The sequence below is a fragment of the Megalobrama amblycephala genome, linkage group LG24 (assembly GCF_018812025.1).
Source record: "Megalobrama amblycephala isolate DHTTF-2021 linkage group LG24, ASM1881202v1, whole genome shotgun sequence".
NCBI lineage: Eukaryota > Metazoa > Chordata > Actinopteri > Cypriniformes > Xenocyprididae > Megalobrama > Megalobrama amblycephala.
In genome coordinates, this window is record NC_063067.1 from 27,387,939 (window position 1) to 27,620,223 (window position 232,285).

General features: G+C 37.6%; 6 protein-coding genes and 3 long non-coding RNA genes across 25 annotated transcripts in view; 1 reads left to right on the forward strand and 8 right to left on the reverse strand.

Annotated features, from left to right (window-relative positions):
- LOC125260257 (plakophilin-1) overlaps nucleotides 1-6,381 on the reverse strand; it is a 41,580-nt gene extending 35,199 nt beyond the window's left edge. The window contains 2 exon segments of the mRNA XM_048178532.1: nucleotides 3,228-3,343; nucleotides 6,225-6,381. Coding sequence (XP_048034489.1) covers nucleotides 3,228-3,343; nucleotides 6,225-6,258 — 150 coding nt within the window. The 5' untranslated portion in view covers nucleotides 6,259-6,381.
- Nucleotides 6,382-16,037: 9,656 nt separating this feature from the next.
- On the reverse strand, nucleotides 16,038-16,682 carry LOC125260131. Its single transcript, XR_007182976.1, has 2 exons — nucleotides 16,483-16,682; nucleotides 16,038-16,378 (listed from the first exon to the last, which is right to left on the reverse strand). It is a non-coding gene; the product is annotated as an uncharacterized LOC125260131 (long non-coding RNA).
- An 11,487-nt stretch (nucleotides 16,683-28,169) lies between these two features.
- On the reverse strand, nucleotides 28,170-44,923 carry smpd2a (sphingomyelin phosphodiesterase 2a). Of its 2 annotated transcripts, none has more exons than XM_048178339.1 (11): nucleotides 44,686-44,923; nucleotides 44,336-44,415; nucleotides 41,458-41,554; nucleotides 40,971-41,047; nucleotides 38,134-38,227; nucleotides 34,820-34,909; nucleotides 34,607-34,689; nucleotides 34,390-34,522; nucleotides 34,198-34,302; nucleotides 31,888-32,041; nucleotides 28,170-28,984 (listed from the first exon to the last, which is right to left on the reverse strand). In XM_048178339.1, the coding sequence occupies exons 2-11, from the start codon at nucleotides 44,407-44,409 to the stop codon at nucleotides 28,587-28,589; spliced, it is 1,305 nt and encodes a 434-aa protein (XP_048034296.1). In that variant the 5' UTR covers nucleotides 44,410-44,415; nucleotides 44,686-44,923; the 3' UTR covers nucleotides 28,170-28,586. The 2 variants fall into 2 exon arrangements, with proteins under 2 accessions (XP_048034296.1, XP_048034295.1); XM_048178338.1 differs by having other exon boundaries at nucleotides 44,336-44,458.
- Nucleotides 44,924-50,484: 5,561 nt separating this feature from the next.
- On the reverse strand, nucleotides 50,485-103,815 carry tead3a (TEA domain family member 3 a). 8 transcript variants are annotated; one of them, XM_048177861.1, is made up of 14 exons: nucleotides 103,576-103,813; nucleotides 85,938-86,188; nucleotides 69,721-69,785; nucleotides 68,514-68,576; nucleotides 68,336-68,398; nucleotides 64,154-64,165; nucleotides 61,779-61,907; nucleotides 61,647-61,690; nucleotides 61,499-61,563; nucleotides 61,290-61,426; nucleotides 59,195-59,368; nucleotides 58,752-58,895; nucleotides 58,475-58,627; nucleotides 50,485-51,365 (listed from the first exon to the last, which is right to left on the reverse strand). In XM_048177861.1, exons 2-14 carry the CDS (start codon nucleotides 86,074-86,076, stop codon nucleotides 51,252-51,254), a joined length of 1,302 nt encoding a protein of 433 aa, XP_048033818.1. In that variant the 5' UTR covers nucleotides 86,077-86,188; nucleotides 103,576-103,813; the 3' UTR covers nucleotides 50,485-51,251. The 8 variants fall into 8 exon arrangements, with proteins under 8 accessions (XP_048033818.1, XP_048033814.1, XP_048033821.1 ...); XM_048177857.1 differs by having other exon boundaries at nucleotides 61,290-61,563; nucleotides 103,576-103,814; XM_048177864.1 differs by lacking the exon at nucleotides 68,514-68,576 and having other exon boundaries at nucleotides 103,576-103,811.
- A 3,748-nt stretch (nucleotides 103,816-107,563) lies between these two features.
- On the reverse strand, nucleotides 107,564-158,582 carry tulp1a (TUB like protein 1a). 9 transcript variants are annotated; one of them, XM_048177855.1, is made up of 15 exons: nucleotides 158,459-158,564; nucleotides 135,427-135,461; nucleotides 135,314-135,347; nucleotides 123,861-123,988; nucleotides 123,174-123,278; nucleotides 120,411-120,530; nucleotides 118,182-118,292; nucleotides 117,385-117,546; nucleotides 117,103-117,185; nucleotides 116,841-117,011; nucleotides 110,632-110,744; nucleotides 110,435-110,543; nucleotides 110,247-110,345; nucleotides 107,981-108,152; nucleotides 107,564-107,771 (listed from the first exon to the last, which is right to left on the reverse strand). In XM_048177855.1, the coding sequence occupies exons 3-15, from the start codon at nucleotides 135,337-135,339 to the stop codon at nucleotides 107,638-107,640; spliced, it is 1,533 nt and encodes a 510-aa protein (XP_048033812.1). In that variant the 5' UTR covers nucleotides 135,340-135,347; nucleotides 135,427-135,461; nucleotides 158,459-158,564; the 3' UTR covers nucleotides 107,564-107,637. The 9 variants fall into 9 exon arrangements, with proteins under 9 accessions (XP_048033812.1, XP_048033810.1, XP_048033806.1 ...); XM_048177853.1 differs by having other exon boundaries at nucleotides 123,861-123,997; XM_048177849.1 differs by having other exon boundaries at nucleotides 135,314-135,461; nucleotides 158,459-158,582.
- Nucleotides 158,583-158,671: 89 nt separating this feature from the next.
- LOC125259878 lies at nucleotides 158,672-169,934 on the forward strand. The gene is made up of 2 exons (XR_007182925.1): nucleotides 158,672-158,809; nucleotides 169,089-169,934. It is a non-coding gene; the product is annotated as an uncharacterized LOC125259878 (long non-coding RNA).
- Nucleotides 160,467-161,162, reverse strand: LOC125259879. Its single transcript, XR_007182926.1, has 2 exons — nucleotides 160,890-161,162; nucleotides 160,467-160,799 (listed from the first exon to the last, which is right to left on the reverse strand). It is a non-coding gene; the product is annotated as an uncharacterized LOC125259879 (long non-coding RNA).
- A 9,116-nt stretch (nucleotides 169,935-179,050) lies between the features above and the next one.
- Nucleotides 179,051-183,498, reverse strand: LOC125260121 (adenosine receptor A1-like). Its single transcript, XM_048178304.1, has 2 exons — nucleotides 182,804-183,498; nucleotides 179,051-180,142 (listed from the first exon to the last, which is right to left on the reverse strand). The coding sequence occupies exons 1-2, from the start codon at nucleotides 183,124-183,126 to the stop codon at nucleotides 179,452-179,454; spliced, it is 1,014 nt and encodes a 337-aa protein (XP_048034261.1). The 5' UTR covers nucleotides 183,127-183,498; the 3' UTR covers nucleotides 179,051-179,451.
- Nucleotides 183,499-190,478: 6,980 nt separating this feature from the next.
- Nucleotides 190,479-196,009, reverse strand: LOC125260767 (transcription factor Spi-B-like). The gene is made up of 6 exons (XM_048179282.1): nucleotides 195,461-196,009; nucleotides 195,220-195,237; nucleotides 193,492-193,642; nucleotides 192,718-192,851; nucleotides 192,477-192,621; nucleotides 190,479-191,189 (listed from the first exon to the last, which is right to left on the reverse strand). Exons 2-6 carry the CDS (start codon nucleotides 195,235-195,237, stop codon nucleotides 190,873-190,875), a joined length of 765 nt encoding a protein of 254 aa, XP_048035239.1. The 5' UTR covers nucleotides 195,461-196,009; the 3' UTR covers nucleotides 190,479-190,872.
- Between the last annotated feature and the right edge of the window lie 36,276 nt (nucleotides 196,010-232,285).

Consider the following 232,285-nt stretch of genomic DNA (forward strand, 5'->3'; position numbering starts at 1 on the left):
TGTAGGTACATAGAGTTTTGCCGGTGTTTGTGTCTAATAGAGAAATAAATTGATGTAAATTGTAAATTGAAAGATGTAGTCATTAAAGCAATGCCAAAGCAATGATAAATGATTCACAGTTCAGCTCACATAGACTGATGTTGAGTTCGCTGTTTGAAGAGTTTCAAAAAAGTGGCCTAAGTATCAAGAAATGTGTCCTAGCTATTGTAAAAAAAACTCTAATATAAGAATATTCTTGTACATGTAACGTACACATTCTGAATATGAATGAAAGTTTATAAAGGGTAATGAAACATTTATCATGAATGCACAAATCCATTTCACAACAAACTTTTGCGTCTGTGATGGCTTTCAAAGACAAAACCTCTTTATGCTTTCATGTTTAAATACAAATGTATTTCAATATGTGGTGAATCTTAGGGTACGTTTACACAACAACAAATAATAAAAACTTTGCATTTTTAACTAAAAATGCTGTATTCCTGCTGCCAGGCCAGTAGATGGCGATGTCACATTGTCAAAGAAACACTATGCTCTTATAGCCTGAACACATAATATGCATGCATATTTCACAAATTTGCATTTTTGTACTTTACACAGAGACGATAAAGATAATGTTTTCAAAAACTTGCACTTTGAAACATGTTTTCAAAAGTTTGTATTTTCAGGCTGCCAAAACGCTGTTAAATGAACAGCGAAAATTAAAGGTGGGGTATTTGTTTTTTTAACTACACTGTTTGGAAGTTAATTGGGCAGATACCAACAACAAACGTCTAACAAATCAGCATTAGGGGGCGTATGACGGTCGTGGAGACAGAACGAGCAAGAAGGAGATTTGAAAGAAAAAAAAATGCAGAAAGAGAAATGATGAGACAAAAGAGCTCAAAAGAATATCACTGGAATGAAGGTTTATGACTGGGCAAATGCTTTAGGACCTATGTTAATTTTAGAAAAGCTTTCAAGCGCTGGAGAGAACTAAGTGGGAAGGCCTGAAAAGAGATGCGGAGGCTGCATTGAACCCGCTTTTCATGTGAGTAAAACTGGGTTTGAGTGTCATGATTGTCTGGAACTGCTGTGCTGTTGGCGATTAACGACAAACTCTTGTTTGCATTTACTCTTGTGTACTGTACATTCATTTTTTGTGCTTCCTTGTCATTCGTTCAACAACTGCGCTTTATTTTTCGTGAAGCATTTTGTTGCGTGTCAGCTGTGATAAACAGACACCCACTCTCGCATTGCGTGTGTAAGCTAGTGACAGTTGTGCAGGTGAAGAACTGTGCATTGACGACAGTTAGAGAATGTAGTGTTTAGCGTCATTGGTAGTGCATTTGCCTCGCATGTCAGCAGCGATCGTGCCGGGGTTCGAGACAGACTCGGAGCAGGGTGGTTAGGATTGGAGTGTGAGTTTTGGAGGCAGAGCAGTGAAGAGAGAGGGTTTGTTTGGGTTGATTTCAAATATCAACAATGTCCAACAGCGTAGTAAAATGGAATACCCCACCTTTAAGGGCCAAAACAAATTAAAAGCTGCATAAAAAATGGCCCCTTAATTTGGAAAATATGACACCATTCCTACTGCTCTTATCTGGGAAGAAACAAAAGCGGGTGTGATCAAAGTTAAACTATAAAATACTATGTAAGTCATAAATAGCCCTGCTGCAGATTTTATCTTATATCTTGCAATAATGAACATACACTATCATTTCTTATTAGAAGTTGCCGTTCAGTGCAGAGCAATGGAGTGTAATAAAACACAGTAACCACCTTCCTGTCCAAGGGCAATGTCTACAGAACAAATGCCGAGCACAAAGCGACAGAGCACATCATTACACCGTAATGTTTCAACATAAACAAAATACTGGAAATGAAGGTGCTAAAAGTGTGAATATCACAAATATTATTTAATTATGCTTGTGCCTTATTATAGCCTCAAATTAAAAGAAAACATATACAAAATTATATTTGCATGAATAAAATATGAAAAAGTCTATTTTATTAGTAAAGTTTTTTTTTTTTTTTTTTCACGTTGGGCAATCAATGAAACAAAATGTCTATACTATAATGCAAAAAAATCTCATTCTCATTACTGTAAAGTATCTGGATGTTTCACTTTTGAGTTTGTAATTCTTCATCATGAATATTTTTTTCATTGTCATTACTGTAATATATTGGTCCAAACACAATTAATTTAGTTAATAAAGTTTTACATTTTAAATAATATATAATTTTTCAATCTTTTTCCACAACAGAATGATTACAATGGCGCATGTGTGTGTGTGTGTGTGTGTGTGTGTGGTCCTGGTAAACTCTATGTAGTGGTGATGTCTCCAAACAGAAAGTAGTCCGAATAGCAATAATGTTTGGTCTTGTGGTTTCATTTTATGACTGATAAAAATGTCTCTGTATTCTTCAAACTGAAAATGCGGCTCTCTTAACCCTGTCACAGAAGTGCTTGTCAACGCGGACGTCAGTTGTTGTTACAGTCTCTGGTATTTTTATTGTTGTTCCATCTCTTTCATTTCATTTTCTGCTGTATATCAACGGCCCGGGCCATTTCACCTTGTGGAACAACTGATTAGTGCAAAACAAATTCAATGCACATGCGACTTGCATGTACAAAGTACAAAAGGTTACAAAAAAATCAGACAGTCCATGTACAGTATGCGCATATTATTCTGGTGAGGAAATCTACGTCACTGTATGCTGACCCTTGCGTACACGTAAAAATGTCCAAAGTACACTTTGGCCTATAGTGTAAATGCAACCTGGACATGTATACAGTACTTGATTTAGTGACAACAACGACTACAAAAAGCTTGAAAGTGTAATGCAAACAAAGCTCTGATAAATTGTTTATTTTTATTAATTTAAATAAATTTAAAGCTAATAATCTACAACATTGTTTAATTAATTCACACTGTATGCATCAAAAACTGTCAACACCACTGCTTTATCAAATATGAAAAAGTCCATCTGACAAAAGGATTTTATTTAGTAATAATATACCAGTAGGTCAGTTTGATAATAAGTGCATTTCTTTGCTGAATAAATCTAAAGCTACATGGAGGAGCAGAGTTGTCAGTTATCACGTGTGAAAATATGCACAACCTCTCTAACGTATCTGACCTGTCAATGAAACTCTAAATAGACCATCATAAATCACATTTCCATCTAACAGTACAGTATCTACAGTAAATCATGCTGCTGAGCACACAGTGTTAAGTCTTTACCGCTCTGCTCTGGGTTGCCATCATGCTGGAGCCGCTGAATTTAAAGAGCGTGTCGTTCAGCTTTACAGGTGAGAACTGGAATTTCGGCTCGCTGAACTCTGTCGCTGACGCCGGAGCTACAGAACAAATTATAACACAGAAACTTTAGTGAATGTACACATTTAAACATGAACAAAAACATTTATTTGAACAAAAAATGTATGCGTCACATACTATAATTTGAGAGTTTCATTTTCAAAATTTCTCTAAATATATACATAACCCTTTATTATAACTTTCATTAATAGCATTAGCAAAAACTACTTTTTCAAACCATTTTAAAACTAACTTTCTAATTCTTTTATAAACATACATGCAGTTTTATGACTACATATTAATTGAGTAGTATATGTAAATTTGAAAAATTATTTAGTAACAGCAAAGGACTATTAAATATATGTGTAAACATAAAAAGAAGCGGTGAACACATACAGCACTTAAAATGCACACTTTCTCTTAAATATTATTGGTAGCACTTTACAATAAGGTTGCGTTAGTTAACATTAGTTTTTAAAAATACAACAGGTCCATTAAGTAAATAATATTAACAGATACAACTTTAAATTTTAATGATGCATTAGTAAATGTTGAAATTAACAGACTAAGATTAATAAATGCTTTAGAAGTATATTTCATTGTTAGTTCATTAATGTAGTTAACTAATGAAACGTTATTGTGAAGTGTTACCATATTAATACCATTTTATCCAAAAATCTTAAGGTTAATTTTATGGTATCCGTCAGCAATCCGCATTCACATAGGTTGAAATGTCAAATATAATGTTTGAGTGCACGAGAAATGACTTGTTGGTGAAAGATAATACAATGTTATCAAAAATACAAAAACATAGTCTGTAACAGTGTTGAACAAAACACATTACTCTCTTATTAAAATAGCAAAAAATATTTGAGATATTAAAAGCAATTGAATGCAAATCAGCAAATTTCTGAGCTAGACTGTGCGTCACTTCTAAACGCTGGCTGGATCCCAATATTATGTCTGTGCCTCAATGCCTATAGTGAGCAGACTATTTATTTAGACAGCATTCATTATACGGCCAGAAAATTATGTGAAGCTACAGTATATGTCTGGTTAATGGTTGCTTTCAGTCTTTTCTACAATTAACTGGTGTCTGTATACTGTGACCTCACAGAATAACTATAGCTGTCTGAGTTACAGTCCTCTCTTGTATATTTACATATTAACTGTAACAGTACAATGTCCACAGAGTATAGTATACTGGTGCTTAGGTTCCCAGCATGCACTGTGGCATGAATAAATTATGTGGTTGCAGTTTTAATATGTGAACCCTTGTTAAAAAGTGTTTAATTGTAAATAAAAAGTTTTACTTTAAAGCATATTTTAGCACAAGAACCTGATTATAATTTTAAGTCTAGTGTCTATTTGATATTATTTTAAATGTACTAAACGGCAGCTTTATCATTACAAGTGTGTGTTTACAATTATATTTAAATACGTAACATGCAACGGTTACACTTTATTTTTAAGGTGTCATATTATTAATTAAATGTACGAATAAAAATTATTAACTGTACGTACTTATTATAGGTTTAGGGTATTCTAAATTATTAAATGCACGTAACATATATAACAATGACACTGTAAAATAAAGTGTTGCCTATACTTTAACCATATTTCAATAGAAGTAATTATAAAATTACATTTAAAGGTGAACTTAAGTCCTTAAGTGGTCAAAAAAGCACTCTTAAGTTCAACTAAGTGCATTTAATATAAATCTGAACTATAATACATTTTCATGTAATTGTAAATGACATGCAATTAAGTGTCCAAAAACATTACATCATATTCCTTCTTAAGTATATTCTTTTAACAGACATCTTTTATGTAATAAGCACTCTTTAAGTATGCTAAAGTGTACTAGTTTTTCTCAAGGGAGTGTCTGTTCTGTTAGTTTTTGCTGTGACGTGTACTTACATTACTATTATTTTGTTTTATATCACTATTATTGATTTTATTTCTATTAATAATTATGTTTGTTGCATGTCGCTATCGCTGAATTTTATATATTTGTTGTTGCGTGCCGATACCCGGTTTACAATTTATAGGCTACTAAAGGTTCTAACTATAGTGTTGCATGCCCAAAGGTAATATACACAATTAAACATGTTTAATAAATTATTGTGAGACGAGTCCTAATTGTTTATTGAAAAAAATATATATATTTTCTACTCTATGATGTACAATATTGCCACATATACAGTAGACTGAATGTTATGCTTATACTTGCTTCCAGTCAAATAGTACATTAATTAATCATGATTTTAAAACAAATAATCACTACTATCCCACAATACATAATATGGTGATATTTTTACAGTAATTTGTTATGACACAATGACCTGGACGTGATTTCACACTTAATTTTCCTAATTGTTAGAACTTAATATTTAATGTTACAGTGCGAAATATTGTATTTAGGAGGCATGCAGTATTTTGGGCAAAATGTGCCTATGGGCATTAGGCCCAAAAATGTGGTCTAGGTTCTAGGTTTCCATCTCAAGGTTGAGAGACACACCCCTGTCAGAGACTCTTGTGTTTTTGATATTAATTACAAATGAATGCAGCTTTGCCTCAAAGACCTGCTTCAACTTGCTTATGAAAAAAAAAAAAAAAAATCTCAACTCATATTTTTATTTTTATTTTTTTTTTGTATGTGCATTTTTTTTTTTTTTTTTTTTTTTTTTTTACTTTTTCCAAAAGATGAGATTATCTTACTAATTAATGTTAGTTTAAGGTTAGGTTACCATTAAGATAATAATAATAATAATAATAATAATAATAATAATAATAATAATATATATATATATATATATATATATATATATATATATATATATATATATATATATATATAAAGACGCTGTCTTATTGGCATTCTATATAATACGATACGTGTGTAAATAAGCGCACACTTACTTGTTGGCGACGGAATGGAGTCACTCTTGACCATCTTCGACTTGCCTCTCTTAATGCTTTTCACCTGCTCCAGCACGCGCTGCTGTCCGTCCGCTGTTTTCCGTCAGACGGCAGGACCAGCGAGGTGTCCTCCTTCGAGACGGTGCCCAGAGCCGAGCGAATCGGTTCGGCAGTCATCGCTGCTCTCAGTTGGTTCTGCTCGCACCTTCGGCCAAACCCTTTCGACAACAGACCTGTATGGCCTGCGTAGACTGACTGACAGTTTGTGTAGTGAAGTGTGGAACAACCACACCTAAGTCACGCCCACTAGATGTGTCGCGCCGCGGGCCAATCACAGGTCCGCATTCACTTTATAAACCTGTCAATTACCTGGCGTTTCCTAGTAACCCTGTTAACAGTACAATTGTAGTTCACACACACGCATCACACATTTGTCTAGGTTCATAAAAGGTGGATTGAAAAACTAAATGAGATGGGAGGAAACTATAGAAAGACTTGTGTCATATTCTGTAGAATGTGACATGCGGTTAATGTTCACATATGGAGTCAAATTAATGCCTTAAAGTTTTGCACAAAAATAAAGTTTTGCAAAACACAAAAAAGAATTGAGCAATAAAAAAATGTTTTGCAAACAAAAATAAAGAATTTGCAAAGGAAAAATAAAGTATTGAGCGGAAAAAAATAAGTTTTGCAAATAAAAATAATAAATTGCAAAATAAAATAAAGTAGTGCAAAAATAAAAATATAATCAATTACAAAAATCAAATGACAGCTGTAATCCTATTTTATCTTTGCCACATATTTTTCATGCTCAAACCTACTAAATCATTTGCAACGCTCATTTTATTCTGTGTTTCAGTCAAGTGTGCGCTCACGATACTGGTTTTCCTTTGTGCTGCACTTTTCTGTGCGGATCTCTTTATGGCACTGGTTTGACGTGGGGGTGGAGTCAAGAAACGGGGGTCACGCCCCCGCGAAATGCATTGGAGGGGAACGTAATCGGCGACAGGTGAAATAATTCTTTGACATGGTTAAAAATAATGAATGGTTTGTTTTTGTTGGTTTGTTTAAGCATATGTTGTCGCCGATTACGACCCCCTCCAATGCATTTCTTATAGTAATATGACCCGTTGCGCTCTGTCTCACTGCCTGTATCCACTTTTGTGTCCTTAAAACATTCGTTTTTTGGGGTCAACAGCTTATAAAAACTTATTTCTGGGTTTTTTAGCTTGTTAGCTGTACACCTTGTCACACAGCAGCTTTTAGGCATTGTTCTGTTTTTTGTAATGAGTCAGAAAAGACAAGAAGGCAGCCTGGAGACGGTTGGACATATTATAATAAATGCGCTCTGTCTTTATGCTTGATCTGTTCTGTTCAGTGCCCAAGGAAGTCGACCGGAAGTTGAAGTCGGCCGCGTGCCGCCATCTTGTAGCAGAACTTCACTTGCGTTAGCATCCCATTGACTCCCATTCATTTTGGCGTCACTTTGACAGCGAATAACTTTACATCTGAGGCGTTTAAAGACTCCATTTGTCCATTATTTATTTCTAAAGATACACGACAATGTATAAAGGGCTCCATTACCTTCTATGTTACATTATGGCCCCGTAGAAACAGTTTTTGTAAAAATAGGCTAACGATTGCGTCATAACCACTCGACTCTCTGTCGCACAGTAGAGAAATTACCGTACAGACAGGAGGAGAAGCTCGCAGGCAATAGTATGCATTAACTTAATATGGCGTTCTGGCGTTACATTTTAAAATACTATACAAAATAATTAATCAGAATACTTACTCCTGCTCACTCACGCCAAAGAACTCCCCGCTCAAGCTCGCCGTCTCTGCAAGATTAACGATGGCACAGCTACTAGAAGATTTACATCTGTCAGACAGGTTGCTGACGTCATCAAGCTTAGTTTGAGTCTGCGCGTCAGAAACGGAAGTGCTAAAAATCGCTAAAATGGGCTTCACTTGTCTCAATTGAGTTCCAATGGGGTCGCTGTGTCCATTTCTTTTACTGTCTATGGTTCTGTTCCGATCTGCGTCTCCTGCCGATGACGTGTTTTCGCGGGGGCGTGCCCCCGTTTCTTGACTCCACCCCCACGTCAAACCAGTGCCATAAAGAGAACCGCACAGAAAAGTGCAGCGCAAAGGAAAACCGGTATCGTGAGCGCACGCTTGACTGAAACGCAGAATAAAATGAGCGTTGCAAATGATTTAGTAGGTTTGAGCATGAAAAAAAATGTGGCAAAGATAAAATAGGATTACAGCTGTCATTGATTTTTGTAATTGACTATATTTTTATTTTTGCACTACGTTATTTTATTTTGCAATTTATTATTTTTGTTTGCAAAACTTATTTTTTTCTGCTCAATACTTTATTTTTCCTTTGCAATTCTTTATTTTTCTTTGCAAAACATTTTTTTATTGCTCAATTCTTTTTTTTTTTTTTTTTTTTTGCAAAACTTTATTTTTGTGCAAAACTTTAAGGCATTAATTTGACTCCATATTCACAAGCTCCAGATCTTTTGTGACTGAGTGCTCAGTCTACCATCACACCTCAGTGACAGATCTCGCAGGAGCCCAACCATTCACTCAGCAGAGCATTACAACTGTACATGCTTCAGTGCATCACCCTCCATGACTCACACTGTTGTGATCACACACAGTAAGCTTTAAAAGTGTTGTAACTCTATAGCCCTTCTTTTACAGCCACGCCCGGAAATACGGTTTTCTCATACTGCTTTGTTAAGTAACAAAAGGATTAAGATTTTAAATAACACTTATGGCATTGGTTTCCCAAAGTACTTAAATATTATAAAGACCTAGAAGCCACTTTTTTTTTTACTCATGCTTATTGCTTTTGAAGTCTGACTTAGCAGTATGGCATCTTTACAGAAAAAGTGGCATTGAAACCAACTCTGAAGCACTTCGGTAAAGTTGGTTTTATATTCGCACATTCGGACATCCGTATTCAATAGCCTTGTTAATCACACTACATTGGACATTCAGTGGACATTCACAAGGAAATATGCCATTAAAACAATACTTGCCTATTTTGATCGACTGTGAAAAATGTTGTAAGTTGACAATCGTTGGTTGTCAATATCATGTCACTGCTTAAAATTCGCAAACATTCATTTATTGCACATTTATTGGAAAGTCTGAATTTATCAGAAGTCCGAATGTGCGAATATAAAACCAACTTTACCGAAGTCTCTGAAGCGGCATAAAATCACAAACATGTGCATTTACACAGACTGTTTAATGCTTCTCTGAAGCAGCATAAATGCATTTACACATTTACAACATCGCAGGAAACAATGCTTTGAACATAACTATTTTAAAACTACAGTTTTAACAAAATGAATTTAAAAATATTGAAATAACAAACAATGAAATAAAACTCGAAATAAAACAAATACGAAATTTTAAATTATTTCCTCTGTGTGCTAGCTATCTCACGCCTTGATGTTTGTCATAATTCTGTGGTACTGATAGTTATTTTCTATTTCTTAATAAAAACTGTTACAGTTTGAACAAAAGCTACAAAGAAATTATTCATTATTACACCGGGTAAATCACCACAGGATTAAAAGAGCCAGAAACAACAAATGATGCTAGCGGTTGCGTGTCAGGCAGGACAGCAGATGTCACCAGACCGTCGTGTGTGTGTGAAATATCGTCCTCGAGGAGATGATTTTTGGAATATAATATATCCCAGATAGCACACGTACGTCTGCAAGACGTCTGTTAAAGATCACTTCATCTGGAAAGCATCTGCTGTTTACAAACATCTAATAGACGTCTTTAAGATGTCAGTTTTACATACATTCTAAATCATAAAATCTTAAAGACGTCTTCTAAACGTCTATTTGACATCTGACAGGATACGTCCTATAGACGTTCCAGATGAGAACCCAAATACGTCTTCCAGATGTAAACACGCACATCAAATAGACGTCTCCGAGATGTACGTGTGCTAGTGACGCCGATTGTGGCAGCGTGTTGATCTGACAGTGGCTGCGTCCGAAAACCTAGGTAGCTGACTTGCTGCCTTATCAAGCAATGACTTGTAAGGCAGCGTTTGTGTGTGAAGGCACCCCAGGAAACGGATTTCGGACAGACTTCTGAGGCAGCATAAAGGCAGGAACACACCAAGCCTACAGTCGGCCGACTAAGTTTTCTCAAGGTCAGAACACACAAAGCCGACGCCGACGAACTAGCGGAGACGAAAGCTATGGAACGCCAAATGGGTCAAAATACGCCAGTAACCAAACGCCTGGTGCCCAGAAAACGCCGTTATTTGCGGCGTTTTAGACGAAAAGACGGCGCAAAATACGGCGTTATGTAGTACAAGCGCCGTAAATGACGGCGTTTTCACCGCAAAAACGCCGTTCATTTCGCCGTTTGGCGTTCCATATTACGCCGTCAGTTACGGCGCTTCAGTCTGTCAAAGACGGCGTAAAAAGCGGCGTTTTCTATAATATTCAAACCAGCCCCTCCTTTTACTACACAGCCCAGCCCCATTAAAAGACGGTAAGACCTGTGTAGTAGAATGTCGATCCACCTCAAGAGTCCTGTCTTTTAACGCTATTGCAACTGATATTTGGACTTTCATCTTGTGATATTTGTATTTTTTCATTGGGCATGTGTGTATGTGCCTTTTCCTTAATCATATATGCCTAAGTAAAACTATTTTATAATCTTTTGTGTACGTTATTGTTTGTGAAAACCACAGAGCTATCGTTTGTTCACTAGTCAGTAGTCTACTCTTTATTTCGTGACAGGAGTTCGAGGTCTCTCTCTCTCTCTCTCTCTCTCTCTCTCCTTTTCGGTTTTTGTATTATTCTGTTTGGTCTTTTAAATATCTACAACTGTATGTTGCTGACAACTTAACCAACAGGAAATGCTTTATTCATAATGCTTTTTAACAGGCGACCTGGCACATGCTTTAATAGCCTACACGCAACAGCTAAATATAGGTTTCTTATTGTTGTGTGCAATGGCTTTGGGTCAGGTTTATTGTTGATTAAAAATATTTCCTACACAAGCGAGTTTATTTTCGCCCACTTGATGCAAACCTTGAGCATAATACCTATAGGTTTCTGACGAACAAAACGGTAATGTAGGCTACATATACATTTCCTTGCTTTGTTCTTAACCTGATTAATTAATTTATCTCTTACATCGAGCAATGCTGCTGAATAAATAAATATAAACAAATTATTGAGGTTACAGCAAATACACAAGGATTGTCTCGATCCTGTTGCATATTTCCCGACATTATAGCTGTTCTTTGTGTGCTCGTAATTACAATTTCTAGCAGCGCGGTGAGCATTTTTCAGTTCAATCATAGAATAATCAATTCTGTCAAACTTCCAATAGACAATTCCTAGACCTACAGACAGTTCTGTAATAACTACTGGCACTAGGCCTATATTTTTTTTTTACCAGTAGCATATTCTTCTTTTTTTATTGGCCAATGCACTTTAATAGATTCAATTAAAAAAATAAAGCCTTTCTTTCGGTTTGGAAAAAATTATATCTTAATATTGATCAATGTTTCAACAACACACACACACACACACACACACACACACACACACACACACACACACACACACATATATATATATATAGCCTATATAATTATTATTATTTTTTTTTTCTCTCGATCCAGCACATCACAAAGGGCTATTCTGAGTTAAACGAGCGGACTGAGCGAGAATCTTCAGAGAGGCGCTCTCACTATGGAGGAAATATTACCGCTCCGCTCACATGCTCTGCACTGGAACATCATCGGCTAGCTACTAAGACTGTAATAGGCCTATATTATTCATTAAGTAATTTATTTTAATTTTAGCTGGATACTATTTGCACCTCAGTATTTTGTACATTATAAAACAGTAGGCTATGCAATAATAACATATTGAGTGTAAATGATTATATTTATTAAATAATAATTGCCACCTTATGGGACAATAAAGCTTTCCCTACACCTACCAATAAACCTGATCGATAAACACGTGTTTATCGATCAGGTTTATTGGTAGGTGTAGAATCTTTTGCTATGCGTTTGGTACCCAGAAGCTACAACGATATATGACGCCACATTAAAGAGCGCCAAAACGGTATTTATTGCTTGAATTTCTTAATGAAATGGACAGAATAAAAATCTGAAATCTGAGACTTTGTTCCATATCAAAAGCAACACAAAGCATTAAGCCTATTACGATTTATTGGGTGGGAGGCGCAGCTATGTTTATTCGTCAACTGAAAACAACATAGCCAAAAGATCGACTGGGATTTACGAATCGATATCGGTCTTATGACTGTGACCAAAACAGCAAGGAGACATTTTAATTGTTTATTAATAAAGTAATGTTTTCTGAATCAGTGTCGGCGGCAAAGATGAAGTTGACATTGACTCTCCTCATCTCCTCATGGATGCGCTTAGAGAGAGAATGCACATTTTATTCGGTTTATTCTATATAAACCGAGTAGCCTATTTCATTTTATTTTGAATGATTTCGTTTTCGTTAAAGTAGATATTTCATGCTTTCTATAGAGATATTTCTCATGTCTCTGAGGCAGCCTATACGCTGAGTTTTGGTTCATTCATGTAAGATGCGCTCCAGTTCGCGCGCCAGTGATCGCGCCCGCGCTTCCATGTCATGATTATATTTTCTACTATATTTGCTTCTTATTTATTACACCCAGGCAATTGGTTGATGAAACATTGATTAAAATTAAGATACAATTTTTACAAAACGAAATTCACTTTAAAGAAAGGCTTTCTACAAAATAAAACTTCATGAAGTGATCAAAATCATGTCTGACACACTCATGTCTCCCGACATACTGTGCATCCTATAATGCATCTTACTCATGCTCTTCACTTTTCATAATCAAATAGATGAATTTAAAACATAACATATTTTATTATATATACTATATACATATACTATTTAAACATAAATATGAAACCACGTTTTCTTTAATGGCTACCAACACGTAGCCTATAGTACAGTACAGATAAATTTCACGTGCGAATTACCAATTCAAATGTGAACAAAAATAAAAGCAATTATTGTAATTAAAAGATGAAAATTAAAATGACGGGTAATAATAGATTATGACGGATTTTTACGACCTTGTCCGTCAAAGTTACAGTCTAACGCAACCTCTGATATATATATATATATATATATATATATATATATATATATATATATATATATATATATATATGTGTGTGTGTGTGTGTGTGTGTGTGTGTGTGTGTGTGTGTGTGTGTGTGTGTGTGTGTGTGTGTGTGTGTTGTTGAAACATTGATCAATATTAAGATATAATTTTTCCAAACCGAAAGAAAGGCTTTATTTTTTTAATTGAATCTATTAAAGTGCGTAGGCCAATAAAAAAAGAAGAATATATATGCTACTGGTAAAAAAAAAATATAGGCCTAGTGCCAGTAGTTATTACAGAACTGTCTGTAGGTCTAGGAATTGTCTATTGGAAGTTTGACAGAATTGATTATTCTATGATTGAACTGAAAAATGCTCACCTCGCTGCTAGAAATTGTAATTACGAGCACACAAAGAACAGCTATAATGTCGGGAAATATGCAACAGGACGGAGACAATCCTTGTGTATTTGCTGTAACCGCAATAATGTGTTTATATTTATTTATTCAGCAGCATTGCTCGATGTAAGAGATAAATTAATTCATCAGGTTAAGAACAAAGCAAGGAAATGTATAGCCTACATTACCGTTTTGTTCGTCAGAAACCTATAGGTATTATGCTCAAGGTTTGCATCAAGTGGGCGAAAATAAACTCGCTTGTGTAGGAAATATTTTTTAATCAACAATAAACCCGACAAAGCCATTGCACACAGCAATAAGAAGCCTATATTTAGCTGTTGCGTGTAGGCTATTAAAGCATGTGCCAGGTCGCCTGTTAAAAAGCATTATGAATAAAGCATTTCCTGTTGGTTAAGTTGTCAGCAACATACAGTTGTAGATATTTAAAAGACCAAACAGAATAATACAAAAACCGAAAAGGAGAGAGAGAGAGAGAGAGAGAGAGAGAGACCTCGAACTCCTGTCACGAAATAAAGAGTAGACTACTGACTAGTGAACAAACGATTAGCTCTGTGGTTTTCACAAACAATAACGTACACAAAAGATTATAAAATAGTTTTACTTAGGCATATATGATTAAGCAAAAGGCACATACACACATGCCCAATGAAAAAATACAAATATCACACGATGAAAGTCCAAATCGACATTCTACTACACAGGTCTTACCGTCTTTTAATGGGGCTGGGCTGTGTAGTAAAAGGAGGGGCTGGTTTGAATATTATAGAAAACGCCGCTTTTTACGCCGTCTTTGACAGACTGAAGCGCCGTAACTGACGGCGTAATATGGAACGCCAAACGGCGAAATGAACGGCGTTTTGGGTCGGATCAAAACCGCCGATATTAATGGCGTTTCTGCGGTGAAAACGCCGCCATTTACGGCGCTTGTACTACATAACGCCGTATTTTGCGCCGTCTTTTCGTCTAAAACGCCGCAAATAACGGCGTTTTCTGGGCACCAGGCGTTTGGTTACTGGCGTATTTTGACCCATTTGGCGTTCCATAGAAAGCAGACTGCGGGGCTGGCTCACGTCGGCAGTGTCTGTGTCCAAAGTTGCCCTGACACTCCAAACCGACACTAAACAGCCGACGGCCAAGTAGCACGTCCGTTCTGCGCCTGCGTGAGATGAAATGCCTTTCCGAACCAGCAGGCGGCAGTAGCTAAACAACCAATCAGAATGATCAGATGGCCCGACGAGCTCCAACGGCTCCAACGCCGAGGCTGCGTTCCAGTTCGGTTTTTAAATGCCCTTCCCTCGCTAACTTCACTCGGTCTCAAAAGGCTTGTTTGAGATGAGCAAATTCTGCGCAGAACCGATCACCGGTGATCACCGCGAGATGCATGCCGGTTAGAAATGTGTCCGAGGGTGGGCCGCCTTGCTCTGATGTCATGCCGACGTGTGTCAAAAACCTCTCGCGAGTGCGAGGCGGACGTGTCGGATTCTGCAGTCGAGCGCAGTTGCTCTCCACCGACTGCGCTGACCAAAAGCACGATGGGAAACGACTTGCTGACGACACAGCTTAAAGCGTATTGGTTTAAACAACCGTGATGTATTGATCTGATTTAAAATGTTTGATTTTAAAACTGTAATATCATGTTTTTATGTGTAAAAATAATGTGTGAATATTCCCAAACTCTCTGACACAGTGATCTCTCTATGGGTTATGCGAACGTTGTCATTTATTTAAAAAAAATATAAAAACATGTCTATAATTAAAGTAAAAATGATTGATACACACATCTTTCGAATGGAAATAAATAACAAGTACTTTGGGTGTATTGTTCATTATGTTTATTTTCATATAAAAGCAACAGAACTTAAATTACATCCAGTTTATCAGCAACACAGCGCACGAGTGTGAATCCCGCGATATCCGCCTTTGATCTCGTAGGTTCTGATCCACTACGAGAACAGAGAACTGTCCCAGCTAGCAAAAAAAGGTCCCCAGAACGTCCCCTGAATGGCCTCTGCGAACGTCCCCCGAACGTCCATGTGTAGGGTCCTCTGGCTGTCCCGGGGACATCCGCAAAGACGTCCTCCGGACGTTCACGGGGACGTTCACAGGACGTTCAGCGGCCATTCGGGACGTTTAGGGGACTTTCGATTAAGTCCTCTTATTGTTTTTTTATTTTACTTCTAGGTTAACAAAAGAACACAAATACGTTGTAAGGAGAAAAATACATTTATTTATTTATAGTAAATGAGCAGTTTCATAATTGTTGTGCTCTTTCCGTGTGTGTGTGTGTGTGTGTGTGTGTGTGTGTGTGTGTGTGTGTGTGTGTGTTATGCAGTTGTGCACGCGCGTCTCTCGTTGTCAGCTGTGGTAGTCCGATGGCAGTTTTTTTCGATGGCTTCTAACCTAAAACGACAAAATGAACACATTCAATAATGTTTCAGGTATCGTTTGTCTATTAAGAAACATTTGTTACTGACAATTTGGATTCGTGAGACCAAGATTAGCGTACATTTGAAGATAGGCCGTAACGGTCAGCCGCGACGGACAACAACTTCAGCAAACGTTTGTAAATGTAATCTTGTCATATAATTTAAACTTTACAAGATAAACAGTGGTTATGGTAGCCAATGTCTGCTAAACTAAAATTTAAAATACCTTTTCGACCGACGAAAGAGAAAACTCAAGGCCTCATCTGAGAAAATCACCGGCAGGACCGTTAACTGTCGACGCAGCCGAGCGTTGCCATGGCTACATGCGCGTAACCTAAAGAATGACGTCACTCGATCGTCACTTGCTTGTATCTCACAGTGTGGCTATATTACACTTTTTGCCACATGCTATACCTTTCTTATGTGTAAAAATTAAAGTATTTTTTTTTTAAATAACTTTTCTTTAATAAAACCATGTTTGACAGGTATTTATGGGTATAGGAATTGTCTTACCTGTGTTATTTTCCAATTTCTTTGCCAGCAAAGTGCTTTTCCATTCTTCATCTTTTCTTTGGCTGCATTCATCAGTTGAAGTCAATAACATTATTTTAGAGCTCCAGTTCAGGGTGATTGGGACACTTTTTACCATTGAGATGACTTGGATAAAATGTCCCATTCTTATATTATCCCACATCTTATATTCAGTAGCCTACTATTGGGGGGCATCATGATTTTGATGTTTAAAATGATAACTGCTGAAAGCACACATGATCTGATGACATCTTTAATTAGTTAGTAGGTTGAAGTTACTCCATTATTTTTCCCATAGGCTAACATGAAGTTGTTCATTTTTAATATTTACTTCATTTTACAATGAATGGGTCATTCTACAGAAAAGTCAACTTTTCTGTCCCTTTACAGAAATATTACACTTGAAAACAATTTTTTTTATATATTTTAATATGAAACAATATTTGAACAATTAAACCTTCTTGCGCATCAATGTGGCAGTATTTGTTTTTTAATTATAAAAATTCCAAACAGCACAGAAGTGCTCGTCCCCACAGTCATGTGGGAAAGTGCTTTATTTTGAGCTCAGAAACAGGGTTTAAATACAATAATGTATGCATAACTGTCAAATATATTATGTAAATGACATAAAAAAACAAAAAACAAATGCTGAATAAATATTATAAAATATATTAAAAAAAAAACCCTGGTGTTGTGTCACTGGTGTTACCTTTAACAAAAATCTCTTATTTTGAAATAAAATCACACTGTTGACATCAGTTGACTACCTTCTTCCTATTTCCTGAAGATCCATGAAGAAAGACACATGGAAAGTCCACTATCTCTTTTCAGTTATCAGAAATTTTAATTAGAAAATCATAATTTCATATGAAGCTTTTAGTTGAAGTCACTGGTGTGACCTACTTTATTATTAGGGAATTTTAAAAAACTAGAATACAAATGGATTAAACTACTTAATTTAGTGAATATACCATGATTGACAACATGTGGGTTGACACCTTGCAGCAGCCATAAAATGCATTTTTCATGAAAAATGTCACTGGTGTTACTGTCACTGGTGTTGTTTATAGAAAAAAAAACTTTATTCAAAGCTATTTATTTAGTTATTTTGCATAAAATAGCACTAAATAATGTGATTCTAACTTTTTTTCCTATTGTTAATCCTTCTTTGGTCAGATATGGCTAAATTGAGGGTATTTGACTAAACTGAGAAGCTGAGAAGCAGCGACTTTATGGACAGCGTATTTTACAGACATTTTTAAAATGTTGTTTATGATCTTTTACTGACTGCTTTCACTAAGTGTCAATGAAAAGTCTTTGATTGTATAAAAAATGTAAAAAATTTAGTCTCCTCTCCTTGATTATAGTTGAAGAATAAGTAGGCTATCTTTGGTCCTACACTCTAAAAAATGCTGGGTTGTTATAAATATGGACAAACCCAACCGTTGGGTTACAAAATGCATTTAAAAATTTAACCCAATGGTTGGGTTTGTCCATTTTTGACCCAAACTTGGGTTGAAACAACCCAGCATTGTTTAGAGTGTATGTATCTGTCACTGGTGATTCATTGTGTCACTGTTGTTACCGTTTTTCTCATTAAATAAAATGTGTCATATGTGACATGATAATACTTTTACATTCATTGAATTCTGCTAAACTCAAGAATTAAGATGTAAAGGATTGCATTACTTGTTTATAACTGTTTTTCAAATATTTCCATTGTTATAGCAAATACATGCATAATTAAATTAGCATAATTCAATCACTTTTAACTAACCTGAAAAAAAAAACACATAATCTCCTTATTTTTTTCATTATCTTTTTTTCTGTAACTCTGACTGCATGTGCTGAAAAAATTGAGAAATATCATTTCATAAAAATGTTTAAAATGCCAGAGAAGTATGGTAACAGTGACAAAAAAATGGTACATGCTGTCTTTAAATGCACAAAAAATAATAATAATAATAATAATAAATCATAAAGCTGTCATTTGTATTCATAAAGTCAATGTGTAATATAATAATGTGGTCTAAGTTTAAACGTTAGAAAAAGAAAGACATTTTAAGACATTTTGTCATACCAAAAGTGGACTTTTCTGTAGAATGACCCGAATTCAATTACTATTTTTACTTGAAGTAAAACCATAATATCAACCTGCACAACAAAACAATCATGGTTTCTGTAAATCCATTATCATGTTTAAAGGGATTTTTAAGGAACACAACCTCCTTTAAATCCAGTAGGTTTAGTTTCATTTGCCCTTTGTCTGAGTTTCAAGGTGTCAGGTCTGTTGATAAAAGGCAACGCTGTTTTTTTTTTTTACAAGTGTTGTTATGGAAATACCAGATGAGGGACGTCAGTAGGACTTTCGCAAACTGGCAAGGACTTGAATGTCCTCCGAACGTCCGTCAGCGAACGTTACAAAGCGGACCAAACGCGGACGTCCCCCGAACGTCCGGCGAACGTCCGCCAGCGAACGTTAAAAAGCGGACCAAACGCGGACGTCCCCCGAACGTCCGTCAGCGAACGTTACAAAGCGGACCAAACGCGGACGTCCTCCGAACGTCCGCCAGCGAACGTTACAAAGCGGACCAAACGCGGACCTTAACGGACGTTCACAACGTCCGGGGGACGTCCCTTGTTTGCTGGGTGTTCGTCTTGCCTGCACTTTTTTCACTCCTCCCCTAACTGCAGCCGCCTACTCTCGGCTGAACTTCAGGCGAGGCTAGGCGCATCTCAAACAAGCCTATTGACTCGGATGTACGTCATTGCTTACGTTGCACGAGTGTCCACTTCTGGCGGAACCTTTGTATGGGCTGAACTGGAACGTCCTAAGCCCTTGATCACTTGGAATCCGCAATGGAGCTGATTTATTATTTATTTTTTCCCCTTACAAAATTGTTTAATACAGCATTCTATGTGTATATATGTGTGTTTTAAATGTTTAAAAAGTAATTAATATATCATAGAGTTGTTTGTGGTGGGGTAAATTAAACGCGATATGCGGTGACGTCACAATCGTGTTGCATTGTGGGTTATGGAGCTGCCTGAAGTGTACATATGAAGTAGACTCGCTCCCTCGGTCAAAATCGAGGGAACGAGGGTCTGTCCATATAAACTTCCCTCGTCCACTTCACGAAGTGGAACGCACTTCAAAATGGCGGCAGGGATTCCCCCGAGGGGAAGTGTTTAGGGAAGTTCGCGAGTGCGTGTCTAAAACCGAACTGGAACGCAGCCCGATTCAACGGCTGCGTCCGAAAACCCAGGTAGCTGTCTTGCTGCCTCGCTGTCTTATAAGAGAATGACTTGTACGGCAGTGTTTGTGCATGAAGGCACCTCACGAAATTGATTTCAGACAGACTTCTGAGGCAGCGTAACAGTTTAATGATCTACAGCAATATAGCGCGAGCTTTGGTGAGAACTAAACAAATATTTAATTATTACAGTAGTAATTTCTCGATAGAAATGATATCAAAATTAAATATGTTGGTCAAAATTGTACATTTATACACAAACTGAGCAGAAAACGTCATCTTTATTTTTCTAGCTCAACTGTCACAGAATGGAAAGCACAGGATTGTGGGATATCAAAGGCAGCTAAGGATACATCTATGCTTCCTTCAAAAATCGATCTGAGGAAGGTATCTCATGAGACAGGAAGTGAAGCTAACATTGGATTTGGACGTCCCTTGATGGGCACGATAAATGGACTGATAAAGGGAGCTATAAAGCATTTTTGTTGAAGTACAATGTCATTTTGACCATAATAATGTACCAAATCTAACTCGTATAAATATTTCAGTAGTATAGAAAAATACTATACATACATTTATAGGTAAAATCGAACTCCTAACCTCCTGTAGGCTCATAGATATATCTATGCTGTAGCCTAGGCTACCTATTCTGTGACGTCAAACAACTTCCCTGTGCAAAGGATCATGGGGGCCCTAAGTGTCCATCAGTTGTTCCCGGTTCCCTTCAATCCTTCATTCATCAAGGGCCATATATATATATATATATATATATATATATATATATATATATATATATATATATATATATATATATATATATATTTTTTTTTTTTCCCTTTTAATTTTTTCATTTTTTTTATTATTATTATTGAAACAACAGTATGGGAATACAAAGACATTTGAATATATAAAACAATTATCAAAATTCAATAATCAAAATTATGTATCTTATATCACAAATCACTCATGTTTCTATTACATTAAGTATCCTTTTCAACAGCTTAGATGTCTTAACAGCTTTTCGATTGTTCTGTATTGATGTTAGAGAGTCATAAAAAATCTTAAAATCAGTGGAAAATAGTCTACCATTTGGTACAGACGATATACATTTTGCTTTATGTATATGATATTTCCCTAATAGAATACGAAGTTTAACTATATTATCCATTTCCAATAAACCAGTATCACAATCCATAAACAAGACCATTACATCAGTTATAGTGACAAACTTGTAAAACAAGTCAAAAAGAAAAACAGAAACCAAAATAATTTGGTATAATTACAACTGAAGAATAGGTGTACAAATGTTTCTGTTTCTTCTTTACAAAAACTACATAATGGCGAAAACCCTTCTTTAAATTTACTAATAAAATTGTTACATGGATAATATCTATTTATTATTTTAAAGTGAGTTTCTTTGACTTTATTAGGAATTACAAATTTATTTATATCTGACCACAAATTCTGAAAAACAAGGGAGTGATAAGTTTCCACTTCACCATTACCTTAGGTGAAACAGTTTTTTCTTTGATTAATATTTTTCTGATATACATATTATTACATTTTATATCCCTAGTCAGAGCAGGAAGAGAACCAATTACAGGATTATACATCTTTTCGTTTTTTTATAAGATAGAGTAGTTTCGGTGAGATACAATGAATGAGTTTTAAATATTCTTTAAAAAATATATTTGTCCCAAGATAATTAACAAAGTTATTATAATTATATAAGTCAGCTGACTGATTTATCAAGTCTGTAACAAAAATTAAGCATTTGTTAAACCAATCATTCCAAAAAAAATTTTTTTTTTTTTTAATAATATGTATTGGTTGTTCCAAATTACACAGGAATGGGGATAGAAATTATGTTTGTTGACTAATTTCTAGGCATTCAAAGCTTGTTTGTGAAAATTAGACAACTTAATTGGGAGTTTAGTGCATTTATAAATCACAGGTAAGTACAAAATTAAGACCACCACATTCTTTGAAAATTAAATTGGGAATAAAGTTGTTTTCACAAAGACAGTGCTTGATCAAATTAATTTTAAATATATTATTGATAGTGTCAAAATCTAAAGCATTTAGTCCTCCTTCTGATACACTTCTGATTATGGTTTTCCTTTTAATATAGGCTACTCTTGCCTCTCCAGATAAATTTAAATAAAATTGTATCAAGTGTGGCACACATTTTAGAATCTACATAAAGAGACAATGCAGGATATACAAGTCTGGAGATCCCTTCTGCCTTGGAAATCAATACACAACCTTAAATAGATACATTTCTTTGGAGCCAACAGTTAAAAATATTTCTTGTTTTTTGTAATCTTTGCGAAAAATTCTCTGTGATTCTCTTTGAGGCTGATTTACTAATTACAATATCCAAGTATCTAACTACCTGTTTAACCTGTATTTCAGATATAGCCTACATGAGTCTTCTAGTTGGTGTACAGGCTAACATTGGATTCGGACGTGCCTTGATGCCTTCATACCTTGAAATGTGTCCTCCGAAGGGAGCATTTTCCAGTTTTCGGACGCAGCCAGTCTCCTCATAGGAAGATTACAAACGGCGAAAGCCAATTGATGACACTCGACGATACTCTGCTGTTATTTTGGTGGTTTGCTTCACGGTGTGAGTACGGGACTCTTTTACTTAACTGCCCCTTGTTGGTAGACTTTTTTTTTTTTTTTTTTTTTTAAATTTGCCCTATGTGTTTCATCTCCTGCATCTTGCGCAGCCTGACTGGAATGCTGGAACCAGACCGCTGGAGCAGAGGTGTAAAGTACTTGAGTAATTTTACTTGATTACTGTACTTAAGTATTATTTTTGGGGATTTTTACTTTACTTGAGTACATTTAAAAATCAATACTTTTACTTTTACTTGATTACATTTTTTGAGAAAAAAGAGTACTTTTTACTCCTTACAATTTTATTTACAGTCAAAAAGTACTTATTTTTTGGAGATCACTTCATTCTATTTTCTTTTGCTATTACCAAACCAATTGAATTGCGCTGATGACCAGTTTAATTTAAAGGTTATTTATTCAATGAGATTCATTTTCACATTCCATGGAATTGTTCAGACATGTTCATTGGTACTTTGGAAGTGACGTCATGTTGCATCAATTACCACAATGCACAGCACCTTGACCTCAAAGAATATACACTAACAAGAAGCGACACTCAACAGAATGTTCCATTGCAACACCTGCGCCAGCAGCGGCCTTGCATTTCCGCCATTTGGGGTGAAGGCGACTTGAAGGCGCACTTGGCAGTCCACTAGTTTCTATGGCAATATCAGCTGCTTTGTTTAAAAAAAAAAAAAAAACAGTTTGGGTTAAAACTCTTTAAAAGATCTAGTATTAGTATTAGACTTATAAACACTGAATTAATACCGACATATGAAATTGAAATTATGACATGCATCAGAAAAATTGGGAATGTTGGACAATAAATATATGAATATAACAGCTTGATTTTGCAGTGTTGTCTAATGTCCATTGAAGCAAAAGTGTCCAAAAGTGGGAATTATGCGATAATGGACACAGCAGATCATAAGATCATTATGTTTGTAGCGTGATCCATTAAAACGTACAATATAGCTTATTTCAGTTCAGATCTAGATATTATTATTATTACTCCACTAGGTCTGAAATATATTGTTCGCTGCAAACATGATGATCTTAAATTAATTAATTATTAATTTACTATTAATAAATGTGTAAAGTTTCATAAAATGAAAATGCTCAATAAAGTAGGCTAACTGCGTCACCTCAGATGGATGAATGGTTGGATTCCACAACTGGTAAAATAAAACATATATAAGACAATACAACATTTACTGTAGGAGCCATACAATTTACTGGTGACTTAATTTAAAAAACTGTTCTACTGTGCTTCTGATTTGGCAGTGAAATTCACCGATTTTGGGTGCATAAGATGTGAAGGATTCAATGGTCCAGTTAGTATTTTCACCCCATAATGGTGGCCGCGCTACCGGAGCGCCATCTAGTGACTGTTGCCTAAAAAGTATCAGAGTGTCACCTCTTGGGTTCTAAGCTCTTTGTTGACCAGGAAATTACAGTGGGTACGGAAAGTATTCAGACCCCCTTAAATAAATTTTTCACTCTTTGTTATATTGCAGCCATTTGCTAAAATCATTTAAGTTCATTTTTCTCATTAATGTACACACAGCACCCCATATTGACAGAAAAACACAGAATTGTTGACATTTTTGCAGATTTATTAAAAAAGAAAAACTGAAATATCACATGGTCCTGAGTATTCAGACCCTTTGCTGTGATACTCTTATATTTAACTCAGGTGCTGTCCATTTCTTCTGATCATCCTTGAGATGGTTCTACACCTTCATTTGAGTCCAGCTATGTTTGATTATACTGATTGGACTTGATTAGGAAAGCCACACACCTGTCTATGTAAGACCTTACAGCTCACAGTGCATGTCAGAGCAAATGAGAATCATGAGGTCAAAGGAACTGCCTGAAGAGCTCAGAGACAGAATTGTGGCAAGGCACAGATCTGACCAAGGTTACAAAAAAATTTCTGCTGCACTTAAGGTTCCTAAGAGCACAGTGGCCTCCATAATCCTTAAATGGAAGATGTTTGGGACGACCAGAACCATTCCTAGCGCTGGCCGTCCGGCCAAACTGAGCTATCGGGGGAGAAGAGCCTTGGTGAGAGAGGTAAAGAAGAACCCAAAGATCACTGTGGCTGAGCTCCAGAGATGCAGTCGGGAGATGGGAGAAAGTTGTAGAAAGTCAACCATCACTGCAGCCCTCCACCAGTCGGGGCTTTATGGCAGAGTGGGTCTGACGGAAGCCTCTCCTCAGTGCAAGACCCATGAAAGCCTGCATGGAGTTTGCACCTGAAAAAAACACCTGAAGGACTCAAAGATGGTGAGAAATAAGATTCTCTGGTCTGATGAGACCAAGATAGAACTTTTTGGCCTTAATTCTAAGCGGTATGTGTGGAGAAAACCAGGCACTGCTCATCACCTGTCCAATACAGTCCCAACAGTGAAGCATGGTGGTGGCAGCATCATGCTGTGTGGGGGTGTTTTTCAGCTGCAGGGACAGGACGACTGGTTGCAATCGAGGGAAAGATGAATGCGGCCAAGTACAGGGATATCATGGATGAAAACCTTCTCCAGAGTGCTCAGGACCTCAGACTGGGCCGAAGGTTTACTTTCCAACAAGACAATGACCCTAAGCACACAGCTAAAATAACGAAGGAGTGGCTTCACAACAACTCCGTGACTGTTCTTGAATGGCCCAGCCAGAGCCCTGACTTAAACCCAATTGAGCATCTCTGGAGAGACCTAAAAATGGCTGTCCACCAACGTTTACCATCCAACCTGACAGAACTGGAGAGAATCTGCAAGAAGGAATGGCAGAGGATCCCCAAATCCAGGTGTGAAAAACTTGTTGCATCTTTCCCAAAAAGACTCATGGCTGTATTAGATCAAAAGGGTGCTTCTACTAAATACTGAGCAAAGGGTCTGAATACTTAGGACCATGTGATATTTCAGTTTTTCTTTTTTAATAAATCTGCAAAAATGTCAACAATTCTGTGTTTTTCTGTCGATATGGGGTGCTGTGTGTATATTAATGAGGAAAAAAATTAACTTAAATAATTTTAGTAAATGGCTGCAATATAACAAAGAGTGAAAAATTTAAGGGGGTCTGAATACTTTCCGTACCCACTGTATAACAGTCAGTGGAAGAAAATGGAGGAAGTCAAAAATCAGCCACAGAATCAAGAGCACCCATGGCCAACAGTTCATCTGATGATGAAGATTTTTTCGCTTCTTTGAAACAGACAACACATGAAGCCAGCAAAGAGTTGGATGGATATCTGGCCTGTGTTTCAGACACCAGTGTTTCAGGCACTGCAGGATTGATTTTTAGCCCCAAAAGAGCTAGGCTTGACACTCACAATTTTGACAATCAGCTTCTGCTTAAGTTAAATCCGAGGTTTTGCAACTTTGAGTAGCATGTTGCATACTGGCATTAGGTAGTAGTCTTATAGTTTGATAATTAAATACAATTAAACACAAACAGTTCTAAAGGAGGATAAAACTTTGTATGTGGTTCATTCACTTCATGTTTTTAGAGATTAAAAGCTTAAACAAGAATCTCTAGTTTTCATTCTTGCTGTTACTTTTACTTTTTTAATACTCAAGTACAATTTTAATGTAGTACTTTTTTACTTTTACTCGAGTATGATCCTGGACAGATACTTTTACTTTTAATTGAGTAAAATTTTCACTCAGTACTTGTACTTTCACTTGAGTAACATTTTTGAGTACTTTTTACACCTCTGCGCTGGAGCGATTGCGTAACACACGCCTCACGAACAGAGGAACTTTTATTATGCTGCAGTCGCCGGCGCCGCTTTCGCTCTTCCAGTCATGAGTATGAGGTAACGCAGCTCTGTTTATTATATACATTTGAGTGTTTTGAAAATGATGTTATAATGTTCGCTCGGCGGCTGCTGCGAGACACTTGTTGCACACTGCAGTAGAAATTAGATTTAAACAATAAGACTAAACGTGTTGAGCTATAGGCCTATAACAACAATTCGTTATCTGTCTACAAATATATCAAAACAGTTGTTCCCTTGTCTATTAAAACATGTAAATATTAAAGCGTCTTTGGTGTTTTCATGGTTTCTACAAAATAAAACCGGAAACCGAGGGTAACGCGGGTATGACGCAATTGACAGGCGACTCCTCACACATCCCGGAGCCTTGGTTAAAATTGAAATTTTCTCACGATTTAATACATTTGCAAAGATTTCAAACAAAAACTTCTTTCATGTTGTCATTATGGGGTATTTGTTTGTTGAATTTAGAGGAAAATAATTAATTTAATCCCTTTTGGAATAAGGCTGTAACAAAATGTGGAAAAAGTGAAACGCTGTGAATACTTTCTGGATGCACTATATATAATTAAATATGTAATGTTATATAATTTAATAATATAAATATCAATATCATTATATAAATATATTAACCTAAATATGTTATTTGTCAACTACTCATTATTACCCAACATGTAAGAAACGCATTACCTGTTTACTACCTTCAAATTTACTGAAAGCAGAAGTTGTTGCTGCGGTTTGTGTTTTAACTGGAACCAGTTTAGAGTTTCACTGGAACCAGATGAAAGCTAAAAATGAAACTGCTTGAAAAATTGTCAAAGGAATGAAGGGTGTAGGGCTCAAAAAAAAAAAAAAAAAAACTAAAAAAGGTAAAGGTAAATTCAAACTCCGAGCCTCCTGTACCCATTCTGTGATGCCAAACAACTTTCCTGTGCAAAGGATCATGGGGGCCCAAAGTGTCCATCAGTTGTACCCTTCGAAATCCTTCATTCTGAAGGGCCCTTTGAAGTGGCCAGTTTTGAGCACTTCGGTTTGGAACGACCCTTCAATATGGCGGCCATGATTGTTTTCACTCCGAAGTGCCCTTCGGAGGGCGATATATCCCATTTGGAAAGCACCGTAGATCTACAATAACATCATGTTTACCCACAATGCCTCTGCCCTTACTCATGATTTCTCTCAACATAGGGGCAGGAGAGATGTCAGTCAATAAATGTGAAAACACAGTAAATTGCGTTACTTATTTGAAAAAGTAACTCAGTAACTATTTTTGTTACTATAGTAACTATTTTGTAAATTTTAAAGTAATGCATTACTTTACTAGTTACTTTAAAAAGTAACTATGATGTAATTATTATGTGACTCTTATTATGCAATTGGCATTATCCCCAACACTGCACGTAATCGGACTACTTTTTCATTGATTACATTATTACATGTTATTCTCACTTTTTTCTTATTCCGTTGTGGATAAGTCAAATAAACCACTGCTAATATGACTTTTGCTGGTAAAATGTTACATCTACAGCAAATATTCCATCAACAGAGAATCTGGATCTTAAAATATTTGGAAATTCATGTGCTACTATTTGCCAAATACTGTTGTTATGTGACTGACATCTCTACTGGCCCTTTCACCAGCATTTGTGCTCTTGCATACAAGAGCAAGAGCACTATCTTGTGGAAAGAAAGGGAATTATTTACAAAACCCTCCAGTAAATATGAAAATACTTTAGAACAGTGATTTATTTATTCATGATTAAGATGAATTGACATTCAAACAGTGTTTATAATACCTAAAATGTGGTGCCACTAATACTTCAACAACAAATCGTTAAAAAAATCGTCTCTTTCGAGTTACATTAAAATATCAGTAAGCAGTGTCTTGACAAGCATAGACAAGCACAGAACTGAATAACTCATGAACACAAACAGGGCTTTCCATTCAAGCCTTCAAGATTTTGAGTTGTCAAAATGCAAAAGAGCAGCAGCTCTGTAATGATTAATGCCTCCATTCACTGAGGTGAGGTAGGTATAGCCTCAGAGCACTGATCTCGGGTCAGCTCTTCAAGTTATATCCTAACAGCTATTATGTAACATTGAGGTACAGTAACCTGATCCAGGACCAGCACTTAGGGGTCAACCTTATTCCTCCCGTTTAAAGGGTCTCGAGGGCTGGAGCTCTGGAGAGCCGTCGGAGGATGAAGATCCAGACACTCTACATCCTGTCGGTTTAGTCTGGAGCTCGTCTGAGGTCAGCAGCATCTGGTCTTCAGTCTCTTTCAGGACTTTGATGTGTGTGGTGAAAAGCAGGTAGAGTAGAGCTCCAGAGAGGAGTGTGCCCATGCACACAGCTCCCAGAAACCCTGCGGTGCTGAAGGAGGAGTGGCATAGGCAGGGCAGGAGCACCAGCAGCAGAAGCAGCAGAGTGCCGCACATCAGATGCACTGATTTGTCCCGCAGGGCCTCTGTTTGACGCAGGCCTTCCTTCACCACCGCACGCGCCTCTGCGGTCACGTCCATCCGCTCTGATACGGGAGGTGCTGGAGGATACAGAATAAAAACATTCAACATAGAAGTTGATTTTATTGAAATTACAATAATTTAATTTCACTCTCTGGTGTTTATTTCTATATGACTGCTGATTAAAGTTTGGGGCTGGTAAGATTTTTTTCAATTTAGTCTCTTTGGACCGTTTACACAAAAAATAACGACTTTTCAACAATATATGGCTGATTTCAAAACATTGCTTTGAATCTTTTGTTTCGAATCAGTGGTTCGGATCACGTGTCAAACTGCTGAAATCACGTGACTTTGGTGCTCAGAACCACTGATTTGAAACAAAAGATTCGAAGCAGTGTTTTGAAATCGGCCATCACTAGATATTGTTGCTTTTTTTTTTTTTTTGCCGCACTAAAAGTATTCTTTAAGTCGCTTTATAATATTAAGGTAGAACCACTGTTCTCACATGAACTGTTTTAAATATGTCTTTAGTAGCTTTCTGGGCACTGAAAGTGTAAATTAACTTGCTGGCAATAGAGACCACATTGAGCCACTGGATTTCATCAAAAATATCTTAATTTGTGTGAATATCTTAATTCATTCTGAAGATGAACAAAGGTCTCATGAATAACATGAGGGTGAGTAATAAATGACATTATTTTCATTTTTGGGTGAACTAACCCTTTAAGCTTTTTTGGAGGACCCCCTGAAGCCTTGTTTCTTATTGGACAAAGGAAAGTTGGTGTAAATTATCAAAGGAAAGCTACATTATTAGTAAATTGTCTTAAAATTGTATATATGACTTCCATCACGTGGTATTTGACCCAAGGCTGTGCAGAAGAATCACACAAATGTATGAAATTCATATTGTAGCTACTGGAATGATGAATATCACAAAATATCATATCCAACAGCATCATTAAAACATGAAGAAGGAAAATAATTTTTACCAAAATGCCATTGCTGATTTCAGTCGGGTCTCATAAGAAACCGTAATCATTGGTGAGATGGTAAAATAATAAGAAATGTACAACCCAAACTAAACTACTGTTCAAAAGTTCGGAGACATTAAATGTTTTTTGTTTGTTTGTTTGTTTTGAAAGAAATTAATACTTTCATTCTGCAAGGATGCATTAAAATGATCAAAAGTGACAGTAAAGACATTTATAATGTTACAAAAGATTTCTATTTTAAACAAATGCTGCTCCTTTGAACACGGTTTCCTGCATTGGTTCCCTATTAAACATTGCATACAAAAATCTTGCTACTTACTTACAAAGCACTCAATGGTTTAGCTCCCCAGTACCTGAGCGAGCTCTTATCGCATTATAGTTCTTCACGTCTATTGCGATCTCAGAATTCAGGCCAGTTGATGATACCTAGAATATCAAAATCAACCGCAGGCGGTAGATCCTTCTATTTGGCAACTAAACTTTGGAACAACCTTCCTAGCATTGTTCAGGAAGCAGACACACTCTGTCAGTTTAAATCTAGACTAAAAACACATCTCTTTAACCTGGCATATACAACACATTATCAATTTCTATTATTCAACATCAGTTAAATGAGTGTTAGGCTGCAAAAATTAGATCAGCCGGAACCGGGAACACTTCCTATAACACCAGATGTACTCGTTACCATCAGAATAAGAATGACATCTACTCTAATATAAGTCTCTCTGTTTATCCCAAGATTTACCGTAGTCAGCCCTGATCCGGGCCGTATCCAGATCAGATGGTGGACCTGCGCCTAGACACGACCAAAACACAGCCCTGAATGTCAGCGGAGACCTTGTCTACTAGAACAATCCCCTGTGAAGGCCTCACCGACATGACAGCCATCAGCATCAGCATCAGCAGAGACCACAAGAACCACACAAGTCCTCCGCATAGACCCTATGGCCAGTTTCGGCATCATACCGGCATGATCATAATGACACCATGTTCATTCATTCGTTGGCCAGAGGAGAACTGGCCCCCTGACTGAGCCTGGCTTCTCCCAAGGTTCTCCATTCTGTCACCTGATGGAGTTTTGGGTTCTTGCCACTGTCACTTCTGGCTTATTTAGTTGGGGACACTTGATATTCAGCAGTATTATTGATCTGACTGTACTGATGCTGTTGTTTGAGAACTGAACTGAGCTGGACGATGATATCATTTTTTGCAGAACTGCTTTATAGATGAACATGAACTAATTAAATAATTGATGAGTTCTTTACAACGGAACTTGCATCACTGAACTAACTTGAACTGCATTTTTCAGCCTGAAAATTGCAGTTCATTTTTCCTCTTATCACTGTAAAGCTGCTTTGAAACAATATGTATTGTAAACAAAGTGCTATATAAATAAAGGTGACTTGATTTGATTTTCCATAAAAATAAATAGCAGCACAACTCTTTTCATCATTGATAATAATAATAATAATAAATGTTTCTTGAGCATCAAATCATCATCATATTAGAATGATTTCTGAAGGATCATGCGACACCAAAGACTGGAGTAATGATGCTGAAAATTCAGCTTTGATCACAGGAATAAATTACATATTCAAATAGAAAACAGCTATTTTAATTGTAATAAAATTTCACAATATTACTGTTTTTACTGTTTTTAATCAAGTAAACGCAAGCCTTGGTGAGCATAAAGACTTCTTTCCAAAAAAAAAAAAAAAAATCGTACAGACTCCAAAATCTTGAACTGTAACGTAAAAATAATCAAAAAGATCAACCCCTAAACACAACTATGATTATAATCAGAAAAAAAAAAAAAAAAAACAATTATAAAAGTTGCATGTTTTCCAACAGTTTAAGCTGTACAATATCATACCTTCTCGGACCAACAATAGAACTGTCATGAGAGTGTGTTGGCAGTATGCACTACAGCTGATCTGATACTGATCTGAAATGATCCCTTGTGCGGTTCCGAGCAGTATGTAAGTACTCACCATTCCTCCATCCATGCTGTCTGCTGTCCTCTGACCGGAGCAGGGCCAGTTCAGCAGTCAGGGCCTCATGGTCAGAGTATGGGAAGGGTTTATCAGCCACTGAACCCTTGGTAGTGGACAGGGACTCACATTTCATGTTCACTTTCTGGGAGCCCTTCACAAGAAGAAGAAACAAACACTAATGTTAAATATGTTATATGGAAGAGCAGCAAGGATACTTTACCATCACGGTTCAGTGCATATAGTCAGCCACAAGCGATCTACACTCCAATCCACGCACTGTAATGCAATGCTGTTTGCTAACCGCCACAACAGTAAAAAGATCAGAAGAAGAAGAGATGATCTATGCATAGATATGTTTACGTGTAATCTCTCAATCAGTGTTTCAACCACAAAAAGACAAATCAGCTTGAGAATCAGCTTGAGAATAATAAATCAGCTTGAGAATAATATCTCACTTAGCATTGGAATGTTCCACTGCAGACCAGGAACACCCCACAAGAGCTGCAGTTTTGAAGATGCTCTGACCCAGTTGTCAAGCCATCACAATTTGGCCTTTGTCAAACTCGCGCAAATCCTTATGCTTGCCCATTTTTCCTGTTTCTAACACATCAACTTTGAGGACAAAATGTTCACTTGCTGCCTAATATATCCCACCCACTAACAGGTGCTGTGATGAAGAGATAATCAGTGTTATTCACTTCATCTGTCAGTGCTCATAATGTTATGCCTGATCGGTGTATATATATATATATATATATATATATATATATATATATATATATATATATATATATTTCTAATCAAGGTGATAAAATGTTGTGTAGCAAAAATGAGTACACCCTCCTATAAGTTACTAAATAAATGAAATCAAAATTTTCTGGTGTAAGTTTAAGGCAATGTTTGATCAACATGTAAGTATGTTGAACCAAAACATTTAAAGAGAAGTAATTAAAGAGACAACAATGGAATCACTTGGTAAAGAACTGTCAGGAGACTTATTTCTTAGCACAAAAGAGGACAGTGGTACAAGAGGATTACCAAATCATTGTTTTAAGTGTGAAAATATAGCAAAAGTAACACAGAAATTCAAAAACAATGGACTTGTGACAAGGCCGCTGAAATAATCAGGCCTTCATTTTAAGCTTTCATTTAGTGATGAGGGATTTATTTTTTATTTATTTTTTGCTACACAAAGAGCAGGAGAAATACCAAGCGAGTGTCTCAGAGCCAGCAAAAGCTATGAAAAGAGTGAGTGTTTATCTCACAGAGTAAGATGCAGCCTGCAGAAATGACATGCATGGTTGTTGTTCTCACTGGAACTACCTACTGTAGCCAAAGCACAAAAGTCAGTTAGCCATTTCCAAAGCCCATATTTCCAAAATATAGATTCTGGGAATCAATACTCTGGTCTCATGAGACCAAATCAATCATTTTGGATCTAACAGCATCCAAAATGTTATGGTGTTGCTAGAGGAGGAGTACAGTGAGAAGTGCCTGGTTCCCACAGTAAAGTTCAGTGGTGTGGGGGATTCTGTAGAGATGAGTTGAGCAACACTCCCCATTAAAGATCAGGGCATTTAAGGAGCTCATCATCCAGGAGCTAAACAGGACAGATATGACAATTTGTCATAAACTTGTACACTTCATGCCAAGAAGGGTCAGAACAGTATATTCAAAATTATGGAGGGCATACTAAGTACTAGAATATTATACATTTGTTGAATTAAATCTAGGGTGTACTAATTTCTGCAATCCTTCATTTAAACAAAACTGGCTAATTTACTTATTTTATGGCTAGTAATGACATATATTTCTCAGTTTTTATTATGTATATGTGTAATACATTTTAGTTTTACCATCTTTCCATGAATTGTATTAGTGTACTCATTTATGCTGTGCACTGTATATATATATATATATATATATATATATATATATATATATATATATAATGAGTTGTACATGTATTTGTCCCGAACGGTCATGGTTCGGTGCATACAGTCAGATGATGATTACAGTCAGTCACAGGCGATCTACACTCCAATCCAGAAGGGGGCGCATGCAGTAATGCAATGTTGTTTGCTAACCGCCAACACCAGGAAAAGAGCAGAAATGTTCTATTCTTTCATTTGATATATTGCATGTTCAGATATTCATACAAAAAATATTCTGGGGCCATGAAAGTTTCATGAAAATGATCAAAAATACTGGCAGTTGTTGGCAACTTTTTTTTTTAAAAACGCTGGCGGGGAAAGAGTTAATTTATCATAAATAATATTATACTATTCTTTTTTTAAATTAATTTACCTTGATGAGTATGTAGTCAATCCTGATGCCCTTCTCAAAAGGAATAAGGTCTTGCTTCTTTGTGAAGTGATTGTCTGCTATCAGCGTGTGTCCATCTTCACAGCCCTGCCGAGATCAACAGAAAGTGATTCTTCTAATAAAAACAGGACACACAAACAAACTGAATATGCATGTAAAAGGAAGTAAGCTCACATCAAACATGTCTGTTTCAGTAAAGCAGTCTCTGAGCCCAGTGTGGGATCTAAGGAGACGGTTTCCAAGGTCCTGAGGATGCATGTTCAGATCCCCTCCCAGAATCACCAAGTCTGCTCCACAGGACGTGTGGCTAAAGAGGCCATACGGTATGAGTTTCCTAAGGTATGTGACCTTTTTTCTCTAGAACACTCTTACAAAACGCACTTTCTCTTACCGCACAAACTGCAGCAGTTCCCAGGACTGCACTATTCTGTGGGGTAGGTATTCATCTTCAGCCCTGGAGTACTCTGCATGCAACTGAGAGCAAAACAGTATCATTACTAAAGGTGCATTGTCTCCAGTTACTCACAAATAAACCCAGCTGAGCATGAAGAACACACTTCAGAACCTATTAAATCCAGATCAGACTTCAGAGACAGTGACTTACATGAGTGACATAGACGTGTGCCTTTAACCCAAAAACGTCAACAATGACCAATCCAACTGCTTTGCCTCCAAACCAGTCGCCATGGCGCAGCTGAGATGAACACACACAGACACACACACACACACACACACACATCATGTAATTCCATCAGTATAAAGAAACAAAACACATATCAGGTTACTTTACCAAATCTAGTCACATTATGTCCCTTGTGAAAAAGAAGTACACTTTGGCATACTTTTAAAAAGAGTGCTTATTACAGAAATAATATACTTTAAAAGAATTTACATGTGAACTGAATGTAATGTTTTCGGACACCCAGACACTAAACTTAAGAGCGCTTTTTGACCCACTTAAGTACATCTTTATATGTAATTTCATAATTACTTTTATTGAAATATGGCTTAAAGTGTACTGTGGAATGTAAGAATTTTTGATAAATTAAAATATACTTTAATGTCATTTATATTGAAATTTGTTTGTCATGTATTTAATTAAATATATTTGTAATTACACATTTGTAATGGAGTTACAATAATTATATTTAAAATATATTAACTTTAAATGTAATATCAGATAACATTACAGTTAAATTATAATCAAGTACTTTACATGTGCTTTAGTATGTTAGTCAACACATCAAAATAAGTGTACTTTAAAGCATGACAAAAGATTACTAAAACAATGGTTTTAAATGTACTTTAAAGTGAAACTTAATTTGACATTATTACAAAGTTAAATTCTTAAAAGTGTACATAAGTGTATTAAGAAACAGTCATGAAAGTGTACTTGCCTTTTATTTCATTAATATATTATCTGCAAGTACAGTGTTTTTAAATATACTGGTAACACTTTATTTTAAGGTGTCATTGTTACAGTCTGTGTAAGTTATACATTTAAAGGTGCCCTAGATTCAAAAATTGAATTTACCTCGGCATAGTTGAATAACAAGAGTTCAGTACATGGAAGTGACATACAGTGAGTCTCAAACACCATTGTTTCCTCCTTCTTATATAAATCTCATTTGTTTAAAAGACCTCGGAAGAACAGGCGAATCTCAACATAACATAGACTGTTACGTAACAGGTCGGGGTGTACGCCCCCAATATTTGCATATGCCAGCCCATGATCCCAACATTATGAAAGGCATTACACAAGGTAAATACACAAGGGCAGGCAGTATTAACGTCTGGATGTGCACAAGCTGAATCATCAGACTAGGTAAGCAAGCAAGAACAATAGCGAAAAATGGCAGATGGAGCAATAATAACTGACATGATCCATGATAATCATGATATTTTTAGTGATATTTGTAAACTGTCTTTCTAAATGTTTCGTTAGCATGTTGCTAATGTACTGTTAAATGTGTTTAAAGTTACCATCGTTTCTTACTGTATTCATAGAGACAAGAGCCGTTATTATTTTCATTATTAAACACTTGCAGTCTGTATAATTCATAAGCACAACTTCATTCTTTATAAATCTCTCCAACAGTGTAGCATTAGCCGTTAGCCACGGATCACAGCCTCAAATTCATTCAGAATCAAATGTAAACATCCAAATAAATACAATACTCACATAATCCGATGCATGCATGCAGCATGCATGACGAACACTTTGTAAAGATCCATTTTGAGGGTTATATTAGCTGTGTGAACTTTGTTTATGCACTGTTTAAGGCAAGCGCGAGCTCCGGGGGCGGAGAGCGCGCGATTTAAAGGGGCCGCAACCTGAATCGGCGCATTTCTAATTATTGCCCCAAAATAGGCAATTAAAAAAATTAATTTAAAAAAAGATCTATGGGGTATTTTGAGCTGAAACTTCACAGACACATTCAGGGGACACCTTAGACTTATATTACATCTTGTAAAAAACATTTCGATGGCACCTTTAAGTACTGAGTAATAATTAACTACATGTACTTACTATATGATTGATGGTTAAGATTAGGGTTAGTTGCATGTAATTATGCACAATATATAGTTATTACTATAGTAACTACATGTAACACATGTAACAAGGACACTGTAAAATAAAGTGTTACCAAGTATACTTTTAAGATTTGAAGTACACTACAAGTGCACATTCAGTACAAATAAGTACACTTCTTTTTCACAAGGGGTATCAGTAACACTTTATTTTGATGGTCCCTTTTGAACATTCTACTGACTACAAGTAACTCTGCACATGCAACTACAACTTCTAACCTTAACCCTACCAGTCTACTTATACTCTACATTACTTATAGTCATAAGAATGTCTAAAAGGGACCATCAAAATAAAGTGAAACTGAGATATCATTTTACGTCTTTACTATAATAAGCTTCAGACACATGTATGTTATAAATAAATTTCTAAATTCTGATGTAATGTTTGGCCAAGGCTTTTCTTAGGGTGCTTTCACACTTGCTTCGACTGCCTGGTTCAAAAACAAATTTGTTTGAATTTTTGCGCAGACTTTTGCTGGCAATTTACAGTCCGGACAAGCTGACACTAGTTGCCGAAAGTGAGAAGCCAGTCTGCATATTTGATTTTGATTTGCTTAGAAAATCGCATAGTTTGTGATGGTCACAGACTCCAATTTTTTTAGTTTCAGATTACGATTTCATCCAGTTAGAGGATATCAAACATGTTTGATATTTTGCGCCGATTGTAGAACACATACGCTGCATCCGAATTTGCCTACTTCCATACTATATAGTAGGCAAAAAACAGTATGTGAGCTGAGTAGTATTTCCGAATTCATAGTATTCATAAAAGAAGGCGAAAAGTACCCGGATGACATACTACTTCCAGCAAGATTCTGAAGTGTGCATCTGATGGACACTTTACTATCCCATGAGGCCACAGGAGAGGATTTATAAATGGAAGTGAAGTGATGATGATGCTGGTAGATCACATGACAATGACAAAATGGTGGATGTAGTAGGTCTAAATTTCATTCATACTACACATTCATACTAAGTTTCAAACAAAATGTAGTATCTAGATGTACAAAGGCCACACACACACACACACACACACACACAGTGATAAGCAAGCAGTAACGTTCAGTCAGCAGCTCACTATCATAAAATTAACCTTGACAGGGTGATCAGAACCCCAACGTGGAGACGTATTGCACAACATTAACCAACTAAATAAATAAATTAAATGGACATTAAATATTAATTTTGAGATAATAATGAACTAGCACAGCTACAGTGAAGAAATCACTACCTGGGACAAAAAGTCAATAATAGTTTAGCATTATTATACAAAAAAATCTGATGCAGATTGACCAATCAGAATGAGGATATCCTGAAATAACTTACCATATATGGGTAGCCATTGAGAGAGTACTGGTAGAGCAGAGCATCCTGGATCCTGTGTTTGGAGAACACAGCCAGACCACTGCCAATGACTCCACTGTAAAAACAACACTTTATCAGATACTAGAACATCCAGCTACAAAATAACATTGTCCTTTAAGTATCTCTCGTCTACACACATTCAGCTGAATATAGACCAGCAAGCAGGCAGCTGCACTCATTTTTTGAGTATTAAGTAGGGAGACTAATCAAGTGTCTATATTACAGTCATTACTGCTCTCATTCTGTTTTGAGTCTATGAGAGTCTAGTTAAGTCTAGTTTTGTAGCGTTAACTGTAGATACAATAGTACTGCTTCCTAGATAGGTTAGATGATTACAAATTCTGCCAATTCAGCTGTATAGATTGCATGCCTTAATGTCAATGCTTTTTTTCTTGTCTCATAATGATAGGGATAAGAGTCGACCTGAAGATACTCAGTACATGATGGAATATTCAATCAGATATCTGAAAATAAAACTTAAATTTTTTAAAGGTACAGTAAGTGATTTCTGAGAAACACTGTTGATATCTGAAATCAACCCAAACAAACACACCTTCTCATGATGGGGAGGCTCCACCCCCAAAATGTACGAACAAAGCAATGCAAGAGTGGATGTCTCTTTATCATAGCAGAAGCGAAGCAAAATAAACCTTGGCGAAAAATGAAGCGAAGATGGCGAACTAATGACAAAGAAGAACAAAAAATGAAGTTTATACAAGCAAAAGTTAGTTGTTAGTTCGCAAGTAGCACACACTCAAAACCAATGTTACGTCTGGAGTAGAAATAACTCAACCTCTGCGTCCGTTTTCAGGCCTTCCTGCTTCGATCTCTCCAGCGCTGGAAAGCTTTTCTAATATTAACACGGGTCCTAAAGCTCTTGCCTGATCATACGTGATATTCCTCTGAGCTTTTCTCTTTTGTAATGTCTCTCAGCCATCTCTCTTTCTACAGTCTTTCTTCAAATCTCCTTCTTGCTCACTCTCTCTCTCCTCCCCCATCATGAGTGGACACGCCACCCTATTGCTGATTTGGCTCACGTTCTCTCTCCTCCCCCATCATGAGAGAACACGTCCCCTACTGCTAATTGGCTCACTCTCTCTCTCCACCCCCATCATGAGTGGACACGCCCCCTATTGCTAATTGGCTCACTCTGTACCCTCCCCCATCATGAGGACACGCCCCCTACTGCTGACTGGCTCGCTCACTCTCTCTCTCTCTCTCTCCTCCCTCATCATGAGTGAACACGTCCCCTGTTGTTGATTGACTCACTCTCTCTCTCCTCCCCCATCATGAGTGGACACGCCCTCTACTGCTAATTGGCTCAATCTCTCTCTCTCCTCCCCCATCATGAGTGGACACGCCCTCTACTGCTGATTGGCTCACTCTCTCTCTCTCCTCCCTCATCATGAGTGGACACGCCCTCTAATGCTGATTGGCTCACTCTCTCTTTCTCTCCTCCCCCATCATGAGTGGACACGCCCTCTATTGCTGATTGGCTCACTCTTTCTCTCTCCTCCCTCATCATGAGTGAACACGCCCCCTATTGCTAATTGGCTCACTCTCTCTCTCCTCCCCCATCATGAGTGACACGCCCCCTATTGCTGATTGGCTCACGTTCTCTCCCTCTATTGCTGATTGGCTCACTCTTTGAACACGCCCCCTGCTAATTGGCTCCTCCCTCCCCCATCATGAGAGGACACGCCCCCTACTGCTGATTGGCTCACTCTCTCTCTCTCTCTCTCCTCCCTCATCATGAGTGAACACGCCCCCTATTGTTGATTGGCTCACTCTCTCTCTCCTCCCCCATCATGAGTGGACACGCCCTCTACTGCTGATTGGCTCACTCTCTCTCTCTCTCACTCTCTCTCTCTCTCTCTCTCTCCTCCCCCATCATGAGTGGACACGCCCTCTACTGCTGATTGGCTCACTCTCTCTCTCTCTCCTCCCCCATCATGAGTGGACACGCCCTCTATTGCTGATTGGCTCACTCTTTCTCTCTCCTCCATCATGAGTGGACACGCCCTCTATTGCTGATTGGCTCACTCTCTGTCTCCTCCCCCGTCATGAGTGGACACGCCCCTACTGATTGGCTCTCTCCTCTCCTGTCCTGAGTGGACATGCCCTCCCTACTGCTGATTGGCTACAAGTGTGTTGTGCTGCTCGGTCCGATCCACTTTCAACCGCATTTCTCAGAAATCACTTACTGAATCTTTAAATGGACAGTTCACCCAAAAATAATAGAAAAGTAATAATTTATTCACTTATTCATTTGGTTCCAAAACTGTCTGGCACTAATTTTTTTTTTTTATGAAACACAAAAGGAGAACTTTTGAAGAATGTCCAACCTGCTGTTTTCCAAACAATGAAAGCAGACAGTGAGAAGAGACACAAAATGTCTTTGGTTCTCGTATCTTGTAATGTGACACACCAATTTGTTAGTTCATTATTAGCGAATTATAACTTAAATGTTTGCCTGTTCCTGACAGAATGCTATCATGGGCTTGTGTTTTTTTCCACAGAAGAAAGAAAGTCATACAGGCTTGGACTGACATGAGGGTGAGAAAATGATGACAGAATTTTCATTTTTGGGTGAACTGTCCCTTTAAGTGGGGATTTTATTTCCCGCCTTTTGACCAGGATCTTTTTTTTTTCTTCTCTGCATTACTCTGGAATGTGTGAGAGCGTCGAGCCGTTTGATCACCGATCAGAAGGTTTCAAAGTCTCTTTCAAAATCCCAATTACTTTGAAGTACAAAGCAACATTCAAAGTCCCTCCATGTCACGGTGAGGTGAACTGACCTCTTGAAATAGTGAGTATGAGGATGAGAGGAGGACAGCTTTCCCTTCAGGAAAAGGAAATCTTTTTCACTCCATACCTAGAACAATGTCAAAGATACCTAGATCAGTAAAAAATGAAGTTTATGTATATGTCTAGGTGGCACAGTAAATTTATAAAGACATTTAATAAAAGTTTTTCATATGTGCGTATTGGACAGGAGACTGGAGTAATAATGCTGAAAATTCAGCTTTGATCACAGGAATAAATTACATTTTAAAATACAATCAAGTAGAAAACTGTTATTTTAAATTGAAATAATATTTTACAATATTACAGTTGTATTTTTGATCAAATTAATGCAGCCTTGGTGAGCACAAGGTTGGTTAGGACAAAATGTTATTCGTCCATCAGGGAAATTAAGGCAAAATGAAGTGCTAAAGCCACAAGGGCACTGGGCTGAATCAATCCCTGATGATAAGCGTGTTAAAAGTGCACAGTGCAACCCACTTCTTGTAACAGGGCGATGTCGTGCTGCTCTTTGTCCAGTAACTCCCCAATCATCTCATACCGCTGTGCACAATGTTGACTGAGGAATCGGATTCCCCTGAAAAACACCAAACCACAGTCACTACAGTCTTGTGATCTACCTCGAACCCACATATAAAACCCCAAAAATATGAACTCGCATGCAGTCATTTTCCTACACATATAAACACAGTTGACCGCATCATTCCATCACATGCACGCTTTAATAAACTGATGTGTCATCTAAATCAGAGGAAGTATTGAAAACCACATTTTCTGTCTCAGCTGTACAGTCACAATCTGCATTAATGCGTCTTTGCTGAATTTTCGGCTGTTGTTCCGGAACATGGTGCTGACAGTGCTGGCATCAGCAGAGAAGGAGGCCCACACTGCACGTCATGTGACCGCTGTCCGCTCATGTGCTTTACCCTTCACGCTAACACCTACCAGGAGATGGCTGGTGTATATATATATATATATATATATATATATATGGTCCATTATACAGAATTGGTGCAAACTGCTGTCCCACAACCAAAAACACATTTAAAAAGCATTTAAGTTTCCAAATTTTAGATGTTTACGAAGATCCTTCTATTATCTATTGAATCCCAAAATGATATTTAAAATATCAGTAAGCTTATATATGTAAAATCATCATTTATTGGGTACTTTCAATTGGGAGGTGGCTGTCCTGAACCCTAACCCCTAAATTTCAATTTGTTAAAAAAATGATATTGAAATATTGTTTGCAATTTTTTCCACTGATTTTTTTATATTTTAAAGAGAAGTTAAAAATATCTATTTATTTTATATGTTATTTTTCAATCCTGAAACATTATGTAAAAAAAAAAAAAATGTCCAGCATTTTCATGTCACTACTGAAACAGTGTATGTTTTAGTCCATTGGCTGAGACTGATTTTAACCACACTTCTATATTTTTGATCAGGAAATATTCCTGTGTCTCTCCCTCTCATAGCCTCTCTTTCATAGTAGATAGGTAGCATCATTTTGAGTTAAATGTGTTCAAAATTCTGAAAATCTGTGTGCAACTTTAAGGAACGTCACTACCAAACACTTTTTTTCTTCAATTAAGCAAACTTTTTTGAGTATTATTCCACAAAATGTAGTTTTTATGTGTGTACAACTGTTCAGAACTGTGCAAGCTAACCATGTGCTGATTAGCATCTTTGCGCTAGGCTCAAAAGTATCTAAAACTGTAACTACCGAAATGGTCACAACTGAAACATGGTGAAGTTTCGATTGTGACATCATTGTTTTTGAGTGTTATTCAATAAAATGTAGTTTTGTTCTGTGTACAACTTTTCAGAACTGTGCTAGCTAACCATGTGCTGATTAGCATCTTTGTGCTAGGCTCAAAATAATCTAAAATTGTCACTACCACAACAGTCATGACCGAATCATGTCACTGTTGTTTTGGTAGTGACAAAAGGGAACACAAAATCATTTATTTGGGGGAAATAAACAAAATTTTAGTACAGTTATGCAAATCATTAGTATTTTAATGTGTTTTTAGTATGCGAGTTAAAATTCTGTAATGTTTTATGGTTGCTACCAACACATTACTGTCACTACTGAAAATGTGCAGTCACGGCCGAAACATGGGGTGTTTTGTCAAAAAGAAAGTGTATTGAATTATCAACTAAGATGTTATGATTGTGTTTGGTTCCGTGTATATTCAAACTAATGAATCCTTAACTTTGAAATCAGTGTGATAAACTTTATGCCTTTTACAAAGAACGATTGGATTCAAAATACAACAAATCTCATAAATTACACTTGAAATATCGTTAAAATTGTAATTGTTATTGATTTACTTGTGAAAACTTTTTTTTTTTAAATAGCAAAAAATATATTTACAAGGTAGACATAAACAAAATCTTAATAGGTCAATGTAACCATTCTTATTAAATTATTTATTATTGTGTTTTGGTAGTGACACATTTGGGGAGAGGAAAAATATAACTAAACTTTCTGAAAATACAATATGAGAATTAATTGCACAATTACTAAAAATGTGTGTCTTGGATATTATACAATTTGCATACATACAAAATTTGTGGAAAAATACTTTGTTTCAAGACATTTCCAACCAATTCTGTAGAATGGTCCATATTATTCTGAGCTAACATAAACTAACAATGGACAAGTTGTATTTTTATTAATGTTAACAAAGATTAAAACACTGTCACAAATATTGTTCATTGTTTGTTCATGTTAGTTAAGGCATTAACTTATGTTAACTAATGGAACATTATTGCAAAGTGTTACCAAAAAAAAGTGCATTCAGTTTTAAAAATCCATTACTTTTTAATTTCTGTGACATTTCAAGGCCTAGAAAAACTATTATTAAAGATTATATTATTTTGCTAAAGCTCAGAAACAACTGTGAATGGATGAAGGACCTAAAAAGTGTGATGTACATTTATTTACATTTTAAATAAATGTACATCACACTTAAACATGTGCAACAAACTTTTTTTAAAAAAAACTCCATTCAAATTCAATACAGAGCACTATAATTTACTTTCCTAGTTAAACAGACTTAGCCTACATCACCAACGACACATTCATGCAGATTGATAAAAGAAAAATGACCAAACAAAATGTTTTATTTCGTTAAAGCTCAAATATGAACGAATAATACTCAATTATCTACACTTGTCGACGTGTGCAACAACTCATAAAATATTCATAAACAAATACATGCATAATTAACGAACTAAATAAATACACCGAGCTACTTTTTTGACCCATTTAAACAAGTGAACATTGTTCCGCAGCGCTCATAATATAAACGCGCGCGTCGTTTTGACGCGGAAGCATCATTTGACTCACCAGCAGTTGAGAGAGAAGACGCGCAGTTTGGCGGGCCGCTCTGTTGCCATGGTGCCGCGCAGCTCAGGCTTCATCAGATCCTGCAAGCGCGAGTCATTTGAGTGCGCTTTAAAGCCTAAAGTACTGCACAAACACACACACACACACACGTATCTGGGGGCGGAGCTTAAACTAATCCACAAAGCAGCCAAACTCAGTGACATTTGAAACCCTACGGTTTATTCATTTATTAAAAGTATTTACAATTATATTTTATTTTGATCTATTTTATCTAATGGGTTATACCTACAATAGCTTCACCAATAGGGTTTAAGCATACTTTATAGGCTACTCTTTAGTCGTGTAATTACCTGACTGACACACAAATCGATGCTCCGCGTGCACTACAGTCGCCGCGCGCTCGATAGCTCCCTTTCTGAGCGCGTGACAGTATTCTCTCATTGACTGGTCGATAATCATCATCGTCCCGTCAAATGACCTCCACTGTATCCAGTGTTTCACCTAACATTACACAGCACAAAGCAGCCCATGCGCATGACATACTGTAAACACCCGCATGCATTGTGGGTAATGTAGTCATATCATGAACGCAACTGGGTAGCCACAAGAGATGACTTCAACCATCGAACATTAAATGCAAATGATTTTCATCATTTTGACAGACAATAAATATTGTACCTGCTTCTGAAACATTCCAGTCAATACTGCAAATAGGGATTAGAAGTGAAAAGGTAGAAAATTAGGCTACATTTAAGACTACACCGTGTGAAAACAAACCTGGAAAGAGACATGTGGATTGGGGGAGAAACAAATCTTGTTATACCATGTCACATTAAAATACCATGCGTTACACTTGAAGTCTGAGAACATGAAGGAATTTTTACAGCTCATTCAGTCAAACTGACGGATAAGGATCAGGCTATTTGTAGCACAACCTTATGATTTCAAATGATTTGTTTCAGTGTTTTTGAGACTTCTTTGAAACCGGACGTGCCTCCCATAATTTGAACGCCGTAGCCTTGTCAGGAACAAGGTGGATAGTGAGTTTATGGGCCCTATTTTAACGATCTAAGTGCATGGTCTGAAGCGCAGGTGCACTTAGGGCATGTCCGAATCCACTTTTGCTAGTTTGATGACTGAAAAAATGGTAAGCGCACCAGGCGCATGGGCCAAAAGGGTTGTACCTAGTCTCTTAATGAGTCATGGGTGTGTTTTGGGCGTGACGTGCAATAAACCAATCAGAGTGTCATCTCCCATTCCCTTTAAAAGCCAGTTGCGCTCGCGCCGTGGCGGATTCGCTATTTACATGACAGAATTTGCAAATGGAAAGACTGAACGCCTCCAGAGAGGAATCCTTTTATTTGTAATATTTAAAAATGTCTGAGTGCTGCTGCGCGTCCCTGTGTGTGTAATATTACTAATGCGCCCTTTAAAGGTGCTAAAGAGGATGTTTTGTTTTATACATTTTTGCAATATTACTTGAAACTGTCTTTACTAACTGATAAAAGACTATTTATTAGGTGCACTGAAAGGAATAATATTAATATACATCATCTGTGCACGAGGTAGGGCCTTAAAAACATCAGCCAATCGTTTACGCGATCATCGCGTAAACGATTGGCCCTCTGGCTTGTCTATCACTGCCATGACGTTCCTTGTGAGAGACGTGCGCGGATTGGCCCTCTGGCTTGTCAATCACTGCCATGACAATCCATGTGAGACACGCGCGGCTGCGCGCTCCAGTAACTTTCCACACTCCACAGGCGCTGATTGCAATGTTTTTGTCAGGAGACAGGAGTAACAACTGCAGATTATGAGTCACCTGCGGTGAGTCCGACATAATGAATCCACGGCTTTAAGTCGCGCACACACTTAACGATTGTAAGGCCGATTATGAATGTAAATTGATACTTATGACTGATCACGCTCAAACGCGTCCAGTCAGAGCCAGTTGCTTTCAGTCTGCGATTACAGTCGGTGTTCAAATTCCATTTGAAAGTATATAAATCTGCTTCAGGAGCAGGAAACAATCGCTGTATGTTGAGCATAGTCAGAATGTTTTAGCTAGTCGTTAAATGTGTGCCCGGCTTAATAACACAGCGAATGCCGGTGGTAAACACTCGTGTTCCGATACTCGTGCACGAGTTTTGGGAGGCGTTCCCTCTAAATGAGCTGTGAAGGAGGGGGGTTGTTCTTACCCATGCGCTCATTTCAAAAACTCAGTCGACAAAAAGAACCTCTTTAGCACCTTTAAATCACAAAAAAGAAAAAAATATTGCGTCATTGACTTTAGACCAGGTTTTTGTTGGTCAATGGCACAGTTGTTTTCAATTGCCTCAAAATAGCAATACGCCAACAATGCGCCTGAACACACCTACCAGCACGCTCATGGGCGAACAGATGGGCACAAGCGCATTTGCTATTTAAACAACGTGGCGCTGGACTTGAAAATGATAACTGTGCCAGGATGAAACTAGCAAAAAGCGCCTGGTGCCGCATTGCACAGAGTGTATGATAGGGCCCCTATGGGTTATTCCGTGTCAAATCAACCACGTTTTGAAAACTTCCCTGGCTCAAATTTTTTGATTCAAAACTTTAAGATTTTTTTTTTCTGTTGAAAGACCAATAGGCCAATAAATAGTGATGAAAGCCAAAATGTTAAATGTAATGGATGTATATTTACTAAGTAATCCACTATAGGATTACTTTTTGTTGAGTATCATATTTATTCATCTGCCTTTTATGGCATATATATGCAGTTCATTGCAACTCAATGATAATTGAGAGATGGACAAATAAATGTTCCCCAAAGGCCTGCTGTGTCATATCTGACATTTAAATCAACATGAACAAAAGTAAAAACAACTTTTCATTTTTAATATTAAAAAATGGTGTATAAATAATCAAGTAAACATAAGTTGCTTCAGTACAGTTAATGTTTATCTTGCATTTACTTTATAAAAATCATTAAAGATTTCTGAGCAGTAGGTTTTTCAGCAAAGTTTGGTCATAGTGTCCGTATGAAATATCATACAGTAGGCTAATATATTCATAAATAGGCATTATACTTATTGCTCAACAGAATATTAAAAAGAATGTTTAGTTTAAGTTTTGAGAGAATAAATGTTTAAAAAAATCTGGCTATAATGAATGCCAAACAAGCATTCTTTTTTTCAATGAATTTATACCCCCAAGCTGGTTACTTATCCTGGGAGATACAAACATTTACAGATGTAAATATGTTACAAGCTAATGCTTACCAACTTTTTAAACATATAAGTCCCCACCAAATATTGTAAATATGTGAAATATATCAACTTTTATCTGAAGGTGAGTAGATTTCCCACTACATGGTCGTGTTGCCCGTGAGCTAATCAAAGAATATAGGAACAGTCACCAGATCTAAATATTCACAACAAACACCCTTTCAACATGAAACCAAGAAATGAGATCTATCTACACTTTCACTATCTCTCCCCTCTTGAATGTTTGTATACGCCGTCCATTGATTCAGTGATTTGAATAATACAAAAAATCATATTTTTTATTTGAATAAAACCCGGTAATTTAGATGTTAGAATTTTTTTTTCTCCCAATGTTCTTTAATATCATTAAAACATGCAGTTAAATGTGACCTCATTAAGAGTAGTGTAATTATAAAACAGTATTTATTATCCTAATGATATCATTACATTATAGTGTAAAATGTGCTCTTTTTTTTGGGATTTACTGTAACAACAACAATAGCAACTTGGAGATTTTAACTTCCAGGGCTCCAATGTCACTTTAATGGGCAAATACATGAAACACTGTTACAACCCTTATTTAATATTAACCAGAACATGATATTGGAACAAAGCAAAAAAAAAAAAAAAAAAAAAAAAAAATGAAGATGAAGATGGAAAAAAAAAAAAAAAAATAGACATAAAAACTTTTCCTGTTGCATTCTTAAAATATACATAAAACAATTTGTAGAATTTCAAAATTAATTTCTATTTCTCTCTCTCTCTCTCGCTCACACACACACACACACACACACACACACACACACACACACATATATGCAGCGAAGTACACAAAAACACACACTCTCACACAAAAGTATGATTTTTCTTTTAAAATGTCGTTTTAAAAAGTCCTGAAGCACACAGTAAGGCAAGACTGGGTTTTGTGGCAGATGCTGTTCACATTTGATTCTTTGGTTAAGATATTACAGATTAGTCTTCAATGTACAACTAAATAAACAGTCCTCTTTATGCAACATGTGCTCTTCATAATGCATTGAACAAATGTATATAAATGTACCAAAATATGATGCCATAAATAATCAGATGATTGTCACTGATTACGTCTGACACAGTGTCAAGGCGCTCATCTTTAAAACCGTGTGTACTAACCACTGAAGGCGATTGTGGGTTAAAATAATAATCGATAAACCATCATCACCAAGATGGATGCCATGTGTGGATCATAAACAATAAAAAGAGTAATGAATCCACATACTGTATATACTAACATTCCAAACCTAGAGTGTTTCTACATTAATGAAAGAACCTGAGAACACATGGATCGGAATAGCCCGGATCTTATTGCACATTTTGATATGGAATTAAAGGTTAATTTCACTTTGTGCTGTTTATCCTCTTTTGACCAATGACATGCCTTTTCACACTCAAAAAAAAAAAAAAAAACTGAAATATTACAATTTTACATTAAAATACAATGTTTTCGTTAGGAAAATACTTAAGCACCCAGTTAAGTGTAATTGCTTTGGCGATGATGTGATTAGCATAAAGTTCTTAGATTAGAAACGATGAGAAATTAAAAACACGTGTTACATGCTGAGATTTGTGTTGTCTCGCTGTAACCCCATTATAAAATAGCGAATTTGCCCTCTTTTGTTTTGGACTATGTAACCTGAACTTTCCTGCTTACTCGCCAGTATGGCGAAAGTAGACACAAAAGTGATAAGGCACTCAAAATGAGGGCAATCGAGTAAAACCATGCATTACGTACTGTCTTTCACAATAATCATTATGGCTAAATGGTTTTATATGGAAGTTTGTTTCAACCAGGGGAGAAAAAAAGAGTAACTGCAACTTATCACACAATTCAGACTTTTTCCTTTGCAATTGTAAGTTATATCTAAAAATTCTGATTTTTTTTTTTTTTCACAATTGTGAGTTTATATCTCACAATTTAGACTTTTCCACTTTTTTATTGCAATTGTGAGTTTGTATTTTGCTATTCAGACTTTTTCCTTGCAATTGTGTTATATCTCACAATTGTGATTTTTTTTTTCCTCACAAAAGTGAGTCTATATCTTATAATGCTGACTTTTTTCTCACAATCATGTTTTTCACAATTCAGACTTTTTCTCATAATTGTGAATTATCACAATTCTATTTTTTTCTTGCAATTGCGAGTTTATATGCTGCAATTCAGATTTTTCTCACAGATGTGAGTTTATATATCACAATTCAGACTTTTCCACTTTTTTCTCGCAATTGCGAGTTTATATTGCACAGTTCCAGATTTTTTTCTCGCAATTGCAAATTTAATATTGCGCAATTCTGACTTTTTCCTCACAATTGCAAGTTTTTATTGCGCAATTCTGACTTTTTTCTCACAATTGTTATATCTCAAAAATCTGACTTTTTTCTTGCAATTGCGACTTGCAATTTCACAATTCAGACTTTTCTTCTCACAATTGTGAATTTATATTCTGCACTTCTTTTCCTCGCAATTATATCACAGATTCAGATTTTTTTCAATCATGTTTTGATCACAATTCTGACTTTTCTTCTAATTGTGAGGTTTTATCACAATTCTAATGTTTTTTCCTCATGATTGTGAGTTTATATGCCAATATTTAGACTTTTTTCTTACAAATGTGAGTTTATATCTCACAATTCATATTTTTCCACTTTTTTCTCGCAATTGTAAGATTTTATCACAATTCTGACTTTTTTTCCTCGCAATTAGGAGTTTATATTACGCAATTCAGACTTTTCCTCTTCAAATCTCACAATTCTAATTTTTTCTCTGGGAATTGCGAGTTTTTATCACAATTCTGACTTTTTTTTCTCAGAATTGTGAGATGTAAATTGGGAGAAAAAAAGTAAAAAAAAAAAAAAAAAAAATTTTGCAATTATCTTTTTTTTATTTATTTTTTATTCCGTGGCAGAAACAAGCTTTCCATTTATTAAACCAAAACTTTGCAGTAAAAATACTCCAAACGCACTTTGCATATCCATGTAACACCAGGAGGTAGAAATAACTCACACATTTGCACTTTCCAAAACAGAAAATCAAGCCAAATCGAGAGCTAAACTTGCAAAAGTGTGTGACATTCATGTAACTTGCACTTTCCATCACAACAAACATTCAGTGTCTTTTCCTATACAAAACTGTTTTTATTTACAAGACTTTCGCATCCTTCTGAGCACAATCTGAACCCCGATCAAAGGTCAGAGGTAGCAGGCTTCTGTGTCTGAACCAAAGATTGTGATAAAAGGACAGTCAGAACAAACATATGCTATCACAAAGTTCCTGATTAGAGAAAGACTTGTATCAACCAGCATTCCTTTCCTATTCAATACGATCGCTTTTAAAAAGACCTTTGTGCCTTCAGAGTCTAGTACCATAAACATGACAAGGGTCATAATCAGAATTAACCCACCACAGTTTTTCAAGACCTCTCCTCTCACAAAACAGTAAGCAAGAAATAGAATTATCCCTGAAAGTACATTTCCTTTCCATTTTAAGGAACACGACTAAATATACAACACAACCTAGTGCAGAGGATCCCAGTTTGTGTTTTGTCCATGATTATTTCAGGTTTGTCTTAATTTCCTCTTTTTGTTCGTACGCATTCGATGACCAGCGTCTGGAGGTGTTTGGGCACAGCGGTCATTCAGTCCTTGACGAGTCTGTAAACGTGATACTGTGCTCCGTGGTCACTTGTAGACACCTCAAACACAAACGCAATGCAAAGCAAAGTCTCTTGTGTGTCTCTGTTTGTGACAACCTGAGGAAGAAAAAAACATTTTAGGGAAAAGTGTAATAGAAAACTATACAGTCAGACTAACTCTAATGAAAGCATGATATACGCTTGGAAATACATTTTATTTTGACTATATTACAACCATAATGATGACTTTCATGACTTTCAAAAAATATATCTCTGATTGTGTTCGTCTGAAAGAAGACAGTCATATACACCAAGGATGGCTTGAAGGTGAGTAAATCATGGGATAATTTTCATTTTTGGGTGGACCTACCCCTTTAAGGGTTACACAAATGTCTTAAGGTTATGTATGGTAACTCCAGTTCCCTGAGGAGGGAATGACACGCTGCGTCAGTTGCTAACACTATGGGGACGTGTCCCGTGGAACCACGGTGTCTGAAAGCACATGTGAAATCTATTGGCCAACAGAAGACCGACGTTCGTCACATAGAGCCCCTAAGCGTATAAAAGAGTGCCTGCATTACAAGACATCAGATTTGAATTGTCTTGAAGGAAGATGCGCAGACATACCAGAAGCATGGCAACATGATGCAGCATTTTCGTTCCCTTCTCAGGGGGACAGGGGTTACATACAGAACCCTAAGGCTGTGTTCACACTGTCAGTCCAAATCTTATTATGTGTATCCTACTGGAATCTGATCTAAATTATTGACTGTCCACACTGTGAATCACAACTGTTCAGATCTGATTTGTGTGTCCCCTGGTGCTCTTTCATTTTCTGGAATATCTGCATTGGTTTCTATGGCAATGATGTGGCATTGTACCCATATGCCAAAAACAACAACAACAACAGCAGCAACATGGAGGGGTTTGCAATACAGATGTTGTCTTCTTTACAACATGACAATATGTAGCCACCACGCTGGACTACTACATCTTCTGAGGCAAGCAGCAAAATCATAGGAGGCTGGACTGAGCAGCTTGTATTCCATGCTGCCGTGTCCACTGGCCTCAAAACATGTCTCCATTATATTGTCATTTTCTGCTCGACTGGCGCTTTAAAACAACCACCTTGTTTTTGCAGCAACTTTCAGCATGTTTCCTATAACGTCTGATATGTTTACATTTTACGTGGCATGAGAGAGTGACAGAAACCTTGAGAAATCCGATTAGAGATGTCAGACTGAAATGGATTCGCATTTCATGTGAATTTTTGCTGTTCACACTTGCTAAATATGATAGGATTCCAATCAGATTTGGACTGACAGTCTGAACCAGGCTTAAAATGTTCCCTTTCAAGGGTATTCAACACTGTGTGAGTTGCTGATGCTATGGGGATGTTAATATCCACTACACCATGCTGACCAATGCCTTCCTGTGAAGGGCAGCAAGCACAATCTTCTCAGGCTAAAGCACTGAAGGACTCGATGGGCCTCGACCTTGAGTAACCTAAATGCGTCAGCAACCAAATAGGACACATCCTGTGACACCACAGCCTTGCTCCCTAGAATGCTCAGTGTTATAGGCGCAAGGAAAAACCTGAATCTTCCATGCTCAACCATTTCTGAGACAGGGACTGTTGCATTAGACCAATCTGAGCCACAGCTACTGGACAGCCCATAGCCACCATGAGCAGAGCTAACAGGATTATAGACATGGCCTCAGCTAAGTTCATAACACTACATCAAGCAGCCAAACCAGACAATAGATACAATATGGAGTTGCTCACAGCAACTCTACATATAATCCTACCAGACCTAAACACAAGTCTAAGGGAGCAGGGTACTGAAGGGAGCATGCGAAGGAAGAGTTCCTCAGTTTCCAAAAATAACCAGACTAATGAGCTGGAGAGGCAACAGAGAATGGGTCGCTAACTGCTATAAAAACCATTCCACAAAGCCTAGCTCCGACCTTTGAGTAGCCTGGGGATGGGGATCACAAGGAGCACAATCCTGCTTCAATACCTACCCAATGATTATTTGGGGAGGATGACAAATGAGAGAGTGGAAGTCTCAGCTGTCAAGCTCTACTCATCTAAAAGGCAACCTAACCAAATGGAGCATATAATTGAGTATTCCGTCCTTAAGGACTAGAAGAAACCTCAGGTCAGAGCAGTGCTCTCACAACTGTCACCCTCAATTCTCCTGAAGGAGAAATAGCAATAAGGAGAAATAGTACTTTCGGGAGATCTGGCGAAAGAGCATTGAGAATGCAGCACCTACGGCAGCTCTACACCTTCATGCTTTCCATCGCTGATCATCAAAGAAGCGTGTCGACAAAGCTAGTACCTCCGTCGGCTGGAGGAAGCCACAGAGAAAGAGGGATGCCCAAGCCGATAACAACCATTTCTTTATCTGAAGTTCCCTATTACCGAAAGACTTTCACCACCGAACCCCTAGGGAAACACTCTACCTGTTAGTCATAACCGACATATTCTCATCAAACTACTGTACTACCTCCAGTGTAAACTGGAGGGGGCTACTGAGAGAGTGGGGTACCGTAGCACTTCTCTCAACTACTCTCTTCCAAGTGGTCCTCGACAGCTGATGGTTGCTCATTCCTACAGTTCTAGCAAGGAGGAGGAAACCTCTGGCCAAAGTGAACGGGTCGCATCATCTCATTGTGACCAACAGCTTCAGCAGCCCTCAGCAGACCTTACGTCAGAGGAGCATGCTGAACAACAGCATTACTCTGGACTAGAGGTCTTCTCAGGTCCTAAAATCTGTACCCGAATCGACTGGAGTCACTTCTTACCCGAACCTGACGTGCATAAATATTTTTTTAAAAAGAAAAACCCAACCCGAGACAGACCACAGCCTTGCTCCCTAGAAGGCTCAGTGTTATAGGCGCAAGGAAAAACCTGAATCTTCCATGCTCAACCATTTCTGAGACAGGGACTGTTACATTAGACCAATCTGAGCCACAGCTACTGGACAGCCCATAGCCACCATGAGCAGAGCTAACAGGGGGACTATAGACATGGCCTCAGCTAAGTTCATAACACTACATCAAGCAGCCAAACCAGACAATAGATGCAATATGGAGTTGCTCACAGCAACTCTACTTATAATCCTACCAGACCTAAACACAAGTCTAAGGGAGCAGGGTACTGAAGGGAGCATGCGAAGGAAGAGTTCCTCAGTTTCCAAAAATAACCAGACTAATGAGCTGGAGAGGCAACAGAGAATGGGTCGCTAACTGCTATAAAAACCATTCCACAAAGCCTAGCTCCGACCTTTGAGTAGCCTGGGGATGGGGATCACAAGGAGCACAATCCTGCTTCAATACCTACCCAATGATTATTTGGGGAGGATGACAAATGAGAGAGTGGAAGTCTCAGCTGTCAAGCTCTACTCATCTAAAAGGCAACCTAACCAAATGGAGAATATAATTGAGTATTCCGTCCTTAAGGACTAGAAGAAACCTCAGGTGAGAGCAGTGCTCTCACAACTGTCACCCTCAATTCTCCTGAAGGAGAAATAGCAATAAGGAGAAACAGTACTTTCGGGAGATCTGGCGAAAGAGCATTGAGAATGCAGCACCTACGGCAGCTCTACACCTTCATGCTTTCCAACGCTGATCATCAAAGAAGCGTGTCGACAAAGCAAGTACCTCCGTCAGCTGGAGGGAGCCACAGAGAAAGAGGGATGCCCAAGCCGATAACAACCATTTCTTTATCTGAAGTTCCCTATTACCGAAAGACTTTCACCACCGAACCCCTAGGCAAACACTCTACCTGTTAGTCATATCCGACGTATTCCCGTCAAACTACTGTACTACCTCCAGTGTAAACTGGAGGGGGCTACTGAGAGAGTGGGGTACCGTAGCACTTCTCTCAACTACTCTCTTCCAAGTGGTCCTCGACAGCTGATGGTTGCTCATTCCTACAGTTCTAGCAAGGAGGAGGAAACCTCTGGCCAAAGTGCTGTGTCATTTCATTACTCCTTGTGAACAGTTAGGAAACGCACCTCGTTCTGCCTAACAACCCCAGGGAGAGGGCCCTGATAAAATTGAACGGGTCGCATCATCTCATCGTGACCAACAGCTTCAGCAGCCCTCAGCAGACCTTATGTCAGAGGAGCATGCTGAACAACAGCATTACTCTGGACTAGAGGTCTTCTCAGGTCCTAAAATCTGTACCCGACCTGAATCGACTGGAGTCACTTCTTACCCGAACCTGACGTGCATAAATAATTTTTTAAAAAGAAAAACCTGACCAGAGACAGACACGATAAAAATAGACCCAAGACCGACCCGACGGCATTAAAAATCCCGGTGTCCTGCTGACTGATTTTCTGCACACAAAAAAGAAAAGCCCTGCATAAACACGCAGCGTAATGAAGAGAGTGGTTTTTCCTGATGGATCTCATAGCTATAAGATGGATTTCTATGTGCGAGGTTACAACACTTTTGTTCATTTTCTATGTGCGTTTCTCAAAAATGCACTTGACATGAACGCGCAAGTAAGTGCTGAAGTGCTGAAATGTCAATCACTCATCAATGTAACCTCATTACGTCCTATAACTTTTGGTGTAATGTTATTTACCTGACCATAAGATGATTAAAGTGAAATTGGGCAAAAATGTAACTGAGCAACTGAGTCTAAATGCGGGAGCAAAAGTGTATAATCCATTGCACGTATGAGTGCGGATTCAGAAAGAACTTAGAAAAAGTGAGATAACGTTGTCACAGAATTGTTTTAAATAATAAAATTTTGCTAAATGCCCGACATAGTTTAAAAGAATCAGGGTCTTCTCGGGTCCATTTGGAAAAAGCACATTTATTTTAAATTACCCGAGACCCAAGGCCACTAATACCGAACTCAATTGTGACCTTGGGTTTTTGGATCCAATTGGACCTGTGAAGACCTCTATTCTGGACCAGATAAGAATGAGGATCACCTCATCTCATCATTACCCCTTTTCCACCAAGGCAGTTTGAGTGCTGGTTCGGAGCCAAGCCTAGTTTCAAACAGTTCTTTGTCTTTCGACACACAAAGCACCAGCTCCAAACCAGGAAAAGTGGTTTTAAGTAGCACCAAAGCATTGCTGGGCTAGAAGTAAGAACTGCTTGCGTCAGGGGCTGGGGGCGGGGTTACCGTGACCAACAAAAAACTTGAGACCGCCATTTTTGAAATAGCAGCTAATCGAGCTAATAGCAGCTCGATTGTAATCTCTGTCTATATACAAATGGATACAGGTTCCAAAGCCATGAGCATCAACGTAGGAAACATTCGTGATTGTTAATAGAAGGCTTGTTCGAGATGCATCGGAGCAGCGCGGACCGATTCAGCGGGTGACATTGGTGTGCCGCAGGACCACGGGTGTGTTTGTAAAGCATACGACTCCTTGTGCTTTTGGATCGTTCTCACGGTGCTTTAATGTCATGCGTCGATCGCTTTGGGGGAGCCGATGCATCTCGAACAAGCCTGGTGTGTTTGTGTTTGGCGCTGAGTGCTAGCTTTGCTGTGAAATATGAGACGTATTTGTGATGTAAATCCTGGCTCTGTGCTGGCTCTCTAGCCCGTGGAAAGGCAAACCGGTTCTTAGAAGGCTCATCGGTTGAACCAACTCTGAACTGACACTAGCATTACCTGAACTTGTACCCGGTTCTCAGGGGGTCATGACTTCAAACTCTCACTTATCATTAGTCCATTCTCTGGACCTAAGCCCCAGAGGAGCATGCTGACAACAGCATTGCTCTGGACCAGATAAGATAGCAGATTGCATTATCTCATCATGACTTCACACTCTTACTCTGTGCCTAAGCCACCTACAAAAGCAGGATGTAAGCATTAAGCAGAGTCCTCCTAGAGAAGCGAGCAGACATAATCTGTGTCTGCCCTAAACTCCATACCCAGAAACCTAGAGAAGGTGAGGGTGATCCACCTCTTTAACTGCTCCATTAGAAAACTCCTGCAGGTCCATAAAGGCAGACCCCAACATCAGAGTAAGCTGGCAGGGGAGAAAGCCTAGAGTAAGAGAGAAATACGTTTCCTCCCTCTCCGGCAAATATTACTCCTACAACCCTCACAAACCCCCAGAGAGGGATATATCTCCTGAAAGCTGCTGACTGAGACTTCTCCTCCATAACTTCTCTATGACCGCATCACCGGCAGTCCGGAGAGGCCAGAGTGTGAGATCAGAACATCAAGAAGAAAGGTTTTCCTTTTTTTCCTCATTACGACTCCAGATGTTGTCTAACTCGTGTATTAAACCTCTAATCCAACTAACAAAACAAAACAAAGGTAATTAAATAAAAGATCTTCAGCGTTTCACATGCCCTACCTAGCTACACTAACTACCCGAACACAAAACATAAAGGGGGTTGGCCCTCACTCCTAACCTGGAGAATCTAATACAAAAAGAAAACTCTACGTGCTGCACAACGTATATCGCGTTATGTCTTACCTGTCCACTGAACGGCCGAGCACTGGCCGTTGTAATGCAGAGGAGGCAGATTCCTTTTTTTAACATAAGGCCTCAACCCTACCCACCTGTGATCCCACAATCAAAGCCACCGTGCAACTTCAGCAGACACGGGGCCTGGACCGGGAGGTGCAGACACTTGACTCTCATCCCTCAGGAAAAGAGTCAGAGATCCCTCACCACGTCCATCATCCCTCAAGAGAGAGAATCAGAACAGAGCTTTATACTGCAAATGCATTGCTGAGACCATCCAACTCCCTCGAAAGCCAAATGTGCTCCAATCAGACACTCAATTTTTGTTGCTTATTTTTGTCTTACCCTGATTCATTATGGTAAGCCCGTTATAAGTGTTTATATTTTAGACCAAGTGGGATAGGAGTGGCATAGGAGTGGCATAGGTTAGTTGTCACAATGAGCGAGAAAGGTTGACATGGAGCAGCTAAATCTCCAACATCCAGGGAATCACCTGTTTTAAACAAACACCAGACAGAGGAGAGTCTGCTGGCAAAAAGAGAACGTGACAGAGATCGTAATAAAACAAGAATCAACATTGGCTTGGGGTAAAGCCATAGTGAATGTTTTATGAGCAGCAGGATAATCATATTCATCCACACAGTCGCACAGAGCCGAAGCACAACTAAAACAATGTTCATCTGCAAAATGCAAGCAGTTTTGTTTTTTAACCACTAGAGGAAATCTGTACCTTTAAATTCTTTTTAAAATGTTTTCACATTTGCTTACCTGCAGTATAGTGAAGTTCTCCAGGACACTGTTCATCATATATTTCTCTGGCAGGTGCTTGAGTTTATGGATGAAGTTGATCATGTATTCACACATGGGTGAGCGATGGATCCGATAAACGTACCTCCCGCCCTCCACACGAGCATACTCTGTCTAGGGGTCAAAAAGTCAAACTATCGATGCTGATTTTTCTTTGAAACCACTATTGTCAGTACTGACCATCTACAGTATATGACAAAACCACGGCTGCCTAATTATGAATAAATGGTGAACTCACCTCAACTTTCTCTACCACCTGCTTCCCAAAAGAACAGACTTTAGTGGACACAGTAATGGTCATGTTTTCAGCGCTGCTGTACTGACTGCTGACCCCATAGAACGAGCCTGCGCCATCCTGAACGTTACTACTGTTCAGATCAGCCTGAAACAGATTACATAAAAAATCAGTTATTTTATTATCTCAGCTATACAGAGAGATGAATGTGTGACATAGACCAGTTGCATGTCATTTACAAGTGACCCTGAACAGTAGTTTAGGTTTGTTTGATAGTTTTTGGAACTAAATTCTGCAGGACAATAGATCTGTTGGGACTGATGTAAACATACTGATATATGGGTTAATATTTAAAATTATAAGTTACAAACGCATAACATACTGTACACTTTTCAGTATTTTCAATATTGTCAATTTTGAAAGTACGGATTAACAGAAAATCTCACCCAGAACTTGACTAGAAAGAAGGCGTTCTGAGGGCCTTTCTCATACAGCTCCTTCAGCCCTCCCTTCTTCTCTGGAAACTTGTCGTAGATCTGACGGATGTCCACGGCCTCCAGGAGAGGGTCTGTGTATGAGGGGTTTGTCTGGGCGATGTGGACAAACAGGTGCTTGCTGTACTGTGGATTAACAGGTGAAGAAGAATCATTTAATGCGCTTTGAAACAAACGTATGGAACATCGCCATTCCTCAAACACATTATGTATGTTTTAGTCTTTTGTAAGGGCCGGTTCACACAGAATGCGTTTTTGCTGTTAGACGCAGGGCAGTGGAATGGAAAAAAGCACAAGGTCTAAGGCATTTTTTAAGAATTGAACTTCTTTTAACTGGAGCGGTGCATTTTTTAGAACTTCATGTCATGCGCGAGATGCTGCAAAAGACTTGAGTGCGATTGTTAAAGACGTCCGTCTAGCGTGTTTTCATTGAAAAACAATGGAAAAGCAGTGCAGTGGGATGAAAAATCACGTTCAGTGTGAACGGCCCCTAACGGTGTTATTGAAAATTATTGAAATTAAATAAAATATAAATATAAGATACAAAAACCTAACACTTATGTTGTGTTCGGGTCATTTTGACCCGGAGAGGATTTTCCCGTACCCGAAAATGCTAGTTAATGTTATTGCATTGGACTAAAATTCACTGACTTTACTCACCCAGTGTCTATCAACTTTCCAAAATACTTTTTGTAATTTTTAACACTTATGATGTTCCCAGATAAAAATGACCGGAAATTGCTTATAAATCTCTCATTATGCTACATCATCACCAAATATTGGATTCAATCTTTTTGTCAACTTGTTTTCTTTTGATTAGGACAGGTTTTATATTTCTTTTTAGAACTGATCGATCATAGGCCTTATTTATCTGAGCTTACATGCCTCCGTTTTTGAGTGAAAAAAACATTATTTGTGGATAATTTTGTACATATTATATAAAATATGAAAGAAACTGCACTGTTTATCACACTAGTGTGCTTTAATGTGAAGGAAATTAGTTTTGAAATGCTTTTATTTTGTACAAAATGGCACAAAGTCACACTTGTGGTGTTCTCAAAAATTACTAGCCTACAAAAATAATAGCTCATAAATCTCGTTATGCTATTTTATCACCAAATATTGGATTAAATCTTTTTGCCAACTTCTTTTCTTTAAATTAGGACAGATTTTGTATTTATATTTTAAACTGATTGATCATAAAAAAAAAAAAAAAAAATCAAAATGACAAAAGCAAAAAAATATACTAAAACAAATTAAAATTAAACTTAAAATATTTTTTTAAAAATCAAAATATTAATAAATACTATAATAGTACACTGTAAAAAATGATTGTAATTTACTGTAAGTTCCCTGACTATATACGGAGAAAAACTGCAATAGATTTTCAACCTTAAATTTTGTGTAATTCTACAATAAAATACTGTTAAATAAAGCAATATGCCCCAAGAAGCCATGGTTTACAGTAAATTTATAACAGCTAAGGGGCGGTGTTATTCACAACGCGGAGTGTCTAAAACCCCCTTAGCTGTTATAAATTCACTGTAAACCATGGCTTCACGAGGTTTGTCGCTTTTATAAAACAGTTATTCTATATATACAAATATTTAAGCAAATATATGTATATATCGATGCAACTTTCATGAAGTAAAAAATAGTTTCTGACCGTGAACAGCAACAGAATGTGTCATCTCATGGAGATCAACTAAAAACAGACTAAGAAAAGTCATGGTGGCAAAGACTGTTTGACTGAGTCAATCAGACTTTTATTTTGAAAGGACTGATACTGTTGTGAACACTAGCGCTGTCAGTGTCAGGGCACAGAAAATCCCTTAACTATAAAAAGGACAAGATATCGTCAAATTATCTTATATAATTTACAATGAAAAGCTTCCCAGAGATTCCTTATGCGACACTTCACATTTGATGGTTTTTAATTTTAATAATTATGTTCCCATTTGGAATTTTTGCTGTGTCTTGGTATTGACGCTACATGGGAACGGCATATATTCTAATATCTAATATTCTTTGTAAAATGCTCACTCACAGTGTCAGGGTCTCTCTGGACCTCCATGAAGGCAGAGTACTCCAGCATGCGGAGTTTACCGGAGGCGATGGTCCGGTCCTGCCACACAGGCATGGCAGTGGTGGTCGGGGGAAGGGGGGTGGGCAACTGCTCGTAACCTATTGAGAAACATGCTGGTTTAGGCCGCGGGGTCAGTCTGAGTTCAGATATAATCCCAGCTCTGCTCTTACTCGATATGGGCGGAGGCAGTGGAGGCTGAAGGCTGGAGTACGGACTCGGTGCAAAGGGCTTGATGCTAGAAAAACACAGAGAAAGATCAGAAAGTTCTCACAACAACACTGTGATTAGATCAGATGTCAGTCTCATAGAAATACTCACTCCTGAGATGGTCCAGGCTGTCCTGGGATGGGGCCAGGCCAAAACTAAACAACAAAACAGAGAACAATGGAAGTTTGTGGGTTAAGTTAGAGAATCGAGGGTGACTGACTGGTGCTTGGATTCTTAACTAACCCTGGCTGGAGGGGGGTAGGGATGCTGAGGAAGAGGAGGCAACTGACTCTTCATCACACTGGCAGAAACGATCTGAGCGGAGGACAGAGCAGCCATGTTCTGCAGGGCTTTGTCTTTGGAAGCCTGATCCTGAGAAAGATGCAACAAGGGCTCATTAGGAGCAGTTTACTGGGAAAAGGATTGAAAGAAACGTCATAATACCACTTCTAAGATGCATTTTACAATTGGAATTTCTTTAATAGTTATAAATTATTCTCAGACACAGCCACAAATATTACTAAAATTATTACTCTGTCTATTATATTATATTATATTATATTATATTATATTATATTATATTATATTATATTATATATATTATATTATATTATAGTAGCATTCTAACATATGACATATCTAGTAAATAATTTCTAACTAATCTGCATTCTGTAACAGTATTATAGTTATAGTTCTTAATGAAAGTTAATTTGAAATGTATTTGAAGACATTTTCAAGTTACAAAATGTATTATAATAATAATAATAATAATAATAATAATAATAATGTGTTTTAGTAATACTAAATATTAATAATAGCTTACTTTAGTATATGACAATATGCAATCTTTAGAAAAAAAAAAAAAATAGACTTCAAGGATATGTAAACTATCACTCAAAAGGTTTGGGGCCAGTAAGATTGTTTTTTTTTTTTAATTAATTAATACTTTTATTCAGCAAGGATGCATTAAATTGATCAAAAGTGAAAGTAAAGACTTTTATAATGTTGCAAAAGATTTCTATTTCATATAAATGTTGTTCTTTTGGACTTGTTTCCACAAAAATATTAAGCAGCACAACTGTTTTCAACACTGATAATAATAATAATAATAATAATAATAATAAATATCTCGAGCAGCAAATCATCATTAGAATGATTTCTGAAGGATCATGTGACACTGAAAACTGGAGTAATGATGCTGAAAATTCAGGTTTGATTACATTTTAAAATATATTACAATAGAAAACTGTTATTTTAAAATGTAATAATATTTCACAATATTACTGTTTTTACTGTATTTTTTGGACTAAATAATGCAGCCTTGGTGAGCAAAAGAGACTTTTTTCAAAAATAAAAATACAAAAAATCTTCCCAACTTTAAACCTTTGAATTGTAATTTTAGTGCAAGATATAAATGGTTTAGACAAACATGCAAAAATCATGCTTCTAAGGGCACGTGTGATGCATGATATTGTGCTTGCATTTCGAATCCAGCCACCAAAACAAAATGCATTATTACATACGCAGAGCATTTGAACAGCTTAAACATTCAGTCAAGAAAAAGAAGACAAAGGAATAGACAGAATGAAGGAGACAGAAATCTGTCCCAACTAGGGAATAAAGTGATAAATAAACCAGATAAAGTGTTTTTACATCATCAAAGATGCCATGTAAACCATAAAACAGCATTTTCTTTTTCCCCCCATTTTCTTTTAAATATCTTTAAAGGGTTAATTTACTCAAAAATGAAAATTCTGTCATTAATTACTCACCCTCGTTCCACTCCCGTAAGACCTTTGTTCATCTTCGGAAATAGATATTTTTGATAAAATTCGATGGCTCAGTGAGGCCTCCAATTGCCAGCAAAATAATGAACACTTTCAATGCCCAGAAAGCTACTAAAGACATATTTAAAACAGTTCATGTGAATACAGTGGTTCAACCTTAATGTTATAAAGCGACGAGAATACTTTTTGTGGTGATTTCAAAACACTGCTTCATTAAACTTCGAAGCTTTATGAATCTTTTGTTTAGAATCAGTGGTTCAGGGTGAGCATCAAACTGCCAAAGTCACGTGATTTCATTAAATGAGGATTTGTTATGTCATAAGTGTTTCGAAATTTCAATGGTTCACCACTTGGGGTTGTGACTTTGCCAGTTTGATACACACTCTGAACCACTGATTCGAAACAAAAGATTCGTAAAGCTTCGAAGCTTCATGAAGATGAACAAAGGTCTTATGGGTGTGGAACAGCATGAGGGTGAGTAATTAATGACAGAATTTTCATTTTTGGGTGAACTAACCTTTTAAGAGTTAAGTCCATGTCTGAGTTTTATACACATTTTTACATAGAAGAGACTAACAAAAAATATCATTGATATAATAAAACCTCACAAGTAATGACACAAGTTTTCAGCAATTAAAAAACAAATATTTAAGCCAAAAATAAAATGGAAAACAGCAATAGTGGTTGCTAAATTCATCCAAACTGTGAGACGGGTGACATTGGCAGCCAAAGCACTGAACTGCACAAACTGAAGCTCAAATCAGTGAAAGCTGAGCATCTGCAGGTGATAAAGCTCTGCAGGCAAAGCAGACTACAAAACATTTCACTTACCAAGTTCATGGCCTAAAATTGAAAGGAAGAGAAACTGTTAAAAATCACTGCTGAGACAAATAGATCAGATGACACACTGATCAAATGACTCAGGTATGCCGAGAGGCCTGTGCTTTCTCTTCTGACACTGTATGTTCAGATACCGCAGAATAGTGCTCTTCAACTACTCCATTCATTGCCCTTTTCACCCACTGTTGGAACAAAGTGACTTCCTTAAAGAACAATCACAGTTCTCCATTTCACATCTTTAAGGAGGTCATGTGTTTACTTCCTATCTTACCAGACTCAGGCTGAAAAAAGCCAAATTATTTACCATGCAAAAAATCTGAATATGCTTTTGTGTGTGTGTGTGTATATATATATATATATATATATATATATATATATATATATATATATATATTCATTTATACAACAGTTCTTTCTGGTTCTCGAATCTGATTGGCTGAGAGCCATGCGATATTCCCCCAGTATCAGCACTGGAACCGTTTCACAGTTTGTATCACTCCACTTGCAGCGACTGTAATGGCGGTCGAGCAAATCTACCATATTTTTTATAAATACTACAGTTGTTATGTCACGAATTTAGTTTTAGTTTTAGGTGAGAATGTAGTTTTTTAGACCTCAAATATGTGACTCATATATAAACATAGTGCCGATTTTATAATTTGTTTTGACACTTTCACAAATGTGAGCTCCAGGCCATCAGCAGCCGTTCAGTGCTCATGTAACCGCAGAGAACAGCTTCATCTCAGTCAGTCATTCGAGTATTTGCCGCTGGCTCTTATGTAGATAGTGATTAAAGGGAAAAGTAAGTTTCATAACTTTATTTAGGCTATATTTAAATTAAATTACTTACTAGAGTGCTGCTTTTGTATGTTTGACTTAATTGTTTGCTTGTATTTTTTATTTATTTGATTGTGTTTATTGTTTACTTGTGTTTAGGTGCAGTGTGTAAATTTTAGTGGTATCTAGCAGTGAGGTTGTGAATTGCAACCAACGGCTCAGTCAACTGCTCACCCCTCCCTTTCGAGGCACATAGAGAAGCTATGGTGGCCGACACAGGACAAAGATGTCGTCGTCTGAGATAGAAGAGAGTAGCCAGTCGAGCAATGAGGTTTCTTCTTCTAACAAAGAACGGTCTCTGCTTCTAATAAACCAGACGATGATTACTACTTCTTCTTCTTCTTCATGCACATTCAACGTAGTGATTATGCAAGCTACCTCTTAAACACCAACGAAGAAAATGTACAACAACATACTGATGAAACTCTGTAGAGCAGTTTGTCTATTTAGGGCTACTGTAGAAACATGTCCGCGCAAAATGTCGACTTAAAAGGTTAGTTCACCCAAAAATGAAAATAATGTCATTTATTACTCATCCTCATGTCGTTCTACACCCGTAAGGCCTTCATTCATCTTCGGAACACAAATTAAGATATTGATTAAATCCGATGGCTCAGTGAGGCCTGCATTCACAGCAATGACATTTCCTCTCTAAAGATCCATAAAGGTACTAAAACATACTTAAAACTGTTCATGTGAGTTCAGTGGGTCTACCTTAATATTATAAAGCGACGAGAATACTTTTTGTGCACCAAAAAACCCCCCCAAAATAACGACTTTTCAAAAATATAGTGATGGGCCGATTTCAAAACACTGCTTTGGAGCTTTACAAATCAAATCAGTGACTCGTAGTGCCAAAGTCACGTGATTTCAGCAGTTTAGCCATTTGATAGTAGATCCAAGTCACTGATTTAATTCGTAAAGCTCCGAAGCAGTCTTTTGAAATCGGCCCATCACTATATTGTTAAAAATATACTATATTGTTTTTTGTTTTTTTTGCCGCACAAAAAGTATTCTCGTCACTTTATAATATTAAGGTAGAACCACTGTACTCACATGAACTGTTTTAAATATGTTTTTAGTACTTTTATTGATCTTGAGAGAGGAAATGTCATTGCTTTGAATGCAGGCATCGCTGAGCCATCGGATTTAATCAAAAATATCTTAATTTGTGTTCCGATGATGAATGAAGGTCTTGAAGATGTGGAATGACACAAGGGTGATTAATAAATCGACATTATTTTCATTTTTGGGTGAACTAACCCTTTAACATGTAAGGCGACCCGTGGTGTATAAGATAGAAATGACTCATTCTAAGGTAATAAAAACATAATGGTTCATAGTTATGTGTGAACTATAAAAACATAGTTATGTATATTAAATTGCATTTCTGTCAATAGATCCTCATAAATAGTACACACTAGACCTTTAAATATTGTTGTTCAATAAATATTTTATATAAATAATATGCTATATTTGGTATTGAGAAAGGGTCTGTCAATAGTATCAGAGAAAGTTACATATTACACCATTAAATGGTGGCAAAGACTGTCTTTATGAGTGAGTCAGAACAAGGAAGTTGTTTTAGCACTGTGGGAAATCCCCTTAATTTTTAAAAGGACAAAGACAGAGATATGGCTTTCCTCAGCAGACATTCAAACGGATTCTTATAATGGATATAACATTATGGACATCGACCTGAAGAATGAATGCTTTCAGATGCAGGTAATACATTTGTTTAGTCGATCAATCTCTCAAATAATACCATAATAATCTACAAAATACAATAAGCTTCAATGAAGCGACTCAACGTTCCTTCGTTACTAGTTCTAAAGTGAAGTTTTATAATTAGTAACGGAGGCTTGGGCTCAACTGTTAAACTGTCAACTTGAGATTTGAAACTGTGGTGGAAGGAAGTAGTTCCTCACAAAAGAGAGTTTTTAAAGAAACTCCGTTGTTATTTCTTATTTATTTACATACTCGTGCCGTCGAACTGTTGTATAAATGCAATATCACACTCGTAGCCATGCGGCTGATATACATTTGGCTGTATATCAGCATACCTACAGCACTCGAATCACAGCTGTGCTGATATACAGCCAATTCGCATGTCTACGAGTGTGATATTGCTCACATATTAAATAAAGATGTTTATAGAACAATGTTACTGTACATTACGAAAAGTGTCAACAAAAAGGATTTCTGCTGAAAAAATGTTTTGGACATTATAGAATAGATAGATGAATGAATGAATGAATGAATGAATGAATAATAAAGTATTTCTGCTGGAAATTACATTGGACAATCATCCAATCAATCAATCAATCAATCAATCAATCAATCAATCAATGGCAAAAGTGGGGCGTTGGTGTTGGTGGGGCGAAAAAAAGCAGAATTAAACAAGACAACAACCAGCCTAAGGTGGTTTGCTGGTCTATGCTGATTTAGTTTTTTTGGTTGACTTGGTTGATTTTTAGTCTGTTTTTTTATGCAAATTGACTTACAAATGAGAATTATACAAGCAGAAGTGATTAATCAAAACAAAACAAGTAGTGCTACTACACCAAATTTAAACTGGGATAGTACAATGCTTCAGTAAATGTAAGCCCTGAAACTGAGTATACATTTAAATCACAGAAGAAACGTAGAGATGAGTAGAGGTTTGGGTTATGGAGGTCAAGATAAGTTAGAGTGGGAGCAAAAAATAAAAAAATAAATTCTTAGTTCAATCAGGCATTGCCTGCATAGCAGCACGTCCTGATTTTGCCAAGTTAGACACAATCCTGGGTAAACATATTTTGTTGATCCTGAAACAACATTCCTGTTCGAAAATTTAGTACTATCCCCATCCCTCCCCCTAAACCTAACCCTACCCATAAATGATCCCTATCAGAGGGAAATGATGTAACACTGATGTAGAAGCACCTAACCCTGATTGTAAGCCTAAACATAAACTGTAAACTTGTCCCTCTAATCTGATTGGTTGATTGGAATGTTGTTCCAGGATCAAGAAAGATGCTGATCCAGTTGCACTTGGTGAAATCAGGTTCTGATACATAGCAACGCAACTAGAAAGTGATGCAATATTCAGACAGCCACCAGAGGGCGCCATTGCTTTGCAAGCATGCTGCTCAATTCCATCACAATGTATTCGTTTCAATAAATGCCTGTGCACAGCAAAGATTACCTGAATGCTAAACATCACAAGTCATTATAACAATCAGGACGTGTTACAGACAGGAAGGGTTGGTGACTTAAGGAAAAGCCAAGGCATTCTGAACACAGTTAGCAGCACAGGTCAGAGCAGAGCAGAGCAGACTGCAGTGAGGCGCATACCTTCAGCTTAGACTGAATCTCGCGAGATTTTCTCCGCGCAAGAACCTGCAGATGGCTAGACACCTGCAGGAAGGAAGTCAGAGGAGGGAGAAAGGAAGGTAGAGAAAAAGGAAAAGAGAAGAGGGTCATTGAACAGAGAGTGAGTAAAACAAGCCACCAGGTGGCGCCACAGCCATACCTTAATGCCTGCTTGATATTCCCGCATTTTCTTCCTGGCTAACACCTGTATGTGACTAGACACCTGAGGCAAAACAGGGCCACAGACATTTGATATCATCCAGCAAACATATATCTTAACAACAAATCTGTCAAAACAACTAACTTTAGACTATACCAATGAAACTTAAGACTGTACGTTTTTTTTTATAACAGCAATGTATAACACTTTATGCCAAAAAGGTTCTATTTAAGGAGAAATGTCTTGTTAAACATGGAATTATTTTCCAATCATTTTTTTACAGTGATAAAGTAGCCCATGTTTATGAGCTGTTTAATTCATACAGTTTAATTAAAAACTAAAAACTAAATTTGCAATGGTCATTAATCGGCTGTTGGTAAACTAGCGATCAAAGAATTTTGGCATAGAATCAGAGGAATCTTTTAGGATTCACAAAATTTGTCTCAGACAGCCAAAATCGTACAGTGTGAACCTGGCTTTAGATATAGGCAAATAGCCTACTCTGTTTATCACACCGATCTGGCATTTGTTACAGTGAGTTTCTATTCATAGTGTGGTATTAAAGTTGCACTATGTAGTTTTTCCAGTTGTATGCTTAAATAGTATTTTGCCTAATATGTTTCAAGTTAACTCACATGAGTCATATAATTTGCCTAGAAAAACTGTTTTATTTTACATAAGGGTTGTTTCCTCTAAGTGCAGATGACATGTTGACATAAATAACATAAATATCAATAATAATAACAACAATAATACATTAATCATGTTGACAAACACACCTGTGAACAGTGTGATGAGAAAAATCTCACAATGATACAGAGAACTGAAAATGTTTGCTTTTGTGCATTGCATCATCCACACCAATAGGTGTCAGTATAGAGTTCACTGTTATTTCAATCAGTTAAACAAAAATACTTACAAAAAATTACTTTTTAATGCAGAAAATCTCAAATTTAAGTATTATAATACACAAACAAGGTGCAAGGAGACACTGTAGTTTAATCAGAACAGAGATAACAGAAATACATGGTCTAGCATAGCTACTGTAATCAAGTTCATGAACAAGCCAAAAAAATAAGAAGACTGAATTAATGACTGAATCAATTACAGGTCTCTTGAATGAGGTAATTAAAGCAGAATATGGTCATAACCTGACTTGACTGTTGTACCCATTCAAACAAGCGATACTAGAAAACTATCACATTACCTGTTTCCTTGTGCGGGTTTTCCCTGTTCTCAGCTTTATGTACCTTGCTATCAACTCATTACGACCTGGAAAAGCATCAATAAGAAACACAACATTAGTAAAAATGTAGTAAAATTAATAATGTAACTGAAAAAACAGATATATGAACATTTTTTTTTATTATAAATCATGTTAAGAAATAGTTTTTGGCTGCAGTAGCTTAACTGGTAAAGCGCTGCACTACCACCACAATGTCATGGGTTTGAATCCCAAGGAAAACATTAAAGGATTAGTTCACTTTAAAATGAAATTACCCCAAGCTTTACTCACCCTCAAGCCATCCTAGGTGTATATGACTTTCTTGGTTCTGATGAACACAATTGGAGTTATATTAATAAATATGCTGACTCATCCAGGCTTTATGGTGGCAGTGAATGGGATCAACGAGTATGAAACTCAAGAAGGTGCATCCAACCATCATTAACGTACTCCACACGGCTCCGGGGGTATTAGAAGGCCTTCTGAAGCGAAGTGATGCGTTTGTGTAAGAAAAATATCCATATTTAATGCCATATACCTTCTGCCAGACCACCTTCCGTATTCAACTTACGAAGAAAGTGTAACTGACATTGTGTCAGTTTAAGTCGAATATGGAAGGCGTAGGATGTACACAGTAAAATCTACAGAGCTAAATCAACTCTGCTCAGAGTACATATGGTCCCTCTCTAAATAGTGTTTAAGTAACACTGAAGCAAGAGTTAAAGTTAATGAGATAATTAAGCAATTAATAAGGCTGTGACTGAAGTCAGTTGTAGTTCTTGTGTTTCTCTTTTCTTCAGTGATTCTGCTTGTTAACAGCAGGTGTTCATCACTAATGCACAATCATCACATAATTATTTGCTTAATTATCTCATTAACTTTAACTCTGCTTCAGTGTTATTTTAACACTATTTAGAGAGGGACCATATGTACTCTGAGCAGAGTTGATTTAACTCTGGAGATTTTGCTGTGTAGCATAAGCGTTTTGAACCGCAAGAGACGTTATACGCTTTCTTTGTAAGCTGAATACGGAAGGTGATATATTTTACTTTATAACGTGTTAAATAGGGATATTTGTCTTACACTTACACATAGCTTCACTTCAAAAGGCCTTTATTAACCCCCCGGAGCCATGTGGAGTACGTTTATGATGGATGGATGCACTTTCTTCAGCTTCATACTTGTTGGTCCCGTTCACTGCCATTATAAAGCTTGGACGTGTCAGTATATTTATTAATTACTCTAATTGAGTTCATCAGAAAGAATAAAGTCATATACACCTTGTATGGCTTTAGGGTGAGTAAAGCTTTGGGTCATTTTCATTCTAATGTGAACTAATCCTTTAACTGACAAATGTACTGTGAGTAGATGAATGCAATGGAAGTCACTTTGGATAAAAGTGACTTTGAAAAGATTTTTCTCTTCATGTGTAATTTAACACTTTTAAATAAAGCTGGCAGAAACGAAGCTTCCTATACACAGAAAAGCACATAGAATGCAATAATGGCTCCACCAGCAATATCACAGTAGGGTGTAAAGCCTCCTATGAGACCATTAGTTTATTAATAGACCATTGAAAGACAAGGCTTGTGACAGATGAGTCAGGTGATATGGGTGGTGACTTGGCAAAAAAAAAAAATAGGGCCACCATGTGTCAGGGCCTTGGCCAATGAAGCTGTTTCTGAGTGGACAAATGTTTTCATACAAAGAGCTATTTATTAAATGAGTACAATAATAAATCTGTGTTATGGCATTAATATAAATGATATGGGAAAAGGGACAGGAAACAAGGAAGATGAGGGAGGAGATAAATTTAGGTGAAGAGATTTCATCACAGTTTATAAAGGGTTGACCTTGTGAACAGCTGTGCAAAGTTTCAACTCTGAATCTGTCTTGACACCCCCACCCTCCTCCCACTGGCATCCCACTCACTGACAGCCGGACCACCTGGACCCAACACAGGAAACCCTGCTCCCTAACCACAAGCCATATAACACCAGGGAATCATATACAAGCATGTCACCAGCAAACAACATGTTTGGACATTGTGAATGTGCAAACAAATGGAGAGATCTTTGATAAGTCAACCCAAATATAAATGAAGTACCATGTTCCTCTACATGGGACAGAAGATATCAGGATTCAGGAAAAATATCCATTCTTTGTGGTGATAGACTGATATGGATTCAGGAAAAATATCCATTCTTTGTGGTGATAGACTGATATATATATATATATATATATATATATATATATATATATATATATATATAGCCAGGCCCATTAATAGACCAACTTTGGTTCTACCACAAGAAGTTTCAAACAATCCCCTCCTTTTTTATTGGTCGTTTAGAATGGATAGTCCCAATCCAAACTCATTCCATTGGTTGAGCCAATGTTGTTAGGTCAGGCCAAGGTGAGTCTCTCATAAATTGATGAATAGATATCATTTAGGGGGCTTTCACACTGGCAGTTTAGTTCTAAACAGAGCACAGTTCGCATGAAAAATTGGTAACGTGAATGTCATATGGACACGTGAGTGCGCTGGGGCAATGAACCCGACACTACCTGTAGGAGGTGGTCTGAGTTTAGTTGCACTGGAACTTTGGCATGATTCGTAAATGTGAAAGCAACTCGGACTTGGGCGTGCACTGTTCAGGAAGTAAAATAACATGCGCATACGTTTTAGCCGATGACGTGTAGCCAAAACACATGTAGGGGATGACAACGGTGATGATTTAAATACCAATATAGGTTGTACAGCTGTTCTTTGAAAGCTTCAACGGAGTAAGTGCTTGATACCAAGATGATACGAGAGATGTCCAGTGTTTTGTCACACCAACCAGAACAAATTAGAGCCTCTTCAGTTTAATTTAATTATCTATTACTGATGAAACGACAACACAAGCGAATGTCAAAGAGGATTAGCCAGTCAGACAGCCGGAGTAAAAGAGAAACATCCAGACAGTGAAAGACAGAACATGTGTAAAAGAGAAGGCAAACAGCTTCAGTTCCAGACACACAGAGGAGACTCTGATAGAGAGAGAGACTCTGGCGTGTACCCAGCAGCCTTGAACTCCTGATCCAGAGCCAAAAGCTTTCAAAGGGCACCTAACTACCCCCCAGCCCACAAATAGCGTGTTTACGACCCTAAACGAAATGCTGCACTTCCTGGGAGGCTTGGAGAGGAAGAAAGACAGATAAGACTGGGAGTCTGTAGAAGGGAGTGAGGACGAAGTCAGCAGATAGACAAAGACATAGAGATGAAAGGAGGACATGACGAGGGACAAGCAGAAAGAGGTCAGAAACACAGATGCCTCTAGCTTCACAACTCGTGTACATGTATCTATGAAGGTCACTTGATAGGATCAATCGTTTTTACAAGCAGTCCTTTACCCAAAGTGACTTAAAGGATTAGTTCACTTTCAAATGAAAATTAGCCCAAGCTTTACTCACCCTCAAGCCATTCTAGGTGTATATGACTTTCTTCTTTCTGATGAACACAATCGGAGTTATATTAATAAATATCCTGACGCATCCAAGCTTTATAATGGTAGTGAGTGATACCAATGAGGGTGAGCTGAACAAAGTGCCTCCATCCACATCCATCCATCATAAATGTACACCACATGGCTCCGGGGGGTTAAAGGGTTAGTTCACCCAAAAATGGAAATAATGCCATTAATTACTCACCCTTCATGTCGTTCTCCACCCGTAAGACCTTCGTTCATCTTCGGAACACAAATTAAGATATTTTTGATTAAATCCAGATGGCTCATAAAGGTACTAAAAACATATTTAAATCAGTTCATGTGAGTTCAGTGGTTCTACCTTAATATTATAAAGCAATGAGAATATTTTTTGTGCACCAAAAAAAAAAAAAAAAAAAACTAAATAATGACTTTTTAACAATATCTAGTGATGGCTGATTTCATAAAATTGCTTCTTGAAGCTTCGGAGCTTTACGAATCAAATCAGTGGATTGGAGCACCAAAGTCACGTGATTTCAGCAGTTTGGCGGTTTGATACGCGATTCGAATCACTGATTCGACTCAAAAGATTCATAACGCTCTGAAGCAGTGTTTTGAAATCGGCCATCACTAGATACTGTTAAAAAGTTACTTCTAAAAAGTTTTTGGTCCCACTTTATATTAAGTGGCCTTAACTACTATGTACATACATTTAAATTAATCATTTGATACAATGCACTTATTGTGTACATACATGTATTTACATTGTACTTATTTTAAAAACACCTGCATGTAATTACATCTGTAATTAATTTCTGTAATTACATTTATAATTACACTGTTGACCCAACCCTTACACCTTACCCCTACCCTTAATCATACCCATACCCATACCACCAAACCTGTACCTAACCTTACCCGTATCCCACCTCAATAGCAGCAAAAGTGTTTTGCAATTCAATATGAACCCAATAAGTACATTGTATCAAATGATTAATTTAAATGTATGTACATAGTAGTTAAGGCCACTTAATATAAAGTGGGACCAAGTTTTTTTTCTTTTTTTTTGCGTGCACAAAAAATATTCTCGTCACTTTATAATATTAAGGTAGAACCACTGAACTCACAAGAACTTATTTAAATATGTGTTTAGTACCTTTATGGATCTTGAGAGAGGAAATACCATTGCTGTCTATGCAGGCCTCGCTGAGCCATCGGATTTAATCAAAAATATCTTAATTTGTGTTCCGAAGATGAACGAAGGTCTTACGGGTGTAGAACGACAAGAGGGTGAGTAATAAATGACAATATTTTCATTTTTGGCCTTTAATAAAGGCCTTCTGAAGTGAAGCGATGTTTTTGTGTAAAAAAAAAAAAAAATCCATATTTAACAAGTTATGAAGTAAAATATCTAGCTTCCGCCAAATTTCCATTTGAAAGTGAACAAATCCTTTAAGGACATGATGTTAATTCCCTTTGTGGGACTCAACCATGCAACCATACAATTACTAGAAAAATTCTTCAACTAACACTGTTCTAAATGGCACACTTGATGTAGACTTGCAGTCTTAAGGTTTTTAAGGGCATAAGTTGTTAATAATACAAGAGAGTTATTTTGGATTATTGGAGTATATATTTCAGTCTTTCTACTTCAAAATGTCACCTTTAATTCAATGTGTTAGTGTTACTTGCCCTTTCTTTGTAATTGCTTGTGAAATTGACTAGCAATTTCTGAGTGAAATTTGTTCCTACACCTTTTTTTTTCAGGGTTTGCTTCCTACTTTTGGAGCAGTGGCCTAGTGATGAACATACTGTACTTCAAGTACTACAGACACACTGAGGCTTCATGTTCATGTGGGAGATTCAGGTATGAATCCAGCCTACTCTGTCTATCCCTTTCCCCCTTAACTTCCTGTCCGAAAATAAAAATTTCTTTTAAGTCTACCAGGCAATGCTTACAGAAAAGCAAACCCAACCCTCCAACAAGGACCATTTACAACAACTCCCTTCAAGTACAAAAATGCAACTCTTTCAGTCTCATTAAGAGCTAAAATTGACTACCTGCCTCTTTGGTAGGAAAATTAAAGGCTGACCATTCCTCTGACAAAGTGCTGAGTATAAAAAGATATAAACTTCCACTTCATATCAATGTCTGCATAAATACTCCCACAGAACTGACTGAGGTTGAGCCAAAGGAAAGTGCTGATTTGCTCCCAGATTCCTCTAAAGTGCGTCCAGGAAAAGCAAGAGAGAAATGAAACCTGCTTCGCACACATTTATCCCAACAAAAAAGCTTTTAATGGCCCTGGCCTATCCTCCTTTCCTGAAATCAGAAAGGACAACTTGCACCCCAGCTGGGATAAGCATGTGATACAGATCGCCATGGCGAGTGAAAGGTGCTTGCACATGTTTTTGTGCCATATTGTCAAGCATGCGAAGGTGAACCCAGGCTTGAGCTCCGGTCTTCAATTGTGTCAGTCTTGTTAATATGACTATTTAGAAGTGTTAAACTAATTGCAAGATTGCAAGACTTTTTGGACTTGTCCTGTGGGTCACTTGGCAAAAAGCCAGTAAAAAGAAGTTGGTGAGGATGATGATTAGCACCTTATTTCTTCTAGTTTCCCTCTCTTTCAAGGATCATTTTTCACCTTGACAGTTTCCTCCCAAAGTTCACCCTGGTTAACCCTCCATCCCACCAGATGTGTATGTTTTTTGACGAAAACCACCTGCGTTTTAATAACTCTCCCACCACCCACCTGTTAATTTTGGCCAGCAGTAAAAGACTGGAAACTGCCAATCAGAGGAAAGACCAAACTAATGGCCAATCAAAAACAGGTGCTATGCCATCCAAATTACACTCTCACAGAACTGTTCCCAGTCCTCTAAGTCTACTGGCATCTTATTGTTATCATTTTTCGTCTCGTGATTCTTATTATGTTTCTTATTATGTATTATGTTTCAGCAAATCTCAAGGTAATGAGATAACAATTCCATAATTTGTAGTTCCTTGAATATTTTAATGGGGACACTAGACTGGAAACCTTCTCAATACATGAGCTTCACCTTAATGAAGACTCCAAATTTGTGAACTGGTAGTTCCTCAGGTTCTCCCAAACTCCTAAAACCTTTAACTCCCAAACCGTAACCAGTTTTTCTTTAAATGTTACCTTATTTTCAAGTGCACCAAGCAATTTTTCCTAATACCAAAATCTTTTGAAGTAAAGATAAAAAGACATTTTTTCAGAAAGTGGACAATAGTTCCTTGATGCACCTTTAAGTACACAATGGTCTACGGGAAAGTGGCAACTAATATATGTGATTTATTTACGACATACCTACGGAATGGTAAATATGTCACATATTTACACTCTTTCTAGATCTGTATATTGTAGAAGATGATAGAACATAAACTTATATTACCTAATACAGAAACGGCTACTTTAGGTGATTTCTTGAGATTCAGAGAAAAACATGCAATCATAAGCTCACTCAGAACCAGAAGAAATATATTTTGATGTTAAGTAAATAGTCATTAAAAATATGACGTAGATGAGGTGTTTACATGCAAACGTACATAGATCTTTCTGGAAGATCCTGTCTGAACCACTGGAAATCCTGCAGAACATGTTTTGACTTGTTCTGAAACAGATACGAACACACACACCTAAAGTGTCAAAACATGAGAGTTGGTCCATCTCCAGTGTGAGAGATTAAAAGGTCAAAAACGTTTTCAAATGATACCATCTCACAATATCACTTCAGGCTAGCACTTATCTAAAGTGGAAGAACACCTGAAGAACACAGTTCCTGGAGCATTAGGTCTCTCTTACTGAAAAGGAACCCTTCGAACCCTGTAAAACACAGAAGGACAGCGTCCACACCCTGACATTTGACAACCCCTGAGGAGCAAACCTCCCCCTACTGACCCTTCAGTTCTCAATCTCTGCTCTTCCCCAGTTTGCTGTAGTCTGTCCCATTACATTAATTGTTTTCCTAAGTACTTTCCTTGTGTTTTTCCTATGTTTTTGCCTATTTTTATCAGACTAATTGAGAGTAACAATTTTGGATAATTAGGTCACACTTAATTCTTTCCCTGCCAGAGTGTTATCCGCTATTAGGCTGCAATTAATTTTGCTTTTTTTAATGTCCTTCCCTCACCAACTTCCCTCTGTCTTATTCACTCTGATGTACGGAGTGCCCACTACTAGAGGAACCCTTGCAATGTGTTTAAATGAAATGCCTTTAGCCCAAGACCAATCTGCTATGCAGTATTTGGTGTTGTGACATCACAATCACGTTGCATTGTGGTCTATGAATCTGCCTGAAGTGAACATATGAGTAGACTCACTCCCAAAACCGAGGGTCAAGAGTCTGTGCAAATAAATTTCACTTGTCCACTTGACAAAGTAGAGCTGAAAAAAATTGTTTTTTTAATGACTACAACATGCATAAGCGATGCTTTTATTGCTTGTTTCTGCTTGTTTCTCTTTTGCCTGTTTTGATGCTGAGAGTTTCTACTCTTTCAGAAGTTGTGTAATAGTGCCCCTACCGTATAACGGTGAAAATGCACTTCAGAATGGTGGCAGGGATTCCCCTGAAGGGAAAAGCTTAGGGAAGTTCATTTAAACACATTTCAAGAGTTCCGCCAGTAGTGGGTGCTCATGCAATGTAAGCAATGATGTGCATCCGAGTGAATGAGATGGAGGGAAGTTAGCATCAAAAATTGGACTTATGCCTGGTTCAGACTACACGATTTTAGCCCGAATCTGGCACGATCCGTTTGACGTAAGGTGTCGTAGGGATTCGTAAACGACAATGGACGTCGGGACGCAAGAATTGATCGTTTCAACTCATATAGTGTGTCATAGTATACGACAACCGAAACCGCGTCTGCGATAGTTCACGACGTCACGGCAGAAAGACTAGCATGTTGAACTTTTTTGCGGTCCTTCACGACGGGTTCCGTCACATGGATGACGCTGACCAATCGGAGCACAGATGCTTTTTGTACACAACTTTCAAAAATGGCGAAACGCAAGAGAGATGATGGTGCGGCTAGGTGGAATTACGAAATGGAGGAAAAGTTTGTGGATCTGTGGCAACAGTACTACTGCCTGTACGATGTCTCATCGAGGGACTACCACGACAGATTAAAGAAAGAAAAATGCTGGCGAACGATAGCGGAAGCCCTTCAGTAACCCAGTGAGTACTGAAATTAGCTGTAACTTATGGCAATTTATTTACTACTGGCTAATAACAAAATATTTAATATGAAAAGAACGATATTTTACCTCAAGTTCTCTTTGGAGCATTGACAACCCATACTGTCCTCTTCGAGCAAGCCAGGAACGTGTCCATGTTCGGGTTTTCTTTCTTTTTTTGCGCTTTTCTAAACATAAGACAGCCAGTACAAAACACGTCGCTTCAGTCATTGTTTACGCTCTTGTTTCTCACGCGCGTCGTGACAACAAGCGACGATTGGTCGCGTAGCAACATGTAGTCTAACATGTTTCAAGTCCAGGACACGACAAGATTTTCAGAGTCAAAATCGCGTAATCTGACACAGTGACTATCGTAACAGACAAAAAAATATTGTGTAGTCTGAACCAGGCATTACGGTGTGTTCCAAACGGGATATATCGCCCTCCGAAGGGCACTTCGGAGTGAAAACAATCATGGCCGCCATATTGAAGGGTCGTTCCAAACCAAAGTGCTCAAAACTGGCCTCTTCAAAGGGCCCTTCAGAACGAAGGATTGCGAAGGGTACAACTGATGGACAGTGGACACTTCGGCCCCCCGTGATCCTTTGCACAGGAAAGTTGTTTGACATCACAGAATAGGTACAGGAGGTTAGAAGTTTGATTTTACCTATAAATGTATATAGTATTTTTCTATACAACTGCAATATTTATACGAGTTAGATTTGGTACATTATTATGAAATATAACATTGTGCTTCAACAAAAATACTTTACAGCTCCCTTTATCAGTCCATTCAAATGTTTCAAATACATAGACACAATATATTTAACGTAAAAGACCGGCAGTAGCTTATAATGTTACTACAGTAAATGAATGCGTATTAATACAAAGAGTAAACCAGGGGGGAAAAGACGAAGACGCCTTCTTGATTGTCTGGTTAAGATGACGCAGAAGTGCTTTCCAAACAAATAGTTTTTTTTACCCATGCACAATTCATCCCTTCAAAGCTCTCACTCCGGAGGGTAAACCCTTCGAAGGGATTAGGGCATAGGGATGAGCCCTTCCGAATGAAACGCAGGGCCAAACGCCATCATAGTTAATCCAGATCTTCGTCTTCACTTGCTTTTGGTTCCAGAAATACTGTACTCTTTCTGAAGATCAATAACAGCGCCCCCTACTGTATATCAGTGAAAACATGGATTGCTGGAAAAAATTGATAATGGTGGTGAAGTATTTTGTCTCATCAATGGTGGGGAAAGGGTTAAAATGTATAAAGTATAGAGGGAGGAATGGATCAGGAAATGTCACAAGCCAGACTCAAACCTGCATCAAACACATGAGCACCACTGCACAATATTCACTAACTGATGCCACATGGTCCAGACATTTACACCCATCTCTAGCAAATTAGCTCATTCATCTCAGCAGCAGCTCTCAGTGAAATGTCCTGAGAAGATCCATCACATCTGGGAAGCTTGTGCAACTGAGATGATGTCATGCGCCCTCTTCTGAGATGGTCCTAATTCGAAACTTCATGTGAAAACACAAATAGCAACTATCAACAAGTTCAATAAATAGCTACTACTAACATAAAAGGATGCATAATGATGAACAGAGCCACAAATTAGCCTAATTCAGAAAAGACCTTGAGATCATTTGCTAAGCGTTAGCATTGATATTTTATTTCTCAAACCCAACAGCTTTGACACACTGGCAATAAACTAAAATGATTGCAGGTTGAGACTTTTAAAAAAGAAACCTGGCAAGACATCACAGGTGCAGGATAACAAATCAAGCTCATTATAGCAGTCAGACACTGGATGGGAACATCAGATTTTTTAACCAGTCTTCCCACGGCGCAATGAGAGTGAACTTTATTAGAAGAGCTGTTTTTTGTTAAAAGACAGCAGGAGTTTTGCAGTGAGTAATGAAGCTCTGAGGAACATTAACGGCCGCTAAATGCTGGCCATGAGGATCGGGACCAAATAAAACTCGATCGGTTTCCACAGCATACAGTGTCCTGAGACAAAACATTTCGATTCCAAAATATATCTTACATAGATAACATTTTAAGGTATGAATGTTCAGTTGAAATTAAAATTTCATTTTAGCTTTGAGTGTATCTGCTAGTGTAGTCATAAACAATGGCAATATTCATTTTTATCACATTTTATACAGAATTTAAAACAAATTTAAAACTTTCTCCATAGAAAAAAATGGACCAAAAATATCGATGACTCATTCTGCACTTTTGTCCAATCAAATGCTCTCTAGAATGAGAATTATCTTTGCTTAACTACAAAAAGCAAGGCTTTTTTTTAACTATTTTTTTTTCTCTAAAAACCAAAGAGAATGTTTTTAAACAATTCATGACATAATTTCCCCCCCCCCTCATAATCTTCAAATCAAAATAACTTCCCCTCCCTCTTGCAGCGACATCTGTTCTCTTCTTGGGGCGGGGCAACCTGTCACTCACATGAGATCCACCAACAGCAAACCACAACCATCCAACCATCCAATCAATTCCCCATAGACAAAATTAAGCCCTGCCTTACATTTTTCTTGTTTGAGAAGCTATTTCACTCGGATATACACCGATCAGGCATAACATTATGACCACTGACAGGTGAAGTGAATAACACTGATTGTGTCTTCATCACAGCACCTGTTAGTGGGTGGGATATATTAGGCAGCAAGTGAACATTTTGTCCTCAAAATTGATGTGTTAGAAGCAGGAAAAATGGGCAAGCGTAAGGATTTGAGCGAGTTAGACAAGGGCCAAATTGTGATGGCTAGATGACTGCGTCAGAGCATCTTCAAAACTGCAGCTCTTGTGGGGTGTTCCCGGTCTGCAGTGGTCAGTATCTATCAAAAGTGGTCCAAGGAAGGAACAGTGGTGAATCGGCGACAGGGTCATGGGTGGCCAAGGCTCATTGATTCACATGGGGAGCGAAGGCTGGCCCATGTGGTCCGATCCAACAGACAAGCTACTGTAGCTCAAATTGCTCAAGAAGTTAATGCTGGTTCTGATAGAAAGGTGTCAGAATACACAATGCATCACAGTTTGTTGCGTATGGGGCTGCATAGCTGCAGACCAGTCAGGGTGCCCATGCTGACCCCTGTCCACTGCTGAAAGCACCAACAGTGGGCACTTGAGCATCAAAACTGGACCACTGAGCAATGGAAGAAGGTGGCCTGGTCTGATGAATCACATTTTCTTTTACATCACTGGCACCAGGATGCACTATGGGAAGAAGGCAAGGCGGCAGGGGCAGTGTGATGCTTTGGGCAATGATCTGCTGGGAAACCTTGGGTCCTGCCATCCATAGGGTCTTTCACACCGGAGGAACCTTTTCATATGATTCTAGCTGTTTGCCCAGTTTATTTAAATAAAATAAGTTGAACCAACACAAATCTTTATTTTTTTACTTAATTGTCATTTGCACTCAATTGTATTATGTTAAATTAAATTAAATTTGTAAATTGTTAAGTTAACCTAAACCACTTGTGTTGGGACTACATGAATCTTTTATGTTGCATTGATTGAAACTTGGCAGTGGATTTCTAGTTCCCAGCATGTTTTGCATCGGGATAGATCAGGAGAGTAAATGTTGAAATTAAGTGCTGTTTAATGTGTTTTTTTAGTAAAGGGAAATACCTGTTAAATTTTGATGTTCAGTTATATTTGACATTTAAAAGAGTTTACATTATGTCGATTTTTGAGGTTACCATTATGCTGAGTAGACCTTGTGGTTAGGCTGTGGATGGCTACATGAAATAAATCTGTTGTTCTCAATAAACTATAACTGTGCGAATGCCAGTGATGAGAAATTCATTACTTGATCATTACTTGCATGCTAGAAATGTTACACTTAGCATGTAAACAAGTGTTGCATTGGTTATTAGTTTTTATAGAAATAAATTTTTAAAAAAAATAGTTTGAGGGCCAGCACATCGTTTCCACTACATATGGTCACCAGTTCTACCCCTCTCAATCAAACAATCACAGAACATGAATGTGTATATGACAGTTACTCACAATCTGAGCACAATCACCTCTTTACCACAATGCAAAAACAAAACAAAAAAAAACCTAAACATTAAACACTTAAACTCTAACAGGTCTTTCCATTTTCTTAAAAATGCAGAAAACTCGCTCAGCTCTGCACAAGGGCACCACTCTGAAAAAAGCAACAGCACTGGTTGGATCAACAAGAGTGAATTATGTTCAGGAAACATTCACAGAATTTTTCATTCACAAATGAAATTGGTGTGATCTCACTCAACTAGAATGAATTTTATTAATCAGTACAATTAACCTAGCTTAATTTCAAATAAATCAGTTCAACTGTGTGGAAATAGGTGTCATAATTGAATTAAGTTAGTTAATTTATATACATATTTGTTGGTCTAACTAGGAGCGATTTTAGTTCTAGGAACTCCATTTGGGGGAACTAAATTAGCTCCTACTTCAGAGTAGAGTCTAAACCGGCATTATAGGAACTATCAGTGATGCGAGTGTATGTTGGTCAAACGCATGTCAAACACCGGCACCAGGCATTTTAAAAAGCCGTGTAAACATATTCACTTCACGAACATAGAAAACAGAGATTCTTTTCTCCGCCTCAATGATATGCAATACTGAAAGTTGCCATAGGAGATTTCGTCTCTTAGCCCTACTTTTTACTCTTTTAGTCGTGTAGATTATGCGTTTACATTCCATCTCTGTTTTCACGAAACAAACACAGCTCCGATCATGGCATCCTCCATCCACCGGTTTTTAGCGTTTGTAAATGCCACGCTTAAAGACGCCGCTGTCGGCCGCTTTAGAGTTCCTATTCCGGTGCGAATGCAACCAGGAACATGGCCCAGGGAAGAAATTTCCTGGGGAACTATCCTAGTGGCTAGTTCCTATAATTGAGTTCCTAGAACTATTCGGCACGAAAGCCCACAATGTGGATGTTACTTTGACACGTACCACCTATCTAAGCATTGTTGCAGACCATGTACACCCTTTCATGGAAACTGTATAGTCACAATAGCGAAGAAAATACTATCGCAACTTCTGTTTCTTGTCGACGCATGTGAATGCTTCAATCCAACTATTTTCTCAATCGTATTCAAAAGTACCTTTGAATACCTCTGTGCTGTGAGGATTATGTTTACATCTTACAAATGTTTGTATGTTTATTTACGTCTCACGTCTAACAACGTGTCCTAACTAGACGCAACACACGATAAAAGGCATCTTTTCCATGTTAATCAGAGTTTTTGTCCTAACCAGCCACAACATCGATCTGGTGTGGAAAAACGAATTGCTTTTCGCTGGAATCTTATCGCCTCATGTCTGGTTAGAACATCTGGTTAAAACTAATCAGAGGAGAAAACTGAACATTTACTAATTATTTGTTAATTAAAGTGCTGACATATGTCAACTTTCTTTATTTTAGATATGTCATCAAGGCAAAAACGAATCAGAAATCGGACTACAGCTTATATGGCGAAATGTTTATATTTATTTTACATTTACATTTATCTGGAGACAAATTCTCTGCAACTTTAGTCTATAGCAAACTCTAAGTGCGCAAAAACACAATCCACAAAGTCACTAGGCCAGTTCTCTTCTGCCTGCATCAGATAGCTAGACTATTTTTGTGCTGTCTAGTCATAGTATACATTGCGGCCAATGAACTTTTGTGAACTGGGGGTGGTAGAGAGAGGGGGCATATCAGGAGACACAGTTCGCTTTTGGAGATTGACATCAGGGTCCTGGCAGAAGTACCGTAACTGGTCTGGGATAGGGTTGTTTGTAAAGAGAGTGGAAGGGGATGATCTTGTCATACAGAGAGAGGGCCCAAGGGCCTCTGTGGGGTAACGTAAGTGGACACACAGAGTGAACGGATCCTGACAGCCCATGCTACCACAAAAGGACAAAATGCATGGCTGTTGAAACAAACCTTCCTCATCTGTTGCGAGGGGGATTAGAGCTTGTGTGACACAAGTGGGTGGAGTATTACAGAGGAGGACAAGGCCACAGAGTTGTGGAATGTGTGTCCCCTCCAAGCCAAGGAAAAAAGTAAAGAATGTGGGCCGGTCTCCATAAGCCTTTTCTACAGAGAGGGTCAAAGGTCAAAACACCCCAAAGCCAAATGAGCTCATTTGTGTGAGCAATCATATATTAAATCCTGATGCATACCGCAATCAGTTAACAAAAGGATGAGGGGTAAGTCATAAAGCTTAGTTTATCGATGTTACATAGTCTAATCCTGGCCCAGTCCTTGCTAGTTACTGAGTATTCATGCTAATGATTTGTAACATCACAAATGTAGCAAAATAATTAACTCAATGTGTAGTAATTGCTGCACCTCTTGATGGAAATAAATGTTCTGATGTTATATCCATCAAAAAGTGCATCAATTTTTGGTCAAGATCTTGCATTGACAATGCAAGAGGTGAGCACTCTGTAAAGTCTACTCCAGCACATCCCAAAGACTTTCAGTGAATTTAAGGACTAGACTCAGAGGTGCCAATTCATGTGTGAAAATGATTCTTCATGCTCTCTGAACCATTCTTTCACAGTTTGAGCCTCTTGACATTGTTATCCTGGAATATGGCCATGATGTGTCTTCCTACATGGTTGTTTAAGAAATGAAAAGCTACACACTCCATCATAGGCTATGATCCAATCATAGACTCTTAAGCATTTGCCTATTTAAATCTAAACAGCGACTTTTTTTTTTTTTAGCCGGGCAGTGTATTTCACAATATTACTGTTTTTACAGTAAATAAAAGTAAAGTATTTGGGACAAAAAATCCAGCTTAATATAAATAATGGCTTAAAGGTTAAATATTAGAGCCTAGAACTATACATGTTTCATTTTTTAATTAAAAAAAAACTGATAATGTTTGCTTTATCTAACTCTAGTTGGCCTGTAAACTGTTACAAACTGACCTGCTTTTAGAAAAGCTGTGCTTGGCAGAAGCCAGACACGTCTCAGTAATGTGTAACACTATAAACTCCAAACAAACAGGAATCCACTCCTTTAAAGTATCAAGTATTTTAATAGTTGATGAGACTGAAATGGATCAAGCATGAAGGCAACTCTGTTTATTGTCAAGTCTGAATCATACAGCCAGTAATGGCTATGATAAAAAGAAAAATGTCACACTTGAGTCAGGAGGCTGACTCATGCTTTACTGAGAATGCTGACTTAAATGGGAGACACAGCATTCCAGTTAGTGGATCCCGTGTGGGAACGGGAAAATCTGGAGGTGGGGAGTGTCATAAGTTCACCCTCCGATTCACTTAAGTAAAACCCCCACAACATGACTTGACCCTTTTTGTCCTTACCTTGTTTCACTACATTTTTTCCAACAACAGCACTGCTGCAATAAATAGCTGATCCATTTTAGGGACTTCTAGGAATCTGTCTTATGACTTCTACTCTCTCAAGTTTCTAATGCTTTGCCGGCAAAGTAAATCCATCAAGCAACTCTCACTGGGGGTATTCAGCTCTCCAAGACTCACCATACATCTTTCCTTCATCTGAAAGGATGATCTTTCTGCGGCCACAGGGTGGATAAATGGCCAGAGCCTCCTGAAAACTTTGTTCGATGTCAGGGCTCCAGACACCCTCCGCATCCCCGTCCATTCCGGCCTTGTCCATCCCATCCACTCCATCCTCCTGCCCCTCCTCCGGGCTCTCGTTGGCGCTCCACTCGTTGGCTGCAATGGTGGCGGCTCCACCTGGGCCCCTACGTGAGCCCTCACACCCAGGACTAGGAGAGAGATAGATGTCGTTAAAACAGGAGGTCACAATCAAAGGAATAGTTCACCCAAAATGTTCAGTTCTGTCATTTAAAAATGAAAATTGTTTAAAAACACTGTAAAACACAAAAATGCATTGTTGAGGAATCTTCACACAGCTTTTTTTCTACAATGAGCTCATAGTGACCACATTGGGCATGAAATTGGAAATCGAAAATTGACTATTTTCTAAATGCATGTTATTTATCCCAGTGTGAACAATTCATAGATTTCAATAAAAAAAGGCTTTGAACTCGCAGTTTTTAATCAAAATGTCATAACTCTTTTTTTTTTAAGGTGAGTTTTCTAATCATTTAGCCCACTTAAATCCCGCCCCTTTCTTTCACAATCAGATCTTCCTCCATCCAATCAACTGATGCACAGAATCAAGTCCCAACCTACATTTTTTCCTTTCGATAATCTATTTCTCTCACATGTACTTCACAGTACGAAAAGATCTGTGACTACTTCCGTTTCAGTGCAAATTTAAGCTAAAAAATTACAAAAAAAACCTACCATAAAAGCAACATGAAAGCCCATACATCTCATTCTCTATTTTATATGAACAGACTGAAATGTATCCTCTCGTCCTTCGGATGAGACGTTAAACCGAGGTCCTGACTCTCTGTGGTCATTAAAAATCCCAGGATGTCCTTCGAAAAGAGTAGGGTGTAACCCCGACATCCTGGCCAAATTTGCCCATTGGCCTCTGTCCATCATGGCCTCCTAATCATCCCCATACACTGATTGGCTTCATCACTATGTCTCCTCTCCACCAATAAGCCGGTGTGTGGTGGGCGTTCTGGCGCAATATGGCTGCCGTCGCATCATCCAGGTGGATGCTGCACATTGGTGGTGGTTGAGGAGATCCCCCCTTCAATATGTAAAGCGCTTTGAGTGCCCAGAAAAGCGCTATATAAATGTAAGGAATTATTATTATTATTATTATTATTATTATTATGTCTTTATTCATTGAGAATCTGTTAGCTGTTAATCAACGGATAATTGAGGGTGTGTTCACACTTGGCAGGTTTGATTAAAACAAACTGATGCGAGTCCAGTTCATTTGAATAAGTGTGAACGCTGCCATCCGAACCCTAGTGCGCACCAAACAAGCGGACAGAAACCACTGAAATATGAGGGCAACATGGACCAAAGACATCTAAACGGACCAAAAACACAAAATTACAGTTCGATACAAGCGTCAGAAATGCTGTCTCCTCAAAGCAAATCTTTGGTTGTGAGCAACAGAGGATTTTCTGATGCTGTTTTGACTCCTTTACTCATTTTATAAACTCTTCAAGAGTTCTCAGCTGGTCAAGATACCATGATATTTACACACAACGAGCGCATTTATCCCAGAACATTAATTGGAATCAAATCGAAATAGATATTTTTGGATTAGTGCGATTATAACGTTGCAAAGTCTGCGATTTTTTTTTTTTTTTTTTTTTTTCAGATTTTTAATTAAATAAATATGTACACAGCGTATTAGTGAAGAGCTGCTCTGTGATCAGTAGTAAATAACACTACATCTGAAAGCACTGTCTTTGAAAAAGCAACATACATCAAACATACAAACTTTCCAAACATGAGAAGCATTTATGAACCTCTTGTCCAATAAAAGACAACATTTAATAATGTGTTTTTACTCCAAACTCACTTCATAACATCAGTCAAGTGTTTGAAATAACATTTTGATTAGCAATGAATTATAAATATACTTTATTATTATGGAAATACCCGAGAAGGCTTGAAGAAGACAGATATATTGAACCATATATTGTTGTAGTCATGTGTTTATTATATTCATGCTTAATTAATCAAAGCATTTCTATCTTCTTTTTATTCAGTCACAGTGATAGTATGATGCCCATATGGGATTTCCTGGAACAACATGCATTATATTGTGATACTTCTGCAAGACATATTTGGAGTATCGGAAACAGACGTGTTTAGCGGCAAGTAATGCTCACTCAATCCTATTATTGGTAAAAATAGGAAAAATTCTTTTCTCTAAAGAACTTTGAGGGAAGCATATAATCAATATGTTTTTCTCCAATGTACAGAAGTGTACAGGGTTTTTTTTCCCCCCACATTGGATGCATAAGAAGCACATATTTCATACCTTGTGACAAAAATAAAGACATTATTGTCACAAATTTTTATCATAATAATATTTTATAGTAAATCCTTAGACCTTTCTAATTATTTATAGTCATAGGCTAGCTTGCATGTTAACGGGTAACCCTGCATTTTTTTATAAAAGTTTTCTGTGAAATAAAATATTATAATTTTCTAATAATTATAGTTATATTTATCATTAAATACTCTATTTTTATTTTTAATAATGAAAGTTATTACAATAGTAGTATTTCTTATTTGGTTTAATATTTTTTAGCAATAATGCAATAGCCCTACAAACAAGCAAAACAAACCTGGTATTGTTTATAAAGTTTTTTTTTTTTTCTTTTGTTTTTTATAAATCACAATTTAAATCACGATTTTAACCAGAAAAATCGAAATTAGATTTTTTCTACAAATCGTGCAGCTCTAGTTTGGCTCAAAAGAACCAAGAGAACCGAACAACAAGTGTGAACACACCCTGAGTTCAACTCTAGGACCAAATCAGTGAAAGAACCAGTTTGTCTGAGTCACAAATCGGACTGAACAATTTGTGCAAGAAATGAACTGATTCGTTCATGAACAGGTCACAATTGTCCCTGAATTAACAACTCACTGGAGGGGAAGGATTTCAGTGAATAAATACTTAAAGGTGCCCTAGAACTTTTTATAAAAAGATGTAATATAAAAGTCTAAGGTGTCCCCTGAATGTGTCTGTGAAGTTTCAGCTCAAAATACCCCATAGATTTTTTTAAATTCATTTTTTTAACTGCCTATTTTGGGGCATCGTTATAAATGAGCTGATTCAGGGCTACTGGCCCTTTAATTCTCGTGCTCCACACCCACGGAGCTCGCGCTTGCCTTGAACAGTGCATAAACAAAGTTTACACAGCTAATATAACCCTCAAATGGATCTTTACAAAGTGTTCATCATGCATGCGGCATGCATGCGTCGGATTATGTGAGCATTGTATACTGTTATATTGTTTACATTTGATTTTGATTGAATTTGAGGCTGTGCTCCGTGGCTAACGGCTAATGCAACACTGTTGGAGAGATTTATAAAGAATGAAGTTGTGTCTATGAATTATACAGACTGCAAGTGTTTAAAAATAGTGTTTAAAATAGCGACGGCTCTTGTCTCCGTGAATACAGTAAGAAACGATGGTAACTTTAACCACATTTAACAGTACATTAGCAACATGCTAACGAAACATTTAGAAAGACAATTTACAAATATCACTAAAAATATCAAGATATCATGGATCATGTCAGTTATTATTGCTCCATCTGCCATTTTCGCTATTGTTCTTGCTTGCTTACCTAGTCTGATGATTCACCTGTGCAGATCCAGACGTTAATACTGGCTGCCCTTGTCTAATGCCTTTCATAATGTTGGGAACATGGGCTGGAATATGCAAATATTGGGGTGTACACCCCGACTGTTACGTAACAGTCGGTGTTATGTTGAGATTCGCCTTGTTCTTCGGAGGTCTTTTAAACAAATGAGATTTATATAAGAAGGAGGAAACAATGTTGTTTGAGACTCACTGTATGTCATTTCCATGTACTGAACTCTTGTTATTTGACTATGCCAAGATAAATTCAATTTTTCATTCGAGGGCACCTTTAAATTTTGGTCTGCTCCTCATTCAAAACTATTGTGTGGCTTCTGAAGATTTGAAAAATATAGCACACAAGTCATATGGATTACTTAAATACTGTTTTTTTTTAATCATTGTGGAGCTTAGCAGCTGTGGTATTTGGGTCAATGACGTGACATAATTTTTTTGTGTCCATATGGTTTAATTAAATTTAAAAGGGTTAAAATTTCAAAATAAATTGAGCAAATTACTTGCATACATTCCCTTTTTTGAGGACCAAGTCTGTTTTAATTCATTTTGAGAGAATAGTTGGAGGATGATTGCAAAAAATGTCAATGTGGTATAACCGTAAAAACTTTGTACCAAATAGTTGATCTTGTTTAAAAAAGGTGAAATAAAAAAAAAAAAAAAACACTTGAAAATAGGTCCAAATAGTAGGTAAGTTTATATTAAGCATCATAAACTAGGGCATATTTGACTAAATTGGCCCCTATAACAGAAAGGCTTGTAATAGGAGTCAAATGGTGTAACCGGTTACACCATTTGACATTTCAATTTAAAATCAAATTTGATAAAATTCAAATTTGATTGATCATGGACACCTATGTAAATGCATGGCCTTGGAGGGTATATTTAAAAAAGTTGAATACTCATGTCACATGGTCTTCTTGCACAATTTGGACAAAATGGCTCCTTGAAAGGTGGTTACACCACCTTGACACTTCAGGAATTTGATTTGACTCACATGGATTCCCCAAAATTAATTATAATACCCAGAACAATGGTGTTCCATTTAGTTTTATTTTCTGAGATTTTTTTTATTGAGAATTTCACCTTGATGAACTATCACCAAGATGAATTATTTGGTACAGTTTTTACAGTTTTACAGTACCACATTGACATTTTTGCAATCATCCCCCAAATATTCTCTCAAAATGAATTAAAATCAGACATTTTCGACTTTGTCCTCAAAAAAGAGAATGTATACAAGTAATTTGCAAATGTAATTAATGTAATTTTAACCGTTTTAAATTTGAACTTAACCATATGGACACAAAAGAATAGTGTGATGTCATTGCACCCATTTATGAACTGTTGTTGTATGGAAACAACTACATTAAGATTCTTCAATATATCTCATTTTGTGTTCTGTGGAAGAAGGTACACAGGTTTGGAAAGACACGAGGTCAGTGAATAAAAGCAAAAAGTCTTCCAGCTGACTTTAGAGGAGCATCAGCTGCCCCTTCCAGACTGTCTTACAATAATTGGTTAATTGAGACGGCTCAAGAAGACCAATAGGAGGGTTGACAGTTACTATCACTCCAGATGGTGTGACCATGAATCTCCCTTTGGAAGCTTTTCCCACCCCTACTTTAAATAAAGAATCTTTCAGGATCATATAATCATTTGCATATGCCCTGTCAATCAAGTTTATCCCATTATGCGACGGCGGAAAGAGGAGAATTGGACAGGAAAGACAAAATGGCTGTCGGAGCAGAGGACACACTGAGCTGCCGAGCAAGGCGCCAGATTTTTCAGACTCCTGATGTCAAGTGAAGTTCAGGTGACGAGATATCAGATTTTCAAGGACGTGCTTTTACAGCTTTCGTGAGCTGGAGAGTATTAATAGCACTGGTATTGAAAATCAAGAGAACCAACTGAAGGCACTGATACATTTCCTTGGTGTCAACAAGACAGGCTGAGCAAGACTGGACAATATCGTGGTAAAAGTAGACTGTGGAAGTTCACAAATCTTCTCAATGCAGTAGGGTTGCGTGCATATCAACATACTGTTACATTCTTTTCAACCCTTTTTATGACTGTGTATATGACAAAATAATATAATATCACTGATTCAATTAATTGAAGCAGAAAGAACTGATTCGCAAAAATGAATCAAACCTGGCCAAATTCAAAGCACCTTAAAAACAATACAATATTTATAATATTTATTTAATATAATGTTTCTTAATTTTTTGCCGTTAACAAAATCATATTGAATATTTTGCGATTACAACCCCACAAGTAACATTTCAATGCACTGCATAAACAAAATCATAAGCCTACTGTATATACTGCCGCTCAAATAGTAAGTCTATTATTCTCACCAAAGATCAAAAATACGGTAAAAACTATAATACTGTGAAATATTATTACAATTCAATTGAACTGTTTTGTAATATATTGTAAAATGTAATTTATTCCTGTGATCAAAGCTGAATTTTCAGCATCATCACTCCAGTCTTCAGTGTCACATGATCCTTCAGAAATCATTGTAATATGCTGATTTGATGCTCAAGAAACATTTCTGATTATTATCAATGTTGAAAACAGCTTCATATTTCTGTGGAAATCGTGATACATTTTTAATTTCAGGATTCTTTGATGAATAGAAAGCTCAAAAGAACCACATTTATTTGAAATAGAAATCTTGTGTAACATTATTAATGTCTTTAGTGCCACTTTTGGTCAATTTAATGTGTTCTTGCTGAATAAAAGTATTATTGTTTAAAATCTTATTGATCCCAAACTTCTGAACTGTCGTGTCCAGTATATATAATTATGTGATCTATAATAACGGCCCCTGACTTCTCTAAAAACAAACAGGCTGGTATTCATCTTAAGGAAATTACCATTTGGGCCTTCATTCTTTACCGAAGTCACTGAGGCCATATGCAAAATGAATCTGAAAAACAGAGTAAACTAATAAGAACTGCCCACAAAGCATTTTTGTGGCCAAGGATTTGGTGAGCGCTCTGCTCTCCTCATTCAATAATACTGCAACATTCTCCAAGACAAAAAAAAAAAAAGGTTTTCAATAGATTTGTCACTGCTAACTGCTACTTTTAAAGGATTAGTTCACTTTCAAATAAAAAATTCCTGATAATTTACTCACCCCCACGTCATCCAAGATGTCCATGTCTTTCTTTCTTCAGTCAAAAAAAAATTAAGGTTTTTGATGAAAACATTCCAGGATTATTCTCCTTATAGTGGACTTCAGTGGCCTCCAGACGGTTGAAGGTCAAAATTACAGTTTCAGTGCAGCTTCAAAGGGCTTTAAACGATACCAGACGAGGAATAAGGGTCTAATCTAGCGAAACAATTGGTCACTTTTGAAAAAAATGTAAATGTATATGCTTTATATAAACAAATGATCGCCTTCCAAGTGGCTCCGCCAAAACCGCACTTTCGTATTCTTCAAAAAGCTTACGCTGTATGTCCTACGCCTTCCCTATTCTACCTATGGAAAAAATGTAACTGCGCTGCTTTCGTTCCGTAAGTTGAATTGGGAAGAAAGAAGGACATGGACATCTTGGATGATATGGGGGTGAGTAAATTATCAAGAAAATTTTATTTGAAAGTTAACTAATCCTTTATATTTTGAAAAAAACATCAATACAATTTTCCCAGTTACACTTTTCTGGCTCAATTCCATGTCTGCAGTAATTCACAGATGTGCCAACTCTGAAATTTTTACAAAAGGATTAAGGGCTTTAAGGACCCATCCCAACTAGTGACTCTAATATGGCATAATATAATATGGCAAATATGTTACAACTTGGACTGTCAGAAACAGCCAAAGCGGTCATCATAAAGAGGTACTAGAGGAGACCACTGGTATGGACCTACAGAGAGAGAAGGGCTGACATTCCAGACATGCCCTTATTAAGAAAGCTACAGTGTCGCTAACACACTCTCTGTCCATCTCTCTCTCTCCCTCAGGAGATCTGTTGTGTCACCCACACCTCCGTCCATCCCCTCCCGCCCTCTTCTCTCCTTCCCTCTCGCTTACGAGCACCCCAGTCCAAAAAAGGCCTGAAGAACAGGGAAATCATAGGGGGTGGGAGTGGGAGTGAGGGTTGCCTGACCAATTTAGGCATCCACTAAGGCTCAGGAAACACACAGAGCTCCCCAAGGACAATACTGCTGTTTTAGGTGTATTGGGTTCATAACACAGCACTCCTGCAAGCCAGTGCTATCAAGACATGGGTTACTAGGCCTGAAACAATTCAGAACCTGACCATGGAATCCAGGAGCGTATTAAAAATAATACAAAACAATAGCAAGTTGGGCATTCTGCAGTCTTGAATTGGGCATTTTCTTGCTTGTGTTTGGTGTGTATTTCCGATGAGTAAATATTGACCTTGGTTTCAGACATGTTGCCTTATCTGTGAGCTGACATCATGAAAAGGTCACCCACCGACACCAGCAGCGCCTGGCCTCTGAACAGACATTGGGTTACAGAATCAAGTGACAAACCAAAAGCATCCAACACTCTTGATGGATAACCAGTGTTCATTAAAGAAGCATCTTGTCTAAACCTTTAACCATCACACTGTGCTATTATAAACACTTTGAGGGTGGGTATATTTGTTTGAGCAAACTGTTCGCTGGGTGAATCTCATGAAAGCTCTAGAATATGTTGGCTTCGCTTTTCACCCCAAAATTACACTGACGTCATCTTGGTCACCGTGATTTTGCCAAGTTAAACATGTTCCTGGATCAACATTCCTGTCCGAAAATGTAGTCTTTACCATATCCCTACCACTAAACCTAAGCCTACCCATAAGTTATCCTTGAAATCAGATGGAAATGATGGGTGAGTAACACTGAAGCTCTGGTTGTACACTGTAAAAAAATCTAAAGTTGAGAAAACGGCAGATTATGATTTTTTATAGTGTAAGACTAAAATTGACATAAACTGTAAACTTGTATCTCAAATCTGATTGGTTGACTGAAATGTTGATGTTGATCAAAGATGATAAAGATGTTATACAATAAACAATAAAGACATTTTAATTTTATAAAAGACTTCTATTTCAATTTTTTTTATTTTTTTTTATTTGCCGTTCAGTTTAGTGAACGAGCCAGTGCACGAGAATAAATCAAAAGTGATGAAAACGAGCAAAGAAGTCAAGACATGAGCACTGTTATAACTATACGTCATCTTACCTGAGCATTGCAAGATTTAACATAACAACATGAGCCAACTGGAATGAAGAAAGTGATCAGTGTAATTGATATTCAAAATGGTAAGCAAGCACCACTTTGTTTACGGTTTGAATATCTGCAGTCGTAGTTTCGTTTTCCCTTTTTGAATGATGAATCTTGATACCTGCTGCTATAGACAGTCATTTGCTTACACGCAGACATCACAGTGTAACAGGCCCCGCCCACGACTGGTGACACAATCTGCCTCTGTTAGCTTAGCTCCATACCCTGAGTCAGCTGTACACAGTCCGCCATGTTTATCTCCTTGCCAGAGCATTTTGGAAACACAAGAATGTTTATCACGTAGCTTAGACAATCTTAATATTCTGTTGTTGGCTGTATCAATGACACACAGAACGTATTTTTCCATTCCACTGCTCTACTAGATGGACGTTTTTGACCATTGCGCTCGCATCTCGCATCTTTTGCAGCGTCTTATGCAGGAAACAGCGTTCTAAAAATGCAGTGCTCAACGTTAAAAGTCATCTCGACATCTTGCGTTTTCCACTGGGAGAAAAAAAAAATGCAGGGTCCGTCTAGCGCATGTTTACATATAAAATAATGGAAAAACATTGCAGTACAATGCAACAAAAAGCATTCTGTTAAAATAGCCCCATATTTTTTGGTTACTAAAAGTAGCCCGATGGTGATTCAAAAGTAGCCTAATGCAACTCTCTCCATTGGGCAGCTGAATTGTCAATTGAATTTGTACGTCTGGGGGGTATTTTGGGGGTGTTGGAGCACCGAAATCGTACGTACGGGGGTGGAAATCAACCTGCGGGAAAGAAAATTAACCTGCGGGAACAGCTTAAAAGTAGCCCAACTTGACAATACTCCTGGAGGAATGAGCCGAGGAACGAGCTGTAAAAAGGCACAGCCCACTTCTGGATAGGGGGGTGGGGATCAGAAGCTCATTTGCATTTAAGGATACACAAACAAAAACATTATGACCCTTTAAAATATATTACAATAGAAAATCAGTTATTTTAAATCGTAATCATATTTCACAACTACTGTTACTGTTTTGATCGTTCTGTCACTGTATTATTTATCAAGAAATATTTGATGATCGTAAGAAACTTATTTCAAAAACATTCCTGAACGAAAAGGTTTACACATCATAGTAACTGTTTTACCCTTAAACTATGCTGTGTTTTATATATATTTAAATTATTTTTATAATATAATAATATAATATATAACTGATTGATTGAGCTATTGATATTTTGATTTTGTTTTTATGAATCAGAGCAAGACCTAACAGAGGCAAGATATTCTGAGCTATACTGCATCTCATGGTGCTAGATGGATAAAATTAATTTAGGGTCTGTTTACACGACATCGTTTTCAACTAAAAAAGCAAAACTTTTTATGCATTTTGGCCTGTTCATTTACACGACAATGGCATTTTAGGTTCCAGAAAACACAAAGTTTGAAAACTACAATGCAATTTTGCATGTGTGTGTTACATATTCAGTCCATTGATCGCCATCTACAGGCCTAGAATGAATAATACAGCGTTTTTATTCATTTTCACGGTTCCGTGTGAATGGGGATAATTTTGACAACGTTGTCAGCTGTATGCGAAAAACGCAAAGGAAAAACCTTTCCATTTTTTTTTTTTATTGTCATGTAAACGTACCCTTCATGCAATTCACAAATTCAGTCTTGGTTTATCTGACAGGGGTTAAGCAGCACAGACAAGAGACTGTTCTCTTTGGAGACTTGGAAAAACAGCTGCAATGCTTGTCAACAGGGAAAAGGCCTTTGCTCATCAACAACTCTCCTCTTGCACGCTCCTCACCAACACACACACCCTTTCAGAAAGAACAACAGGGCAACAAGTAGACGAGCAGCTGCTGCCCTAGATCAGATTACAGATAAGGACGGCATTTTAAGGCATGGCCAAGTAATGCTGAACTCTCTGATGGTTTAAAATAATATATGAATCTAAATGCTGTTTCAACATGCGTTTAAGTGTTTTATTTCACCAGGCAACTTGACAAGATCCTACTAACACTGCCCTACATGGAGAATTGCTTTGCCTATTTTAGAGTATGATCTTCATAACTGTATAAACCAAAAGGCTTTGAGAAATACCTTACAAAACATCGCCAAAACTCTTTCAGGAACACATTTGTATCTAATCTGCACAAAGTTCAAATATATTCATCACATCTTCTTGGATAATACAGTAAGCGGGACAACTACTCCACTGACATGTCCAGAAAGCTGGCAGCCACTGTAAAGTACTTAACACATGCTAGGTCAAAGACTCTACATCGGACACAAAAAAGAGGATACAGACATGTTAAAAAGAGGGAAGATTGAAGTGCCACTCTCTTTCTTCCGTGGACCCAACCCATGTCAAACCTGTACAACCTGCTACTGCAGTTTTCTCAGAGCTTAAGGCAATCTCACCCCCCCACCCCAATACACACACACACACACACGATGAGGAAATGAAGAAAAAGTGGGTTGAATCAAAGGAACTAAAAGAATTTTCAAATTGTCATCTGTCAACTGAATGCACACTGCCTTCGCTTATCTGTCACTAAAAATGTTAAATACACAAATAAAACAGAAGCGATTTATCCGATTTTATTATTTTTAGCACAATGAACATAAAAATAACATTATTAACATTATTAATCTTTTATTTCACTCAAAATGGTAACCTTTTGGAAAGTATGAAAGCACAAGTTCTGTACGGAATTCATAAAATTTTTTAAGAATTCATATGATTTCACATGAATCTGTGCAATTTCACATGAATTTGTATGATTTCGTATGAATTCGCTACCTTGTATGAATTCATACAAACTCTGTATAAAATAATACAAAATCACTACCTCGTATACGTTTTCTCATGAGATCGAGTTAGACATATTTTCGTTCTGCAGAGCAAAGGAAAGGGACTAAATTGAAAGAAACTGGGGTCTTTATTTTTAACGTTTTTGCCACTTTTACTGATATGGATAATAGAGAAAAGACAAGACATTATATGGCAAAGAAGAGTTGAATAGGAATGTTGCAAGCTGAATTTGAACTCCCATTTCCCACTTGAGCACCAAGGTTCAATATATCAGGGAACTAACCACTATGTAACCTTTTTAATAAAGGTGCAAACACACTAAAGAAAGCTCCATTTTGAGGGAGTGGAAAGAGCAAAGGGACTACAGAAATGTAAATTCTAAAATCACAACTCTCTGGAATTATCATTGGTTTCCTGTATTAAAGAATGGAACATCAAACGTTACAATTTACTCAGCTTTTGGACGTATGACAGAACATCACAAATCCTTGCTTCTAAGTAGTGTTTTCTGCTGTAAACCCTAGCGTGCAGTCACCCTAAACCATCAATTATATTGCATGTTTACATATGAATTATAATGATCTCCAACGGGGCTTCCTCTCAGAGTCCCAGATGCTCTCTGTCCATCACCCAATTTCCTCTCCAGACATTCATACACCCTAGATCCTGACCAACATGCTTGTGGTTGCTAACATGTGGCCCATAGCATATGTAGCCATTCCATAGCATATCAACTCACGTGGCGACAGTTGTGGAAAGCCAATGAAACCAGACTTAAGTGAAATCACCATTTAGGAGAACCATCACAGATCTCATAAATGACTGATTTGGAACATAAACACGAACTCCACACTCCACAAGAACAGCGCTCTGCTCCAGAGACTCAACACACCTGATTTTAATAGAGTTTAATGCTAGCGTTGCTAAGCTAATGTGTACTAAACATAGTACAAATTTTTTAAAAAATGTACAAAAATGAATTTAGAATTACACTACATTTTTTTTATCAATACTTTTCAGTATATCAGCCATCTTGAATATGTTTGTCACAATGCTTTCTGAGATTAGCTTCTGGGTGAAGAATACGTGCCAAGCTGCCTTAGTAGAACTCGATCAAGTTGTATTCTCAGGTAGCATAATTAGGTTCCCTACACTCTAAAAAATGCTGGGTTAAAAACAACCCAAGAGTTTTAACCCAGTGGTTGGGTTAAATGTTTTCCCAACATGCTGGGCAGTTTTAACTCAACTATTGTTTAAAAATGACTATATGGCTGGCTTAAAATGAACCCAAAATAGGTTGGAAATTAAAAATTAGACACATAATTACTAGAGGCAACAATACATTTATTAATAAGCAATATAATAAATGTTTATTGTTTGGGTTCATTTTAAGCAAGCAATACAGTAACTTTTAAACAATAGTTGATTTAAATAAAACTACTTAGGCAAATGTTTAACCCAACTACTGGGTTAAAACAACCCATTCGCTGGGTTTGTCCATTTTCAACCTAACTTGGGTTGTTTTTAACCCAGCATGTTTAGAGTGTACATGCCTATGCTCACCTATAGACCTACAGCTCACCAAAAAAATGAAAGTTAAGTCTTCATTTATTTCCTTATGTCATTCCAAACCCATAAGACTTCATCTAGGAAATACAAATGAAAATATATTCAATGCACATACATAGAGCTCATGAAATAGTGGCTGTTTCTTAATTCTAAGAATGCAAGGAACAGACTTGCATTCTCGTGGAGACCGGTCTTGCCAGGCTAGTTGGAAAAACGAACTGTATGTCATCCACTCACGATGACTTCTGGGAATTCTGACGGTTCGATTCTCTCTCAAGTCTGCACTTGATACATCTTCACTATCAAGAACACATCCGGGTACTTTCATGCATTCGCTTAACTTGCGTTCTTGAGTATTGGAAATGAACTTCGGCATTCGCATACTAAGAAACGGCCATATTAAACACAGAAACTCTACCGAACTTGCTTGATGTTTGAGAACCAATGAGGTTCGTTCTCGCGCACCAAGCAAGTACGTATGAGCTTTCGTGTTTATATGATGAGCTCTCTATATGTGCATTGATCAATTGTAATGCAATATATGATTAAAAACCTACATTTCTCCATCATATAGATCATGTCTCTACAGAAGACTTGGATTAAACTGCTCAATTCATTAAAAATGATGAGAAAATACCTTCATTTTTATTCTGAAGATGCAAAGGTTTGTTTGGAATAACACGAGGGTGAGTAAACAATGACACACTTTTATCCCTCTAAAACGCTGTCAAACGAGACAACTCACTAGATTTTAGTACAAAGCATCAGTCTTCTGTGGGAACCTCGAAAAACGCCATCCAAATAGACCTTTACTCAGAAAACTGAACTTGAATTCTTCCATGATATGGCTAAGAAAACAATGCAGTTGTACACCGCATGAGGAAAGAATCCGTCACACATGTCTAAGTTCAGACTAAATCGACCAACACCAGATGATCAACAGGAAATTGAACCAAAGAGTGACAATTTTGAAGTCTGGATTTACAGACGCACCACACCTGACCTCCACGCCCCGGGTGCCGAGAGACACAAAAAAGGGTCAACCCTAAAATCTAGCCCTAAAGGAGGACAGCATTACTTGTGTAGATCAGTAAGTATACCGGTCTGAAGCACAAAGAACACACTGCAAGGCTATTTACAGCAGTGAGCTCACCAAACACACTTGTCATGTTTTGCAGGCCCTCTTCAAGCTCCACAGCAAGTGTTAAAGGGATAGTTCACTCAAAAATGTTGTCATCATTTACTCACTCTCATGTTGTTCCAAACTCGTATGAGTTACTTCCTTCTGTTGAACACAACAGAAGATATTTTTAAGAATGTTGGTAACCAGACAAGTTGACGGTAGACATTATTTTCTTTCCTACTTTGGAAGTCAATGGCTACCGTCAACTTTCTGGTTATCAATATTCTTAAAAATGTCTACTTTTGTGTTTGGGTGAACTACTCTTTTTTAAAGAAAATTCCATCTGGGTCATTCCGTGTCAACTCAACCAGAGGTCCCTGGCTCAAATTTTTGATTTTGTTAATATTTTTTTCTGTTGAAAGACAAACATAAATATTGGTGAAAGCCAAAGTATTAAATGTCACAGATGTATATATACTGAGTAATCCACTATTTTGTAGAAGGGGGACAAATTGGGATTTTCACCTGAGATTTGGAACCAAATTAGAGGTGTGTAAAAAAGACTTTAGAAAGATGGCAGCATCAATATTTTATTTTCACACAGAGATTGGTAGGTCTATTAGTAAAATATGTTGACTTTACCAAATCTTTGTTTTATTATATGCCAACAGTGACCGTTCAAAAATGGCAAAAAGCACTCCTTTTTGTGTTTTGTGTCAAGTTTCCATGCATGTAACTCAAGAAGTATTATAGATATCTTAATATACTTTTATATTCTGGTTCTTAACAAACTTTTATTGTGATATCTTCATTTTAAAGGCCCTTGATGGTACAATCCCAGTGATATGGAGATCTTAATGTGGCTCCATGAGTAAATTGTTAAATTGTTCACATTTTCAGTGGTCAAAAACCAAATGTGGGTTACTTTACATACAGCTGATACTTTTTATCTTTTAAACAGGAATATCTGAAGAACATATAATGTTGAAACTAGAAATATATCTCATGTTTTTGCATAGAACATGCCTGTCTGAGTGCCATAAATATTCCTTTTCCAAAGTTTGCATGCCTGTAACTCTAAAAATATTTAAGATATCTTAATATCCTTCTAGATTCTCATTCTTCATAAACTTTCCTTTTGAAATCTTCATTTTCAAGGCCCTATATAGTTCGGTCCCATAGATATGAGGATCTCAAAGCATGTTCAAATTGTTGAATTTGACCAATTTTCAGTGATCGAAAACAAAATGTAGTTCACTTTGCAAACAGCTGATACTTATTGCATTTAAAGAGGAAAAGAAGTGCTTTTTGCCATTTTTGAACTGTCATCGTTGGCATATAATGAAACAAAGTTTGCTAAAGTTGACAGATTTTACTAATAGATCTACCAATCTCTGTGTGAAAATAAAATATCGATGCTTCCATCTTTCTAAAGTCATTTTACACCCTTGAAAATTGGCTCCAAATCTCAGGTGAAAATTGGCATTTAACCCCCTTCAACAAAATAGGGGATTACTCAGTAAATATTCATCCGTGATATTTAATATTTTGGCTATTTATGTTTGTCTTTCAACAGAAAAAAACATTAACAAAAATCAAAAATTTGAGCTGTGGAATTTTCCAAAATTTGTTTAGTTTGACATGGAATGACCCTGCTCTCATTGGGTTATATATTCAGAAAAAAATCCATAATATCACTGCCCATATGAATGAATATAATAGTGGAAAAATCATACAGTACTCCACTAATGTGGAACTGTTCAGTGTTCTTGCTTAACAGATGTCAGAAGTAAAAAAAATGACAAGACAATCATGAAGATGTTATTTTTGTAATAATAATGATGAATATAATTGGATAAACCTGAAGGCATTTGTAAGGAATTTGGTGGCCGATCAATGAACGTCTATTAATGTGAGAGAAGAGTTCATAATTCAACAAGGAAACTTCTGAATTTTTTTTTTCTTGGCACCACTGTTATAGTCTGTCACATTTGTTTCAAGAAATTCCCCTCTGATTGCTCACTGTAACCTTACTCGACCTGAAAAACCTGTTCAATCTCTGCACGGTGAAACTGAGGGGGCGCGTTGAACCGACACGTGTGATGACTGGACCAAGATGCAAGGGATCTTAAATGACTTAAAAGACTATTTCTGATGAATGGGATTATTACACTCCCTCTAACAGCTGAAACTGAATCATCGTAGAGACTGATCATTTTATACACACAATGCCGAGCATAAGGCTTCAAGAGAGAGAAAAAAAAACACTAAGCAGGAAGATTTTCATTTCGTCATTAACAGGCTGGGTTTTCTGAGTAATTCTTACAGGCTTAAAGCTCATTAACCTACATGAAACACAAAGACGCTGCCATATTACATGAATTATTTGACACACTACAACCATTTTTTCCTTGACACACATTTATGCATGTTCACTTTTGTAGTGAACATCTGCAATCAACACCTAAAAACAATGATTTAAACTTCTAGTTTATTGTTGAATCATAAACAGTCTTTTTTTCTGATGTACAGCTGCCCTGTATTAATAACTAAAATAAACCATGTATTTAAAGACAACATGGTTTTGGACACACAGCTTACATCAGGTCATGTGGACAATTAGGCTACTAGACAATTCACTTTTTTTTTTTTTTTTTTTTTTTTTTACAAATATCAATGTGCATTTTGACATTTGATATGCATATATAAACAAATACATAACTTAAAAATGTATTAAAATGAAGAGAAGATGATTGACACCATGGATAAAACACACATAGTAGTCAGTTTAGTTAAAAAACGAAAGCTGTATGAGCTCTGTTGTCCATTAGTTAATATTTAGAGATACAAACCATGAAACCATAAATATATATGATTAAAATCATTTGCTCCACTGAATTAGAAGGCTACAAACTTTCTCATACTCATACAGTGCTCATATTCTACTGCTGCGTGTGTGTATTGAAATATCATTAATAAGTTTACATCTGTATACCCACGTGTGTGAGCTTGCAATGCAACATCACTGAAGCTGCTCCGAAAAAATGCCAAAAATGAGAATGATGTAAAAACTGCAGCGCGAGCGCAATGACTGCATGAAACAAAGGAGCGCAATAAGAGTTTTGCACTTACCTTAAACTCAAACCTCTGCTCTGCTGGGCGCAAAAAATGGGATTTCAAGCTCTATCTCATGAGCTCATTTACAAATACAAACCACGCTGATGTTTTTGAAGAAATATTTCTCCTGATTTGACAGTAAAGCTGGAATGTGAAGTATGACTTCGGTATGAAATCACGGCGAATCCGAGCGGAGCGCTGGAGGAGGAGTCATGGAGGAGGAGGGAGGCAAATCTCCACCCCACTCAAACTTCACGAGCAAATCTCACGCGTTGACATCCATCGTGTGTGTGTGTGTGTGTGTGTGTGTCTCAAAACCTAGAATGCTACTTATCTAGACTGCATTTTTGGGCATGATTGGCACTTTACTATACTGACTCAGCGAACTAATATTAATATTAATAATTCATTCTATTTTATTCTTGTCTACCAATTATTTGGGACATTATAGGCGCATTACGGACATATATATATATATATATAGCACATTTTATTTGGTTTTATTTATTTTAGACTAACTAACTTGATAACAAACACAGTATTTTGACCATGAACGACTTAAAGGGACAGTTCACCCAAAAATGAAAATTCTGTCATCATTTACTCACCCTTATGTTTTTCCGAACCTGTATGAGTTTCTTTCTTCTGTTGAAGACAAAAGAAGATATTTTGAAGAATGTTGGTAACAATAGCTATTGACGTCCATAATACTATGGAAGTCAGTGGCTAATGTCAACTGTCTACAGAATATCTTCTTTTGTGTTCTCACAGATTCGGAACAACATAAGGGTGAGTAAATGATAACAGATTTTTTATTTTTGGGTGAAATATCCTGTTAAGCAATGTTAAACTTTCTATGAATTTCGTATTTATTAGATTTCAGGTAACACTTTACTATAAGGTCCCATCAGTTAATAATCTAACATGAGGAATACATGAGTTATAGTATCTTTGTTAACATTAATAGACACAAATACAACTGTTCATTGTTAGTTCATGTAGGTCAGTATTGTACAGTAAAGTATGTAAAGTTGTTTTTATTTACAATCACTTCCATGACAAAACTTAAACCTGTATCATATCAAATTAAACCACACCTAATTTAAAGGTTTAGTTCACTTTAAAATGAAAGTTACTCATCGACAAGCCATCATATATGACTTTCTTCTTTCTGATGAACACAGAGTTAAATTAAAGGTGCCCTAGAATTAAAAATTGAATTTACCTTGGCATAGTTGAATAACAGAGTACAGTACATGGAAATGACATACAGTGAGTCTCAAACACCATTGTTTCCTCCTTTTTATATAAATCTCAGTTGTTTAAAAGACCTCCGAAGAACAGGCGAATCTCAACATAACACCGACTGTTACGTAACAGTCGGGATTATTAATATGTATGCATATGCCAGCTCATGTTCAAGGCATTACACAAGGGCAGGACGTCTGGATGTGCACAGCTGAACCATCAGACTAGGTAAGCAAACAAGAACAATAGCGAAAAATGGCAGATGGAGCAATAATAACTGACATGATCCATGATATCAAGATAGTTTTAGTGATATTTGTAAATTGTCTTTCTAAATGTTTCGTTAGCATGTTGCTAATGTACTGTTAAATGTGGTTAAAGTTACCATCGTTTCTTACTGTATTCACGGAGACAAGACTGTCGTTATTTTAATTTTTTAAACACTTGCAGTCTGTATAATTCATAAACACAACTTCATTCTTTATAAATCTCTCCAACAGTGTGTAATGTTAGCTTTAGCCACGGAGCACCATCAAACTCATTCAGAATCAAATGTAAACATTCAAATAAGTACCATACTTAAGCATACCATACCAGACATGCTGCATGATGAACACTTTGTAAAGATCCATTTTGAGGGTTATATTAGCTGTGTGAACTTTGTTTATGCTGTTTAAACAAAGGCAAGCACGAGCTCCGGGGGCGGGGAGCACGAGAATTTAAAGGGGCCGCAGCCTGAATCTGCACATATTTAATGATGCCCCAAAATAGGCAGTTAAAAAATTAATTAAAAAAAAATCTATGGAGGTATTTTGAGCTGAAACTTCACAGACACATTCAGTAGACACCTTAGACTTAGATCACATCTTTTAAAAAGACGTTCTACGGCACCTTTAATAAATATCCTGATGCATCCGAGCTTTATAATGGCAGTGAATGGGATTAACGAGTATGAAGCTCAAGAAAGTGCATCAATCCATCATAAACATATTTCACACAGCTCCAGGGTGTTAATAAAGGCCTTCTGGAGCGAAGTGATGCATTTGTGTAAGAAAAATATCCATATTCTGACAAGTTCTAGCTTCCACCAGACTGCCTCCTGTATTGAACTCACAAAAAAAGCATAACTGATGTCATGTCATTTAAACTTTTTTCGTAAGTTGAATATGGAAGGCGTAGGAAGTGTTTTGAACTGCGAGAGGCATTACACTTTCTTCGTAAGTTGAATTTTACTTTATAACTTGTTAAATATGGATATTTTTCTTACACAAACGCATCACTTCACTTCAGAAGGCCTCGTGGAGAACATTTTTGATGGATGGATGCACTTTCTTGAGCTTCAAACTCTTTGGCCCCGTTCATTGCTATTTTAAGCTCAGATGTGTCAGGATATTTATTAATATAACTCAAACTGTATTCATCAGAAAGAAGAAAGTCATATACACCTATGATGGCTTGAGGGTGAGTAAATCTTGGGGTATTTTTCATTTGAAAGTGAACTAACTTAAGCTGCTGTAAGCAATTTCTAAAGCCACTAGCCATCAAAAGGAATTGCATGTTTCCAAACATGTTTCCCAGACACTCCCCCTCATTTGCTATTGGTCAGTCTCATCCCAGAATCATGCCACTGGTTAATATCGACAGGGAGTTTTCTGACAGGCCATGTGTTACAGTTTTCGGTTGCTGTGTTTACATGCCTACGACTGCCACATAGACAAGTATCATATCTCAGGACATGTATTTCAATCATATCTGACAGGCTGTATGAACATTTTATTTTTCATACAGCTAATTTAAAGTGCATAATACTCAAAGGGGCGGATTTGGGTGGAAAAAAGTACATTTTCCCTTTTTATTACAGTGTTGAGGACTGAACATATTTAAACAGATGAGAAGAGCTTGGAAACCTGTGAATTAATAGTCTGGTGTATTGAGACCATAAAGCCTTGTTGAAACAGCACCACCCTAAGGATGACTTCTCCAGTTCATCATAAGGTACTCATAGTGATCAATCAAAAGTCATGTTTGTGTGGATAATTGTATAATTGAGTTTATAGCTACGCATTTCCCCTCCAGCTTGTTACACTTAAAAAACAAACAAACAAACAATGAAACTATAGTACATGTAGTATTTAATTTAGAATCATATGGAGATATCTGAATCTCATATTATATATATATATATATATATATATATATATGAGATTCAGATTATATATATATATATATATATATATATATATATATATATATATATATATAAAGGCATGCACATTTTGACAGAATTTGTTTAAACAACAAAAAAGATACTGTAATTCAGTAAACATTCTAATAAATTTTACAATATGTGTTAAAAAATGACTTATGTTTTCATATGTTTATTTACTTTTGATTTATATATATATGATTTTATATATATATTTATATTTTATATATATATATATATATATATATATTATTTATATTATATATATATATATATATATATATATATATATATATATATATATATATATATATATATATATATATATATATATAAAATCAACACATTCATAATTCTCAGTACAACACAAAATATAATCAAATAGTCATTTTATGTAGCCTGCATTCATCCCATGCATCTATACTGCCTAGCTTTGACTGTCAGTTCCTGTTCTGTTTCTAGGAAAGCTAAATGTATCTCAATCGCATTCAGGCACAGTGAAAATCATAAAAATGTCCCGTGTTATCAGATAGCACATCTTTCTTCATCTTGCATCATGGTGATGAACTTATTGTGTTGATTGGAAAGATGTGACTCGTGGTCATAAATTTTGTGCATTGTGTTCATTCGCAGGCCAATTTGCCATCAAAGCTGGACAGAGCGATAGCAAAGGCTTGTACTGCACACATGGGGTAATTATAGTCCAGAGTGAACATATCATCTGCCACCCTTCCAAACTGCATCACAATGTAGCTATCTGAAAAAGAGAGCATTTAGTTTTTTCATTATAGTAACAATACCAAAACAAGTACAATTTGTATAATATAGAATTATCAACACGACATATGCAAAAAGGTTCAATTTGTAACATTTTGTCCTATTGAAAAGTTGTAACCTTTGTGTAAGTCCAGTGGAAGAGGTAAAGGACATTGACAGAATTGGCAATATCAAGACAGTATCACTCACTGTCTTTGCTGTGGACGATCTGGAAGTTCTTGATAGAGGCTTGTGTGACCCGTCCAGAGAAGTTGAGGACATAGGAAGCAGTGTCATCATTCCAAACTGGAGTTTTGTTGTGGAGTTCAATCAGGTTATCCATCTGTCTGTTCTGGTAGCGCAAAAGTATACTGTCGTTGTCCTTCAGGTAAAATAACAGAATTGTTGTTCATGAACGAAATGGTGATTGTACACTGAAAACATTTTAAAGACCGTGTCATTTATTTAAATTTCATTTTTATATCAGTCTAATCGAAAATCGTGGTTTCTTTTGTTCAGTTTGACTAAAATCAAATAACACTCCGCATAGAAAAAAAAATTAGTAGTATTTTCACTTGACACCATAGTAGCTGGGTTCCCATTACCCTTCATACTGCGCAAATCGAAATTGTGACTTGAAAATACGCCCAATGGGAAAAACGTAAATTTCACAAAAACACCCTTATATCGCAAAAAAAGTTTTACGCTCGCAGAAGGTGGTTTTTCAGACAATTTGAAAAAGGAATATTTTGCAAAACTGCAATTTTTTCACATTTACAGGTCACCTGGGGTACGTAAAAGTTGATAAATCTTTAAAGATGGCATGGTATGTTTGGACAGAAGATGAGACAGTGTTCTTTATTAAACTCATTAAAGACAAATTAATTATGGAAATATTGGATTCTAAACACCAAAGAAATGCCACAATTTATCAAGACCTTGAAGCAGATATGAGGGAGAAACACCCAGAAACACCTCATACGCAGCCGCTCTCAAGTATAAGGAGCTTTTCTTACCATTAATGCTTGGATAACATGCCTATGTCTCCTTCTATTAAAATAATTGCTATTGCAGTGGCTGTGAGATACTTAAACCTACTAACATCCATTGCCATGATTTTTGGAATGACTGATCGCGAGAGGAAAAAATTACATTTTAGTCTCTTAACATCAGCTAATGGAAATGCCGCCATTTCGCAATAGTTTTTTTTATTGACATTTAGAAAATGCAAATCTGTAATGGAAAACCAGCTAGGTGTTGATGTGCAGAACACATACTGGCTAGCTTTAATGACGGCAGAAATTATTGTGGGTTTTATTCATTTTTATGGCATTTGTTAGTACATAACAGAAAATATGATGCATGTACGCATTTCAAGTTCTTTATTTATGGCAAGTAAACTAAATTAAACACTGACTAACAAAATTCTTCAAAAGTGAAAGTTCTACTTTCATATTATAGCTAAAGCCACATAAGCTTTTTTGTTACTGTTAGAATCAAGGACCAGTTGTATGTATAGTAGGGGTGTAACGGTGTACAAACAAGACGGTTCGGTACGTACCTAATGAAGTCACGGTTTGGTAATGGGTTCGGTACAGCAGGGGGAGAAAACTAAACATAAATTGCTTATTTTTTCTTCTTTTGTATTAAACAGTGATTTATTGAACCAATCGTGTCCCTCTCTTTAAATAAATTCAATTATAATATATATTTTCTTAAGGATAAAAAACCCAACTCAACATTACTATAATATTAAATGTTACAATTAACAACAGAGCCCAAACTATTAAATTCAGTTGCTATTTATTTACTTTTTAGACATAATAATCAACACTCAATTTTTTTTAATATAATCATTTACACAGTTACTGTCATAACTTTTTTCATGACAAATTTATTTAAAAATATATTAAATAAGATATTACTAACAGGTAAAGTAAATATAATGAATATATAAGCTAATATAGTGCATATATTTAATGAAATGCACCCCTCTAGAGTTCATTTCTCCAGTGAAGTAACATGCTGTGGACACAAAATGACTTGCCTGAGGTAAATGTAATGCTACACGAGATATTATTTTCAAGCTGTTTTAGTGATGCATTTCCGCTGTTGAAACAGGTTGAGAGAATACATGTAAACATGTCTATGCATAGATCATCATCTTCTTCTTCTTCTGCTCTTTTCCTGTTGTAGTGGCTAGCATTACAGCACGCGCCCCCTTCTGGACTGGAGTGTGGATTTCCTGTGACTGACTGTATTCGTCGTCTGACTGTATGCACTGAACCATGAAATCCGTACCGTATGGTTCAGGATGAATATATGTATTGTTACACCCCTAATGTATAGGAAGGTTTTTGGAATTTTGCAAAAAATTAGGTTAAAGCACATTTTTCCCGTGAGCCTTTATTGTGAATTTATTTGCTTGTCTTTGTTGTTATACATCAGAGTCAGATATAGCAGTAACTGAACTCACTGTTCGTGGACATATCGGCACTCGCTCGTTGTCGTCATCCATGCCTGGGATGATCACAGTCATTTTTCTGGGCCCTTTAAACCCCAACACATTTGTCTCCTGGAAAGAAACACCAGTATCTACTTTGAAACTTCTAAAGATTTTCCAACCTCCAGGATGACTGTTGAGGAACTGAAGTGAGCACTCACGTAAATGATAGCCGCTAGCTCTTGCCGGGCATTAGACATGTCCCTAAGGGCACGGTCAGGGTTGAGACCATTGTCAAACACTGTGAACTTGGTACCCATGAGATTAGACCTAAAAAGAACAGAAGCCACAAAGCAAAAAAGTGCAGTAGTGCAGAAATCATACTTATTTTGCGTATATTTTATATCAGACAAGTTACCTCAGTTTTCCGATGAAATGATCTCCACCCCGTGACAGGTCAGTGGCATCTATGGATATCAAATAATTTGACGTTGCACTCTTTTTTCTTTTTCGACCAGCCAATAGGAAGACCTGCAGGATGAAGTGAAATAGCAAAAGAAGGGTCCCCAGTTAGTCATCAATAGAGCTTTTCACACTGAGCCTGTTTTATTGTTGTTCTAAACACCGCTTTTAAACCCGGGTAAAGAAACGTTTCACACCTCGTAATTAGGGGTGGGCAATATGACCAAAATCTTATATCATGGTATGAGTAATTTCATGATAATGATATTTATCACAATATATATTTTTGCTTCAAACAAGGTTTTTATATCAATATTTTTGAATAGAATATTCAAGTCTTATGCCTCATATTCACATGCTTTTGACAGTCATGGAAAAATGTCAAATGGTTACAGAAAATGAGACAACTGGAATGGAAAAAGAAAAAAATTTCATTCTTACCTTTATAGTCCAAAAAATCCATTCAGGATAAACTTGGATAAGTACAGTTAGCAATATGATATGAGGATGCGCAATACTAGACCCTTTATGTAATTATACTATCTTGTGTGGTGTTCGTCCAATCAGCGATACTGACACCACAGATATGCAAATAAGGATCTTAACCCTGGATTTAGCAATGTATAGTGTGAAAGGACTGCTTATGAATACCCAGGATTAATTGTTAACCCCAGGCAAATTATGAGCAACGTGAAATGTGAAGTGAGAAAATGTCTCAGGTTACGCATGTAACCATGGTTCCCTGAGAATAGGAAACAAGACACTGTGTCCCCTAGGGGTCTCTATAGGGGGGAATGCCTCCGGCATGACAGGTGTCTGAAGCATGAGTCTAAACACGACAATGAACTTGACATTGGCAGGCGGCAGCCTTTGACGTCACCACTGGTGCGACCGAAAGTAAAAGAGGGCACCTGTGCAAAATGTCATCCACTTCTTGTCTGAAGGAGATGTGTGCAGGGATACTGAAAGCATGGCAAAGGGACACAGCATCTTGTTCCCTATTCTCAGGGATCCATGGTTACATGTGTGACCTGAGATGTTCCCTTTCAAAAAGGGAACATAATACCCATGCTGCCATGCTGAAGGGATGAGTGCCCTATGACTGCCCACAGAGAGCCTAACACTCAGGACTTCTGATCAGGCAGCCCTGAAGAGTGGAGGCCTCAAACAAGAGGCCTAGGCAACACTCTAACCCATGGGCAATACCGAGAAACTCAGAAAGAACTAAAACTCAGTTTAACTGGCCTGCAAAGCTCCGCAGAGTGGAGACTTCAATACAGTGACTTTCATAATGAGAGGAGGCCTAGCAACACTCCACACTGAGGTCAGTAGCCAAGGAGGCTCCCAAGAGCCTAATGACCTAGCATAATACCTTACCGCCTAGCTGAGCTCTAGGAGTGGAGGCCTCAGTATGACGACTCTCTATCTTGAAAGGAGATCTAACTACTCCCTATGCACAGGATATCCTGCAAGGAGGCTCACAGAGAGTCTACCACTCATCCTAGTGGAGCTCAAGAAAGTGGAGGCCTCAATAAAGATAACTCTCTCTAGCAAATGGAGGCCCATCAATGTTCACAGTAGCCAAGGAGGTTTACAAAGAGCCTAAAAACTTATCAAACCTTAGCCGAGCTCTAGAAGCGAAGGCCTCAGTATGACAACTCTCTAAATCGAGAGGAGACCTAACAACTCCCTATGCTCAGGATATGCTCCACTCAATAGAGTGGAGGCTTCAATAAAGAAAACTCTTTCTAGCGAGAGGAAGCCTATCAACACTAGCAGTAGCCAAGAAGGCTCACAGAGAGACTGCAACTCGCAATTGCTATCCTAGTGGAGCTCTGGGGAGCGGAGGCCACAATATAGACAACTCTCTCTAGCGAGAGGAGGCCTAACAACACTCGCAGTAGCCAAGGAGGCTCACAGAGAGCCTAACCACTTAGCCTATGGCTGAGCACATAGGACAAATACAGTATGTCCTATTCCTGTCAAGAAAGTTCTAAATAACAGGGCTAGCAGTCTACCACAGTAATAGGAGAAGCTCAGAGGAGCAGAGGCCTTTAATAGAACTACTCTCTAAAGCGAGAGGAGGTCTAACAACACTCTGGTTCAAGAGCAGTGACCAAGAACTTAGACCTAGGCTGAGCTCAGAAGATGGAGGCCTTAAAGGATTACTCCACTTTTAAATAAACTTTTGCTGATAATTTACTCACCCCTATGTCATCCAAGATGTCCATGTCTTTCTTTCTTCAGTCGAAAAGAAATGAAGGTTTTTGATGTAAACATTCTAGGATTTTTCTCCATATCATTCATTTCAATGGGCACCAAACGGTTGAAGGTCCAAATGGCAGTTTCAGTGCTGCTTCAAAGGGCTTTAAACGACACCAGACGATGAATAAGGGTCTTATCTAGCGAAACGATTGGTCATTTTAAAAAAAATAAAAAAGTTTAAAGGCTCTCTAAGCGATTCTGAGCAGAGTAACTTCCTGATGACGTTCGAAGTGTTGTCAAACAAAACACAGACCCTCCCTCCTACTCCTCCTGGTCCTCCCCTCCGTGCTTCCTGAAACAGTCATGAACGCGCATTTAAAATGTAAGTAGCCTGCGTATTGACGCTGCTTGTCGGTTATTGGCTGGAGCATGTTTATTATGTTAAGTGGTCCAGGCTGCATCAGTTTGTTTTATTGCCGTTTTCGGAGCTTGTGGTGACTACAGAGACCGCGTTTTTTTACAGTGTGTTCAGGGGACAGGCAGCTAGCGGATGGTGAGGAGATGTTTGCTGTATGTGACAAAAAAATGTTTTGGCCTAAAAACGCATGAATTTGCTTAGAGCACCTTTAAGTTTTATAAGCACAAATGCTGGCCTTGCTCTTTTCTCCGATGCGCGTTCGTGACGTCACATAATACGCAATTACGTTGAAAAGGTCACGGTTGATGTAGGCAGAAGTATCGAGTCAGTCCTTGCGTTCCATTCGGAAGGGCTCATCCCTATGCCCTAATCCCTTCAAAGGGCTTACCCTCCGGAGTGAGAGCTTCGAAGTGATGAAGGGAGTAGGGGTCAAAAAAAACTCTTCTTTTGGAACGCACTTCTGCGTCATCTTAACGAGACAATCAAAGAGGAGTAACTTGTGCAAGCTGCGCCATTTGTTTAGCGTTAGTTAGTTTATTTATTTATTTATTTTAGGTTTATCGCATGTAGGCTATATTGTGTCTATGTATTTTAAACATCTGAATGGACTGATAAAGGGAGCTGTAAAGTATTTTTGTTTAAGTACAATGTCGTTTTGACCATAATAATGTACCTAATCTAACTCGTTTAAATATTACAGTAGCTAGTATAGAAAAATACTATATATACATGTATAGGTAAAATCGAACTTCTATAACCTCCTGTACCCATTCTGTGACGTCAAAGAACTTCCCTGTGCAAAGGATCATAGGTGCCCGAAGTGTCCATCTGTTGTACCCTTCGAAATCCTTCATGCCGAAGGGCCCTTTGAAGTGGCCAGTTTTGAGCACTTCGGTTTGGAACGACCCTTCAACATGGCGGCCATGATTATTTTCACTCCGAAGTGCCCTTCGGAGGGCGATATATCCCGTTTGGAACGCGTTAACATTACAAATGTGCGGAAGGAGGATCGTATACACATATTCAAATGTCTTTGTGTCAGTTTATTGTTTAACCCTTTGAGCAGTACGTTCCCACATATGGGATGTTTATTTCTGTGCCCCTGGGCATACGGTTCCACATATGGGATTTAGAATGTTCAGCGACGTCACATAACTGCTAGATTCAAACTGTGCTTTCGTGCTCTGGCTGCGAGACGGACGCGCGCTCTCTTGTCATCACAGCTATGCAGTGTTTTCAGCCACATAATGTTTCTTTTAAGGTTTCAGACATTTAAATACGCATAAGCACCATTAAACAATACATTTGGAGTTTATAAAATACACACTGATGTCAGACGTCAGTGGAAGCATCAATAAACAGTGAATTCAAATATAATTTGCCGACATTTATTCATATCAGACACACATAATGGGTCTAAGTAACTATAAAGTTTACTCTCTTCTTCTTCCAGTTCACCAGCCACTTACTTGCATATATTTCAGGAGAAACTGATGTATTCACCTGCTGTAAATCAGACTGACAGAACTCTGTGAACTGCAGTGCAAACTAAGATGGCGGCGCCCATCTCGCATTATAGATCAAGATAAAGATCATTTATAAAGGTTTTTAAACGACAAAACACACTCACTCACACATATTTGAGAATCGGAATATCATATAGTTGAAGACATGTAAGCAAGTTTGCGAATATTTTAAATAAAAAAGGAAAAACAAAATAATAGTGATCCATCTCTCATACAGTGTTATTGTGGCTACGTTCAGCGTTCGTGACACGCACGCGAGCCATGGAAACAATAAGGGCAAACGTTCTAAAATAAGGGTCGCCTTAAAAAAAAAAAACCTCACTCTGGCGATCAGTTAGAATATTTTAAACTCACGCTTGAAAGGTGTGCGTATCCTGGGTGTTTTAATATTAGAAAGCCTAAAAGAAAATTTAATATACACAATCCTGAGTGAATGAAACTGTGGTTGCTACGCCTACGTCAACCATGACCTTTTCAACGTAATTGCGTAGTACGTGACGTCACGAACGCGCATCGGAGAAAAGAGCAAAGCCAGCATTTGTGCTTATAAAACTTAAGCTTTTTAATTTTTTTTTTTAAATGACCGATCGTTTCGCTAGATAAGACCCTTATTCATCGTCTGGTATTGTCTGGTGTCGTTTAAAGCCCTTTGAAGCTGCACTGAAGCTGCCATTTGGACCTTCAACCGTTTGGTGCCCATTGAAATGAATGATATGGAGAAAAATCCTAGAATGTTTACATCAAAAACCTTAATTTCTTTTCGACTGAAGAAAGAAAGACATGGACATCTTGGATGACATGGGGGTGAGTAAATTATCAGCAAAAGTTTATTTAAATCCTTTAAGATAATGACTCGAGGCCCAGCTACATCCAATGCCTGTCAGGGAGGCCTACAAAGGCCTAGCAACCTGACACTAAAATGACAAATGGAGCTCAGGGGAGGTACTCCCAACCTAGATGCCCAATAGGAGGCTCACGAGGGAGAGCCTACAGCCCAAATCTGGCTCAGAGACAGAACAGCTTACCAAGGAGGCTTCTCAAAGGCTAACAACTCAAAAATGCTTGAAAAGGCAGTAGCCAAGGAGGCTTACAGAGAGCTTGACAACCTAGCATGCTGCCTAACTGAGCTCTGAGGACGGAGGCCTCAGCATAACTCTCTAAAGCAAGAAGTGGCCTAACAACATCCTACTCTCAGAACAGCTTACAAAGGAAGCTTACAGAAAGCCTAACAACTTGATACTGCTAACCAGGTGAAGCTCAGTTATCCATAGGAGTGTTTAGGCAGTTTTGCCCAGATAGAAATGTTTTCCATAAAGTCTGTCTTCCACAACCCCTAATTGTTATAACAATAACAATTACTACATTCCTCTGCCTCTAATTCCTCAGAATTAGATATATGCATAGCAGCAATTGTATAAATTGAGCCAACAAGAGGAGCCAAAAAAGCAAACATCTAGTTAAACTCGTCCCCGCTCTGCCTACAACCCCCACGCATAACGGGTTGGTTCACCCAAAAAGGAAATTTCTGTCACTAATCACTCACCCTCATGTTGCCCCAAACCCGTAAGGTCTTCGTTTTTCTTCGGAACACAAATTAAGATGTTTTTGATGAAATACGAGGGTATCTGATCCACACATAGGCAGCAACAACATTTCACCTTTTGAGGTCCAAAAAGATACCTCCTATACTCTCGGTCGCACCTGTGGTGACGTCATAGGCTGCCACCTGCCAATGTCAAGTTTATTGTCGTGTTTAGAATCATGCTTCAGACACCTCGTCATGTCAGAGGCATTCTCCCCATAGCGACCCCTTTTGAAAGGGAACCCAGGATTCTGTTTACCTGGGTTTTACAGTGACCCAGGGTTAAACTAGTTCAAGTGGGAAAAGCCCTAATTTTCAATTGCACACCCTTAGTAGAGCCATGCATTTCAAAATATTGATACACTATCCTCTCATACTATAAAACATTGTCAGTAGTTCTGCATGAATTTGAGCTACAATTGTGAGCAAGTCACCTTCTTCTCATTGTCTAAATGGAGGTAATAGGTGGGGTAGAAGCCTCTGTCCATGCCGCGCTTATCTCGTGTCACTTTACACTTGATGGTGGTTCCCTGTGGCGCAGGCTGAAGAACAAACTCCTCAAGGTCATCAAACTCAATCTCCGGCGATGGAGGCCTCTCCTCCTCCTGTCACAAGAGAGATATTACTATTCAGATTATACAGATTATACATTCCTTTCCCTCAGGCTGACATTGCCTCACTTCACAGGAGTCTTACCTTTTTACTTTTCCTTCCTTTGCCTTTCTTCTTTTTGGGCACTTCTGTTTCCTCGTCATCACTTTCATCAGATTTAGCAGCTTCTAAAATGAGAAACATTTATATGGATATTAGAAGCTTTTGACAGATTGAAAGTTATTTTAGGTTGTTGTCATTATCATTAAGAAATTTGAAATTATAGGGATCGTATGAAAAACAGCATATGTGGTTACAGTAGTTACAAAAAATGTTACAAACAAACAAACAGTCTGGATACAAGATACATGCATAGCGGACACTTACTCTTTTTCTTGTTATTCTTCTCTTTGTCCTTATTACTCTTGTCTTTTTTCTTGTCTTTTTCTCCTCCAGCTTGAAACATGGAGGTGGAGTTGGCAGTGGATTTCTTTTTGCTCTTGCTGGGTTTAGTCTCTGGCTCACTCTCATCGCTGTCGGACTTAGTGGCTGGAGCATACGTTTAAGATCCAGTCAACAAATTTGACCATGACAGTTTTTAATAACAAATATCTATCAAAACACTATAGTCACATTATGTACAAGCATTGCATTGTATCTGTAAGCTAATTGTATTACAACTTGTATTATTATGCATTGTATTACACTACATTTTTTAAAATTGTATTACTAATTATTTAGTCAATTTTTAACACTTTTAGATATATATTTGCATTTTAATATGATTTTCTGTACTTTTTAAAACTATATAAATTATTTTTATTACATTTTCTTCTAAATACATTATTTTTTCCAGACAGTTTTTGTGTGTGTGTGTGTGTGTGTGTGTGTGTATGTGTGTGTGTTAAATCACAATAAAAAAATATGTATAATATTTCTTTGTTTCACTTTACAGAAAAGAGAATTCGTAATTGTACTGAAAATATTGTAATAATACAAACAATCGCAATGGTCCTTAAAAATGTTTAATATTTTATGCAATTATTTTTATTATTATCATTATTTATTTATTTATTTATTTTTATTTTAAGGTGAAATATTAACCAGACATATTCTTGATGAATGTGTGTGCATTTTAAGAACACAATGAATAATGTACAGTGTTTTAAGAAAAGTGAAATTACCTTTCTTTTTTGCAATAAAATCTGGTTTATTTCCATTTATCTGAAACATAGAAGCTGGCTCCTTTTTTGCCTTAGATGTCTTTCCTTTGTTTTCTGATTCACCTTTATTCTCTGAAGAGATAATATAATAAGGGGAACAAATTAGATAACTCTTTTCTACAATGATGGCTCGCCTACAGTCACTGAAGCCAATATAGAGTTCTTTCACAGGGTATTTAGCCTGAGAGCCCTTAAGTGACAAATTAGGACCAGTTCCCAGAATTCCCCTGGGGTTATTAAGGTGTGCCAGCTTCAGATAATCAGCACAGCTTCTAGTTGAAGAACAGTTTCTTTCAATATGCAAATGAAGGCGTTAATGCCTCAAGCAGGTTCCATCACAACAACCAGAGACCCAGATAACAAAAATATATTCTAAGAAAGTTTTTCTAACATTCCCATTAAGTGCATGTTCTCTGAATGTTTAAAATGCCCAGCTTTTTAAAAAAAATTTTTTTTTAAATGTTTTTCTTGGTTGTGAATGTTAAGGAAACATTCCATTTATGGTAAAGTTACATTTGAATGTTCTTTTTGGGGGAAAAAAAACAAAAAAGCAACAACATTAAATGAATGTCCAAATAAACGTTTCTGAAGAAACCTTTAAAGGGATAGTTCACCCAAAAATGAAAATCTAATGTTTATCTGCTTACCCCCAGCGCATCCAAGATGTAGGTGACTTTGTTTCTTCAGTAGAACACAAAAGATGATTTTTAACTCCAACCGTTGCGGTCTGTCAGCTGTATAATGTGGGTCAATGGGAACTTCTTTTATAAGAGTAAATAAAACTTGCTTAGACAAATCCAAATTAAACCCTGCGGCTCATGACGACACATTGATGTCCTAAGACACGAAATGATTCGGTTTGTGCGAGAAACCGAACAGTATTTATATCATTTTTTACCTCTAAAACACCACTATGTCCAACTGCGTTTAGCACTTGCTTAGTGAGGTCTGATCACGCTCTGACAACAGTAGTGATGTCTCGCGCATAGGCTTCAATGAGAGCGAGACATCACTGCCTGTTGTCAGAGCGCGATCAGACCTTACTAAGCGAGTGCTGAACACAGTTGGAAATAGTGGTGTATTAGAGGTAAAAAAATGATATAAATACTGTTCGGTTTCTCGCACAAACCAATCGTTTCATGTCTTAGGACATCAATGTGTCGTCATGAGCCACAGGGTTTAATTTGGATTTGTCTAAGCAAGTTTTATTTACTCTTATAAAAGAAGTTCCCATTGACCCACATTATACGGCTGACAGACCGCAACGGTTGGAGTTAAAAATCATCATTTGTGTTCTACTGAAGAAACAAAGTCACTTACATCTTGGATGCCCTGGGGGTAATCAGATAAACATGAATAACTGTCAAAACAGCAATAGCTCAGTATCATAGAGCCATTAGTTCTAATGTCCCTGCACTTTCATCAGCAAACATTGTTGAATTTTTCCGCATCACCATACATTACACTTTAAACTAAAATGTTTCTCAAATTTAATAGGAGCCCCAGAGGAGGTCATCTGTGTAGGTTTTCAATCATCTAGGTCATTGCAGATTGTCTGGTAAAACGTATTAGTCAGCAGCTGGACTTTGTTTTCCATTTGTTGAAGTCGTTTCTCCACTTATTCGAGTGGCTTGATCAGACGCCCCCTAAGGAGCTCACCATCTGTCTTTTAACAACATAGGGAAAATGAGGCCAAGCCTTTAAGATGAGCAAACGAATCCCTAAACCATACCTAAAAACAAAGAGTTAAATTCACTTGAAAGTGCCCCACTTCAGCTCATAGACAAACCAGAGTGGTGATCTTTAAGACAGCTCTGCCGTATTGTTCTGGCTAATCTTCTTAGCTCACGAGATCCAGGGCTAATCCTCTTCCTGAGCAGCAAACCCCCATGCATGTGTACATAACGACATTAAGAGTTACACACACTGAAGCCATTGTCTAAGTTTCCTCTGATTCGATACCTAAAGTGTTTTGCTCTGAGAGGGAAATAAAGCCTAAAAAGCTCAAACTGTTTTAAGGGACCAAAAATACTCCCTATATAGCCAACCCCCAACAAAGTGCAAAGTTCAAAGTGACTCTTATAATAACATAAATGCTACTTGACTGTTGAAACTAATGGAACAAAGCTCAAAGTGAACCTTGGCCTCGCTTATTAGCATGCATTCAATGTGTGAATACGCTCGACTGACCTTTGGCCTTTGATTTCTTTTCTTTGGTGTCAGCAGGGGAGCTTTCTTTGGTGGTTTTTTTCTTTGTCTTTTTCTGTGAGGTCTCCTCTTCATCATCCTCATCATCTTCATCATCAGAATCTGATCAAAATGTCAGTTAGAAATATCAGTTTTAAAGGACAAATCATATAAATGATTAAGAAAATTATTATTATTAGACATTTGGAGATTATTTTCAGCAAAATAATTGAAAGCCCATTAATACAATTACTTGCAATGTGACACAATTGCTTATTATTTATGACCAATAGCTGGTGCTGACAATTACACACACAAATTTCGGTGTCAATATGTCAAATCTTTCTAGAGATACAGCTTTAGATACGGATATTAAATCCAAAAATTTTCTGCCCACATGGGCTGAAGATGATTGGACTCTAATTTGGTGAAAATTGGACAAATGGTCTAGGAGGAGTTCGAAAAAAGGGTTTTAAAGCAAATAGTGGACAGGAAGTTCTGGCTGACTATGGCAAAATTAGTATCTAATTTCTCAGCATGATCCAAGGAATGTATTATGACCAGTTTCATTATGATAGGTATGCTGTAACTGAATATAAAGAGACAAGTCTCTTGATTTTTGGTCAAACTGTTCAGAAGTTATAAGCGAAAAACCCATTTTCATATGTCGTGACCACTAGGTGGCACTGTGCCGAAACTGTGCAGGTACCCACAAGGTCATGGTTGTTCATAACACACACCAAGTTTGGTCAGAATATGCTAAAGGGTTGCAGAGATGTCCATTTGGTGTGTTCTTTGTCAAATTTGTTTGTGCGTTATTCAAGAACGGTTTGATGAATAAACTTGAATTCCATGTTTGTTTGTTTTCGGTCTGAAGATGATCTGATTAAATTCTCATGGAAATTGGAGCTATGGTGTAGGAGGAGTTTCGAAAAAGTAGGTTTTTGGAAAAAAAAAAAAAATGGTGGAAAGGAAGTTCAGCTAACTATGGCAAAATTGCTATCCATGGTCTCAGCATGACCCAAGGAATCTATTAAGCTATTAGCATTTTTTGAAACATCATTATAATTTTTGACCACAAGGTGGCACTGCCCTTAAAACTTTTTGAGTAGTTTTAAGGCATAGTATACTGAAATGTTAAAAATGTGATGCTTTGAGCACTGTTGAACGGATTCGTAAACACCTCTGATTGGCAATTGTGTTCACATGCTCATCAGATATGTCTGTGATTGGCTACAATAATCCACGCTTTCTAAAACATGTTGTAAATAGACATCAACGATGCTCTTCACTGAGTGCTTACACAGATACACACGGGAGCGCTTGAAAGCAGGTGTCTATCAGTGGACCAAGTCCGCTACCCCTTTCAAAACGCTTTCAAATTCAAACACTTCCATGTGCTTTCAAATGTAATTTTACTCTGTTTATTAATGTTATTACTTCATATTTCGTACAGTTTTTGGAGGATTTATCATTATCTTTTAAATTTATATAAATAAATAAAACAATATTTTGTTGAATAGGTTTTTATACAAAAACAGCTTTTTATGTAAAATTCACTTTATAAAAGACCCACATTTCTAACTTTCATTCATGGGGATAACCATTTTCCAAAAACCCATCTTTTGGAAAATGCAGTTTTAAAAGTAAGAAAAAAAAAAAAAGATCACTTTTACCAGTAGATGGCTGCAGAGCTCCACTATTTGCTATGTGTTATTTGACTAACTGAAAGACATCTTTTCACAAATATTTTCAGTAAAAATGGATTTATATCTACATATTATGAAATCACAATTATGACAATGAAAATTACTTTTTGTCAAAGTTTAGCATTTTATATATAATGTTATAATGTTATATATGTAATAATGTTGATTTTGAGGATGAATTTTGTCCATTTTCTAAGCGGGGTCTCATCATAATGTAACAATATTGAAAAACTGTTTTTTTTTTTTTCAATACTAAAAAATACTAAACTTTGACAAAAAGTAACTTTTATTGTTATAATTGTGATTTCATAATATTTAGATATGAATCCAACTGAAAAATACTTGTGAAAAGATAGTCAAGTTAGTCAAATAGCACATAGCAAATAATGGAGCTCTGCAGCCATCTACTGGTAAAAGTGATCTTTTTTTTTTTTTTTTTTTACTTTTAAAACTGCATTTTCTAAAAGATGGGCAAAAATCTTACACTAAACCATGTCAAATTATCCATGTTATCCCCATGAATGAAAGTTAGAAATGTGGGTCTTTTATAAAGTGAATTTTACATAAAAAGCTGTTTTTGTATTAAAACCTATTCAACAAAATATTTTTTATTTATTTATATAAAAAAATATGATAAATCCTGCAAAAACTGCACAAATGTGGAGTAAAAACATTAATAAACAGAGTAAAATTACATTTGTTTAAAAAAAAAAAATATATATATATATATATATATATATATATATATTGTTACATTTTGTTGCCTGGGGTCTCTAGAGACCCCAAAGACCCTGAGTGTACACCCCAAACGAAGACCAGCACAAGGGTTAAGTAGTGTCCGGGATTTATACAGTTTAACTTTTATCAACATTTTCAGACACGGCTACAAATGATTTGTGTGCGAGTCATAATTTTTTTCTATTAAATATTCTGTATAAAGTATTTCATACAGTACTAAGGAAAAATGTGCCACTTCATTCCCTGCCAACAGCTTGAAGGAGAAGTTGCCCACATACTGTAGGGCAAGTAGTTTAGAAAATGGATGTTTCATAAATACCTTTCTTCTTCTTAGGAGTACTCTTGTGCTTCTTTTTTGTGATCTTCTCCGTTATGTCTTCTTTGTCCTTCTCGGTTTTCTTTTTCTTTACTGTTTTTCTCTCTGCTGAGAAGTGAAAAGAAGTTGTTTTAGCAACCATGGATTATTCCACTAGTACAAAATGACAGTGCTAAAAAAAAAAAAAAAAAAAAAAGAAAAAAGTGTTCTTACACTAAGCACTTAAAAATATCTGAATGTCATTTAATAATCAACTGGCCCCTGTAATGATCATTTCCTGTTTAGTTTTGTTGTTACATCACTGTTGCCCGAGTTCTCGTTCTCGTTTGTTGCCATTGTTTCTGATTGAGTTACTGATGATGATGATGATGATGATGATAATAAAGTATACAATTTTAAAACTGACAAACTTCTTTTTGTCAAATGTTTTGATAAAAACATTTTTTTTTTTTTTTTTTTTGTTATCTAATGCAATGATATTCATAAATTTTTTTTTAGTAGGAACTGTACAGTATTTCTCTCAGAACAGAAGCTTGAACATGTGGCAATTCAATGTCCATGTAACCATTATTTGGTGATTATTTTACTTCCTAAGGGGCATCCAAATAATCCAAATCCAGTAAGATGAAGTCACAACAGTATGAGTTTGTACTGTATGTCTGTGTGAGATGTGTAATGTATCAGACTGACTCTTTGAAGGCGTACTGTCTTCCTCGCCTGACAACTCCTTCAGTCTTTTTAGCTTTGCTCTTCTTCGGTTTGTCTTCGGCTCCATTGGTCTTTCCAGAATCTGCCTCCGGCTTCTTCTTCTTTGTCTTCTACATAGGCTGTTAAAAAGGACAATGAATCACATTTACAGTTTTCTTTTGCATGCTTATACGTTTCTGTGCATAGTTGTGTAAATTTAAGCAGTAGTTTTGAACTTACCCATTGCCAGACATCAATGAAAGCAAGCAAAAGGATGCACATAATATTTTAGAAATTTGCATTACCTAAAGTTCGTCATGAAATCAAAATTGCCAATTCTTATTTTTATGAAATATAGCAGTATTTATTACATGTTCCCTCATAATCTTTCATCAAAAATAACTTCCCCTCCCTCTTGCAGCATCTCTTCTCTGATGACATGTTTACTGATTTGAGGGCGGGGCAACCTGTCACTCACATGAGATCCACCAATAGCAAACCACAACCATCCAATCAATTCCCCATGGACAAAATCAAGTCCCACCATACATTTTTCATGTCCAAAAAGCTGTTTTACTTGGATATATGTCATAATAAAGAAGAAAAGACCATCGAGTTGGCACTGATAGCCTTGTGGGCAGAACCGACATATAGTGGTGTTGCGCTTCGGCAACCCGAGTTCGAGTCCTGGCTTGCTGACCTTTCCCGTCCCCCCTCTCTCTCTCCCATTTTGCTTCCTGTCTGCTTGCTGTCCTATCATAATGAAGGCAAAAATGCCAAAAATAAATCTTAAAAAATAATATTGCAAATGCCGACTTACTAATATTAAACACTTAAATACTTATTCTATTTATTAAGCTGAGATTTTTGTTAAATTATGCATTTCGCAATGCATCTTTGTAGTGTAATATCATGTCTACACCTTTCTTAAGGACAAACAATCAATCAACATTTTCTGTACATTCAAACATTGCTCAAACAAAGGACATTAAATATGTGACCTCTTATGTACAGAATGCAGCAGGAGGGGAAAGTCTAATTCTTACACAATGTAGGCCGGACGTCACAGCCTGCTTCCGTACTGCACGGAGTGGGGAGCACATAATCTGATTAGTTCCAATCTTATATGAGTATTTATAGACCTCTCTTTAACAAAGAGCAAAAACAGTGGGATCCTTGATTTCTGCCGGCATGGGGATTTTACTCATACATTATGGAAAACCCCTCCGTAGACAGTTAGCCACAGTAGATTCAGTTTTGTACGTAAGTGGGGTTCTGTTTGACAGAAACATCCAAAAGCATTTGCTTGGTTGGCTGAGAAATACTGATTGGATAATTGTTAATTAGAGTTAATGTTTAAGTACATTTCATAATTTCAGCCATTAAATTCAGTGAACCCGAACTCTTTCAGGTCAGTGAGTTTCAGTGCCATCATGCACCAGTGTCCTTGATCAACCCCTCTCTGACATATTCTCTCTCCTTTTCTCCTCCCTTTATGGTTAAAAATGTAACAGGATATTCAGGAAAAAGGAAACACATGTATAAAATATTTCCTGTTTTTGAAAAACAAAAAACATTAAACATGTAAAATCTGTTCTGTACTATTTTCAGTACTAAAAATATTCTAGAAAAAGGGTCACACTTTATATTAGCTCTTTTTAACCACTAAGTACTTATTATAATTGTTAGTTCCACCATACTTAATTGTGTTGATATTGTATTGTAAAACACTTGTTGCCGCTATTGAGGTGGATACGGGTAAGTTTAGGACAGGTTTGGTGGTATGGGTAGGTTTAAGGGTGGAGTAAGGTGTAAGGGAAGGGTTAACTGTGTAATCAAACATGTAATTACAGAAATTATTTACAGCTGTAATTACATGCAGGTATTTTATGTAAAAACATGTACACAGTAAATGCACTTTATCAAATAATTAATTAAATGTTAGTACATAGTAGTTAAAGACACTTGATACAAAGAAAAAAAATATTTTAAAATTGATAGATTACTTTAAGCCTGACATTTTGACCAATACACAGATACCAGGACCCATCTAGAACAATGACAAGAACACACTGAATCCATTTGCTGCAAATTTTATGAAAGTCAACCTGGTTAGCATTGCTTTCCTTTTCTAAAGCCTTTCTAAATCTCGCCACTAAGAAAACACAATCAAGCTGGATGATCAAAGAGTCACTTCAGTCAATCAAGATAGTACACAATTCCCAGACTATGAACTATACGTAACCAAAAGACAAAAGGCTCCCTTGGCTTACTTAATCAAGAGTCCAAAGGTATTGCGTATAAGAACCTCAGGTATTTTATTCAAAAAGAACAAGATAAGTCTCAAAACAGCACTTAAAGGATTAGTTCACTTTGAAATGAAAAATAAGATTTACTCACCCTTGAGCTATCCTAGGTATATATGACTTTCTTCTTTCTGATGAACACAATCAGAGTTAAATTAATAAATATCCTGACACATCCAAGCTTTATAATGTCAGTGAACGGGTCCAACGAGTATGAAGTTGAAGAAAGTGCATCCATCGATCCATCATAAATGTACTCCACACGGCTCCAGGGGGTAATAAAGGCCTTCTAAAGCCGTGTGGAGTACGTCTATGATGGATGGATGCACTTTTTTGAGCTTCAAACTCGTAGGTCTCGTTCACTGCCATTATAAAGCCTGGATGCATCAGGATATTTATTAATATAATTCCGATTGTGTTCATCAGAAAGAAGAAGTCAAATAGGATGGCTTGAGGGTGAGACAGTGAGTAAATCTTCATTTCAAAGTGAACTAATTCTTTAAGGAAACCTTTAATAGAATCTAATAGCAGATTTAACATTATTGACACTGTCTGGCATAGAATATTGACAAATTAAAATTCAAAATGACTTTTACTATAAGATAAGAAGATAGATTACAGATTATTGGAATATAGAGTAATGGATGACAGTCTTAGGCCACGTACACACTGCAACTAAATTCGGTTGTCAGTTCACCTTTTAGTCCTTAATCGCGTTCTGTACACACACAGTTAAAATACGGGAGTGACAACCGCATTCTACAACCGAATTAACTCCCGAAAAATACAGGTAGGCCTAGTGACAACCGCATTTACAGAAATTCAATGCAGTGTGTAGGGGTAGACCAGGTAACAGTTGAGACACTTTATAGGGTACATTTGAAACACCTTAAATAACTTGCGTTCGCTAATAATGATATGATCAGTAAAATTTACTTAGCATTTCCCATTAATTCAGCGATGTCTTCAATCGTAGCCATAGAAATTATCAGACATGCGCATCTCCAGGACGAAGGATATATCGGAAAATATGATTGTTTTCTAAAAAAGGTCATCTTGTGTCTCACTTTCACCACGTCAGCTTCCACATTGAATAGCTGAGACATCCTTAGATGACTGTTCAAGGGGGTAACTTACATTGATCGTAAACCTTACTTTTGTGCTCTAAACACTGACATATTGCATGACTTTGTGTCATACACAGGTCATCGTAACAGTCTAGAGAAATGTTCGAGGTGGTCAGCGGGGTACAGTTGAGACACATACCACACATTCCATAGAATCCTAATTGTCGGCCCATGCAGTTTAGTTGCACGATATAAGTTCTATTAAGATCTATTAATCTATTAAGCAATTAATAGATCTTCATCTGGTGTTTTTGCCTTGGCATGATGGCTTTTCTACAATGTTTATGACTGTTAAAACTAAAACATATGTCAACTGTTAATATTACATTAAAATATGTTTAAGGCTAAATTTAACTTGTGCCTCATGTCTCACTTTACCCCAAAGCATTTGTCTCACTTTACCCCACCACCACATTTTAGAAAAAAATGATCTCTCTTAGCAATTCAGGCTAATCTTCAGCTAGCATCATCACATGGTTTTATATGTTGATAGTTCATCAACATGTATGATAGTAATTGGTTAGGCTAGCTTTGAATCATTCCGGCTGGGTGGCACAACAGTTGATTAAGTTGACCGTTTCAACTGAAAATGTACTGTTTTCGACATGGGTACAGTTGGAAAAAAATAGCTTTTTGTGAAAAAACTAATGCTGAAGCACAGCACCATGAGGTCCTCTCCTTCATGGCCATGGGGAAATGTGAGGGGCTTGAAAACATATTTTGTAGACAACAAAATGCCATATGAACAAATGTGTTCACCATTGCAGAGATACATTTTGGGTGGTGTCGGTCACATTACCCGATGTCTCATATTACCCCACTCTCCCCTACGGAACCGAACTGAACAACTAGTTGTTAATGACGTTTATGTGCACCGGTGTAACGTTAGTCTCTCGTGTATGCGCGGCGAATCACAGGGAAAGCACAAACCTATCCAAATGCTTTATGCTGAAAATCGCGATTCATGTCTGCTCATTTTAATAACTCCATAAACCCGTTTGCTTTATTAGACGAACTTAAACAACAAGCCCAGAAAGCTTATAATGCGTGACCATGGCAACACAAAGAGCACGCTCTGTGTGAAACTGGCTATACAAGCATGAACAAAACACGACGCCTCCGTCGACTGTGTTAGTGTGTTTAGTTAAATTGCTGAAAATAACGAGTGTTTTGTCACTTTAATATTACTTTGGTCACGATAACGGATACCAAACACAAGAGACGCCAGAACGTCGCTATGGTTTCCAAGCTGTCAATCATCGCATTTTCGCGAGCGAGTCGTGAAAATGCGAGTCGTGTTCCGTACACACATGTAACGATAATTTAGGGGATTCACTCCCGCATTTAAATGCGGTTGTCACTCCTGAAACTTACAGTGTGTACGTGCCCTTAGAGAATCTGGACCTGTAAACAGGATCAAGGCAGAATGAGTCTTTGAGGTGGGTTGTGGCACTGCCATTTTAAGATTACATAATTTCTGTTGAAAAGGCTTTTGAAAAGCATGAAAATCAGTTTTACACTTTTATTTTAGTTTCTAATTCTCACTTTTAACTAGATGCTTACTAGCATGCATATTACTAGAATACTGGCTGTTTATTAGTACTTATAAAGCACATATTAATGGGTTAGTTCACCCAAAAATGAAATTTCTGTCATAAATTACTCACCCTCATGTCGTTCCACACCCGTAAGACCTTCATTCATCTTCAGAACACAAATTAAGATATTTTTGATGAAATCCGAGGGTTTCTGAACCACAGCAATGTCATTGCACCTTTTGACGTCCAGAAAAGTAGTTAAAAACATGGTTAAAATAGTCAACGTGACTGCAGTGGTTCAACCTTAATGTTATGAAGCGACGAGAATACTTTTCCACCGTCGGGCCGAACGGTTCTTAGAATGGCAAGGAACGGTTCCACTTTAGTTTCCACTGGAGCATGGTATGGCATGGCACGATTACAAACCGTTCTCGGAATTCTTGGTACGGTTGTCTAACTGTGCTGGTAATCGTGCTGGAAGAATCCGTGAAGTGACGTTGATTGGTTACTTGTCTGTTGCATGGCTACCAGTTTCTCCGTAGCTGGCTAAGCGCTCTATTTGAGCGACGTAAACACAAATTAATAATAAAATTAAAAGAAATATTTAATCACCCTCCATAATGCGATTGTTATTTACATCTCATATCAAAATTAAACCGTTTTGTTACAAAGGGAACGACAGACGCTTTTATATTACATTCCAAAGAGTGGCCGTTATCAGCCCCACAGTGGAAAATGAAACCGTAACCGTACCAGTTCGACCGGATCGGCACGGAATGGAACAGTTACGCAATGAGAACCGTTCGGTCAGACAGTGGAAAAGCGCCTTTTTTGTGCACGAAATCAAAACAAAAATAACAACTTTATTCAACAATTTGAACTGTTGTCATACGTAGTGAATTCAGTGCAGGCTTCCATGTTTACGTCCGAACATCAACTCAGTATTGGCCGAAGCTGAACATGTGAGCAGCACAACGCATGCATGTGATGCTGACACAGGATCCAGGCAATAATGAGCCAGCATTCGGATGTAAACAAGGAAGCCTGCACTGAGTTCACTGCATATGACAACTGTTCAAATTGTTGAATAAAGTCGTTATTTTTGTGTTGTTTTTGAGCACAAAAAGTATTCTCGTCGCTTCATAACATTAAGGTTGAACCACTGCAGTCACGTTGACTATTTTAACCATGTTTTTAACTACCTTTCTGGAAGTCAAAAGGTGCATTGACGTTGCTGTGGTTCACAAACCCTTGGATTTCATCAAAAATATCTTAATTTGTGTTCTGAAGATGAACGAAGGTCTTACGAGTGTGGAACGACATGAGGGTGAGTTATTAATGACAGAAATTGCATTTTTGGGTAAACTAACCCTTTAATAACCTTATTTTGACTCATGACCATATTCTACGTCCCTTAATCCTACCTAATACCCTAAACTTAAACGCTACAAAAACTACCTTACTAACTATTAATAAGCAGTAAATTAGGAGTTTATTGAGGCAAGAAGTTGTAGATAATTAGTGAATATGTGTTCCCCATACTAAAGTGTTACCGAAAACTCACAACCTACTGCATTTTATGTCTCGTGTATGCTGACAGAAAACTCTAACTAATCAATCGATCAAACAGACTTGTATTAACTAATTTAGGCGCGTTTAGTGCCTTCTATTTCATAGAGCTACACTGTTTATGCCTGGCACAAAATTAACAAACATTTTCTTAGTATTAGTTCTTATTACTGCTTAAAACACACAGACTCTTAGTACATTGAATCTAAGACATCTTTAACTGCATTTAGAAACTAGAAGCTCTTTTACGCTATAAGACACCACAGTTAAGATGTACCTTCTCTGCAGACATGGTTATTGAGATGACATCGGTTCAAGAGTAAAAGTCCAGGCAAGAGAGCAGATGAAGCGGTCATGTGTGTGTATATGAGTGTGTGCTGAGGGCATCAGTGTGGCTGATTATGAAAGCTAGTTTAGTCCGGAGAAGTTGATAATAGGATTCAGTGTAAAGCCCATCTGCCTCAGGAGCAACCAAAACAACACCAGAGGAGAATACCATCTACTGAACACTACCGCAGAATGAAACTTCTTCATTACAGATTACATTATCAGCAGAACCGTTTAAGTGAAAAAGTAGTACTATTATCATATCTTTGAAGATACTATTATATTTTTATTAATATTTGGAATGTTTTTATTTTTATATTTTGTTTTAATTTTAGTTAAAGTTTTGGTAATGTTTTTATCATTTTTAGACGTCACACTGAAAAAAGGTGTGTTGGATTTACATGAACTTGTTTATATAATGTCAGCATGAAGTAATTTTTAAATAACCCAATTAAGGGGTCTCAAAGTGATTTTAATTTGTGTCACATAACTGAATTATAAGATTGTATTAGCTAGCTATTAGCTAGCAACAACAGCACATATAATGCATATTAAATGCTAATTAAAGCAGTAATGTATCAGACCACTGCCTAAGCAAATTAAACACTATAAAGTCGTCCCCCTTTTCTCATCTTGCTCAAAAACACATAAAACAACACTTAATTTCATCATTTTTACTTTCCTCATTAAGTCCCAAGCAAAGCATGCTGTGAACTACAGTTTCAGCAAAAAATCATTTTCGAGTAGGATACTTGATTGGCTTGATACATTCGCCCTAAATAACTAAATCTAGTAGATTGCACATTTCAGAGAATTACATTAATTGAAAGTGAAGAAATCAAGTTTTTGAAGAGAAACACAATTTTGTCATGTAGATCGCAAATAATATGATTGAGTAAATTAGACAATATGTGTTTTCCCATTTTTCAGTGCAATTTTAGTTTGTATTATTTTTTATTCAGTTTTAGTTTTAGTAATTTTAGTACATCAAGTTAAATTAAATGAAAATAAGAAATGTTGCATTGGCAACTAGATGAAATAAAATACGTTTTTTATTTTATTTTTTAAAATACACTATTTTATTTCAGCTAATACCTATTTATTTCAAGCAACAAAAATGTTTTTTTATGGTTTTAGTTTTAGTTTCAGTTAACTATCATGACAACTCTCTGAATAGCTTTAGCATGTTTTTGAATATGTCATTGTTAATGTATTTGGTCTTGGTGAACTAGATCTGCTACGCTTTTAAAACAAACTTTTTGCCACACGTGCCAATGGCCAGTGACCATTTACTGACCATAAATATTTTTTTTACCAGCCATGAAACATAGATTAATCCTTATTAAAGTTACAAAAGTTATTCAGTGTAAATCAGTGATTTTAATTAACATTAAACATACAGACAGCAGCAGGAATATTAGGCTGCTGTCACTTTAAGAGCTAATGCACATAGACCCCGAAGCCGCCGCCAGGCGCCGCCATTTGCGCCATTTAGAATTTCAGCCGCCGCCAGCCAATAATTTCCTAAGCCAAATTGAGCCACCATCTGATAAAGTTTGGCTGAGCCGGCTAGAATTATTTGCATCAAATAATAATTCTATCACATAGAGATACACACACGAAATATATAAACAATACACGAGATCTGTTTTCCCACTGGTTTCATAACAGCACAGTCTTGTGCTCGTTGCTACGATGCACAGACTCACAGTGAATTGACGACCGATTAAAATGGCTCGTTTTCCGTATAGAAGAAGCGATGCGCTTTTTTTTCTCGCACTGATGTGAAAAAGCGGAAAGAAGCAAGCAAGGTAATTTTGATCTTCTCACATACTTTCCTAATTCCTACTTACTTTTTTTTTTTTAACTTAGGCCTACCCAGACTTTTGTTAAATCTTCAGGGCACGGTTGCACAAACACCTGAATCAAAGATTGATGTTATGAACCAAATATTCTGGAACAGAGAGATTTATAGCACTGAACGTGATATTACTGCAGTAACAAACCACCGTTTCCACATTGCTAATTCACGATGCATGCTTCAGTGTACACTGTACATTGAAGTGAAATGTGCAAAACTTTGTCCAAAATAACACTGATAACGGTGTGTGTTTATATTAAGGCGAGACACGGCAGGCAAAAACATCGTTTTTTTTTTTTTTCCTGGTCAATTTTTAGATTTTTGGATATTTGTCTTCAATAACATGTCTTCTTTCAGACTTGTGGTGAAAAAAAAAGTCCGAAATACACATTTAGGTCTTTATTTTACTACACTTCGTCTGTTTGCGTCTGTAGATTTCTCATAAATTCAACAAAAGTTTGCGTTCTTAATCAACATACTTCTCCGCGATCGCTGCCGTCACCCTCTCATCACATGCAAGCTCTCTCTCTTCTGTACAATCCTGTTGGATCCAAATATGGTAGTTTCCTTTTTATCAGCAACCATACGTTGTGAAAGTAAAATCTGGTGTTTTCTTTATTATTACACTGTATTGCATTTTGTAGAAATATAGTGTAAGCCATGCATTGCTTGGAAAGATAATCAGTATGACATCTGTAGACATGAAGTGGCAGCTTCAGCCATTTGCAGCTATGAAAAGTTTGGCGGCTGCAGCAGCCATTTAGGTTTTGGCTGAGCCGGCTAGCCAGCCAATAACTTCATCAGCCAGCCATTATTCTCAAAAGAAATGGCTTCGGGCTCTAAATGCACAGATCCAATATACTGATAAATGTGTGTTTTCTTGTTTTTCTTGAACTATTTATGTTCACTTAAAGGATTAGTTCACTTTCAAATAAAATTTTCCTGATAATTTACTCACCCCCATGTCATCCAAGATGTCCATGTCCTTCTTTCGTCAGTTGAAAAGAAATTAAGGTTTTTGATGAAAACATTCTCCTTATAGTGGACTTCAGTGGCCTCCAAACGGTTGAAGGTCAAAATTACAGTTTCAGTGCAGCTTCAAAGGGCTTTAAAGATACCAGATGAGGAATAAGGGTCTTATCTAGTGAAACGATTGGTCATTTTCGAAAAAAATGTAAATGTATATGCTTTATATAAACAAATGATCGCCTTCCAAGTGGACGAACAAACGCAGCGCCAGTTACATTTTTTCTGTGAGTAGAATAGCGAAGGCATAGGACATACAGCGTAAGCTTTTTGAAGAATACGAAAGTGCGGTTTTGGCAGAAGCACTTGGAAGGCAATCATTTGTTTATATAAAGCATATACATTGACATTTTTTTTTTCGAAAATGGCCAATCATTTCGCTAGATAAGACCCTTATTCCTTGTCTGGTATCGTTTAAAGCCCTTTGAAGCTGCACTGAAACTGTAATTTTGACCTTCAACCATCTGGAGGCCATTGAAGTCCACTATAGGGAGAAAAATCCTGGAATGTTTTCATCAAAAACCTTAATTTCTTTTCGACTGACGAAAGGACATGGACATCTTGGATGACATGGGGGTGAGTAAATTATCAGGAAAATTTTATTTGAAAGTGAACTAATCCTTTAAGACATTATGTTAAACATGACTATGTTTACTTTTACGAGGACACTGGCCAAGACCGGCATTTTGACATAATTTTATTTTCATATGTCCGTTCAAGCGCAAGAAGATGTGAAAAAGAGCTCAGTTCAGTATTCGCTCGCTGTCTGAGATGCGGATTTCCAAAGTGCGCACATAAAATTTCCCACACAGTGTACGAGTAACGAATTGAGCTCCCTTTTGTGTCTTTTTGCACTTGAATATTTAAATTGGCAAGGATTAAACTTGTGCAGTGTTGGACTAGCATCAAATGTGCAGAGAGTCATTCACATTTGTTCACGTTCATGTTCTCACAATATACTCGCCAATGCCAAATTTTATTCACATTTGGCGCTTGGTGAGTGTTTATTTTAGACCCTGACTACAATGCTGCAGAGCAAGTGAACTTGCTATTGCCTTTAGATACACAGACATGCTGTTGTGAGCCTGTAAGATATGCTGCTGCTGCATGAATAGACATAAATAAATCCCATAGCAGATCTAGACAGGTGGAGCTGGGGAAGTGGAGGGGTTCAGAGCACTACAGCAAACAATGAACCAGACTATTTAAATGTAGAGCAAGAAACCTCACTGGCTGCAGGATCAGCAGAGGCCAATCATCTTGTGCCATGCAGTAAATGATGCAGACTGCATTTAAAGGATCAGCTTGTGCCATCTAGAGTTTCATGACTGAACTAATTGAATTAAAAATATAACATGAGTTTCATAATATGTTCGTATTTGGTTTTTCGCCCTTTTCTTTATTAACAGCAGCACTTGAGTTCCATAAGTTTGTGTAAAATGCATGACTTGAGAATGATCCAAAGCACATCTTGAGCTTCAGTGGAAGAACTGAAATATATGATCTCTGAAATTATTTATTTCAGATAACTTTTCTTTTACAATTGATTTAACTTTCGAAGTTTAAATGAAAAAAAAAAAAAAAAAGGTTTTCAATGTGTCAGACTTTTAGACCCACATTAAAGTATGTTTGCACTTGAATATGAATGTTTAGACATAGATTGAAACATACAAAAACACAAACACATTGATGTATAACTCACCTGTCCTGACTTTTTGGAGTCGTCATTAGGGAGACTAAGATATAAATCAACATTATTAGCAAAGCACACACACTATTGACATTATTTATAATGGAGCAGAAATCACTACTCACCTGTCTTCTGTCCAAACCTCCTTCAAGATCTCTTTCTGCAGAGGCATCAAGTGAAGATAACTGAAGATCAGCAAAACCTCAGAATTCTTCTCAAGTAAAATATCCAAAGCTCAATCAATGAGTAATAATTATCAGTATTCCATTACAACTCACAACTATATTTTTAATGCATTTTTTCTCCATCCAATCTTGTCCAATCAAGTCCTGACACGCATTGCAGAAACGTTGCCTATGCCTCTTTGCACTTGAAAACATAGATGTTGGGCTTTACTGGTCATCTTAAAAGGCCAATAAGATGAGAGTGCTGTTTCCCAGCATGCAATCATCTTTAAATGTATGCCATCTGTCATTGAGAGACAAACCAGCATCTACCCATTACAAAACCAGTCAGTGGAGGTCTTACCCATCCACCTGCAAAGATTTAATAGGATTGCCATCAGAATTAGAGGGCTGCCACATGTCTCTGTGGGGGATTTGTTACATAAAGCGCATGCATACTAATCATTTAAATAATGCTGTATTAATAATAATAATAATAATAAAGATGGCAAAATCTGTTAACCTGTGCTCCATAAAAGCCATTGATTTATGCCATCTTATAGCATGACAGTGATGCATTTTTATTATACAATAATGGTAGCACTTTATAATAAGTTTCCATTTGTTAATATTAGTTAACTACAAACTTAACGTGAAATAACAATGATCAATACTTCTACAATATGTATTAATCTTAATATTAATTTCAACATTTGCTAATACATTTTTATGCATCTGTTAACATTAGTTAATGCACTGTGAACTAACATGTACAAGAGTCAATGACGTGACGGGTCATTTTTTTAATAATAAAAAACAAAGATATGACATCCAAAGCATGTAAGGTAGTACAACTAGATCTCTTTTATTGAATCCAAAATGTTTTAATTATATTTTGCTACATATAAAAGGTATTTTAAAGATTTTAAAGTGTCAAAAGGTCATTCGGTTTAACCGTCCAAAGGTCAATACAGCCATTTCATTTGTGATTAAAATATCTAAAAATGTAATAAATGTATATATTTTTTATTCTGGCATGATTTTATAACATCATATATCAACATACTGCAAAATGGTATTAAAATTATGTGTAGAAGTCATTGCTTTGTTATGAGAAAGAATGCCTGGAAAAAATGAATTTCATTGATGTCATTCGGAGTAACCAATATAAATTAACAATTTTGGATCAAGTCATGCGGTCAATATCATGTGACACGATGTGAGATCATTCAGACACCTGCAAAGGACCTTATGGTTGTAAAGCAAAGTAACTAACTCTCTCTTAACTATTTGAAAAATTCATGTTTTCACTCATACGCATATCCTGAAACATCAGGTCATTTGGTACAACTGCTATAAAGCATGGAAAATGTTGTAATATTTTAAAAACTTGTACTAAATATAAAATGTTTGATTGTCCTTTTATTAGCTAGGTATCAAGCTAACTAGCTAGCTAGCTAGCTAGATATCAGCCTGTTAGCATTGTTTGAAAATATCGTCATTCGGTATAACCAAAAGTGTCATTCAGTAAAACCGAAGTTTTGGTTAAACCGAATGACTTTTTTAGTGACAGATTTTGTCCATCTTTAAAAAAATTATAAACATCACATTATCTCATTGTTAACACTTAATAAAACTTATTCCTCAATGACCCACAAACAATGAACGACTATTTAAATTAATAATAGATTAATAAACAAAGATTAAAAAATGCTATAAATTAATAAAATACATTTCTAAAAAAAAAAAACCCCAAAAATGAGTTAGTTCATGTTAGCTTATGCCTTAACAAATAAGACCTTATTGTATTTGTAACCATAATAATAATAATTTTTATTATAATTGTTAGCACTTTTTTTAGGATTCAATATTTTATATGTTTATGAATTTAAAAATGCAATGTGCATTTCAGGAAACTTTTTGAAAAAAATGTATTAAAAGTTATATTATCAAAGTTCTATTGGCCGCCATAATAGCTTTGCAATAGTAAGAAATAATCTTTCTATATTGATCAACTCATATTTAGAATAAATATATATATATATATATATATATATATAATATATATTCTATCATAATTCCTGCATAAAACACCCTGAGCATATGCACCTTTCCATGGTGAACAGTATAAGGTTTATAAACATAATTTTGGCATAATTATAATCTTTAAATTAATCAATCAAGTGACTATTTATATTTATTTATTATTTTATATTATTGCTGTGTGTAGTTACCAATACATGCCACAAGAGGGAGAAGTATTGCAGCTTATGCTTATGTTATGATGCTGAGAATGCCAGTTAATTCAAGCAAGTTCTAATATATTTTAAATATGACACAATATTATAGCACAACCTGAAGCACCTTTCTATTACTGACTAGAGTAATGCATGCATTATGAAATGTATATTATGCATGTTAATGAATAAAGTGCATTTACCCTTTTTTTCTCACTTTTTTATTGAACACGACTTTTGAATATGTAATTCTAAATGTATGTGTGCCTTGTAAAGCCCTCCCGTGCATCAGTAGCTTGGACTAATCGAACATCTCCATTTCTTGTCATTATACTCAAACGTATGTAGGCAGGCTGCCAAGTGTTGAAAACAGGGGCTGCATCTTTAACCTGTAGCTTTAATTATGAGCCTCGAGTAGAGTGTTAGAGTTCAGTGGCCTGGCATCTCCTCCTAACCCGAGGGGTCCAGCTCTGTCCTCTATAGCCTTTTCCCCTGCGTGATTAGGGCAGTCTAGACTAATGGATCTGTTGGCTGGCCTGCTCTCTCTGACAGCCTTCCCAACAACTGGCATCACGCCCAAGAGAAGCTAGTGAATTGACCCACTGTGGCGAAACTCCTCGGGCCTTAAAGGGACAGTCACGCTACAATCTGCCACTGAGCTAGGGTAAGTTCCTGTGTGCTTTTAGTGTTTTCAGAGGGAAAAATATACTGTTTAGATTTAGATTTTAACACTTGACAAAAACAAAATACATGTTCTTGACAGAATCAAATACATATTAGTATATTAACTGCCAAGAGGGAAAAAAAAAATCCACAGTAGTTTATATTTTCCTGCTACTTATTTGAAGACTTATATGAGACAAAAGCTTATCTTCTTACCTTAGCCTGATTCACAATGGTAAGCTTGTAATAATGTTTTCTAATTAGACTGGTGGGTTTCCACGGGAAATTCGAGCATGTCGTTGTTTGTCTTTGCGTCATTGCGTCATTTCTGTTTACATAAAGAGCGAAGAGCTAACTATATTGCATGTGAGGCGGATCATTTATAGACTTTTTTCACAGCAGCTGGAATAATTAAATTTATTTTGATGGCGGATTGTATGGTATGAGAAATAAATGTTAAAGATTAGACTGTACAGAAATTGAAATCTACAGGTAACGCTAATAAACACTAAATACACGTAGTCAGACAATGCTGATGTTGTTAACATTAACAATTTGAGAACAAAGTATAACAATAATTTGCAAGGTTTGACGTAATCCGAGTTAAGCGATCATTAGATTTAATCACCACTGGCAGCGTGATTTATTGTAATGCTTTTTTCTCAGATTGGTCAGAACAAAATTGGCACATTTGTGAAAATTCTTATTTTAGTCATACTTCCAATATGTAGTATCCACACCGGTGCGGTGACTGACAGCAAACATTAGATTCATCCACGCTGAGGAGCCATGCCGATGCACAACCCACGTAAAAATGATAATTCCACAAATACAATTGCAAGTTTCAAACAGAGATGGTGACAAAGAGGCAAAACTTACAGACCGCAGTTTTAAATTTACTAAATATATGTTTTACCAGTGTTTGCTTAAGTTAACCCTTAAATGCATGACTGTTTCGCCAATCATTATTACATATTCGGGTCTTTATCGACCAGGATTTATATCTAACACAGATGGATCTCTACCTGTCGCTATAATATAAAACTCCTCTGATATTAGAGTTACAATTACAAAAGAATAAAATAAATCATATTTTGTTACCTTTTGGAGCTTGAAAGGGTTCAGTTTGAGCAGATGTTTATGCCATCATCACTGTCCTCGTCAGAGCTCATTTCCCAGTAAATTCAGCAAATAATGGGCTAGTTTTATGTTTGAGGTCACGAATATGAGCCCATTCGAGATCTCAAACGTATTCTCAAAACGATATAATTTTCAACAACTTCAAAACCAATATTTCAATCGCTAACAGCTTCACCAGATCCATCCAGTGACAGTTACAGTCATATTTGATTGCGTTCAGTACTTGCTCTGCAGTAAATCGCTGAGCCATTTCATGTTTTTCTTATTTTCTCGTTTTCTGTCTGAATGAGTCGTCACTTCAGCATTGTGTATCAGACATTGCCACCTTGTGGAATAAAGGTGAATTGCACTTATTCCGTCACCTAAGATTCAATTATTGTTGTGCAGAAAAAATATACGTACACTCATACACACCTCGGGTCGTTAGCGACCCTATACAATTTTTACAAAAAATTAATACAAAAATAGGCATTATTTTATAATTTTATGATTTTTTTTCTTGTTATATTCTTTATAATGAATTGATTGAGGAATACCAAGAAGGTGATGTCTAACTTTAAAAAATGAACTAGGAGGAGGGTAGTGAATGACACTAAAGACCCGAGGTATGCATTTAAGGGTTAAAGATCATGTTGAAGTGGTGTTTATTACTAGCCGTAAACTACTTGCTAATGTGAACTCTCTGAAAAGAGCCAGCACCTGATGTTTATTTCTTTCAGTTTGCACACTTTTATAGCATTAAAATGTTTATAGTTTCGTTTTGTTAACTAAATGTGTATTACCAGAGATAGTGACAAAGAGGCAAAACTTACGGACCGCAGCTTTAAGTATCAATTTTGTTTCAGATGTTTCTCCAAAAATGTTTATGAAGGACTAACAGAAATAAGACAACCCTTTGTTAAAAAGGAGGCACTGTATTTTTTTTTTTTAAATGCAATTAGTTGAACTTGAAGGGTGTTTTTTAAAAAATAAAATAAAGTGCAAAAATTGTACCTTTAGGAGTAGCAACAGCTTGTCACTGGGGCAGTACCCTTAAAAGTACATCTTTGTAGCTTATTTACCGTTAAAATTTTCATAGTAGTACCTTAAGATACATATTGCTACTCTAAAGCCGCATTTCCACCGCAGGGACTTTCTCCAGGAACTAGGGACTCAGTGTGTTTTCATTGCAGGAACCAGGGTCTAAATGAAGTTCTGGGTAAAAATTTCCCCTCAGAAAGTCCCTGTTTGCGAGGTAGTACTTTTTCACAGTTCAGGAACTTTCGGGGGTGGGACTTGGGCACTGAACATGCTGATTGGTTGACTCCACACAGCTTTTATTTTCAACCACTATTTTTAAAAGTCTGTTGCGGTGCGTGCAACAAGAGTTGTTTGCTATACGAATCAACAGTATAGTTTAAAAAATACGACCGATGAACCAACGACGAGGTTTGGGCTTTTTATTAAGCTTATATGCGGAGGACGAAATCCAGCGAGAACTGGAAAGTCATGCACAGTCTTGCATCACCAGACTAATTTGCCTAATCTTCACTGTATTTTTTAGACTGTGATGGAAATGAGAAGCTCAGCAAGAAGCTCAGCAGAAAAAAAATGGCAAGAGAAATGTTGATATAAACAAATGTTTAATTTAATATAGAACAAATTTCGATTAAAATAGAGAATTTTTACACAATATTTGTGCATGATGCATGATTTATGCTTATGTGAATTGTTAGTTAACATGCTAACAGCAAAATGATGCAGCTCACTAGGTTTTGGAACAGAGCCCAAGACCAATCTTTCTCAGTGTATAGTGTTGGCATGAATGTCATGTGCAGGGTTATGCACACCCTGATAGTTTTTCAGGGTACAAGACGCTCTGCATCGAAGGAAATCAAACAAAAGTAAATGAGAAACAACAAATAATATGATACCGTCCTTAGGGGACTGAAGTACAGGGCAGTATGTGCCTTATTCTGCACACACACACACACACAAATACAAAAAAGGGAGGGTGTTAAACAAAGAGGAGAGCAGGCGATATAATGAAAAGGAACAAAAAGCACACGGGAGGTGTTCTCCTTTCTAATAAAGGGCTGTCAGATGATTTGTCATGAGTTACAGTACAACAGTCTCCTCGCGCTTGAAAGATGGCATATTCTGTCATGCTGACGTCCTCATAGAGAGCAGATGGAGGGCAGTGTGAACAAGTGCACATTTCTCCCTCGGGGCGTTCTCAAATGCTCCTGCCCTCTCGCTATATCCACACACACGTGAGTTGTGTATCCACAAATACATTCAAATTGTGGGGCTATTGTTTCTAACTTCTGAACTGAGTCACTTTCTCCTCGACACTCTACTTTGCCCTTGTGAAAAAGAATTTAGCATACTTTTAAAAAAAAGTGTACTTATTATGGAAATAAAATACTATATGAAGAATATATTTAATGTATACTGAATGTAATGTTTTCAAGTTAAATGAAAATATATTAAATGCAATTGGATCAACTTAAGAGTGCTTTTTGACATTTAAGTAGGACTTAAGCACATCTCTTTCTTGTGCATAACATAAAATATGATTTTTTTTTTATTTTTTTTTTTTAGTTTTTTCCACATTTGTTTCTTAAACAATGTAATGACATTTAAAAAACAAAAACAAAAATAAAAACTAAAACTGTTTATTTTTTTCTGGGTCTCGGGAAAATATTTTTATAATTATATAAATATAATTACTTCTATTGTCTTTGAAATATGGTTCAAGTGTACTGCCGAATGTATAGACGAGCATTTATGGTAAACTAAAGTATACTTATATACTGGCATTTCTATTGAAATTTGTACGTCATTTGCAATTACACATTTGTGTATTTATTGATGAAGTTGCAATTTATCAAAATTAAAATATATTAACTTTAAATGTAATATGAAATAGCACCACAGTTAAAATTAATAATCAAGCACTTAAAGCTGCAGTCCGTAACTTTTTTTGGTTAAAAATGATCCAAAATCAATTTTTGAGCAAGTACATAACCAGCCAGTGTTCAAAACTATCTCCTTATCTTAGCTCGATTCACAACGGTAAGCTTGTAATAATGTTTTATAATAAGAGCGACCTGGTGGATTTCCGCAGGAAATTCGAGCATGCAGCAGTTCCTCTGTGAGTCATTACGTCACGTCTGTAAACATAAAGGAGTCCAGGCTAGTCGGCTTTATCATGTGAGGATGCAGCTGGTAGCGGATCATTTAGAGTCTGTTCTCACAGCAGCTGAAATAATTAAACTTATCATTTTGATGGCGGATTATAATCCAGAAAAGTCCAAATGACAGTCATCAGTGACAACCAGAGATTCACCCATAGTCAAAAAGCAAAAGACTTTGGACTGTGGAGTGGATACAGAAATTGAAATCTACAGGTAACGCTAATACGCACTAAATACACAGTCACGCAATGCTTATGTTGTTAACATTAACAATTTGAGAACAAAGTATAACAATAATAATTTGCATGGTTTGATGCGTTATGAGCTAAGCGATCGTTGGATTTAATCACCATTGGCAGCACAATTTATTGTAGGCTAATGCTTTCCCCCTCAGTTGGTCAGAAAAAAAAAGTGGCATATATGTTACTTGTTCAGATGAAATTTTCCAGTGAAAATTCCTACTTTGGTCATACTTCAAGAATACAATCTGTGATTCCGAAGAACAGTATCCACACCGGTGTGCTGACTGACAGCAAAGATTAGATTCACCCGTGCTGCCGATGCACAACGCATGTACAGATAATAATTCCGCATATGACTGCAATCGCAGGTTTCAAACAGAGATGGCGACAAAGGAAAAATGCCGGACTGCAGCTTAAAAAAAATAAAAAAATTAGTGTACTTCTTTAAAACTGACAAAAGGTTATTAAAACATGGTTTAAATTGTGCTTTAAATTAAACTTTTAATTTGAAATTATTACAAAGTGCACTTTTTAAAATTGTACGTTACTGCTAAGAAACAGTCATAAAAGTGTACAGGCCTTTTATTGAGTTAATATTATATTATCTGCTAGTACATTTTATTCTTTTCTTTCTTTTTTTTCCCTTTTTTTAAAATGGCCATACTTTAGTTTATGGTCTAATTCTCAGTATTAACTAACTAGTAACTATGGCTTTTGCCAAAATAAACTCCTAATTACTGCTTATTAATAGTTAGTAAGGTAGTTGTTAAGTTTAGGTATTGGGTAGGATTAAGGGATGTAGAATATTGTCATGCAGAAGAAGACATTAATACAGAGGTCTCCAAACTCGGTCCTAGAAGGCCACTGTCCTGCAAAGTTCAGATATAACCCAAATTAAACACACCTGAACCAGATAAGATCTCACTAGGCATACAAGAAACTTTCAAGCAGTTGTGTTAGAGCTGGTTGGAGCTAAACTCTGCAGGAAAGCGGCCCTCCAGGGTGGAGTTTGGAGACCTCTGCATTAATATGTGCTTTATAAGTACTATAAAAAGCCAATATCTTAGTAATATGCATGCTAGTAAGCTACTAGTTAATAGTGAAAATTGGACCCTAAACAAAATTGTTACCAAATATATACTTAAGATTTGAAGTACACTACAAGTTTCTCATGGTTAAAACTTACAGAACATATTTATCACTTAAAAAGGTGAGATACGTCACGGGTACCGTGTGTAACCCTGCTTCCCTGAGTGAGGAATGAGACGTTGTGTCAGTCGCTGAGTATGGAGTCACTCACAGCAACTCTACAGCAACTCAATTATGATACCAGACCTTAACACAAGTCTTATGGGAGCAGCGTACCAAAGGGAACGTTTGAGGGAAAATTTCTCAGTTTCTATGATTGTCCAGTCTAATGAGCTGGAGAGGAAACCGAGAATGGATTGCTAACCACAATACAGACCATTCTGCCCTGTCAAAGACCCGCTCTGACCTTCGAGTTGCCTGGGAATAGGGATCAACCCATTCACAAGGAGCATAATCCTGCTTCAATACCAGATATGAAAATTTGGCGAGGATGACAAGTGAGAGAGTGGAAAAAGTTTCCATACTCGATCTCAACTGTCAAGGTCTACTCATAATCTTCTCCTGCCAGGGAGCCCAACCCTAATTTAACCCATAGTCAAAGAACTGGGAAGGGCGACAGCTTTCATATGTCAAGCTAAACCTTACAGATATTCACAAAGGAGCATAGCCCTGCTTTAACCCTCTGGAGTCTGAGGCTGATTTGGGGCTTGGAGAAGTTTTGACATGCCCTGACATTTGTGCTTTTTTCAGTTGTTCATGAACATATAAACGACAAAAGTGTCATTACACTGTATTCAGCACAAACTAGGCTACAATAATATGTGAGGAACATGTATGTACATGTTTGTATTTTTGAAGGAATAATGTTTATGCGTGGTTATTGAAAAAACTAAAACTTAAGTCACTGAAATAAGGCCAAAAAAAGTATATTAAATCTATGTTCACAAGACTTTTGGGTATTGGAGGTTATAGACTAGAGTTTTTGCTTCAGAATTATGTAAAAATTATGCTGCCTACTCCTTCATATAAAACAATATATTGATTTAGTTTTTTGTAAGACACTTTTTGTCAAGAAACACAGTATGCGTGGGGGCGTGAATCTGCATGAATAATGGGCCATTTACACCTGAGAAGACAAAGGAATCACATAGTAATGATCTGAAATGACTTGCATATTAATGAGGCCTATCAGTCAGGTAGGCTGTGAAAAAAACCCTCTGTAATAATGTCTCAGCTCATCATAAACAGCAATACTGTGAAATATTATTACAATTTAAAATAATGATATTCTATTATATTCTTTAAAATATAATGTATTTCTGTGGCGCAAAGTGTCTGAACAATTATGTTACCTCTATGGCATTTCATATAGGCTTTTAGCTTAAAAGCATGCACATTTGGAGAAATATTGATGGATTCTTATATATTTATGTCAATTTTCTATACTGAGAAATAATATTTATTGTCATCCCTATGAGTGCTGGATACTGTGTTTTTAATTCATACTTGCAGCCGGAGGGTGCTCTTTACACCTTTAGTCCACAAATTCATAATATAAAGAAGAAAAGGAACTAGGAACTAACGGCATGTCTTCTAGAGATCGCTAACTATTGCTGTAACATCCAAATAAACACTTTTCAAGACAATAAATACACGATTGAGACGATGAATGCATGTATTGCCTCTGAATTTGCGTCTGAATAGCGCTGGCTCCGTGGGCGTGGCCGCATTAGCGGATAATGAGCTGAATCACAGACTTCTGACATGGCTCTCTTTTCATACAGATTACATAAATACAGAATGTTTGTTTTCGATTTGACTTGCACGATTTAAAACCTGACATTTCAAAAAAATTTTAGACGTAAGTGTCATTTTTTTTGTCATTAGTATTCATAAGTTACAGTTCATTATCTGAGAACTATCAGATTGGACTTCGTTCAGAGGGAGAGGAGAGATCACGCATCATGTTAGTTTTCTTTATTTTACAAAAAGCACAACATTGTGTTTTTACTCTGAGTAAAATAAAAGTAAAATAAAAGAAGATATTCTATAGTTTCAATTTATATATTACTTTTGTCTCTATGACAAGAAATGACGGAGCATTTTAAGTCTGTTTTGCTGCAATGTGAAAAAAAACCTGCAAAACGCGCCGGCGAGAGAGAGCATACTTAGCCTCATACAATTCACCAGCCTAGCTCTACTCTTAAAAGATACCTGCCAGGGAGCGCAACCCTTCTTTAAACCCCAGTTGATGAACTGGGGAGGGCAACAGACTCTATCTGTCAAGCTCAACCTTCAAGATTCATAAGGAGCATAACTCTGCTTGAATACCCAATCTGATAGTTTGGGGAGGTTGACAGATGAGAGAGTTGGCCATTTCTTGTGACTTAGTCCACCTCAGCTCTCATCTGTCCAGCTCTACAATGCGTATACCAACGAACCCTTGAAAGGGGAGCCTACAACCCTGCTTTCAGCACCAATTTGAAATATTGGGTGACAAGTGAGAGAGTGGACACAGACCACATTCGACCTCACCTGTCTAGCTCTATACTTGTAAGGATACCTGTCACGGGGCACAACCCTACTTTAATCCCAGTTGATGAACTGGGGAGGGCTAAAGATTTTATATGTCAAGCTAAACCTTGCCCATATTCATAAGGAGCATAGCCCTGTTTTAATACCCAACATGATAGATTGGGGAGGGCAACAGATGAGAGAATAGGCCACATCCGGTGACTTGGATCACTTCAGATATCACACTGCCAATTGCTACACTCATAAAGATGTTCGCAACCCTTCAAAAGGGGAGCCTATAACCCTGCTTACTCCCAATCTGATAAATTAGGGAGTTCGAAATGTGAGAGAATGGGTCATTCATGCGACCCTGGCCACCTCATCTCACAGGCTCTGTACCCTAAATAATAATAAATACACTGAAAAGGAGAGCAAGGCACTTTCCGGAGATCCACCAGGGAAATAACCTTTATCTCCATGGAGCAGGTGAAGGTGTAATAACGTTCTCATCTCGTGGACCAGGGGAGGATGCTGACATAATCACATCTACAGCATTGCCGCCATCTTTTTACTATGTTAGAGGGGCAACCAGAAAGACAGCAGGATGCCTGTAGGCTTTCTACTCTGTTAGCAGTCCATCCCTGTCTTGCATCAGCTTCTGCCTCAGACTCAGTAGAAGGAACTGAAAGACCTCAACTGCCGAATTAGTAGGGGAATGCACTCAAACAGACCCCACCTTAAATGCTGGAGAGAGCGCCAACGAGAGAGCGGGACACTAAATTATATCCCTCTTTATATCCCTGGCCCCCAAGGGGGTTGTGCTGACACGTTACCACCTTCAGTTCAAGGGAACTGGAAAGTGAGAAGTAGTCCACTTCGACTAGTGAGAAGTGGAATTCCTAAGGGATAATATGCCACGTTCCTCTCAGCTAATCACCCATTCCTAGTAACGCATCTAAAGATGACTGTGTTCTCACCTCCAGCTGTACTGGAGGGAGGGCATCCAGAAGAAAGGAGTCATATCATCTCACCACGACTTGTCACCTTTCTATCAGAAGGATTACTCAACACTCCTTCATCAGGGAAGCATAGTACCAATGCTTTACTACTATGAAGCGCTTCCCTTAAAAGGGGTGTGTGTGTTACATAGGAGAGTAGGTCATAACATCTCACTTATCTACCACACTTTTTGTTTTTTGGGGTAGAACATCCAAATCTTGTGCATATCCGATTGGAATCCGATCATATTTAGCAAGTGTGAACGGCAAAAAAATTAATGAACAGTTTTGAGCTACATTCATATGTGGTTTGAAATCCTATTAAAGGGCACTTATTATACAAAATCCACTTTTACTTGGTTAGATATGCAGTTTTGATTCTCTGAGCAGTGTGATGTCACAATGCTCAGGCCCCGCCCACACCGGCTGACTGACAGTCCTACATAGTTTCTGCCCTCAGCGAGTTGTATGCTGTCTGCCATTTTCTCTGAGCTCGAGCAACTGTAGTGTCAACAATGTCTCGTAAGCAATCCTGGTGTTCTGTTTTTGGATGTAAGACTGAACATAAAACTCTTAATTTTCTCCCAACATCTGAGCCACTGAGGACGCAGGGGATTAGCTATATTTCTGAAGATAATGCACCCCAGAATCTACCTAAATTTGTTTACGTCTGCGCAAATCATTTCACTCCAGACTGCTTTGTGAATGAGGGGCAATAGAAGGCAGGCTTTGCTAAAAAGTTGTTACTCAAGGATGGATTTGTACCAACTGTTTGTGATCCTCCAGAAGAAGTAAGTGTCACACTGTTTATTTTTTTATGTTTTTTGGGAAAATCACTGTAACGAGGTCAGTAGATGTGGGAAGGAGGCGGGAACCGGCGAACGTTCAACAAAAGTTTAATTCAAAATAAACAAAGAACAAAACGAAAGTAATGCCGGCAGACCCTCGCGGACGTCTGCTGGCCACACAAACATAATAAAACATAACGTAAAGTCCAGGCCTGGTCCTCTCTCGTCCTTCACTGATGTCGCTCCTCCTTTTATGCCTCTGGAGCTCCTCCGTGAGAGACTCGAAGGTGATTCGAGTCTCATTATCACTCGCGTCACCGGCCTCGCGCCGTTCCCTCACGGCTCTCGCCCGCCCTGCTCGTCACAATCACCATTTCAGTCGATGTGTCTGTTAGCCAGTTCCACACCAAATGTGGCCAAAGCTATTGTTGTCTTAGAGACCATATGTCTGTCGTCTATTTTAAACCTTGTTTAAATACTTTATAACTACACGTATGTAAAGAGCAGTGCAAAATGTGATTGTCTTGAAAAACTGTATACATTTTCCGTAAAGACAAGATATTAAAAACACTATATTTATTTGCAAAGGCCAACACATTTATCCACTAACCATTCAGAAAGGTCAGGAAGGAGTTCTTTTTAAGTCTCTCCATCAGTGTCTGACTCCGGTTTGAACAATGTAAGGCTGAACACATTACTGACAACTGTCATTTTGGCTGCGTGAGATTCTCCAGCTTTGTTGTTATTGAGCAACTGAAATGTGAGCTGTTAAAGCTCTGCCCTCTTCTAGAAAGGGGGCAAGGAGCAGCACCTCATTTGCATTTAAAGGTACACACACAAAAATGGCGTGTTTTTGCTCATACCCAAATAGGGGCAAATTTGACAAGACATAATAAATGATCTGTGGGGTTTTTTTGAGATTAAACTTCACAGACACATTCTGGGGACACCAGAGACTTATATTACATCTTGTGAAAAGGGGCATAATAGGTGCCCTTTAAAACTGCATTTCTGGAAATCCGTTTCAGTCTGACAGCTCTAATGTGTGGTTTATAACGTTCTCAAGCCACGTAAAACATGTAAACATGTCAGACGTTGTTATAGGAAAGTGCTGAAAGTTGCTGAAGAAACAAGGTTGTACTGTTGCAAGTGCTGGTCGAACATATAATAGCCTATAAACAGAGACATCACGGAATAAAGCCGCTAATACCAGCCTCCTATGTTTCTGCCGCTGCCTCAGAAGATATAGTAGTCCAGAGTGACGGCTATATATTGGCATGTTGTAAATAAGACAACATCTCTATTGCAAACCCCTTCACATTGCTGCTGTTGTTGCTTTTGTTTTTGGCATATGCCAACCAATGCAACATCATTGCCTTAGAAACCAATGCAGATATTCTGGAAAACCAAAGAGCCCTATGGGACACATAAACCAGATCTGAACAGTTGCGATACACAGTGTGGACAGTCAATAATTTAGATCAGATTCCAATCAGATACACAAATAATCAGATATGGACTGACAGTGTGAACAGAGCCACAATTTATAGTCACTCAACACTGTCAAAGTCACTACACAAGGACATGCATGTGTACATCAGGAAGTCTTTCAGGAGAGGACGCTAATGACACAGGCAAAAACTGCTTGTTTGATCAAGACACTTCCTGCTTAGCGCCAACCAGGTAACTAGGCCTGGCTGAGGTGTGGATCATGGCTAAGGTGTGGATCATAGCCTCCACACTCCTATATTTTTTCTCTTTTTTAATATAGATCTCCATTTGGATCAGAAGAACTTGCAGAGCAGGCTTCCAAAAATGGGAACGTCCATCTCAAGCTCTGCCCACTCAGACCAATAACATGCTCTCAACAAGATCGGAAGAGGCCACTCCTCAAAGCAGTGCTTTCTGACTCAGCATGAGAGCAATGGAGCTAACAGGAGAAGCTCAAAGATGGAAAACACCCTTGTCAGACTCCTCCACACTCTTTGCCTACAATCCCCATGATCTGTCCCACCTTGCCACGTCGACAGCCACGGGACCCGAACCGCAAAGTGCAGATGCTTGATACTCATCCCTCGAAAGACAAGCAAGAGGGGAGCTTCCCACTGCGAATGCATCACAATGAGTGCATTTAGCTCCTTCAAGAGCCAAATGAGCTCCATGCAGACACCTGTCTGTCATCCCTTAAGAAAGAGTTGAGCAAGAACAGAGCTTCCTACTGTGAATGCATCACGAGTGCATCAAGCTCTCTCAAGAGCCGAACGTGCTCCGACAGATACTTATCTTTTGCCTCCACCAGCTTCTTCCCATAGTGCATCCTGGTGCCATGTGTTCCCCAGGTAAGCGACACACACGCACCCTGCCATCCACGTGATGTAAAAGAAAATGTGCTTCATCAGACCAGGCCACCTTCTTCCATTGCTTCGTGGTCGAGTTCCGATGCTCACATGCCTATTGTTGGAGCTTTCGGCGGTGGACAGGGGCTGCATGGGCACCCTGACTGGTCTGCGGCTGCAGACCGGGAACACCCCACAAGAGCTGCAGTTGTTATGACCAGGTGAAGTGAATGGTTAGTGGTCATAATGTTATGCCTGATCGGTGTATATTGTGCATTTAATTCAATTACAAACAATTCACATTTTTTCTGTTCGTTTTATGAATGAGATCCATTGATGTGTGTGTTTGCGATCATGTTGTGTAAAATGCATTTTGAATATATCAGTTGTTGATATGAAACTGTCTTATAGTACAGGCCTCACGAATGAGTGGATAGGTTTGTGATGCCCTTTGTAGTTCAGATATATAGCAGGGGTTATTCATTAACTAAAGACATTTATAGTTGAGGCGACTGTACGGCTCTGAACTTAGCTGAATAAACACACCTGTTTCTCTAATGCAAAATCTATGCAAAATAAACTGCATATGCAAGACATTTTTGTAATGTTTCCCAAGTTAAACGATACAACACTAGGCCCCTATGCTACTCTTATCAGTTCATTTCGTGGTAAGTATATTATGTCAGTCAGTTTGAAGAACATGATGGTGCTACTTTGGAGTAGGGGTATTGTGGGAAGCAATTTTATTAGTTTATTCAAAGCATAACATAAGCACAAAGATATAAGGATACTGCGGGTTTAGAACATTAGTAAATGCTTCTCGCTGAATATTGGGACTTGCCAACATAGATAATAATTCATCTTGATATTTTTCTGACTTTAAAAACATAGTATATATTTCAATATTTATACTTATGCTCTGAAAAAAAACTAAGAAGTTTTGTTTTTTATTCAAATGAACCATTAGTTTGACCAAACTATCATATCATTAGATGGATTGAATGAAATTAATGCAAGGAATATGATTCAATGATTTTTAGGCACATGCTCAATGATTTTTAGGCACATGCTTCAACACGATAAAACATAGGATAGTAATTAACAGCACTGTAATGTGAGTTATGTAATCAGGTTACTTTTTTCCAAGTAACTACTAGTAAAGTAAAGCATTAAATTGACAGTTTTTTCACTATTTTTTCGTTACTAATAAAGTAACGAATTAAATTGACATTTTTTTTAAGTAACTAGTAAAGTAGTGCACTAAATTTACAGCAAAATATCTGAGTTGAACATGATGGTTACTGTAGTTCTAAACTAAATGTGAGCATGCATTTCTTCTGCAATCCAGAATGGCAGCGCAGCTGAAAGGTCTGTTTGATTTGCGCCCTCTACTGTACAGGAGTGAATTTACATTTTCTTATTCATTTCACGTTTGGTGTAAAAGGGCATTTACATTTGCCCAGAAAATAGAACTTAAAAAAATAAATAAATAAATAAAATAAGCAACCTAAGCCCAGGTGAGAAAAAGTATGCAAGGATGCAAAAGTAACGTAATGCATTACTTTCCATAAAAGTAATTAAGTAACACAATTAGTTACTTTTTAGGGAGTAATGCATTACTTTTAAAAAGTAACTTTCCCCAACACTAATTAACAGCAATATTTGTTTGCTTAAAAATGTTTTAGTAAAAAATAAAAATACAAATTACCAAGTATAAATTTAGTATAAATTACCAAGTTAGAAAGTCCATTTTTGAGTAATGACACAAACAGATTATTTAATTGATGTTCCATAGTTAAGCTGGACACCAACAATGCCAAGGTCGATACCTTTGGGATGCATGAACTAAAAACATATTCCTGGAATGCACTGGAAACCAGTTTGAATAGAAACTTCTGTTAAATGTAAATGAATCAGCATTTTTTTTTTTTTTTTTTCATTGAAATGGAGAGCAGATTCACAGAAATTAATCAAACTTCAGGATTCAATTGTCTTTTTACTATTAGGTCTGAAGTGGTCTTGCATAGTTTTAAGGGAACTTAATGGAAAAATAAAAAGCATGCTAATATATGGAAATATTTACGATGTTGATTCATTTTATGCAGCCAAAAAAATCCTATAGACATATGAAATATTCCATATATTTGCATGTGCTGTGGCTGTAGCATTTTGGAAAATTTCTGCCTGTAAGTGTCCTGAGTTGCACTGAAGACACAAACATACTACAGTGACTCATTTCAGTAAACACAGACAGTCTATACTGACCACAGCATTATAGCGCATATAAAGATGCCATACTAAAATATAAATATGCCATATTAAAACATTAAATGTCAGTATATTTTACTTTTATAGATCATCACCTGCACCCTTTCCACATTTTTAGGGTGTGTTTAGCAGGTTTCAAAGCAACATCATGACACCATTTAAAAGTTGCAACAACATGAAGGCCTCAGGGCTCGGGGTGGTGTGCTGTGATGAAGCTATTTCTCCAAGCCCCGTCTCTCCCTCTGAGAATCTGGGTTAGAGAGAGAGAGACATGTGTCCTGACTTGACCGCGTTTTACAGGCGGGGCCATTGTTGATGAGTAACTGGCAATAACCAGGACAATCAGCTGCTCTGTTGTTTGTACAGAGACACTATTGAGCCTGTCTCAAACACATACTCAACTATGTATTTATCTTGCTCTTGAACGACAGGGCATTTTATTATGCTTTACTTTGACCAGAGTGCCAACAGAAAATCAGTGTCCTGAGCTGAACCTGCCAGGCTTGTGTCAGTCACCTCATGCTATGAAAGCTGAACATGTCCGCACAGGTTAGCTGCAATGTTAACAAGTCATTCTTATCTCGACCTCATGCGTGTTTGAATGTGAATAATAGTAGCTTGCCTCTTAAAGGATAAGGATTAAAATTAAATGTCTTTCTTTCTTCAGTTGAAAAAAAACAATCTCTTTTGGACTGAAGAAAGAAAGACATAAACATCTTGGATGACATGAGGGTGAGTAAATTATCAGGAAATCTGAATTATTTAATCACAAATAGGATTGCGAAAATTGGACAGACTGATAAAATCAAACAATTTGAATGCTAGCGTTGGGTGGCTGACGATGCATGATGTCTCAAAACTAGGCCTCAAAATCAACCCCCATATATTATGTAGGCTGGGTTGTATTTTCTTTTATTTAGAATAGTTTTCTTCATGTATTTTGAGGACGAGGATATGTCACACTTGTCCATCTGTCAAAGTACTATTGAGTTTGATTGGACTGGCAGTCTTGACATCAACAACTATAAGCCTATTTCTCCAATTTAACCCTGTTTGCTTTTCTATCTTTGTATGATTATATGGTTATTTGCAGTTTATTATTAGCATTTAGCATTATTTTTTCCCCAACCACCTGCAACCCTATCAGAATAGCACCTGGCTGTCGCCATTTACATTTCAAATCATATGTTTATAGAGGTTATAGTAGATTAGAGATTCATCAAACTGCTACAGTCTGTTTTTCTCCACCAATGATAATACACTTCCACCACACTCGCTGAAAAGAGCGAGGACCACTTCAGTCTCTTAAGCACTCCAGCGGAGCTTTCAGCGTGGCACTTAGGACTACTTAGCAGCTTCATATTTCAAAAATATGTCAGGTGGACCTGAACAGGAGGAGGCTCGTCCCTTGATGAAGTGGGCAATGAAAGAATTCATGGTGGACGTCTCTTGAGGCAGAGCTATGGTCCATTTGGAGAGTCATGTTCGAGCTTTCCATAAAATGTGAGACTAAACTGTTTGTCTACGTACTGTACAAATGAATAGTATATATTAAATATCATTCATAATTTTAGTATTTTACCACATATTAAAATTTAAATTTAGACAAATCATTTTGGGACTGGATTCAGACGTGCTTTGAGATAATGCCTTTTTACCTCCAAAAATTTCAGACAAAGCATGATGGACCAACAACTCTACTGTATGACTGAGCTCTCAAATGGGCAGAAGGTTTGTTCAAACCAACATGGATGTTTGTCACAAAAATTTGGGCTGATTTTCGCATCCATTAGTAAAACTTGCAAATTCACTCTCTGACAGTAGGTGGCGCTTTTAGAAAATCAGAAATACCGCAGCTTTCGGTTTCTGACACTTGACTCTCATAGAGAATAAAGGTAAGTAAATAAATAAATCAATAATGTCAAAAAGTATTGACGTTGACAAATATATTTTCAGATTTTTGTGTTCGTTATTTTTGTGAATCAAACACAACGGTAAAGAGATTTTATAAAAATAAATAAATAAATAAATAAAAAATACGGTAAAAAAACAAGACAGCCAGTTCTGAATTCTTCCTCTCCTACTGAGTGTCGCTTGAGCGCCACCAAGTTGTACTTTTATATAACAGCAGTGGTTCTAGGCATGTGACCAAAAGCATAAATCTCATTGGTTGGCTAACTTTATTCACAATGCCACAGAAAAGAGATTAGAACACAAATTTAAAAAATAAAAATAGAATCTATTGCATTGACGCCATGTGAATGTTATGGTCTGAACAGATAATAGCCACTCATTCAAATTTTCACACTGAACATTCATCTTGGTGTGAAAAGTCCCAGACAGTGCTGAAAACATCATACACAGGCTGTGTGGAGATACCGTTAGTTGAAGTCATAACATGTAATTTACATTATGTTAGTGCTGTCAATCGATTAAAAAAAACAACAACAAAAAAAAACTAATTAGTCACATTTTTCAGTACTTATTCGCAATTAATCACAATTAAAAATATTGGAGTTTTTAATATTTTTTATATTGTAATAATTTCACAGCTACAACTTAAAAGACAGTATATTTTAAATATTTGTTTACTGGCATTTTTTTTTTTTTTTATGAATGAAGGCCAGTGTCACTGATACTAATACTGGTGCTGATGTCACCATGAAATTGATATTTTAAAAAACATTAATTATAGACATTCAACATTACAGTATAAATGAAAGCTATCAATTTCAATATTTATTGGGCTTTAAAAAATAACTTTTAATTTAAGTGAACTACATAAACCCATTATAACAAATGTCATATTTATCTGTGGCCTTAGAAATATAGGCCTAAAGAAATTTAATAAAGTTAACAAAAACTTTACAGTCTTCACTGCATAAATTACATATATAGATTAATCCCTATTAAAGCTACAATTTTCTCTGTTACCTTTGTTCTTTGATTAACATCAATGGTAGACATCACAGCAACTGGTTTATTAGGCTGCTGTCACTTTAAGAGCTGCTGCTGCCGAACATGATGCATATCTTGTGACAAAACGGGCATTTTGGCATAATTCTATGTGTTATTGTTTGTTAAAGCACGAGACACGAGTCGTGTGTGTGTCAAATGACACAGACTGTGCATTCTCGTTTTTCTTGTGGGGCTTGAATAGTTTAAAAGCATTTGCATGAATAAGAACGTGATCAAATAATGTAACGCAAGCCAAATTATGATGGGGAAAAAAAAGCTGTGTTAATCGTGTTAAATATTTTTAAAATTGTGTTAAACTTTAACAACATTACTGGATGAGAGGAGGAGCTGGGGATGGAGGAGGGTAATTAGCTCCTGAGCAATGTGATAAGCTGCTGATAATACTGATGGACCTTATATGAATGCTGTGATAGGGACTTGTATTCCTATAGGTAGATATGGATCAGCTGAGAATCAGCTGATGTGAGCTTGACTGACTGACGTGACCTGCCAGAACTAACGCTACGCTTATTTGAATAGACCGACACATTTTATCATTATTAACTAATATCTGTACTTCCCTCTTGAAAAGCATCGGTGCCACTGATAGTAACATGCACAATGTGGAAAAAGGGAACTACTGTAGGTAGGTGTGACGGGAACTTGCCCTAAACAAGCTTTGCAGGTGGAGACAAACATAGATGTGACAGTCAGCTGCTCAGACCTGCCATCAGTCATTTTGAGCAGTACTCTGTGTTTTTTATGCAATGTGAACACCTGTGGAGTGCACCAAACCAAAGTCAACAGTTCAGGTTGGAAAGTGAGACGATTACGGGGCCACAGACCCAAAACAAACTTGCAGAAAAACAATCAGGCATCACAGCCATCCCATACGTACGTTTCCGGGCACATGAATTCAGGATCACAGACACTTCTTTGAAAGCGCTTAGGCGCAGGTGGGCTTTGAAAGGTAGGCTTTACTGTACTAGAGTAACCAGACCCGGTCAGGATCCTGCGTTTAGTTGGCTAGTTGGCATGTGCAGGAAATGGTAAGTGCCGAGGGGGAGTACACCTCACATACATGAAAAGGTGCTCTGATCTGTCCCACAACAGGCACACACAGTCTGACCTAGATTCCCCCTATCCTGAAAAAAGCTGCTCTGCCAAGTAAGGCAGGGTGGGAAGGGCTGAGCCGTGGCGCGTAGCTTTGCCCCATCTCTCTCTCTCACTCTCTCTCTCTTGCTCTCCCAAACATGGGCGGAGTGTAGTGTGGCCTTTTCAAACTCACCCGGCTGGCAAGCAGACTGGCTTTTGGAAGCAAGCAATGCTGTTTTGAACTGCTGCCAAATGAGACAGGCGCAGCTGAAACTTTTTACAGCCTCCCCTCACTTCGACAGGAAGAGACACGGGGAGCAAATTTGTAGTAGAAGGCGGGGGGGGAAGCGCGAAATAAATCTTTGTAGCGTCTGCAACTAAGGCACTGCATCAAGGATTTCCTTCTGAGCTTTCACGCTCCCCTAATTTGGCAAGGCGCCACTCGAAAAGGTGTTTAAAAGTGATGTTTTTTTCTCTCTGGGAGGATTGAACGGGGAACGGATGTGCTAGGAAGTGAAGAGTTCAGCGAGTTCAGTAAATGAGAAATATGTAAATGCATCAATAACAAAGGAACTGTGACGTCACGCACTGTGCTGCCCCGGACACTGCCTGTGAGCAGACGGGACAAGCGTGCACACATCTGACAAGATGCCATCTGCGGACCATAAAGAGAATGCCTGTTTTACATCACAACTCAGGAAGATGACCATGTGAAGTCTGCTGCTGCAAGGACTGACACGTTGTAGTCACTTCCTCTTTCATGGTAAGGGCTTGAGCACCTGACAAACTTCTAATGATATGACTCCACTGCGATAACTTCCCCAGTGCTTATTTGAATACCGTTTAGCTACTCTTAAATAAATGACTGCATGCAAAGTGCAAATGTCAAACACAAGGTGAGTCATAAAACCAAGTGGGATCAGCCAACTGTGGTGTCTTTCAAGGCTCTTTGAGGAAGTACTACAGACCGCTCATGCCATGTTTCCCTGATAAAGAAATTCAAAACGCAGGCGGTGGCAGAACAGCCTCTAGATGTGTGTAATGATTAGTGAGGACTATAACTGGAAGGCTCAAACTACCTGGGATGGATGCCAAATGCTGACAAAGGCAATCATTGCATTCTCAGGGGCGAGCAAAATCAACTCTTCGTCCACTCGCACTTCTTTTGGGAGGGTTATTTATATACCTCGAGAAGCCACCGAAAGCATTGACTAATTGCTGAAGGAGTCGGTCACATGCTTTGGCTAAAGGGCACGAAAAATCCTGTAAGTAATAAACCGTTCTGAATCTGGTGTTACTCGGTTTCTCGCCTCTTGATCACCCGCTGATCAAGTTTTTCCTTTAAATGATCAATTCTGATTGCTTATTTTCCAGACGTCTGCTTGGAGAAACTGTGACTGGGGCAGAGGGTACAAGCTGACCCTCTTGCATTCCCGTAAATAGGAGTTTGTCATGTTTTGCGTGCAGACGGTAGCAAAAACTGTACCTTTATACGTTTCCTGCATGGCAAATCCTCTCCTCTTGATCTCTGCTTTCTTTTACGTTTCTCAGTCCCTTTCTTTCTCCACCTCCTCTCTCCCTCTCTCTCAGCTTCTGTCTTTCACTTCGCATCCTGTGCCAAAGTGGGCAGGGAGAAAGAGCTTGTGGTGAGGAGGGTGAAGCGGAGGCCGCTGTACGTGCTCTTTCTTCAGCCACAACCCCATGGAAGAGCATGTTTGGTGGTAGCACGTTTCTAGGTCTCTCTCCTCGAGATAGGCGTATTATGTGCGTGAGTCTACTCTTCTCGCCGCCATGACCCTGCCTTGTGTTCTTTGCCGTTGAAGCCTCTAGTCTGCAGGTATTCCGCTTTTATTTCCCCCCCCTGCTTTCATACTTTGTAATATTCCACAGATTATTTTGTCCCTATTTAAGCAATTCTCTTTAAGCATCATTGTCTGTGATTTTACCCAGCTGCTCTGGCTCTCTTGTACACTGTTGTCTTCCTCTTGTAAACGTGTCTTCTTCACTCCTGAGCCCATGCCTCGGATTCCGCCATTTCTACTACGCTAAACGACTTTCGGTCAAATTAATTGTTGATGTACTTTTGATAAATATTTTTTGTCTCTATGCTATTTTTTTTTTTTTTTTTTTAAGTGTTTTGTTAAGAATCTTTTTTTCGCGATTCGGTTCACATTCCTTTGGATAGCATGTATGTTCCCTTAGTTTTGGGTCGTTTTGGTTAGTTCATTTTGGGGTTTGAGTTTGTTCAAGGATTTTGATGATTTGAACATCCAAATGGTGTTTGGCTGCTGCCTTTATGCTTTTGGAAGGAAAATAAGAGCGATGTTTTTGGATACGATGGCAGTGATTCGGCCTATAAAATGCCCCTTAAGTCATATATGTACTGTACAAAAATGACCATCTTTGTCGACTATATACCTGCTAGTTTTTTTTATTTATTTTTTTTATCTCTCTATAAAAAACCTGAGGGCTTAGATGTGGCATATAATTTGCATTTAAGAAAGCATAAGTAAAGTTTACTTTGCATGTACAGTATGAGAGCATTCGGTTACTGTTTGGCATTTGTAGATATAATCAAATTACTTTTTTATATTTAGCTGGTATTCTTTCAAAAGGTAGGCTTGTTCTGTTTGTATTCAACTGCTTTTTTTCCTGTTGCATTTGCAGTGCAAATTAGATGAATGTCAAAGTAAATCGAGTGGTGCTAGTTTGGGAAAGAAAACAATGAAAGGCAACAGTTCAGGAACAATATTGTATGTGTTATTGACCAAATGACATTTGCAGAAGTAACTGATCGAATTGACAGAAATACTGATCATATTTTACATACAGAAAACAACAGACAGGGGTGTTTAAGACGAATTTTATATATGTTATAGTAAACTGATTAAAGACTAAATTTTAGTAATTGAATGTAACATTAGAGGATGGTTACGATCCATCGATATTATGCATTTTATCAAATATCTAGTTAATATTTTGTGCATTTGTTATTTTTGTGAAGTTCACATTAAATTCCTTTAAAACAGGCGGAACAATCGATGATATCTGCTTTCTTTAGAGTAGTTTTTTTTGTTGTTGTTTTTTGTTAAAAGGCCATTATAACTAGGACGAAATTATACCAGTTGACCACCAAAATTCAGAATGTGCATTGATGCATCGATGAATATGATTTAAATCTGAATCACATCTTTAAAAAAATTACAAAGAAAAGATCTCAAGATGGCGTCGACATGCCACGTGTTTGTGCACTACTGTATTATGTGCATTTTACTGAGCGACTTTTTAATGCAGTCTCCTTCAAATAACAAACATTTTGAACAAATCCTTATTTAGCAGAAGACCGGCTCTCCACATGCAAACAAACATGGAGAAGCTGTTAAAAATAGTGGTGTTAGGATGAAATAACATATGATGAAGCTTTATTACTCGTCAGCACAAGGAACGAGGGCAGGTAATTTGCTACTTTGTACAGTAAAACTGAGGCACAAAAGTTTGCGTATACATGTTTATTTTGCTCAGAGACAGAGAGAGATGGCAACAGGAAAAAAGTGGAGCGAGGGAGGGAGGAAAGGAGAGCATTTCCTCCACCCCCTGTTCTCCTCAGATGAACTTATCATGTAGCTTCATATTTTCTCTCCCTCCCTCTCTTTTTTTCCCCCGTTCCCATACAGGCTCGCTCCCTCCTACATTTACTGTAGCTGACGATCTGATGCACCCTGGGCTCCGACCCCACATTAGCAAACAGGAAGTTTCAAAACAAACCCAGTTTAACCCTCAAAATACTTACATTTCCATGCACACACAATCAAATCGACAACTTCATGCTGGAATAGACAGAATACAACACCAGCTTTGTAATCTCCAAGTATTTCGACTTCATATTTAAAGTTTTATTTGGAAGAAGTGTTTATTACCAAAAGTGTCCACAGCGGAAAATTCACTGCAGGTGAGAAAACACTGCTGCTCGCCTCCAAATGCACAGACACGCAGCATATGCTTGGAGCCTATTAGTTACACGGCCCCAGACGGGGGCAGAGATCTAAGTCTAATCTGCAAGGTCTTTGTATAAACAAGGCAAAGCAGAATCCTTATCGTTGAGTTTCGATGAGTAACAGCAGGCTCTCCGGAGACCGCGTGACAGAGTCAACCAAGGTCAAGCCAAACCCAACTTCCTGTTTTTTGGGGACCGCTATTTTTGCAATAAGGGCGTTTCTCTCTGGTGTAGGTTGATGACAGGGGATCATAAGCTGAATGATTAATGACAGTTTCGAGGAGTTACATCTTTCAAGTGGCTTAACTCGTTTGAGCAATGGCAAAAGCTGTGTGGAAGGAGTGACGGAGGAATAATGTCACAGGTTCTAGAACAAGACCACGCTTTTTATTGTGTACAATGATTCATACAAACACAAAATGTTTTGTGCAACAGTTGTACTAGGTATGGACTCACCAATGCTGAGAATGCTGATCTGCAGCTGTACAAACAGAAGATTACAGATGAGAAATATCGACAGTTAGCCTACTATTAATAGTAAAAAATGAAAAACATGTGTTTGTTTGTTCATACCGTATCTCATATTTTCTTCTTTCCTGAGACTCTTTTGTTTTTTTTTAAAGAAGCAAATTTTCGGTTATGAAGGGATTTTCAATGGGGAAGCTCCCCTCCTACGTTAAATTAATGCTGCACAAAGGCATTGTCTCAAGTTCCGTATTTTTTTTCTTGTAATTGTGGCCTCTTAGTCTTCCTCTGCCAACATCCCCCACCCTTCAATGCTCTACCCACCACCCTCTTCTCCGTTCATTGAAATTCAGCCTGGCATACAGGCACTGCCCCTTTCTTGGCACCAGACTCAGGGACTCAGCGACAGAAAGGAGGGGAGAAAATTAAAATGAAAACAAGAATAGGTACCAATTTCTCAATCGCTAAGCTTGTGCCAAACATTTATCCGGTTTCATTGGACCTAACGCAAGATTATCGATAGCCATTTTCGGTATACAATTTCAGCAAAAATCGTAACCGCATATGGTCTTGGCAACCATAACGCAGTGGGAGGCGTTCAGAAGGCTAATTGATTTGCCCGTTTACCTCCTGCGATTGGACGGGCACAAGAGCGTACGGCTGTGTCCTTTGATCGCTAGGTAAGATAGAAGGCCTTTTGTTGATCTGATTCGGTTTGTTTACCTCTTTTCTGATTTGCAAAATCCTCAGACAGGGAAGCAAGATGTTCCTTTGTGACTATAAAATGCTTGGTATGTGATTATGCCAAGAGGTGGCATAGCTGATGCGTAAACAAATACAGGCAATTAAAAATGGCAGCCATTTATCGAGAGAAGCAGAGAGGGCTTTAGCTGTTGCTGGGTGTCTTTTTAATAGCTACTTTGTCATATATCGCAGAGTGTGATATGCAGTATTAAGCAGAGATTATTTCAATAGCTGCAATAATAATGCCTTTGTGATGTTTTCATATATTAGAGATACAGGCTCTGTTCCAAAACCTAGTGAGCTGCCTACGTAGGGAGCATTTTAAGGCATCATAGGTGCACTTCTGATGTGAAGGCGGTCCCAAAAGGTAAGATACTTCGCTTTAGCCAAATCTCAGCATTGTAAGGCATTGCATGTGTCCTTCACAGAGAAAGCAATTCCAGAATGCACTGCAAGCTCAATGAAACGTCAAACCAAGATGGCGAGAGAAATGTTGATTAGAAATAAATGCCATTATAAAACACAATGTCTAAAAAAGTATTTTACTCAGTATTTTAGCATGTTCTGTGTATTTTAATGCATATTGAGAGTAGTCTAGGATTAGCTTAGCAACATGCTAACAACAAACTCGACTGAAATCAACTGCATTCGAGTCTTACTCCTCCATATTTATATGATCTACAGAGTTGCTGCCTTCCACAGCCTTCCAAGTCAGTCACTTAAGTGGTCCATGACAATTATGATGCTGCCTATGTAGGATGTAGACTGCAAGGCAGTTCACTAGGTTTTGAAAAACACAATTTAATTTGTAAAGGGCAACTGCACATTCTCTTAATTCAGATAAAGATGCTTGTCTCTCACAAAAAAACGATTTTAGCGCTTTCACATGATGCCACAACAGTTATTAACTTATTTTCATTGCTAATCTGGATTCCCATACTGTATGTAGGCTATAGGGTAAAGCTGATTTAAAATGAATAAACATGTTGAATTAATAACATAAGACACTAATTGCCTGCAGTGCTATGAAGTATTACAGATTTGTTAGTGCTAAGTTGCTTGTCCTAACACTATGACTTTGTGCTTTCTGTTTAAGAGGCTTGCTGTTTAAAAGTCAAGCATACGGAAACACTTTGTCTCTCTAAAACTAATCAATAACCTCATTTGAATGCCATTATATAATCTAGTTTTGTAAGAGACTTACAGGAAAATTGTTCAGCATTAAGCTCTGACGTTATCCAGCATCATTTTTTGGCATGTCATTTTAGTAACAGTGTTACTTTAGTATTATTTATATAATATTATAGTATTTATTATTATTTGAATTTGCTTTTATTTTTATACTTTCCATTTCATTTTAGTTTTAGTAATTCTAGCACTTCAACTTCAACGTATTTTCAGTAGAAGTTGAAGTGAAGTTTCAGTTTGCCAAGGCAACATTTCCTTTTTTTCTTTCTTTTTTTTTTTTTTAAGTTTAGGTTTTCATCTAATATTTATATTTATTAATATCTATTTTTTAAATAGTTTTAATTAACAGTAATATTGTCTAGAAGACATGGGCCAAACCTTGTATAGTACTGATAAACTACTTTGACATTGTTTCTAATACTGATGAAATTGATTACATTATCATTTATGAAATTAGGATACTATGTTCCATTTGCTCTGAAATTAGAGGGTCATTTCACCCAAAAATGAAAATTCTGTCATCATTTACTCCCATGTTGTTCTAAACCTAATAAGACATTAATTCATCTTCGGAACACAAATTAGGATATTTTTGATAAAATCTGAGCGGTTTCTGTCCCTCCATTGACAGCTATGCAACTACCACTTTGTAACTTCAAAAAGTTCATAAAGAGATGTGAAGCTCAAATGTGCTGCGTACCATGAGAATGAACCTCACTGGTTCTTGCGGAAGCTCAAACGTGCTGTGTAACATGAGAATGAACCTCATTGGTTCTTGTGGAAGTTCAAATGTGCTGCGTAACACTAGAATGAACCTCAGTTCTTGCAGAAGTTCAAATGTGCTGCGTAACACAAGAATGAACCACATTGGTTCTTGTGGAAGCTCAAACGTGCTGCATAACACGAGAATGAACCTCATTGGTTCTTGCAGAAGCTCAAACGAACTGCGTAACACGAGAATGAACCTCATTGGTTTTCGTGGAAGCTCAAACGTGCTGCGTAATACGAGAATGAACCTCAGTTCTTGCAGAAGCTCAAATGTGCTGCGTAACACAAGAATGAACCACATTGGTTCTTGTGGAAGCTCAAATGTGCTGCGTAACACAAGAATGAACCTCATTGGTTCTTGTGGAAGCTCAAACGTGCTGCGTAACACGAGAATGAACCTCACTGGTTCTTGAAGAAGCTCAAACGAACTGCGTAACAAACGAGAATGAATCTCATTGGTTCTCGCAGAAGCTCAAATGTGCTGCGTAACACACAAGAATGAACCTCAGTGGTTCTTGCGGAAGCTCAAACCTGCTGCATAACACAAGAATGAGGTTCGTAACACGAAAAGGAACCTCACTGGTTCTTGAGGAGCTCAAACGTTCGTAACACGAGAATGAACCTCATTGGTTCTTGCGGAAGCTCAAACGTGCTGCGTAACGCATGAGAACGAAACTCACTGGTTCTCATACATCAAACAAGCATGCTTGAGCTACCGTTTACCACAACTGAAGTGTGAGTTGATTAATGTTTATATGTGAATAAAAGCCTAAAATCAATCTATTCATTATATAAAGTGATCGAGTCGCTTCAGAAAGTTTGGAATAAACCACTCAATTCATGTGGATTAGAGTTACGATCTCTTTATGAACGATATGAAGCGTGAAAGTTTTAGATGCATAGCTGTCAACGGAGGTGCAGAAATCACTCAGATTTTATTAAAAAGATATTAATTTGTGTTCCAAAGATGAACGAAGGTCTTATCAGTATTTCATTTTCGAAGAATAACACATTGTCGTCCACTTAAGTGTAACTTTAGCAGGCAATTAAAGTCACATTTTAGTCACTTAGTGGAAATTCCCTTAGAGTACAATACTGTATGGTTGTGTCATTAGAATTTAGATTTTGAACATTATTTTTGTCCTTAAGCACTATGCAGTTTTCAAAAACATTATGATTTTATGACTCTTTCATGCAAACTCTTAAGTCATTAAATAAAAGTGTTGATAAAAAAAATGTTAAATATTTCTGCAATATCTATTTAATGGTATCTTATGATTCTCTTTTCAGTTCCACCCACACTGTCTACACTGAAAGCAACAGATAATCTCTAATACTCTCTTAAATACCCATGTCATAAAAATCAGGGCAGTTGTGTCTAATTTGCATTAGCATTAGCATTACATATTTTAAAAACTGACTAAAGAGGTCATTTACATATGAAAAAAAATCTAAGCGGCACTAAAATGGACTTAAATATCTGGCAAAGCACCAAAAGCACTGGTTAGTCCCCATCAAGGCGATTACCGCACATTGGGGAACAGAAGGGCAGACTAGTTCCCCGTGTAATCTAAAAATCCAAACACCACATCTGTCAGACCACATTAGCATACTTCCTCTCCACGAGTGAGGCATCATACGTTGTCCTAAAGAAGCAACTCTACTACAGAATAGCTGACATAACATCTGCTTCATGGTAAAAGCTTGATTGACAAAGCTGATGATGTTTGTGAACATTAGAACTACTTTATGTAAAATGAATAATGCAGATTGTTTAGTTGCACATCTTATGACTGACCTGACCTTTACCGAAAGTTGGCACAGCAGAGTCATGACATGCCATCTCTCAGCTTCTGCCTCTTCTTTGTGTTCCAGCAGACTGCGTCTTGTGCCAAAACTTTTCAAATGTTTCCCCCCCCAAATGGGCCAAAAAAAGAGCATGTGTATGCTAATTAGCTAAGAAGACTTTTGTATGTTAACAAATTGCTGAAAGTCAGTTCACTGGAAGAGATTTGCATGTCTATTTATGCAAAACAGACATGCTCTACCTCTTACCGCCGCACAATAACTGCATTTATTGTTATTTTGCAAATGTTTTTGCATGTCCCACTTGTTTTATCAAAGTTGGAAGTTCAAGAATGAGTGGATACTGGGAAAAATATATTGCTTTTAACAACCAAAACTTTAACACTCACAAATTAGGAGCTGATTTAGTTGGATGCTCAAATCTTAGATGCTGATGTTTAGGTTCGTCACACATGCTAATGGACATGAGTGGATGACTTTCACAGTATATCTGTTATTTTTTGTGTGTATGAAAGAACGCTATTGACTCGAGGAGGAATCTTGGCTTTCTAGTGGTTGTACAGATGCCAGACGTCCCCCAGTGCATCAAGAGGGAGACCCTTACTCTTCCAAACAGCCTCTGAGAACAGTGAACGCGTGAATGGGTTTTTCAGGCACACCTCACAGAGGTTGTAAGAAATGCACAGCACTCGTACCCTAAAATGGCCGAAACGCCGCCATTTTGTTTTCCCACTATTTTGCTGTGCGGAATAGCAGAATCAGCTTTGTTAAAGCTACAGGAGACAGCTGGGGAAGCCATGTTTTACATCGTCTGTTTACTTCAAAAGCGTAGCTTACGCAATGTTGTCTTGTTGGAATGAGCTCAGTTTTTGGCAAAACGGGCGCGAATTCCTGGCGAAGGATCAAGACTTTTTTTCTTCATGATCCAATGCCAGCCTCGCTAGAATGAGTGAGTAATTTTGCTTTGGCTTTCAAAATTAGCACTTCCCTTTTAGCCTGCATCCTGGTTCAACTCCTCACAGTTCCCTGGTCTTTTTCACGTTTGATCGTTTTTCCGACTCAAATAAGCACCGCTGACTCGAATCTGGAGAACACACACATGCTGAGCTTTTAACTACTGTTTTCGGCAACTACATAGAAATAAGTAGCTCTGTGATCTATGAAAGAACCATTCGGGTTATGCGACTGAATGACTGAAGTCAGACCGGTGAAGTCTTAACATAGATTTAACTTTTTTTGACTCCTTGCATTAGATAATAAAATATCACACCATGTGGCATCTGCAAAGAAATGCTGCACAACCTTTACTCAGAACTAACTTCACTTTTCTGAGCCATTTTTGCAATGACATTTAACCAGCTGGTGTCAAGATGACTTGTAGTGGATGTATGAAATCAGTTCTCTTAAAGTTCACACAGGGGTCGTAGCAGAATCACATGAACATGATGCACTAATGTTTGACAACCAGAAAGTGTCAACCAGATATTTCTGAATAGTGTATATCATTTATTATATTAAAATCTGGTGCCTTCCTAAAACAATAAAATAAAATAAACTATTTTATTTTTACATGTGGTAAAAAGAAAAGAAAAAGTGTTTTAAATAATTCCACTCTTGCTGAATTCCAACCCATTGTGAAAAAGAAGCATATTTAAGTACAGCATAATTTTAAAAAAAGAGTACTTGTTACAGATATAATATACTTCAAATATGTGAGCTGCATGTAATGTTTTCAGACAATCGCATGCTATTTACAATTACAGTAAGACTTAAGTACATCTTTATATGTAATTTCGTAATTCAATTCTCTTTGAAATATGGTTGAAGTGTACTGCTGAATGCACTGACAAGCATTTATGGTAAACTAAAATATACTTTAATGTCACTTCTATTGAAACTTATTTGTCATGTATTTAAATATTTGTAATTACATATTTGTAATGATGAAGCTTCTATTTAAATTATATTAACTTTAAATGTATACTGAATAACACACTACAGTTAAAATTATAATCAAGTGCTTTAGTATACATAAAAATAAGTGTACTTCTTTAAAGCATGACAAAAGATTATTAAAATATAATGATTTAAAATGTTCATTGAATAAAACTTCTTAATTAGTGTATTTTAATCCTTTTAAGCTATTCGGGGTCTTTTTGGCCCCAAATGATGTTTGCTGAAGTTTAAAAAAAAAAAAAATGTTCCCTTGATCCAAATGGCATGAGACTTTGTAAAGCTGTCAACACTTTCTAGATCTACAAAAATATATATACATAAATAAATTGGAATGATATCTAGTTTTATGTTAGTGTGGAAAAAAAAGTCACACTCAGGCTGTTCAGGGTCTCTGGAGACCCCACTTAAAAAATGAATAAAATTCATCCTAAAAATCAGAAACAACGCAGAACACACATAGACAGAAATGAAGTGGCAACACTTTAAAACATCCACAATGCAAAATGATCATGCTCTCTCTCACACACACACACACGCAATACAAAAGTTATTTTTATTGATATAATTGTGATTTTATAATATATAGATATGAATCCAACTGGAAAAACTTATGAAAAGATGTCCAATTAGTCAAATAGCATAGCAAATAGTGAAGCTCTATATTATATTTAAAGTGATCATTTTTTACTTTTAAAACTATATTTTCCAACAGATGGTAACAATATTAATGCTAAACCATGGCAAATTGTCCATGTTATCTCTATGAAGAAAGTTAGAAATGTGGGTCTTTCTTAAATTGAATTTTACATAAATGGTTACATAAAATCACATTTTATTGTCTGGGGTCTCCGGAGACCCCAACAGCCTGAATGCACATCCTAAATCAATACTTACAAGGGTTAAGTGTGTTAAGAAACAGTCATGAAAGTGTACTCTCTCTAAGTGAACTTAAGTGGAGCTTTTCCCCATTGATATATTATCTACAAGTACTGTTTTTAAAATTAAACTTTTAAGATTTGAAGCACACTACAAGTGTGCATTCAGTACAATTAAGCACAGTTCTTTTTGTCTTTTTCTTTTTTTTACAAGGGTAAATATGCCAGTACTTGCTCAAACTGTTATGTGGAGTCCAGTTACAACAAAGTTTGACCGTATGGCTGTACTAACCAGCTTCTCTTTCTCTCTCCTTCCACAGGAATCCAGCAGTGTGCTGTCTGACTGGTTGACATCTGTTCTGCTGTCCTTGGGGCTGAGGTAGTAGATTGAATAGTTGTGGAGCACGGTGCTCTCTCACTGAGATAACTATACAATCTACTGTCTTTCCTAAGGCGACAGCCAAATCATCCACAAACCAACATGGACTCGTTTGAAATAACCACCTCACACATGTCTACAGCCGGATAGGATATTCAATCACATTACAGAAGTAAAATTGGTTGTGATTTATGTTTCATGTTGACTTTGTAAATACGCTAGTGTGTCAGCGGATGTGTGTCACGGGACTGCACTTTGGTGTCTTGACAGGGTGAGGTAGTAGGTTGTATAGTTTGGTGGGAGGGATCAAACCCTGTTCAGGTGATAACTATACAGTCTATTGCCTTCCTTGTGGTACCAACTATCTGCCCACTAGGGGAAACTCCCTGGAGTTTAAATATTGTTAAACCCTATGGTCACACAATATGAACTATATTTATGTAAAAGAAGGAGTGTTTCAGTTACAGTATTCACACTGCCCACCTAATCAAAGCAGCATGTGTAATACACAAATATGTTGAAAATGCCCTATTAACCTATTTATCAACACAATCTTTTGCAGGATAGACTTCTGTGAAGAAGCCAAGTAATGAAGCAAACTCCCAACAAAACAAACACTTTTTTTCCAGTATCTCTGACTGTGTTGATTGAATAAACATTTAGATGCAGAACCTCATGTAAATTACACTGCTGTTTGGAGACAGTAAGATTTTTTAAAATAAATTTCAAGGATGCTTAAAAGCGACAGTACAGACATTTAGAACATTACTATTCATTAAAAAATTCTGGGGAAAAAAAAAATGGTTTCCACAAAAATATAAAGCAGCACAACAGTTTTCAACATTGATAATAATCAGTTTCTTGAGCATCAAATCATCATATTAGAATGATTTCTGAAGGATCATGTGATTCTGAAGACTGGAGTAATGATGTTGAAAATTCAGCTTTGATCACAGGAATAAATTACATTTAACAATATATTTACATAGAAAACAGCTATTTTAAATTGTAATAATATTTCGCAATATTACAGTTTTTACTGTATTTTTTGATCAAATAAATGGTGAGCAGAAGATTAAAATAAAAAAATTAATTAAAACATCTTACCGACCCCAAACTTTTGAAGGGTTAGTGTTGATTTAATGATGATCAAGATTGAAACAGTTCTCAGTGGCCCACTCAACAAATCATTTTAAAAGTTATGGTCATTATTAAATTCAGAAATCACTTTATTTTCTGTAGCCTAGTGTATACAGCAGCAGAAGCACCTTGAGTTTGAAAGCACAACACAACTCTTGAGGCCCATTCAGACCAAGGACAACAACTACAACATAACGATAAAGATAAAATATGAAAGATTTTTCATGTTGATAAACAATAAAAACACTGACAGCCAATCAGAGTCCATCCTGACTTTAAAGAACTTGAGAATTTAAAGTGACAGACGACAAAACTGCAGAACAATATTGTCTGCTGGTGTGGACATTTATCTACAGTTATTGATCTTGGTGTGAACAGTGCCTGTGTGTGTGTGTGTGTGTGTTGTGAAACAGGCCTAACATTTTACCTAACAAGCCTGAACAACATCTGTCTCTGCCAGCTTAACATGCTGATCTAGCATTACATTTGAAGAGAAAAAAAACATATTAAATGAGATTTACTGTGCTCAGATTTATGGCTTAATCAATCATTTAGCTGTTCTGTTGGCTTGTGATCAAACAGGATTTTCACACATCATAACAGGAAATTCAGTTTCAATCAGACAATGCATCATATGGCCTTGTTCTGTGAATGGAAAAATATATATAACTGCACAATATGCATCATATGTTTTTGTTCTATGAATAAAAGTAATTTTGTTCAACACATTTTTTTGATTTTCTTTTCATTTAAAGTTGATGTTTTGCAGTTTATATATAACACAGTTATCTTGTATAAAGGGCAGTCTTGTTTAGCAGAAGTTAGAAGGTAACATATACTGCATGTATGTTGTGCAAACCTTATAAAATGTATAAAAAATTTATAACCATGGGTAGTATTTTGTAGGCATGTAGTTTCAGGAGCCTTCATTTTGCTTAAAGTATCAGAGCTTTAGAAATACTCATAATCACAGTCTGTAAATCATGCAAATAATTCTTGAACAATTTATAAAATATGGTTTTATGAGTGAAAATTATATTTAAAGGTACACTGTAACTTTTGGCCCTCTATTGGTTAAAAAACAAAACTGCATATATTTTTGCAGAAGAACATTGTTTTGGTTGTGCTTTGGCTCTGTGTGACTCTGCAGATGAATATGATTATCTCACTGCTCATAAAACATTCACTGTTATTATTAACAGATAAAACCAGTTTAGATGGAAAGGATCTCAAGCTGATTAGCTGAAGATGTTACTGTAACTTTACACATTAATAGACACAGTACTTCCTCGAAAATAAATTCCAGCAACAGTCATAATGAAAAGACCCTTTACAATAGATCATGCTTTACAATGAACTCTATTAGAGAGCGGCATATGACAATTTATCTGTTCAATAAAACACCTTACTCACCTGTTGCATAACAAAACACCCTTTGTGTCGCTTTTACAACAATTCTAATCACTCAGTTCTTGCCATCCCCAAAAATCCAAAACAATGTTGATTCTTGTTTTATTACGAGCTCTGTTGCATTCTCTTTTTGTCAGCAGACTCTCCTCTTTTCGGTGTTTGTTTTAAACATGTGATGTAGATTTAGCTTCTCCATGTCAATATTTTTCACTCATTGGGAAAACTAACCTCTGCCACTCCCACACCAGACACGCGTCAATGTAGCCAGAGCAACTTTACTCCATTTATGGATATGATGAGACACACACGAGCGAGTGACGTATGTACACTAAGACAAAAACACGTTTTGTGAAGAAGGATTGATGATGTATTGACTTTGTGTTCATTTTGAACAAATAATTTACATAGTTAACCTTTACCTTGTGAAAGGATACATTGATGTTTAGTCTGGAAACAAACAGTCAGTGACATCCCGCACAGTATTGCGGCTTCCGGAACGTATCCGCGAACGGACCCGTATCGGCGTCCAATTGCGTGCAGTGACAGATCCGCAACAAAGGCGGATCGCGGACCCGCCGTGGCTCCGCGCTTCATCTGCTCCGCATCCTCGATTAAAACCTTACCTCCGTGGCGGGTTCGTTTGGGACCCGCAAATTGATACAACCATTACAGTAAAGGCACTTGCGCGTCCGTGGATCCGACATGGGTCTGCTCAGGATCCGCTGATTGACAGTAGAATTTACAGCACCGCCTAGAGGCGGAGCTGATCCTCTGGGCGGCGCCAAAACGAATGTGATAGTCACGCGGGTTTGGCGACTTGAATGCGGATCCGCCTAGGAGTCTCCTGCTGTGTGGGATCCCACTGAATATGATTTAAAAAATGTACCTATACAATATAGTATAGCTTAATATATAACATATTTCTTAGAACACAGTATATTACTTAATAATACACGTTATACAACAACGGCACACCAATACTATTGAAGCTAACTGATGCAAAACTCTTCGGTCAACATCCTCTAATAAGGTTAGTCATATTCTTCATTTGATAGACTACCAACACTGTTTTTCTCTCAAAGTCGGTTGGCAACAAATGAAACGTGATAAATTTCACGTGCACAAATATTACCATGTATCTTCGGTCTAATGCTGCCTTCATGTGCTATCGGCAATTTTTACCTAGGAAACTCGTATTTACGATAATTCCGAGATCACGTGAAGGCAGCATTAAGCACCGCATGTTACAATGTTTAACCGAACGTATGAACCACGTCAAAAAATAAAATAAAAAAATTACAACGATATCCAACGACACTAACCACACAATCATTAAACAAACATGTATTTAAAGTATATATAAACATATATATAAAGTTCAGAGACAAACTTGCAAGTCCTAAAATTAACACTCGCCAAGCGCCAAATGCAAGTAAAATAGGTGAAAAATAAGATGTCCGGTAACATTTTTATGAATTCTAACAATGCAATGTTGTGAGAACATGAGATTAAACAAACGTGATCGAGGCTCTGTACAGTTGACGGTCAGTGCTTCATTATCACGAAAGTTTAACCCTTTCCACTGTAAATATTCAAGCTCTAGAACACACGAAAGGGAATTCAATACTCACGCGCTATGTAGGAAGTTCAACATCCGAAACATCCAAAGCGCGCCCTGAAACCCGCTCAGACAGCGTGCAAATACTAAGTTGAGCTCTCTTTCATGAATTTATGTGCTTGAACTGACAAATTCACATAAAAATATGTCAAAAAAAATGCCTGTCTCAGCGAGTATCCTAAATATAGTCCGATAGATGGTTATGTCTTCAAGCTGCGAAAGAAGCCCCATGATCCGTGCGTGCATTCGCTCTTAAAGTGACAGCATCCTAATAATCCTGCTGCTGTCTGCATTTTTATTGTTAACCAGACAACAAAGGGGAAAAAAAAAAAAAAAACTTTAAAAACTTTTAACTTTAAAAAGGATATGAAGACTACGAAGTGTTATTTATTTGATTAGACTACTTTATTAAATTTCTGTACCTGCAAACTACTGTTAGACCTGCCTGAAAAGCAGTGTTTATTTAATTTGTATATTTGTTGTATTATATTATATTGTATTATATTTATTTGTGCTATTGCTTGTAATTTGATTTATTTATTTATTTATTTATTTATTTATTTATATGTAGTTTCAGGAGCCTTCATTTTGCTTAAAGTATCAGAGCTTTAGAAATACTCATAATCACAGTCTGTAAATCATGCAAATAATTCTTGAACAATTTATAAAATATGGTTTTATGAGTGAAAATTATATTTAAAGGTACACTGTAACTTTTGGCCCTCTATTGGTTAAAAAACATATATTTTTGCAGAAGAACATTGTTTTGGTTGTGCTTTGGCTCTGTGTGACTCTGCAGATGAATATGATTATCTCACTGCTCATAAAACATTCACTGTTAGGATAACAGATAAAACCAGTTTAGATGGAAAGGATCTCAAGCTGATTAGCTGAAGATGTTACTGTAACTTTACACATTCACTGTCGGTTCAGTGTTATTTATTTGATTAGACTACTTTATTAAATTTCTGTACCTGCAAACTACTGTTAGACCTGCCTGAAAAGCAGTGTTTATTTCATTTGTATATTTGTTGTATTATATTATATTGTATTATATATATATATATATATTTTTTTATTTTTTACTTGTCTTTAAAAATATAGGCTATTAAAATTATATTAGTTAAGCTAGTAGTTTTAGCCGTGGAATTGAAATTGAAATAGAGAATTGTGAACAACTAGCATGTAAAAAAAATGGTGGTCACTGGCCATTGGCAGGTGTGGTAAAAAGTTTAAGCCCAAACTATAGGTTACTCTTAATATGTATAATATATGTATAATATCTGAATATACACTGCTAAAAAATAAATTAAAGGAATTTAATTTTTCAATTAGAGAATAGCATCAAGTCATTTAAACTCCTGGGATATTGATCTGGTCAGTTAAAGGGTTAGTTCACCCAAAAATGAAAATAATGTCATTTATCACTCACCCTCTTGTCATTCTACACCCGTAAGACCTTCCTTCATCTTTGGAACACAAATTAAGATATTTTTGATTAAATCCGATGGCTCAGCGAGGCCTGCATAGCCAGCAATGACATTTCCTCTCTAAATAGCCATAAAGGTATTAAAAACATATTTAAATCAGTTCATGTGAGTACAGTGGTTCAATATTAATATTATAAAGTGACAAGAATATTTTTGTGCACCAAATAAACAAAATAACGACTTTTTAACAATATCTAGTGATGGCTGATTTCAAAACACTGCTTCGGAGCATTATGAATCTTTTGAGTCGAATCGGTGATTCGGATCGCGTATCAAACTGCCAAACTGCTGAAATCATGTGACTTTGGCGCTCCGAACCACTGATTTGATTCATAAGCTCCAAGCTTCATGAAGCAGTTTTTTTAAAAATCTGCCATTACTAGATATTGTTAAAAGGTCGTTATTTTTAATTTTTTTATTTATTTATTTTTTGCCACACAAACAAATAATATTAAAGGTGCCCAAGAATGCTTTTTCACAAGATGTAATATAAGTCTAAGGTGTCTCCTGAATGTTCGGAGTTTCGTCAAAATACCCCATGAATTTTTTTTAATTAATTTTTTAAATGCCTATTTTGGGGCATCATTAACTATACCCTGATTTTGGCAGCGCCGCCCTTTAAATCGCGTGCTCCCTCAGCTCTCGACTATATTACAGTACATTTACAAATTCACACGCTAATATAACCCTCAAATGGATCTTTCAAGATGTTCGTATCATGCTGTATGCATGCTTCAAATTATGTGAGTAAAGTATTTATTTTGATGTTTATGTTTGATTCTGTATGAGTTTGAGGCTATGCTCTGTGGCTAACGGCTAATGCTACACTGTTGGAGAGATTTATAAAGAATGAAGTTGTGTTTATGTCTTATACAGACTGACTTTGGTGCTCCGTGAATACAGTAAGAAACGATGTAACTTTAAACACATTTAACAGTACATTGCAACATGCTAATGAAACATTTAAATTTACAAATATCACTAAAAATATCATGCTATCATGGATCTTCAGTTATTATTGCTAATCTGCCATTTTTCGCTGTTGTTCTGGCTTACCTTGTCTGTGCACAGATCCAGACGTCTACTGCCTTTCCTTGTCTAATGCCTTGAACTGCTGGCATTATGCAAATATTGGGGTCATACATATTAATATCCCGACTGTTGCAAAAGGTTGTTGAGATCCGCATTTTTCCAGAAGTCTTTTAAACAAATGAGATTTATATAAGAAGGAGGAAGCAATGAGGTTTGAAACTCATTGTATGTCTTTTCCATGTACTGAACTCTTGTTATTTAACTATGCCCAGATAAATTCAATTTTTGATTCTAGGGCACCTTTAAGGTACAACCACTGTACTCACATGAACTGTGCTAATAACATAAATATGTTTTTAGTACCTTTATGGATCTTGAGAGAGGAAGTACCATTGCTGTCTATGCAGGCCTCACTGAGCCATCAGATTTAATCAAAAATATCTTAATTTGTGTTCCAAAGATGAACGAAGGTCTTAGGGGTGGAGAACGACAAGAGGGTGAGTAATAAATGACATTATTTTCATTTTTGGGTGAACTAACCCTTTAAGTAGCAGTGGGGGTTGTTAATCAGTTTCAGCTGCTTTGGTGTTAATGAAATTAACAACAGATGCACTAGATGGGCAACAATGACACGACCCCCAAAACAGGAATGGTTTTACAGGTGAAGGCCACTGACATTTTTTTTTTTTTTCCTACTCATCTTTTCTGACTGTTTTTCACTAGTTTTGGCATTTGGCGATACCTGGACCCTAACAGAGGTTGCACAGGCAGCCCAACACCCCTCAGGATGGCACATCCTGTGTCTCCCAGCACAGTCTCAAGAGCATGGACGAGATTCCAGGAGATAGGCAGTTACTCTAGGAGAGCTGGTCAGGGCCGTAGAAGGTCCTTAACCCATCAGCAGGACTGGTATCTGCTCCTTTGTGCAAGGAGGAACAGGATGAGCACTGCCAGAGCCCTACAAAATGACCTCCAACATGCCACTGGTGTGAATGTCTCTGACCAAACAATCAGAAACCGACTTCATGAGGGTGGCCTGAGGGCCCGACGTCCTCTAGTGGGCCCTGTACTCATTTCCCAGCACCAAGGAGCCAAATTGGCATTTGCCATTGAAGACCAGAATTGGCAGGTCTGCCACTGGTGCCCTGTGCTTTTCAGATGAGAGCAGGTTCACCCTGAGCACATGTGACAGATGTGAAAGGGTCTGGAGAAGCCCTGGAGAACGTTATGCTGCCTGTAACATTGTTCAGCATGACCGGTTTGGTGGTGGGTCAGTGATGGTCTGGGAAGGCATATCCATGTAGGGACGCACAGACCTCTACAGGCTAGACTGACTGCCATTAGGTATCAGGGTGAAATCCTTGGACCCATTGTCAGACCCTACGCTGATGCAGTGGGCCCTGGGTTCCTCCTGGTGCACGACAATGCCCGGTCTCATATGGCGAGAGTATGCAGACAGTTCCTGGAGGATGAATGAATTGATACCATTGAATGGCCCCACGCTCACCTGACCTAAATCCAATAGAACACTTCTGTGACATTATGTTTCGGTCCATCCGACACTGCCAGGTTGCACCTCAAACTGTCCAGGAGCTCAGATGAGATGTTTTAAAAGTGTTCCTTTAATTTTTTTGAGTAGTGTATAATAAATTCTTCATATGTATAATAAAAAACTCTTTAATATATAACAAATTTGTGAGAACAGTATAATAGTCATTTTTAGAGGTAACTCAATTGTAATTGCTCCCTTTTTTGTCCATAACAAGGTTGTCAGCCTTATTTGAGTTTTCATATCAACAACTGAGAGTCTATCCTGTTAAATTTATGACAAAAAATAAATAAATAAACAAATGTTTTTATAAATGTTTTTACATTATTCATTTCAGGGTTCGTACAACCATTTGAGGGAGAAATTCAAGCACTTTTCAAGGACTTTCACAACTTTTTCCCAGCACTCCAAAGCTCTAAATGTGAATAATTGTGTTGCAGGTCGATTTAAGCCTGAAGTATCCTTCATTAGAGCAGTTCTTAATGGGTCCTTCATGGAAAAATTTGGGCACGAATGTCATAGGTGTGAACCCATTTATTTTATTTTTTTTTTCACTAAAGTAAAAACACTCAGTTTATGCATTTATTTTGTGATTTGTATTCATTTATTTTGTATTTTTGAGCTTATTTAACTCTAAAATGATCATTACTCCATTGACCTTCATGTAAAATATGCTTATGTTTATGTTATTTTATTTATTTATTTTACTTTACTTTAGTAAAAATATTAATTCCAGTAAGTTGAGACAGCCAAAACCTCAAAATTTGGCATATGTTGGCGACATCTGGTGAGATATGTTGGTATAAATATAGCAATTACATGAATAAATGTCATATATCAATGGCCACTAGATGGCTGTAGTACTCACTGGCTTCATATAGGCTGAAATCAATAAACCAATGTTTACATTAACAAACTTAAAGGTCCCGTTTTTCGTGTTTTTTTTTTAAGCTTTGATTGTGTTTATAGTGTGCAATATAACATGTGTTCATGTTTCGCGTGTAAAAAAACACAGTATTTTTCACATAATTTACTTATCTGTATACCGCTGTTTCCACTGTCATAAAAACGGGCTGATGACTTCCTTGTTCTATGAAGTCCCTCCTTCAGAAATACGTAACGAGTTCTGATTGTGCCAGCGGTTCCTGTGTTGTGATTCGACAGCAGCTTCTGCTCCATCTTTCAAGAATAATCTTTGTGCGAATCCGGCATTAAACTGATTGAGATTGAGGAAGCTGTCCTCAGCAAAATGCGCTGCACATAGTTTTACATGTGGATTATAATTTTCGGGAACCGAGTTAAACATAAATTGTAACCATTGATCTCCAAGTACAGCGTCCCTGGGAAGGCCAAACAAAGGTGATTGGACTGCGGGATGAAAATAACAGCGTTTCGACGACATGGCGACAAACACACTCTACAAACGCAACTCTTGCTCTTCTCCGTGGGAACGCAACAAGACCACGCCCCCTTTTTTGTGTATTCCTGGGGGCGGAGGTTAGTCAAAAAACTAAAACTAACGGGACCTTTAACCTCCTAAGTTTTAGATTTTAGCACAAGTTAAAATTGTAGAATATTTAAAAAGAAAACATTTGTGTTGGGTGAGACTATACAAAAATACCAAAATATGCTTACAGACAAATATGACCAAGGAAAAGACAAAGTAGGAGACAGAGTATTCATTTATTTCTAACTAAAACCATCAAATTTCAATAACTCAAAAAAATAAATGCTACCAAACAGGTAAGAATAAACCACACATGTACAATAAACCTAACAATATACCTAACAAGACTAACCTCACTTTGATTCCATTGTGTTGGAATTATTGTTTTTTATTGGACAAATAATAATAAATAAAAAAAAATTATCTGAATTATAGTTTCACCCATTAATTTCCTATGGGTGCCCTCTAGTGTCCACGAAGGACCAATTAAGGATTTGCCCATAAATCTTCTGCTTGTGCTCTTAAAGTAAGGGGCTACAGTGCTCCTAGTAAGAAAAGTTAGCCCGGATCCCTGCCGTCATTCAGAGATCTATTCAGAAATATATTACACAGTGAAGTTTAGTTGCCTGATTCATGACCCAATGGATTCGATTTAGTTTGATGCCCAGCATTCTGTTCTCCAGGCTGGGATCTCCACAAGGAACTTGATACGTCTCTTTGTCTTCTCCAGCAGAGAACATACCGTCTCCAGATCTCCAGGTAGGCCTCCCTGATCTTTGTGATCCGAAAGGCGTAGACCACAGGGTTCACCGCCGAGTTGGCATGAGAGAGGAGTATTCCTGCGTAGAAAGCGATCTGTGGGACGCCTTGTGGGCCTGTTGAAAGCAGCACACAATTCATGAGATGCAGAGGCATCCAACATGCTGCAAACAGCAGGAGAACCAGAGCCAGAGAACGTGCCAGCCTCTTCTCCTTGATTAGAAAAGCCCTTAGTTTAGATCCACCGACCGCCGAAGTCTCATCTTCCCTCCGGAGGCGTTTGCGGAGACTGTAGAAGACCAGAGCGTAAAGAAGAGTCATGGCTGCCAAGGGGAGCAGGATGCAGCCCAGGTAGTTGAAGTAGACCATATAGGGCAGCGAGATGACTGCTAAGAAGGTGCAGTTGATATGGGAAGAGTTAAGGACAGGGGAGGATAGGGAATGGCCGTTGTGCCAACCAAAGAGCGGGGTGAAACCCAGCAGACAGGATATCAACCAGCACAGGACTACCGCAGCCCATGAGCGCTTCTGGCTGGCGATCTCTTTGTACCTGCAATCACAGAGCATTTGCTCAATTGACAGTGGGACACACACTTAACCTCAATCTACCAATCTTGTGGAAAAGAAGTTCACTTTGCATTTGCAAACTAGGTGCGAACTGCATGCAGTGTTTTCGGACACTTAAATGTATGTTATTTACAATTAAATGGAAATCTATTATTGTTTCAATTTCTATTCAATGCAATTAGTGCTTTTGGCCCACTTAAACAGGACTTAAGTACATATTTACAGGTAATTTCATAATTCTATTGTTTTTGATATACTGTATGATTAAAGTGTACTGCTGAATGTACTGACAAGCATTTATGGTAAACTAAAATATATACTTTAATGTAATTTCTAGTGAAACTTGTATGTCATGTATTTAAATATATTTGTAATTTCACATTTGCAATGATGAAGTTGCAATTTAGTGCATATAAAATATATTAACTATAATGTAATATCAAATAATACACAACAGTTAAAATTATCAAGTACTTTACATGTGCTTTAGTATGTTAGTCAACGCATCAAAATAAGTGTACTTCTTTAAAGCACGACAAAAGCTTATTAAAACAATTATTTAAAATGTACTTACATGTTAAACAATTTTAAGTGTACTTAAATGTGTTAAGAAACATATTCATTAAAGTGTACAGTATTATATTATCTGCAAATATAGTTTTTAAAAATACACTTTTAAGATTATAAAGACATAAAATGTACTTATTGTTCGCAAGGGTAACTTAAGCATTCTGATATACTTCTTGTACTCCAAAACCACAAACAATATTTAATGGATTAATATTGATATTTAATCATGACATTTTACCTGATTTTATGTTTGGGTTGATTATTATGTGTTTCTCATTGAGCTCTGGATGTGGGAAAAGCGTTTATGTGTCAGTTGGGAATACGGTCAACAAGTGTCATATTGTTTAGATAAATACAGTAATAAGTGTGAGAACATTGTTTATGGAGCCTCTAAGACTAACAAAAACAGAACGTGAACGTATGTTATAAAAACTAGAAACTGAAAAATTAAAAGCTTTTCGTAGTATTTGTTGTGTTTTTCCATTAGTGAGTGTAACAAGTGCAAACTTCAATTGTATCTCTTGCTAATTTAAATGTTTTCTAAATAAATGGCCAGTTCACCCAAAAATGAAAACTCTCTTTTATTTATTAAATGTTAATCTTGTTATTTTCCATAAAAAGAAAGAGGCTCCTAACAAGGAAGAACAAAAGAATGTAGTATACCATATAAGTAGTGCAGATAACTTGTTATTTTCTAGATTATACTGACTTATTAGGCTATTATTTTACAGTATATTGAGTATTTCTCAATCCACTGTCTTTCCAGATTAAAACAACAACAACAAACAAACAGTAGGTTACAATAGATTTGACATTTTACCTAACATTAGCAGGTTAGTTTGTGGATTGTTTATGTAGTCATCATATGTATTAAACTGTGAACGAAGTTGGTAAATGACAGTTTTCATTTTGGACAGAATAACTAACAATTGAACGACTCGCAGGCATGTTGCTAATGAAAGTAACACTTTCCATGACACGCGTCACATTCAGTGTTTCAAATAAACACAAGCCAACCCGCCAAATGCGGATGAAAATCAACCGTGACGGGTATGAACTCACTAGCCAATTTGGCGGGTTATGACTATGTTCTTTCACTTTCCATCGCCATCAGGGTTTCATTCCGCAGGCGACGTCGTCCGATAAATGGACTTGGAGAAATGCCGCATTTCCAACACTTTTGCGCCCTCTAGCGTGTATATTGCGACGCTGCTGAGTGCTGATAATAAATGGCTTTCAATAAGAAACATCTGCAGTAAAAAAAAACATCTGCCGTCAATATATTGACGCGAAGAAGGGCATGGCAAGCCTTGGGAGTGAAAACGGGTTTAATGGCCAATGGAGTCAAGGGTCCTAAACCTCCAATGAAGGAGAAGCTTCAACACAATAAATAGCCTTTATTTCAATACAATAAAAAATATATTTAATATAATAGTTGTGATTTTGTTAATCTTATGGTATTTCTGTTTGGCTAGTAGAATGACTGGTAGGCCTACTTAAAGTGTGAAATCAAAATTGACATTTTTAAAAAATATTTATTATAAATGATTTATACGTGCACATCGTTCTTTTTTAAAATTCATGTGCCTTCATTATTCTTTATCAAAATAATTTCCCCTCCCTCTTGCAGCGCCATCTCTTTGGCGTGTTCACTGATATGAGGGCAGTCTTTTCTTATTTGAGAAGCCGTTTTATACAGATATACATTAAAATAGGAAAGAAAAGACTACTGCAACTTCTGTTTCTTGTTGACTTTAAAAATGTAGTAGCCAAATTGGCTGGTGAGTGAAAAAGTTAATTTCCAAAACCCTGGACACATTATATGATACAATATAAACACAGGTGTAAGATGATCTCAGACTGACTAGAAACTCTAGGTGCCTTCACGCCATGTTGTAATTATGAGATTTCAACTTGTAAAAAGCGTTCACTTCCTTGTAAAGCTCGTAATTACAGCTTGTAAGATGGAAATCACGTGTTCTCATCTCGAGACTATGGTAATTATGTCATGGCGTGAAGGCATAATGTGTTTGCTGGTTCTCACTGTTAACATAATGTTGCCAAAATTTCTTACCTGAGAGGTATTGATACCCGCAGGTACCGGTCCACAGCAATAGCCAAAAGAGACAACACAGACGCTTGGGTCAGCACCAACACTACACAACTGACCGCCAGACAGGCCTGGAATGGGATCTCCACCCACCCATCCACCAACACAGCCAGTGGCACTGCCACCGAACCCACCAGGAAATCTGCCACAGCTAGAGATGCCACAAAACAGAAGGTAGGCTGACGGAAAGTCCGTGTCAAACACACGGCCCAAACCACCAGCACGTTCCCCAGGCAGCAAGCCACGGCAATGACTAGCTCCAGAGAGGTGTAGATCAGCCAGGCCATGAGGAAAGCAACCAATACAAGGAAAATGAGAAAACAGAACAGAGTCTCAGTCGAGATGGAAAAATCTGAAGATGGATCTGAAGAAGACTGTGACCATCTGGTCTGCTCTCCTCCACACACAAAACACACACACACACACACACACACACACACACACACACACACACACACCCTGATCTTCAGTAGCTATGCATCTCTGGGGGTCTCATTTATATGTCTTTTGAATAGACAATATTATTCACAGTCACATCTGTATTTCATCAACTAATTCCATTTGCAGGCGGACAAAAATAATGATGTGAAATTTTGTCACAGTCAAAATGATGGAAAACGTGCTTCTCATATTAATTCTACCATACTTACAACCACAGCTTCAAAGTCATCTTCAGCCTCTACAGTACTGGCAATATACTGTTTGTGCAGCAATAAACATTTAATACAGCAGTATGCTACATTTGTCACATGGCCATATCACATGCATGTTTAATTTTAAGGGTGGTGTCTTCACCTGGGAAATAATGTGTTTGTAATGCAATTTATGAAGAACTAACAATATAATGAGTCACAAAAAAGTAATAGTTGATATTACTTCCAGTTCATTTGTGTAAGGTGGTGTGGTAGCCAAAGTACACAAAGAAGACTCAGGAGTAGAAAACAAAAACAGTATTTATTTAAATGAACAAAACATGCAGGAGATGCATGGAGAAAAAATAACAGGAAGTTGTTCATACCACACATGAACAAACAAGAACTGACAAGGAGTAACTGAAACACAGGGCTTTAACCCTCTGGAGTCTGAGGCTGATTTGGGGCCCTAGAAAAGTTTTGACATGCCCTGATATTTGTGCTTTTTTCAGTTGTTCATAAACATATTAATGGAAAAAGTGTCGTTACACTGTATTCAGCACAAACTAGGCTACCACATTATGTGAGCAAAAAAACGTTAATGCGTGGTTATTGAAAAAAAACAAAAAAACTTAAGTCACTGTAATAAGGTCAAAAAAATAAATAAATATTAAATATGTGTTCACAAGACTTCTGGGTATTGGTGGTTGTAGACTAGAATTTTTGCTTCAAAATGATGTACAAATTATCCTGACCGCTAATAATACAATATAGATATTTAAATTTTGTAAAACACTTTTTGTCAAGAAACATAGTATGCATTGAGGTGTGAATCTTCATGAATAATGCTGTGATTCACACCTGAGAAGACAAAGACCTGCATAATGAGCCGCATAATGAGCCCTTTCAGTCAGGTGGGCTATGTGAAAAAACCCTCTGTGAACATCTCTCAAGCTCATCATGCTGTATATCAAACATACAGAAAAACTGTGAAATTTTATTACAATTTAAAATAATGGTTTCCTATTTTAATATACTTTAAAATATAATGTATTTCTGTGATGGAAAGAGTCTGAACATTCATTTTACCTCTATGGCATTTCATATAGGCTTTTAACTTAAAAGCATGCACATTTGGAGAAATATTGATGGATTCTCATATGTTTATGTCAATTTTCTATACAGAGGAGTAATATTTATTCAATCTTTATTGTCATCACTATAAGCGCTGGATATTGTGATTGTTATGGTTGGTTGTAGGAGAGAGCGCACAGACACAGACTTCAACATAAAAGGGGTTTAATCACCAAAGGAACATTACAACACAACACAAAGCAAACAATAGAACCGCCAATATGGGTGCCCTGGAGACCTAACCGTGAGTGAAGGGAATGCAGGCAGATACGGAGGTCTCCAGGGTGGAGCCGTGGGCAGCCATGGCGGGTAGGGGCCGTGGGCGGCCATGGCAGTTCAGAGTTCCCACTCACGAGTTCCCCATCCACAGGTATATGCCCCCCCCCACCCCCCATGATGCTTCATTCTTGCAGCTGGAGGGCACTCTGTGCACATTTAGTCCACAAATCACACAGTGAAGAACAGGCATACCATATGACATTCCAGGAACTAACAGAGGCTTCCAGAGATCGCTATAATCATGGCTATAACATGCAGATAAACACTTTTTAAGATAATAAATACACGATTGCGATGATGTAAACATGTATTGCCTCAGACTTTGCGTCTGAATAGCGCTTGATCCATGGGCATGGACGCATTGGCGGATAATGAGCTGACTCACGGACATCTGACATGGCTCTCTTTTCATTCAGATTACATAAACAGAGAATATTTGATTTGACTTACACGATTTAAAACCTGACATTTGATGAATACGATCCTCAGCTGGATGGAACTGAAATAAATACTTTGAACGTTGCGATCCAATCGGACTTATGATAGCAACCTGAATCGTAACAAAGCACTGTTCGCCAGAGGAGAACTGGCCTCTCGACAAAGCCTCGTTTCTCCCAAGGTTTTTTTCTCCATTTTAACACCTATTTGCCACTTGTTTGCCACCTGATGTCACCTGTTGGAGTTTGGGTTCCTTGCCGCTGTCGCCTTTGGCATGCTTAGTTGGGGACACTTGACATTTGACTTGACATTTGATAATCAACAGTGCTTTGATCTGCCTGCATTGACACTATTCTTTAAGATAATTATGTACCAGTTATCAATGTAAAGCTGCTTTGACACAATCTACATTGTAAAAAGCGCTGTATAAATAAAGGTGACTGAACTTGACTTGACATTTCAACATTTCTTTAGACATAAGTCTCATTTTTGTGTCATTAGTATTCACTAAGTTACAGTTCATTTTCTGAGAACTATCAGATTGGACTTTGTTCAGAGGGAGAGGACAGATCACGCATCATGTAAAAATCTTGCAAAAAGCAAAACATTTTGTTTTTACTCTGAGTGTACACAAATAAAAGAAGACATTATATAGTTTTAATATATATTATTAAACTATATTAAACTATAGTTTCAATTGATATATTACTTATGTCTCTAGGACAAAAATGACGACGTATTATATATATATATATATATATATATATATATATATATATATATATATATATATAAGTCTGTTTTGCTGCAAAGTGAAAAAAATCCCGCCAGAGTGTTAAATACACAAAGCAAACAAAGGAAACTAGATGAGACACAGGTGAAACTGATAAGTAACTAAGGCAACTAACTAGGGAGTAATCAGAGACTAAACTGAAATGGAATACAAGAAACAGAAACAGAAGCACAAGAACAAAATGACTACTAAATGAACATAACTCTTACATTACTCCCCCCTCCCGGAAGGCGCTGTACCAGAAAGTCCAACAGTGGAGGGAGGGAGGTGGTTTAGGAGGTGGGAGAGCAGCTGGTAACAGATGGGGACCTGAAGGAGCCAGTAGAGGGAGACATTAAGGCGAAGTCAATGGAGGGATGAACCAGGGTGGAGCCTTGGCGATGGGTCCAGGCAGAGACCCAGGCAGAGCTGAGAGGATGATGATCTAGGGAGACACCATAGTTTTGGGAGACCAAGGTGAGGCCTCAGGTCTGCAGGACCAAGGTGGAGATGGTGGCGACACCGGAGTGAGCGAGGACAAAGAAGGAGCCGGAGGGGAGCTAAAGGGGTGGAGGGCTGCCAGAGGCCCAGAAGTCCACGTCAGAAACACGATAATGGACCAAGTTTGAGCCAGAGGATTGAGGGTGTCCGAGTAATGACGGACCACAGTGGAGCCGAGGGAGTGAGAATCCAAGGTTGAGCCGTGGGACTAACAGACCGAGGTGGAGTCATGTGCCCAGAGGTCCGAGGTGCAGGCAGGGAATCTGCCCCACAAGGCCAGGATGGTGTTAGAGATGCCTGAGGTGGAGCTGAAGAGCTGGAGGGAGCAAGCAGGGAGGTTGGAGCTGAGGAGCTGAATGGCACCAGCAGAGAAGGTGGATGGGAGCAGCAATGGGGAAGGGAGGATACCAGATGGGACCAGTTCTTCCAAGAAGCCCAATAGGACAGGCTGAGGAGGAGAGAATTCGGGGTGGGGACTTTGGTTGGGAACTGGCTCGGAGGTCCACAAATCAATAAGCCATAGCACCTCTTCTGGCTCCGGGAGATGTTTCAGCCTCTGCGAGAAGCTCTGGACTCTGATGATGAGTCTTCTGGTCTGGAGCGGGCAGGGAGAATGCTGCTAGAGGTGATACTGGCTCAGGGGAGTCAGAGTTGATGTTGTCCTCCTCACAACGCCCATGGTGAAGGAGCATCCACACAACCATAAGGTGTAATCTATTACACCTATCGATTAGGGGACCCTTCTTCAATTGCAGCATCTGTCCCAAGATGCCATCCAAGCTGCTCCAGAAGAGGTAATTGAGTGCCTCATCATCCCACCATGCCTCATGGTACAACTCCAAGAACTCTTCAACATACTCCTCCAGTGAGCATCCGTTTTGTAGCACAGTCCATTTTTGTTTTTGTTTTTTTCTCTTATCACTTTTAGATCAGTTATTCTGTAAGGTTGTGTAGTAGCCAAAGCGCACAAAGAAGACTTGGTGCTCAAAAAACATTTCTTATTGAAAACAGTTTTTGGGTAACATTTTACAATAAGGTAAACAATACAATAAGTTTCTTTCCTCCAGGCATGGGACTGTACTGCGCCCATACTACGAGTCAAGGGCAGGTACTATGCAGTGTGGCACCTGAGGGTGTTTTTATTTACAGTGGTGTGCAGACATTTTCCTACCACAGGAAACTTGTACTTGACCCATACGAACTCTAAATCAGTCTTGTCACAAGGTGAGATCTTCATCAATGACCAAATAAAGCCAAATTGAATTCTAAATCCCACAATAAAGAACAGGGAACTATAACGTGTGTTTTTTTTCTTTTTCTTTTTTTTTACCAATCAGAAAATGAGTTACACACAGACTAATGCAATTGGTTTCTGGTTGTGATCCCTGTTTATATATTTATATGATTATATATTTCTCATATCAGGAGTAAGTCCCACTGTAAGGTCCTCCTGGGTCAGAAGAAAATTGAGGTAAGACATCAAAAGGACATATTGTCAGTGTAGTTGTCAAACCCATGAGTCACCATACAAGACAACCTTCTGTTATTCTCTATTATTAGGACCTGGCTGACATGCCACTCCCTCCTTCTGCTTGTCAGTGTTCATTAATACATCTTGTTCATTTATTTAAAATAAGTGACTGTTTTGTATTCCTAAGGACAACAGGGGGCAGTCCAGTGTTTGAGTCTTCATCAGGCAAAGCCTCCGATGGACAGACAGTTGTGGTCAGAGAATAAAGCAGTGAAATCTGTCAGAAGTAGATGAATGACTGAGAGAATTGAAAACTAACTGAAAACTCTTCAAGATCAGGTTTTAGAAAAATATATAAGAAATGCCAAAATGTCCACATAATATATTCAGTTCTCCTCAAAGCGCTGGCTAAAACTGACGTGACAGGATTTTTTTGTTTGTTTTTGTTTGTTTGTTTTTTTTTTTTGTGTGTGTGTGTGTGTGTCAAAGATTGTCTTTTGATGAAAATATAAATATTTTAAATCCAGTCAGTGTTTCAACAATTCATAATGATGAATTTTAGTCTTTTATTCTGACTGAATAGGAATACAAGTTTAGTAAAATATTTTGCACAATGACGAAAGACTATATTGAAATAAAAACAGCATTCCTCTATATGATGTATTTTCTACATGTTCGAGCATCAGGGTTGTACATCATGCAATAGCTGATGTCTATAGAGAGAACAAAACCTTTTTAGTATTTTGTATTTTTTTTTAATTATAACAAATACAAACCACAAAACATCGGTCGGAGCACACACTTCTTATAACTTTTAACCGGGATATTTATCACCAGAACTTTATATAAGAAGTTTATAGAGTACCACTATGACCTACACAGTTTGTCTCTAATATTCAAGGAATATGCAAGAAGGATCAAAATAATGCAAAATACAGCTTCTCATTTCAAAATGTTCATTTTGGATCTCAGATGAACATCATAATTAGTTCTTCAACATGATTGAAAATCTAATATTGATTTTACACAACAGTACTGTGAACACTAATTTGGCAACTTATGTTTCAAACAAAACTGTATGCCTTCTTTTATGTCTAATTTAATGTCTAATTAATTAGACTATAATTGTAACAGTTTGTGTGGTTTTTAACAGAAAGCCACTGGCATGAGACAAACAACATCTTTCCCTTCTCGACAATCATTAACAGTTCTGTTGTAGTGGCGGTTTTCCAGAGTACACATGCTTTGCATATGTGACCATATGTGCGTGAATATGTATATGGTGGGCTTGTGGTAAACTGCCATCAGATGGAGCGCAGGGCTTTGTCAGAGATATTGTCATTTGTGTGTGATCCTCATGGTGAAGCTTATCAGTGTGAGAATTTAACAGGTTGAAAAAAATAAAAAATAAATAAAAATCATGCAAAAAGAGTTAAATTTCCACAGAATATAAACTGTTGATGCTGCTGAAATGTTTACCTTACAGCACATTGTTTTTCCACTAGCAAAAAAGTACCATTTTACTGTTAACATGCACTATGGTAATACCATGTTGTTTGAGCATAAATGACTGTTATACAACATATTCTTTAAAATAAAGGATTCTTTTTTTGTTGAACCATATAAATACCATCCAACTATGGTAATCTCTCATTACCATGGAAAATTTGCATGTAATTCACTGTAACATTTAAACATTTACTACCTGATCGAACTAAAAGTGGTTGACTCTGACACTTAAACGTTGTTGGTGTAACCTCATTTTAATCAGGACAACTGTCTGAATAGTTTTAGCATGTTAACCTGTTAGCTAGCACCCCCCCCCCCCCCCCTTTTTTTGAAAAAATCCCAAGAAATGACATACCAAAACTAAAACACTTTGCACTAAAAGCATAAGTATAGTCTCATTTGAAAGCAGACACTTGCAGTTTATTGTAAAGTCATAATTAATTATTGTCATAATGAAAAAAAAATTGTATTGACAATGTTAATGTATTTGGTCTTGGTGGACTAGATCTGCTATGCTGTTGTGAGCCTGTAAGATATGCTGCTGCATGAATAAACATCAATAACTCCCATAGCAGATCAATACAGGTGGAGCTGGGGAGGTGGAAGGGGTTCAGAGCACTACAGCAAACAATGAACCAGACTATTTAAATGCTAAGCAAGAAATCTCATTGGCTGCAGGATCAGCAGAGGCCAGTCAGCTTGTGTCATGTAGTAAATGATGCAGATTGCATGTAAAGGATCAGCTTGTGCCATCAAGAGTTTCATGACTGAACTACATATGTAGTCTGGTCCATTCAGTCATATTAATATTTAATAAAAACACTTGAACATGAACAAAACATTTTACAATGGAATTGTATAAATTAAACAGTATGACATGACTGCATTGACAAAAATACAACTTTGCATGTTAAGATTAATTTATTCAGGCACATCAGGTGTCAACATTTAATGGCATTAAAAAGTAATTGAAAGTAGTACAAAAATTGGCAAATATTTTATCAAAAAAAAAAAAAAAAATGGATTCATAACTACATATAACGTAGTGTAATGGTTAACAATCCTCAGATTTACATATTTCAAAGATCACCTTCAACTTCATAGAATTCCATGTTATTCCTTGTTAGCATACATAAAAATTGAGCCTCAATTAAGCCAAATAATATTAGAAAAAAATCAGTGTTTTAAGTCCACATTACATTATGAACATTAAAAAGGCAAAACCATCCTCTGTAAAATACTCAGTATTTATTTACACTTTCCCAGCTAGGAGAAAGTCTCGGTGAAATGGACCACATTAACTACCCATGAATCTTTGCGAATTGTTCTGAAGGCCTCTCAGTGTTCTCTCAGTGAACTGATAGGTAAGTTTACGCTTCACTTTGCAGATCTCTCCTGTTCGCGAATAGTTTCGCAGGGCACGAGCCATTTTCTGGTACGTCATGGTTTTCCGGTTGCCCTTGCGTCTGCCCCACATCTCTGCCAGCTTTTCCTTGTTCTGGGAGGAGAACTGGAACGTGCCGTTGTTCGACTGAACCCACCAGATGCAGCTCCGCATGTCTGGTGTCTGTAGCATCTCATATAAGAACTGAAACAGTCGCTCTTTCCTTTTACCTGAGAAATGACAACGTTTTTAGTGACTTTTAAAGTGCAGAATGTAACATTTGGCATCTGTCGATTTGTCTGTCTGCCTTTTTGTGTGTCTATCTAATCACCTATTGGTCAAGTAATTGAAAGACCAGCGCACAATGAAAGCAGTCTAAGACCTATTACACCCTTCAAATGTCAGACTAAAAATTAGACTATATAATCATGATCGAACCAAAGCCTGTGTCAAGTCACTTGACTGTAAGGATAAGTCTATTCGGAAATAAAAATACAAGGGGGGTGACATGTAGGAAACCTAAACAACACACAATCTAAAAAATGCTGGGTTAAAAACAACCCAAGTTGGGTTGTTTTTATGGACAAACCCAGCAATTGGGTTGTTTTAACCCAGCTGTTGGGTTAAATGTTTGCCCAACCTGGGTAGTTTTATTTAACTCAACTATTATTTAAAAATTAGGTAACACTTTAGTATAGGGAACATGTATTCACTATTAACCATGACTTTTCCCTCAATAAACTCCTAATTTACTGCTTATTAATAGTTAGTAAGGTAATTGTTAAGTTTAGGTATTGGGTAGGATTAAGAATGCAGAATAAGGCATTAATATGTGTTTAATAATTACTAATAAACAGCCAATATTCTAGTAATATGCATAACTAGTTAAAAGACCCTTAAATAAAGTGTTACCAAAAATTACTGTATTGCTTGCTTAAAATGAACCATGCTGGAAATTAAATGTTTTTAATGTTTAATAAATGAACATTTATTTATAAGTTTAATGAATAATAATTAAACAATAAACATTTATTAAATTGCTTATTAATAAATGTTCACCTTTTGATTATTATTGTTGCCTCTAGTAATTATGTGTCTGATTTTTAATTTCCAACCTATTTTGGGTTCATTTTAAGCTAGACATATAGTAATTTTTAAACTATAGTTGGGTTATACCCAACCGCTGGGTTTGTCCATTTTCAACCCAACTTTTGATTGATTTTATGCCAAGAGTTTAGTCATTTTAATTCAGTTCTCTACATATGACTCTTCAATGTAAATGGGATTTTATTGTTTTGGACCCCACTTTAAACATTCTTCAAAATCTTTTGTGGTCCACAGAAATTACAAATTCATTCAGGTTTGAAATGATATGAGGGCGAGTAAATGATGACAGAATTTGTCGCTTTAATTATTTCTATCCAGTCCATTATAAACTGACTCACTAAAATGAATCGGCTGGCCCAAAACCAAAATGAAAGCACGACAAACGATGGCCTAGCAATGCTGTGGTTTACCTGAGAGTGGCGCTAGTGCCATAGAGTCATACACAATCGGTCCCTTCCTGTCAGAGGTCGGAGATGGTGGAAATTCTTGGCATCCAGAGCTGGTGGACAGCGAATCTGAATCACTGCATTGGTTTCTGTCATACTGGCAGTGCCCCTAAAACATAGACTGTTATTAACATCCATGCAAAGGTCAAACAGATCTACATATGACTGTAATATTATTACAGTGTTTATGTCTGGTCAGACCTACCCACTCATTGTGACTGAACTGACAGAGCCACGTCTGCTGCTGCTGCTGCTGCTGCTGAGGCTGTTCATGAGTCTCATCTGTTCCTAGTACTCCACTATAATGCCATTCATATGCACGTCCTGACCAGCTGTTCTCTATGGAAACACATCAATCATTATCATTATCACATATGCTGCTCGCTACAATCAACAACACATGCAGGCTGTAAGAAATTGTGGTTATTTTTGATGTTAAAGTGCTTTCTCCTATCCAAATTTACTGGAACAGCAAGAAATATATACCAATTTGTTGATTGATTCCAATTAAAAGTGTACTGTAGCACTTTCAAAACATTTCTGTTTATTTGAGCATCTGACCAGCCTGATACAGCAACAGCTCAACCAATGGTGTGAGTTTGAGGCGGGGCTAGCTGTCTGACTGACCAATGGAGGATGAGGAGAAAGACATGTTTAAAAACTGTGTGACTGTTTAAACAAGTTTTTGTGTGTGTGTGTGTGTGTGTGTGTGTGTGTGTGTGGCAAAAAGATTACACACTTCACAAGTAAGTACTTTTTATTACTAAATTTCCACTGTTTTTACAGTTTCTTCTGAACTGTCATCACCTGTGGCATGGAATCCACGTCTTGAGATGCAAATAATAACAAAGCTTTGTCAAAGTGGAAATTACTAACTTTACGAAACTGAAGGTGCATTTCCATTAAATTCAAAAAGCAGAAGTGATCTTTCCCTCAGTGGTCTCCTATGGTGTTTTAGTTCTGAATGTAAAACACTCACCTGCCATACTGTGCTCCTCTTGACCTCTCCTCTGAACACATGGTGCTGACATCACCTCCACCGAGTGCTCCTGCAGGTATTCCTCAATCATGTCAAGGTCCAGGTTCCCTGACAATGGCTCTCTAGGGCCCAGCTCTTGGAAGTATTGAATCTGTAGGTAAATGAATGCATGCTAGTAAGCATTGAATCAGATGGAGTACAAACAATGTGCATCAATAAAATTATACTTTAGGTAAAATAAAGTTAAAATGTTGTCATTTTTCATATTTAGGAGAGACAATTTATTTTCTTCTTATAGATTCAAAGAACAGAAAATCTGAAAATTATACATTTGTGCTCAAAAATGTGAATAATTTTAACAAAATTACACTCAATTACTGCTACAGAAGATACTTGCATGCTTTCCAGAACACAAAAAAAGTATTTTTGTTTTAAATTCACCCCGATCAACCAATTCAACAAGTTTACCCCACCCCTTTTGTAACGGTTGTGTACGAGTCCCTCAAATGTCCTCAGTGTGAATAGATGAATCATGCAGTCAAAACAATACAGTCACTGTAAAAGTTTGAAATATGCAAAAGATGCTGGAAAACCAAAGAATGTGTGGGACCTGGAGGATTTTTCTGAAGAACAGAAACCACGGGACTCATAAACAACCATCACAAAGCATAAAAACAGCCGTGCGTCATCCAGCTAACGAAATAGACTGTTAAGAAACAAGCATGTAAAATTTGATGATTTTATAAATTCAGCTATTATTTTGACTATATGTAAACATCTGTTATGTGAAATATCTTATTCAGAACAGTACTAAATAAAAAATAACATGCAATTTTTCTTATTTTGTTAAAATTATTAACATTGGTATGCAAATATACTGTTACTGTGGCGACCAGGGCGGGCGAGAGCCGTGAGGGAACGGCGCGAGGCCGGTGACGCAAGTGATAACAAGCATCACCTGGGAGGCGCACCGGCCTTGAGTCTCTCACGGAGGAGCTCCGGGAGCATAAAAGGAGGAGCGACGACCGTGGAGGACGAGAGAGGACCAGGCCTGGACTTTACGTTATGTTTTATTATGTTTGTGTGGCCGGCAGACGTCCGCGAGGGTCTGCCGGCATTACTTTCGTTTTGTTTGTTTATTTTGAGATTAAAGTTTTGTTCAATGTTCGCCGGTTCCCGCCTCCTTCTTCCCATATCTACTAACTTCGTTACAGTTACATTATACAGTATTTACAACTGTTTAATTGGAAGGAAGTTGGAACAATTTGCATGACTACAACATTCAAGAGAATCTCCCTCTTCTCAGTAAAAAAATAATAATATTTGCATTGTGAGTGTGTAAACATTTTAGTGGTAATAATATGCATATACAGTATTTTGACTGCATAAAAATATAAAGCCTACAGCATTTTGACATTTAAGATTTTAACTGTCTGAATGTCTTTGCATTAAACAACAAAATATCAAATTAAGTGTCATTTTATTTTAACATCAACATATTTTCCATACAGATATATATATATATATATATATATATATATATATATATATATATATATATATATATATATATATATATAGCATATGTCCGTTTATTTATTATTTATTCATTCATTTATTTTACTATCATAGAACATCTATGTAAATGTTTCTGCAAAGCTGGAAAATCATCTGTCATGCATTTTCCCCAAACATACAAACAAATAAACTAAATAAATAAATACTCACGGTTTCAAGGGCCAACATCTGAAAACAAAATAAAAAATGTCGGATGAGTACAAACATGAGTACAAACACCCTAAAGTGACTCTGCACAGAATGAAGGGAATGCTGTTAGAATGCAGTTTGATCACTTCAAATATTTCTGAAACATATTTCAGAATAAACAATGAAACTGAAACAAACAAAAAACCAACTGTAAAATAAATAAGCACAAGTAACTATTGAAGCATCATGAATGATCAGTTACCTCAATGTAGTTCCAGTCGAATTAATCTGTCACAACAGAAAGGTGGATAAGCCTATGACTGCTGAACAAGATGTTGGAAGTGAGGGTGGAGCTGTGCATCACCTGTAATATACGCACCTGTTGCCTGATCTGATCCTTTTATATCCTCCTCTCTCTCTTTCTCCGTTTTCCCCTCCTCCTACTGTAAACTCATAAGGTTGGGCCAACCTTCCATTATCAACATGCAAATCTCTATTAATCAAACATTCATCTGGGTTTAACGGTATGACCACTCCCCTTTGCTCTGCCTGTATCAAAGCCTTCTGGGCATTTGGTCTGCATGCATTGTTACTTTGTGTCCTAAAAGTGGGCTTTTACTTGTAACTGCCACAGAGATCATTGAGGTAATTAGCGTTTTACATGGATCCAGATAAACTCTTGTTTTTCCTGTCTGAAATCCTACAGTTGATATGATTATGCTGTTATGTCATACCCATCATTACCCATTTATTGATCTGAAATGGATGAACTACTTGAAATCTACTGAAGCAGATGTTCATTTAATGTTCGTTTGTATAAAATGAAAACAACTAACACAGTCATGAACGGTTTTGCTAATGCTTGTGAATCATGATCTTCCTGTTCTGTGGTCAGTAAAGTTTAATGACGGAACAGTAACTCGCATTCAAGTCTGAGGTGGAAGCTATTAAACTGTTTTTTGGTTTTTTTTTTACTGTATTTTTGATTTAAAAAAATGCATCCTTGGTGAGCAAAAGAGACTTCTTTCAAAAACATTTGAAAATCTAAATGACCCCAAACATTTGAATGGTACTATATAATATACTGTCTTAAATATACAGTCTCATATTCATGTATCTCATTTTATTTAAAAATGTACTTATTTCTGTTAGTTTTTCCCTTTTATGTATTGTGGTTTTCTCATTTATCTCGTGTAATGTCCTCATGGAGCACAAGACTAACAATTTTGTTGTACAGTGACAGAAGAGAGTTTGAATTGAAATTAATTGCATTGAATGATAGATTTCCTTGAGTACATATCAGATTGACACCATGTTGCAGTATGTAGTACATGTGACACAATGAGTCCACTATTATATCCTGAACCGATTCCTCCTTCACTCTTTCCCTAAAAAGTCCTGCTTTCCTGTTCAATAAAACCATTGGTCATCCTTTATATTAGGGGTCTTAAATGCAGTTGTGGCAAAATAAGCGTATAGAGTCAGACTGGTAACCCAAAGGTTGTGGGTTTGATTCTTAACACTGGCAGGATATGACCCCCCAATTACTCCCCGGGCGCCACAGTAAAATGTTAATTTTCAATGTTCAATGTTTATTTTCATGTTCAATGTTAATTTTCATTTCACTTTCATTATGTCTTTACATAATAATAATGTACTTACTGTGTTCATGTTGTACTGCAAAACACTTTGCTGCTATTGAGGTGGGATAAGGGTAAAGGTAACACTTTATTTTACAGTGTCCTTGTTATACATGTTACATGACATGTATAATAACAGTAAATTATGCATAATTACAAGAAACTAACCATAAACCAAACTCTAATCCTAACTCTATAGTAAATATATTGTTTTTTTTTTTTTAAATATTACTTAGTACTTAATTGTATAGTGCACTGTAAAAAGGACACCATCCTAATAAGCAGTTAATAGTGAGAACTTACCAGGAAAGAGTTAACAGTGTAATTATAGATGTAATTACAGAAATTAAATATAGCTTCAAGCAGCAATTATCAGGGTTCAAATGCTTTAAGGCCTTTAAGCACATGCGTAAAAAGATATAATGTTTTAATTGACCCTTCGCAAAGACCCGCCCCCCTTAGTTACTGTTTCTTTGTCCGACAAGCCGTGGCGCTCTCACACCACACGCAGTGAAAAATACATTGCGGAGCAAAGAGGACACTGACAACACATCGACAGTCAAGACAGAACAGGTTACTTATGATATAAGTCCCAGCTTTCAAATTGTGTAGTTTTTTAAAGAAATTCAAACAATAAAAAACGTTTTGTGGCTCTTTAATGTGTCGTGACAGATTGCTGTAGTGCCTCAGCTCAAGCGGCTCATGAACCGATCATCTCTTCCTACCAGTTCATTTATAGAATCAAATAAACATGAATGAACATGAGAAGGAATGTTGTTTCAAATGCGGAAAGATGTCAGTAAACACCATTTTTCAAGTTTAAGTCCACCGAGGTTAATCTTCTAACTCCTAACTGTTTTGTCGGACAAAATGGCGGATTTGGCGTTCTGATTGGTTAGATCGTTTGTCAATCAAACTCCTGGCGAAGGGCCAATTAGCAAGCCTGTAACCATCTCAGACATAGACAGAAAAGACCAGTTACAGCGAATACAGGAAATTTATGGTTTATAAAGCTTTTTAACGGTTATCGAGGTTGAGCCAAAAACCTAGGACTATAGTTCACCAAAGTTGGTTTTTGAAATAATCTCCAATATTTAACAAACGATTTGATGGACATGCGGCGGTCCTAGAGGCAAGAGTTCTATTCCGAGTTTCATTCCGATTGGCCTCCGTTAACCTTGTCTGATAGCTGCTCAAACTTCATTGGCCGATGGCGGACATGTTTTTTGAGATACGTAAATGTTCTCAACGACAGTCATGGCACCTTGGACAAAGACACTGCATGCAAATTTCCAATTCAGTTGGACTAACGGTGAAGTAGTTATAGCCATTTTCAGGATTTTTTTTCTGTTATAGCGCAACCAAATGGCCAGTCTACACGTCCTTTTTCACACGACCACAGAATAAGCTCTTACATAGGTGTGCTGAGTTTGGTGAAAATATCTCATTCCGTTCACGAGTTATAGCCATTTTAGTAAAAGTGGCTCCACCCACTTTGAACATTTTGGTGGCCCATAGAGACCGTGAATCAAAATTTCAACTTTATTTTGATAATTATTGACAATCAGACAGAGAATCTTGCTGCACTGGTTTGGTTTCGATCGGGCCAAAAACCTCAGAAAATCGTGAGCACAAAATTCCAACAATATAAGACACTTGAGTCTACGCCTGCTACTCAGGCTGATTGGGGCGAGCCTTGGTGACGTTGTAGGAGGTGTGAGTACTACCAGCCCTCAGAGTTTCAAGTCTCTATACAATGTACTGTATGGTCTGCCTGATCACTTTTAGGGGAGAATGCTTATCCTTGTAAATTTTAACAATTACAATATGGTTTCAGCGCTACGCTCTTGAACCCCTAATTACAGCTGTGATTACATGCAGGTGTTTTAAAATATAAGTACAATGTAATGACACATATATGTACACAATAAGTGAATAGTAAATTGTATCAAATGATTAATTAAAATGTTAGTACATACTAGTTAAAGACATGTAATATAAAGTGGGACCAAGAATCACACCCAAAAATGAAAAAAAAAAAAAAAAAAAAACCTTATATAACGCAGTTATATGGACCACTTTTATGTTGCAAAAAATTATTTCTAATATTTTTTTTTCCCCATGTTATTATTATAAAACCAATCCTTTAATAAAAATGTCTTTGATTTCTTATAGGATGTCTTCACTGTCCCATATCCAGATGAGTTACTGATGCATGTATCTCATCCTTTTGACTGATGACAATGTCCTTTGGATCAAAGTATTACATATTTTTTTAGGATCTTTGTCATCATATAGAACATGAAAAACTGCATACTGCACACATGAGGCAGTCAGATAGCCTGTGGTGTAATAGTTCTCTCGTGACATAAAGCTTTGTTACTGCACTGGTTTAGAGATGGGGAAGTCCCTATCCAAAACATAGAGTACAAGGAATGTACATCTCAGAGGAACAGAGAAATGGCTTGGAAAGTGATATGAGGAACAGCTTTACAGCAAACTCACGTTCACAAACCTTTTTCTGGTAAATCCAGTTGAATTCACTTTTTGAACAGTGAATCATTTTTTATTCAGACACACCATCTGTAAAGGTTAATTTAGCATGTATGTTATCTTATACCATTCTGTCCATCTCCAAGTCTCTATGATATTCTGATCTCATGGCTCCTTACTCTTTCCAAAAGTGATTTTGTCAGCAATAAAATTATACTTGGGCACTAAACACTTTGTAAACAGCACTATCAAGCTGCATGATTTAAACGCATGTCTTAGCGTAGAAAATAAATTAAGAGAGCCTGTAAAACTTGACAGTTAATTGTTGGTTCAACCTCTAATTTAGAAACAAGGTAATAAATGTCAAAAAGAAAAAAAAATTCAAGGCCACAGCAATTTTAAATTCCAAGTACAATCAAAGGTCTACATGAATATGTGATTTATTGGAAATAGAAGTCAAGCAAAGTATAATTCTGTGTGTGTGTGTGTGTATATATATATATATATATATATATATATATATATATATATATATATATATATATATATATATATATATATATACATACACTGGACTGGACTTCAATCAAAAATAGTTATTACAGAAAAAAAATGCAATAATAAAAAAAACAATTATAGAAATTCAACATTACAGTATAAATGAAAGTTATCAATTTTTGTCAAACAGGTAGAAAATATACCGAAATTGAATAAAGTTATCAAACACTTATTATTATAACTTATAATATTATAAATCCTTACTAAAGCTACAATTTCCTCTGTTATCTTTGTTCTTTGATGAACATTAATGACAGACATCACAGCAACTGGCTTATTAGGCTGCTGTCACTTTAAGAGCTGCTGCTGCCGAACATGATGCATATCTGATATATATATATATATATATATATATATATATATATATATATATATATATGTGTGTGTGTGTGTGTGTGTGTGTGTGTGTGTGTGTCACAGACACGTCAGGTTCCACCTCACTCCCTTACCCACGCACTCAATCACCAGCCTACTGATCACCGCCACCTGTGACTCATCAGCACTGCAATCACCACCACTACAAAACCACCACACTCACACACACTCACTGTCCGGTCTCGTTTGCACTACGATCTATGTATGCTTACCTTAAGGACTCCAATCGCCATACTTACCTGTTCCAGTCGTCTCCTCCATCTCCTCCATCTCCTTCGTCTCCTGTTCTCCTCGTGTGCCTACCTGCCTGTGTGTGTGAGTGTCTCCGCCATCATCCTCCAACGCCGAACTCCATCCGCATCTGCAACACATCACAAGGACAGTATCACGCTCTCTTCCTCTGTCAAGAACTGTTTATCCTACAATCCATATCCATTTACTCTGCTGTTTGACAATAAACCTGCTTACATTGCTTTTACGTCTGCCTCCGTGTCTCTGTTGTAACAGAAGACCGGACCTAACCAACAGTCAACAGCATGAGCACCAACGACCCTTTCCAAGAGCTCGTGGACGCATTACGCCGAGCACTCACCCCACTAACATCTCCACCGTCTTCCACCAATGCGGCTGCTTCTGCACCCACCATCACCGCTCCTTCACCAGCATTCACCGCCAGTCCCATGGCCAAACCGGCGCCCTACTCTGGATCGGCGGAGGAATGCAGCGGATTTCTTCTCCAATGCGAACTGGTCCTGGAGATGCAGCCGCACCTCTACCCTATCGACAAGGCTAAAATCGCGTTCATCATCTCACAACTGCAAGGTAAGGCCCTCCAATGGGCTGATTCGCTGTGGACTCAGAAAGGCTCTGTGGTGAAATCCTATCCGGCGTTCGTCTCTCACTTCCGTGAGGTCTTCGGAAAACCTCTCTCGGATTCTTCGACTGGTGAGAAACTTTATAATTTAAAACAAGGAAATAACTCTGTCAACGAATATGCCTTGCAGTTTAGAACGCTAGCCGCCACCAGCGGATGGAATGAACAAGCCCTCATCACCACCTTTCGTCAAGGTCTGGAGCCTAATGTGCGGCTGCATCTCGCTGCATACGAGGACTCCATAGGACTCAAACGCTTCATCCAACTCGCCATCCGCGTGGGTTCTCGTATGCAGTCGTGTCTCCTCGAGCACCAGGGCCAGTCTCTCTCCAACATCCTCCTCCGTCGGTCCGAACCCGTCAGCTCTCCAGAACCAGCCAGCGAGCCAATGCAAATTGACCATTCGCGTCTCACAACAACGGAAAGACAGAGAAGGCTGACCCTGAACTTATGCCTATATTGTGGATCTCCAGGACATGTCATCTCCGCATGCCCAACCCGTCCTCCTCGGCCCGTGGGGAGTGCGATAATTCCCTCCATTCAGAAAATGAAACCACTCACTACTGTTGTAAACCTTACTGCTGCTAATGCCTCTGTTCCAGTGGTGACGCTCCTCGACTCAGGGTCAGCAGGAAACTTCATCTCCGGCGCCCTCTGTCGACAACTCAAACTCAAGATCTCCCCATCTCTGACTCACTATCAAATCCACTCCATCACGGGCAAACCCCTGAGCCGTAAGACCATCCGTCACTGTGTGGGACCACTTCAACTTCGTGTGGGAGTTCTTCATACTGAAAATATTCATCTGCTGGTTCTGGAGGAGTCCACCGCTGACGTGGTTCTAGGGCGCCCCTGGCTTGAGCTTCACAATCCCACCATCTCCTGGCGCACGGGCGAAGTCCTGAAGTGGGGCGACCACTGCTTCCTCGACTGCTTCCCTGAGCTTCCTGTTCCTCTCTCTCCTCTCTCCAAGACTTTCTCCGTCAATGCCACGTCCATCGAAAGCCCCGTAGAGAAGCGCTCCGTGGATGTTCCCCCGGACTACGCCCCCTTCAGTGACGTCTTCTGCCCGCAACGTGCCTCCAAGCTACCTCCACACCGGCCATGGGACTGTGCCATCGATCTGTTACCGGGTGAGCCAGTGCCCAGGGGACGCATCTACCCCCTGTCTCTACCGGAGGAGAAGGCCATGGAGGAATACATCAAAGAGGCCCTTAGTCAAGGTTACATCCGCCCGTCTACTTCCCCTGCTGCTTCAAGTTTCTTTTTTGTGGCTAAGAAGGACGGAGGCTTGCGGCCCTGCATAGATTACCGTGCCCTTAACAAGATCACAGTCAAGTTCCGTTACCCACTTCCCCTCGTCCCAGCGGCCCTGGAACATCTCCGCGGTGCCACTGTGTTCACCAAGTTGGACCTCCGCAGCGCGTATAACCTCATCCGGATACGTGAGGGGGACGAGTGGAAGACCGCCTTCGTCACGCCCACCGGCCACTACGAATACCTCGTGATGCCGTATGGTCTGGTCGACGCCCCCTCCGTATTCCAGGACTTCATACACGAGGTGCTCCGGGAGTTTCTCCACAAGTTCGTGCTGGTGTATATAGACGACATTCTCATCTACTCCTGGAGCTTGGCCGAACATCGCCACCACGTTGCGGAGGTCCTCCAACGCTTACGGCAATTCCATCTCTTCCTCAAAGCTGAAAAGTGCTCTTTCCACCAGCCCTCTGTCCAGTTCCTGGGGTACGTGATTGACCACAGTGGCATCCGGATGGACGAGGGGAAGGTGTCCGCCATCCAGACCTGGCCCACTCCAACAACCATCAAAGAACTCCAGCGCTTCCTCGGATTTTCCAATTTCTACCGTCGCTTCATCAAGAACTACAGTACAATCGTCAGCCCACTCACCAATCTGCTCCGTCACCAGCCCAAGTCTCTGTCCTGGTCCCCGCAAGCTACCAACGCCTTTGAGACCCTCAAGAGAGTGCTCTCCCCCGGAGTGGGAGCGGTCCTCTCTCAGCAGCAGGGGACACCAAGTAGACTCCATCCATGTGCCTTCTTCTCCCGCAAGCTCAACCCGGCGGAGGTCAACTATGACATCGGTGACCGCGAACTCCTGGCCGTCAAGCTTGCCCTTGAGGAGTGGAGGCATTGGTTGGAGGGAGCTAACCACCCATTCCAAGTTCTCACTGATCACAAGAACCTTGAGTATCTAAAGGCTGCCAAGAGACTCAACCCTCGCCAAGCTCGCTGGGCCATGTTTTTCTCTAGATTCAATTTCTCCATTTCATACCGCCCTGGTTCAAAGAACACGAAAGCTGATGCCCTGTCTCGTCTCCATGCCCCAGATGAAAAGCCTGAAATCCCGGACACCATTCTCCCAGAGTCAGTCTTTGTAGGCCCCATCCAGTGGTCTGAAGAAACCATGCCCTCCTCCAATGCCTCCTCACGCACTCCGCCGGGTTGCCCCCAAGGCTTGCAATACGTCACACGGGCACGACGCACTCCACTTCTGCACAACGCACATTCTTCACTTGGCACTGTCCACCCGGGGGTCAATGAGACCCTCTCGTTGCTCAAACAACGCTTCTGGTGGCCCAACATGGCCAACGATGTCAGAAGGTACGTGCAGGGCTATAGGGAGTGCGCCATCTCCAAGAGCCCACGCCATCTTTCAACCGGCAAGCTCAATCCTCTGCCCGTTCCTGAGAGACCCTGGTCACACCTGGGAGTGGACTTCGTCACGGATCTCCCCGAGTCTGATGGTCACACTTGCATACTGGTGGTGGTAGATCGCTTTTCAAAATCCTGCCGTCTGATCCCCCTGGAGGGTCTACCTACCGCCATGACCACTGCAGAACTGATGTTCAACCATGTCTTTCGTCACTATGGAATACCCGAAGACATCGTCTCCGACAGAGGACCCCAGTTTATCTCCCACGTCTGGAAGGCGTTCTTCTCCCTCCTGGGTGTGACCGTCAGCCTGTCATCCGGATACCATCCTCAGTCGAACGGGCAGACGGAACGGAAGATCCAGGAGATAGGCCGCTTCCTGCGTACCTTCTGTCACGGCCACCAGAACTCCTGGAACCAGTACCTGGGTTGGGCCGAGTACGCACAAAACTCCCTCCGCCAAGCCACAACTGGATTAACACCGTTTCAGTGCGTACTCGGTTACCAACCCCCACTGTTCCCCTGGGATGGGGAACCCTCCAACGTTACAGCAGTCGACTACTGGTTCCGGGAGAGCGAGAGGGTTTGGGACTCGGCTCACCACCAACTGCAGAGAGCCCTGCGCAGACGCAAAATGACAGCCGACCTACGGCGCTCCGACGCTCCAGTCTACCAACCGGGGCAGAAGGTCTGGCTGTCCACCAGGGACATCAGGATGCGTCTGCCCTGCAAGAAGCTGAGTCCCCGCTTCATTGGCCCGTTCACCATCATCCGACAGATCAACCCCGTCACCTACCGTCTCCAACTTCCAGCACAGTACAGTAGAATTCATCCCACATTCCACGTATCACTACTAAAGCCTCACCACCCTTCTGTTCTTCCCTCCACAGAACCTGACGTGGCAGCCGTCGAGCCCCCACTTCCACTCATCCTGGATGATGGCACTGCGTACGTGGTTCACGAGATTCTGGATTCCCGGCGCCGTGGTGGTCAACTGGAATACCTGGTGGACTGGGAGGGCTATGGCCCCGAGGAACGCTCATGGGTCCCCAAGAATGATATCCTTGATCCTAATCTGTTACAGACTTTCCACGCCAACCACCCGGACAGACCTGCCCCACGCCCTAGAGGACGACCACCACGACGTTGGGGTCCTCGGCCCTCAGGAGCGGGCCGTGGGAGGGGGGGTACTGTCACAGACACGTCAGGTTCCACCTCACTCCCTTACCCACGCACTCAATCACCAGCCTACTGATCACCGCCACCTGTGACTCATCAGCACTGCAATCACCACCACTACAAAACCACCACACTCACACACACTCACTGTCCGGTCTCGTTTGCACTACGATCTATGTATGCTTACCTTAAGGACTCCAATCGCCATACTTACCTGTTCCAGTCGTCTCCTCCATCTCCTTCGTCTCCTGTTCTCCTCGTGTGCCTACCTGCCTGTGTGTGTGAGTGTCTCCGCCATCATCCTCCAACGCCGAACTCCATCCGCATCTGCAACACATCACAAGGACAGTATCACGCTCTCTTCATCTGTTAAGAACTGTTTATCCTACAATCCATATCCATTTACTCTGCTGTTTGACAATAAACCTGCTTACATTGCTTTTACGCCTGCCTCCGTGTCTCTGTTGTAACAGAGTGTGTGTGTGTGTATATATATATATATATATATATATATATATATATAAAACATTTTCTGAATATTTTCTCATAGACAAATAGTCATACAAGTTTGGGTAAATGATGACAGAAATTTTTGGATGAACTGTCCCTTTAAGTGTCAAAGTTTATCTGTAGAATTATAAATGTATCATTTATCATTGGTGTAAACAAAGATCCACACATGATTGTCTCTTACAAAGTGCTCTATACACTTCAAAATCATCACTGACTTTATAAAGAAAAACCTATCCACTCATATTTTCATTTCTGTTAAAATAAAACAATATATCATCATGTGAGAGGGCATATATCTGGAAAAAACTTCTGTTCATAGACTGTTGCCTTTTGTGAGGTGAAAGGTCAACGATCAAACCTCATTCTAACTGGCATCTGCTAATATCAGTGGAGGGGGAATTTCTGTGTTGTTGGGCTTTATGAAATCACAGACATAACAATGACAAGACTTGAACTGTTAGTCGTGAGAAGTGATTAGTAATGAAATTGCTGGCTTCTGTGACAGCTGGGAAAATATATCTGGCTCACTGGCTCTGCCTTGTCAGATAAAGTCCACCATCTGGAATATGGCACTTTTTATGAACTAACTCACCTCATCCTAACCTCCATTGAGTTATCAAACTGTCCCGAGCAAGTGTTTACTCTGTAAACATGCTTCTGAAATCCCTTTGCAACATTCGTCCTGTGAGAATCCCACAACAATTGAATCTGTTTGTGGACATTTTATTCAAAACCCGCTCTGCGAAACTTCAAAACCTTTGCAAATCCTTTGTTACGAAACAGTAATTTGGAGCACACATCAAACTGTCAAAGTCATGTGATTAAGCAAATGAAGCTGTATTACATCATAACTGTTTCAAAACGTTTCAAAATTTCAAAGTCAAGCTTTTCGAAACAATGATTTGTTTTGTGAAGAAATTAGTTCAACTGATTTGAAAAGCTTTATTTCTCCCATCGATAATTTTAGTGGTTCTGGGTTCGTTTCATGTTTATTGCCTCTTTAAAGATGATTCACTTACTGTATTCATCATTTGTATGCTGATAAATGAATAAATGTAAATGTTCTGAATCAGTTAGAATCTGACCGAATGTGAACCCTAACAAGAATTTACTGTGTGAATTTCCAGATTTTGTCTGCCAGAAAATTCAGTTTCATTTTTGTTATGCAAAGAAATGTCAACTATGCATCACACTTGAAGATTTTGATACAGTAGCTGTCAGGTGAAGTATGGCCTCGGGTTATAACCAGCATTTGTATTGCGTAATTTACACGTAATTGTTTTATGTGTTTGCCAAGGTTTTGCTTTGTTTTGACTCCTAGCAACCACTGAGGTGTGAAACTGGATTTTTGGAATGTTGATGTGTTGAAATGGACCTTAAAACCCAGGCGTCTTATAACCCCTATACTGACGCAATGCACTACTTCTTAGAGACGAGCCAAGAAAAAAAAAAAAACAAGACATAAACAATAATACCAACAATGACACAACTAGTTCTACAAGGGGGAGTTGTAAACCAGACGAGCTCGTTTGGAAAACCCCTGGCTTGGGAAATATCTGGCCGTTGTGTTTAGTTGCACCTGTTGCTGATTGGTTATGGTAAAAGACAAAAAAAAAAAAAAAAAGATAGCTGCAGGTGCAGTTTTCAGAAACATGAGAGAGCAGATTCTTATCATATTAATATTTCATCATTTTATTTGTACTACATGCATAATTAAGGGCAAATGTGACAGGCTTGATATTGGTAATAGTCAACAACAAACAGGGTGAAACATGGAGGGTCTTTAGATCAATTTATGTTTTATTTATGCATTTTTATGGGGGAGGCCATCAAATCTGTTTGCCAGTTCTCTTAATAAAGCAATTTCTATATCTTTATGAATCTTAGTTGGGTCGCTGTGTATTTACACATTATTACGATACTGATATTACAATAATGATGCCTCTCAAAGAAAGTAATACATAGTTAAATGACTCACTGAGTGATAATGCAAATAATTGTTAGGAGTTGATTAGATATGCAATATGTTGAGAAATGATTTCTGTAAATCCAGTGATCAAATGTTGTGTGGTTCTCAGTTTTCAGTGGCTGGTCTGTGTGTGCGATTCCACAAACATGGAGGACCTTCTGAAGAAGCACAAAGTTTTCTTGTTTTTTTTGGTTTTTTGTTTTTTTTTTACAAATGAAAATTTAAAAGATAATTAAAGCTGCAAGCAGCGATGAAAGGGCCCTCGCACCCGGGCTCACAATCACCCGTTGGCCTTAGGAAAACAGCGAACAGTGGGCCACATGCATGTAAGTGAGTAAATACAAGGAAAATATGGCAAAGACATTTCAAAGTGCCACACTTCCTGCTGCCAAAAAGTGGCGCTTTGACTGTAACTGAATATTGCCATGTAGATGTCTGCAGGCCCGGACTATTATAACACATGTGAAGTTTGGAGCAGATCTGACATTGTTTGCCTGACTTACAACAACTTCTTGTTTTGTGGCGTTAATCGCATACATTAGTACTTAGCCAAGTGTTGCATGTTTTAACGTGTTTCTAGTATGTTTGGCACTTTGTGGCATATTGAAATGTGTTTCTGGGAGTGAATTACAGTGTAAAGCATGCCATTTCCTGTTCCCTGCAGGAGGCGCTATGACTAACTGGATATTGGCATATAGATGTCTTTAGGCCAGAACTCTTATCACACATGTGAAGTTTGGGGCAGACTTACAACAGCTTCCTCTTTCATGGCGAAACATCGAACTTTGTCCAGCTGCCACGGAGACGCCCTTCAACGAAAACTCAAGATCTTTGCAATCTAACGTCTCAAAGGCCTTTAGATTAAACTGACCAAATATGATGTCGATCTGATTAAAGCTCTAGGAGGAGTTTGTTAAAGTACAACGTCTGGAAATGGCAAAAACTGCCAAAATTTTGCTGAGAAAATTCAAAATCTCTCACTTCCTGTTGGGTTTACAAATTTTGCACCCACTGGCTTTTTTTGTAGGTATTAGGCTGTTACATGTGTCTACCGAATTTCATACCTGTACGTGAAACATAGCACAAAGGGCGATTAATTGAAATTTCGGGCACTTTCGAGCCATTTTGCCACACCTAATTCTGAAACCCATATCAGATGTAAATTTTCACCACATCTGACGCATGTGCAAAGTTTCATGAGTTTTCGAGCATGTTTAGGCCCTCCAAAATGCGATTCATTTTGGAGAAGAAGAAGAAGAATTGGCTGAGCAATTACAATAGGGTCCTCACACCATAGGTGCTCGGGCCCTAAAAAAGTAGTAGTAGGGAGAATCAATAAAATGTAATCGTGTAATCAATAATAAAGTAACTGAAGTCTAATTGCAAGTATTTTAAAATGTAATGTAATCTAATTAGTACTTAATTTTCTGAATCTGATTATGTAATCCAGATTACGTGTAATCAGTTACCCAGCACTGGTTGAAGGAGCATCAAAATAAAGTGTTAGCAGATATTAAAGGGTTAGTTCACCCCAAAATGAAAATGATCCCATGATTTACTTACCCTCAAACCATCCTAGGTGTATATGACTTTCTTCTTTCAGACAAACACAATCTGAGATATATTTAAAAATAGCCTTGTTCCTCCAAGCTTTTATAATGGTAGTGAAGGGGGGACCAGATTTTGAAGCCGATGTAGGAGTATTGTAAGCTTAGATGCCTCTAGCGGTTCAAACAAATAGGGCTATGTAACAAACTCAAGCTCCTCTTCTCTTATATCGAAATCCTCCGACATTTCTCTTTAAAATTTCTCGTTTTAGAGAAATGGTAATGGTAGCATTCACTACCATTATAATGCTTAGGAGAGCCAGGATATTTTTAAATATATTTCTGATTGTCTGAAAGTAGAAAATTATATACACCTAGGATGACTAAATCATGGCATAATTTTCATTTTTGGGTGAACTATCCCTTTAAGCAGACAGTCTACTAATACTGTAATGAGAGCTAGTTGACACCTGTAGTTACAAAATTACTTACTGTTAGAATGTCTAAAGTGGACCATTGAAATAAAGTGTTACTGAGTAAATCGTTACTGACTGATTGAATAATCAATAAATCAATCAAATCAAGTTGTCTGTTGTGTTCAGTCTTCTGAGGTGTGTTGTTGTTGTTGGATAGAGAAGTGCTTTCAGAGTTCAAATAACCTTGACAGGAATGAGGAAAGTGTTGTCTAAAAATAACTGCAGACTTCTATTAATAGTCAGGCCTACTGTACAAGGCAAAGAAATACTGCATACTGTAGGAATTAACTAATGACGTAATGTGTAATAAGGGAAGGATTTGCAGTATAAAAGCAGAAGTTAGTATATTTGATATGGGTTGTTTTTTATTCATCATTTGTTGTAGACTTTTAGTCTTACACAATTGATTATTGTAAAATGATCGAAATAAAATAAGTACATTATTACTGTCAATTGCATTAACAAATCTGCAGTTATTTGTATTAAGTGGAATTAGAATATGGAAATGGTTATATATTTTATTGTATTATTATTATTATTATTATTATTATTATGTTCTTTTTTATTTTTGTTTTATTGTTTGTAATGAAGCCCAAAGTAATGAATTAAACAAAAGTTTTATGAAACGTGTTACAGTTTTTGTTTAAAAATAGGGTTTTTAAATTGTTATCGTGTTACATTTGTAGTGTATTTTTTTTCTGAGCAAGATAAACATCTTTTTTTTCATCTCGTTTTTCAGAAGTGGTGTCTGTTTGACTGTATTTGTGTACTCCGACATGCAAATATATCTTTATCTCTCTGATATACAAACATGCCTTTATCAAGCTGTGCTGTATTTGGTGTATTTTGAAAAGCCATTTGGTGGGGGTTTGGGTGCTGGCGTGTCACAGGTCTTAGGCTGCTCGGAAACTTAAGGGTAACTGAGTCATTGTCAGCATAGTGCAGGTGTACTTTACGGTTTAAAAAGAATCCCCAACCGAATTCACACATAGCAAACTATAAGCAAATCAGCTACATGGAGATAGAGGTTTGCTGGGAATTTCCCCCAAAGGCCCACAGGCATGGTGCTATGGACAGTTTCAATCACTGAACAAATAGAGCTGAGCATAAACAAACCCAAATTTATGCTTCAATGGGGGATGATTTTTAAAATATGTAAGATACATAATATTTGTATAAAGATTAACCTTTCCATTTACACTGGAATTAACAGTTTATGGCAATAGACTGAGTTCAAATTGGTATACCTGCGGACTAGTCAATATGTATATAAATAAAATAATATTTAATAACCCACATCAGTGTATCAGTTCTTGGTTTGGAACACAGACACTTGTGTGTCTGCCACAATATCATGAAGAAAGAGCTTACAGCAGCTGATGATTGTACCTGCATCAATCAATCAATCAATCAATCAATCAATCAATCCACAAAACTTACAAATCAGACTTTACCCCCCGGAAAACACATTAAATTAAAGGTTATTGTGACGAGCAGGGCGGGCGAGAGCCGTGAGGAAACGGCACGAGGCAGGTGATGCGCATTATCACTTGCGTCACCGGCCTCGCGCCGTTTCCTAACGGCTCTCACCCGCCCTGCTCGTCACAGTTATTTTTAAATTATACAGAACAATATGAAATATTACATACAACATTCAGTATGTACACTACCATTCATAAGTTTGGGTTCGGTATAATATTTTAAAGTTTTTGAAAGAGGTCTTTTATACACTGTAAAAAATTATATGATCAGTAAGTCATGTCAACTTATGTTTTACATTACTTTAACTCAACAAAATAATTGAAGAAATTTCACCGTTTCTATTTTTAAAAGTTATATGAGATTCAGCTCTATATTTCTGAGTCAGTTTAGTATCATTTAAGATGAAATGCTAATTTTACTTAAAAATTAAAGGCAGCAACAAGAACTTAAGTTTTTAAGTTGAAATAGGTGGAAATATTTTACAGTGTGCTCACCAATGCTGCATTTATTTGATCAAAAACACAGTAAAAACAGTAATACTGTGAAATATTATTACAGTTAAAAATAGCTGTTTTATATTTGAATATGTTGTAAAATGTAATTTATTCCTGTGATCAAAGCTGAATTTTCAGCATCATTACTCCAGTCATCAGTGTCACATGATCCTTCCGAAATCATATATATATATAATCAAATATGCTGATTTGCTGCTCAAGAAAACATTTATTATCATCAATGTTGAAAACAGTTGTGCGGCTTGTTGTGGAAACCATAATTTTTATTGATTCTCTGATGAATTACAAAAGAACATATTTGAAAAAGTAATCTTTTTAACATTATAAATGTGTTTACTCTCACTTTTGATCAATTTAATACATCCCTGCTGAATAAAAGTATTAAGAAAAACAACAGCCTCTAAACTGATGTCCGATGACGGCTTTGGGATTTTTTGCAGTAACTCTACAATTAATTTTAAGCAGTTATATAGTCAAATATATAATTTTATGCTGCGCCTAACCATAACTGCTCATGAATCATGCAGCAAAACAGCACATGCAGCAAAACAGTTTCACAAATGTCCACAATAAAGCTGGGAAAACCCTTCCCTACAAAAGCCCAATTCAGCTGAGGGCTATTGATTATAACACTTGTGCTGACACATAAAAGACAATAACTCTAGTGTATCTGACATCTCACACCTCTCATAAAAGTTAATGATCCAAGACAAATTAGAGCAAATGTAGATTTAATTTGAAACAGAGCTTTCTCAATGTTTGTCCCTTACGATCTATGAGGTTACAGTGTAGAATCTTACATATTATCCCTTAATTATCCAAAAATGATTTAGGACTAGGAATGTTGGTGATCAAACATCAAACCCTACGGATCCAGTACGGTTATCCCACGGGACACAACTTTCCCAGCAAGTATCCAAAGGCAATAAACTTCTCTAGACAAACAAAGCCCATTTTATCTGTAGCTCAATAGAACATACATGAATGTAAATCATGTTTTCTCAAGTGGGAAAGATAAGATATGGGAGAAAGCCTTTCAGCGTCTCATGCAGGACTAGCCTGAAACCACAGACATCAGAACAGACCCACGGTACGAGGTGTGAAGCAACACACACGCGCACACACACACACACACACACACACACACACACACACACACACACACACATACAAACACACACACACAGACTTTGTTATGAAACTCTAGTGTAGTCCCTCTGGTTATTCATACTCTCATTCTCCATCTGGTGTTAGTTCATTATTTGCCATCAGCCTTGTGATGAACAGCAAACCCCTTCTAGGAGAGTAAAGGCATATGGGCTATATTACATTTCCAGTGAACATATATTTATGCAGTTTACTTCAAGATCTTACACAATTTTCATGGATTTTCTAAATTATCTTTTTTAAAAATCAGTATGAATAAATAAACTGCATTTATTAAAGCTGCTGTAAGTGGATTCTGCTCCATAAGCAAAACAATGACTGTATCCAAACAGGTTTTAAAAACATGTCTTGCTTCAAATTCATACCATTGGCAGGTATTACCGCAAGCATTTGCCTCCAAAATGGTGTAGTTATGCCATTTACCAATGCTAACCAAACCAATTACTTAAATGCAAAGACAGCCATTAAAGGGTTAGTTCACCCAAAAATGAAAATTATGTCATTAATGACTCACCCTCATGTCGTTCCAAACCTGTAAGACCTCCGTTCATCTTCGGAACACAGTTTAAGATATTTTAGATTTAGTCCGAGAGCTTTCTGTCCCTCCATTGAAAGTGTTTGTACGGTATACTGTCCATGTCCAGAAAGGTAATAAAAACATCATCAAATAGCCCATGGACATCAGTGGGTTAGTTAGAATTTGGTGAAGCATCTAAAATACATTTTGGTCCAAAAATAACAAAAACTACGACTTTATTCAGCATTGTCTTCTCTTCCAGAATATTTTCCATTGAATATTGATTCCATTGAATTGATTCTGTTGAATCCTTTCATCTGTCGGCGTTGGTAATACACTTTTACGTCGCCGTGGTTTTTGGCGATTAGGACATCTGCGACATTTTGAAGCATCGAAAATACATTTTGGTCCAAAAATAACAAAAACTACGACTTTATTCAGCATTGTATTCTCTTCCGGGTCTGTTGTCAATCCGCGTTCACGACTCCGCTTCTTCTTCTTCTTCTTTCCTGTTTTACGGCGGTTGGCATCCAGCTTATTGGTGCATTACTGCCCCCTTCTGCTCCAGAGTGTGGTTCACGACTCCGCAGTGACGCTGCTGATGTAAGACGCTGCTGACATGTGATCCGGTGCGCCCGAGCTTCGTTTACAGTCTGAGGGAGACGCACACTGTATTCAAGCTATTCTACATTGTTTGTATTTTGGTATTGCTATATTTTTTTAAATGGTGCGTAAGTGTGCATGTCGCGGATGTCCTAATCGCCAAAAACAACCACGCCGATGTAAAAGTGCATTACCAACGCCGACAGATGAAAGGATTCAATGGAATCAATTCAATGGAATCAGTTCAATGGAAAGGATTCCAGAAGAGAAGACAATGCTGAATAAAGTCGTAGTTTTTGTTATTTTTGGACCAAAATGTATTTTCGATGCTTCAAAAAATTCTAACTAACCCACTGATGTCACATGGACTACTTTGATGATGTTTTTATTACCTTTCTGGACATGGACAGTCTACCGTACATACATTTTCAATAAAGGGACAGAAAGCTCTCGGACTAAATCTAAAATATCTTAAACTGTGTTCCGAAGAAACGGAGGTCTTACGGGTTTGGAATGACATGAGGGTGAGTCATTAATGACATAATTTTCATTTTTGGGTGAACTAACCCTTTAAAGGCACACTGTGTAGCTTTTCGCCATTAGAGGTCGCCTTTTCAAAACAAAGGCATAGCTTGATGACGCCGAGATTGTATATTAGGCATGGTAAAACATGGTAATTGCTGTAAATCAAGAAAACGAGACTCACAATAAGAGCGATTGATAACGATTCGTTTTCTGTCTATAAATGTAACTAAACAGATGCTCACCTGTCTAATAAAACACATAATATATTAAAGCGTCTTTGGTGTTTCCATGGTTTCTACAAAATAAAACTGGAAATCGAGGGTAACGCGGGTATGATGTCATTGAAAGGCGACGCAAAGACATGGTCTGTGTGCTGGTTAAAATTGCTTATTTCTCTGGATTTAAACATTCTTGGAAACATCTGGGATAATGTAATAGTCAACTAAATATATAACCCTGTTCTAGTGGTTTTGGAATATTTTAATCTAAAAATCTTACATATTATACCTTTAAAAGTAGTGAGGTATTCTGAATTGAATCCATTACATTTCAGTATTGTGATGTTTTACCAGTGGCAGATTATTTCTAAAGTGAAGCTACCATTGATATGAACGGGAATAATAATGGGTAGCATTCTCCAGGCATTTCACCTCCTTGGATGAGATCCACGTTACCAAAATGCAGTCTTTTCGCCTGCCACAAGAGGGAGCCATTGATAAGAAACATTGAATGAATCTGCACCTGCACAATGCTAAAGACATATGGCTACTAACCTGAAGATAACCATGACTGAAAAAAGACATAAAACAATAATCTACAATGTATAGCAAGCTCGGGTGTGAATACATGTTATAGTGAACAGAGATTTGATGTTTTCAAAGTGGTAATTAACCTAAAAATGAAGATTTAGCCATCATGTACTCATCCTCATGTCACCCCATGCCTGACTTTCTTTCCTCAGTGGAAAACAAAATGAGATGTTAGGATTCAAGGATGCATTTTAAGGACTGACAGTCTCAGTTACAATACTACAGAGTCCCAAAAGGGACATGGTGATAGAGGGGGGTGAATGGGAGGGCAAATTATGTAACATTTGCGAGACAACCCAAACCCACGTGATTTCATATTTTTCCCCATCACCATGTCCCTTTAGGGGCTTTGTACTATTCACTTTCATCACAACTGTTTTCTTTGGAGAGGTCCAAATAGGGCTGGACGATATGGCCAAAATTTATATCACGATATAATTCTTAATTTCGGTCGATACGATATAATTCCGATATCGATATGAACTATAAAATAGCCTCGGAAAAACTGCCAAGAACAGCCACAACGGATATCTGTACCTAAAAATGTTTGAAAAATGAATTTGCCAAATCTATGAAATCTCTTCCTATAAACTATATAATTTTTTGAAATAAAAAATACAAATAAATTTATGTTGTTATTGTATTTGCCTTCATACAAACATAAAAAATAAACATAAGACTCACTCACTTTAGTAATATTAATATCTTTAACATTAAACTATAACGTAGGCTGATTTTATTATCCTTAATATAGATTAAAACAAAAGTGCTTTAGCCAAGGTAAAGATTGTGAACAGTAAAAACAGAAAAAACAGTGAGAAACAACAAAAACACATTGCTGGAGCAGGGAAGTTGTTGAGTGTTGATGACACTAGGGGTGCAATGGTTCAAATTGCTCACGGTTGAGTTGTATACGGTTTTAGGGTCACGGTTTCGGTACGTGCTATTTGCACATACCAAACCGTACCTAAACTGTGACCCTAAAAATAGGACTACTGTCAAATAAAAATAAAGAAAATAAGAACAAACAATTAAACTACAAGCAACATCACAAATAAGTACAATAAAGCAAATATTCAAATAAAATAAACAGTGCTTTTCAGGTTTTTCAGGTATCTTACAGTAGTTTTCAGGTACAGAAAATGGATAAAGTAATCAAATATAAAATAACACTGCATATTATCTTTACTGTATAAAATAAATAAAAATGAATCATTATTGAAATTACAAAAACTATTCAGTCAAGAGCAGTGAGTGATTTCTTTGTTATTTGTTGTTTGATTTAACATTAAAAACAGGCAGCAGGAATAGTTTTTTTTCCCTTTAAGACATGCACGATCCAGTACATATACTCTTACACATGCGCTGTCTTTCTCGACTAATATACATTCACTTAAGACATAACCGACTATGTTTGCTAGGATACTTGACAAGACGGGCATGTTGACATAATTTTTGTATGAATTTGTCCGCCGAAGCGCGAGACTAGAAAGAGAACTCAGTATTTGCGCGCTGACTGAAATAAGCGTGTGCGCGCTTCGGATGAACGCACACAAATCTTCTCACAGCGCGTGCGAGTTCTCTTTCGCGTCTTGTTCTTGAAGGTTTAAATCAGCAAGGTTTAAATGAGTAAGTTTAAACACAGATAGCAACGTGTGCTGTTCAGGTCTCACCTGCGCTCGCGCGCTATCAACACCCGGGTGACGACGGCGTAAATGACTGGACATTAGAGCATACGGCACTAGCTGTTAACAGTTTACAAAGAGTGACTGTTTTGTCCACGCTTTTTAAATATAGTTGTTGTAACGTTTTGCGCATCCATCGACTGAAACATACATTATCTGAAATCTGTCTGTCTGTTTTCCACGTTGCTATTTTAAACAAACCATATTAACCAATAGATACGCTGAGCACTGGTTGATGGCTGCGTGTCTCTGTGGTGTACGTCATCACGCAAATAGTCAATTGCGTTCTGCTCTTTCTAACCGCTGCGCCTCAAGTCAGTGAGAAATGCTGTAATGTATATATCGAAATACCGGAAATGTGTTTAAAAATCATATCACCGTTATCGAAAAAAATTATATCGCGATATATATTGATATTGAATTATTGTCCAGCCCTAGGTCCAAATAACTTTACATTTTGAAAGCGAATGCAAAACTGGTGATGGAAATAATATGAGGATGCAAAGATTCTCAGGGGAAAACAAAACTTTTGCAAGAGGAAAATGTACTTTGTTATTTGTTTATTTTTAAGTGTGAACAAAGCCATTTGCAAGCCTGCAAGATTAGCAAAATAAAATCAACAGCCTATCAGCTAATCTTCAACATGTTTGCTCTTAAACATTAGTTTTGGTCTATTTTTAGGGTTTACACCAAAAAAAAAAAAAAAAAAAAGATGTTTTATAAGAGAAGTCACGAACAATTGTGTGACAGGTGTGAATCAGTTTGCAGCACTTCTCTTTAATTTCTATGGTATCCACAAACAGTGATTGACTGTCGCACAACAAAATTCAATGACATCAAGGCTGTAATGTGATTAGTTGATCGAGGCACACGTGATCCAAGTTAGCCATTACACTTTCTCCAATGGTAAAGCCACGGACCCTCATATCTCCCAATAATGAAACCATCTCTGGTGTGAACCACAAATCCTGAAAAGTGAAGCCAAAGCATTTCGATCACCCCCTGGTGGTTGGCTGTACTACAAGTCATAAACCCCGTCCTCTTTATGTAATCAAATAGGATGCAACCAAACTAAAGAAAAATCCAATTACGCTTCAAATAAAAGAGGTTTTCTGTCATTGTAGGTAGTTCCGATCATGCACACATATGTTCAAGTGTTCGTCTTTCCAATAAGTTTGGATTTAGTCAGTTATTTGATGCTATAATTGCTAAGATACGTAATATGTTATCTATTTCTGATGCAGAAATGTTAGTTCATGCTTTCATGACGTCTCGACTAGATTACTGTAATGCATTATTAGCTGGTTGTCCTGCTTCCTCAATAAATAAGCTACAATTAGTACAAAATGCAGCTGCTAGAGTTCTTAACAGGTCAAGAAAATATGATCATATATCACCAATTTTATCATCTCTACACTGGTTACCCATTAAGTTCGGTATCGATTATAAAGTATTGCTAATGACCTATAAGGCTCTAAATGGTTTAGCTCCCGTGTACTTAACGGATCTTCTATTGCCCTACAATCCTTCATTCTCTTTAAGATCACAAAACTCTGGACTTCTGGTTGTACCTAGGATACTAAGTCCACTAAAGGAGGGAGAGTGTTTACACATTTGGCTCCGAAACTCTGGAATAGCCGTCCTGATAATGTTAGGGGCTCAGACTCGCTCACCCAGTTTAAATCTAGATTAAAGACGCATCTCTTTAGCCAAGCATTCATATAATGCATCTCATACCAGATCAATTGCACATGACTATCTTTGCTTAATGTTATGAACAGCAGCTACGCTAATTATTCTCCATTTGCTTTTCTGTTTTGCCTCGGGACGGTGACTAGAGAGGACATCAGCTTCAGTTTGGTTCCAGCCTCTTAAGAAGACCTCAGATGACCAACACCTATGAAGAGATGGCGCCAACTCCTGTGAGGACTTCAGAAGACGCAATCATCTGGATCAACATGCACATTCCCAAATTTCTATAATCCTAATTATTGTTAATATGGTAATTCATTTTTCCAGGAAGCTCATTGCTTCTACCTTCAGTTAAACTGCTAACAGTGATTGTAAATTAATTGCCTAAATTATTACATTATTTGCTAACTGCATTCTTTAAATTGTAATGTTGACATGCATTTTCTGTAAAGCTGCTTTGAAACGATATGTATCGTGAAAAGTGCTTTACAAATAAATGTGAATTGAAATTGAATTGAGTATAAAAATGGGGTGTAACGTCATGATTGGCAGCTGTGCTTGTGTTTGAGTCTACGGGAGTGGGAGTGTGGGTGGGACCTTGATGCTGCGGCTCCACCTCAAGATCATTACTGAATCAGGCTCCAAATGACGTAATCGCTAACAACTGTTTCTGTGATATTTTGACTTCAATTTTCTACAGTGGAAGGAAGCAGAGACATGTCATCCATCTTTTTTACAGTCTGTTCCAAACCTGTAGTCTATGACTTTTTTTCCCTGCAGAACATAAAAGAAGACATTTTGAGAAATGAACGTCAATGGTATAACAATACTGTTTGGTTATACCAACATTCCTCAAAATATCATCTTTTGTGTTCAGTAGAAGAAAGAAAGTCATACAGGTTTGGAACAACATGAGGATGAGAAAATTAGGAGAATGATTTTCATTTTTGGGTGGACTATCCCTTTAAGTACACTTCAAGGATGCTTATTCAGAAAGAAAATTTAATACTGATAACTCTATACATAATTCTTCAATTATGAATTGTGTACTAAACAAAATAACAGTCATGATGTTAATGGGGGTGATTTACCATCCCCCTCAAGACTTCACACAGCAATTTACTGAATTTATTCGGCAATATTGCCATAAAGTACGACCGCTTTTTATTAGTGGGCGATTTTAACATCCATGTATGCTGTCAGTCAAACCTGTTATGGAAGGAGTTTCTCAATCTTATTGACTCTTTTAGTTTGGTTCAATCGATAAAGGACTCCACTCATGTTCAGGGCCATATTTTAGATCTTGTACTCTCTCATGGGTTTGCAGTTTCTGATATTGAGATATATCTGGTTCCCTGCTCTCTGACCATAAGCCGATTTTATTTTCTCCATCTCTTCCTAATCTTTCTCACTTTACAAAGAAAGCTGTAACTCTGTCTTGGTTCTATTCTTCTAAGTTTGGGTCAAATTTTAATCAGTGTTTATTCTCATCTATCTCTGGATCTACCGCTAACTGACCTGGATGCTGACCAACATCTAAAGTCTTCTAAATTCTGCCTGGCTGGATGTTTTAGATGTCACTGCTCTGCTCAAGCCTTATAAGCATAAATCTAAATCTGTTCTGTGGCAAAATTCTGATACTTGACTCTTAGGACAAGCTTGTAGAAAGACTGTTGTTTAAACATTCTACTCATAAAGTTCTGTTCTCAGTTATTAATTCTGTTGTTAATCCTTCTGTTAACACAGTTCCTGTTGCCTCCGATGCTCTATGTGAAAGCTTCTTGAGACACTTCATTGATAAAATCTCTAATTTGAGACCGAAAATCTGTTGTCTCCATATTGAAACCCCCTCCTTTTTTTTGCATCCTGTTTCTTGGGATGTTTTTGAACCCATCTCCTTACAATCACTCTACTACTAATAAATCACTCTACTACTAAACTAATATTAAACATCTTTTTGTCCTTATGACATTATGCATCCTAAATTTTTCAAATTAAGCTGCTGACACTGTCGGGCTAGGTTTGGTGTCGTTTTTTAATAAGTGCCTTTTAACTCGCTCTGTTCCTGCTACTCTCGAAGTGGCTACTGTCACTCCTGCTTCTCAAGAAGCCCTCACTAGATGATCCTTCTATTCTGAATAACTGCCTGTCCCATTTCTGTTTTACTATTTATTTCAAAGGTTTTAGAAAAAAAATTGTGTTTGACCAATTGCAGTTCTTTCTAAATCTTAATTGTATTACTGAAATTTTTCAATCTGGTTTTAAATCTGTGCATAGTACTGAAACGGCCCTTCTCAGAGTGTTAAACAATGTCCTTTTAGCTACCGACTATGGTGATTCTGTGGTCTTGGATTCTCTTAGATTTATCAGCAGTGTGGACCACTCTATTTTGTTATCTAGACTAGAGTCTAAAGGCAGGAACACACCAAGCTGACGGTCAGCCGCCGGGCAGTTTTTGTTCGTCGGCCGACTAAGTTTTCTGAATGTGTTCCACACTGTCGGCTGAAGTTGGTCCTCGTTGGCTTTTTTTCAGCCGATTCAACATGTTGAATCGGCGTCGGAGCTCGTCGGCCCATCTGGCCATCTGATCATTCTGATTGGCTGTTCAGCTACTGCTACCTGCTGTTACGGAAAGGCATTTCATCTTACGCAAGCAGAGAACAGACGTGCTACTTGGCCGTCGGCTGTTCGACCTGTCGGTTTGGTGTGTCAGGGCAACTTTGGACACTGCTGACGTGAGCCAACCCTGCAGTCTGCTTTCGTCGCCACTAGTTCGTCGGTGTCAGCTTGGTGTGTTCCTGCCTTAAAAAGTACTGTCCTTAAGTGGTTTCAGTCATTTTTATCTGACAGAAATTTTTTTGTCAGACTAGGTAACTTCTCTTCCTCTGTTGCTCCTTTCACCTGTGGCCTCCCTCAAGGCTCGGTATTGGCACTCTCCCTTTTTTCCTTGTACATGCTTCCTCTGGGTTCCATTCTAAGAAGGCATTTTCATTTCTACGCTGACGATACCCAGATTTATTTACCTATTAAGAGAAATGATCCTTCAGCACTTAGACAGTGCTTAGACGAGGTCAAAATCTAGCTATCTTAAAAAATTTTAATGTTAAATGAAGATAAAACAGAGGTGATTGTTTTTAATCCCACTGATCATGCTCAGGCTACCAGCCTAGATCTGGGCAGCTTATTGGCCTTCAGATCTTCTCGTGAGTGAAATCTGGGTGTCCTTCTTGATGAGTCTTTAAAATTGGACAAACATATCTTTTGTGTAATTGGTTCCAGTTTTTTACCAACTCCGCCTGCTGTCTAAATCAAACACTTTTTAAATGCTACAAGGTTAGAGATGGCTGTCCATTGCCTTTATTACTTCACGATTAGATTACTACAACTCACTGTATTGTGGTATTTCAAAGTCACAAATTTCTCACCTACAATTGGTCCAAAACGCTGCTGCTAGATTTCTCCAAAATAGTCGCAAATGTGACCACATCACTTCCATACTGAGGGCCCTCCATTGGCTGCCTATACAATTTAGAATCGATTTTAAAGTTCTCTTACTGGTATATAAATCCTTACATAACTAAGCCCCTAGTTATCTCTCAGAGCTGTTTTATTTTTATACTCCCACTAGAAGTCTTAGATCCAATGATCAGAATCTCCTGTAAGGTTCCTCAGTCCAGACTAAAACGTAAAGGGGATCTAGCTTTTTCTGTGGTTGGGCCTCGATTATGGAACAATCTGCCACTTGAGATTAGAGTGGCACCTTCCCTATCCTTTTAAAAACACACTTGTTTGATCTGGCCAACTAATATCCAATTCTTATTACACTGTATCATGGTCTTGTTTATCTGTAATTTCTTTGGTTTTAAATTCATATGTTTTATTCTTTATGTTTTATGTGGTTACGGTTTGATTTTAATGTACAGCACTTTGGTCAGTCTTGTGGCTGTTTTTAAATGTGCTTTATAAATAAATGAACATGACTTGAACTTAATGACATTATTTTATTTATTTTTAATAAATGGTTTTAATAATGGATAGTTGTAATTATGTTTCACTAATTATAATGTATTTGCTATTAATTGTATTTCAGTGTCATGCTTTACCTTTTGCTCTAGGGGGCGCTCTAGGATATTATTTTAAATAAAAAGTATGTGAGGTTGTAGAAGAACACAATAAAGCTATCATACTACAGTACCAGCACATTCACACATATTTTACTCGCTTTTAATATACAAATATGCAACAGTGATGTTATGTATTACACAAGCATTGAGGGAAGGAACGTATACTGGGTTTGTCATTGAAATGATAAAGACAAAAAGTGAGAAAAAAATGACTGTTAGTTCTGATCTGCTTGTCTTGCTGTTGAAAGAGATGAAGAAGTCCTCTTTCTCGCACACACCTTTATGAACACAAACACCTTCTGCTTTTCAGGTCAATCATTTTTCTCTGGTTCTGGTTGGCTGAACTCAAATGGAGACAGTAAAATATTATCAGGCAATGATAACATTCCACCTGAACTGTAATCGCAGCTTGCATGCCAGATACAATCATCACTTACTGTACATGTGTTTCTCTCTCTCTCTCTCTCTCCCTCTGTTGGTGTACATATCTGTTGCGTGAATCCAAACACAGCTCCACACACCCTAACGAGTGCCATCTCATCTCTGTCCTCTCTTTCCACTGTGCTGTTGTGAAAAGACTGTTGTATGCTAAATTTCCATCACAGAAAAGCCTATTAGGCTATGTTCAGAATGGAATACTAGAGTACTCTTGACTATTTTTTAAAGTGCAACAGCATATACTATGCAACATTTCAAACAGTATACTACAGTTTTGTCACGTGACCTCTTTATGTTATGAGTGATGTCTGGTTATCAACTTGGAAAACTGTCATATTTTATGACTTAATATATGTCAAATGATAGCAGCCATGAATTTTAACCGTTCACTCATCATACTGGAAATGGTCAAGTTGAGTGTATACAGCAGAAATAACATGAGTACTATGGTACTCAGCTTTCACCTAAGATTATATAGTTGTCTAGTTACCTGATTTGCTTCTATACACTGATCAGGCCACCTTCCTAATATTATGTTGGTCCCCCTTTTGCTGCCAAAACAGCCCTGACCTGTCGAGGCATGGATTCCACTAGACCCCTTAAGGTGTGCTGTGGTATCTGGCACCAAGATGTTAGCAGCAGATCCTTTAAGTCCTCTAAGTTGCGAGGTGGAGCCTCCATGGATCAGACTTGTTTGTTCAGCACATCCCACAGATGCTCGATTGGATTGAGGACCCATGGCAGGACCCAAGATTTCCCAGCAGAACATTGCCCAAAGCATCACACTGCCTCCACCGGCTTACCTTCTTCCCATAGTGCATCCTGGTGCCATGTGTTCCCCAGGTAAGCAACGCACATGTACCAGGCCATCCACGTGATGTAAAAGAAAACATGATTCATCAGACCAGGCCACCTTCTTCTATTGCTATGTGGTCCAGTTCTGATGCTCACGTCCCCACTGTTGGAGCTTTCGGTGGTGGACAGGGGTCAGCATGGGCACCCTGACTGGTCTGTGGCTATGCAGCCCCATACACAACAAACTGCGATGAACTGGGTATTCCAACACGATCACATGAGAATGTGTATCAATAGTACGAGTTTGTAATCTCGTAGAATATATACGCCAAAATGAGTTTTGCCGTGCTTATGGTACGCGTTTTTTCGTGTGCATATGATACGCACTTTATGGCGTGTATATGACACGCTCTTGGGTAGGATGGGGGTGGGGGAGTGGGGGTTTCGTACGTATAATACGCCATAAAGTGCGTATCATATGCACGCGAAAAACTGCGTACCATAAGCACGCCAAAACTCATTTTGGCTTATATACTCTACGAGATTACAAACTCGTACTATTGATACGCATTTTTGTATGAACGGGCTCGGTATTCTGTCACCTTTCTATCAGAACCAGCATTAACTTCTTGAGCAATTTGAGCTACAGTAGCTCGTCTGTTGGATCGGACCACATGGGCCAGCCTTCACTCCCCACGTGAATCAATGAGCCTTGGCCACCCATGACCCTGGACCACTTTTGATAGATACTGACCACTGCAGACTGGGAACATGCCACAAGAGCTGCAGTTTTGGAGATGCTCTGACCCTTATGCTTGCCCATTTTTCCTGCTTCTAACACATCAACTTTGAGGACAAAATGTTCACTTGCTGCCTAATATATCCCACCCACTAACAGGTACCATGATGAAGAGATAATCAGTGTTATTCACTTCACCTGTCAGTGGTCATAATGTTATATATAGGTAATGCCTGATCATGTATATGAACAACAGCAACATATGAATTTATGAGTTTGATTTCCATCACAAAGTAGTCCTTACTATTCAATAAAAATTCCCTGCAAAAAACAACAACAAAAAAAACAAAACAAAACAAAAAAAAACATCTTGAATAGATTGATTTTTTTAAATATTTACCTTCACACACTGAATGTGATGCAGAGATGTTTGAAGAGTTTAGATTCTAACCCTATAACCCGTCTGACTTGTCCCAAAGCAACGTGTGCAACAAGTCTTTGCCTGGAAATAATTGAAGCAATCAAATTTGAGACAATCGATAATTTATCATCCTTATTTATTGCCATTTAATTCATGTCCCCCTCCTTACCTTTGCTTCTATAATTGGAGTGCCAATGGCAAGACTTAAAATAGAATCCAAAAAAAGATCCTTTTCTTTCTTCTGTTCTCCATGGCAGGCTCTGACTCGTGTATGTTTATCATGTATACTAGCTGACTGTATTTTATACTGTCAATATGATTCTCACAATGAGCCAACATGAATTCAGCTCGCTGTCTTTGGGGTAAACATTCTGGGACAAGATCTTTTGTGCAGGTTCACAGGTTAGTGTCTCCAGCAGCATTCCAAATCTAATAGAGAGAAAGATAAATAAGTGTCTAGAATAAAACTTTAGAACTTTTATATTTTATAGTCTTCAAATCACGGGGCTTGTTTGATCCACTTTTCAGTGGTGGACAATAAAACCGGTGAAAACGTGTGGAAAAAAAAAATCTACAAACTTGAAAGTTGGCTATCCACTTTATTTTTCAATACGGAAGTAAGCTATTCCTGTGAGTGTGCGAGACTTCTTATTCTTATTTACCAGAGAAACGCGCGCCGCCATCTTTAGAATATTGTCTTGAATTTCCGTTTTTGCGGTAGCCCTATGATATATTTCTATGGCATCGCTGTTGAAGAATAATTAGCTGGTGAAGTGGATTTACCTGTTGTAGAGTTAATTAAAGTTATCATGAGCATTGTCATGTTTAAAGCAGATGTCTTAACAAATGTCAGTAGACCGGGGAGATTTTAAAATGAGCAGTTCATTCATAAATACGTAAGATCGCTGTGGGAAGTCAAAAGACAACAAGCGCAGCCATAGACTGTAAAAAAAGAGCGCAGCGCTGAAAAGGGGCGGGCTACATATGCACGTGACGTCACCGTCGACCGTTACAACTGCGGTCACGCCCGCTAAGTGGCAAAAGACTGAGTGGCAGCATTGGTTTTCAGCGTGAATGTCGCGAAAAACACACAAAACACTTCCAAAACGGGAAAGAGCTTTGTGATTGACTGTACAAATAACTTTGACACAAAACCTGAGGTATATATTTAAAAACTGCAGAAAGCAACAGAAAAAGAAGCAAATGGATCACTGCAATTATCACAGAAACAGCTGGACTAACGGCAGAGAAACGTGGATTTGCAGTTATCATTTTGTGTCAAATTGTTGGATTTTGAGGTAAAATCATACCGTATATATTGTATTGTTATATATTATGTTGACAACTCATCAATTAAATATTTTCCATCTTATATTCTGCATAATTGGGTGTTTTTAAATAAACAAAACTGACAAAAACTATACTATAAAACTATATATGTTTTAGGGCTGGACAATATGACGACATAACATTTATATAAGTGATTATGCGGATTTAAACCTACCTATATTGTAGTTATATAAAATATTCACAGGCAGATTTGATTTATGTATTTCCCCGCCGTTGAAATCAGGCGCCTGATAGCACACGTACATCTCGGAGACGTCTATTTGATGTGCGTGTTTACGTCTGGAAGACATATTATTTAGGGTGTTTGCTCATCTGGAATACGTCTATAGGACGTATCCTGTCAGATGTCAAATAGACGTTTAAAAGACGTCTTTAAGATGTTTATGATTTAGAATGTATGTAAAACTGACATCTTAAAGACGTCTATTAGATGTTTGTAAACAGCAGATGCTTTCCAGATGAAGTGATCTTTAACAGACGTCTTGCAGACGTACGTGTGCTATCTGGGGCATATATAAATGTCAGGAAACATGACTCCTGGCTGCATGTCAATATCCATGGATTAGGTTTATTTGACAAGTTGTAAGGAACACTTTCAAGCCCAAGCCCGGGAAAGTGATGTCGATGCATACCCTCTATAGGTAAAAAGAAAAACTGCAGTAAACAGTAAAACTATGTGCTCAACAGACCAGTTATGATTACGATAAAACATTTAGCCTAAATATGTTAACAAATACCAGCTACCAAAATCAAGCAGCATAACAGACTGTTTTTGCACAGCTAAAATAGTTCCCTTACTCGAATTTGATTGGCAGAGCAGCGTTCCAACAGTGATTGCATCATTCCGCTTATGCGCATAAACGTCAGCCTTTGCATTAGTGGCGCAGATTTTCTTCAGGCTACATCTTTACGCCAGTAGGTAGCGTCAAGTGACAGATTTTATTGAATCATGATTCGTTAAAAACACTGATTCATTCAGGAACGAAACGCTGCGTCTACTGTCTGTTGTTTAAAGAAGCGCTGCGATTCTGCTTTGACAGTGGAATTTCTTTTGTTGGTGGAGCAACTGCAGTACTCCATCTAACATGTAAGTCACTTATTATTCATTTCTTGTTCATTTAACTGTTGTTCAAAAAGCAGTTAAAAATGGTTGTACAAATGCCTCGTCGTGCTGTACTATTCGGAACAACGTACTGCACTCTGCACATGTGATATTGCTTAAATATATTTGAAATATTTTTAATAGTTTAAAAAAATTAACTCAAATAAACAATGTCATGAACAGTTTAGGCCATTTTCCTGCTGATATAGGCTTTATCCAGTTTCTGACACCCATTGACCAATGAGGAATGGCCTGACAACAACTCAGAATTCCTTAGAAACACCCTAGCAACCACCCAGAACACCTTTGCAATGCTGGGAAATATTGTTCAGGAACAGGAAGAATTTATTTATTTATTCATCTGGGAAGGAAGCCCATTAAAAGCCCATTGATAGATTGTAGCATTTTGATCACTGTTGCAGCATTTTAACCAGAATGTTGCACAGCAAGGTCAAGGTTTAGAAATATTGAGAGTTGTTTTGCTAGCTGTGTGCTTTTATTCTGAGACGTTCCCTCAAGTGAACCAAGCAGGTGGTCATAGCAGCCAGATACGACTGCGTTCACCCGTAATTGTCTGTTCCCAGCCTCGGTAAGTGGGTAGAACCAGGTCTCCAGTTTCTCCCTCTCATCAGGCAGCCACTGAATGGACTTCCGTGCTTGACGGAGCTCGAATAACCTGTGGCAGATTCAGACAGGTGAGGGCCAGGTAACTGCTTCCCTTTTGTGCCTTAAAAGATTGCCGATGCTTGGATAGAGTGTGTGTGGGTGGATATGAGATTGAGAGGGGAGTGTAGGCCTTTGATCTTCAGGGGCAGGGAATGGGGCAAATCTTCCAGCGGTCCCTGTAGCTCCAGCAGTATAGGTAACCCAACCCTGTTTTGGCCTCCGACTCAGCAAGCAGGTGCCCAGAGGTGGGAACTGTTTGCAGAGCTGTGTTTGGTGACAGCACGTCTAACTTTCAACTTCTCCTTTACTGCCGCCACATTGTTCACAAATCCCTGCTTTTCAGCGTCTGAGCTTTTCAGAATTGCTTGTTCTTTCTGTTTTGCTCTTCAGGAGAAATACAGAGAGCAGATTTAATTCATGCTACATGGACAAACACAAACCTCAGTCTCGCAGCACAGCCAATTAAAAAAAAAAAAAAAAAAAAAATGCTAGTTTTCCACTAAAAAAAAAAAAAAAAATCCAAATGTTATATTTTCAATATAACAAGATTTACTTGACTACAGTAGTATAACTACATAAATAAAAACTTGTTTCAGAGAATATATATATATAGTTTTAAGCATAAATGTCAGAAATGCAGTGAGGTTTATTTACTTGTATATAAATATATAATTTGTACGGTGATGGAGAGAGCTCAATGGGCTTCAACTGAAGAAAACTCATGCAAATAGAAAAACACCAGCACATTAAGAATAAACATTCATCAGTTTGACAACATATGCTGCAAAAAATCACAATGCAACCAAATACAGAAACGTATTGCAAATACTCACAACACAACCAAATACTGAGATGCAGTGCAAATACATACAATGCAACCAATTACAGAAACGCACTGCAAATACTCACAATGCAACCAAATACAGAAACACATTGCAAATACTCACAACCAAATACAGAGACGCGGTGCAAATACACACAATGCAACCATATACAGAAACGTGCTGCAAAAACTCACAGCGCAACCAAATACAGAAAAGTGCTGAAAATACTCACAATGCAACCATATACAGAAAGACACTGCAAATACTCACAATGCAACCAAATACAGAAACATACTGCAAATACTCACAATGCAACCAAATACAGAGATGCACTGCAAATACTCATAATGCAACCAAATAAAGAGATGCACTGCAAATACTCACAATGCAACCAAATACAGAAAAGTGCTGCAAATACTCACAACACAACCAAATACAGAAAAAACGTTGAAAATACTCACAATGCAACCAAATACAGAGACGCGGTGCAAATACACACAATGCAACCAAATACAGAAACGTGCTGCAAAAACTCACAGCGCAACCAAATACAGAAAAGTGCTGCGAATACTCACAATGCAACCATATACAGAAAGACACTGCAAATACTCACAATGCAACCAAATACAGAAACGTGCTGCAAATACTCACGACACAACCAAATACAGAAACATGTTGAAAATACTCACTAACACAACCAAATACAGAGACGCGGTGCAAATACACACAATGGAACCAAATACAGAAATGTGCGGCAAATACTCACAATGCAACCAAATACAGAAACATGCTGCAAAAACTCACAGCACAACCAAATACAGAACATGCTGCAAATACTAACAACACAATCAAATACAGAAATCTAATGCAAATACTCACAATACAACCAAATACAGAGATGCACTGCAAATACGCACATCGCAACCAAATACAGAAACACACTGCAAATACTCACAATGCAATCAAATACAATAACGTGCTGCAAATACTCACAACACAACCAAATACAGAAACACATTGCAAATACTCACAATGCAACCAAATACATAAACGTGTTGCAAATACTTACAATGCAACCAAATACATAAACGTGGTGCAAATACTCACAATGCAGCCAAGCGTAGGAACACACTGCAAATACTCACAATGCAACCAAATACAGAAACACACCGCAAATACTCACAATGCAACCAAATATAGAAATGTGTTGCAAATACGCACAATGCAACCAATACATAAACATGTTGCAAATACTCACAATGCAACCAAATACAGAAAAATACTGCAAATACTCACATCTCAACCAAATACAGAAACACACTGCAAATACTTACAATGCAACCAAATACATAAACGTGGTGCAAATACTCAGAATGCAGACAAGTGTAGGAACACACTGCACATACTTACAATGCAACCAAATACATAAACGTGGTGCAAATACTCAGAATGCAGCCAAGTGTAGGAACACACTGCAAATACTCACAATGCAACCAAATATAGAAACGTGTTGCAAATACACACAATGCAACCAAATACAGAGATGCACTGCAAACATGCACATCGCAACCAAATACAGAAACACACTGCAAATACTCGCAATGCAACCAAATACATAAATGTGTTGCAAATACTCACAATGCAACCAAATACATAAACGTGGTGCAAATACTCACAATGCAGCCAAGCGCAGAAACACACTGCAAATACTCACAATGCAACCAAATATAGAAACGTGTTGCAAATACACACAATGCATCCAAATACATAAACGTGTTGCAAATACACACAATGCAACCAAATAAAGAAACATGTTGCAAATACTCACAATGCATCCAAATACAGAAAAATACTGCAAATACTCACAACTCAACCAAATACAGAAACACACTGCAAATACTCACAATGTAACCAAATACAGAAATATGCTGCAAATGCTCACAATGCAACCAAATACAGAAACGTGCTGCAAATACTCACAATGCATCCAAATACAGAAAAATACTGCAAATACTCACAACTCAACCAAATACAGAAACACACTGCAAATACTCACAATGTAACCAAATACAGAAATATGCTGCAAATACTCACAACACAACCAAATACAGAAACATGTTGCAAATACTCACAACGCAACCAAATACAGAAACGTGTTGCAAATACTCACAATGCAACCAAATACAGAAACACACTGCATATACTCACAACGCAACCAAATACAGAAACACACTGCATATACTCACAACTCAACCAAATACAGAAACACACTGCAAATACTCACAATGTAACCAAATACAGAAATATGCTGCAAATACTCACAACACAACCAAATACAGAAACATGTTGCAAATACTCACAACGCAACCAAATACAGAAACGTGTTGCAAATACTCACAATGCAACCAAATACAGAAACACACTGCATATACTCACAACGCAACCAAATACAGAAACACACTGCATATACTCACAACTCAACCAAATACAGAAACACACTGCAAATACTCACAATGTAACCAAATACAGAAATATGCTGCAAATACTCACAACACAACCAAATACAGAAACATGTTGCAAATACTCACAACGCAACCAAATACAGAAACGTGTTGCAAATACTCACAATGCAACCAAATACAGAAACACACTGCATATACTCACAACGCAACCAAATACAGAGACACACTGCAAATTCTCATAATGCAACCAAATATAGAAACGTGTTGCAAATGTGCACAACACAACCAAATACAGAAACGTGTTGCAAATACTCACAATGCAACCAAATACAGAAACGTGTTGCAAATACTCACAATGCAACCAAATACAGAAACATGTTGCAAATACTCACTATGCAACCAAGTGCAGAAACACACTGCAGATACTCACAATGCAATCAAATACAGAAACGTGTTGCAAATGCTCACAATGCAACCAAATACAGAGATGTACCACAAATGTGCAAAACGCAACCAAATACAGAAACACACTGCAAATACTCACAATGCAACCAAATACAGAAATTTGTTTTCAAATACTCATAACTCAACCAAATACAGAAATACACTGAAAATACTCACAATGCAACCAAATAAGCGAGATATTTATCTAAGTCTAAATATATTGTACCATTTTATGGATCTTGTTTAAAGGATGTTTAGATATTTTTAGTAAAAAAAAACAAAAAAAAAAAAAAAAACAAGACAAATACAGGTATTTTTGCAGTAAAAAATTTAGTTTGAATTTTTACAGATATTGCACAAATAGAGATGTGGAAAAATTAAATATCTTTAATATTTCAATTGTTTCTTCTAGAGAGCAATGGGATTAAAT

What these genes read in the sequence shown, in the direction of transcription:
- smpd2a (XM_048178339.1), bottom strand. Translation starts at nt 44,409, where the DNA reads ATGAAGCCTGAGCTGCGCGGCACCATGGCAACAGAGCGGCCCGCCAAA. An exon ending in ACATCGCCCTGTTACAAGAA is followed by an intron (nt 41,048 to 41,457) that starts GTGGGTTGCACT and finishes ACATTGTTCTAG; the next exon opens with GTATGGAGTGAAAAAGATTT. An exon ending in TTGACTACATACTCATCAAG is followed by an intron (nt 32,042 to 34,197) that starts GTAAATTAATTT and finishes CTTCTTGTGAAG; the next exon opens with GGCTCCCAGAAAGTGAACAT.
- tead3a (XM_048177857.1), bottom strand. Translation starts at nt 86,076, where the DNA reads ATGGACAAGGCCGGAATGGACGGGGATGCGGAGGGTGTCTGGAGCCCT. An exon ending in CCTACCCCCCTCCAGCCAGG is followed by an intron (nt 61,691 to 61,778) that starts GTTAGTTAAGAA and finishes TTTGTTGTTTAG; the next exon opens with TTTTGGCCTGGCCCCATCCC. An exon ending in CAGCCTGGACCATCTCAGGA is followed by an intron (nt 61,564 to 61,646) that starts GTGAGTATTTCT and finishes GTGTTTTTCTAG; the next exon opens with CATCAAGCCCTTTGCACCGA.
- tulp1a (XM_048177846.1), bottom strand. An exon ending in TTTTATTGCAAAAAAGAAAG is followed by an intron (nt 117,547 to 118,181) that starts GTAATTTCACTT and finishes CGTATGCTCCAG; the next exon opens with CCACTAAGTCCGACAGCGAT. An exon ending in AAGGAAGGAAAAGTAAAAAG is followed by an intron (nt 117,012 to 117,102) that starts GTAAGACTCCTG and finishes CTCTTGTGACAG; the next exon opens with GAGGAGGAGAGGCCTCCATC.
- LOC125260121 (XM_048178304.1), bottom strand. Translation starts at nt 183,126, where the DNA reads ATGGCCTGGCTGATCTACACCTCTCTGGAGCTAGTCATTGCCGTGGCT. An exon ending in CGGGTATCAATACCTCTCAG is followed by an intron (nt 180,143 to 182,803) that starts GTAAGAAATTTT and finishes CTGTGATTGCAG; the next exon opens with GTACAAAGAGATCGCCAGCC.
- LOC125260767 (XM_048179282.1), bottom strand. An exon ending in AGAGGAGCACAGTATGGCAG is followed by an intron (nt 192,852 to 193,491) that starts GTGAGTGTTTTA and finishes GTGTTTCCATAG; the next exon opens with AGAACAGCTGGTCAGGACGT. An exon ending in GGCACTAGCGCCACTCTCAG is followed by an intron (nt 191,190 to 192,476) that starts GTAAACCACAGC and finishes GTCATTTCTCAG; the next exon opens with GTAAAAGGAAAGAGCGACTG.